This window comes from Myotis daubentonii, chromosome 1 (genome assembly GCF_963259705.1).
Source record: "Myotis daubentonii chromosome 1, mMyoDau2.1, whole genome shotgun sequence".
In the NCBI taxonomy this organism is placed as follows: domain Eukaryota; kingdom Metazoa; phylum Chordata; class Mammalia; order Chiroptera; family Vespertilionidae; genus Myotis; species Myotis daubentonii.
The window spans coordinates 57,425,749-57,714,106 of NC_081840.1; the positions used below are offsets into that span (position 1 = coordinate 57,425,749).

Consider the following 288,358-nt stretch of genomic DNA (forward strand, 5'->3'; position numbering starts at 1 on the left):
CACATTCCCCTCCTTCTGGAGGTTTTTGAGCTTGGAAGTCACTCAAATATTTCCTTTAAGGATCTAAAGAGTACTTTTAATCTAACAGTTACTTTAAAACAAATATTTGTTTCTTGGCTGGGATAACATAGCATTATTATCCCAGTATACTGCATTTAAAAACTTTAAATCACAATTTATAATCCCAGCTGAGTTAAGAGTAGTTTCCTGTATCCTCTTCTTTAAAACAGAGATGGCAGGCTCTGTTTACCCTCACAATGTTATTGTGGAGATCAAATGGGTACGTGCTTAAATCAAGTAATTTTGATGCCAGGAATATTTTGACACAACTTATAAAACAAGTCATGAAATGGTTTCAGCTTGTAAGAATATTACAAAGTATTATGTAAAATAGCCATTCACTGATTCTGAGACTCTATCACCAACCTCAGTCTCACTCCATTCTTTGTTCTGTTCCTAACTCCCCTCTCCCCTCAATATGTGTTTGCAGTTGGTAGAGGCTCAGGATGGAAAGAAGGTAAAAGATGGTTATTGAGGACATTGTATTGCTTGTCAGCAATAAAAAAGGTATTTGACTTTTCTCTGCCATTTGGACTCAAAGTACTGTGTTAAATGGACACTAAATCTAGGAACATATTATATTTCTGATCAAATGAGTCATGGAGCACTGAGTAAATTGTAAGGCATGAGTTAGTTTATATTCCCCAGTCTTATGAATGTTTCTGCTGAACTTAATATGGTCTATGAATGGAGTAATCCTACATTTTATTTATTTACTCATTCATGTAACAGATGTTTATTGAGCAGGTGAAATGTACCAGATATTGAGATATGAAAAAACAACCAAGATATAATGACTGGTCTTATAGTATAATAGATAGAAAGGACTGTGATTATAACAATAACAATAAACACAATTATTTACTGAATAGGTTTCATGTGCTAGACATTGATCTCATTAAATATAAATGAATGAATAAGCACAAGAGTGTGTTATGGGTTCCCTGTTATATGTGTGGAGTTCAGGTGGAGTGCAAATAATAAAATGAGTGGTCAGGAAAGGTTTCACAATAAATTACATAGAAGAAAACATATGTACTAAAATTATGGACCTTGGTCTTAGAGAACATTTTATGAATTTCACCTCAAAGTCAAAGGAAGTAAAGGCAAAAATAAATGAATGGGACTATATCAGACTAAAAAGCTTCTGCACAGTAAAAGAAACCATCAACCAAGCAAAAAGACAACCACCTGAATGTGAGATATTTGCAAATAACAGCCCTGACAGGGGTTAATATTTAAAATTTATGAAGAATTCATACAGCTCAACACCAAACAAACAATCCAATTAAAAAATGGGCAGAGGACCTGAACAGACACCTCTCCTAAGAAGACATACAAATGGCCAACAGATATATAAAAAGATGCTTAACTTCACTAGCTATTAGGGAAATGCAAATAAAAACTGCAATGAGATATCATTTCACACCTGTTAGAATGGCTATTATTAACAAGACAGGTAATAACAAGTATTGGAGAGGTTGTGGAGAAAAAGGAACCCTGGCCCTAGCTCAGTGGTTCTCAACCTTCCTAATGCCGCGACCCTTTAATACAGTTCCTCATGTTGTGGTGGCCCCCAACCATAAAATTATTTTCATTGCTACGTCATAACGGTAATTTCGCTACTGTTATGAATCATAATGTAAATATCTGATATGCAGGATGTATTTTCATTGTTACAAATTGAACATAATTAAAGCATAGTGATTAATCACAAAAACAATATGTAATTATGTATGTGTTTTCCGATGGTCTTAGGCGACCCCTGTGAAAGAGTCATTCGACCCCAAAAGGGATCGCGACCCACAGGTTGAGAACCGCTGTCCTAGCTGGTTTGGCTCAGTGGATAGAGCACCGGCCTGCGAACTGAAGGGCTCAATCCCCAGTAGGGGGAATGCAGGAGGCAGCCAATCAATGATTCTCTCTCATCACTGATGTTTCTATCTCTCTCGCCCTCTCCCTTTCTCTCTGAAATTATATATATATAAATAAAAGAAAATAACCCTGATTCACTGCTGATGGGAATTTAAACCGGTACAGCCACTATGGAAAACAACATGGCAGGTCCTCAAAAAATTAAGAATTAAGAGTTACCATATAACTCAGCAATATCTCTTCTGGATATCTACCCAGAAAACTAAGAAAAACAAACAAACGAAAAAGCCCACATTTATTCACAAAGATATGTATACCTCTATGTTCATTGCAGCATTGTTCACAGTGGCCAAGTCATGGAGACAACTAAAGTGTCCTTTGATAGAGGATTGGATAAAGAAGATGTGGTAAATTTATACTATAGGATACTACCCAGCCATAAGAAAAGATGTAATACTGCCCAGCCGGTGTGTCTCAGTGGTTGAGTGTCAACCTATGAACCAAGAGGGCATGGTTCAATTCCCAGTCAGGGCCCATGCCCGGGTTGCAGGCTTGATCCCCATTGGGGACATGCAGGAGGCAACCGATCAATGATTCTCACTCATCATTGATGTTTCTATCTCTCTCTCCCTCTCCCTTCCTCTCTGAAATCAATATATTTTTTAAAAAGATGAAATACTGCCATTTGTGACATGTATTGATCTTGAGAATATTATGCTAAATGAAATAAGTTAGAAAAAGCTAAGAACAGTATACTTTCACTCATGTGTGGGACATAAAGCTGAAACTCATAGATACCGACAACTGTATGGTGGTTACCAGCGGGAAGGGAGTGAGAGGCGGTAATGGGTAAAGGAGGCCTAATATATGGTGATGGAATATTATTTGACTTTGGGTGGTGGGCACACGGTGCTATATACAGATGATGTATCATAGAAATGTACACTTGAAACCTATATGATCTTATTAGCCAATGTCACGCCAATAAATTTAATTTTTAAAATAAATAATTAAAAATATCTTTAATTAAAAAGACTGGAGAGACATAATAACGAAATACAATGTGGGGATCTTGTATAAAATTGGATTAGAACAAACTAGTTATCAGAAGAAATTTTTAAGAGATTTTTTGGAAATTTGAATATGGACTGAATATAGAGGACACCAAGGAATCATTGTTAATTTTTTTAGGTGTGATAATAGCAATCAGGTCAATGTAAGATAATATTGATATTTTTTAGAGTTTGCGAGTGAAATGAAAAATAGTATAAGATTTTCATTAACACAGTTCTACTCCTTTAAAAAACAAATATGACAAGTATTTCAAAACATTGATAATTACTAAATCTGGGTGATTAGTAATAAAGGAGTTCTTTATAATCTTCTCTCTGTTTTTGTATATACTTAAATTTTTTCATAATAAAAAATTAAGGTAGCCCAGCCGGCATAGTTCAGTGGTTGAATGTAGACCTATGAACCAAGAGGACAAGGTTCTATTCCTAGTCAGGGCACATGCCCGGGTTGCAGGCTCAATTCTTAGTGTGGGGCGTGCAGGAGGCAGCAGATTGATGATTGTCTGTCATCATTGATGTTCCTATCTCTCTCTCCCTCTCCCTTCCTCTCTGAAATCAATAAAAATATATTTTTAAAAATTAAGGTAAAAAAAGAAAGGTTTCAAAGAAAAGATGCCGCTTTTCTTAATAATATGAAGATTAAAATATTTGATTATTGTGTGTAAGCACACTATAATGGTTGAATAATATAAAAGACATATGTTGAAATTGTAAGACAAGTGTCATTGACACAGATCAGCTGATTGATTATAAGACAGATAACATGCAATGCCCAGTGAGCTGAGTGCTGCTTGTGTAGGCATCAGCATGCACATGGATTGATTGTTGCTTGCTCATTCATGAGTGAAGATGCCTTTTGAGTGAGACTTGAAGATATATCTGAAGGATGTTTTTATTTATTATAGATAATATTGTTATATTAATTATTGTTGTATATTTTATTATAAAAATTTCAAAGACAAAAGTAGAGAAAATATTGAAATGTACTCCCATGCATCCATTCCCCAACTTCAATAGTCATTAACTTATGACTTTTATTTTTATTTTCAACCACTTTGCACCCCGAATGGATTATTTACCCATAAAAATCCCAGATTTCATATCACTTCATCCATAAGTATATCAGTATGTTTACCTAAAAGATAAGGATTTCCCCTCCCCAACATTATTGTAATACCGTTATCATACTTCATAATAATAATACTATCTAAGTATCATCAAATATCCAGGCAGAGTACAAATTTCCCACTTGCCTTATAAATATTTTTACAGTTGGTTTGCTTGGACCAGGATCCAAAGAACGCCATGCATTGCATTTGGTTGGAAAGTGAAAGACATATATAAGTGTAAGACTAGAAAGGTCGCCCTAAACGGTTTGGCTCAGTGGATAGACTAGTGTTGGCCTGCGGACTCAAGGGTCCCAGGTTTGGTTCCAGTCAAGGGCATATACCTTGGTTGCGGGCACATACCCAGTAGGGAGTGTGCAGGAGGCGGCTGATCGATGTTTCTCTCTCATAGATGTTTCTAACTCTCTATCCTTCTCCCTTCCTCTCTGTAAAAAATCAATAAAATATATTAAAAAAAAAGAAAAGAAAGGTAGAGGTTGCCAGATTTTCTTTGACTTCCCCAGACAAGTTAGCTGCTTCCTCAGAACACTGTGCACACTTCCAGTACAGCAAGTATCCCATTGTGCTGCTTTTTGTACATGCTTCCTTTCTTCTTATTTCAAAAACAATAAATATATATTCAAGGAAAAATTCTGAAAATACAGATAAGCAAAAAGGGAAAAAATCTTCTGACAGAGATAATCACTGCTAACTTTTGGTATATGTCCTTTTGGCGCATGTTTTTATTTTTTCCTAAGGAAATATTTTATACTTATATCTATAAAATTGTACCTTTCACTGTAATTATCTGCTTACATAGCTGGCTATCCCGCTAAACAGTAAACTCCTCCAGGGATAGGACCTTGTCTTACTCATCTTTCATTTCTTAGCCCTTCTTAAGCACCTGGAAATCCATTTACACACAATGAAGTGGCAGAAGGTTGCCTGTCTACCTTCGGTCTTCAAATGCTGAGATGATGGCTGTGCCACATCGGAGGATCACAAAGTCCTGCAGTAACCAGGAGCTGCCAGCTCCTTAAAGAGCTCTTAGCCACCCTGCCAGTGTGATTCTCCACTGGAATGCCTTATTATCAGGACTCAGTCCTTTACAAACATATCTTTGCTAAGAAGCCATGTTCTTAGGAAGGCCTTCTGTCAGAGGATCTGAAAAGCAGACCTTGAAATGAGATGAGCATACAGGGAGTTTATTAGGATTTGCTCTTGAACCAACACCTATGGAAGGGAAAGACTGGAAAAGAAGCAGAATTTGGCAGAGGGAGAAGTTAAGCTGCAACCTAGTTTCAATGGAAGCTTTAGCCAATTTGTTCTGAGTTGGAGCTCAAGGTGTAGGCACTTATACTCTTGCATAGATCAGTCATTGGGTGTAGGCCTTCCCAGGAAGAAGTCATAATCTTGGATGAAGTGGTTCTTTTCAGCAGCTGGGGGATTAAGTCCTTCGGTCCTGAAGTAAGATCTGAGCAGTGCATTCCAAAGTTCAGCGCACATCCCCTGACCCCCTTTTTCAAGTTGTAACTCCTGCACTCTCCCTCCCCTCCCCTGCCTTGTATTTCTCCATTGTACTTATCACCTAACATACCATATCATTCACTTATTGATTTTATCTTTTTTTCCAACTAGACTGTGAGATTTTTGTGGACAGGGATTTTTGTCTATATACTTTTTCATTGCTTTATTTCAAGCATTTAGAACAGTATCTAACGTATAGTAAGTGCTCAACACATATTGATGCCTGGAATATGTTTAAAATGCCCCCAGAAAAAAAATATATAGTTAAACAAATAGAAAAAATAAAATTGGCCATGCTCGGCCGGTATTGCTCAGTGGTTGAATGTTGACCTATGAACCAGGAGTTCATGTTTGATTCCCAGTTAGGCCACATGCCCAGGTTGCGGGCTCGATCATCCATGGGAGGCGTGCAGATGCAGCCTATCAATGATTCTCTCTCTTCATTGATGTTTCTAACTCTCACTCTCCCTTCCTCTCTAAAATCAATAAAAATATATTTATTTATTTATTTATTTATTTATTTTAAAAACAGAATATGATTATATTTAATGCACAAGTTGGATACAACCAAAAAGGAAAACAGCAGAGTAAAATAGTAACAAAAAACATGGTATATCATTTGCAATGCATGAGAAATGGTTAACATCTTTAGTTATAAACAAGCTCTTAAAATCCAGTGACACTATAATAATGCAAGGAAGCTGGAAAAAATGAAATGAAAAAGTACAAGTGATGATTAAGCAGTGAGCATATAAAAATCAATAAAAATATATTTTAAAATATATATATATATCATTGGCTATTAGTTGATAATTATTGAATTGGGTAATGAGTACTCAGAGAGTCAATACATTATTCTCTCAAACTTTGTATGTGCTTGACATTTTTCATAAAGGAAGGTTTATTTTATGTATTTGTTTGTTTGTTAATCCTCACCAGACGATACTTTTTCCATTGCTTTTCAGAGAGAGAGTGGAAGGGAGGGGAGGTGGGGGAGAGAGAGGTGGAAGTGAGAAATGTCAATGCCAGAGAGGCACATCAATTGGTTGCCTCCCACCTGGGGTGGGGAGGGGCAGGGAGTGAACCCACAACCTACGTATGTGCCCTTAACCTGAAATTAAACCGGAGACCCTTAGGTTCAAGGGTCCACACTCTAACCACTGAGTACACCAGCCAGGATCTAAAATGGTTTATTTTAAATTTACTGTTTTCAAATGAAGAGACTAATAAGAGAGACTGTTTTTTCTTTTCTCTTTTTCTCCCAAAGGTTTTCTGAAAATCCAGTTAAACATCTTCCTTAGTGGAACAGAAAATCAATATCTTTGCTCTGGTGCTCCAGAGCCTGTCCTCCAGCCATCCCGGTAGGCACGCTGCTGCCATGGGGACCCCAGGGGACTTAGCTGCCAAAGCTCCTGCAGGGTTAATGGTGCAGTTTCAGTTTTCTCCTCCTAGGATGCCAATATTTTACAGGCATCGGAGAATTAGGCCAGCAGTTTTTGCTAGACACTGCATAGATACAATTAGACCGGACTAATGCATCCTGAGAAACTAAGAGTGATTATGAATTTCCTCTCCTGTCAGTCATGGACAGTGGACAGAAGGAGGCTGATGAGAGTGCTCACTTCTCCCCATGGCGTGGGGTAGAGCGGAGGGGGGGATTAGTAACCTCTTCTCTGCTGTCTCTTCCCCAAGAAAGGCCCCACAAAATAAGGCTTCTGTGGCCTCTCTGACCTTATTTCCTCTCCCTCCCCCTGAGGCCCCTGAGCTCTAGCTATACTGGCCTCTGTTGCTCCTGACACAGCCAGACATGCCCTTGTGTCAGCGCCTTTCCAGTGACCTCCTCCTCTGTCTGTAATAGTCTCCACATGGCTCATTCCCTCACCTTCTCCAAGCCTTAGCTCAGATGTCACCTTCTCAGTGGTGAATTATTTAAAATTGCACCCACTATACCACCCCTGTACTCCCAGACCCATTACCTTGCTCTACTTTCTTATTATTCCCTGCCACTGATCTCTTTCATATATATATAGTTTATTTATTTATTTCTCCTGAGTGCCTATAATAGTGCCTAGCACATAAATAGTGATTGAAAAAGTAAATGAATAAATGGAGCTCAGAGTCCTGTGTTTCTCAGTGTCCAGACATTCAAGATTTTTAAAGTCAGTCCTGATTTTAACTGTTACTGTCAAATCTCTCTTGCTTCCTTCCTCTTGCCCTAAACCCCCAGTCCTCCAGTTCATGCTTTATTAAAACAACAAGAGTGATCTTTTAAAAATGTAAGTCATGCCCTGGCTGATGTGGCTCAGTTGGTTAGAGTATTGTCCCATACACAGGAGACAACCAATCAATATTTCTCTTTCACATCAATGTTTCTCTCTCTCTCTCTAAAATTAAAAATAAAAATAAAATAAAGATGTAATTGTGGAACTTTGGTGAAGCAACGTGGAAGGTGCAGCACCCTGTGCCTAGTCACAGCTGGGAGCCATTTTACCACCCATGGCCTGAGAGCTGTACACAGGGCCCCTGACAAGAAAATAAATCTCTTGACTCCACTCTCCTCTCTTCCTCTCATCTCCTACCAGTGCCCCCCTGTGGCTGCACTCAACCAGAAACCAGAGGGCAAGGAAGCCACTGATGCAGGCAGTCCTTATAAGTCAGCCTTCTTGGGCACAGTGTGGGGTGGACAATGGATCTGGAGGGAGGGAGACAATTGAAGATAACCACTTCTTATCTCCTTTCAGGTTGTTTATATCATTCCCAGAATATGACAAACTTGCCCTCAACTCAGGCCTTTTTTACTTGCTCTTCCTTCTACCTGGAGTGCTCCTTCACATGGTTAGCTTGTCCTTATCCTGGTAAATATCCCTTCTTCAGACAGGCCTTCCCTAATCAATGTCCTGTGTGGTGGATATCAGCTGTAACTGGGGCTCAAAACACCACTCACCCCACCCCCCAAAAAAACACAGAAAAATTATCCAAAGGTTTTTCCAAGAAATACTTGAAAAATTAAGGAATATAAATAATTTTTAGCAATTCTGACTTCCATATAAAGGACAGATGTTACCAACTTCTACAGTGTATGACAAAATTACAACCCAAATATTATTAAATTTTGTATTGCATTTTATAGAACATTGTTCTTTTTAAAATAACGGGAATTTTAAAAATATATGTAACTAAATATTTAATTTCTATGCCTATGTCTAACTGATCATGCACATAAATTCACAAACCCCAAAATCCTTTATTTTATTATGATTCTTACATTGGGGTCATAAAATATGATAATTTTAATCACATAAAAAGTTAAAAGCATTATGTTCTTGAAATTCCAACAGAGGTCAACAGACAACAGTAGGAAAAAGGAGCTTCCTGACATGCTGATCTGCTGTTCCATAGTCCAGTTGCCTTTCGTGTCCCTCCACTCAAAGACATCCAGCTCATTGCTGGTATATCATCGGTCTCTCTCAGCAGTTAGTGGGAAATCACAAACAAGTGGCTCTTTTACCCTACTTCTGTTCAAGCCATTGTTCCTACGCTCAAAGACAGACTTACCGTGAACCGATTAAACATACTTCAGCTTGTAGAAGCCTCTTCCAGGGCCCAGGGAAAAGACCTAGCTCTTCTTTACATAGCCATAAAATGTTTAAAAAATTGATTTGAATGTGTCCTACTGCTTCTGGCACCAAAGAATGTCAACAGTGGATGAAAACAAAGTCATAGGTATGACAGAGTAACTTGGGGACGATCAATGCTGTTGCAAAGTATAACCTGCAGAGCACGTACATGGACTAAACACTTTGATTGAAAGAAAAGATGACCAGACTGGGTGGAAAAAACAACCCAACTATATGCTGCTCCCAAGGTCTATACTTTAAATATAATGGCATAGAAAGGTTGAAAGTACAAAGATAGAACCACACTGAGCCCAGAGCTGGCATGTAGATGTGTAAAACTATAAATGGAAGATACAGTTCTCCTTGCCAAGTCCAAAGGGAAGCTCTTTGTTTTTAGTAATATATCTGATAATGCTGAGTAAACAGTTTTTGTGGTTTTTTTAAATATATTTTATTGATTTTTTACAGAGAAGAAGGGAGAGGGATAGAGAGTTAGAAACATCAATGAGAGAAATCGATCAGCTGCCTCTGGCTCGCCCCCTACGGGGGATGTGCCCGCAACCAAGGTACATGCCCTTGACCGCAATCGAACCTGGGACCCTTCAGTCCGCAGGCCGACACTCTATCCACTGAGCCAAACCGGTTTGGCAAACAGTTTTAAATATACACCTTTTTTTCTCACACAATAGGTATTATCAGAATCCCTGTGTTAGTGGGGCATAAAATAAATCCGTAGCAGTAATGCAGTGTATGTGTGTTTCAAGTATCCCAACAATCAGAAATTAAAAATAAGTTTTGACCATCATGCCATAGGAAAGATTGAGTGCTTCTTATATTTTTTCTATATAAATTAATACTATAAAAATCAATATTATGTGAAAAACCTGTAGCCCAAAAGTAAGGAGGAAGAAAGGTAGCATAGAGGTATGTCAGGCAGTTAATGAAAATGTTATGTATTTTTTTTTATTTTATAGTGTTTTTGGTATTTGTCAGCTTTTCAAGATTTTCAATTTGTCATGATTTATTTTCTCAATCAAATAAATATTCACCTTTTGGTACATAATAATACCACAATATGGTATTGTTATTACTTTTTTAAAAAAAGAGAGCCTCAAAAATTTTATAAGCTGTAGGTGCCTCCCATCCCCTCCGACCCCAGCCCAAACTGGGCCTTCTCTGCCCATATGCCTATGAATGAATTGTGGATAATCAATTAAACAAGTCAGACCATTTGTTTTATTTGCAGCAGGTAACTGAACAGCCTTCACAGTTGAATAGGCTATAGCTCAGCACAATTCCTCTGAAAGGAATTTTTCTAACTCATCTCTACTGCAAAATATTGAGTCTTTCATGTAGACTTGCAAATATGAAATTCTTTGCACTAATCGCTGAAGCTATGCCCAGAGCCTCTTCCTAGAATTCTCATTGTATTGTAGTCACCAAATTTGATGAGGGTGAACAGTAACCACGTGCGGCCGGTTTCTTCCTCAGTATTCATAGTCAGAAAGCTTCAGAAGTTGAATAGGTTCATGTTACCTCTCTCTTGTCCAAAATTGCTTTCACATTTTCACGTTTTTAAAAGTGTGACAATCTCATCACTTCTTGGCCCTCTGGCTAAGATCAAGTGTAAAAGTGTGACAATCATGGAAACAGAAAACCCACTTTTAGACAAGGAAATTCTTCCTTTCAAAAATGAAATGCTGAACCCCTAATGTTGAATGCTAGATCAATCTGTAGGTTGGCAGGGGATCTGAGTAGGCTCAGCTGGCCTGACTCCGTGCTTTACATTTCAGATTTCTCTGGGGATCCCCCTTTTTTAGAGGTCTTATTCTTTCTGAAAGTTTTATGTGTGAACAGGAACCTTTGTGTGTTCCAGTTAAGAGTTAGTAGCATGGGCATTGCAGTGAGAAATGCGGAGACCCAATGCCACCACTCACTAACTGGGAGACCGTTGGCAGATTCCTCAAACTCTCTATACCTCCATTCATTCAATATTCTAACAGAGGGTTGTTTATATTTGTATTTATATGGTATATTAATGAGGAAATATACTAAACAAGATAGATGAGGCGTCTGCTTGCATATTGCTTCCATGTTAAGGATGATACAAATAAAAATGCAGTAAATATACAGGAGACTGGTGCACTTCCCAGATTACCACTTGCCCTTCACTGGGAACTGCCTCGCGCAGGTTTACACCCCCTCTTTGGGGGTGGCCCATGGCCAGTGACTAGCTTATGTGGACATACAAAGGCCTGGCCCTTTACCTCAATTTTAGACAACTCTTAAGAGCTATCCCAGCCTGGCTGGAGTGGCTCAGTGGTTGAGCATTGACCTATGAACCAATAGGTCACAGTTCAATTCCTGGTCAGGGCACATGCCTGGTGGCAGGCTCCATCCTGGGCGGGGGTGTGTGCAGGAGGCAGCCGATCAATGATTCTCTCTCTTCATCGATATTTCTACCTCTCTGTCCTTCTCCCTTCCTCTTGGAAATTAAATATATATATATATATATATATATATATATATATATATATATATACACACTAGAGGCCCGGTGCACAAAAATTTGTACACTCGGGGGTGGGGGAAGGGAGGGTCCCTCAGCCCGGCCTGTGCCCTCTCACAGTCTGGGACTCCTCAGGAGATAACAACCTGCTGGCTTAGGCCTGCTCCTGGGTGGCAGAGGGCAGGCCCAATCCCTAGGTGCAGCCCCTGGTCGGGCTCAGAGCAGGGCCGATTGGGGAGTTGGGGCGCTGCCCCCTGTCATGCACAGAGCAGGGCAGATTGGGAGGTTGTGATGCTACCCTCAGTCATGCTCAGGGTAGGGCTGATTGGGGGGTTGGGGCACTGCCCCCTGTCAAACTCAAGGCAGGGTCGATGGGGAGGTTGCAGCGCCACCCCCTGTCACGCACAGAGTAGGGCCAATCAGGGGGTTGGGGCTCCGTACCCTATCACACTCAGGGCAGGGACGATGGGGAGGTTATGGCTCTACCCCATCACATACAGAGCAGGGCCCGTGGGGGGCGGTTGGGGCGCCGCCCTCTATCACCCACAGATCAGGGCCAATCAGGGAGTTGGGGCGCCGCCACTGTCACACTCAGGGCAGGGCCGATCAGGGGGTTGGGGCGCCACCACTGTCATACTCAGGGCAGGGCCGATCAGGGGGTTGGGGAGCTCCCCCCTATCAGGCACAGAGCAGGGCTGATCAGGGGGTTGGAGCACCTTCCCCTGTCACAAACAGAGCCGCAGGGCGATCAGGGGGTTTGGGCACTGCCCCCTGTCACGCTGCTCCAGGGGCCAGGAGGCCTCGTGGCTCTACTGATCCTGGTGCTGGGAGGCATATTACCCTTTTACTATATAGGATAGAGGCCTGGTGCACGGGTGGGTACCGGCTGGTTTGCCCTGAAGGGTGTCCTGGATCAGGGTGGGGGTCCCCACTGGGGTGCCTGGCCAGCCTGGATGAGGGGATGATGGCTGTTTGCATCTGGTCACAACCCCCTTCAGGGTGGGGGTCCCCACTGGGGTGCCTGGCCAGTCTGGGTGAGGGGCTGAGGGCCGTTTTCAGGCTGGCGGGTGACTGAAGCTCCCAACGGCTCCTTTTTTCCTTTTTTTTTTTTTATTCTTGGATTTATGGCTGTCACTGGAGCTGAGAGCCCGCTTTAGCTGTGAGACCTTGCTGCTAAAAGAAGGTTTCTGGCTTTGTTTACTTTCTGTATTTGAAACTGTTGCAACTCCAGCTCTGAGATCCCGGCTGACTGAAAACAGGTTTCTGGGGTTTTGTTTAGCTTCTATATTTGTAACAATGTTTCTTAGCTGCTCATAGCCCAGCAGCAGCAGGCGGGGAATGTTGGAGTCCTCCATCACTGAAGAAAGCAAGCCTCCTGTTTGTGTCAGTAGCCTGGCTGCCGGCCGCCATCTTGGCTGGCAGTTAATTTGCATATCGCCCTGATTAGCCAATGGGAAGGGTAGCTGACGTATGGCTAATTACCATGTTTCTCTTTTATTAGATAGGATATATATATATATATATATATATATATATATATATATATATATAGCATAATATGCTAATTAGACTGAACAGCCAAATGACCTTCTGGACATCATTCCGGATGTCCTTCAGGATGAAGCCGAGGTGGTGGGGGCTGAGGCAGAGGTGGTTAGGGGTGATCAGGCAGGCAGGCAGGCGAGTTAGGAGCAATCAGGCAGGCAGATGGGTGGTTAGGGGCAATCAGGCAGTCAGGCAGAGAGCGTGGTTAGGAACCAGTGGTCCTGGATTGTGAGAGGGAAGTCCCTGTGGGATCAGGCCTAAACTGGCAGTCAGACATCCCCTGAGGGGTCCCAGATTGCGAGAGGGTGCAGGCCGGGTTGAGGGACCTTCCCTCCCTGCTGTGCATGAATTTCGTGCACCGGGCCTCTAGTATTTGTTTTTTGTTAAAGAGCCATCCCAGTTCCAGAGCTGTGACAGGCTTGGCGGAGGCCTCCCCAATAACAGCCACATTGCAGCCAGCTTCTCCCTCAGCCCAAAGCTGCCTTCTCTTCTTCTTTACAGCCCCCAATAAACCTGCTGCACAAAACTCTACACTAGAGCCTGTGGAATTGAATTTTTTAGAGAGAGTGGGAGGCAGGGAGGGGGAGAGAAAGAGAGAGAGAGAGAGAAATATCACTGATGTGAGTCAGTGGGGGATCAAACCCTTAACCCAAGTACATGCTCTTAACTGGGAATCAAACCCTTGACCCTTCAGTGTGTGGGCCCATGCTCTAACCACTGAAGGAGGGCACCAGCCAGGGCTAACAAAAACTTTTAAAAAGAAGCTATTTGTTGAAGCTACCCTCAAAGCAAAGTTCTAGAATTACCATACCGCTGTACTGACCTAGCAAGTATCTGCCGAAACAATCCTACCTCTTTCCATTCATGTGACATTGGGCATCACTTTATGGGGTTGGGTTTACACGGAAAGTACTCTTGAAATAACAGAAGGTGCCTATTTCCTCCCAGATATTCTTCAAAAACATTTAGGAAATACTGCCACCAAGTGGATAGTAGAATTTAGTTTGGGTTCCTATTGCTTTACTTCTATGTAGAAAGTCAGAATAGAATAGACCAGATAAAGTGTGTATATGTCTGGAGGAACTCCTGGGGCATAGGCTGAACCAGGAGGGTTAACCCAGAAGGTTGCTCATGTATATGTGAGCCAAGGAGGAAAGATGAAATCCCAACTAGAAGGGAAGCTAAGGTAGAAATCAAGAGACTGATTGAGTATCTAGTACACTGAGTAGTATGTCCTGAATAATCATGGATGTGCAGATTTAATGCTGCTGTTTATCACGTTTTTTATTTTTATTTTTTGTTAATCTTCACTCTAGGATATCTTTTCCATTGATTTTTAGGGAGAGTGGAAGAAAGAGGGAAAGACAAACATCGATGTGAGAGAAACACATCGATTGGTTGCTTCCTGCACAAGCCGCGACCAGGCCTGGCTGGGTCAGAGAGGAGCCTACAACCAAGGTATGTGTCGACCAGAATCGAACCTGGGACCCTTTGGTCCACAGGCTGACGCTCTTTCCACTGAGCCAAACCAACTAGGACTCATGTTTTTTTAATAAAAGAAAAAACAAAAATATAAATGTCCAATTATTGAGGATTAATGGATAAATAGTGATATACATCTACAATTAACTACACTTTGATCTTAAAAGTGATACTAAAAATGTGTAATGATAAAGAATGATATTGCCCTAACCGGTTTGGTTCAGTGGATAGAGCGTCGGCCTGTGGACCAAAGGGTCTCAGGTTTGATTCTGGTCAAGGACACATACCTTGGTTGTGGGCACATCCCCAGTAGGGGTGTGCAGGAGGCAGCTGATCGATGTTTCTAACTCTCTATCCCTTTCCCTTCCTTTCTGTAAAAAATCAATAAAATTTATTTTTTAAAAAAGAATTATATTTATCATATACAATTGAACCTTGAACAACATAGTTAAGGGTGCCATCTCTGCACAGTTGAAAATGTGTGTGTAACATTTAATTCCCCCCAGATTTAACTATGGTATCCGAGAGAGATTGGTTACAGGATCCCCTGCAGAGACTAACATCTCTGGATGCTCAGGTCCTTTCTATATGGCATAGAACAATGCAGACAGTCGGCCCTCTGCATCAGAGGATTCCCAGCAATGGATGGAAAAGAATGCTTTGATGTGTGGTTGATTGACGCCTGTGATGTGAAACCCAGGAAGATAGTGGGCCAACTGCATTTTTACTGAAAAAAAATCTACATATAAGTAGACCCATACAGTTCAAACCCATGTTATTCAAAGGTCAAATATATTCTTTAGTGAAAAATGCAGATCACAAAGTAGCATATTTCACACACAGCTAAAATACCACAAGGATATACATCAAAGTGCTAATAATAAAAATTTATATGTATTTAGTGCTTGCTATGTGTCAGGCAGATTAAAATAGTTATCTTGGACCCATCTACTCCTCTCTTCTCCAATTTAGTCCTCCTGATGCTCCCCTCTGCTTCCACTCCAAGCCTTTCTTGGGCCCTGGGCCTCTTTAGCAGGCTGGTCAGGCATATGGAATCAAGAAAGATGTCTTTAAATACATAAAGTAAAACACATTGCATTAAACAAGAAAGAATTACATTGAGATAGTTATTAAAATAACTAAAAAACAAATGTGTGATATAGTAATATGTACAAATAGTGTAGATACATACCTAATATATATCTATGTACTTTTTTTCCTTTAAAGAATTTTATTGATTTTAGAGCGAGGAAGGGAGAGACAGAGAGAGAAATATCGATCAGTTACAGAACACACCCGGACTGATAAGTTGGGTATGTGCCCTGACCAGGAATTGAACCCACCACCTTTTGGTGTACAGGATGCTGCTGCAATCCACTGAGCCACACCGGCCAGGGCGCTTTATGCTTTTTAAAATAAAAATATACTTTTAAAATGCATTAAATAAGATTCAGCAGAAGGTATAGTAGTAATTTATAAGTAGAGATATTAATAAATAACATTTCAAGATAATTGCAACAACTGCGATATGATATGAAAGTATTTGTGATTTCTGTTACTGACAAGTCACTGTGTTTTGTTGGCTATAATCATAATTGAAGTAAAAGTTAAATTGCAGCTAAAACTTAGTGACAATAATTTTTTTCCTATTCATAAGATATAGGTTAAGAAGCCGTGCCCTTCAAGTCTATTATGCAACCAGCTGTCATTCCCTTTTTAAACCCCTTAACTGGCTTCTCAGCTCACTTAAAATCCTTATCCCAAGAAGATGAGGCCCACAGTGTCCTTTCTGCTCTCATTTCCTGCCATTTCCTACCATCCCCTTCTTGCTCACTGCCATCTAGCCACCCTGCCTTCTGTGCAGTTCTTTAAACACAAGCCAACCACAATCCTGACCTTGGCTCTTGCCATTCTCTTCCCCAGAACATTCTCCCCTTAGATATTGGTTTGACTTGCTGTCTTATATCCAGGGCCCATATTTTCCTTAAAGGGACAAAGAGTAAATATTTTAGGTTTTGTGGGCCATATCATCTTTGTGGCAATTACTCAACTTTACTGTGAGAGTGCCAAAGCAGCCATAGACAAACCATAAATGGATGGATGTGGATGGGATTCAGTAAATCTTTATTTTTGGACACTGAAATTTGAATTGTGTATAATTTCCACATATTTGGAAATAATTTTCTTTCAAAAATATTTTTCATTTTGAGTATGTTAGCTCCTTCATCAGTTATCCTAGCCATCTACAAAATCGACAACTTTTATGTCTTCTTGCAAACCTTTCAGAGTAAGGCAGAAAGGGGGGCTGATCCACATGACTCCTCCAGGTGGCTGGAGCACCATTGATTCACCCTTGTGGCATAAATCCTGTAGGTGATGCTTTAGGTGAGGGTAATGGGGAAGTCCTCCACCCTAGAACAGGGAACGGAAGAAAGGAGGGGCTTCAGGTAATTCAACTAAATAGAACAGCTGAGACAGTCAAAGCACATTCTTAAACAGGGAAATGCCCAAGATTAATATTAATATGTGTCAATCACAAGGGCCTGGAATCCGCTGTGGAGAAACTAAGGAGAGTCCCTGAAGCAAATATGGGCCTTCCTCACCCAGCCTTATGTCAAGCCTCCGAATAGAACATCACTGTTGAGAGTTGGCTATTTGAATCGTCTAACAAACTCCCTTTGTCGTATCTGATTTCAGACTCATACAGACACACTCTAAAGATTCAGCTTCCCGTGTAGTGAATCCACAGGGACAGCATAGGCTGGTCAGATCGACTCCACTGTGTCACATTTCTCACTGAAAGTTAATAAAATAGTGTCTGTTCCAACAAAGTATACGTTCATCAGGGAAGTACAGAAACTACTAAATTCATACATTGGAGTGCTGCTTAGCAGTAAAAATAGAACAAATAAACAAAAGGCACTTACTGAGATCACAGCAGACAAGGACAAAATGAACAGAGGCTTGTTCACCCAACGGCGGTGAACTAGAATCAAGGGCTACCTCTTCCTGTTTGTGAGATAAATTTAGGAGAAATAAAGGACCCACCACAAGAGAAAATGAAAATAAAACAATGTAAACGTGAGCAAAAACAAACGATCCCAATCCAAAGCCAGAAACAAAGTTCCTGCCCTCCAGCAGCACTGGATCCAGCAGTGGGGCCTGAGGCCCATTTAAGAAGTCCGGAGATAAGCTTCCAGATCACATGCTTCATTAAGTGACGTTCTATCATTATAAAAGATATACAGTGTTTGCCTGAGTCAGCTCAGTGATATGGACGCCTTTTCTGCTGCTGTAATTAGGGGACAGCAACCAGAGTATAGCTTTATTGAATTCTGCAAACACAGGAGGCAAAGGGGAGATGCCATTTTTTGAGCACTTAGTTAAGAATATATGTTCAATGAATGGTCTTTTGATTACTTTTACCAGTACTCTCACTAACCTTTCTAGTGTCTCCATAGTGATATAGATGCATTTGTTCAATGCATTTGTAAAATTTAATAAATAATTTTTTTGGTTATTATTATTAAACTAGGGGCCCGGTGCACGAAATTCGTGCACTGGGTGTGTGTGGGGGGGAGTGTCCCTCAGCCCAGCCTGCCCCCTCTCACATACTGGGAGCCCTCAGGCGTTGACCCCCATCACCCTCCAATCGCAGGATCGGCCCCTTGCCCAGGTCTGATGCCTCTGGCTGAGGCGTCCGGCCCGGGCAGCGGGGACCCACAGCTGCAGCGGCCCCACGATCGGGGGCTCCGCTTTAGGCCCAGGCAAGGGACCCCTAGCTCCTGGGACTGCCAGCTTCGACCGTGCCCAGCTCCCATCGCTGGCTCCACCCCTACTTCCTGCTATCACTGGCCAGGGTGGAAAAGGCGCCTGATTCTCCGATCATGGCTGGGGGGCCGCCTTTGCCCTGCCCTCCAGCTCTTAGCTCCCCCCTGGGTTTCCGATCACTGTCAGTGGCAGGGGGCTTCTTCCTGCTTTCCCTTTTGCCTCCCTGCATTGTGCCTACATATGCAAATTAACCGCCATCTTGTTGGCAGTTAACTGCCAATCTTAGTTGGCAGTTAATTTGCATATAGCCCTGATTAGCCAATGAAAAGGGTAGCTCGTACGCCAATTACCATTTTTCTCTTTTATTAGTGTTGATTTGACCTGAAACACTTATGTAGCACATATTCTGTGTTAGGCAGTGTCCTGGGTGTTTTATATGTGTTAATTTATTTAATTCTTACAATAACCCATCAGATAGGTGCTACTATCACTCCCATTTACAGATTAGAAAACTATGGTGTGGCACGGCTACTTTGCTCAAGATCAAGTAATTGGCAAATGGTAGATCTAGGTTTTGAACCCAACATGTTTCGACAGTCCTTGTGTTACTTGTCTCTACTTGGGATTGTATTCATTAGAGCTCTACATCAGCCTACTCAATCAGAATCTCGAGCAATAGGACTCTCAATCTTAGGTTTTTAAAAAAGTATATATATTTTTTATTGATTTCAGAGAGGAAGATAGAGGGAGAGAGAGAGATAGAAACATCAATGATGAGAGGAAATCATTGATCGGCTGCTTCCTGCACACCCCCTACTGGGGATTGAGACCACAACATGAGCATTTGCTCTTGACCAGAATCAAACCTGGGCCTCTTTAGTCCCCAGGCTGACTCTATCCAGTGAGCCAAACCAGCTAGGGCTTAATCTTAGATGTTAACAGGCTTTCCAGGTAAAGCTTCTACAAATTAGCCCAGCATCAGTCAATGGACTGACATGAAGGAACCAGAGCCCTAGGTTCCTCTTGCTTCCTGTTGCCACTGTTGATCAGGCAACCATCATGACGGAGTTATTGCCTGTGCATGTGCATCAATCCTTTAGAACGGGTATCAGAAGCTTGGAGAGAATCCCAGAGATAATAATGAAGCACTATTGTAGAAACTCTGCAACACTAATGCTTTTGATGGCACAGAGAATGATAGAGTGTGACAAAAACAACCAACGTTGACACCTCTGAGGTGATGAGTGGTTCAGGAGAGTTGAAGTCTGAGTAAAAGTGAGTTGTTGTTGTTTTTAAATATACAAAAACTTTATTGAACTGTGCCTTATAATGAACATTCTAATCCAAAATTTCAGAAGCACTTCAGAAAGAATTGATCAATCAATATTCCAAATTCTCCACAACTCCTTTTGTTCCCACACACCTTGCTCTTGAAGAAAAATGGGTGGGGGGAGGGGGGAGGGCGGAGGGGGGAAGAGAAAGACAAAACAAGTATTCAAATCACAGAAGTTTTTTTTTTTTTTCCTGTGAATATTTATTGAACTCAAATTCTTGGGAAGAATTTATCAAAATTGCGCCTGCAGCTGGACCCCTGGCCCTGCTCCGCCGTGGGTGGGGCCAGATGTGAGCCCTGCTGCGTGGAGCCCCGAGGCCGCTGTGCAGGACCCGCCGGGGCTCAGTCCGGGAGCTTGCCGCCATACAGGTCGGCCCTGTCCAGCTGCAGCCCCGGTTCACAGCGGCGTAGGCAGGCTCCGAGGTGCCCAGGGACTTGGGGCCGGCCTCCTGTGTGATCTGGGAGTCGTGTGTGATTTCCCCGTCAGAACTGCCCATGTCCACGAGGCTCAGGACGATGGCACCGGCAAAGCCCAGGAGCAGGAAGAAGGGCAGGGAGCCCAGGAAGGATGTGATGACGATCATGCCGCCGCTCAGCCGGCCGGGCCACGTGTCAATCGCCAAGTACCGGGTGATCCGGTTGGTTCGGATTGGGTCCGACCACAGGGTCTGGTCCTGCACCAAGCCCGAGGACATAACTGATGAGGACCTACTTGAACCTGTATTCCGTGGCCGCCGACAGGGGCGGGTTGCAGAGGCCCTGGAAGTTAGGGTCCCACAGGCAGGTCCCATTGTCGCCCACCCTGATCAGGTATGCATTCAGGATCTCCGAGGCCCGGGCCACATCCCCCACTGCGTCCAAGCTGGGCAGGTCGCTGCAGGGGGTCAGCTCACAGACCCGGCCTCCCTCCTGCCGTCTGCTGGAACGTGGAGCCGAGTAGGGTGTTGGCGCCGTCCTGCACCGAGGTGTTCCTGGAACTGACGGAGTCGAGCAGGACGTAGAGGTAGATTTCCTAGGTGCTGTTGAGGGCTTCTGCGCTGTCAAACATGCAGAGCGGTTTCTCCAGGGCCACGGTGCTCAGGGTGGGGTTGTTGGTGGCAAAGGTCACACTGGCCAGCTGGGGCTGGAGGGTCACACCCAGGCACAAGCAGCCTAGGGCCAGCCAGGCCCGGAGTGAAGGCATCGCTCGGGACGAGACACGAAGGAGCGGGGCGGCCAGTCCAGCGGACAAACTCCGCGCCTCTTCACAGAAGCGTTTCTTATAAAATATTGGTGCTAACCCTGGCCACTGTGGCTCAGTTATTTGGAGAATTCTCCCATGAACCCAAAGGATGGGCAGGTTCGATTCTGAGTCAGGGCATGGGTGCATTCTGGAGGCAGCCAATCAATGGTGCCCTCTCACACTGATGTTTCCCTCTCTAAAAATCAACACAAGCAAAAAAAATTTTTAATCCTAGATCACGGATACCTGTATGTAAAATTCTACCCTCAAAAGCCAGGTAATACTTTCAACAACATATATATAAAGTAAAAATAAGCTCCAGCTGGTTTAGCTCAATGGATAGAGCTTCAGCCTGTGGATTGAAGGATTCTGGGTTCAATTCAGTTAAAAACACATGCCTCGGTTGGGGGCTGGATCCAGAGTAGAGTGTGCAGGAGGCAGCCAATCAATGATTCTCTCGCATCACTGATGTTTCTGTCCCTCTCCCTCTTCCTTCCCTCTGACATTTATAGAAATATATTAAAAAATAAAGTAACAATAAAATTATAATTTAAAAAATTCTACCTACTGCCTATCAGTCACAGGAAGAAAATGAACCAAAATGACAGTTCATCCTTCCTAATCTCTTAAAACACGGATGGCAAGAGGTTTGGGATCACATCCGACATAGAAGTAAGGCTTTAGCACCTCAGAAAAAGTATCCCTGAAGGAATGGATGTGAGACATGTCATTCAAACTGTAAAAGGAAACGTGACCCATCTCATAGTCCAGGTAGATGCCAATCCCTCTGGGCCTTTCCTGAAGCACAAGGGTGACAGGAACAGGCCCTCGAGCCACATAGTCACCATCCTGCAGCTGAATCGTCCAACATCTGTCCTCCTGTCTGAGCAGGGGCTGCTTTCTCTCCTTGGAAAGGGAGTCTTTACAGACCCCCACGGCCCACTCAGGTTTGTCATCCACCTGGACCTCCCAGTAATGTCGGCCACAGTCAAACCCTTCAGAGCAAATCCCTTTGGATTCCGATGAACTCCTTGCTTTTTCCTCACAAATGTCACAGACTTTTTATCCTCAGACACAAGCAGATGAGGATGTGCAGTTTCGGGATCCAGAGTAACTTCTTCTCTAAATGTCTGCATGATTTGCAGCAGGGCCGAACACTGTGGAGGAAGACTGAATTCTTCTCTCTTATACTTCAAGCAATAGACATCTGGAGGGTCTAGGTGATCACAACGGCGGAGGACACCCTTGATGTTCATCAGCAGTTTCACATCTGACACCACACTCGTCTCTGCCATCTCCTTTCGTAGAACTCTAAGTTTGGAAATGTGGTCTGAAAATGCAGCTTTGTTTGCAGTGAGATTCCGTAGAATGTGCTTCTCTTGTTCAGCTAGCCTTGAGAGAACTGCCGCTTGCTCACACTCTATGGATGCCATCACACTCTCATATTCAGAGGCTAACTTCGCTCTCCGCTTTTCCACCTTTTCTCTCAGTTCTGATCGTTGCCCGTCTTGAGTGGCTAATAGTTTCTGAAGGTCTGCCAGCTGCTCCTTCAGGGGCTCAATGTAACTCCTGAGCTTCTGCCTGTGATGAGAGGCAGCCTCGTCCACGGGCCTCACGTGGTGGCCCTGGTGGTCAGGGGGCTGAGTGCACAGGGGACACAACAACTTTAGGTCCTCCTCGCAGAAGAGGGTCAGGGCCTGGTTGTGCTTCTCACACAAGCGCCTCTCTTCCTGCTGCTTCATCTCGGCCCCTGTGATCTGGAGGAGCTTGGCCATGTCAACCATCCTTCCCAGCTGGGTGTTGCTCCACAGGTGCCTCTCTTTGCATGGGTGATGGCACACAGGGCAAGGGAACCTGTCCTGCACATCAGCCCAGGAGTGCTGGATGCAGGAGCGGCAGACGTTGTGCCTGCATTCGATGGTGACAGGGTCTCCCAGGTTATTCAGGCAGATGGGACAGTTGATTTCTGTCTGGAGATTTGCCACAGCTCCTTCGCCTGCCATTTCTATTGTCAATTAAGGTCAGCCCCTGGTGTCCTGTGAGGTCCTTAGCTACAGAGGTAGGTGCCCAGAGGAGCTCCACTGCCCACCTCCAGACAATCAAAGTAGTTGGAGGACTACTGCCCTTGGCAGCTCAGAGGATATGAATCCAAGTTCAGCAATTCTCTTGGTCAGAGAGCAACGATGACCCTTAAGTACCGATTGGTTCCAGGAGCAGACGGCTCTTGTCCAGTTCGTAGCGCCGAAAGCGAAAGGAGAACCTCCCACAAGGCTCTCTCTCTGGCATAGGACTGCAGGAGCCATGACCTGACCCTGGTATATATACACCATTAGAAGGACCGAGTTATTAACCACGCCCACCAAAGTCCAGTGGCTCCTCCCCCAGGGGGGAGGGATGAACCAGAGTAAAAGGATTTTCAGTGCTTTCCTGAAGCCAAGGAGGATTAACTGTTAATAGGCATGATCTAATTTGCCCCTGGTATTCTCTCTTGATCTTCAACACCATTTGTTTACTTACTTATTTTTTTAAAAATACATTTTTATTGATTTCAGAGAGGTAGGCAGAGGGAGAGAGACATAGAAACATCAATGATGAGAGAGAATCATTGATTTGCTGCCTCCTGCACGCCCCCCATTAGGGATGGAGCCCACAACCCTGATGTTGGCCCTGACGGGAATCCAAGCAGTGACCTTAGTTCATACTTAACCCCTGAGCCATGCCGGCAGGGCATTTATTTATTTTTTTTAAAATCTCTAGGGTTGAGCCCTATGCGGTTTGGTTCAGTGAGCGGGGACCTAGGTCATGCGGAGAGGTCACTGTTATCAAAACGCTCCTGGTCGTACACTTTAGCCACCACCTTGCGGCCCATTGAGGACCTGGATGGCCTTGTGAGTCTCGGAGGCCATGGAGAACTCCCCGAAGATCTTGACGATGATCTCGGCGTCCTCCTCCTCGCCCTGCTTATCCTGGTCGATGATGATGCCGTTGACGGCCCGAACTTGCCGCACTCCTTGGTCACCTCCCCCTCCAGGTCGTCGTCGATGTCCTTGGGGTCCACCTTGTTGCGCAGAACCATCACTGTGGACAGCAGCAGACGGCTCTTCTCCATTCTGAAACGTCAAAAGGGAAAGCTGAATCTGCCACAAGGATCTCTCTACACAGCGGGGCACAGGACTCAAAAGTGAGTTTTAGGACAGTTTCATCCATTAATTTTACTTACATTTTCTTTTTCTTTTTTTGATGTATGCCCAAGAGAGATAAATTTGATAAAAATCAAGAGATCTTTCAATACATTTAAATATCCTTAGTAATAAGAAAGCAATGTGTCATAGTTTAATTAGCAGTTTCTGTTCTTTCCTTGTGGTCTACACAATGATAGTCTTAGAAATCAGTGACATCTTAGATGAGATAAAATACAAAAGAGTTTCTCTAATCTTTTAGAATTATCCTTTGGTTCCTGATAAATGAATGAGATATCTAAATTCCTTCTCAGTGGACTTGGATCCTCACCTGGAAAGAAACCAGAACTAGATGGAGTCAGAGAGATCAAGCATTTCACTCTGTTACTACAAAGTGCTCCTCACTTTCCCAAAATATTCCAATTTTGGAACATTGTTTCAAGTCTTCTGGAAACTCTACTCTTGGCCTATAGTTCTCAGCAAGACCTGAATAAAATTCTTTCTAAAAACTTCAAAGATTCAAGTTCTTTTTGTTGACAGAGTAAATTTAAGGAAAATTTCCATAAACTGCTATATAGCTCATCTTCAGCTACCATCTCATTTGTCAGAACTTAATCAATGATCAAATAGCAAAATGGTAGGCTGGGAAATGTAGTCTTTATTTCAGGTATTTATTTGCCAGCTGATAACTGGAGATTTTAATTAGGAGAAAACAGATAATGGAAAGACAATCAGCAACTGTCATCAAGACAATTCTGGCCCAGTCGGAGTGGCTCAGTTGGTTGAGTGTCATCCCATGAACCGAAAGGTCACTGGTTTGACTCCTGGTCAGGGCACATGTCAGGAGTTTCGGGCTCAATCCCCAGTAAGCGGCATGCAGGAGACAGCTGATCAATGATTCTCTCTCATCATTGATGTTTGTATCTCTCCCTCCTTCTCCTTTCCTCTTTCGAAAAATCAATAAAAACAAATAATAATAATAAAAAGACACAGTCCTGGATTTCTAGGCAGAAAAGGGAAGGGAATACCTGTAGGAATGTATAACATAATTCACACTGGGCAAAGCGCTCCAGAGATGGGGGCTCTGGGCTGACACTCTAACCACTGAGCTAAGCCAGTTAGGACTGAACTGAATTTTTTTTTTTTTAAATATATTTTCGTTGACTTCAGAGAGGAAGGGAGAGGGAGAGAGAGACAGAAACATCAATGATGAGAGAGAATCATTGATCGGCTGCCTTCTGCAGGACCTTCACTGGGGACCGAGCCCGCAACCTGGGCACATGCCCCAACCAGGAATCAAACCAGCGACCTCCCGGTTCCCGGGTCGATGCTCAACCCCTGAGCCACACCCGGCTGGACTGAACTGAATTTTTAAGGAAGAGTCAAACTTATTTAAGGCAAAGGGTGTGGTGGTGGTAGCGTGATGGTGGTGAGGGAGTTTCTAGATGGGAAGTAGCATTTCCAGAGGCTTGAAAGAGCAAAGAAATTACTAGCACTTCAGTGTGTCTGCAACATATATTAGAGATCAGGAATATCAAAAGATGAAGTTGGAAAAGTTAGCAGGGGTCAGGTCATGCTAAGTCTTCTCTACTCTACATAATGATTACTTAAATGATAAAATATTTTTAAAAATTTCTTCCCATTTAAGCTCTCACTTAAATGGGTTTGTGAAACTCCTAAACATTGATATTTAAGGAAATCAGTTATATTTGTAGAGCATCTTATTTTTCACAGCACAATCATAAATAGTGCTCAATTCTTCTAAGATGACCAGTCTTCTCAGATTCTAGCAACAATTCAACTAGGTAAAAATGCACCTTATTCACCTGCTTACAAGATTCATAAAGATTCACTCCTGCCCCTCTCCTCTGCAAAAGTGTAAAAATCTCCCTGTGTACAATGCATCCATCCTATCTAATAAAAGAGAAACATGGTAATTGGCGTACGACCGCTACCCTTCCTATTGGCTAATCAGGGAGATATGCAAATTAACTGCCAGCCAAGATGGCGGCCGGCAGCCAGGCAGCTTAAACTGAACATGAGGCTTGCTTGCCTCAGTGATGGAGGAAACCAACGTTCCCCGCCTGCCTTGCTGGCCTCTGAGCTTGCAGTTTAAGAAACATTGTAACAAATATAGAAGCTAAACAAAACCCCAGAAACCTGCTTTCAGTGAGCCTGGATCTCAGAGCTGGAGTTGATACAGAATTTTGATTATAGAACCCAAACAAACCAGATACCTATTTTCAGCAGCTGAGGCCTCAGAGCTGCAGCCAAGCCTCAGAGCTAAAGCTGGCCCAGAATAAAAAAAGAAAAGAAAAAAAGGAGCAGTTGGGAGGGAGCTTCAGTCCCAGCCTGAAAACAGCCCTCAGCCCCTCACACAGTCTGGCCAGGCACCCCAGTGGGGACCCCCACCCTGATCCAGGACACCCTTCAGGGCAAACCAGCCAGCCCCCACCCATGCACCAGGCCTCTATTCTATATAGTAAAAGGGTAATATGCCTCCCAGCACCAGGATCAGCGTGACGGGGGCAGCGCCCAAACCCCCTGATCGCCCTGTGGCTCTGTGTGTGACAGGGGGAGGGGCCACAACCTCCCTATCCGCCCTGCTCTGTTCATGACAGGGGAAGGCGCCCCAACCCCCTGATTGGCCCTGCTCTGTGCCTGATGGGGGGAGCTCCCCAATCCCCTGATCACCCTGCAGCTCTGTGTGTGACAGGGTGCGGCGCCCCAACCCCCCCACCCCACGGACCCTGCTCTGTGTGTGACGGGGTAGAGCCATAACCTCCCCATTGGCCCTGCCCTGAGTGTGAGAGTGGCGGCACCCCAATCCCCTGATCGGCCCTGCTCTTTGGGTGATAGGAGGCGGCACCCGAACCCCCTGATCCACCCTGCTCTGTGTGTGACAGGGGGCGGTGCGCCAACTCCCCTATCGGCCCTACTCTGTGAGTGACAGGGTGGAGCTTTTCAACCCTCTGATGGGCCCTGCTCTGTGCGTGACAGTGGGGAGCTCCCCAACCCCCTGATTGACCCTGCTCTGTGTGTGACAGGGGTTGGCGCCACAACCTCCCCATCGACTCTGCCTTGAGTGTGACAGGGGGCGGTGCCCCAACCCCCCAATCGGCCCTACCCTGAGTGTGACTGAGGGTGACATCGCAACCTCCCGATCCGCCCTGCTCTGTGCATGATAGGGGGTGGCACCCCAACTCCCCAATCGGCTCTGCTCTGAGCCCAACCAGGGGCTGCACCTAGGGTTTGGGCTTGCCCTCTGACACCCGAGAGCAGGCCTAAGCCAGCAGGTCGTTATCCCCCGAGGGGTCCCAGACTGCGAGAGGGAACAGGCCGGGCTGAGGGACCACCCCTGTTCGGGCGCCAGATGCTGGGGTCCAGCCCCAGCGGGTCCAGGGGTCCCCAAAGGTGTGGACGGAGTCGGCAAAGAAGGAATGACACAGAGACAGCGTTCAGTTGATCAGCAGCCTAGCCAGGATCTCCAGCCAAGTTCTGGTCTGGATCTCCAGCAAAGTTCTGTTTCGGATCTCCAGCCAGGTTCTGTGTCCATGTTCTCTTGCTAGGTTCTCCAGGTTCTCCAGCCAGGTTCTGTAGCCATGTTCCCTCGCTAGGTTCTCCAGCCAGGTTCTGTCCAGGTTCTCCAGCCAGGTTCAGTCACCAGGTTCTAGTCAGGTTCTCTTGCCAATTTCTGTAGTCAGGTTCAGTCCAGGATCTTTTGCCATGTTCTCTACCTAGGTTCTGTCTCTAGGTTCTGAGGCCAGTTTCTGTCTAGGATCTTTTGCCATGTTCTCTCCAGCGAAGTTCTTCTGTCTCTAGAGAACGTTCTGTGTAGGTTCTGTGCCTAGGTTCTGTCTCTCTTGGTTCTGTCTTCTAAGTTCTGTGTTGTTACATCTGTATTTATACCAGTTGATTCCAATCCTATCAATCTCTATTCCAAACGTTAGGGCGTTTCTTATCTCCATTCCAGGGAGTAAAGATTATGTAGCTTAAGCATGATTGTTCGTAGTTAAAGTGATTAATTACCCACCTGGCACTTAGTTAAGAGGTTTTATTCCCTCCCTAACTTCAGGGGAAAATCCCTACCTGGAGAAACAACCTTTCTCAGAGACCTTGGCTAAAATACATAGTGCCAAGAAGGTGAGCAAACATATTAAGAACAGTATGCCATATATGCCAGGTCCCTTGAAACAGCAAGCATGGACCGGCTCCTGGCAAATGAGTGCACAAATTTTTGTGCACCGGGCCTCTAGTATTAGAGATAAAAAGCCAAAGGCTTAAGCAGGGGTCCTCAAACTGCGGCCCGCAGAAAACATTTATCAGGCCCGCTGGGTGTTTTTGCCGCTGCTGCCTGTCCTGCTTAGCAGCTGACTCATCCTGGGCCCGCAGTGCACATGTGTGGAATGTCTGAGGGACAGTGAACTGGCCCCCTGTTTAAAAAGTTTGAGGACCTCTGGCTTAAGGGGCGAGTTCAATAGCTCAGATTCGGAGGTGTAGTCACCAAGAATACAGTAATTTGATGTTGCCACTAGCAGAGAAAGACATCAGAGGAAATATATGAACTTTTCATCCTATAAGTAGTATTCTTACTTAAAACAAACAAAAATAATAAATCAGAGGCCTTAGAAATTATCAGGGGTAGAGTCTGACTCTGTGATAAAGGCTGTTTGAAAAAATGGCTATGATAAATCCTCTAATATCTCTTTGCAACGTGACTTTTCTGTTCCTTTCATCAAAAGATGGAATTTATTTCCCTAGGCCTTGAATCTTTGCTGACCTTGTGACTGTGTGTAACATTCAAGACGGGGCCTGAGATTGCTGTGAAAGTCAGTCTAGGCTTATGGAGGTTGAAAGGTTATAGTGGGGAGGGGGGAACCAAGGCATCCCAGCTAGCATCAACTGACAGCCATGAGCCCATCTAGGACCTTCTACCCTAGGTTACCCCCTCCAGATGAATGCAGCTGCATGAATGAGCCCAACTGAAACCAGCAGAGGAACTCTCCACCCAATCCACAGAGCAAAAGAAATAATAGATCGTTGTTCTTTTAAGCCACTTGGTTTCAGAGTGGTTTGTTACGTCGAAATGGATAAATAAAATAGGTTCACTCCCTCAATATTAAAAATACATCACCACTATAGCTTATGACTCAAAACAATGAAGGAATTCCTATTACATCACTTTCAGGCTTAGTGTAATAGACTGAAAAAATGAACTGGTAATAGGGAATCAGGACTTTCATTGCTGTCTGCTGAAAAAATATTGTTAGATATCTGTAAGAAAACTAGAGGAAATATTGAAAAACATGGCATTAGACCCCTCAAACAAACACATTTCTCACTTGGGAAATTCAATACAGTATTTAAAACATATAGAGAGTTTACTGGTAAAGAACTGATAACAACAGATATATCAAAGATTAGCATTGTGGCACTCTAGATTTATGAGTAGAAATTCCAGGTACTTCTGTAGGTAAGAATAAGAATGACTCAAAAGATGCCCCCTGACACTTGAAGATACAATCCTTGGGTTCTGTGGTGTGCTAGTCCAAGGTGGCCCCTAGTGATTCTCACTTCCTGGTATTCACTCTCTTGGGAAATATTCTCCCACACTAAATTATGGCTGGTCTGTGTATCCAATAAAATATGGCAGAAATGATGGTGTGAGACTTCTGAGGCTGGCTTACAAAAGACATTGCAGCCTCCACCTTGGTCTTTCTCTTGGATCACCTGCTCTCAGGGAAGCCAGCTGTTATGTCTTGAGGACACTGATGCAGCACAATGGAGAGGACCATATAGTGAGGAGCTGAGGCCCCCAGCCAAACACCAGGATCAACTTGCCATCTTGGAAATTCTTTCAGTCTCAGTCAAGCCTTCAGATGACTGTAGTCCTGGATGACATTTCTTTTTTAGATAGCTTTAATGAGGTTATAGTTTATTTACCATAAAATTCACTAAGTACAATTCAATGATTTCTAGTAAATTTAGAGAGCTGTGCAGCCATGACCACGATCTAATTTTAGAATATTTCCATTGTGCCCAAAGAAACCTCATGCCCATTAGCAGTTACTTCCCAATCTACCACTAGCTCCAGGCAACCACTAATCTGTTTTCTGTATCAATAGATTTGCTTTTCAGAAAACTTAATCTAAATGAAATAATACAGCCTGGCTCAGTGGTTGAGCATCGACCTATGAACCAGGAAGTCACAGTTTGATTCCCGGTCATGGTCCATGCCAGGGTTGCAGTCTTTATCTCCAGTGGGGGGTGTGCAGGAGGCAGCCAATCAGATTATCTCTTACTGTTGATGTTTCTATCTCTCCCTCTCCCCTCCCCTCTGAAAACAATAAAAATATATTTTAAAAAATAATAAATGAAAAAAGAAAAAATAATAAATGAAATCATACAATATGTGGTATTTTGTTTTTATTTATTATCTAGCTGACATTTTTACCACAACATCAAGAGAGACTCTGAACTAGAACCTCCCAGCTAAGCTACTACTGAACACTTTATGTATAAAAACTGTGAAATAATAAATACTTATTGTTGATTTTAGCCACTAAGTTTTGGGTTACACAGTAATAGATAACTAGTGTATATGGTTATATGATTATTGCTGGGAAACTAAGTCCCTTTGACATGCAATGTTCCATTAAACGCAACCCCAAAGGTACAACATGTGCTACTATTAAAACCTGTGGACATGAGAAATAATGCCTTAGAGTTGTATTCTTGTAATGTATCCCGCGAATCACAGAAGGACGCCTCAAGAAGTCGAATTAAAGAGTCACATTTATTGCAATCTGGGACTATGAGGGGGCATCTTGCTCTCCCAAATCTCATAGTAATAAGATGGTCGCAAAACCAGACTTATATAGGCATAGATCACAAAGGTATTAATTACATCCCAGGGTTTGGAATGAGGAACCTGATTTGTAAAAAAGCAGTTTACAGAAACAAAGCAGCATGTTTTCTAAATTACAGTTTTGGGTCTCTGGATCACTGAATTGACAGAAACACATTATCTAGAGCCCTTGGGTCTGGAATGAGGGCCCTGGTCAGACTGAAGCATGTTATCTCAATTACAGTTTTTGGGTCTCTGGAACACTGAGTCAACAGGGACACGTTAACTGGAGCCCTCTGACCTTGGGATAATTGTGCTGTTCTTCCCAGGTAAAGGAAAATGTGCTTTCTAAGACCAGTATGACCACAACAAATGGGATTTCACATTACAATCAATAGGGTATTTAATCAAATGGGATGATTTATATAATTCTGAAAATCAAAATAACTTTTGTATTGTTAAACAAAGCAAATAAGTACAGAAGCCAAATAGCAGGGTTGGGAAACCAAGATGGCGGCATAGGTTAACACCGGAGATTGCTGCCTCGAACAACCACTTCAGAGATATAACTAAAGGACAGAACAGACATCATCCAGAACCACAGGAAGGCTGGCTGAGTGGAAATTCTACAACTAGGAGGAAAGAGAATATCATACCCAGACTCAGAGGAGGCGCAGTGCTGCAGTGAAATACTCAGGTGCGGAGTGCGCGCACGGAGTGGGCTGGCGGCGGAGGGCGCAGTTGTTGTTTTCAATCGGGAGGGAGTTTCAGACTTTGAGCTCCAGATCCGGGCGAGTCTCTGGGGACCCAGACTCAAACGGGAAAGCGGGACTGTTTGGCTTTGGTTGGAACTCGAAGGCAGCTTTCTCTCCAAGGTTTGCAGCAGTTGCTGGGACTCTGAGAGGCAGAGCCCCTAGGGACGGAACTGAGAGCAGCCATAACTGCTCGCTCCGGCCCGCCCTGTTGATCCCCTGGGACCCACCCCGCCCAAGCCCTGCGCAGAACCATTTGCCGGATAGCCTCAGGCAAAGGCTAGATTAGCACCGCCCTAGAGATCCAGCACAGAAGCTCTCCCACTGCAGACACAGCTGACTCTCATAGCCAGTTAGCCTGGAGCTCAAATCACCCCTGGTATTACCGACAACAATCAAGGCTTAACTACAAGACTGCGCACAAAGACCACTAGGGGGTGCGCCAAGAAAAGATAAAAAAATGCGGAGACAAAGAAACAGGATGCAAATGTCAGAAATGGAAGATATAGAGCTCAAAACCACACTTTTAAGGTCTCTCAAGAACTGTCTAGAAGCTGCCGATAAACTTAGTAAGGCCCTCGAAAAGACTGGTGAGACCGCCGATAAATGTAGTGAGATCCGCAAGAAATCTAATGAGACCCTCGATGTTGTGATAAAGAACCAACTAGAAATTAAGCATACACTGACTGAAATAAAGAATATTATACAGACACCCAACAGCAGACCAGAGGAGCGCAAGAATCAAGTCAAAGATTCAAAACGCGAAGAAGCAAAAAATACCCAACTGGAAAAGCAAAATGAAAAAAGAATCCGAAAATACCAAGATAGTGTAAGGAGCCTCTGGGACAGCTTCAAGCATACCAACATCAGAATTATAGGGGTGCCAGAAGATGAGAGAGACCAAGATATTGAAAACCTATTTGAAGAAATAATGACAGAAAACTTCCCCTACCTGGTGAAAGAAATAGACTTACAGGACCAGGAAGTGCAGAGAACCCCAAACAAAAGGAATCCAAAGAGGACCACACCAAGACACATCATAATTAAAATGCCAAGAGCAAAAGACAAAGAGAGAATCTTAAAAGCAGCAAGAGAAAGAAACCCAGTTACCTACAAGGGAATACCCATACGACTGTCAGCTGATTTCTCAACAGAAACTTTGCAGGCCAGAAGAGAATGGCAAGAAATATTCAAAGTGATGAATACCAAGAACCTACAACCAAAATTACTTTATCCAGCAAAGCTATCATTCAGAATTGAAGGTCAGATAAAGAGCTTCACAGATAAGGAAAAGCTAAAGGAGTTCATCACCACCAAACCAGTATTATATGAAATGCTGAAAGGTATCCTTTAAGAAGAGGAAGAAGAAGAAAAAGGTAAAGATACAAATTATGAACAACAAATATGCATCTATCAACAAGTGAATCTAAGAATCAAGTGAATAAATAATCTGGTGATCATAATAGAATCAGGGACATAGAAAGGGAATGGACTGACTATTCTTGGGGGGGAAAGGGGTGTGGGAGATGCGGAAAGAGACTGGACAAAAATCGTGCACCTATGGAAGAGGACAGTGGGTGGGGAGTGAGGGCAGAGGGTGGGGAGGGAATGGGGAGGAGGGGAGTTATGGGGGGAAAAAAGAGGAACAAATGTAATAATCTGAACAATAAAGATTTAATTTAAAAACAAAAAAACAAATAGCAGGGTTAAAGTTAGACTGTAGTTTCTACCTGAGATGATTGCTACCATACTTCATTATTGTCATGTTTTGTTAATGGCACAAAACATATATTTTTCCTAGTAAAAAATGCCATTTTCGGATAAAAAGAAAGAATCTTCCCTTTATTTTTAGGCCCATGAAAAAGGTTTGATGAACGAGTTAGAAATAAAATTGTGGGCAGTTAAAATGTGGCCCAGCGATCTACTTGGGTGGGCTACTAAGGAAACTTGCCATATTAGTCTGAAATGAGTTTTGGTCAATCAGATTAGACTATTAAAGATCTTGCCTATAATTCCAAGAGACTTAACTAGCCAGTTGGTACCTTGAGATGATGATCGATCAAAAAGTCATTTAAAGGATTCATGACGGAAGAGGGAACAAGTTTATGTAGGTGTCAGATTTTTTGAGTTGATACCAGAAGAAGAAAGAGCCTTACAATTTCGTAGCTGTGTGAATGGGTCAAAACTTCAAGAAATGCTGTAAAACAAGAGCCAGTTGTGAACTGGTTAAAATAATGTGGACTTAATGCTCCTGATGATCTGACTACAATTTCTTGTTTGATGATGGTTTTGACTTAGTTTTTAATGAAGTGAAGGTTGAAGATTAAGAGATTAATCTAGAATTCAGTAGTAGCAATGGTTTTCAAGCTTTGAAATATTTATATTTTGAGGGTGGAGATTAAAATCTTTATGACACTTTGAAACAGTGTTCATTTCTTGTTATGCAGCTATTATTCACCAAAACACTAGTTTGTAGAACAAATACTCATTTCCCCCCTGTTATTCAATGTGTATAAAAAACTTAGTAAAGTATTTGCTTTTAAGTATAAGCATGATGTTGGAATTTCTTCAAATTTATTATTTTGCTGTATGTTTTGTTCCAGTATTTACTGAAATGTTTCTCTACATGTATCAAACCTTCTTGTAAATGAATTTATTGTATTTAACGACTTGCTTTATACCATTTTTTACTGATATATGTTGTATATGCAGACATTCTCTCAAACTTATTTGATACTATGGCTTGCTTTTTAATTGCTAGTACCAAGATGCTAGTACCACTATTTGCCTTCATGGCACATCATGCACAGCATGGGGTTTCATTTACCCATCATTTTGTGTGTGTTGTTGTTGTTGTCTGCTATATTTTCACTATATGTATTTTTTTTTTAGCTATGTGGCTTAGTACCTTTATTCATGGATAATATTATATAATTAAATACATAGAACCTGTGATTTCCTAGAACCCAATATATTATACATAGTATCCTATATAATAAAGAGGTAATATGCAAATTGACCATCACACCCCCACACAAGATGGCCGCCCCCATATGGTCACAAGATGGCTGCTACATGATGGCCAGCAGGGGAGGGCAGTTGGGGCCAATCAGACTGGCAGGGGAGCAGTTAGCTGTCGATCATGCTGGCAGGGGAGTGGTTAGGGGTTGATCAGGCTGGCAGGCAGAAGCAGTTAGGGGCAATCAGGTAGGCGAGCGGTTGGGGGCCAGCAGTCCGGGATTGTGAGAGGGATGTCCCAGATTGTAGAGGGTGCAGGCTGGGCTGAGGGACACCCCCCCACCCCCAGTGTACGAATTTCATGCACCAGGCCTCTAGTACTATCTATAATAATAAAAACATAATATGCTAATTAGACCAGACATCCTACTGGACGTCCTTCCAGAAGACCTTCTAGATGAAGCTATGGCTGCAAGAGAAGCCCGGGTCTTGAGTGCCTGCCAGCAGCTGGAGGGAAGCCCGTTGCTAGTGCCAGAGGGAAGCGGTGCGGCAGTTGGGGGAAGGAAGGCCTACTCTTGCACAAATTTTGTGCATCGGGCCTCTAGTATTAACATGAGCATGTAATACTTCCTTCCACAAAACCACTATAAAATCATTTAAACATCTTCACAGAACATATACAGGTATAATGAAAGATACTTTAAACAATTTACTTATTTATTTGTTTGAGAGAGGTGGGGGGCATTGATTCAATTTGTTGTTCCGAGTATTTATGCATTCATTGGTTGATTCTTGTATGTGCCCTGAACAGGGATCAAACCTGAAACCTTGGCGTATCAGGACAACACTCTACCTGGCCAGGGCCTTGAAAGGTACTTTTTACTCCAGAAGTTTTTCTTGCAAAATTTGGTGCTCTTGCTCACATTCAAATTTTGTATGTCAGCAAACAAAGCACAGTACTGTACTATGATTCAGGCACTGGGGAAACAGGGAAAGTAAGATACTGACCCTGACTTGAAATATCTAAAATATCTAATATCTAGTAGAAGAACCAGAAACAAAATGATACTTACGTTGCTATGTGATATGTGTGTTTCAATAGGAGGAAGCCTCAAGGTGTTTGGAGGTGGATAAAAAGGCTTTACTAAATAAGTGACTTTTAAACTAAATTGTGGTTTGTTAGGTCCAGAAGAAGAGGAAGGGCATTCCAGACGACAGAGCAAAGAGCATGAATCAGGATGAGGAAGCATAAGAGAATGCAACATGCTCTGGGAACAGGAAATAACTCAGTGGGGCTGGAGCATAGTGGTTGCAAAGGAACAGCTTCAGATGACTAGATTAGGGAGAAACCGGAATGAACAGGTTGGTCAGACACGCTAAGGCAGCGGTTCTCAACCTGTGGGTCACGACCCCTTTGGCGGTCGAATGACCCTTTCACAGGGGTCGCCTAAGACCATCCTGCATATCAGATATTTATATTACGATTCATAACAGTAGCAACATTACAGTTATGAAGTAGCAACGAAAATAATTTTATGGTTGGGTCACAACAATGAGGAACTGTATTTAAAGGGCCAGAAGGTTGAGAACCACTGCACTAAGTGTTGTGCCCAGATTTCAAAGTTCCCAAGACCTCCAGGGAGCCAGTCAGTCCCATGCAAAAGCAAAGAGTCATTTATTTTCAAACCTAGGTTTGGCTCCCCTGCCACACTCACCGATGCAATGGTAAGCTCCAGTGGCCAAGAGAGAGAGAGGCCTGATGGGACAGGGGGTTTTAAAGGGGGGTGGAGTGAGGGCAGGAGAGGGGACTGTGGGCCCCGCTGATTGGCCAGGCGGGTGTCGGGTCATCTCTATGGCGCGCACGTCCCTTGATTGTCATTGGTTAGTTTAAAGAAATCCTGGGCGTGGCCAGCAGGGGCCTGGGCTTCCGGGAAGAAGGCACTCTCCTGAGCACATTGCGGCTGCCGCCCCAAAAATGGAGGACCCAGGGCAAGATGGAGGGCGCAGTCCTAGCCCCCCGCCCAGGGCGAGCTGAGCCCGGGCTCCAGGGGCCAGTCCGGTTGCTGGGGGTCCAGTAGATCGACCAGTTCCAGCCCGGGGAGGAAGTCCACGTCCTCCGTCTTGTTCCCGGGGGCGTTGGCGATCGCCTCCTCCTCCATCTCCTCGGGCGAGGGCACGTGCCCCGCCCGGCCGCCGCTGCTGCCGCGTGGGTCCGGTCCAGGGGCGGCGGGCCGGTGGCAGCCTGCGCCGGGCTCCCGCCGTGGGCTGGGGAGTCGGTGCCCGAAGCCGCCAGCAGCGTGGTCAGGCCCCGAGACGACTCGCCCTTTCACTAAGGAGTTCAGATTTTAGCATTCTGGGAATGGGGATTTTAAGCAGAGGAATTTTTCCTTTAAAAGGTTTCTCTGGCTGCAGTGTGGTGGATGGATTGGAGAGCAAGAGATGGAAGGCAAAGTAGTTAGGAGGCTGTTATGGTAATTAAATGAGAAATGATGAGGTCTGAAATGAAGGTAAATGGCAGTGGGGATAACGAGGGGCAAGAACTAGAGACTTCGAAAAGAGATCCTTAAATTTTGGCAAGAGAGAGAAAGGAGCCAAAAGTGGCTCTATGGTTTCTATATCGGAGGAACAGTTATGTCACTAAATGAAACGGAAAATGCCCTAGGTCATCAGAATTATCTTTGACTCCTTCTCCTTTCCACTGAAAAACGACCAATTCCTCCCTGGCCTTTGCCTCTAATCTTCCCCACCCTCCTAATTGTGCTTGCAAAGTCATTTTCCTAAAACAGTATTGACTGCATAAACATTTGAAGGACACCTCCCACCCTCATCCCCATGCAGAATGAAACCCAAGCTTCTTAGTGGAGCATTCAAGACTCTCCACCTTCAGGCAGGCCACAAGCTACCTACTGAATACCTTTATCTCCTTAACTATCACTTCCTTTCCGCACTTCAAACATCAATCTGATCTTTGTTCCTCTAACACGGTGGTTCTCAACCTTGGCTGCACATTAGAATCACCTGGGAATCTTTTTAGAATCCTGATTTCTGGGCCTCATCCTCCGGAAAATCTGTTTCTTTGTTATGGGATGGGCCCACAAGATTAGTAACAAAGAAACAGAATTTCCGGAGGACGAGGCCCAGAAATCAGAATTTTAAAAAGATTCCCAGGTGATTCTGATGTGCAGCCAAGGTTGAGAACCACTGCTCTAACACATCCTGCCGAAAGTATTCTTCCTTTTGTGATACAAAGACTTCGTGTCTCGTTCATAACACCCTGCGTTCTGCCTGTTTTATAGATAGTTGTGCCTTGGTATCTCTTCTACTTCTTTGGTCCCAATGACTCATACACAGTGTAGGATAAAAAAAAAAATTGTGATGAATTGACCTGTAGCGGGGATCTGATCCCCATCTCAACCACTCAAAGTTTAGCAGACAGCCTGGAAAAATCAGGTGATTCTGCGAATCCATGACATCATGCATGAAAAAAAAAATATTAGTGGAATCACCCGTCTCTAGGGGCCCTTTCTCTGTCTACAACAACCGCGACAAAAGGTGGGCGCAAAAAATCATTTGCTGTCAGGAAAGTACGGCATCTCGAGTTTGAAGACGTCTTTATTTGTCTATATAAAATAAAATGTCATATGCACTGTGCTTGGAAAAAGCTCTTAGGGATCTAAGATCTCTCGAGGTGGAATTTCCCGGTGACCGACTGTCCTCCTGAGGTCAACTGCACTGACCATCGCACAGCGTACTTGGCAGCGGATTAAATACAGCAAAACACTCGGCGGCGTTTCCCCGGCCAGACAGCTGCGGGGTCCCGCCCCCGCCCCCGCCCCGCCCCGCCCGGCGGCCGCAGCCCGGAGGCTCCCAGGGAACTCCCGCACGTCTGCGCGCGCAATCCGGCCCGAGATCCGCACGGCGGGCGCAATTGCCCTGGAAACCACTGCGCGCGCACGCGCAAACGCGGGGCTGGGCAGACGGGCTGAGCGCAGAGCCCGGCGGCGGGAGGAGGGGTTTACCCTCCCTCTTGACCGTCGCGCCCAGCTCCCTCGGGCGGAGCGTCCAGCCAGCTCGCTCCCGGCTCGCCCGTCCCCCGAGCGCTCCCCGCCTCGCGCGCACCCTCGCCCTCCCGCATTCGTGCGCCGGTGCAGCGGACGGTGGGAGCATCCGGGCATTTCCGCCGCCGAGCAGCGACCCGGGCGGCGTCGGCGGTTGAGGAGCTCCCATGGCAGGGACGAGGCGCGGGGGAGGCGAACGGGAGTGAGGCGATAAGCCGGAGCCGCTCCGCGGCGGGTCCCGAGGGAGGCGGCGGGGGCGGCGCTCTCGCGGCCGGGGGAGGGCCGGCGCGGGGCTGGTGTAGCCTCTCGTGCATTCCCTGGCCAGCCCGGCTCCGGACATGCATCTGCATCAGGTCCTCACCGGCGCTGTCAACCCTGGAGACAACTGCTACTCCGTGGGCAGCGTCCGGGATGTCCCTTTCACGGTGAGCGGCGCCCGGCAGCCCGGGAGGCGGGGGGTGCGGGTGGGCGGGGGAGAGACCGGGTCCGGACCCGGGGGGTGGGGGGCTGTGAGATGTTGGTGGGCCCCACCCGCTCTCCTCTCTGCAGCCCAGTGCGGGGGGAGGGGGCGTGGGGCTGTCAGTCGTGCGGCTGGGGTAGGAAATCACCCGCCGCGGAGAGGATTAGGAATGCACCCCCGTCTGCCCTCAGCCAACGGTCCGGGGGCTGTCGAGGCGAGAAGGTTCCTCTCCGAGGGCTGCCCCGGCTCTGCGGTGAGGAGGCGGGTTGCCGCGGCTGAAACCCCAGGGCGCCCCTTTCGCACCTGCTCTGGGCGTGGAGGCCGAGGACGCGGTGGTGAGCGGAGCGTGGAGGCGCGGCCGCGGCGCTGGGCTCCCCCGGCCCGCCCTGTGCGGGCGGCTGGGAGACGTTGGAGCCTGCGGCTTCACACCCAGCCCAGCCCTCTGTCTCCTGATATGCAGAATCTTAATTCCAAGAAGAAAATAGAAACATTCATCCTCTGCCCCGGAAATGTTTAGAATAAAAGGGTCTGCGTGACAGTGGCCCGGAGGGCTCTTAACACGAGATCACAGTTTGGAAACCTTCCTAGGTAATATTTTAATCCATTTGCAAAGTAGGCTGGTTTGTTTTTAAAGCCAAGGCAATGTGACATTTTATGACAGCGCTTTTCTTGTTTGTGCGAGTAAAGTGTATAGAAACGATAACGTGTTAGAACCTCTTTAAAATCTAAATGAAATAGGTATGTTTCTCCTGGAGCGTGGATGCATCAGTCCTTTTTGAGAATGGCATGTTGGTAGTGTAGCAAATTCAAACCGAGCTCTAGAGCATTTACCCATAGACTCCCATGGATTAGCATGAGTTCTTTTTTTTGTATTAAATTTATACAAGGCCTTCCATAGAAGGAACTGTAGGCAGTGAGACCTCGATGAAATACACATTGACAACCATCTGCTGATAAAATTGGAAATAGCAAAATGCTTTTTAGACAAGGGAAACACTTTGATCTGATGTCTGCCTCCCCACAGCATGTGTTTAAAGCTGCAGAAATAAGAAAAGCTCCAGCAAAACTGCAGCATCATTATGTAGCACAGTGCATTCTGGAACTGAATTTATCTGTCATTGTGATACATTAGAAATAACTACAAGATTGCTCTTTTGTCCATTTTAATTTTTAAATGTAATTAACTTGGCTTTGTTCCAGTTGAGAATGAACCCTTTAAAAATATAATTTGCCTGACTTATATTGTTACACCTTTATCAATAGTGTCATCTGTGTTTTGTGTACTTGGGACCTAAAAGATCCCTATAGTATTGAGCATGTTTGTCAAGTGTGGAGAGAATATTTGGGGCACAGAGAAGAAATTGTCCTCTCCCCCAGTTGTGTAGGTGGTGGAGAAGTTCCTCAGGGTTGGAAAAGCAGACTCCCTCCATGAAGAAACAAATCTGGAACCTTGGGTTATGGGGTATTTCCACACTATGGTGGTGGTGGTAATTCTCCTGTTTTCTTCTAAAGCAGAACAGTGTCTCACTGTGGGGCTGGTATATAGCGCTAAAATGGATTCAGATGCAGTCTGGAAAAGTCAGTGCAAAAACTATGAGTGCTGTGCAGGTGTGGTTATGCTGGAGGCCACCTATGACCAGATGCTTGGGGTCATTTTCATATCTTTTCCACCCCTCCTCCCCCAATTCAAACCTGTCACCAAGTCTCGGTGACTCTGCAGTATCTGTTAGATTTACCCCTTTTCATGTCCTGAGTTGCCACCTTATTATAGAGCCTTATTTGTATTATTTAATATGACAGCTAGCTTCCAACTGGTCTTCCTGACACTTATTTGATCACTTCAGTTCATCCTTCACATAGCTGCTGGGATAATTTTCTTCCAATACCATTTCACCATATCATTCTGGGCTCATGAATATGTAGTTGTTTCTAATAGCTGTGTTGTGAAATTTAAACTTGTCAGAAATTCTTCTGCCATCTTTGACTTTATATTTCTTTATATTTGATTATATATACTTCTCATCTTGGCCCTACTGCTTTAGGCATACTAATCTTCTTATTTTAGCCTACATTTTTGTGTTGTAACAAGAGAATCCTGACTTTATTTTTTCCCAAATATGACTCAAAAATTTACCTGGTTTAGGATACCTGCCTGTGATTATATATGGCCCTTTGGCATTACAACCCCATCCCCATTTTAATATCTTAGTTTTCTTAAAAATATATTTTTATTGATTTCAGAGAGGAAGGGAGATGGAGAGAGAAATAGAACATCAGTGAGAATCATTATCGGCTGCCTCCTGCATGCCCCCTACTGGCGATTGAGCCCTCAACCTGGGCATGTGCCCTTGACTGGAATTGAACTCGGGACCCTTCTGTCTGCAGGCTGACTCTATCCACTGAACCAAACTGGCTAGGGCTAATATCTTAGTTTTGAGTACACTGATCCAGTTATAACTTTGCCTTGAACTAGAAATGACCTTTGGACTCTGTAAAGAACAGAGTTACTTACCAGAAATGAGAACAAGCTGTTTTTAAGTACTCTAGAATTAACAGTTATTTGAATGCCTATATTAGTGTGGTAAAAATAAATTTTTGAAAGTAAATCTCCTTTACATAGAACATGTCATTTAATTTGTATAGCAATCAGATGGAAAAACTTCAGTTCTGGTCAGATGACTAAAAAGGGGACCAGCCAGGATTGGAATGGAAGTCTTGTGACTTCTTATCTGGTGGGCTTTTTTTTTTTTTTTTTTTTGGTTGTGTTTTTTTCCTGTGGGAGTTCTTGCTCTGAAGGGGTATATATGTGTGTAAGGCCATTGTAGAAGGAAAGACTGTCTTGTCGCTAGCCAGTGGTTCTTAGCCAATGATAACTTGAGGACCTTTTCAAAATAGGGTATATCTTTTTTTTTTAGGTCATTTATTTAGGAGTCTATAAATGGAAAGTTTTTGTAAAGGAATTGTTCTGAACGGATTTTGAAGTATTCATAGCATCGTAATTGAAAAGCTGTTATATATATTGCGTTGTGCTTGGTGGGTAGTGGGTGGTGGGTGGCGTCATTGGATTGTGAATGACTGCTTGGTTATGTCACTGTGCCCAATTTGTGCTATGTTGACATGGTGGTGCAATTTGTAATGGACAGTCTTAGTGTTGTGTATGCTTTTAGTGCTAACATGTGAGCTATGGTGGTTTTCACTTGTGTTTTGGCAGTTAGCAGTTTTTACAACAATTGTGATTTTATAAATATAATCATACTAGTATCCTAGTTTACGGATTCGTGCACATTGAAAGGAAATTAATTAGAAGAAATATTTTAATATCGCTATTCACCCTTTCTCTATAATAGAAGTGTCAACCAAATTCACGATCGACAATGACAGATTGAAACACACGCGTGTGATTGGCGCCAGCGAGAGCTTTATATGTATTACGCATGTATTACGAGTCAACTTAGCCTTTTATGGATGGTCTATATAGAATAAACTTGTTTAATTAGACTTGCTTTCTGGTGTAGCTAAACTTTTTCCAGCCCAGTGAAGCACCCCAACTTCTCTTTCAGGTAATTGTCAGCAACATAGCAGTAAATATCAACACGAAGCAGATTATTATTGTAGATCATGCAGGGAGAACAAAGAGTAAAATATTGAACTGTAACAGTGTTTGACTGTATTCTGCACAGTGAGGAAACCTGAAGTCATTTTCAAGTTCCACCATTTCTTACTTCTTTTCAGTTGGGTCAAGTTTCTAAACTTTCTAAATCTCTGTTTTCTGGCTAATGAAGAGAAAATAGGATTCTGCTGAGTCTCCTGTTCTACCTACTCCAGGACTTCTGTGAGGATCAAAGGAGATGAGGCACGGGAAAACGCTTCGCAAACATTTGGTTAAAGTGTAAAATGTTTGCACTTGGCTATAAAGCACGTTGTGTCCCTGGGCGGAAGAAACTCCAAGGAGGCTAGTGGCTAGGGAGAGGAAGTGGGCTTTGCTATGTGATGTCATTACCCGGCGCCCACAGCAACCATTTCTGGCTGGGCTGGGGTCCACATTTTGTGCTATGGGGACTTGGCAGCGTTGGCTGTGATTTGGTGGGCTGTCACTCCAGAGTGGTGGTGGGGCCTGTGTCCCATTTGGTGTGTTGGCGCCTGGCGCCATCTATTTTTAAATGGCCAGTGTGCGTCATGGCAGCTCCTGCATTGAGTGTCTTCCCCCTGGTGGTCAGTGCGTGTCATAGCTACCGGTTGAACGGACACTTAGCCTTTTTATGTATATAGATGTATTACCTTTTGATCATTCTTTAATTTTAATTACAGATCTAAGTTCTGGAAATACAGTTATCCTGCAAAAGTTAGGCCCCAGATAGTCCAAGGAAATTATCTTCTACCATGTATGAGCTTTCTTATATTTTATTTTGCCATTCAGACATTTCCAGCTACATTCTTATAGATAAGTGAATGCTTCAAGTCTTGATGCAATAGTGTATATTTTCTCATTTATGTTATTACTTTCCTGAAAAATAGTCCTTAGTTACTTTTTTTATAAGCATTAAAATATTAATTAAAATGATGATGGTACATTATTATTAATCATTATTAATCTAATTTTAAAAATTTACCATTTGCCTTTAAGGGGTGCAGACTGTATTTTCAGGTGGATAGGGGCAGTTGATGTTATTTTACTCTGATATGAATTCTACACATTGATCAAAGTTTACAAAAATTAGTGAGCCATTTCCACTCTTAGTGGGCTTGTAATATAATGGCAGAGATAAAAAAGGATGTACATAATTATAATGTAAGGCAGATGAAAGAGATCGCTTATAGTAGGAAAGATAAAAGATTTCACAGAAGATTGACATTTGAAAAGATAGTGGTTTTAGGCCTTTCTGGAAGGCAAGAACAACGAAAGCCAAGGAATGGTGTGATGGGGATAAATTATTGGCTATAACAGTATGATAGGATAAATTCCTTCACAAAAGTGATTTTTAAAAAACACACTGAACTCTTTATTAAAGAGCAAACACTCTTAGAATGTTGAAAAATATGATTCCCAAACATTACCCATATCTTTTTAGGAAAACATATCTTAATATTTCTTGACTTTTGTTGTTGGCACTGTTTTTTTGTTTTTTGTTTTTTTTCCCCCTGAAAGTCACCAGATTAGTAATGAATGAAGAAACATTAATTTAAAAGTTAGAAGATAATGTTATATGATCTATTTTTTCTGGTATTTAGATATATTTTAATTTTATCATAGCATCATAACATTCCAGCCCTAGAATTATAGCAACACCAAACTTTGAAAATGATCAGGCTGTTTATACATTTAGTAAATGTTTGTTGAACACATAGGTCTGCGAGGCTCTGTGAAGATTGCGGGGGAGGAATAAAAAAACTTAGTCCTGATTTCAGGGAATTTATTAAAGAAGTTCAGGAACCTGGTAATCTACTGGGAGAGTTAAGACATGTACTTAGCCACAGCAGGCCAGCTGAGTGGTATTGTGAGGCACTTAAGTTCTGGTGGGATTTCAGGAGGAATAATAGATCACTTTTGGCCAGGGGAATTGGGAAGTTGGACAGAAATATGCGTCTGTACTGGCTGGTTATTAGTAGGTCTGACAACTCTTTTTTTTATATATATATTAGGGGCCCGGTGCACGAAATTTGTGCACTGGGTGTGGGGCGGGGGGGAGTGTCCCTCAGCCCAGCCTGCCCCCTCTCACATACTGGGAGCCCTCAGGCGTTGACCCCCATCACCCTCCAATCACAGGATCGGCCCCTTGCCCAGGCCTGACGCCTCTGGCCTAGGAGTCTGGCCTGGGCAGCGGGGACCCACAGCTGCAGCGGCCCCGCGATCGTGGGCTTCGCTTTAGGCCCAGGCAAGGGACCCCTAGCTCCTGGGACTGCCAGCTTCGACCGTGCCCAGCTCCCATCGCTGGCTCCACCCCTACTTCCTGCTATCACTGGCCAGGGCGGCAAAGGCGCCTGATTCTCCGATCATGGCTGGGGGGCAGGGCAAAGGCGGCCCCAGGGCCGCCTTTGCCCTGCCCCCCAGCTCTTAGCTCCCCCCTGGGTTTCCGATCACTGTCAGTGGCAGGGGGCTTCTTCCTGCTTTCCCTTTTGCCTCCCTGCATTGTGCCTACATATGCAAATTAACTGCCATCTTGTTGGCAGTTAACTGCCAATCTTAGTTGGCAGTTAATTTGCATATAGCCCTGATTAGCCAATGAAAAGGGTATCGTCGTATGCCAATTACCATTTCTCTCTTTTATTAGTGTAGATTTCTTTATTGATTTCAGGGAGGAAGGGAGAGGGGAGAGAGAGAAACATCAATGATGAGAGAGAATCATTGATCGGCTGCCTCCTGCACGCCCCCTACTGGGGGTCGAGCCTGCAACCCAGGCATGTGCCCTTGGCTGGAATCTAACCCGGGACTCCTCAGTCCCCAGGCTGACGCTCTATCCACTGAGCCAAGCTGGCCAGGGCAGGTCTGACAACTCTCAGGCCTATTGACAGCCTGTGCTGAAAGTAAAGGGGAAGACAGAGGTCAAGAAGTTAGAATGGGCTTGTTTTTCAAGAGAAATTGGCCCATTTTTTCTTGGAGAGTAGCTTCTTGTTTATTTAAATAGATTTTTTTTTAGAGTTTGTGGGCATGTGTTTTCTTAGCCTGTAGGTGTACAGGGTGGCAAAAGTAGGTTTACAGTTGTGAGTATGCAAAACAAAATTTATTCTTATATTATTATTTATTAATTTCCATACAAACAACTGTAAACCTACTTTTGCCATGCCCTGTATATGAGGTTATATAAGTTCTTTTTTTATATCCTCATGTAGATTGTTAATTATCCTTCCTACTTTTAGTGACAAGACTTCCAGCAGCTACCCAGAAACTCTGGTATAGTCCTGAATAATACCTTCCAGAAATGGGAGATCAGAGACTGAGTACGTATATGACCTTGGGTAAATCACTTAACCTCTCATGTGTTTTTCATCTGTAAAATGAGGTTCTTAAATTAGGTTCTCCTTAAGTATTCAGACCTCAAAGGAGCATTATATTGGCTTGTTTAAAGATTTCCAAGGGGCACGAGAGAAAATGGACCAGAAACATAAAGTGGTTGTGGTGAAGTCTGGCTTGTTGTATATTTTCCCTTCACTTGTATGTACAAGACTATTGGTCAGACTTTACAGCCAGAGAGTCTGACCTCCTTTTTGGGTCAGGGAAGAAGCCATACAGAGATTTTATGAAGTAGTGGCTCTTTGGGCTCACAGTGGAAAAGGAGGCTCTTGTTTATGATTTATGATTGTATCTTTAGCGTCTGGTTACTGGTAGTTGCCTGAACTGTCACATGCAGTATGGAGTGGCAGATGGGGCCAGTGTAATGGTGTTCAGGTTCTCCAGCCCCTACATATGGTCACTCCTGTACTTTCTGTTCTTTTTATTATTATTATTTTTTATTAATAAATCTTTATTGTTCAGATTATTTCAGTTGTTCCTCTTTTTCCCCCCATAGCTCCCCTCCACCCAGTTCCCAACCCACCCCCTGTCCTTACCCTCCCCCCCACTGTCCTCATCCATAGGTGTACGATTTTTGTCCAGTCTCTTCCCGCACCCCCCACAATCCCTTCCCCCCGAGAATTGTCAGTCCACTCCCTTTCTGTGCCCCTGATTCTATTCTATTCATCAGTTTATTCTGTTCGTCAGATTTTTTATTCACTTGATTTTTAGATTCACTTGTTGATAGATATGTATTTGTTGTCACTTTGTTGTTCATAATTTTTATCTTTACCTTTTTTTTCTTCTTCTTCCTCTTTTTAAAGAATACCCATCAGAATTTCATATAATACTGGTTTGGTGGTGATGAACTCCTTTAGCTTTTTCTTATCTGTTAAGCTCTTTATCTGACCTTCAATTCTAAATGATAGCTTTGCTGGGTAGAGTAATCTTGGTTGTAGGTTCTTGCTATTCATCACTTTGAATATTTCTTGCCACTCCCTTTTGGCCTGCATAGTTTCTGTTGAGAAATCAGCTGACAGTCCTATGGGTACTCCCTTGTAAGTAACTAACTGTTTTCCTCTTGCTGCTTTTAATATTCTCTCTTTGTCTTTTGCTCTTGGCATTTTAATTATGATGTGTCTTGGTGGGGTCCTCTTTGGATTCCTCTTGTTTGGGGTTCTCTGCTCTTCCTGGACTTGTAAGTCTATTTCTTTCACCAGGTAGGGGAAGTTTTCTGTTATTATTTCTCCAAATAGGTTTTCAATATCTTGCTCTTTCTCTTCTTCTGGCACTCCTATAATTCGGATATTGGTACGCTTGAAGTTGTCCCAGAGGCTCCTTACACTATCTTCATATTTTTGTATTCTTTCTTCCTTTTGCTTTTCTGGTTGGGTGTTTTTTGCTTCTTCGTATTTCAAATCTGACTTGATTCTTGCGATCCTCTAGTCTGCTGTTGGATCTCTGTATATTATTCTTTATTTCAGTCAGTGTATGCTTAATTTCTAGTTCGTCCTTTTTCATATCCTTGAGGGTCTCACTATATTTCTCGGAGGTTTCTAGAAGATTCTTGAGTAACCTTATAACTGTGGTGTTGAACTCTATATCCAGTAGTTTGCTTTCCTCCATTTCTGTCATTTGTGACTTGTTTCTTTGTCTCCACATTTTGGCTCCTTCTGTGTGTTGATAGAGTGGCTTTGTGTGCTAGGTGTCCTATAGGGTCTAGTGGCTCAGCCTCCCTAATTACCTGAGGTGGACACTCTTGGTGCACCCCTTTGTGGGCTGTGTGGACAGTCTTGTTGTAGTTAAGTCTTGATTGCTGTTGGTATCACTGGATGGAATTGACCTCCAGGCCAGTTGGCTGTGAGGACCAGTTGTGTCTATGGTGGGAGAACTCCTGTCCTGGAGACACCCTTATGGGGCAGGACTTGCTTCAGTGGGGCTTTGGTGCTCACTGAGTCTGCCCAGGTTTTTAGGTGGAGAAAGGCCAGGCCATTCAAATGCAAAAGCCTCTGTTCACAGCTTGGGTGGGGTTGTAAATTGGGTGGGGTGGGGTCTTAGGGAATCACCAGGGAGGAGCAAACCACAATGGCTGCTAGTTTGCTCTGCCTTGGAAAGGTCCCAGAGTCTGTGTCCTGCGGCCCCATGCAGGAACAATGACCGCTGCAAGCACCTCTGCGAGAAAGCCGCCCTCACTTTCTGGCCCGATGCCAGACAGTCAAGTTTCTCTCCGTATGAGTCTGGGTTCCCAAATTCTCACTCAGAACTGGAGTTCAGAGCAGTTGGGAGCTTGTTTCTCCCTCCCGATTGAAAAAGACAACAGCATACCCAGCTGCCAGCCCCTTTCGTGTGCGCCTTCATACCTCCGCTCTTCCGCACCTCTGTACCTCCTACTGGACTCAGTGTGCTTTTCTCTTTCCTTCTAGTTGTAGAATTTCCACTCAGCCAGCCTTCCCGTGGTTCTGGATGGCATTCGTTCTGTTTCTTAGTTGTAGTTTTAATGTGGTTGTGCGCAGCAGCAAATTCAGGTGTTTACCTATGCTGCCATCTTGGTTGTCTCTCTACTTTCTGTTCTTAGGTTTTGGGATATTTGAAAGATGACTTAAGAAATTATAATCAGTATCTTAACTTGGATCTTGGGAAGTTCTTAGAACAAATCAGAGTCTCAGTATCTATATACAGTATATAAAATCCAAGCGACCAGAACAACTGAAATGACCAGAACAACTAGTACAACCGGTCACTGACGTGCACTGCGGCCGGCCAACTGGCCCGATCAGCAGCAGGGTCAGCTGGCCAACCTCCTGCAGCCCTTCCCCCCAGATGGCCCCGCCCCAGTCACCCCCCTGCCCCAATTGGGGGTGGGGCCAGCCAGCCAACCTCCCGTGTCCCCTCCCCTTGGCCGACTGGACCCCACCTGTGCACAAATTTGTGCACCAGGCCTCTAGCTTAATTATCAAAAAGGACACAGGATGTTGGGTTACAGCTACAGTGGCACAGTGGGAAAAGAAGTCATGCCTGACCAATTAAATTTTTTTCTATGATAGAAAGCAAAGCAGTATTTCAAAAGTGATAATAATAGAGAATATGTAATTCAGATTTAATAAGGCTTTCCTAACCCTGTGAGTTATTTTTTAAAATTAGTTTGGAAGCCAAATATTTTTATAGAAGCTTTAGGGTTTTCAGTCTTTTTTAGTATGTGGAATCCTTTTGCATTATATTTTTGCTCTGTAACCCTAATTCATGATGTAACAGGATAGGACCTATTATTGAGGGAGCAGGTACAACTTACACAAGTGGTATGAACTGTACTTTCTTTCTCTTAGATATAGTTCATGTAACCCTGGGACTTGATATATACATGTGAAACCAATTGCCATATTTTCATTCTGATTTTTAGGAGAAACCCAGGAAACCTGAGACCATGTGGGCATTATGCAAAGGGGCTTCAAGCATGTCAAACTTGTGGCTGGCGGGCTGCATGTTTGACATGCTTGGCATGGATCCGAAAAACATGAAAGTTTTGGCTTAGATTCAGTTCAAAGATACACTTAGCTTATATGGTAAAATGTTAACATTTTCCTAGGAGTAATTGTTCTTGGAGAATTGTGTGGTTGAAATTTCTTCATTGCTAGTGGAGTTCCCTGTTCTCAAGTATGACTGATAAGCAGGCACCTTCTTTTTCTTTCTTTTTTTTAAAATTTATTTTGGGGGCAGGGGTGGGGGCAGCCTTAGTTCTGGGCAGAGGACCCCCAGGAGCCGTGGCCGGGCATCCATCAGAATCACCTGCAGGGACCTGGGGTGGTGATTCTGCCCGGCTCCGTTTACAGCCCTGCGAAGTCCCCTCTTTGTGCCTCAGTTTCCTTGTCTGCAAAGTGCAGGAAGTCACAGCATCCTCTTTCGGGGTGCTGTGCGATGGAATGGGGTGACGTAGGTACACAGACCCCTCAGCACGGGGCATGGCTCGCAGGGGCCCACGGAAAGGTGGTGTCGAGGGAAGGAATGCTGGCGGCCAGCCAGGCCCATCGCCCAGTGGGCCACATGTTGGCCAAGGCTCACGGACGGAGCCCAGTGGGTGTCAGGGCCTCGGCGCCCCCAGGCTGAGGACGGACAGGGTGACAGGGACTTTTTCATCTGAGCAGACAATGGCCTGTAGTTTGGAGAGGTCTGGAGACAGGGGCAGAGTCTGAGCATTGTTACTTCACGTTGTTCCTGGAAAGAGCCTGGCCCGAGCGGGTCTGCCTCGGGCGGCCTGGCCTGCCTGGGCTCTTGACTTTGTGCAGGAAAGAGCTCACAGCAGAGTCCAGGTGACGAGGAGGGGTGCTTATGGAAGCTGGGACAGCGAAACAAGGGGGTGGAGGCGCAGACAGAAGCAGCAACAGGGGAGAATGGGGCGGGCGGCTCTGGCTGCTAGAAACCTTATAGGAAGGAAGTGAGCCCAGGTGGGTGCTGCCAGCTCACAGGGGAGTCAGGGAAAGGGGGTCTTGGGGACAGGTTCAGGGGGTTAGCCCAGGACAATGTACAGCTGCCCAGTGCTCCCCTGGCTTTGAGTCTCGTGGGGTCCCTTAGAATTAGGAGCTGCACACAGAGAGGAGGGGGGAGGAAGGCGTGGCTGGCTCACGGAAGGGCCTTGACTTCACTGGGTATGCCTATCATATTTAGTCTCCTCTCTTTTCCTTTTTAGTTAATTAATAGCCAGGTCATTACAAAAGTATCACAGTGACTTTGGTTTTGTGATATGCTGGCAACTTCCTCATGTATCTGGCCTTGACTGTATTGTACTTAGAAGGATCTACTAAGAAGACATTCAAATTATTATGTACTCTACCCATAGCATCTTCCTTTTATGTGGATGGATTGTGTCTCAAGCAAAGGCCAGTTCCTCCATTTATATAACGGTTATTTTGCCTCCAAGGGGACACTTGACAATTTCTGGAGACATTTTTTATTTTGACGGAGTTGGCAGGGACAACTGGCATCTAGTGGCGAGAGGCCAGAAATCCTGATAAGTGTCATATAATGCATAAGACAGTGCTCCCGCACCAATGAAGAATTATTCATCCCCAAATGTAAATAATGTCTGAGTTGTGAGAAATCCTGGTATACCCTAGTCCAGGGGTGGGCAAACTTTTTGACTCGAGGGCCACAATGGATTCTTAAACTGGACTGGAGGGCCGGAACAAAAGCATGGATGGAGTGTTTGTGTGAACTAATATAAATTCAAAGTAAACATCATTACATAAAAGGGAACGGTCTTTTTTTTTTTAGTTTTATTCATTTCAAATGGGCCGGATCCGGCCCACGGGCTGTAGTTTGCCCACGGCTGCCCTAGTCTCTATTCCCTCATTACTCAAGGGCATTGCACTAGAATTTCTCCTTTTTGGAGTACTTTCTTCATGTAGCTCTCCTGGTTTTCCTCTACTTAATTGCTCCTTCTCAGCCTGATTCCACTTTTCTATATCCAGCAGTTTTTTTTGACATTTCTCTCTTGAATGTCTAATACTACCTCAGAGTCCCCATTCTCATAACATTCTCCACCTCCAGCCTTTCCTAAACCAGTAAATGGCTACTTCAGTTTTTTTCAGTTCCCTTGGAATTTTTCACTATTTTAAAATTTTCACCTTATCCTATATAATAAAACCCTAATATGCAAATCGATTGAATGGCAGAATGACTGGTGGAATGACCGGTCACTATGATGTGCACTGAACACCAGGGGGCAGACGCTCCCACAGGGGGAGTACCGTTCAGCCAGAAGCCGGGCTCACGGCTGGCGAGTGCAGTGGCAGTGGTGGGAGCCTCTCCTGCTTCTGTGGCAGCACTAAGGAGCAGCGAGCAGGCGGGCAGTAAGGAGCGAGGGGTCCCGCACTGCCAGAGGGCACAGGCCGGGCTGAGGGACAACCCCCCCACCCCCCACCCAGTGTACAAATTTTGTGCACTGGGCCTCTAGTATCTAATATTGACAAATTATTTTGGCTCTACCTGCAAAATACATCCAGAATCTGACCAGTTCTTATCATTTGTGCTGCTATCACTCTGTTTTTTATTTTATTTTTTAAAATTGATTTCAGAGAGGTAAGGGAGAGAGAGAGAGAGAAACATCAATGATGAGAGAGAATCATTGATCAGCTGCCTCCTGTGTGCCCCCTCCTGGGGATTGAGCCCACAACCTAGGCATGTGCTCTTTTTTTTTTTTTTTTTTCAAATTTTTTATTGCTTAAAGTATTACAAAGGGTATTACATATGTATCCATTTTATCCCCCCGCCCTAGACAGTCCCCTAGCCTCCCCTATCACCCAGTGTCTTATGTCCATTGGTTATGCTTATATGCATGCATACAAGTCCTTTAGTTGATCTCTTACCCCCCTACCTCCTGCCCCCCAACCCTCCCCGGCCTTCCCGCTGCAGTTTGACAATCTGTTTGAGGCAGCTCTGCCTCTGTATCTATTATTGTTCAAAAGTTTATAATGGTCTCTATTGTCCATGAATGAGTGAGATCATGTGGTGTTTTTCCTTTATTGACTGGCTTATTTCACTTAGCATAATGCTCTCCAGTTCCATCCATGACGTTGCAAATGGTAAGAGTTCCTTCCTTTTTACAGCAGCATAGTATTCCATCGTGTAGATGTACCACAGTTTTCTAATCCATTCATCTACTGATGGGCACTTAGGCTGTTTCCAGATCTTAGCTATGGTGAATTGTGCTGCTATGAACATAGGGGTGCATATATCCTTTCTGATTGGTGTTTCTGGTTTCTTGGGATATATTCCTAGAAGTGGGATCACAGGGTCAAATGGGAGTTCCATTTTCAGTTTTTTAAGGAAACTCCATACTGTCTTCCATAGTGGCTGCACCAGTCTGCATTCCCACCAGCAGTGCACAAGTGTTCCTTTTTCTCCACATCCTCTCCAGCACTTGTCGTTTGTTGATTTGTTGATGATAGCCAGTCTGACAGGTGTGAGATGGTACCTCATTGCTGTTTTGATTTGCATCTCTCGGATGATTAGTGACTTTGAGCATGTTTTCATATGTCTCTTGGCTTTCTGAATGTCCTCTTTTGAAAGGTGTCTATTTAGGTCCTTTGCCCATTTTTTGATTGGATTGTTTATCTTCCTTTTGTTAAGTTGTATGAGTTCCCTATAAATTTTGGAGATTAGGCCCTTATCAGATATGTCATTGGCAAATATGTTTTCCCACACAGTGGGTTTTCTCGTTGTTTTGTTGATGGTTTCTTTTGCTGTGCAGAAGCTTTTTATTTTGATGTAGTCCCATTTGTTCATTTTCTCTTTAGTTTCAAGTGCTCTAGGAGCTGTATCAGTGAAGAAATTGCTTTGGCATATGTCTGAGATTTTGTTGCCTTTGGATTCTTCTAGAATTTTTATGGTATCCTGTCGTACATTTAAGTCTTTTATCCATTTTGAGTTTATTTTTGTGTATGGTGTAAGTTGGTGGTCTAGTTTCATTTTCTTGCATATATCTGTCCAATTTTCCCAACACCATTTATTGAAGAGACTATCTTGGCTCCATTGTATGTTCTTGCCTCCTTTGTCAAATATTAATTGAGCATGGCATGTGCTCTTGACTGGAATCAAACTCGGGACCTGGCTGATGCTCTATCCACTCAGCCAACCAGCTAGGGCTTTTACTGCTACCACTATGGTCCCAAACACCATCATCTCCAGGAATATGGTGGTTTTATCCTTCTTCAGTTTATTCTCAACACAGTAGCTAGAAATGATTCTGTTAAAATATGGTCACATGCCACTTAATGACAGGGTCATTCTAAGAACTGTGTCATTTATGATTTCGTCATTGTGTGAACATCATCTACACTAATAAAAGAGAAACATGGTAATTGGCGTACGACCGCTACCCTTTTCATTGGCTAATCAGCGAGATATGCAAATTAACTGTCAGCCAAGATGGCGGCTGGCAGCCAGGCAGCTTGAAACTAACATGAGGCTTGCTTGCCTCAGTGACGGAGGATCATTGGAGGAAACCAACGTTCCCGGCCTGCGGCTGCAGGCCTCTGAGCAGGCAGTTTAAGAAACATTGTAACAAATACCTCCGGATTTCAGCCAGCAGATTCACAACATTGTAAGCAAAGGCCAGAAACCTACTTTGAGCCGCGGAGGCCTAAGAGCTGGAGCCAAGCCTCAAGGTAAAGCTGGCCCAGAATAAAAAAAGAAAAAGAAAAAAAGGAGCGGTTGGGAACTTCAGTCACTCCCAGCCTGAAAACAGCCCTCAGCCCCTCACCCAGACTGGCCAGACATCCCAGTGGGGACCCCCACCCTGATCCAGGACACCCTTCAGGGCAAACCAGCCGGCCCCACCCATGCACCAGGCCTCTACCCTATATAGTAAAAGGGTAATATGCCTCCCGGCACCAGGATCAGCGTAACAGGGGGCGGGGCCCCAACCCCCTGAGCAGCCCTGCTCTGTGCCTGATAGGGGGGAGCTCCCCAACCACCCCCCCCGACGGGCCCTGCTCTGTGTGTGATGGGGTAGAGCCATAACCTCCCCATCGGACCTGCCCTGAGTGTGAGAGTGGCCGCGCCCCAACCCCCTGATCGGTCCTGCTCTGTGGGTGATAGAGGGTGGCGCCCCAACCCCCTGATGGGCCCTGCTCTGTGTGTGACGGGGGCAGCGCCCCAACCCCCTGATTGGCCCTGCTCTGTGCGTGACAGGGGGTGGCGCCACAACCTCCCCATTGACCCTGCCTTGAGTGTGACGGGACGGTGCCCCAACCCCCAAATTGGCCCTACCCTGAGTGTGACTGAGGGTGGCATCACAACCTCCCAATCTGCCCTGCTCTGTGCATGACGGGGTGGCGCCCCAACTCCCCAATCGGCCCTGCTCTGAGCCCGACCAGGGGCTGCACCTAGGGATTGGGCCTGCCCTCTGCCACCCGGGAGCCAGCCTAAGCCAGCAGGTCATTATCTCCCGAGGGGTCCCAGACTGTGAGAGGGCACAGGCCGGGCTGAGGGACCCCCCCTCTCCCCCGAGTGCACAAATTTTTGTGCACTGGGCCTCTAGTATAGTATACTTACACAAACCTAGATGGTATAGGCTACTACACACCTAGGCTATATGGTATAGCAGTTATCAAATTTTCCTCAATTATGATTTGGAAAGACTTTAATGCATAAAAAATTGGAGATTAACCTAATACCTAGAGTGTAGTGATTCTGTATTTTAAGAGTTATATGTTTTAACAATCAGCTGATTTTGGCCTGGAAATGAAAATTGAGGAGCCTGACAAAGATATGATTGAGATGACTTTCCCACTTGGCAGTAAACTAAAGTCAGCTAAAGGAGTATTCTTGGACAGAAGCAAGATTCTCTTGGGAAAGTAATTTTAATAATATACCTATGGAACATTCAAACATGGCTAGAATAATTTTATGCTGGAAAATTTTTTATATAGATACTAGAGGCCTGGTGCACAAAAATTTGTGCACTTGGGGGGGTTCCTCAGCCTGGCCTATGATCTCTTGCAGTCTGGGACCCCTCGGAGGATGTCCACCTGCTGGCTTAGGCCCACTCCCTAGGGGATCGGGCCCAAGCTGGCAGTCAGATATCCCTCTGGCAGCCCTTGGGGGATGTCCACTTTCCAGTGGGGAGCAGGCCTAAGCTGCAGTCGGACATCCTTAGCGCTGCTGAGGAGGTGGGAGAGGCTTCCACCACCACCGCTGTACTGGCAGCTGTCAGCCTGGCTTGTGGCTGAGCAGAGTTCCTCCTGTGGGAGCGCACTGACCACCAGGGGGCAGCTCCTGCATTGAACGTCTGCCCCCTGGTGGTCAGTGTGTGTCATAGTGACTAGTCATTCCCAGTTGTTCTGCTGTTAGGGTCAAGTTGCATATTACCCTTTTATTATATAGGATAGAGGCCTGGTGCATGGGTGGGGGCCAGCTGGTTTGCCCTGAAGGGTGTCCCAGATCAGGGTGGGGGTCCCCACTGGGGTGCCTGGCCAGCCTGGGTGAGGGGCTGATGGCTGCTTGCAGGCTGGTCATACCCCCTTCAGGGTGGGGGTCCCCACTGGGGTGCCTGGCCAGCCTGGGTGAGGGGCTGATGGCTGCTTGCAGGCTGGTCATACCCCCTTCAGGGTAGGGGTCCCCACTGGGGTGCCTGGCCAGCCTGGGTGAGGGGCTGATGGCTGTTTGCAGACTGGTCAAGCCCCCCGCAGTGAGGACCCTCACCCCATCGAGGTTTGGCCAGCCTAGGTGAGGGGCTGATGGCTGTTTTCAGGCTGGCCACACCCCCTTTAGGGTGGGGGGTCCCCACTGGGGTGCCTGGCCAGTCTGTGTGAGGGGCTGAGGGCCGTTTTCAGGCTGTCAAGCCACAGAAGCTCCCAGCCTCTCCTTTTTTTCTTTTATTCTGGGATTTATTTACCATATATAATTAAACATTGTAGCCTTTAGTGGAGCTCAGAGCCAGTCATTGTGGGTGGGAACTTGGCTTCCTCCATTGCCAGGGGCAACCAAGCCTCCTGCTGGCTCCAGCTCTGTGGCCACGGCCGGCTGAAAGCAGGTATCTGGGGTTTATTTACCCTCTATAATTGAAACTTTGTTGCCTTGAGTGGAGCTTAGAGCCAGCCACAGCTTGGCTTCCTTCATCACAGGGGCAATCAAGCCTCCTTCTTGCTCCAGCTCTGTGGCTGCTGGCCGCCATCTTGGTTGGGTTAATTTGCATATAGTTGCTCTGATTGGCTGGCAGGCGTGGCTTAAGGCATAGCGAAGGCACGGTCAATTTGCATGTTTGTCTTTTATTAGTGTAGATAATCAAAAGCTCAATTTGGCTTTTAAGAACAAAAACCCTGAAGAACTGTTTTTTTATTTTATTTTATATTTTATTTATTTATTTTTTTAAAATATATTTTATTGATTTTTCACAGAGAGGAAGGGAGAGAGACAGAGAGTTAGAAACATCGATGAGAGAGAATCATCGATCAGCTGCCTCCTGCACATCTCCCACTGGGGATATGCCCACAACCCAGGCACATGCCCCTGACCGGAATCGAACCCGGGACCTCTCAGTCCGCAGGCCGACGCTCCATCCACTGAGCCAAACCGGCTTCGGCAAGAACTCTTTTTTTAAAAAGAAAATGATTAATGTAAGCCCTGGCTGGGTAGCTCAGTTGGTTAGAGCATTGTTCTCATTTACCAAGGTTGTGGGTTTGATCCTTGGTCAGGGTGCATATAAGAATTGATCTTTCTCTTCTCTCTCTCTCTCTCTCTCTCTCTCTCTCTCTCAAAAAAAAAAATAAAAAGTCAAAAATTATTAATGTTGCCCTAACCGGTTTGGCTCAGTGGATAGAGCGTTGGCCTGCGGACTGAGGGGTCCCAGGTTCGATTCCGGTCAAGGGCATGTACCTTGGTTGGGGGCATATCCCCAGTGGCGGGTGTGCAAGAGGCAGCTGATCGATGTTTCTCTCTCATTGATGTTTCTAACTCTCTATCCCTCTCCCTTCCGCTCTGTAAAATCAATAAAATATATTTAAAAAATTATTAATGTAATATCTGCATTCTAAACTCACAATTCAAACAATGTTGATATAAGGAAAGTGAAAAGGAAAGTTTCCATTTCCCAGTAGAATTTTGATTAGCATAACTTCCTGGTTATCCTTTATTAGAAAATATTTGAGTGCCTAGGCATTGTGTTAGGCAAACCAGCTATTAAATGTGCACTGTTGTACAAGAGGACATGGTGTGTGTTGTTATAAACTATAAACTAGTGAAATTTGGTATCAAAGTGATGATTTTGGTTATAAGATAATTGAACTGGAGCCCTTTCTGGCAGTATTTAATAGTGCCATTTGTATGTGGTTGGTATATAGAAACAAGACAATTTGTGTGTTTTTTATGAAGTGGTAAGATTAATTCCTGTCTTTATGTTAAATTGGTATATGAAATAAAATGTTTTACAAATTACATCTACTAAAGGAATTTTATATTTAGGCATTAAAGGGTTTAATCAAAGTCACATAGCTAGACCTGTGACAGAATTAAAACTAGAACCCAAGGCTCCCAATCTGTTCTTTTCCCCCTCTTCCAATCCTTTTTGTCCCCTTAAAATTTAAAAAGTAACATATGCTCTTGTAGATCATTTGGAAAATGTAGAAGAAAGATAAAAATCACTGTTATGGTACAATCCAGAGATAACCCCTCTTAGCATTTTGGTGAATTAGACCCAGGGCTTAAGGACGAGGCTTATATTACCAGTTTGAGAATGTTTATCTCTACTTGTTTCTGTAATGAATTTTGGGTCATTACTTTTCTAAGAATTTATTCTTTTGCAGAGATTTCCAAATTTATTAGTTTAAAATTGTTCACAGCAACCTCTTATTACTATTTTTTAAAGATCTGCAGCATCTGTTGGGTTGCTTCTTTTCTCATTACTGCTCTTGTTTATTTGTGCCTCTCATTTTCTTAAATAGAAGTTTAACTTTATAAATCTTTTAAAATAACCTACTTCTGACTGTTCTGTATATTATGCATTTATTTTCTATTAATTTCTGTTCTTAAATTTATTATTTTCTTCTTTCTATATTATTTAGATTAATTTTGCTGTTTCCCTTGTAACTTACTGGATAAATGCTTAGCTCATTCCAGTTATTTTTTCTATATGTGCATTTATGTATGTTAGTTTTATATTCTTAGGATCTACTTTTATATCTTCATACCATACAGATATTTTTTAAATCACTATTTTTCATAATATAATTTAGTGGTGTGTTTCGGCCCTAGAAATTACAACATGCATTCTGCAGATACCATGTGATTTACTAAAGTTTGATGAGATTTTATATTCTTGCAGACAATATAAGAACCCTTTGCAATGTTTTTTACCCTCTTCCTGCTTATAATCTATCCTCCTGTGATAAGTTGTTTATATTCATAAACCCTTAAGACATTATTATTTTACACAGACAATGGTTATTTCGATTCACCTACATATGTACTAATTGTTTTCATCCCTTCCTACATCGCTCACACCCAATTTGGGATCATTTTCTTCCTGGAGAACCTTTAGAATTTCTTTTGGTGTGGATGTGTTGGTGTTGTAATGTCACCTTTTGTTTGTCTGAAAATGTCTTTATTTTGTTTCATTTTTGAAAGACATCTTTGTAAGTCAAGGATAGCAGTATTTTCTTTTCAGCACCTTGATGATATCAGTCCTCTGTCTTCTGGCCTTTACTGTTTCTGTTGAGAAGTCAGTTGCCAGCCTGTTCTTTAAAAGTTGTATTTTTTTTAAATCTAGCTGCTTTTAAGATTTTTTTCTTTGTCTTTCTGGAGTTTTACTATGCTATGCCTAGGTGTGCATATTCTTTTTTCAGTCCTGTTTTGGACTTTTGAGATTTTTAATCTGTGAGTTGATATATTTCATCAAATCTGGAAAATTTTCAGCTTATATCTCTTCAACTATTGCCTCTGCCCCTTTGACCTCATGAGATTAATATTGTCATGCGCTGCATCAACAGATCGCATATACGAAGGTTGTCCCATAAGATTATCATGGAGCTGAAAAATTCCTATTGTCTAGTGATGTTGTAGTGTCCTAACTTTGTAGTGCAGCGCATTATATATTTATGGTGATGCTGGTGCAAACAAATCTGCGCTGCCAGTTGTATAAAGTATAACACATACAATTATGTACAGTACATAATACTTGAAAATGATAATCAACTATGTTACTGGTTTGTATACTTACTATATTGTTATTGCTCTTTAATTTAAATATGTTTTTATTGATTCTGGAGAGAGAGGAAGGGAGAGGGAGAGAGAGAAACTTGATTTTTTAAATAAAGGACTATTTAGGTAATATATTTCATCTTCTGTTTGTTTTTGTAGTTTCTATTTTGGAGGAATTAATCTTTTAAATCCATTTTATGGTCATATTTGTTTATAGTATTTCATTCCTTATTATCCTTTTAATGCCCAAAGATTAGTACTGATGTTCCCTCCTTTATTGTTTATGTTGGTATTTTGTGTCTTTTCTCTTTGTCTTGCAAGAAGTTTATACATTTTATTGATTTTTTTCAAAGAACCAGATTTTTATTTCATTCATATTCTCTCTTGTTTTTGTTTTCAATTTCATTTATTTATTCAATTTCATTGATTTCTTTCTGATTTTTATGATTTCCTGCTTTTTGCATGCTTTGGATTTGCTTTGCTCTTCTTTTCTAATTGATTAAGAAGGAAGCTTAGATTACTAATTTGAGAGTGTTTACCTATGTACTTCTTTGAGCATTTTTTACTAGCCACTTTAATATCTTTGGTAATTTCAACATCTGTGCTGGCTATTCTATAGTTTTTGATATGAAATTCTTGGTCTTTGGAGTCAAGTGTTTTTGGTATGAAATTGTTGGCCTTTGAAATTTTCTGCAGTGGGTGTTAGTCATGTGGTCTGCCTTTCGGAAGGACTGTTCTTTCAAAAGGACTGGGTGGGAGCAGTTTTTCCAGGAAAGGTCTGTGAGTAAGAGGGACAGTATACTTGATATGATAAAGCACAATTTTCCTAGAATGAGATGTTTAGGTGGTTCCCATTTTTAAAATTATTTTTAAAAGGCTGCAATAATCATTTTAGTATTAGTTGTAACATTTGTCTGCATGTCTGAATGTTTTCTTAGCCTAGGGCCCTAGAAATAGACTTAATCAAAGTACTTAAAGCTCTTTATAGTCTCTTAATTCATATTACCAAGTTGTTTTACAGAAAAGCCATATGGTTTTATACTCAAGAGTGTATGAGAGCGACAGGTGCACCATACTCTCTTGCTCATTGCTTTTTGCTATTCTTTATTTAAGGCTGAAAAAACTACATTTGGCTATTCAATGCTTAAAAGCATTACTCTATCTAGGTATGTATTCTGGGTTCCAAGGGATCACATATGACTGCTTTAGTATCTGTATCTGTATTATATATCCTGTTTTGCTAGCTTTCCATCCTTGCATCCTCATTGCATTCCCTACTCTAATATCATGGCCAGTTCTGCATTTACTTTGAGCCCTGCTCTGAATATCCCCAATCTTTGTTCTAGTTATGGTTCTAGTCAGGGCAAGGGACAAATGAACTAAAGTTAAAAACAAGGTTTATTTCAGGATACATGATGCACCATCAAGGAAGGGCAATTGGGCTTCAGAGTGACTGGAACTAAAAAGCTGTTAGAATCAAGACTGCCTTTTCTTGGGGATTTTATATACTTGTTTTCTCATGAGCTCAATCTTGTTTTTTGATATGTGATTCATTCGTTTTTTAAACTGATGGTTTCAATTTCAAATTGCACATGGCTTTTAATGGCTACCTATCCCTGAACATGTATGTCTTTTCAGCTCAACTCTTCCTGCTAACTCTAGGTGTTTTGGTTTAAATTTCCCAGAGTGGACTTTGATTGGCATAGCTCATCTTTTCTGTTGGCCATTTTCCTGGACCATCCTTGCCTCCTGTCAGCTGTGAGTAGAGGAAAGAGTCACAAGATAAAAAATACTAAGTTGAGCTCTATATGAAGTAGTGTACATGGGATTATTTAATCTTTTATCAAGACTTTTTGAAGCAAATTTGTGCAAACTTAATAGTTACAGCTTAAAAGTTGAAAGGTCTTTGGATTGATCTAGTCACAATCTTTTATTTGACTGGTGAAGGAAACATCTATAGAGATTATGGTTTGCCCATTATTATAGTTGGCATCAGCACCTCTAGATTCTTAGGAATTCTCTTTCGATTATATATATAGGCCTTCCTTCCCCTGGCTGCTGGCACTGGCTTCCCTCCGGGACCCGGGCCTTCGCTCTTGTCACTGCCTTCTGCCTTCACTCGGGGCCGGAGCTGCTTCCTGCCGCTCTGCCTGCTCTGTGGCCGCTGCCCAGAGGCTGGCCCTCAGCGGCCGGCTGGGGCTTGCGGGAGGCTTGGCTTCCTTCGTTGCCCCAGTGATGAAGGAAGCCAAGCCTCCCACCCAAAGGAAGTCAAGCGCCCCGCCCGAAGGAAGCCACGTGTCCCGCTCCAGCTGGCTCCGTGGCTCTGGCCGGTGTCACCATCTTTGTGGCTATGGGTGCCGCCATCTTTGTCGTGGAGTGACAGTTAATTTGCATATTACCTTTTATTAGTGTAGGTAGATTCTCTGTGAGGCAAATTGTTATATACTCTAAACTTTAGAGAACAAATTAGAGGCGGAAAGGTGACTCTAGGTTTTTATACATGCTAGTTAGTCCACGGGGCTTATTTTGACCAGTATTACTATGATTGAATTTTAGAGAGAGTGGAAAGGAGAGGGAGCGACAGAGAGAGAAACATCGATGTGAGAGAGATACATTGATTGGCTGCCTTCTCACACCTGCCCTGAACAGGGCTGGAGATTAGCCTGCAACTGAGGTACATGCCCTTGACCAGGAATCGAACCTGGGACCCTTCAGTCCTCAGGTTGACTCTATCCACTGAGCCAAACCAGCTAGGACTCCTGTAGAAATTTTTGATAATTAATACTTTGAATGGTTTATTCTTAGCACTGACATAACATATTCATAAGAGAGGTGATTTTTGGTTTCTACTTCTAGACCTGCCTTTTGGTGAGAATGCAAGCCAGCCAGCTGGACATGGAGCTGGTTTTGTAATGATGAATTAGAACAAATTAATTAATATTACATATTTCTCTTTACAAGGTCTCATTTTTCTTTCAGATGATACTAGCATGAATAAATTATAACATGTTTTGTTCAGGGGTACAGAAATAGGTTTAGTCTGGACTGTAGTTGGCTATGTGCTTTTTAAATCTTAGTATTTAGAATTTTTTATATCTCCATTTTGTTAGTAAGTTATCCATATTGGCTAGTTTTTAACTAATGTTAAAATAGGTTTTTTTAAAATATAGTTTTAATTTTAAAGAAAGTTCTCCTTTTTTTAAGATCATTTACTTTTTTTGGGTTTTTAGGAATAAATTAAAAAAATTATTTTGTCTCTTACTACTTAATCACAAACAGATAATACTTTCTTAAAATTTCTTCTATTTTTCTATGGCCACATATTTTTGTTTTGGCTTATGTTTTACTCAGCATACCACTCACAAAAGTTTTGCTTTTTTCTACATTAGGCTGTTAATTTTGCAAATCCTAATTTGATTTGTATTCTAAAAGGAACAGCCCCCTTGGACCTTGAGAGCTTGTTTGGAGGTTCTAGCAGGGGAGTGCAGCTACTCGTATACCCTTGACCGAAGACCGGTCCTCTCCCCCCGGGGGAAGGTCGTCCTCTTCGACCTAGTGCGCAGCTTCGGGAGGGACGCACATGGATCGGTGAGGGAGGAGGGGGACACCCGCTTAGCCAGCCAGATCAGCCGAATCAACCCTGGCGATCAATGGGGTGACAGATGTCGCAGCCAGATCGCCCTCACATCCAGGAACAGCCCCCTTGGTTACCACACAAGTAGTCATTATAAGATTATTTCTGACATTGCTCCACCTGTTAACTTAGGTTAATTTTTTTGCTCTAAGCTTTTTGAATACTATTTAGTTTCTCATTTATTTATTTTGCTCATTTAGCATTCTTGAATGGACTTTAGGCTGTTAGAATGAATCATTTCAGTAAAGTGTGTCCTTAGTCATGTGGAAAGAAGAGCTACTTACTCTGCTACTACCCTCTCCCCCTTTTCTAACTGTAATATGGACATACCTAAATGAAAGGAGGCTTATTTGTTTTTTTTTTTTGGGGGGGGGGAGGTGGTAGTGATGGACAATATATGAAAAGATGCTCAACATTCCTCTTAATAAAAATACAAATTAAAACAGCTCTGTCAGGGTTTGTTGGTTGGAAAGATTAAAACATTTGATAATGATCAGGTTTAGTGAGAAGTGGAGAAGAGGGTACTTTTATACACCTGAGAAGTATGATATTTTTAGAGGCTAGTTTGCAGTTGTTATTAAATTTTATTTTATTATTTATTTATTTATTTTTAAATATATTTTATTGTTTTTTTACAGAGAGGAAGGGATAGGGATAGAGAGTCAGAAACATTGATGAGAAAGAAACATCGATCAGCTGCCTCCTGCACACTCCCCACTGGATATGTGCCCACAACCAAGGTACATGCCCTTGACCAGAATCGAACCCGGGACTCTTGAGTCCGCAGTCCGACGCTCTATCCACTGAGCCAAACCGGTTAGGGCGTGCAGTTGTTATTAAATTTTAATCACTGACCCAGCAAATTATGTCTTAGAACTTATCCTATGGATATATTTGTACATATATGCATCATATATTTTATACATAATATATTTTATACATTGAAGCATTATTTTTGCTTCAATGGTAAAAGACTGGAAAGAGCCTAAATTAATACAACAAAGCCACACAATGGAATACTATGCAATAATTAAGAAGAATGAGCTTGGACGGTGTGCTTCAGTGGTTGAGCGTTGACCTAGGTTCTGGTTTGAACCCTGGTCAGGGCACATGCCTGGGTGGCGGGCTCGATCCCTGATGAGGGGTGTGGAGGAGGCAGTCAATCAATGATTCTCTCTCATCATTGATGTTCTATCTCTCGCTCCCTCTTCTCTGAAATCAATAAAAAATACATTAAAAAAAAAAGAATGAAGTCATTCCTTCTTTGCTGATACGGAAAATTTTCAAGATATATTGCTAGTTACTAGTAAGTGGGAAAAAGTTACAGACTTATGTATAGTGTAATCCCGTTATTTTACAAAAAAATTAATACATAGATACACTTGTGTGTACACTAAACAGTTTAGGAAGAATTCATAGGTAACTTTTAAGTGATTGCTCTTGGGAATGAGGAGAGGTGGTCAAAGCTAAGAAGGTGGCCTAATTTTTCTATTTAGTTTGTAAACTTAGTACATGTGTTATTTTCTCTAAAAAAAGAAAATATTGTTACTGGAAACATTAAAATTAAACATTTAAAATGGTTAATTTAGCTTGTAGATGGCTTTAATGGATAAGTAATATATGAAAGTTCTAGCTTAATAGGGAAACCTATTCATTTTAGAAGTTAATTTTTAATTCTGAGAGCATCATAAGCAGTTAGAATTTTAATTAGATGACTAAAATGAAGAAAGGGAAAGGATTTTTTTGGGTGGGGGAAAGTTTGTTAATCTGTCCTTTTTTGTTTTCTTGGTTGTAGGATTTTTCATGGGTCAGCATTGGCCTCTTACGAGTATTTTCTCAAGATAACCCAGTCTTCTCTTTAGATTTTTGTTTGTGAATAGAGCCAAGATCACAGCAGAAATGAAAAATTTAAATGAATTTATATAATTAACCAATAAGAAAAAATTTGAACAATAGAAAACAAACTATTTGAGATGGTCACTAAGTATAAAGAAATCTGTATTTGGACCTCAGCATATATTTACCTTATGACTTAGGACTTTGATTAAATCATACAAACTTTCATTTCCGTGCATTAAAATGGGATTAATAACCAACTTCTAAGATTATTGCTGTCTTGAAATGCATAGTACTGTACCTGTTACCCAGTAGGCTTTCAATAAATACCTCTTTCTAGTAATTACTTTTCTAAGTCTTAACACATGTGTCCTCAACATGTAGAAGTATGAATATACTTTCATGAATTAAAAACTCCCAGTGAGTTTTAACAGTAACACTCTTTGGAGTAGAGTATTTTTGGTAAGACTACACCTTGTTAAAGTAGACAGACCTTTCAACATACTTAATATCTTTTGATCCATCAGTGCTTTTTCTTTTAAATTTAGACACATCTGGCAGTGGCTGTCAATGATCTCAAAATCTGATTTTATAGCTACCAGGATGTTAAAGCATCCAGCTACTCCCTTAGAAAATGCCAATATAATTAATCTATTTGTATTCTGTATTCTCATAGGAAAATTCATGCTTCTGTGAGATTTAAAAAAATATTTTATTTCTTTACATTTTAATTTAAGACTTGAAGGAAATTTGATAAATGAGTACAGTATTTGTAGAATATGAGTATTAGTTGTTTGCTTTTCTGAAAGTAATGTAGTCAAGGCAATTATATGTAAAACTGAAGTTAGAGAAGACAATGAGTGTGTTACGCTTATTTGGATGCACTTAATCGTTGTTCAAATGACATTAACACTCTGGAGAAGGCAACAATATCTTTATTAAGATAATGATAGTATGTTAATTCAGAGTATTTTATGACGTTAGAAGGCATTTTTAAAAATATGTTTTATTGATTTTTTTTTATAGAGATAGAGTAAGGGAGAGAGAGTGCAAGATAGAAACATCGCTGAAAGAGAATCATCAATAGGCTGCCTCCTGCACGCCCTCTACTGATGATTGAGCCTGAAACCCTGGCATGTGCCTTGACTGGGAATCAAACCAGTAACCTCCTGTTTTGTGGTCAACAATCAACCACTGAGCCACACCAGCCAAGTGACTTTAGAAGATACAGTTTTTAATTTTTTTAACCAAGTGTAACATTTTTTTAAACAGTAAATGCATGTCTTGATTGTTTTACTGAGTGCAAAAATATTACCATACATATTGTATAAAATTAAAACGTTTCAGAAAAATGCGATCTAAAAAACAGGTATTCCTAGTAACCTGATCTCCAAAGAAAACTGCTGTTGACTGTTTGGTGTCTATTTTTAATAGGATCTTAACCACATATTTTATTTTACATTATTTTAAATAATACATCCTGGAAATATCTCATCAGTACATAGAGACTGTTGTTTAACCAAGTGTAACATTTTAATGAGTTAAAAGAAGGGGGTTACTTTGTTTTTCAGACTCAACTGACTGGCAAGGCTACTCTAACAAAGTTTTGGATGTCATAACTAAAAACAGAAAAGAATCTCAGTAATAAATACTCAAGTTTTTAGCTCCTGTATAATTACTGTGGGAAAATATGACACACTTTATCTAAGGAAGAGATTCTTTTAGACAAACTAGACAAACTAATGAGATTTGTGGACCCAGGGAAAACAGTATATTCATGTGATTTTAATTTCCAGGCCCGGCAAGCATGGCTCAGTGGTTGAGCATCAATCTATGAACCAGGAAATCACAGTTGGATTCCTGGTCCGGGCACATGCCTGGATTTCAGGCCCAATCCCCAGTAAGGGGCGTGTAGGAGGCAGCCGATCAATGGTTCTCTCATCATTGATGTATCTATCTTTCTCCCCCTTTCTCTTCCTCTCTGAAATCAAGAAAAACATATCTATACTAATAATAGACAAATATGTAAATTGATTGTACCTCTGCAACACCCCCACAGCCAATCAGGAGGGAATATGCAAATTAGCGGGACAAAGATGGCAGCAGCCATGGAGACAGCCAGAGCGGGTGGGAGGCTTGGGTCGCCCCCAGCGATGGAGGAAGCCAAGCTTCCCACCCATCTGGGCCGGCCGCTAAAGAAGGGGCCTGTGGGCGGTGGCCACGTAGATAGCCAGCGTGAACGGGAGGCTTGGGTTGCCCCCAGGGACAGAGGAAGCCAAGCTTCCTGCCTGCCTGGGCCGGCTCCTGAAGGAGGGGGCCTGTGGGCAGCGGCCATGGAGCTGGCCTGAGCATGCAGGAGTCTTGGGTCGCTCGGGCCGGCCGCCCAGGGAGGGGCTTGCAAATGTCCCTCAGCTCCTCACCCAGGCTAGACATGCCACCATCAGGGTGAGGGTCCCCGCTGGGGGGCGTGGCCAGCCTGAAAACAGCCCTCAGCCCCTCACCCAGGCTGACCACGCCCCCATGGGGTGAGGGTCCCCACCGGAGGGTGTGGCCAGCCTGCAAACCACCACAGGCCCCTCACCCAGGCCACCCCACCCCCAAGGGAACCCCCACCCTGATCCGGGACACCGTTCAGGGCAAACCAGCTGGCCCCCACCCATGTACCAGGCCTCTATCTATACTAATAAAAGGGTAATATGCTAATTAGACTGTGAGACCTTCCAGGAGATCTTCTGGATGTTCTTCTGGACAAAGCCATGGTGGCGGGGCCGAGGTAGAGGTGGTTAGAGGCCAAGAGGGGAGGGCAGTTGTGGGTGATCAGTCCAGAATAGGACAGCAGTTGTGGGTGATCAGGCCGGTCGGGGGGTGGGGGCTGTTGGGGGTGATCAGGCTGGCAGGGGGGGCAGTTGAGGGTGAGCTGGCCATCAGTGGGGGTCAGTTGGGGGTGATCAGGCCGGCGGGGAGGGCAGTTGGGGGCAAGCAGTTTGACAGGGAGGGCAGGTGGGGGCAAGCAGGCTGGCAGGGGGGACAGTTGGGGGCGAGCAGGCTGGCAGGTGTGCAGTTGGGGGTGATCAGGCTGGTGGGGGGGCAGTTGGGGGCGAGCAGGCCAGGAGGAAGAGTGGTTAGGGCCAATCAGGCAGGCAGGCAGGTGAGCAGTTAGGAGCCAGCAGTCCCGGATTGCGAGAGGGATCCCAGATTGGAGAGGGTGCAGGCCGGGCTGAGGGACACCTCCCGCCCCGTGCACAAATTTCGTGCACCAGGCCACTAGTTTGAAAATAAAGAATGTGGGGCCTCTTTAAAAAAAAACAAAAAACAACACACACACACACACACACACACACAAAACCATACATATAATTTCCAGGTGTTCAGAGACCTCCTGTGACATACCCATTACACTCGAGGTTGAAAACTCTTAGTTTCAATGCTTACAGTAAAGATAACTCGCCCTGCTGATTTGGCTCAGTGGATAGAACATCGGCCTGTGGATGAAAGGGTCTCGGGTTTGATTCTGGTCAAGCACACATACCTTAGTTGTAGGCTCCTGCCCTGCCTGGACCCTGGTGGGGGCTCATGCAGGAGGCAACTAATCCATGTGTTTCTCTCACATCAATGTTTTTCTCTGTCTTTACCTCCTACTCTTTCTAAAAATCAACGGAAAAATAAAAGATAACTTTCTCTTTCCTAATTGGATGGATTTGGTCTCCAAAAATAAGGCTAAAACAAGTGAGGTTTATAGTTTTAAAGCACCCTCTTTGACTTTTGAACTCGGACTACAGGATTATCACATCACTTAGTTATGAGTTATTGTTAGCTACTTATTAATTCTTTATAAGGACAGCTCAGTCCTTCCATAATAGAAGTCCTCCCACATGAATGGAAGGAATGGTGTTTTTCTGACTCTCTTTCCTTGGGCCTTATCTGTGTTGGGGCCAAACCTCCTTAATTTTGAGGTAAAATATTTTATAGGTCAGTACTGTTATCAGTGCAAGACACTGTTATATGGTGCAATGGCACAGGGACAATTCTACCAGGAACACAAAGGAGTACAACCTGGTTAAGGGATTCCATTTGCTCCAGAAAAGGCTTGGTTGGTGCCCTTTTTTCTGCTTCCCTGTAATGATCCTGTGGTCTGTCTCCCACATGTGGAGTAGTTTATACTCAGCTAAGACAGATATATTTCATTTACCTACTACAAAGGAGCCCACATACCATACTCTCTGAGGTCATTTTAGTATTTGCTTATAGTCTCAGTGAGCACCCTTTTCCTCCTGCACTATTAAGTCTTCCTTTGGTTGAACTGAATTCTGAAAAAGAAGGATAGAACAAATTTGCTTTTGACTAAAAATTGAGACAATGGTAACTTCTTGAGTAATTACATATTTTGTATAAACTTTCACAGCTATTGGTATTTACTGACTGCTTACTCGGGGGAAGGGCGCTGTGGTAAATATCTTGGGATCACAAAGATGAACATGGACCTTTTAGCACTAATAAGACAGAGGCAATGGAATACAAGTGGGATGTGGCAATGGAAAGAGTAGGGGCTTTATTATGAAGCAAATGAATCCTCACTCCAGGAACTTGGGCAAATTACTTATCCTTTCTGGGCCTCACTGTTTTCATCTTTGAAAGAAGGGCCTGTGAGAATATAATGTTTATAAAGACCCTAGCAGACTGCCTGATCATGATAGGTATTCAATAAGTGATAAATTATAATTTTAATATATTTTTATTGATTTCAGAGAGGAAGGGAGAGAGAGAGAAACATCAATGATGAGAGTGAGTCATTGATTGGCTGCCTCCTGCTGGCCCCACACTGGGGAATCAAACTGCAACCCGGGCATGTGCCCTGACCGGGAATCGAACCCTTATCGCCTGGTTCATAGGTTGATGCTCAACCACAGAGCCATGTCGGCTGGGCATAAGTGATAAATTATTAAGAAAGGCTTTAGTAGATTCCCTTCTGGTGGGTGATCTAAATTCATGACAATTGTTAGACTGGAAAATCAGCCAAAATCGTTCCTTTTATAGCTACTGTCATAGAGTTGGCCAAATTATTAGGTTACATCAACTATCTGAACTTCATATTCTTTGACCAAGTTTCTAGGTACTTAGGCTTCTGGAGCCAGACCTTAGGAAGATTTTGAATCATTTATTTGTTATACATATATTTATTGAGGGCTGCTTATGTGCTAAGTGCTAGGATTACAGTGCTAAACAAGGACCTGGTCCTTGTTCTGATGGACCTTTCAGTGTTGGGAACCAGATAGACATTACACACATGTTTGTATAAATAATTAAAATCTTGTGAACCTTCAGTTATAGAATGCATGCGATTCAACACTGATTGATTATGGTTCTCTGTTCTTCCATGGCTGCTTGTGCCTTAGATTCTTTTGTGTGTGTGTGGGTGAATCTTTACCTGAGGATATTTTTCCACTGATTTTTAGGGAGGGGGAGAAATGGAGAGAAACATTGATGTGAGAGAGACACATTGCTTGGTTGATTCCCACACACACCCCAACCAGGGCCAGGGATCGAGCCTGCAACCAAGGCATGTGCTCTTGACTGGAATCAAACCCCAGACCCTTCAGTCTGTGGGCCAGTGCTCTATCCACTAAGCAAAACCGGCTTAGATTTTTTAGAGCAGCGGTTCTCAACCTGTGTGTCGCGACCCCTTTGGCGGCCAAACAACCCTTTCACAGGGGTCGCCTCAGACCATCCTGAATATCAGATATTTACATTATGACTCATAACAGTAGCAGCATTACAGTTATGAAGTAGCAACGAAAATAATTTTATGGTTGGGTCACAACATGAGGAACTGTATTTAAAGGGCCAGAAGGTTGAGAACCACTGCTTTAGAGAAAGGTAAAGAATAGTAATATGATTTCTCTGTACTTTTGCAAGCTCCTAGTGTGCAGTAGTTGAGTGCGTTCCATTGTAGCTATGACCATGGATATTATATAAAAAGGCAGGCATTGCCTAACTGTATTTCAACAGGAAACCAGTACCAGATATAATTGTTCCATTATGATGGTAATTACTAGTTTGATAAAGGATTTGAGACCATTTTAGACCATAGGTCTCTAAACTTTTAGTAGCTGCATAATATTTCCGTGCAAGGCTGTATCATAATTTATTTAACTACTTCTCTATTGATGGATGGTATGTTTTTGTTTTGTTTTTGTTTTTGCTGCTATAAATAATGAGGCAGTGAATATCCTTCTGTATATTTCTTGGCAAACTTTTCTAAGTATGCTTATGGAGTAATTTAGGAATTTATTCGATCAAAGAGTACATTGTGTTTAAATTTTGATAGATATTTGCCAAGTTCTTTTATCCATGAAGATTCTGATTTACTAAGTTTGGGGTGAGACCAAGCAGTCTGTGTGTTTAGCAAGTTGCCTGGGTGCTTTTCAAGCAGCAAGGTTTAGGAATTATTGCAGGATCAGAAAAATGGCGAGATTCCCTGCAGGTAAGGAGTATGGCATATCTGTCTCCTCTGGAAAAGATCTGGCAATTATGAATATCTAGGGAAGAATAAGCACCCTTTTTAATAACTGAGCAGCGAGCACCAATCTGTCTACAGTAGCACTTCTAGGGATGACCCATCTTTAGAGAAGAAGTGTACTAATAATTATCTGGGATATTTTTTATTTCTTTCTTTTAGCAAGTAATGTTGGGGGAAAGAGCATAAAAATTATAAGGACCTGAGTTTGAACATCTTCTACCTACTAACTGTGTCATCTTGGGCAAATGAATGAACTTTAATTTTTGTACAATGATAATGACATAGCTTCCAAATTTGTTGCAAAGATTAAAGCAGGGTAATATAACATTTATTGAGGACCTTCTGTTTTCTGCTAGTATTTTGTGGATATCTCTGTCATGGCAGTTTGTTATTTAATTGTGATTGGTGATTCACTTGCTCATCTTCCCATTAGACACACTGGAACCACATCTTGTGGTTTTGTAGTTCTAGTCCCTAATACACTGGTTTGTTTCTTAATTGAATGATGTATGCCAAGCACTATGCAAATAGATTTTCTATTTTAATTTTCACAATTATCCCAAGAGGTAAGTATTATTTCTTCCATTTTATTACAAGGAAGAAAGCTCAGAGAGCTTAAGTAACTTGCTTAAGGTCACACAGTAATGCAGAACCATAATTAAAAAATTTACGTGTGTACTTCCAAGCTAGATAAAGTCTGTGCTCTTTACATCAATTCACTTTGCTGAGATAATGCTATAAAACTTTGGAAATTGTGAAATGTTGTTCAAGGGTAAGGTTATTTTGATAATATAATTTTAAAAATTAAACTTATTTGATAATATAATTTTAAAGATTAGCAGCCGTATATGTGGATCTCTTCCAGGCATAGGTCACTGACTTAGGTGCCTGGACATGTCAGCCCTCATTATTGGATATCTGTATTTTGTAGGACATGACCGTATTGCTTAATGGTGTAGAAATAGAAAAAATACTACTTCTTGCATTTTATATTTATGTTGCTTTTAATGCAGCTTTTTCATTTGAGAATTAGATTGTTAGGTTGTTTTGAGTATTTAGTCATAAGGCAAGTTTGGAAGAAAAAGAAAAATGTCCCACCGCCTGTCCCTATGTCATCATAAAATTCACAAAGTTGCAAAACAGGAATAGCATACACCAAGAAGTTTGGCAATAGGAAGAAATATGTGGTTTTACTCATTATAGTTATGTTGAGCAAGGGAATTTTCCAGGAACCTAATTTGGTCTTATATTGTATTTTCCAGACCATATAATTATATTAGCCAACATTTTATACAAATCAATTTATTTTCTTTAACCTTTTTCTTTTTTCTTTTTTTTTTTTTTGGTGAAACCACTTTGGGTTTGTTTCCTATCTTTCTCATGCCCGGTAAGGCTGAGGAGAGTGGGCAGGCAGGCTGCATCACTTAGGCAGTTGATGAGTTTAAGTTTAGTAGTGTTTGCCTTAGTGCATGTAATTCTGTCGTGGGGGTTCATGTCTATTTAACTAGCTCTTTAAGCCATGTGGAATTGTATTGGAAAATGCATCTGATTTCTATTTTTCTCAAGCCTGGTTTGAACCCTGACAGCACAACTGCAACCTTAAATGCTTTATTACTTTCAGATGGAGGTTTTATTCTTTAGGGTTTACTGAGATAACTTTTGGAGAGAAGCTCTGAGCAGAATGACTTATGACCTGCAGGACAGTGTTTAAGAACTGAAAGAACACTTCGTTTTGTTGTTGTTAGTAGCCGTTATTTAATGATAATGTGTGGGGTGCCATTACCCCATTTGTTTTATGTGAATTTTAATGTTATTTGGAAATTGATATTCTTACATTAATTATTTTTTAACAATGTGTCAGAGTATACATTTCAATAGCAACAAAATCTAAGCTAACTGTTATAATAATTCAAAAGTTACATATGTTACATATTGTAAAACTTTTTTTTTTAGGCATATGGATCAGGCTGTGACATTGTTATTTTGGCAAGTGACTTTGAATGTGTGCAGATCATTCCTGGTGCTAAGCATGGAAACATCCAAGTCAGCTGCGTGGAGTGTTCTAACCAACATGGAAGAGTAAGGGCTTTAATTACTTTATTAAATATCTCTTAATATAGTTAACAATATCAAAATATTCTTATCCTTTTATACAAGGCTTTCCTACAATTTCCTATTAATATACCTTGCTCAGGTGGCTATTGAAAGGAGTGGGTGAAGTGATAGGTTGTATACAAATTGTAAAGAGCCATTAAGCTGATGATGTGATAATTAATTGTTCTGCTGGTGTATTCTATCTTGAAATATCTGTGGGCTTCACAGTCCTGTATGTACTGATATTCTGTCAGTTAATAATTCTAGCAGCTATTAAGCCAATAGCAGGGAAGTAAACTTTTTTCTCCCTAGCAGCCCTTATCTCTCCCAAATGATAATAACATTAAATTTTTATCAAGAAATTTAGCAAATTGTTAGTGTCTAATATAATATTTTTCATATAAAGGTACTTTATAAAGTTTCTATTATTATTATTATTATTATTATTTTTATTTTTATTATTATTATTATTTTTACTTAAATGAAATACCTTCTTTATTGGAGGAAATTACCCCACAATTCAAGTTTCAATTACTTTAATGAAACTTTATTTGGTGAATGAAGAATCTTAAAGTTCATTCCTTTACACTTTAAAAAAGAGAGCTTAAATTTCATCATGTGTATCCCTCCTCTAAAATTTCAAGCATAATGCACTCAAATTTTGGTTATATGTAAAGTAAATATAGCATATTGTATATTCTAGCAATTCAGTAAGGCCAATATTGAGTAGCAGGATTGAATTACTCTACAAGAATATGAAAATGAGATTTTTCTTGTAATAGTAATAATTTAAACAGTCTTAGTATTTTAGAAATTATTCTTTACTGAGTAATAATAAATTTTATCAAAGATATATTAAATCATAGTATTCATGGTGATGGTGATAAATAGTAATCATGTAAGTTTATGTCAAATAAATTTTCTACAACTTCTGTTCTTCCCTGCTGCTTGTATCAAGCTTTAAATTTATGTAAATGTACCATAATATGACAGTCCAGTGACATAATTGACCCAGAATTGAAACACTGAATTTCCTGGTGTGTTCTGATACTTGTTTGTTGTTTTTCTGATTCTTTTCTCATGGTTTTTCTTAAGCAACCATTGTTTACTTCTTAGGGAACACTGAGAGTGTCAGATTCTTCCATTAATCTTTTATTGCTCATTTCCCTAGGCTAGTGGTTAGCAAACTGCGGCTCGCAAGCCACATGCGGCTCTTTGGCCCCTTGAGTGTGGCTCTTCCACAAAATACCGACTTCTGCGCATGGGCCACGAAGTTTCAGTCGCACTGTACATGCGCGCCTGCACGTGATATTTTGTGGAAGAGTCACAATCAAGGGGCCAAAGAGCCGCAGTTTGCCAACCACTGCCCTAGGCCAAGCAAGGTAGCTTTAAACCTACCTAGAGATGTATGATAATTGTCAGAGATAAATTTTAGTAAATTATGTATGTGCTGGTGGATAATCACAATGAACATATTCTCTGGGAGCAAAGTTTTTTTTTTAAAAAATATATGACTTTGGTGTCTATAACAGCCGTGGACAAACTACGGCCCACGGGCCGAATCCGGCCCGTTTGAAATGAATAAAACTAAAAAAAAAAAAAAAAAAAACGACCGTACCCTTTTATGTAATGATGTTTACTTTGAATTTATATTAGTTCACACAAACACTCCATCCATGCTTTTGTTCCGGCCCTTCGGTCCAGTTTAAGAACCCATTGTGGCCCTCGAGTCAAAAAGTTTGCCCACCCCTGGTCTATAACTATGTTTCTTCTTTTACTTACCTGGTTGATAGCCTTTTAAAAAAAATCCTCACCTGAGGATATGTTCATTGATTTTAGAGAGAGGAAGGGAGAGAAGGGGGGGGGGGTGAGAGAGAGAGAGAGAGAGAGAGAGAGACATCAATCGGTTGCTTCCCATATGTGCCCCAACTGCAGATCGAATGGCAACCTAGGTATGAGTCCTGACCAGGAATGGAACCTGCATCCTTTCAGAGTGCAGGATGATGCGTTAAGCCACACTGGCCAGGGCCTTACTGGTTGAAAGTAAAGAAGGCAAAATTGTGACATCTTTGATGTATTATCTTTTATTTCCTTCCTCTTTTATTTCCTTTATTCCCAGTCCCTGTGATAACTTTCACATTTATGACCTTGTGTTAGCCAGCTGAAATCATTCATTGACAAGTTGAATGTGATGATTCATAACACTTTTTGCCTAAGTATTACCTCAGCCAGGCATTTTACATAGCTTCCCCCCACCATTTTGGATGAAAAGCTTTTTCTTGGAAAGAATGTTAGATATTAATAACAACTAAAATTACTTTTTGGCATGAGAGTACTTTGAAATTACAGTGAACCTTTTTTAGCTGACCTTAAAAGAACATATACCTAATTTAGTTTTATACCATAGGTCCAGAGGTGTCAAAAGGGGTGGTTTTTGGTCTGTTCCCTATAGTTGATTCCCTCTTGCCAAGAGCAGGATGAACTAGGAAATGTCTTTCAAGGAATTATTGGAAAGCAGGCTCTGGTAGTTCCTAGGAACAGAGGGATTTATACTCTTATCAGGTATGTGACCTAGAGCAAAGTCCCCCGGGCTCCCAAACCCCTAGCTAAGTCAGCTCTTTCTTCTCCAGTTGCAGCAGATGTCTCTCCTTCTCCTTGGCTCATTTTCTCTATTCCTTCTTCTAAAATCTAGATGGTTTTCCCAATTGATATTTTTGTTTGATGGTGTCATTAATATAATTTTATTTGACATATTTTAATGCCTGTTATTCTTTGATGTCTTTTTCTACTTGTCATGGTTTTTATATTTACTGGACTATGAAGTTTCTGATAGATGTACCATTGAAATATATTTTTTTTAATAAAGTTATTTCAATATTAAAAAATACAAATTCTTATAGAAAACGATGATTTCTTTGAATGGGTCAACCTTGTATTTGATATGTGAAATAAACCCTGCTGAAATTTTGATAACAGAAGAGATTCTTAAGTTCAGTAATTTTCCAATTATATTTATGAAAGGGAATAAACTGTGAATACTGTATTGGGATTGCATTATATATAGTTTATACATTATTGTAACAAGAAGGTTATTTTTAATTTTCCTTCTCCTAAATATTAATGCTTTGTTCATTCTTTTTTAGATTGCAGCTTCATATGGCAATGCTGTTTGTATTTTTGAACCCTTGGGCATAAATTCTCATAAGAGAAATTGTGTAAGTATTAAATGATAGTAGAAAACGTTTAGAATTCAGTTTAGAACCAAATCTATAGCAATAAAGAGCTTCTTAGGAGCTGGTGCTGACGGTGATCTGGAATATCAGTGGGAAGTAGGTCTGATGCTTTGGGGTGAGACCTTTTACATTCACTGGAAATATATCCCTATGCCTTTTAGGAACTCAGTTTTCTAGCAGGTTGCTAATTGAGATTTACCTTGTTAATTGGGATCTTTCCTAGTTGAACTATTATTTCTTGTCTAGATTACTAGACTAGTCTGTGATTTTATCCTTTTCTATTCTCACTGAAGCAGATTATGACACATCTCCGCTTAAAACTCTGTAATGACTCCATATTTCCCTCAGATTCAAAGGCAAAAAGCCTTAGAATAGACTAGTGCTTTTCTCCCAGCATCCACTTATTCTCACAATTCATCTTGTACTATTCTTGCCCTCTCTGATATCACTCAGGCCACACTGGCATTTTTACTGTCCTTTAAACAGTATTCTCCTTTCTTAGGGCTTTGCATTGGTTGTTCTTTTGTCTGAAATGTTCTTTCTCTAGATAGCTCCTGGACCAGCTTCTGTAGATACTTGAAATCTTTGCTCAATAATACCTTGATCACCCTTTTAAAAATTGCACTTGCTTCTACACCTTTAACTCCCATCCTTGTATTTTCAACTTTTTTCCATAGCACTTCCCTTGTTTATTTACTTATTGTTTACTATTTAGAATGTAAGCTCCATGAAAATAGGGAGCTTTGTTTTTTGTGTGTTCACTAATGCATCCCAGTATTTAGAATCTATATCTGGAACATAACAGGCTCCTAAATATTTGTTGAATGAAGGAGTTAAGAGATTAGCTAAATTCACTTACCAGCTAAGTGCTCTAGCATACCACATTGAGAACCATTGAGCTTCATTCTGAGTGCTGTGTTTTATTTTATCTTAATGTTCAGAAAATCCCATATGATTAGAATTATTAACCCCTTTAAAAAACACTGCATGAATTGGAACTCCACCATCACTCACAAATAGTCAAAACTGTCAATGTGAAATTTGAATTTGCCAGTAATTTTTAAAAATATATATGTTTTTATTGATTTCAGAGAGGAAGGGAGAGGGAGAGATAGAAACATCAATGATGAGAGAGAATCATTGATTGGCTGCCTTCTGCACCCCCCCTCTCCCCACTGGGAATCGAGCCCGCAACCTGGGCATGTGCCCTTGACCAGAATTGAACTTGGGACCCTTTAATCCGCAGGCTGATGCTCTATCTACTGAGCCAAACTGGCTAGGGCTGCCAGTAATTTTTTTAAAAAAGTTATATATTCTTAAATACATTACAGCAAGTGGTTTTAATGTTTCATTAAATGTATATATTTGAGTTTCTTTTTAAATTTCCAAGAAATACCTATTAAAATATTAGTCTTTTCCCTGTGATAGTTTTATGAAATAGATATCAAATTTTAAAGTGCTTAAGAGTCACCTTGAGTATTTATTAAAAATTCAGATTCCATGGCTGGGAGTGGGGGGTGAAGGGAGCCTAATATATGGTGACAGAAGATGATTTGACTTTGGGTAGTGGGTACACAGTGCAATATATAGATCTTGTATCATAGAAATATACACTTGAAACCTATATGATCCCATTAACTAATATCACCCTAATACATTTTAAAAAATTCAGAATCCAGGCTTCACTTCTAAATTTCTGCTATGTATTTAGTCCATAGATTATACTCCAAGAAATACTGAAGGAAAGAATATTAGATATGTTTATAGTTTTAGGAATGATTTAATTATTACTTTGAAATAGATCTGTTGAACAGTATTTAAAATACTGTTGTGCCCTAGCCAGTTTGGCTCAGTGGATAGAGTATTGGCCTGCAGACCAAAGGGTCCTGGGTTGGATTCCCATCAAGGGTACGTACCTCTGTTGCAGACTCCTCCCCAGCTCAGGCCCTAGTTGGGGCTTGTGTAGGAGGCAACCAGTTGATGTGTTTCTTTTACATCAATGTTTTTCTCTGTTTTTCCCTCTCCTCCTCTCTTTAAAAATCAATGGAAAAATATCCTCAGGGGAGGATTAACAAAAATAATAATAATCCTATCTAATAATAGACAAACATGGTAATTGACCATACCTTCGCTATGCCTCCCATTGGCTAATCAGCATGATATGCAAATTAACCGCCAACAAAGATGGCAGCTAATTTGCATACTGAAGGCAGGGTGGGACAGCACCATCCTGCCTGCTCCGCCACCACCCAGGTCTGCTATTTACCACCCTGGGCGGTGGGGCGGGACAGTGCCATCCTGCCTGCCCTGCCGCCATCCGGGCCTGCTATCTGCGACCTGGGGCGGCAGGCGTCCTGTGTGCAACCTGACCCGGGGCGGCCAGGCGGGGCAGCAGCAATCTGCTGGCCTGCCCGAGTGTCCCATGTGCGACCCGACCCAGGGCGGTGAGGCGGGACAGTGTGACTCCTCTGTCACCCCAGCTTCCTCATCACAGCTCCCTTGGGGGCCTAAGCCTTTAGTCGGACATCCCCCAAGGGCTCCCTGGCTGCCAGAAGGATGCCTGATTGCAAGCTTAGGCCTGATCCCCTGGGAAGTGGGCCTAAGTCGACAGGTGGACATCCCCCAAGGGGTCCTGAACTGCAAATGGGCACAGGCCAGGCTGAGGGACCCCCCCTGAGTGCACAAATTTTTGTGCACCAGGTCTCTAGTAAAAAATAAAATACTGTTGTGATTGTAGTCTGTTCAGCAGTGGCAGGGAAAATAACATTTCCCTGATTAAAAAACATAAAATTAGTTTTGGATAATAAAATTCAAGTTTTGCAGTTCTATTTTAAAATTATGGCTGTATATAAATAAATTATTAAGTAAATTAAATAAATATTAAATTATTTCACTGTTGAATACTCTCTAATATGTTGAATATTATAAAGAGAGAGGGAATTACGATTTATTAATATTACTGTTCAAGAGGTTAATTTATAACTTGCCCAAGGTCACACAGCTTTGCATTGCAGATTACTTTCACAAAAGGCCACTTTATATACTACAAAGAAACCAGAAACACCAATCAGAAGGGATATATGCACCTTTATGTTCATAGCAGCACAATTTACAATAGCTAAGATTTGGAATCAGCCTAAGTGCCCATCAGCAAATGAGCGGATTAAAAAACTTTGGCACATCTACACAATGGAATACTATGCTGCTATAAAAAGGAAGGAACTCCTACCATTTGCAACAGCATGGATGGAGCTGGAGAGCATTATGCTAAGTGAAATAAGTCAGTCAGAGAAAGATAAATATCACATGATCTCACTCATTTGTGGATTATAATGAACAACATAAACCGATGAACAAAAATAGATCCAGACAGAGAAGCATCAATCAGATGCTCAAACCTCAGAGGGAAGGCAGGGGAGGGTGGGGCTAAGGGATCAACCAAAGGACTTGTATGCATGCATATAAGCATAACCAATGTACACAGACATCGGGGGATGAGGGCATGAATGGGAGGACGGGGGGCAATGCGGGCATAAGAACACATTTGTAATACCTTAACCAGTAAAGGAAAAAATAAAAAAAATTTTTTAAATAAATTTCTTTTTACTTAGATACTATATGTAATGGAAAAGGCCTTGGACTTTTAACTTTAAATCTTCTTTCTACCTTTTAGAATGAAAATAGTTAAGAAAAAAAGGATGGAAATTATTCAAATAAATTTAATATAGGTCAGGTTTGTGGATTTTATACTTTATGTAATTTAAATTTGTTGACTTTATGGGAGGTATATCTAGTTTTATTTTATACACTAGAGGCCCGGTGCACAAAATTCATGCAGGGGGGGGGGTCTCTCAGCCTGGCCTGCACCCTCTCGCAATCCGGGACCCCTTGGAGGATGTCTGGATCGGGCCTAAACTGGCAGTTGAACATCCCTCTCGCAATCTGGGACCGCTGGCTCCTAACCGCTCACCTGCCTGCCTGTCTGATTGCCCTTAACCACTCTGCTGCCTGCCTGATCGCCCCAACCCCTGTGTCTGCCTGCCTCATCACCCCTAACCACTCTGCCTGCCTGCCTTATTGCCCCTAACCACTCACCTGCCTGCCTGATCACCCCTAACCACTCTGCCTGCCTGCCTGATCGCCCCTAACCACTCGCCTGCCTGCTTGATTGCCCCAACCCCTCTGCCTGCCTGCCTGATCACCCCCAACCTCTCTACCTGCCTGCCTGATCACCCCTAACTACTAGCCTGCCTGCCTGATCACCCCTAACCACTCACCTGCCTGCCTGATCATCCCTAACCATTTGCCTGCCTGCCTGATTGCCCCTAAACACTCCCCTGCCTGCCTGATCGCTCCTAACCTCTCTGCCTGCCTGATCACCCCTAACTGCTTGCCTTCCTGCCTGATCACCCCTAACTGCCTCTGCCTCTGCCCCCACCACCACGGCTTTGTCTGGAAGGTCGTTTGGCTGTACAGTCTAATTAGCATATTATGCTTTTATTATTATAGATAGCACTTATTTCTAAGGTGCATTTATTTTGTTTTTATAAACACTCATTGAACATATGCATTCTAGCCATTATAGCGCTAAAGACAATTCCTGCTCTAGAAGAGTTGTAATTTCATGGGAGAATCAGATACATGAACACATAATAATTCAGTGTGACCAATGTTATAATGATAGAATGTAAAAAGTGCTAGGAGTGCTGCTAGGATGTCAGAAAAGTCTTCACAGCAGAGGTGATGATTTAGCCAGATCCTGATGTAAGCATAGGAATTTGCAGGTGGAGAAGAGAGGAAAAGCTGTCTTAAGTATAAGAATGTGTTTATAGACATGGAAAGAAGCCTGAGAGAACATGCTTTGTTTGGGCAGGGCAAACATTTGGATATGGTAGAATAGATAGTAATTGGAACTATTGGAATTTTTCAAAAGAACAATATTTTGAAAATAATAGTGAAATATTTACATCTTTATTTTAGATCATAAGGTCTTAAGTTGAAGAAAATGATGCAGTGTTTGTGGATATTATTTTCCAAACATACCTTTGTCTTTTTTCTCTTTATATGTTTCAGCAACTCAAGTGTCAGTGGCTTAAAACTGGGCAGTTTTTTTTGAGTTCCGTGACATACAATTTAGCATGGGACCCTCAAGGTATTCAGTAGTTCTATTTAGAAATTATGAAAAGTGAATAATTTGTTTAAAATGCATGACTATAATGTGATATAATAAGAAAGTGATCAACTGTAAAATTTATTTTTGCTAGTGAATGAATGTACTTTTTTCCTTCTTGGTGCACACTGCTTTATACAGTGCTGAATTTACTATTAGTTCTGTGCTTTCCCCCTGTCTTTGAATATTGTATTTTAAGAGCAGTGATGATTTGTTTCTTTAGTGAACATGTACTGCATTTTATCCTTAACTGTATTTATTAAGAAAGAAAATCAGAAATTAAATAGGACCAAAAAAACTCCTATCTCATTTTGTTATTTGTATTTCAAGAAGTTATTCTCTTTAATTTTGAAAGATTAGAAACCTCTAATGATAATGGCTTTTGTCTCACTTAACATTCACAATTAAATTAATTTTTATATTCCAAGTAGAAAAACAAATTTCATTAATTTTTAGTTATGTCTTACATCTTGACAACATCCTATGTGGTCTTTTTTTTGGTCTCTTTTTAAAAAATTCTACTTTGCTGTTATTTTTTAAAAAAGATTTACCTGATATAAGCTCTTTCTCAGTAAAGCTTTTTGTTTGATTGTTTTTGTTTTGTTCTCAAGTTTCTGCCAAGAACTACTCTTCCTTGTGTAGTGGAGTCTTAGAGCTTTTAAATGGATATGTCCCAAGTGTTTTGCATAGAAAATACTGCTTATTTTTTACAATATAGTTTAGAAGCCCATGTGTATGTTCTTTCTCTAATTTTTGCTTATTCATCAGAACATTCTTTAATTTTCAGATAACAGATTGTTGACAGCAACTGATTCTATTCAGTTGTGGGCTCCTCCAGGAGGTGACATTCTGGAAGAAGAGGAAGAAATTGATAATAAAATTCCTCCTGTTTTAAATGATTGGAATTGTATCTGGCAGTGCAAGTTAGTATCTAACTCTGTTGTTGTGTTTGTTAACTTTTAAAAAACGTTGCCTAAAATATATTACCTTTCACAATCATCTTTATTTTTTGATGGTACCATTGCATTTAGAAGCCTAGAAAGTAGAATTTTTCTAACCAAAAGTCATTATAATACATCCTTCAGTCTGTACTATAGTTGGTTGTTTAAGAAAAGGACTAAAATGTTTTCATAGTATAACCTCAGGACTTGGGTTGACAGGGTTGGTACATAGGAATTACCCATTATTGGAAGAGATGTCGATGGTGAGGGGGAAGGGAAAGATGTGATGAAAATTGCCAGCCAATCTTTCAAGTGGAAGGATGGCTGAACTATTAACAGTGTGGATTATGTGAAGGGGACCAACTAGCCAGGGAGGAGGATGACCTTAGTTTTTAACATGGTATATTTAGGATGTTGATGGAACTTGTAGGTGGGGATATAATTTATACATTTTAATTACACTTCTTTTTGGATTCCTAAAATAAATTCTGCATTAGTTTTAATTAATTGTATTTTTAAGGAGGTGATATATTTTATTTTTAGAGTGTTGAAAACACTCTTGTTCTGATTATGTTAAAAATCTTATTTTGACCATCGTATATAATAAAAGGGTAATATGCAAATTGACCCTAATGGCAGAACAACTGGGAATGACTGGTCACTATGACGTGCACTGACCACCAGGGGCCAGACGCTCAACACAGGAGCTTCCCCCTGGCAGTCAGTGCACTTCCATAGGGGGAGCGCCGCTAAGGATGTCCGACTAACTCCCGTGGGGAGTGGGCCTAAACTGTTAGTCTCTCGGGCTGCGTGAGAGGGCGCAGGCTGGGCTGACGGACCCCCTGAGTGCATGAATTTTCATGCACCGGGCCTCTAGTTTACATATACAGTGTCTCAGATTTTTAAAATGTTAACTGTTTAACCTTTTTTTTTTTTAGAACTGCAGTATCTGTACATTTGATGGAATGGTCCCCTGATGGTGAATATTTTGCTACTGCTGGAAAGGTAAAGGACCAAACAAAACAGAAACAAAAGAAACAAGACAAAGATGTTTCTATTCATTCTCATTTTCAGTTTTCTCATCTGTAAAATTGGGATAATCTTACTCTTCAAAGCTGACCTGAGGAATAATAATAGATTTGTAAAAGATTAGGTATGTTTTCTGTAGGTAATAGGCACTGGGAAATAATGGCTATTATTCTTATTTCACCTTTTAAAAAGTCTATATTTTTAAAAATTAATGTTTATCTTTCCAAAATAGCATGTGTGCATAATTTAAGAAGTTAACGAGTACCACTAGAATCACAATGAAAAGAAGCTCTCCTTCCTTGAGGCAATTATTTGTCAAATTGCATATTTTGGCACTTCCTCCCATGTTCCTAAATAACTTGCTTTTGCTCCCATTTCTTGATTCTTTTTCCTTTATTTTTATGTATCTCCTCTTGGAAGCTGAGACTTTAGTTCTCTAGCTGATGATTCTAACCCCCTCTCTACTTCTAGCATGTACATACATTCACTTCCCTTCCTCCTGTCTTCCTGTCTTCCTGATGTGGGTATCTCATAATTTTGCATAAATGGGTATTTATTGTTCACATTATTGATTGTGAAAAATATTCTTCATAGAATAATTACTTTGGTGTTTTTTTTGTGGTTTTTGTTTGTTTGTTTGTTTGTTTTTAACTTCTACTTTTCATTTTATTTTATTTTATTTTTCTTAATTAAATCTTTATTGTTCAGATTATTACATTTGTTCCTCTTTTTTCCCCCCATAACTCCCCTCCTCCCAGTTACCGCCCCACCCTCTGCCCTCACTCCCCACCCACTGTCCTCATCCATAGGTGCACGATTTTTGTCCAGTCTCTTCCCGCATCTCCCACACCTCTTTCCCCCCCAAGAATAGTCAGTCCATTTCCTTTCTATGTCCCTGATTCTATTATGATCACCAGATTATTTATTCACTTGATTCTTAGATTCACTTGTTGATAGATGCATGTTTGTTGTTCATAATTTGTATCTTTACCTTCTTCTTCTTCTTCCTCTTCTTAAAGAATACCTTTCAGTATTTCATATAATACTGGTTTGGTGGTGATGAACTCCTTTAGCTTTTCTTTATCTGTGAAGCTCTTTATCTGACCTTCCGTTCTGAATGATAGCTTTGCTGGATAAAGTAATCTTGGTTGTAGGTTCTTGGTATTCATCACTTTGAATATTTCTTGCCATTCCCTTCTGGCCTGCAAAGTTTCTGTTGAGAAATCAGCTGACAGTTGTATGGGTATTCCCTTGTAGGTAACTGAGTTTTTTTCTCTTGCTGCTTTTAAGATTCTCTCTTTGTCTTTTGCTCTTGGCATTTTAATTATGATGTGTCTAGGTGTGGTCCTCTTTGGATTCCTTTTGTTTGGGGTTCTCTGTGCCTCCTGGACCTGTAAGTCCATTTCTTTCACCAGGTGGGGGAAGTTTTCTGTCATTATTTCTTCAAATAGGTTTTCAATATCTTGGTCTCTCTCATCTTCTGGCACCCCTATAATTCTGATGTTGGTACGCTTGAAGCTGTCCCAGAGGCTCCTTACACTATCTTCGTATTTTCGGATTCTTTTTTTATTTTGCTTTTCCAGTTGGGTGTTTTTTGCTTCTTCGCGTTTTGAATCTTTGACTTGATTCTTGCGCTCCTCTGGTCTGCTGTTGGGAGTCTGTATAATATTCGTTATTTCAGTCCGTGTATGCTTAATTTCTAGTTGGTTCTTTATCATAACATCGAGGGTCTCATTAGATTTCTTGAGGATCTCACTACATTTATCGGTGGCTTCTAGACAGTTCTTAAGAGACCTTAAAAGTGTGGTTCTGAACTCAATATCCTCCATTGACAGTTTTGTCCTGTTTCTTTGTCTCCGCATTTTTTATGCTTTCTTGGTGCACCCCCTAGTGGTCTTTGTGCGCAGTCTTGTTGTAGTTAAGCCTTGATTGTTGTCGGCAATACCGGGGGTCATTTGACCTCCAGGCTAACTGGCTATGAGAGTCCGCTGTGTCTAGTTTGGTGTTAATAATTACTTTGTTTTACTATTTGCTTAGTTTTCTGCACACCTAATTCATCTCCTAAACCTCTGACAGTTTCTGAATCTTCTCTCATTACAACCCCACATAGGAGGTAGATATTGTTTTCTTTGCTCCAATCTGGGTTATGCTCTCCAAGTCTAAAGTAGCAGACCTATAATTTTGGGGTTTTCTTTTAGCAATCTCAGGAGATTGTCTTTGCCTATCTCCTTTGTTATATTCCCTGTTTCTTAGCATCATTTATTTTCCTCTCTCCTTGATGAAGATACCTTTTAGTAGGTTCCTTAGAAAAGTTGGAGGGGAAAAACATTTTGAGGCCTTGCAAATCTGAATAAATATTTCTTCGGCTTTTATGTTGATTTGGCTGGGCAGAGAATTGGGTTGAAAATATTTTTCCCTCAGAATTTTTTAAGTCATGGTTCTATTGCCTCTTAGCTTCCACTATTGCCATTTGAGAAGTACAGTGCCATTATGACCATACTGACCCATCTTCAGCTTATAAAGGTTTTGAGAATATTTTTTTTATAGTGTCACATGTCTGAATTCCCAAATAATATAATGTTTAGTTCTACATAGTTTTGGATTTATAAAAATGATACCATATAATTACTGAAATACAACTTAAAGATATTAAAACAAAAATTTGTTATAATAGCCATAATGTACCTTTAAATTAATGCATTCAGTAAAAAATTACATTTAAAAATCACAAGTTAAAATTAAATTGTATTTTTATTATGGAATTAAAACTTCCATATTACACTTTATAAGGCAAGGATAGGTTTTCTAAGAACACCAGAATTTACTCAAGGCTTTTGGGTTAATCTCTATGTGTGGAACACTCAACTGTTTGGTGGCTGAAAAATTACTTGGCACAGAGGTAGTTGCTCAACAGTTGGTGACAGTACAAACAGGAAGAATGTACAACATTGTAGACAGAGAGACTGCAATCATGTGTAGTAGTTTAGCAGTAAACTAAGTAATAACAATTTCAAAGTACTGAGGAGTATACAAATTATTTTGAGATATCTGCAGAACTATAATGTAATTTTAAGACATCTGTGATTTTTATTAGAGACAGTCATATGTACTGCTCATATTAGTTTGGTTTGCTTATATCATAACTGAAGTTTAACATTAGTGATTTTATAATTAACAATTATGAAAATAGAAACATAATTAAAAAATTTTTTTAACCAAGGAGTGAGGATATTTTTGCAATTGATTTTTAAGAGAGAAGTGGAAGGGAGGGAGGAGGAGGAGAGAGAGAGAGGGAGAGAAATATCATGTGAGAAAGACATTTTGATTGGTTGCCTCCTGCACATGCCCTGGCTGGGGAGGGCAGAGAGGGAATCTACGTTCCCATGACCAGAATCCAACTTGTGACCCTCCCTCGGAGCATAGGCTGATACTCTAACTACTGTACCACACAAGCCAGGGTGAAACATAATTGTTTTTCCCCCCACTCAAAGTCATGGTAATTTTGGGTCTTAGTTTTCTTGATTTCTGAAAAGTAGACCCCAAAACAAGGATTAGAGTATAAGTAATTAATATGGGGAATGATCACAAAGAAATATACTGAATTTGAGGTTAGGAAGTGAAGGTGCTGAGGAAGGGTAGGTTGTAATGCAGGTGATTAATAAGGTTAAATCTCTGGGTGACTCTAGGAGCCAGTGTTCCTCACACATCATGTCAGTGTTTCTCATACTTGTTCTTTACACACATTAGTCATTGATTGAGGGCTGGTGAGGGCAGGGTGTTAATTCTCAGCTTTCACACAACTCCTGGAAAACCTCAGGCAAAGAGATGTAGACGCTGGAACTAAAATGCTAAAGCATGTGGGGGATCCAGTTGATATATTTTTATTAACTTAAATGAAAAAGTATATGTTTTTTATTGATATAAGGGAGAGGGAGAGAGAGATAGAAACATCAATGATGAGAGAATCATTGCGTGGCTGCCTCCTGCATGCCCTTTACTGGGGATTGAGCCCCGAAACCCAAGCGTATGCCCTAACCGGGAATTGGACCGTGACTTCCTGGTTCATAGGTCGACTCTCAACCACTGAGCCACTGGCCGGGCCAGTTGATATATTTTATATCTTGAATTCTATCCAATGGCCCCTTGGGTCAGAGGACCTCAGGTAAAGAACCTCTCGTCTAAAATTTGGACATTTTATCTTTTGTCTTCCACATTTAGGTCTAAAAGCCAGAGCTAATCTTAATCCAGGTGTTGGATATCAGAGCACCATATAAGCTAGGTTTGTATTTCAGTGAGAAAGTGCCTAGTACATTTGTGGGAATTCTTGAGGCATATGTTGGGTGTGCATTCTTCCAGAAAAGGTATACGTAGCTTCTACCAGGCACCTGGGGGCACACCCAATTCAAACTAAATTCCCAGCTTGGAACTTGTACCACACAGTATGTGTTTGGGTCTCACAAGGCCTGTTTTTCGGTTATAGTTGCCCAGTGGAGATGGACCCTTCCTTACCACCATATCCCTTTTCTGAGAGTAGTTTTTCTTGATTTCATCCATTCATATCGGGATAGTCCTTAGCAATTTGTTTTTGTTTTTGTTTTGGCATTATGCAGGTGCCTCTGATGTGACTTTTCACATTGCATGGACTCTGTGTGTTGTCTCTGTAGCTATTTAAAACCAAAGCTCTATGCCACTGGGTATTGGTAGATTGCCTTATGACGACAGTCCACTCACCCACTTCAGTATTTGTTTACTGTGGATTCTTGCTTGAAAAGTAGATACAGTCAGAAGAGAACTTTGATAAGTTCCCACCACCTACTTATATTTGTTCATCTCCCTACATTTGTGCCTATTTGTTCTGCCTTCCTTTGTGTTGCTGTGGGTAGACGGTCTCTTCTTTTATACAAGGCCAAATTTCTTCTGTGTACTAGATGCCATTTGTTCTGCTTACTCAGAGAGATCACTTGTAGCAGTCTCATCTTTTCTCAATTAATTTTCTCTTCTCCTCCGGGTCATCACATTAGCATATGTTGAAGCCCTAGCCCCCAGCGGGATGATAATTGGAGATGGGGCCTTTGGGAGGTAATCAAGGTTGGATGAAGTCATGAGGGTGGCCCTCATGATAGGAAGAGTCCCCTTATAAGAAGAGGCACCAGAGAGCTTGTTCTGTCTGTATCACATGAAGACACCACAAGAAGGTGGTTTTCTGCAAGCCAGGAAGAGAGTTCTCACTGTAACATGACCATGCTGGCACCATGATCTCAGACATTCAGCCTCTGAGAAAATACATTTGCTTGTTTAAGTCACCCAGTCTGTGGTATTTTGTTATGGCAGCCTGAACTAACACAATGTAGCATACCAAATGTGCTATAAACTTGCCCATTTTAGAGCAAATTAACAATAACAAAAACTCCTGACCTTCTCCCTCAGCTTCTGCCACATTTCCCCCACCCTCCTTATAGCACCTTGAAAAGGTTGCTTATAGTTGCTGTCTCCAAGATTTTCTTCTCATTTTCTGTGGTGCCTACTTACCACCACTCCTCTGAAACTGTCATTGGTGAGTTCCTGTTACTGAATCCTGTGGTTAGTTCTTACTTAACCTGTTATTTTAGAGTGGAAAGGGTTGAAGGGGTGGGATGAGGGGAGAGAGAGAGAAACATCAATTTGTTGTTTCACCCATTAATGCATTCATTGGTTGATTCCTTTCTTTGACTTGAAATAGTTCTTCATTAAATGCATCATACCAGACTGAGCAAAATTCTCCTTCCTCGGAAAGAACAGGTCCACCTCAGTGTGCACCAAATATTTTTAAGGAAAGTTTTACAGAAATACAAAATGTTATGAGTCACAGATATCAGTGATCTTATTTCCACCACATTTTTGCCACCTGCATGGACTTTCCTTGTATTATTTAATTTTAATTTAAAAATCTGTTATCATCACTCTTAGCTGGGAATCAAGGAATGGTGATAGTAGATTTTTTTTAAAAAAATTTAAGGACTAATATAACATAACATATAGTCATCTTTTGATAAATAGTTGATGAATGAATGATCAGAGGTAAATATGTCAGATAGTCTTTGCTTCTCCTTTTGTACCATAATTCCCTCTTGCAACGTTGGTTGATTCTTATATGTGCCCTGACCTGGGAACGAACCCGCAACCTTGGGATATTGAATCAATACTCCAACTAACTGAGCTACCCGACAAGGGCCTGATTTTCTTTTTCACTCTCTGGCTGCCCATAGTTAATTTGCTAGTATCACCTTGTCTCCACTACTTTTGAATATTAGAATACCCCAGGGCTTGTTTCTTGAACCTCTTCTCTGACCATAAGCATTCCCTTGACAATTTCATCTTATCTCATAGCTTCAAATTTGTATCTATTGCCTGTACATCTCCCTTGATCTCCAAATATATGAGCAAAGGTAGGATTACAGTTGTGAGTATGCAAAACAGAGTTTACTCTTGTGTTGTTGTTGTTATTATTATTATTATTCAAATATATTATTGATTTCAGAGAGGAAGGGAGAGATAGGAACATCAATGACAAGAGAGAATCATTGATTGGCTGCCTCCTGGATTGAGGGATTGAGCCCACAATCCAGGCATATGTCCTTGACCAGAATCAAACCCGAGACCCTTCAGTCTGCAGGCCGATACTCTATCCACTGAGCCAAACTGGCTAGGGCTATTCTTGTGTTATTATTAATTAATTAATTGTATTATTTTCATACAAACAGCTGTAAACCTACTTTTGCTTAGCCCTGTCTATAGCTCACACACCTGGTCAAGTAAACATGTCTAAAATGGAACTCCTGTTCTCCACCCTCCGCCCCCAGTCCACTTCCCTGATAGCTCTACCTTCAGAATATATCCACAGTCTGCTCACTTCTTTCCATCTCCATTGTTATAATCTGATTGAAGCTGCCATCATTTATCACTTGTATTATTGTATTAAATTATTACTTGGTCTTCCAACTTTTGCTGTGCTCCTGTACATTGCATTTTTAAAACAGCAGCTAGAGGGATCTTTTATTTTTTTTTAAATATATTTTATTGATTTTTTACAGAGATGAAGGGAGAGGGATAGAAAGTCAGAAACATCGATGAGAGAGAAACACCGATCAGCTGCCTCCTGCACACTCCCCACTGGGGACGTGCCCGCAACCAGGTACGTGCCCTTGACCGGAATCAAACCTGGGACCCCTGAGTCCTCAGGCCGATGCTCTATCCACTGAGCCAAACCACTTGGGGCAAGAGGGATCTTTTAAAAATACAAGTCAGATCATGTCATTCCTCTGTTCAGAACTGTGCTAAGGTTCCTCATTTCATTTAACAAAGGCCCAAGTCTTAATCATAACATACCAGGCCCCATGCTTACCAGATCCCCCATTACTTCTTTCATCTTACCTCCTGTTACTCTTCTTGCAAACTTGACTCCAGCCACATGCTCATGTTTTTTGTTTTTTTGAAGAGGTCTTATTCACTCTACCTAAAAAATTCCTTCCCCCAGAGACCTGCATGTCACCATCTCAGTGAGGCTCTCCCTAAATAACCTCTTTATTTTACTTTTTGATATGATTTTATTGATTTCAGAGAGGAAGGGAGAGGAAGAGAGAGAGAGAAACATCAATGATGAGAGAGAATCATTGATTAGCTGCCTCCTGCGTGCCCTTGACTGGAATCGAACCTGAGACCCTTCAATCTGCAGGCCAACACTCCACTGAGCCAAACCAGCTAGGGTCCTAAGCACCCCCTTTAAAATTGCATTCTGTCTCTCTCTGTACGTTCTGTTCCCTTTGACTACCTTAATTTTAACTTGTAGCATTTATCACTAGGAGTCTGTATTAGTTTTTTTGTTATGGCACAAATTACCACAAATTTAAAAGATTAAAACCACACATTATCTGAGTTTTTCTGGGTTAGGTGTCTGGGCATGGCTTAGCTGGGTGCTATGATCAGGGTCTCCAAAGGCTGCAACAAAGGTGTCAGCTGGGCTGAATTCTTAACCCTGAGGCTTGCCTAGGGCAGAATACTCTTCCATACTCGCTCAGGTTGTTGGCAGAATTTATTTCTTTGTATGAGTGAGGACTTGGCCTTTTGCTGGCTGTTGGCTGGAGCCTCCTTCAGGCCTGAGGCTGCCTGCAGTTCCTTGTCACGTGGGCTTCCTCTCCTCTCCCTGTTCCTCTTCTTCGCTACCTCTGGCTCCCCCTCTCCCCACTGGCTTTCCTTGCCCTCCTCCTCCCTCTCACGAGTATAAAGCTACCTAAACAATTTGGCAAGGCAGAAAGTAAGGAGCCAAAGGAAAAAAGTAGAAAATACAGATTAAAGTAAATAAATTAGAAGAAAAAATTAAATTAGATTTTAAAAACAAACACTGAAAATTTTGATAAGCCAGTTCAGTCACCTCCAAATTAAAAAATTGGATAGAATGTAGAGCTACAGAAAGAATTTTTCACTAAGTCTGAAAAGCAAGGTTAATAAAGCTAAAACTGTTAGGAGAATTATAGGACAAAACTAGGCAGTCCCCTTTAATCTTTAAAAACTAGTATTCCATTACTATTAAAACTTTACCATGAAAAACGCTTACCTACAAATTTGTTCTTTTTTGCTCATATTCCTTAGGGTTACCATATGCTCATGAATGATTAGTAAAGTTAGTCATTCTTTGATTTAATGAGTCCATAGTAGGTAAACCATGATGATTTAGTATAGGACCAATCAGTGTGCCCAGAAAGTTATTCTAGATTCATACTGGAATGCAGCTTTATAATATTCCTGGTTAGTCATTGCTCTGACATTAGCTTTGACATTGTTGTGCATGCTGTCGTGTATCATTTGAAGCATGTGTTCCTACCCTCTTCCAAATAACATTAATAGGCACTATGATTATAGGCAGGTATTGTATACACTTACATTTTCCTTAAAAGATGTACTTTGACATATATATCGTATGATATCCTCTTTATCATGGAACTAACTTGTCCAAGAAAATGTATTTCAGAATTCTAGCAATCTATATTTGCAAGGATACAAGAATCTATCACAGTTGTATTTACATCATGATAGACACTTAATATGCAATATATATATTTATATGTATATATACTTTGCCGCTCTCTATTTGATAGCGCATTTTTTTAGGGAAAACTAATTTGAAATTTTACCTGAAATTAACCTTCATGTGTTTGGCAAGTATTTTTTTGAACTCCACCACATATCTGGAACTCTTCTATGTGCAACCTCCTGATGAAGAGGACAGACAAGGTTCCTGTCCTCATGCAACGTAACTTGAGGAAAGACAGAGAAAATATTGTATATTAATAAGTGCTATCCAGAAAATTAACACAGGATGATATAGTGTGACTTGATGTCTGTAAATGACGGAGATCTTTTTTTTTTTTTTTAACTTTTATTGATTTCAGAGAGGAAGGGAGAGGGAGGGAGAGATAGAAACATCAATAATGAGAGAGAATCATTGATCAGCTGCCTCCTGCACCCTCCTCCCCCACTGGGGATCGAGCCCACAACCTGGGTATGTGCCCTTGACTGGAATCGAACTTGGGACCCTTCAGTCTGCAGGCTGAGGCTCTATCTACTGAGCAAAACCAGCCAGGGTGGTGTCGGTGACCTTTACAGAGGTTTTTCTGGGGAAATAACTTTAAACTGAGAACTGAATACTAGGAAGAAGGAAACTGTGAAGTTCAGAGGAAAGAGTACTTTTGGCCAAGGGAACACCAAGTGCAAGTGCTCTGACATAGGAATTAGTAGGGCTATTAAAGAACAACAGAAGACTGGAGTATAGTGACTACGTCAAAGTTTCAGATGCTTCCAGGTAGGATGTAAGTGGGACTTTCCTGGAGAGATCAGAGTTAGAGATAGAGAGTTTAATTCATTAGCCAAAAGACAGTGCTTAAAGTTATTGGTCCAGGTGAAATTAACTAGGGAGAAAATGGGTGATGGAAAAGAGAGTGGGGCTCAGGATGAAGTCCCAGAATCCCTGAAAATCAAAAGTGGGGAAAAACTGGCGAGAAGCGTACGAAGGATGCTGAGAGGCAGGCCCACTACGAAGGAAAACCAGCAGAGAATGTGACAGGAGAGAAGTCAGCAGGGAAAAAATTTCAAGAAGGAGAAAATAGTTATAATTCTGTCAAATGATCTTGAACAGCGGTTGCCAGCCGTTGGTCCGTGGACCACTGGTGGTCCGTGAGGTCTGAAAGATTGGCGACCTAGATCTAGAATACACGGGAGAACAGTGTGAACCTGTGTAAATACGATAGGCTACCTGTTTGGCACAAGTTAAAATATAAATATAACCATTTTTAGAATCATAGGATTGTAGTGGTCTTAGAGGCCATAGAAAGAAGCTGAGGTCTTTGGGAGGTACTTTAAAAAACAGTTAATTACTCGTGAAAGATGGTCGGTATTCATTGTCTGAATATCTTCTGAATATTTGAACTTTTATCCTTAATGAATCTGAAAGAGCCTTTGTACTTCCAACAAAAATAAATAATGAGACTAAAAGCACATCCTTTTAAATGGGGCAACTAGATTTTAAGCATCATTTTTTTTATTCCTGTAATTTTATTAATAATGCATAAATCACTTATGGATAGGCATCACCAACTTGACTAACCTATCTTTATTAGCTATTCTGTGGAAGAAGTTTTTTTTTATCTTTATCTGACTCAATTAATGCCTGTTCATAAGCAGGTTAAAAATGTCATCTTGGATCCCACATTTACACAATATATTAATCTAACTTATACAGACAGAATACTTTTATTTTAAAAACCTTAAAAATGTCACTGTTCTTCAAATTTTAAAACACTTGCTCAAGTTGCTTTCTAGGTTTAGAGGCACAGAGGGCTGACAATCAAAGAAACAATAAATAAAGTTATCTGTGAGGCTGTCCATCAGTTCTTTTTTGATGGCAGGGGCCTCACACTAGTGCATAAAAAATAAAATTTAGAGTGAAAAAAATACTTTTATTTCTTAAATTTTTATTCCTTAGTGTCCACATTAATAAATCTTAAAATCTATGTAGATTTTAAGTATCTTAAAGGCATTTCTGTTTGTATACTCCGTCTTCTTTTTTTAAAAAATTTTTATGGCACACAACCTTAGCAATTGATTTTTTTTTTCATTGTATTAGTCATGTTTACCTAGCTTCTTTTAAAAAATTTATTTATTTATTTTTAATTGATTTCAGAGAGAGGAAGAGAGAGGGAGAGAGGGATAGAAACATCAATGATGAGAGAGAATCATCCACTAGCTGCCTCCAGCATGCCTCCCACCGGGGACCGAACCCGCAACCCAGGCATGTGCTCTGACTGGAATTGAACTATGACTTCCTGGTCCATGGGTTGATGCTCAACCACTGAGCCACACCGGCCGGGCTACCTAGCTTCTTATATTCAATTTTCCTAAGACTAAGTGTTTCATAATATTTACGGAAAGATAAGAATGCCTTACTTGTAAAGGGGATTCATAAAATGTGTCATGAATTTAAAAAACTTATTTCCTTACATTTTTTATAAGATACCACATCTAATTAAGATCCTCTTGATTAAGAGAACAGAAACTAACTCTGTAATGTTGGCATTCTCCCCACCCCCCCACAATCTGTTCTGCTTCTGTTAATAAAGCCAAATCTGTTGCTTTGATGAAACAGCTGGTAACTGTGTGATCCACCACTAGAAGGCATTTTCCACCGCCTCCACTACATATGACAGGGTTTCAGTTCATGTTGTGGGACTCAAATCCAATTACCTTCAGGATTTTTAATATTACAGTTCATTGAGCACTTTCAGTGGTAAGATCTATTTTTTATAAGTGTGATAAATTAAATTTTTCTTGGGCTTAAGAGTATTTTAACTTTTTATCTGAGCTTAAAGTTTTACTTATTAAAGAAACTTTTATCTTCACAAGATATATGATTAAATCTTTGGGTGAAGAATTATTTTGCTTGCTTATATTATATATAGGTGATTGCTATGTCAGTATATCTGTATTCTAAAGGTGATGTAATTTTCCATTGTATGAATGAATGTACCATAATTTAGTTTAACCACACAACTACTAATGAACATTCAGGCTCCAATTTTTTCTGTTGCTATTAAAATGAATATCCTTACATTAATCTTGTGCTATTTCCTTTTTATAATGAATTTTATTGAGGTAAAATTAGCATAAAGTGTATAGCCCAGTAAGTTTTGACAAATTTATAGATCCACATTATCACCACCACCATCAAGTTATAGGACATTTCCATCATCTCAGATGGTTTCCTTTTATCCCCAATTAATTCACTTTCATCCCTAGTGTCTGATAATAGCTACTCTGTTTTCTATCATTATTGATTGACTAGAGGCCTGGTGCATGGAATTCGTGAATGGGGGAGGAGGGTCCCCTCAGTCCAGCCTGCATCCTCTCCAATCCAGGACATCCCTCTCACAATCCTGGACTGCTGGCTCCTAATCGCTCACCTGCCTGCCTGCCTGCCTGGTTGCTCCTAACTGCTCCCACTGCTGCCTGATCACCCCTCCCTGCCTCTGCGTGCTGGCCTGATCACCCCTAACTGCCCCCCCTGCCAGCCTGGTCACCCCTCACAGCACCCCCCCCACCCCCCCCGCTGGCCTGGTCGCCCCATGCAGCCTGCTGTTTAGTCGTTTGCTCATCCCTCACCCCCCTGCCGGCCTGGTCACCCCCGCAGCCTGCTTTTTCAGTCGTTTGGTCGTCCCTCACTAACCACCCTGTCGGCCTGGTTGTAGGCAGCCATCTTGTGAGGGTGTGAGGGTTAATTTGCATATTACCTCTTTATTATATAGGATTGGTCTTCTCTATAGTTTTATATAAATGAAATTATATAGTTTGTATTCTTGTGTGTCTCGCTTTTTGCAGTTACTGTAGTTTTAGATTCATCCATGTTTTGTGCATCAGTAGTTTTTTTTATTGCTGAGTTATATTCTATTATATAAATACTAGGGGCCCGATGCATGAAATTTGTGCACAGGGGGTGGGTCCCTCAGCCCGACCTGCACCCTCTCCAATCTGGGAGCCCTTAAGGGAGCCCTCTCCAATCCGGAAGTTTCTGTCTGTCTTTGCAATCATATGAGCGAATTGTCTGAGACCCCAACCCAGTTTGGTTTGGTGCTCACAGAATAATAGAGGTCTTTTTTTTCCTTTGCTCCATTGGTGGAGGAGATTTCCTAGAAGTTGCAGGATATCTTCCTTTTAATTTTTCCTAGACACTCTGACTTTACTTATGTCTCTCACCTTTGCTTTCCCTCCATCCCCTACCCGCAATAGTAACTTGCTCCAGGCCCACTTTGCTCTACTGTCTAGGAGATCGTGCAATGCGTCTGCCACCAGAACTACAATTCCCAGCATTCCTGGTGCTCCCTTGCGCTCTTGGTTTTCACTTCCAGTCCAGGGGCTGCAGAAACGAAAAGGCTAGGAACTTCAGCCACCCCCAGGCCGGGTTTACAGGACCAGACACTCAGATGGCGTCACTGGGACCCCAGCCGCTCAGCGCCTGCGCGTGTAGACCCGGAGCGGCGAGAACGCCCTCCCGGCTGCTCAGTGCCTGTGTGTGTGCGCACTGCCCACAGGCCCTCCATCTTTGTTGTGTTAATTTGCATACTCACTCCTGATTGGCTGTGGGCATTGTAGAGGGACAGTCAATTTACATATTTGTCTATTATTAGTATAGATATCACAATTTGTTTATCCATTTACCTTTTTTCCTCATCCTCACCTGAGGAGTGAGGATATTTTTCCCATTAATTTTTAGAGAAAGAGGAAGGGCCGGGGGCGGGGGGTAAGAGAGAGAGAGAAACATCCATGTGAGAGAGACACATCGATTGGTTGCCTCCTGCTTGAGCCCTGACCAGGAGCCTGGAATTGAACCTGCAACTGAGGTACATGCCCTTGACAGGGAATTGAACTGGAGACTCTTCGGTCCGAGGCAGACACTCTAACCACTAAGCAAACTGGCCAGGGCTATCCATTTACCTTTTGAAGGACATTTGGGTTGTTTGGAGCTTTAGACTAAAATGAATAAAGCTACTATGATCATTTACTTGAAAATTTCTTTTCATTTCTCATGGGTAAAAAAATACCTAGCAGGGGAATTGGTGGTTATATGGTACTTTACAAAAACGTGCCAAACCCTTCTAACGTTATATCATTTGCATTTCTACCAACAGTGGAATAATTTTAGTCGCTCTACTTTCTTCCCAACAATTGGTATCATCAGCCTTTTTTTTTTTTTTTTTAAATCTTTACCTGAAGATATGTTTTCATTGATTTTAGAGAGTGAGAAGAAGGGAGAGAGAGAGAGAGAAAGAGAGGGAGAGAGAGAGAGAGAGAGAGAGAGAGAGAGAGAGAGAGAGAGAGAGAGAGAAACATCAATCTGTTGCCTCCTGTGTGCTACCTGACTGGGGATTGAACCCACAGCCTAGTTATGTGCCCTAACCGGGAATTGAACCCGAACCTTTTTGGTGTATAGGAAGACACTCCAACTAATTGAGCCACCCAGCCAGGGCATCATCAGCCTTTTTAACATTAGCCACTCTAATAGTCGTGTAGTGGTGTCTTCTTATGGTTTTAGTATGCATTTCCCTGACTTCTAGTGATGTTGAGCATGTGTTTACTGGCTATTTGTATAATTTCTGTGGTAAAGTGCTTATTTATCTTTTGCCCATTAAAAAAATTGGGTTAGTTTCCTCATTATTATTGGGTTGTAAGAGTTTTTTTGTATATTCTTGTATAATTGAAAGATCAATGCATTGCAGATGCTTTTTTCAAACTGTGACTTGTCTTTTTATTTTTTTTAAACAGTGTTTGTCATACAGAAGTTTTTAATTTTGAAGAGGTCTAGCTTATTAATTTTTTGTATTGGTTTGTGTTTTTTTGTGTTCTAGATCTAAGAAACCTTTGTATACCTCAAGAGTCACAAAGATACTATATTATGCTTTCTTTTAGAAGCTTTATGATTTTGAGTTTTATATTTTGAGGTAGTTTTTTGTATTTGATGTGAAGTTAATTTTTTTCCAAATGGATATCAAGATACTACAGTGGCATTTTTTGAAAAAGTGCATTCTCCATTGAATTATCTTTAACTTTCTTGAAAACCATTTTTTTTATAAGTGTGTGGTTCTGTTCTGGCCTTTCTGTTTTGTTCCATTGATCTGTATATCTATCCTCATGCTAATAATATGCGGTCTTGATTACTATAGCTTTGTAGTAAGTTTTGAAATTGGGTAGTGTAAGTCCTGTAACTTTTTTTCAAAATGCCTTTGGTAGTATTGGTCCTTCAATTTGCATACAAATTTTAGAGTAAGCGTGTCAGTTTTTGTGAGAAAGCCTATTTTGATTTTTTATTACGTTTACATTGGATCTTTGTAGATCAGTTTGGGGAAGAATTGACATCAGTACATTCGGTCTTCAGATTCATATTTATTTAGATTTTCTTTCTCTTAGTAATGTTCTTTAGTTTTCACTGTACAAATCTTGTACACAACTTATTAAGTTTATTTTTCTAATGTAAGATATATTTAAACAAGTTACATTTCCAGTTATTGCTAATGTAGAGAAACTAGAGGCCCGGTGCATGAATTCATGCACAGGCGGGGTCCCTCAACCTGGCCCTCAATTGGGCCGATCGGGGCCATCTCACCCAGTCCCGATTGGGGCCGATCAGGGCTGGCTGGCCAGGAGGAGGGACTGCGGGAGGTTGGCCAGCCACGGGAGGTTGGCTGTGGGAGCGCACTGACCACCAGGGGCAGCTCCTGCGTTTAGCGTCTGCCCCCTGGTGGTCAGCGCGCATCATAGCAACCAGCCAAATATCCAGTCATTTGGTCACTTAGGCTTTTTTTTTTTTTAATTAAATCTTTTTATTTTTTTTATTTTTTTATTTTTTTAAAAATATTTTTTATTAATTTCAGAGAGGATGGAAGAGGGAGAGAGAGATAGAAACATCCATTATGAGAGAGAATTATTGATTGTCTGCCTCCTGCATGCTCCCCACTGGGGATCAAGCCCGCAACCTGGACATGTACCCTTTTTTTTTTTAATTAAATCTTTATTGTTCAGATTATTACATTTGTTCCTCTTTTTTCCCCCCCATATCTCCCCTCCTCCCAGTTCCCGCCCCACCCTCCGCCCTCACTCCCCACCCACTGTCCTCATCCATAGGTGCACGATTTTTGTCCAGTCTCTTCCCGCATCTCCCACACCCCTTTCCCCCCCAAGAATAGTCAGTCCATTCCCTTTCTATGTCCCTGATTCTATTATGATCACCAGATTATTTATTCACTTGATTCTTATATTCACTTGTTGATAGATGCATGTTTGTTGGTCATAATTTGTATCTTTACCTTTTTCTTCTTCTTCCTCTTCTTAAAGGATACCTTTCAGCATTTCATATAATATTGGTTTGGTGGTGATGAACTCCTTCAGCTTTTCCTTATCTGTGAAGCTCTTTATCTGACCTTCCGTTCTGAATGATAGCTTTGCTGGGTAAAGTAATCTTGGTTGTAGGTTCTTGGTATTCATCACTTTGAATATTTCTTGCCATTCTCTTCTGGCCTGCAAAGTTTCTGTTGAGAAATCAGCTGACAGTTGTATGGGTATTCCCGTGTAGGTAACTGAGTTTTTTTCTCTTGCTGCTTTTAGGATTCTCTCTTTGTCTTTTGCTCTTGGCCTTTTAATTATGATGTGTCTTGGTGTGGTCCTCTTTGGATTCCTTTTGTTTGGGGTTCTCTGCGCCTCCTGGACCTGTAAGTCTATTTCTTTCACCAGGTGGGGGAAGTTTTCTGTCATTATTTCTTCAAATAGGTTTTCAATATCTTGGTCTCTCTCATCTTCTGGCACCCCTATAATTCTGATGTTGGTATGCTTGAAGCTGTCCCAGAGGCTCCTTACACTATCTTCGTATTTTCGGATTCTTTTTTTATTTTGCTTTTCCAGTTGGGTGTTTTTTGCTTCTTCACGTTTTGAATCTTTGACTTGATTCTTGCGCTCCTCTGGTCTGCTGTTGGGAGTCTGTATAGTATTATTTATTTCAGTCCGTGTATGCTTAATTTCTAGTTGGTTCTTTATCATAACATCGAGGGTCTCATTAGATTTCTTGTAGATCTCATTAAGTTTATCGGCAGCTTCTAGACAGTTCTTGAGAGACCTTAAAAGTGTGGTTCTGAACTCTATATCTTCCATTGACAATTTTGTCCTGTTTCTTTGTCTCCGCATTTTTTTTAATGCTTTCTTGGTGCACCCCCTAGTGGTCTTTGTGCGCAGTCTTGTTGTAGTTAAGCCTTGATTGTTGTAGTTAATACTGGGGGGATTTGACCTCCAGGCCAACTGGCTGTGAGAGTCAGCTGTGTCTGCAGTGGGAAAACTTCTGTCCTCTGGGGAGGTGCTAATCTAGCCTTTGCCTGAGGCTATCTCCACTTAGGCTTTTATATATATAAACAGATAGAATTTATATTTGAATTTGGATCTTTAGTCTTATGACCTTGCATATCAGTTTTAGGCTTTTTTTGTAGAATCCTTAGGATATTTTGAATAAAGATAATTTCACTCTTCCTTTCTAATCCATATGCCTTTCATTCTCCAACCCCCCGCCCCCTTACCCAATTTATTTCACATTCTAACCTGTAGTACAGTGTTGAGTAGAATTGATAAGAGCAGACATCCTTGTATTGCCCCTGACTTTATGGGAAAAGCTTTCAGTGTTTCACAATTATATGTAAGTTGTAGGTTTATTGTAGATGTACTTGAACAAATTGAGAATATTTCTTTCTGTTCCTTTTGCTGAGAACTTTTTTCCTTTATAAATTAGTATTTACTTTTGTCACATGCTTTTTCTACATATACTAGAGGCCTGGTGCATGAAATTCGTGCCCGGACTGGGGGGCATCCTTCAGCCTGGCCTGCATCATCTTGCAATCCGGGACCCCTCGGGGGATGTCAGGCCTAAACTGGCAGTTGGACATCCCTCTCACAATACAGGATGCTGCATGCACAGTGACCATGCTTTTCATACAGATGAAAGGCATCTTGCTGTTGTATGGGCAGCTACATTTTTTGCCCTGATTATAAAAAGTAGTACATAACATGATCCTTCTGAGGCAGTAGTACCATTTTCCCCATCGTATGGGTGGAAAAACTGAAGCAGAGATAAGTAAAGTAATTGGCTTTGTCACACAGTTATAAGTGTCAGAATCAGGACTGATCACAAAATGTGCAAGCCAGAGTCCATGCATGTCATTGCTGCATCATCCTGTTTTTTCAGTGTTGGAGTAGCCTTGCCAGGTTTTAATTTTTAAATCTAAGAGACTGTTCCCAATGTCTAGGATAGAGTCCCTAGGCCTGGCTGGTAATCAGGGCCATCTGTGGGGTGACTGGTGGGCGAGGCGATTGGAGGGCCCCCCCACTGACACCTGCCTTGGCTGGCGGCCTGTCACCGCCCACTGGCTGGCCCTGCCCCGTCCCCCAATTGCCACCGGCAGTTGCCTCCCTGTCTGGGAGCAGACACTCCTGCATTGAGCATCTGCCCCCTGGTGGTCAGTGTGTGTTGTAGTGACTGGTCGTTCTGCCGTTCGATTGATTTGCATATTAGGGTTTTATTATATAGGATAGTTGATTCTTGAACAACATGGGTTTGAACTTTGTGGGTCTATTTATATGTGAAGTTTTTTCAATAAGTACACAGTTGGTCCTTTTTATTCCCGGGTTTCACCTCCACAGATTCAATGAACTCCAGGTTGAAAATAGTATATTTTCAATCTGCGTTTGTGAATCCATGGGTGTGCCTGGAACCAATATTTCACAGATACTGAGGAACAACTGAAGTTTTGGGGGAGTCAAAAGTTATATACGTTTTTTTATTTTAATTTTTTTCTTTATTGATTAAGGTATTAAATATGTGTCCTTATCTCCCCCCATTTCCCCCCCCCACCCACACACACACACTCCCACTCATTCCCTCACCTCCCTGGTGTCTGTGTCCATTGATTAGGCTTATATGCATGCATACAAGTCCTTTGGTTGATCTCTCCCCCTTACTCCCCTATCTTCCCTCTGAGGTTTGATGGTCTGATTGATGCTTCTCTGTCTGATCTGTTTTTGTTCATCAGTTTATGTTGTACATTATATTCCACAATGAGTGAGGTCATGTGATATTTATCTTTCTCTGACTGGTTTATTTCACTCAGCATAATGCTCTCTAGTTCCATCTATGCTGTTTCAAATGCTAAGAATTCCTTCTTTTTTACCGCAGCATAGTATTCCATTGTGTAGATGTACCTCAGTTTTTTAATCCACTCATCTGCTGATGGGCACTTAGGCTGTTTCCAAATCTTAGCTATGGTGAATTGTGCTGCTATGAACATAGGGATGCATATATCCTTTCTGATTGGTGTTTCTAGTTTCTTGGGATATATTCCTAGAAGTGGGATCACTGGGTGTTAGGGGTGTTTTGGCACCTCTAACCCCCATGTTGTTGAAGGGTCAACTGTTTTGAGATAAATATATAGGCTTTCTTTTTATTTTGTTAATATGATGAATAACAATGATTATTTTTCAAATGTTAAACCCTCCTTGCTTTGCTAGAATAAACTCCACTTGGTTATGATTTCTTTTTAAATATACTGCTGGATTAGATTTACTAATAATTTATTAAAGATGTTTGAATCTAAAATGGTCTTACACAGTAAGTCCTTTTCCTCAATTTTCTGAAACAATTTGTGTAGATAGGTAAATGTTCGGTAAAATTAATGAAACCATTTGGGCCTAGGGTTTTAGTTGTAGCTTTAGTTTTGTGTTTTTGCTTTTTGAAATGGGAAGATCTCAAATTGTGAATTCAGCATCTTTATAATAGATATAGAGCCATTCAGGTTTCGTATTTCTTTGGTTAATTTTCAAAGTTGTCTTTCAAGGAATTTGTTCATTTCACCTAAATTGTTTAATTTATTGTGATAAAACTGTTCAAAATATCACCTCATCATTCTTTTCATGTTTGTAGGATCTGTAGTCATGTCCCCTCTTTCATTCTTGATAATGGTAATTTGTGTTTTATCTCTAAATATTATTTTTGATTACTCTAGATAGAAGATTATTAATTTTATTGATTTTTTTAAAAAAGCTTTGAATTTGTTGATTTCTTTATATTTTAAAATTTTATTTCATTAGTTTTTGTTTTTCCTTACATGTGCTTACTGTGGGTTCACTTTGCTCTTTTATTTGTTGCTTCCAGTAGAAGCTTAGACCATAGACTTAAGACTGTTCTTTTTGACACATTTCCTTCTAAGCACTAATGTAGCTGCAAGCCCCACATTTTGATATTTTGCTTTAAGTTTCTTTTAGTTCAACATATTTTAAAACTTCTCTTGTAATATAGAAGTGTTTTCTTTAGTTTTAAATATTTGGGAATTTTCTAGCTATCTTTCTGTTAATGATCTCTACTTGACTTTTGTGTGGTTTTTGAGTTTTAGGCAGTAACAGATGAAAGTGGGGAGGCTGGTGGGAATGGGAAAGGGTAAAATAGTACCTAGTTGTGTAGGTCCTCTCTCTATCCTTTATGACTCCTGAGGGGCTCTGAGCTACCTCTACGGCTTTCATGGTACATAGTCTGAAACCATTGCCATAGATCAGTGATGGCGAACCTTTGACACGCGTGTCAGAGGTGACACGCGAACTTACTTTTTTGGTTGATTTTTCTTTGTTAAATGGCATTTAAATATATAAAATAAATATCAAAAATATAAGTCTTTGTTTTACTATGGTTGCAAATATCAAAAACTTTCTATATGTGACACGGCACCAGAGTTTAAATTAGGGTTTTTCAAAATGCTGACACGCCCAGCTCAAAAGGTTCGCCATCACTGCCATAGATTGTGCAGTAAATTTGGTTAGATGAAAATCATGCTAAGGTGAAGAAGGTATTTGGAGGAAAGCATTTAGTACAGTCATTGTTAAGTGGTTGTCTCGGAGTAAGCACTAAAAGAGATTCACTGTATAATTCAAATATCCAAATGAAACATTATTGGAAACAAATTATGCATTATAAATTGAGAATGAGTACCAAGAAGGAAAAAAAACAGGTGTTTATCTAGTCCAGGTAAAAATATTTGGACCTATACACACTTTTCAGGAATACATAATCTCATTGTTTCTTAGAGATTGATATTTTTGCATAAATGATAAAATTTTATTATTTTCCTTAATGCACTTTTTACATTAAGGATAAAGCACTATAAAGTAGATAGTATGTTAAATAAGCTATAATTATATAGGCCTATAACAAAATTGTTAGAATTAAGTAAAATGATAAAGTCAGTGCCTGTTGTTATACCTGCAAATATCTTATGTAGGCATGGAGGTGATTCCTGACAACTGCCTAAATGCTTTCTTGTCATTTGGAGTAAAGATCAGAAAACTGTGGCCCATGCACCAAGCATGGTTTTGTATTTTTAAAGGTTGTAAGAAAAAAATCAAGAAGAATTTGTGTCAGAGTCTGTGTGGTCCACAAAGGCGAACTTACTCTCTGGCCCTTTACAGGAAAAGTTTGCTGGTTCGTGACTTCGAGTAGGAAACAATTCACATTTAAAAAGGGTTTGTTTCACCCTTACAGATCTCTTGAAAAAGGAAAGGATGATGACAGCGGCTGATAACACAGCATCTTTCTTATTCTTTATCTTATTCAAGGGGCTGGCATCTGGTTTCAGAATCTTCCTCTAAAGTTACCCATGTATATTTAAATGGTGGAACTTGGCACCAGCCTCTATTTGAAAAACTACCATTATGCAGAGAAGATTGATAATGATGAGTAAATGGTCCTTTTATTTTTCAAGAATAGTATTCTTTAGAATAATATCGTTTTAGATTTGGTTTTGTACTATACACATATAGTACACATTAATTTTGTAATATGTATCACATATTAGTGTTTTATATATATATAGCTTAATTTTAAAGCTTCTTCAAACCACTTAAGTATTGAATTATGTATGTGTAAATTAATTTTATGCTGACCTATATATTTTTGCAGGATGATTGTCTTTTGAAAGTATGGTATCCTATGACTGGATGGAAGTCTTCAATTATACCTCAGGATCATCACGAAGTGAAAAGGAGACAGGCATCTACCCAATTTTCCTTTGTTTATTTGGCACATCCTCGAACTGTGACAGGTTTTTCATGGCGTAAAACTAGCAAGTATATGCCCAGGTTAGATAAATGTGTCAGATAACTTCCATTTGTATCCTTACATGTTTATAAAAATAAGAAAACAATGTTCTTTTTACAACATTGACATGGTGGCAATTAAGAGCATAGGCTCTGGTGTCAACTGCCTGAATTCAGATCCTGCTGCTATTGTTACTAGCTTCATGAACTTTTGACTAACATTTTTTTCTTTAATTTTTAAAAAATTGATATTTAGAGAGAGGAAGGGAGGGAGGGAGGAAGAGAGAGAGAGAAAGAGAGAGAGAGAGAGAGAGAGAGAGAGAGAGAGAGAAAGGAAAAGAAACATCAATGTGAGAGAGAAACATCGATCGTTTACCTCCTGCACGTGCTCTCTGACTAGGGATTGAAACCACAACCTGGTTATGTGCCCTGATCAGGAATTGAGCCCCGCCATCTTTTTTAAAAATATATTTTTATTGACCTAGCTGGTTTGGCTCAGTGGATAGAGCGTTGGCCTGCGGACTGATGGGTCTCAGGTTTGGTTCCAGTCAAGGGCACATGCCCGGGTTGAGAGCTCGATCCCCTGTGGGGGGCAAGCAGGAGGCAGCCAATCAATGATTCTCTCTCATCATTGCTGTTTCTATCTCTCTCTCCCGCTCCCTTTCTCTCCGAAGTCAATAAAATATATTAAAATATTTATTGACTGCCACCATTTGGTGTACGGGACAATGCTCCAACCATCTGAGCCACACTGGTCAGGGCTACTGGATTTTTGAAGTTCTCTATGCCTCAGTTTTTCTCTCTGTAGAATAAGGGTAGTAATAGTACCTACCTCAGGAGTTATTGTGAGACTACAATGTGTTAGTGTATGTGAATGCTTATTATAGGCCTTTGTGCATAGTATGTACTCAGACAGTGTTAGCTGGTATTGTTAGCAGCAGTAGTTGAGCATTCTAAGAAGGAAATGTTTGCAAGTAACAGGAAAGCACACATTGAGGGGAAATAAAATATAAATAAACTGCCAGTAATACACATGGTGGGGAAGCATGCCATATACAGTGAATCAAGTGTCCAGGTATTTCTTAGGGCTATCAGCAAGACCTTAAAGGATTTATTATTATAAGTTTTTCCTCATTGTTACAGCATGTTTCGAAAGTATTTAGAAGTTAAATAAACTATGAAACAGCTCGTGCAAATGATTCCTGTATAATATACACAGTTCTATAAAAGCTTGCTTAGAAATCTGTATTTATTCTTGAAGGAGGGTTATTTCATCTGCTAAATATATCTGAGGTCTGTTTACAACTGATGGGAAATACAGCACACATTGTATAGATGCTCAGTAAATGATCACATGGGGAATTTATACATTTTTAGAATCTGAATGAAAGGTTTATTCTTCTTAATTATTTGCATCTATTGAAAACATTTGAAAAACAGTCTCCCTTTGAGATTCTATGTAAGCATTTTTTTAAAAGGGAGAATTTTTTTCGTTCTTTCATGACAAGGTATTAAGTCACTTAAGCTGCTTGATGCTGTGACATTTTTGCTTATAATGGAAATTGATTTATAGTTTGAAATGACATGCTCTTTACAGTTTTATTGTGAAGATGCTTATTTGTTTACCTATTTATAATTATGTAGATTATAAGAAGGATGATGCAAAATGATGTAGCTGCTGCCCTGTCACACAGTTTAATTACTTTTAATGATCTTTTATTATGGTCATTCTGTAATTTGTAATGATTAGGTTTTCTTTTGCTATTTGTTTTGTTTTGTTTGGAAGATACTAATGTTTCTCTCTAGAGCCTAGTTTTTAAAGCAGCACATGTGTAATCTGGCATTAACTTCTGTTTCCTTTGTCAAGACCATTTCCTAATTTTTATGATGATCACAGCAATACAGTGTATGATTTCAAGTTAATTGGCCACTTTTTTCCCATACAGTGTGATTTTTAAAGCAATTGGAAGAATACTGTATTGTCACTTAGCTTAGCTGTTTGAGGCGTGATTTTAATGAATTAAGGAGAATGTCAGGGAAAGATAGCTTGTTCCTATTTTATGGTAATTGATTGCAGTCCTATATCCAACTTCCCACCCTGTAGGTATGAGCAGGTGATAAATGGGGTTTGATGAAAGTGTGAAATAGTGGAAATCCATTCTATTATTGGAAAAATAACTACCCATAAGTCATACTGTTAGTTTGACACTAAAGTCATCTTTATATGTGAAGAGCCAAGTATTAATAGCCTTTAATTAATTGATGGTGTTGATATTCCGAGTTACCTTTGTTTATTTCTCATTGTCATTAGAGGTTCTGTCTGTAATGTGTTGTTAACTTCATGCCTTGATGGTGTCTGCCGGCTCTGGGCAGAAACCTTGTTACCAGAAGACTGTCTCTTGGGTGAGCAGATTTGTGAGACCACCACTTCCAGCATTGCTGGCAACCTTACTCATGCTGGGAAACACAAAGACAGAATACAACACGCTCTAGAGGTATTATATTGTTTAAGATGGTAAATGAATTTTAAAGATATGTGTGCCTATAAACTGAGATCAGATAATGCATATGGTATATGTAACGACAAAATTAATAGCAGAGAAATATCACTTATTTTATGCTTGTTAAATTACTCTTTATACCACTTAGAAACCAACTACAGATAGTAATGATCAGACATATAATCTAGGTAAATAATATAATTTTAATTCTTTCATTTTTAGTGTCAAATGTGAAAATCTACTGGAGTAAGCAGCTTTGATTAGTAAAACAACTAAATGTAGCTTTACTTTTTCTTGAAATTAGTCATAATTAAAATATTTTGCTTGTTTCATGAGGGTTAAATTTTACTTTTATTGTTTTAATTTTAAAAATGACTTGATTCTTAAGCATAAAGTGAAGATATTAGATGTAAGTGAAGTTATATCATTGCTTTACAATTTCCATGGTTTAGTATTTTGAAAGTGGAAAGTTTAATATTTTTCCAATACTTAAATGTAATACATATGAAATAGATGTGCTTTCTAAGAAATTAAATTATTTATAATATAGCATAAACTGTTGTATCTATTGTGATTAGAGAATAAAATGAGAAAAAGTCATTATTAGAAATTACCCGAAATTTATTTTCCTAAACTTAATTATTGATTTTCTTAATTTTTTATGTGACTTTTTATTACATAAAGAATATGTGCTTATTCTATAATTAGGTTAGGAAAAGGAAAAATATGCATTTTGTAATGCCACTCTTCCAGTTATGTGTATATGTGTACTTTTCTTTATTTACAGTATTGAGACCTATTTTAAAATAGTTTTATAACTTGCTTTTTAAATTTAATGTGTTACCTCTCTACATTGCTGATTATATATAAACTAGAGGCCTGATGCATGAAATTCATGCAAGAGTAGGCCTCTGCAGCTGCGGTGGCTGCCTGGATCCCTCCCTTGCAGCCACGGCGGCTACCTGGATTCCTCGATCCCGTGGCTGCAGCCCCAGCTTCGTCCAGAAGGTCATTTGGAAGAATGTCCGGTCTAATTAGCATATTATGCTTTTATTATTATAGATTGTACATTTCTATTAACACTCTAGTGGTTGCACAGACAAAATGGCTTGCTATTTCAGCAAGCTAAACTATTACTTGGGTTTGGCTAAGGATGTTGTAGGTAAAAGTTTTATATAAAGTAGGCCTGCTCTGAAATGAGCTGTGATCGGGTGCTATTTATACATTTTTTCCTCAACATTTAAAGCATAAATGAAATTAAAAGCAAAAGTCAGAACAGTTAAAGTTACATTTGCTTTGATATTGATTTTCATTTAGTGGGAAAAGTGCTTAATTTATTTACTATATAGTTACAGTAATTTATACTTATGTAACATATTTTATCTTTTAATTATATATGAGCTTTTAGAGACTAAGAGATTTTAGACTTCTTTGTACTTAATATATTGTTTTATAAGTGTTCATTAAATTGAATTACTAACTGCTATCTATCTATCTATCTATCTATCTATCTATCTATCTATCTAAAAAGCTAGCAACTGGAACGCCATAACGACCAGATTGACTGGTTGCTATGATGCCCACTGCGGCCAGCCTCCCACCGCCCCTCCCCCGAGCTGGCCTTGTCCCTGATCTGCCTCTCCCACCCCAATCGACGGCAGGGTGGCTGGCCCCACCAATTGCCCCCCCCAACCCCAATAGGGGGCAGAGCTGGCCAGCCAACCTCCTTCAGCCCCTCTCCCCAACCTGGCCCTATCCCAGATCAGCCCCCCCACCCCGATCAGGGTCAGGACAAGCAGGCCAAGTGCCTGCAGCCCCTCCTGCTGGCTGGTCCCACCCCCAATGGGCCCTCACCAGCCCATTCAGCCAGCGGCCCCTCCCCCCAGCCAGCTCTGCCCCCAATCGGCCCTCCACACCCCATTCGGGGGCAGGGCTGGCTGGCCCATAGCCCCTCCCCATGGCCGGCCCCACCCCTAATCGGCCCCCCCAATCGGGGGCGGGGCCCACTGGCCAATCGCCCGTGGCCCCTTCCCCCAGTTGGCCTGGCCCTTATTGGCCCTGATCGGGATGGGCCAGCCAGCCAACCGCACACCATCTCCTCCTCTCCCCAAAAGACCTGGCCTTGATCCACCCCCATTGGGGCCAAGCTGGCCGGACCCGACCAGTGCATGAATTCGTGCACTACGCTTCTAGTATAAAATAAAAGCAAAAATATAAGTAAACATGTATAATCTGTGGTTTGGCAAATTTTGCTACACTTTAATAATGTTAAAATTGCTTTTAATAGTAAAAGCCTAATTATCTGACTTACAAGTTATTTTGCTTTCTGAAATCCTTTCCTATGAAACTCCTAACTGCATTCCTAGGATAAAATAAGCAGCCAGTATTATACCAGCTGTGCCAATCTAATTAAAACTAATGATAAATGTCAAAGATGGAGTGAAAATAATTTGATAAGCAGTGTGGAGCAGGAAGTCTCTAATACCCACCTTCACCCTATTGTCAAAGAAATAAGCAACTCCTTAGGAGGGAGACCAGAGGTGGAGGACACACATTAGAACTGATACTGTTTTCCATATGAAAAGAGAGAAGGGCTGTGGAAATTAAAAGAAAGGACAAGATGTGTTACTTTAATGGAGAAAGACTTGAGATGATGCTTCATTTTATTTGATTGAATGTGAGGAACAATGGAAAAGAAGGGGAAATTATTATACAGCATGACAATATGACAAAATAAGGAAGTACTGTGAGGGTGAGTTATGGTATGGAGAAAAAATCATGCAGAGAATGAATGATAGGGACCCATGTCAAAATAGTTCATATGATCCCGTATGTTAGTAGAGAATTTTTTCATATAGACATATCTCAATTTAAACAGATCTCATTGGTCACTATCATGAGGTCTTTCCTGGCTAGCTTCCCCTTGTTATTCTGTATTTTTGTACCCCCTTCTTTATAATCGAGATCATAAAGTAGACTGTTTGACTGACTGTTTAGTTCTAAGTGAGACTTTCGGGGAGAAATATTCTTCCTGGTAGGAAGACTTGGAAAAAAAATTTGTTAAATATATTTTTATTGATTTCAGGGAGGAAGGGAGAGGGAGAGATAGAATCATCAATGATGAGAGAGAATCATTGATCAGCTGCCCCCTACACGCCCCCTACTGGAGATTGAGCCCACAACTCATCATGTGCCCTTGACTGGAATCGGACCTGGGACCCTTCATTCTGCAGGCTGATGCGCTATCCATTGAGCCAAACCAGTTAGGACAAGACTTGGAAAACTTTTTTCCTCTTATGAACAGTAAATTTCATGTCAATACTGGGATATCCTGAAAAAACTAGACTCTGTACTCCAAGTCTTAATAGGGGTTTTTATAGATAATATTAAGTATTTTTGAGCAGCTACTTCTGCCTTGAACTATGCAAGAACTATGGAGACTACATTTTGAATTGTTCTACTGTAGTGAAGAGAGTTTCCTTTAAAATATCATGTTTTACAGAGAAGAAAATCATAAAATCCTTAATAAAAAGTACTTAGATCGGCACTTACTAGACTTCTGAAAGTTGAATTTAACAATTATTTTTCTATTTTAGACAATACACCATTTGAAAAATTTAAGAAAAGGACAAAGGAGGTCTTCTGTTCTTGTAACTCACACTGAATTAATGCCTGATCAGATGACAACGCATGAAGTACAAAGACACATTTCCCATCATGCAAATGCACTGTGCCATTTTCACATTGCAGCGAGCATCAATCCTGCCACAGGTAAAGGATTGTAAAAGTTTTCTTTCTTATAAATATGCTGAAATAAGGTAAATAAATAAAAAAGTGAGACTACTTTTATAACCTGTTCTTTATGTTAATATTCTATTTTGTCTTAAATATAGATTATGTGGTTCTCAGGGAATAACTTCAGGTAAGTATTTTGAGCACCTCTTTCTGTCTAGAATACAGCAAGGGTTCTCAGTAAAGTGAACTTTATTTGAACTTGGGAGCGCAAGTGGTGGCGGCCTGGTTAATTACTGTGATTTATCCCCTTTTTATGTTTTCACTGTTATTCTTTCTATTCAACTCTTCTTTATAACGATCTAAATATATTTTTGCATACTTTTCCTTGTGTCTCAGCATGTCTTGTTTTCTACTTCCATAGACTTTCTTGTCTTACAAGAAAGATATGTCTAGGGAAAGATATTTTTTCTTTAACCTTGATATTTTCTTTTTGCTTTTTTGTCCCATGTGGTTGAGAAGTATTTTGACACAGGTCCAGTGTTGGCAAAAGCGTATTTGAAAGCTTTTCTTTAAGGGCATTGTTTTCTTCTGCCTGAAAAACATGAGAAGGCCTATAAATTTCATTACTTTGCAGGTAGAACTATAGTTATATAAAGTTATAGTCATTAAAAAATATTTTTATTAATTTCACAGAGGAAGGGAGAGGGAGAGATAGAAACATCAATGATGAGAATCATTGATCGGTTGCCTCCTGCATGCCCCACACTGGGGATGGAGCCTGCAACCTACGTGCCCTGACTGGGAATTGAACCATGACCTCCTGGTTAATGGGTTGATGCTTAACCATTGAGCAACACCAGCCAGGCTAAATTTTTAACCTTTTGAAAAGAACCTTGCATTACTGTCATGAAGACGTAACTTTAAGCAAAATGCAATTAGTGATAGTATGCAGTAAACTCAACGCATATTAGAAAGCTTGGCTTTTTAACTGTGCACACTATTCTAATGAAATGGAATAGGATAGAAGGATTGTTCCCTGTGATAGATGATTTTCATATCACTTGAGTCTAAGGACTGCATATGTTCATCATTTTGAAAAAAATATCTAACATTCATCATTTTGAAAAAAATATCTAACATTATGCATTTGTAGTTAGTGTATGTAAATACAACATAACATCTAGGGTGACCAAGTTGATTGCTAAATGCAAATAACTTTGTACTATAGGACTCTTCTCCACCTTTTTTTTTTTCAGGAAAATTTTTGAACCCATAGTAAAGCCGAAAGCATAGTACAACAAATATCCATATACCCTTTACCCAAACTCATCAGTTACCATCTTATATGTATGCCTTTATTCTCCCTCTTCTGCCCATATATGTCTTTGCTCCCTCCTCCCACATTTTTGGCTGAGCCACTTGAAAGTAAAGTTGTCACTGACATTATCCTTCATTCCTAAATATTTTATAACATTACATAAATATTTTAAAATACGTCTTCTGAAAAAAGAGGAGTTTCTTCCCTAACCATAGTACGGTTGTCACATGCAAGGAACATGGATAAAATAATATCATCAAATATATAGCTTATATTAAAGTCGATTCTTTTTTTAAAAATGTTTTTGTTTTTATTTCTTAAAGTCAATTCTTTTTTTTTTTTTTAATGGTGTTATTTCTTTTTTTTCTTTTTTTTTTTAATATTTTATTGATTTTTTACAGAGAGGAAGGGAGAGAGACAGAGAGCCAGAAACATCGACGAGAGAGAAACATCCATCAGCTGCCTCCTGCACATCCCCCACTGGGGAAGTGCCCGCAACCCAGGTACATGCCCTTGACCGGAATCGAACCCGGGACCCTTCAGTCCGCAGGTCGACGCTCTATCTGCTGAGCCAAACCGGCTTTGGCAATTCTTTTTTTTTTTTTTTTTTTTTTTAATGCATTTGATTGTTATTTATTTTTAAGCTCCTCTAAACTAGAATAGTCCCTCTGTCTCAGTTGTCAAAAATAGTCTCTCAGTCTCAAAAAAGTTATCTCTCAGTTACTTTTAGAATGTCTTGCAGTTGTTTGAGTATTTGTTCATGATAAGAGTTAGGTTAAACATTTTTAGCAAGAATACTACATAGGTACATATAGGATGTACTGGCTTATAAGATTAATTTACAAATCTTCTTTTACATGATTTGTTTTATTTTACTCAGAAAACCAGGACTGCCATCCAGGAATTGGCAAGGAAGAACAACATGGAGCTTATTTAACAAAGATATTTATTAATAGAACACTACTAGAATATTCTGAGCTCTTATCTTTAGGTTTTCTCTTTTTTTAAATAGAGGACAATGGTTTTTTTTTTCTTTCTGTTGAATAGATTATTTATAATGTACATTGGAATTAAAGAGATTAATTTTTTGAGTTATACTATTTTATATGAATAATTTATATCATGAATTCCGGTTACCTCAAATGGAGAAAACCTGATATACTTAGGATTTTGCTTGCCTTCCTGTGTTCTTCCTTGTCATTATTTCCCCCAAAATTTTTAGGAAAGTTTCAAATATTCAGAAAAGTTGGAAGAATAGTACAGTGAACACTCAGTTCTTCCATTTTGATTCAATAATTGCTACCATTTTGCAACAGTTGCTTTATTCTGTCTGTATACACACACATATGTTTATGTTTGTGTGAGCACATGGGTGTGGACTCATGTATGTGGGCACGTGTATGTAAAATTTTTTTCTTTAAAAAAAAATCTTTATTGTTGAAAGTATTACATAGTCCCCCTTTTTCCTGCATTGACCTCTCTAGTCTGCTCCTGCCCCCTGTGTAAATTTTTTTCTGAATCTTTTCAACATAAGTGACACATATCATGGTACATCACCAATATATACTTTAGCAAGTGTCTTCTAAGACTAAGGAAATTCTTTCACATAATCACAATATCATTATTATACTTAAGAAAATGAGAAGTAATTCCATAACCTCTAATATTCAGTTCATATTTAAATTTAAATTACTCCAGATATCTCAGAAATGTCTTTTATAATTGCTTTTCTGTTTAACTTTTTGTTCTTCTGTCCCCAAACCAGGATTCAATAAAGGTTTGTACATTTGGTGTATTTGGTATTTAATTAGTAATTCAATTCCATATAAGTCTATGTCATTAGTTCTTAATATTTATATTTATCATTAAATTCAGTTAAATTTTTTACAAATCCTGCTAGAGTTATGTTGACTTGTTTAGCACTTTTTCTGTGTAGGTATGGAATTGATCTTTATCAGCACTTACAATATTTTTAAAACCATTAAAAATTCATATTGAAATCTTTTTTGTTTTCACAGATATTCCAAGTGCCTTGGTTGGCACTGTATTTAACGTCGATGATGGAAATGGTGGCTTTGTGGTTCATTGGTTAAACAACAAGGAATTTCATTTTACATTATCTACTGAAATATTTATGCAGGAGTTACGAAAACTTTCTGAAAAGCAGGTAGATCATGAAAGCGATGCAGATAGAGAAGACGAGGAGCATTCACAGGAGGAAAGAGAGAGGGGTTTACATATGAAACTAGACCATGGTTAGTATCTTATATTCAGGTTTTTCTTTTTTTCAAAGTAACAACTCTTTGTGGTGCTACTTTTAGTTTGTAATTCTTTCTTTCCGCTCTCCTTCCTTTTGACTTTTCCATTCATTCAGCAAATATTTACTGACCATCATATGTTTTGTTATAATATATTGCTTTGAGTATTGTGTTATTTTGGAAGCCATATCACTTTTTGGGGAATAGATTTTGCTAATGGTTATAATGGTAGTCTGAATTAAATTTTGATTTTATCCAAAGTAAGAAGTATAGGAATTTTCCGTTCAGACCAGAAAATAGTTTCCTTCTTTGCTTTTTTTCTTGACCATAATTTGGAAAAGGAACTCAGAGTTTCTAAAGACGGTATGCTATTTATTTGCAGTCTAGTACATAAATGAATTTTTATAGTATTAGTAGTGTGTACTAAAACTTGTATGTATTGACACAGTTATTTTCTGATTCAGAGTTATCCCTGGACAGAGAATCTGAGGCAGGTACAGGATCATCAGAACATGAAGATGGAGAACGAGAGGGAAGTCCTAGAACCTATTCATGGTCTAGTGCACCAATGCCACTACCTACTGTGCTGCTTGATCGGAAGATTGAAATGCTGCTAACTGAATGGAATAAGAATCCTGATATGCTTTTTACTATACACCCTGTAGATGGTACCTTTCTAGTGTGGCACATAAAGTACTTGGATGAATATAATCCTGGAATATTTAGACAAGTCCAGGTATATTTTATTGACAAAACAATTAATACATTTTATATAACTATAAAAGGAAGCAGATTATATGCAGATTTAACAGGTTTTCAGAATTACTCAAAGATTTAAAAAAAAATACATTTTTATTGATTTCAGAGAGGAAGGGAGACGGAGAGAGAGAGAAACATCAGTGATGAGAGTGAATCATTGATTGGTTGCCTCCTGCATGCCGCCTACTGGGGATCAAGCCTGCAACCGGGGCATGTGCCCTTGGTCAGAATTGAACTTGGGATCCTTTAGTCTGATGCTCTATCCATTGAACCAAACCTGATAGGGCAAAGATTTTGTTTTTGATAAGCAACTGAGAAGAGAATACTTACATTGCAAGCTTGAATAGTTCAAAGTAAAATGAATTGGGCTTGAAATGTGATACTGAGTATTTGAATATAGGTATGTTGATATTTTTTGCAGTATTTTGAATAAAGTAAGAAACTACCCTAAAAATGTGATTCAGGATGAGCCCCCTCCTCTCACCTCCTGAGTATATTAACTAAGTCTAGCTAGCTTTATCTGTTATTTTTTTGAAGTTTAGATGTGGTTGTGGTCATTTATTTGTATAGGCAAGGCACTTGAACCTTTTTTTTCCTTCAGTCTTCTCTTACACTATGACAGTGATGGCGAACCTTTTGAGCTGGGCGTGTCAGCATTTTGAAAAACCCTAACTTAACTCTGGTGCCGTGTCACATATAGAAATTTTTTGATATTTGCAACCATGGTAAAACAAAGACTTATATTTTTGGTATTTATTTTATATATTTAAATGCCATTTAACAAAGAAAATCAACCAAAAAAATGAGTTCGCGTGTCAGCTCTGACACGCGTGTCATAGGTTCGCCATCACTGGATTAGACCATAAAAAGTTGAAATTATAGTTTTTGCTAGGAAGCTTAGATTTGGCATTTTGAAAATAGAAAATATTTGGAAGACTTTGAGAGGAGGCGCAGGCTACTTACACTTAATCATATACTTGTGTTTTTCAGGTTTCTTTTTCTTCTCGGATTCCTGTTGCATTTCCTTCTGGTGATGCAAGCTCTCTTAGTAAAAATATCATGATGTATGCCTGCATAAATACTACAAAAGAGTCTCATCCCACTCTGCTATACCAAGACATGATGGCTGTAGGCAGTCCTCACAGATCACAGTCACACTATAGATCACACAGTACAAATATGAACATTCTAGCGCCCACAGTAATGATGGTCTCTAAACATATAGATGGTTCTTTAAATCAGTGGGCAGTCACTTTTGCTGATAAGTCTGCCTTTACCACTGTTCTAACTGTATCTCACAAATTTAGATATTGTGGTCATCGATTTCACCTCAATGACCTGGCATGTCATTCAGTTTTACCACTGTTATTGACATCATCTCATCATAATGCTTTGTTGACTCCTGAGTCAGATTGTCAATGGGACTCAGTCAATAAATTGAGTAGGATAATGGATCCTGTAAAACATATAAAAGGTTCTTCGAAACAACCTCTTAGAAATGCAGCCACTCGTACATTTCATGACCCAAATGCAATCTACAGTGAACTGATTCTATGGCGTGTAGACCCAATAGGACCTTTGTCATACACTGGAGGAGTATCAGAATTGGCTCGAATTAACTCTTTACATACTTCAGCCTTCTCTAATGTAGCTTGGCTTCCAACTCTGATTCCCAGCTATTGTCTTGGTAAGTTCATTTTAATTGTGAACTTAATAAAAACATTGAACTGTTATTTGTTATCCACCAAATGGTTTATACTTGTCATTATTAGGGGGATTTTAAATAAGTATTCAGAATGTAGGGATCAGACTTATGTTTAGAATTTCTAGACATTTGTTTTTAATCTTTTCCCTCTTATAATCTAGTTTCTCTTGAAATTTTTGGCCAGTAATTTTTTATCCATTTATTATATGTGCTTAATTACGATCTTGACCATGATTATGCCTAAAAAGAAAAGTATGAATATTGTTTCTCATACTTTAGCTAATAATAATCTACATTATAATGCCAGTGTTTACTTTTTCAGGCACATACTGTAATTCTGCAAGTGCTTGCTTTGTTGCTTCTGATGGCAAAAATCTCAGACTCTATCAAGCTGTGGTAGATGCAAGGAAATTACTAGATGAACTGTCAGATCCAGAATCTTCAGTAAGTATTTACTAAACTTTATTAATACAGCTAAGCTGATAATCATTTTTTTACTTTGTCTAGGATCTTTATTTGTTGGTGGTTAGGAAATGAGCATATGTTCTGGGCTCTGTATGACAAATTCATTTTTTTAAATTTATGCTCTGAAGTACATGAATCAAAATTATAGTCTACACATCACACATCAATACATTTTACATTTAAAGAAATAAATTTTTCTTTTTCTAAAATATGACAATTTCTTTTTGACATTTTTTACTTTTTAGTTTGGTTCTGTTAGTCTTTCTAAGGCATCTTTACTAATGTCTGTGTTAAGGTTAGACTATTTGACGTTTTTTTAGCTTGATTCATTATTTTAAAAAGTGCTATGGTTGGAATATATTATCAGTGGGAGGCAGTATCTCTAATAGTTCTGCATATGAACTAGAAATTATGTCTATTAGTTAATATTCAGATTTGAGTAGTGGATTGTCTATGTTATGAAAGGCCTGTGGCCCTAACACTGTAACGACCAAAGACCAGCACGGGTGGGCAGGGCCATGTGATTTCGCTGGGCTTCTAGTTTACCTATAAAAACATGCCTCTTTATAAAACAACTCTTCTAATAAAATTTTTTCCAATATTTAAAAACAAAGACTTTTTGAGTGTCTGCTGTGCCTCTAAATGTGTAGGGGACACAGACTGTAAATTTCAGTGTCTGCCTTTAAGAGCTTTTAATTTAGTTGAGGATAGAAATCCTATATAATAAAGATGTAATATGCAAATGCTTGTTACATAAGGACCAACAGCGTAACGACCGGATCACGGATCAGCAGGAGGGTGGGTCAGCAAGTTACAAGCAGGTGGCGGAAAGCTACAGGAGGGAGCAGGGCAGCAAGCTATGGGGGCGGGGGGTGTGGGGGGAGCTACAGGAGGGCGGCAGTGAGCTACTGGCTACAAGTGGGTGGCAGAGAACTATAGGAGGGGGCAGGGCAGCAAGCTATGAGCCAGGTCGGGGGAGAGGGGGTTGGAGGGAGCTACAGGAGGGCGGAAGCGAGCTACTGGCACACGGATTCGTGCGCAGAACTACTAGTTATTAATAAAAAGTTAAATAGCAGTTTAAGGCAGAAAAAGTGTCTGAGGATTGTTTGTAATTAATTGTTTAACAGATGGCACCAGAGTATTTTATAATTCAGAGGATAGAGATAACAGTTTAGGGTAGGCATAGAAGTCTTCATTAAAGACAGTATTTGGATTTATTTGTGATGGCTGGATAATATTTAGAAAGACAAATTCTTTTTTTTTTTTGCCTGAGTGAGAGAATGGCCTGATAGTAAGTGTGAATATAGGAAAGTATATGTATAAGTAAGGCTTGTTCCAGCAACAGTGAGAAAACAACTTGAACTGGATGGAGCCAAAGGTTTAGCATCTTAAAATTATAGAGTCAAAAGATACTTTAATAGTCACTTAGTTTAACCAGCCACATTTTGACAATTTGTCATCTGGCTTCCAAAAAAGGAAAACTTAACTCTAAAGGCAGCTCATTCTGTCTGAATTACCCTCACTGTTCTATCAGCATTACATTTGTATTTCTTAAATTCTATTCATTAGTCCTAGTTCCATTTAGAATAAATCTAAAATTCTTTTCCTATATTTCACCTCAGATATTTGATGACAACTATCTTGTACACTTGAATTTTTGCATCTGACTCTGGTTAGGTTTCTTATATAGCAGTCTTATGGCCTCTGTCATTAAATACTATTGTGTTTTGACAATCACACCACCTCCTTTGTATGTAATTGATTCATATTGAGCTGACTCCCAAATATCTCAAAGTTTTTGGTTTTTTGGCCAGTAAGCCATTCTATATTTGTGCATTTGAATTGGGCCCAAATGTTGGCCTATTTTTCCTGTTACATTTCATTTTGTTAGGCTCAACTTAGCAATACAACTTTTTAGTATATTTTTGAATCCATATTCTGATATGTTATTATTGTCTGACTTACAGGATCAGCTTATTTGATGAATGTTGTATCTACATCTTCATCTAAGTCATTTGTTACAGTTTTAACAGGACAGGCGTGAAGAGTCTAGTAGTGTACATTTGAAATCTTTTTTCGTTTTTATTGTCTGGAATATTTCTCCAGCTGTCCCAAAGATTTCCATGAGGCAGCTTGTTATGTACTTTGCTGAAATGAAATACACCCTGTCTGCCAAATCTTCTTAAGTAAAAAAAAAGGAAGTGAAATATGTATGCTATGAATGTTTTAATGGATAGTAGATTGAATGTATACAACCTGTTCTCTCCTGATGACAACATTGTACTAAGTAGACATCAAGCACTTTCTGTTTTCCTTTTTTGAAAATTGGAACATTTGCCTTTTTTAGTCTTTTGGATGTGACATTCCCTATGATTTCTCAGGAAACTGCCTATGTTGTTCATTGATCTCATTTGCAAAATTCCCCTAACCTGGGCATTATTTTTCCAGAAAATATAAATTCATTTAGAGCAGTTAGACACATTCTTGCAACTTCTTTATTTATCCTGGCATTCTACTTCCACATTACCAATGCACTTCTTTTTTTAATTTTACTTTATTTTTATTGAATTTTTACAGAGAGGAAAGGAGAGGGATAGAGAGCTAGAAACATCGATGAGAGAGAAACATCGATCAGCTGCCTCCTGCACGCTCCCCACTGGGAATGTTCCCTCAACCAAGGCACATGCCCTTGACCGGAGTCGAACCTGGGACCCTTGAGTCCGCAGGCCGACACTCTATCCACTGAGCCAAACCGGCCAGGGCCCAATGCACTTCTTTTCTTAAACCTTCCATTAAAAAAAATTTAGAAGTAATACTTATCCATTGTAGAAAATTTCTACTTTTGCAAGCTAAATTATTGAAATAACAAATCAGAGACAAAATAGGAATCATGGAGTTCTTTATTCTCTGGACTTTATTAACATTAAACCACCAGCCTCTGTTAATGATCTTATTTTTTCCTTTATCTCTATACTCTGAAAACATTAATTTATTCATTGCCTTAGTTATTTTTTAAATAAACTTTTAATTCTAGAATAGTTTTAGATTTACAGAAAAGTAGCAAGTAGAGTTACCAGACTATCCCACAGCCAGCTTTATCTTACATTACCAGGAAACATTGGTCACAACTAATAAACCATTGTTGGTATGATAAAATTAATTAAACTCCAGACTTTATTAAGACTTAACTGATATTTCCACTAATGTGTTCCAAGATCTCATCCAGAAAAACACATTGTGTTATCATTAGTCTTCTCTGATCTGTAAAAGTTTCTTCAGTTTTCTTTTTCTTTTCTAATATATTTTTATTGCTTTCAGAGAGGAGGGGAGAGGAAGAGACAGATAGAAACATCAATGATGAGAGAGGATCACTGATCGGCTGCCTCCTGCACACCCCCTACTGGGGATTGAGCAGAAACCCAAGTATGTGCCCTGACCAGGAATCAGCTTTGACCTCCTGGTTCATAGGCAACACTCAACCACTGAGCCACCCCGGCCAGGCTCTTCATCAGTTTTCTTGCTCATGACTTTGACAGTTTTGAGTAGTACTGGTCGGATATTTTATAGAATTTTCTCTCAACGGATATTTTATAGAATTTTCTCTCAAATTGGGTTTTGTGCTATTTTTTCTCATGCTTACACTGAATTTATGAGTTTTGGGGAATACCACAGATGTGCAGTACCCTTCTCATCACATTATATGATGGGTACATGCTTTCAGTGTTTGCCAGATTTTCCCAGTATAAAGTTATCGTCCTTTTCCCCTACCCTTTCATGCTCTATTTGGAAGTCATTGTGCCACTATGCACAGCCCACACTCAAGGGAGAGGGGGAATTAGGCTTCACCTCTGCTTGGGGAGTAGGGACCATTAACTTCGAATCTCATTGCTATAATTGGGTTTAAGTTCTGTCTGGCTATTTTTGCCACTATTCGTTTCATCTTTTCTTCTTTCCTCTTTTCTTCTTTTTCTGTTTCTTTTGAATATAGTATTTTCTTGTGCTTCTATTTTATCTATTTTATATGGGTTTATTAGCTACATCCTATGTGTGTGTTTTTAGTGGTTTGTATAGGGTTTCCAGTATGCATCCTTCATCTCCAAGACAAGGGAAACACAGATTCCAGTTTGGTATTGTATCATTGTGTAATGATGCCAATTCAGTCATAATACTCCTTGGAACCTAAATTGTAATTGTACCGTCAGTACTCATCATAGCAGGGAAATTGGGAGGCGGGGGCGGGGAGGAGGGGAGAAACAATTAACATAACAGAAAGCTGTTCCTGTGCTTATAGTCACAAAGCCAAGGTTCATCATTGTAGCCTCCTCCTCCCACCACCAAATTCTGCATTCCCTTGAGTGTTTTGTTTTGTTGTGTATTTTTTCCCCCTTTTTTTAACCTGGTGGAGTGGCCCAAACTTTCCCACGGGAACCAGGTCCTTTGAAGTCCTGTCTTTTTTTAGTTGCTGCTGTTTCCCATCAACATTTCAAATAGGTATGGGAATATCAAGAAATCCTTGAATTCCAGACACAGTTTTTTTTTTATGTCCACATTTTGTAGTAACAAACCAGGATCATTCACCCTGACCAGTCACTCTTCTTTGTACTAGTAGGTTGGTTAAGTAACGTGAGTTCAAAATAGTCAAGTGCCTGCCTCAGCTTTCAGGTTTAAGTATAATGGACCTCTGACCATGTTCCCTGACAGAAATGTTTGGCTTTTGAGCACCAGCACTCTTCAAGGCACATCAAGAGCAAGATTGTGGGGACAGGGAAAACATTATATAGGTGCGTTGTTGGGTGTAATAGAGAGGGAGTTCTTCCTCGCCGCTTTGGTCTGCAGACCTCGCTGCGGAGGAAATGGCATCTTATTAATCACCAGCTTAGGCATATACTGTAGTATGGAGGCAGCCCCCCACCACATAGGGTATTACCCCCAGCTGGTGCTGTATTTCAGTAAGCATTCTCCCGTGCTGTGAAGCCAGCTGCTCTCAGGTGGAGAGCCACTTGGTTAAGCCCCAGCAAGTTTTGTGGAATTAGATTTGGTACCATATTCCTTCCAGATGGGCTGGAATTTGGGTGAGTGAGTGCTGAAAAACAGTAATCAAGCTAATTACTATTTAGTGCAACGTTTTAAACAAAATTAAAGCAAAAGTTCCATGATGAATTAAATGTTAACATTTTAAATAAAGACAGGATCTAACAGTACCATGGTGAACCATATCAGATCCTGAGGCCAAAAGAAGATTATTTACTCTATAATCATAAGTATATTAAAACTGACACTTATTTTAAGTTTAAATATTTATACTAAGACCAGAATTCATTATAATTTTTATTTTTCTGGCATTTATATAAGCCATCTTTTCAGGAATATTATCAAAATGTCTGTATGGAGCTTTAAGGTTGCAACATGAAGAAGACATGTTAAAAGATGCCTTGAAGTTATTTATTTACTATTTATATAAACACTTGATTTTTCTAACTGCTTATTTAGTTTAAAAAATGAGAATAAGACTGAGTTAAGTTAGAGGGGCCTTTAATGTCTGAGATGTTATGTCATATTGAGATAGATGAATAAATTATTGATTTTGTGCTTTTATTTACAGAAACTTATTGGAGAAGTGTTTAATATTGTGAGCCAACAATCTACTGCTCGACCTGGCTGCATTATTGAACTCGATGCAATAACCAATCAAGTAAAAACATGCTTGTGAATTGGTGATATTAGTATACTTTATCCCAATGTTTCATATGCCATATAATATATTTCATTCTCAAAATAATTCTCTTGTTTAACACTAAATACAGCCAGCTTCTCTTGATTCTTGTAGTGGAAAACCTAATGATTTAGGAATTATTCTCCTTCAGTTGAATTGTATCTATAGCCATATTTTCTTGTTTAAAAAGATCATTTGATGTAATTGGGGAAGCCATGAGGGAAAATACAGTACAGCTGCATAGATGCTTGATTTGCGGTTTCTCTTACATTATTACTCATTTCAACTCAGTAGAGGGTGACTTCATCTTTAGAGTGTTTGCCTTCTTATGCTAAACATTAGGTACTTCTATGAGGTCCACTAAAATGCAGATGAAATAGAATAAAAATGTACATCTTTCTAATCTCAGGTCTTTTGTGCAGCCAGTGTTCTTCCCCAGCTACTAGTAAGGAAATGAGAACCTTCTCCCTTCGGAGTTTGGAAATTCATTCTACCTCTCAGGATATTTGTATCTTCAGGCTCATATTTACGGACTAAGAGATAGAACTAATATATTCATTCTAAGTATAAAAAAAGATTAGTTTGGTGAGGAAGTTACCGATATTTTCAAACAAGGAAATGAAGAAAGAACCCACCATACTTAGAAACAGCTACAGAGTTATGTCATTATTTTTCCATGGTGCCTTTCATGTTTTGGTTTTTTTTGGAAAACATAATTTTCACCAATATAGAGAAATTACCACATCAGTTCTTGGCAATAGAACTCTGGATGCCAGACTCGAATTACTAATGCCTCCTAGGAAACCCTTAACTTTTCCATCCATGCTTTTCTTATACATTCACCCTGTGATTTCCTCCTTCTATTCCATAGGGATATGGTGGAAGAGTGGATTGGCTTCATTCCCATAGATATCTTAACTTTTAATGGAGTGGGTATGAAGTTCACCCCCTGCTTTAGCCCATTCTTTACTCTTTTCCATAGGATATTAATATAGTATATTAAATATTGTGAATTGCTAATATTCACTAGCATTCTGCTTTTCACTTCATACTTGCTCACAGTTTTTTCCCTTCTAGTTGTGCCTATCTTTTTTTCTTAAAGATACTTTATTGATTTTTTTTTTAAGAGGGAGAGGGAGGGAGAGGGAGGGAGAGAAACATCAATATGAGAATGAGACATTGATTGGCTGCTTCCTGCATGTGCCCCCCCCCCCCCCAGTGGAGATTGAGCCTAAAACCTGGGCATGTGCCCTAACTAGCTGGCAACCTTTTGGTGCATGGGACAATGCCCAGCCACCTGAGCCACACTGGCCACTGCGTGGCTATGTTTAATACAAAGCTGGTAAACAGTAAGCTCTGATAAATGGCAGGCTTTTTATAAATGATAAAGTTTAAAACTCGTTCTAGGTTTGTACCCAGTGTATTGTACGATTTCTGTATCTGTGAAGACAGCACCCTCCCCTTTTACTTCACTTATTCTTTCTCTCTGGCGAGGGACCTTAGTCTACCATGACTGTAAAAATATTTTTTTTTCTTATTTCTACCTTGAAATCTGTCGGGCAACTATCTAATTGTCCTGACATACTTCCATACTAGGCTTCTGTTTGGTTCTAGCCTTTCCTTGAATTTCTCATTTTTATGATTCTAAGTTGCCATTTGTGATTGTCTTTACTCTTCTCTGGTCCAAAAACATGATTATGTAGCATAGCAGCTGACAGTGATGCTTCAGCCGTCCTCCTAGAAATCCTAGTTGTGTATAAGTGCATTGCTCCAGAGGTGTGTCATCCCCACTGGCTGTTTCAGGATTCCTCATAATTCCCACCACACAGATTTATTGGGAGTACCCTGTACTTCGAGAACTTTCCTGGTTTTTGGTTTTTTTTGAAGTGGAATTAAGAAAAGCGAAGGAGTCCTGTGCTAATGTGCCTTACATAATGAGCTTTGCCTTTTCCAGCCAAGCATGAGGCCTGATACTTTTGAGCTCAGAGTGATATAGATCACTTAACTACATTTTGTTTTTGAATTCTTTTTTGAGAAGCAAATCTGTTGATTTGTTTTTATTAGAGCTCCTCATTTCTGCTATTGACTATAGCATCTTTGAAAGTATTTTTCTCAGTCCAGATGACTTTTTTTTTCTGTAGCTTTTTCTCTCTCCAGTTAGTCAATAGATAAAGAAATCATGGGAGAGATTAATTTCTTCTACATTAGTATTTTTGGGGCAGTGGTGTGTGGGAGATAAAGAATTTCAAAAATTAAACTTTTTTTCATATTTGTAGTGTGGTGCAAATACACAATTGCTTCATGTGTTTCAAGAAGATTTCATTATAGGATATAAACCACATAAGGAAGATTTGGAGAAAAAGGAAACAGAAGTATTTTTTCAGCCATCACAAGGTACTTTTTAAAAAGTCATGAATTTACTTACCTTAACCTTAAAAAAAGAGGTCTCCAAAAAGTTTTTCAAGTATAGATCTTTATAACACAAGTAATCACTCTCATAATTTTACGCAAATATACCAGTTCTATCATAATTGCTTGTTTGTAGATTTAGAAGATATGTGGCTGAAATTACATATTGAAAGACAGTTTCATTGGCAACATAGACTTCTGTCAAGAAATGTTATTTATAGAATACTACTCAGCCATAAGAAAGAAGGATATTTTACCCTTTGCAACAGCATGGATGGACCTGGAGATTGTTATGCTAAATGAAATAAGCCAGTCAGAGAAAGACAAGTAACATATGATTTCACTCATATGTGGAATATAATGAACAAAATAAACTAACAAACAATATAGAAACAGACTCATAGATAGAGAACAGACTGACAGCTGTCAGAGGGGTGGGGGGCGTTGCAGGGCTGGGTGTAAAAGATGAAGGGATTAACAACACACACACAAACAAACTCATGGACACAGACAGCAGTGGTGATTGCCAATGGAAGGTGGAATGGGGGAAGGAAAAAGAGGGAATGGGGGGATAAATGATGATGGAAGGAGACTTGTGGTAGTGAATACATAATACAACATACAGATGATGTATTGTAGAATTGAACACCTGAAACCTGTATAATTTTATTAACCTATGTCACCCCAATAAATTTAATAAGTAAAAAAAAGTTATTTATGAAATCTAGTTTAATTATTTTAAATATTAATTTTAATTGTTTAACTCTACAATTAATTTGTTCTGAATGGTAGTAAGTTCCCTGTGGCATCTTAAGGAAACCAATTAATTAGTATAAGTTCAAAATCCTATAAAATAAAAGCCTAATATGCTAAGTGTCCGGTCATCTGTTCAACTAATCAAAGCATAATATGCTAATGATATGCTAAGGCCACTCAACCGCTCACTATGACATGCACTAACCACCAGGGGGCAGACAGTCGACCAGTTGCTATGACGTGCACTGACCACCATGGGGTAGATGCTCCAACCAGTAGGTTAGCTTGCTGCTTGGATTTGGCTGATCGAGACTGGGCGAGATGGGCTGGACACACCCTGGAGTCCTCCTGTGGTCCCTCCGCGGCTGGCCAACCTCCTGTGTCTCTCCCCAGCCCAGATGGTTCAAAGGTGGGGTCTCTTGAAATCCGGGACCCATCGGGGGATGTTGGAGAGTCGGTTTCTGCCCAATCCTGCAGGCCAGGCCGAGAGACCTCACTGGTGCACGAATTTGTGCACTGGGCCTCTAGTATAATAATAAATTGCTACAAACTTATTGAATATAGAGTGTAAGATACTATGTTGTATGGTATGCTAGAAACTTCAGGTATGCTATGAATTAAAGGTACTGTCTTACAGTTTTCTCTTGAAGTATAACATTTCCTTTTTCTTTTTGTGAAAGTAGTTTTCCATAAGAACTATCAAGAACAAACCATATGATGTTTAGTTAGTTTATTTATTTAAATATATTTTTATTGATTTCAGAGAGGAAGGGAGAGGGAGAGAGAGATAGAAACATCAGTGATGGAGAGAACCATCGATCAGCCGCCCTCTGCATGTCCCCTATCGGGGACCCAGCCCGTAACCTGGTCATGTGCCCTTGACCGGAATTGAACCTGGGACCCTTTAATCTGCAGGCTGATGCTCTATCCACTGAGCCAAACTGGCTAGGGCAAATTATTTATTTTTTAAATATATTTTTTATTGGTTTCAGAGAGGGAAAGAGAAAGATAGAAACATCAGTGATGAGAGAAAAATCATGATTGGCTGCCTCCTGTATGCCCCACACTGGGGATTGAGCCTGCAACCCAGGAATTGAACCATGACCTCCTGGTTCATAAGTCGATGCTTAACCACTGAGCCATGCCGGCCAGGCTATATAATGTTCAGTTTAAACTTGAGCTTAAAATATTCCTTTTAGAAGATATAACTTTGTAATTATAAAACTGCTATGTTCCATTTGAACATAGAACATATTAAATAGAACATTCTACTTGAAAGTAGGAAAGACATATTCTAGTTTAATAATTTATTTTATTTGATAAATACTTTTTAGTTTACAGAATATCCAGATACTTTTTCTGGTTTGGTTATGGATTGTAAGTATCTAGATGGACATATTTAATTTTCTTGTAAAGCTTTTGTCACAGAATTATGTATAGACATTTAAGGAAAGTATAATAAATTCATGCAGATAATTTTCTTTCATTTTGTGGAAAATCAGAATGAGTTCCTCTATGAGGTGTATCTCAATTATCTTTTCATCCCTCAGACTAGTAATTTTTTGCCTTCATGTATCTTTCTTCATATTCCAAAACTTTTCTTCTTTATAACTTATGCCATTGTCATGTTCAGTTTTTGTTTTTTACTATCATTATAGAATAACAGTACTACTTTATAGATTTAAAATTTGCTTTTTCTTAGCATTTGTCTTGCTATTTCTAACAGTAAACACATACCAACCTACTAGAAAACAATGCTTATATAAAGTTGGTATTTTTATTTATAGTATTTTTAATTGAAAGACTTACATTTAAAAATATATTTTATTTTCACTTTTGTTATTTCTTTGTCAATACAAAATCCGGCCAAAAGATTTTCCTAATTTTTTTCTTGATTTTCTTTTAATTTTTATGCAGAGTTTCTCCAATATTTTTTTCTGATTTTATAGCTATTTTCTTAAAAGACTTGATATGACTAAAATGATGTGTAATTATGTATAAAATTACAGTAATTATTTTTAAAAATGCCACTTATAAGCAAAAATGGAGTGCATAGTTGAGTTAATCTCCCTATACCCATAACTTAGATTAAAGATTTTAAGATTTTGTCACACTTACTTTACCCTATTTTCCTTTTGTTCTGAAATATTTTAAAGGAAATCCAGCCATCATGTTGGTTTACTCCTCTGTACATGTTTGCTATTAGCATACTAACAACAAAATTCCTCAGAATTATCTAATAATTAGTCCATATTGACTCCATTTAATAGTTTCAAATATGTTGGGGATTTTTATTTTTTGGATCTATATCCAAACAAAGTTCACACTTCGTGTTTCATTGTTAATTAAGAGTGATCCCCCATTATGCTCTCATTATGCCACTGAGTTGTTTTAGAGAGAGTTATTTTATAGAAATTTCTCTGACTAGTTACTTATGATGTCATTTAAACTTTTTCTTAAAAAGTGCAAATTAGCTCTATAGACTTTATTAGATACAGATTGTCAACTTCTTAGGCAATTCTGTGTATTTCTGTATCACACCAGAAATAACATGTTAGAATGTCTCATTTTTAGTGATGCTAAGAGTCAGATGCTTCAGGTAGTGGCTCCAATGTAAAGATTGTCAGCAATGTTTTTATATCATGGTTTCTTCCATTGTAATGTTGCTTTTGAATCAATTATTTCATGAAGAATTACAAATTTATGATTTTCTAATTCTATTGGTTCTCATTTATTAGCTGGAAAGCATTTTTAAAGAAAAACTTGCCCGTAAGAACTGGAGCTATTAGGCTACTTTGGCATAGAGTTATTTTTATGAAAGGTAGGGTAAGTGCTTAGTTCTTTCCCATTGACCGTCTCAGAGGAAGTAGTGTGTGCCCACGTTACCACCAGGAGTTACTGAGGAATTTGTTGTTGGTGTTTGGCTTTCTTTTTCTTTTTGGTATCATATGAACCTATTAAGAAAAAACACACATCCCTCTATTGAAGGATAATATCCTATATAATACAATGCCGATTGTCCCCTTGGGAGTTTGACTGCTCGCTATGACTGGTCCGTGCACTGACCACCAGGGGGTGGCGCAGAATGAAGGAAGGCCCTGATTGGCCCTGATCACCGGCCAGGCCTAGGGACCCTACCTGTGCACGGAGTTTCGTGCACTGGGCCTCGAGTATATACAGAAAAGTACTCACATTACTCATGGATATTTATGTTCTTAGCATATTTCAATCAGTTTGCAGACATTATCCTTTTTAGTGCTCACATCACCTGATATTAAGCTAGTGAGGAGCCCTTCAAGTTGGTCCTGTGAGTCCTTTTGACACAACCTCATGAGTCTTGGTAGTTGACTTTCTTTCTGGAACAACTAGATGTTCCAGGTTCATCTTGTTACTGTCCTTTACAAGAATGGAGTCATTTCTCCAAACTATTTCTTTTAATGGGGAATGGGCTTTAGAGACCACAGTCTGGGCCCAGGAACTGCCTATTCCCCCTGAGTTGTCATAGATTTTTATTTTTTAAGGAAAGGGTTTGTTGTCCTGTGTATAGACCTCATTTCTATATATGAAGAGTACAATTTACATTTATGAATAACAGGGAAAATTATACCCCTAAATAATGTCTTTTCATAAAAAATACATAAAATTTCTAAAAAGTCTCTTCTGTATCACTACCACAAACCCTCCCCTCATGCCTTTTAAAAAATGCTCTTTTCATATAGGAAATATAAGATAAATGCTTCTTTTTAAGTTAAAAGTAAATTCTTAATATATATTTTTTAAGTTAAATTCTTTATTGTTTGAAGTATTACATATGTCTCCCTTCCCCACCCATTGACCTCTCCCCAGCTGTCTCCCTCCCTCCCCAGAATATGCCCTCTCCTCTACTATCTGTGTCTATTGATTATGCGCATATGCATGCATACAAGTCGTTTGATTGACCTCTTACTCCACCCTCCACCCCTGTCTTCCCTCTGAGGTTGGACGGTATGTTCGATGCTTCTTTGTCTCTGGATCTATTTTTGTTCATCAGTTTATGTTGGTCATTATATTCCACAAATAAGTGAGATCGTGTGATATTTATCTTTCTCCAACTGGTTTATTACACTTAGCATAATACTCTCCAGTTCCATCCATGCTGTTGCAAAATAGGTTCCTTCTCTTTTTACAGCAGCATAATTTTCCATTGTGTAGATGTCCCACAGTTTTCTAATCCACTCATCTGCTGATGGGCACTTAGGCTGTTCCCAAATCTTAGCTATGGTAAATTGTGCTGCTATGAACATAGGGGTGCATATATCCTTTCTGATTGGTGTTTCTGAGTTTTTGGGATATAATCCTAGAAGTGGGATTACTGGGTCAAATGGGAGTTCCATTTTTAACTTTTTGAGGAAACTCCATACTATTTTCCACAGTGGCTGCACCAGTCTGCATTCCCACCAGCAGTGCACGAGTGTTCCTTTTTCTCTGCATCCTCACCAGCACTTGTCATTTGTTGATTTGTTGATGATAGCCATTCTGACAGGTGTGAGATGGTACCTCATTGTCATTTTGATTTGCAGCTCTTGGACGATTAGTGACTTTGAGCATGTTTTCATATGTCTCTTGGCCTTCTGTATGCCCTCTTTCAAAAAGTGTCTATTTAGGTCTTTTGCCCATTTTTTGATTCAATTGTTTATTTTCCTTTTGTTAAGTTGTATGAGTTCCTATAAAATTTGGATATTAAACCCTTATCGGATAAAACATGCAGTGGGCTCTCTTGTTGTTTTGTTGATGTTTTCTTTTGCTGGGCAGAAGCTTTTTATTTTGATGTAGTCCCATTTGTTTTTTTTCTCCTTAGTTCCCATTGTCCTAGGAGCTGTAGTGGTAAAGCTATTGCTACGACATATGTCTTATATTTGCTGCCTATGAATTCTTCTAAGATTTTTATGGTTTCCTGTCATAACGTTTAAGTCGTTTATCTATTTTGAGTTTATTTTTGTGTATGGTGTAAGTTGGTGGTCTAGTTTCATTTTTTTTGCATGTATCTGCCCAATTTTCCCAACACCAGATAAATGCTTATTTCATTTTTTCCTTTTAATTGCCAATTTTTCAAATAAGGAGTTAGTGCTGTAGATACTTTGAGGGGTGTCCAGTGAGACTGGGTTTGGCTTTTGTACTCTCCCTCCCTCTCTTCCTGCCTTTCTCTTCCTTTCTCTCCTCCTTCCATTTCTTCTTATTTGTCTTTTCCTGTGTGCCCTCTCTTTCTCTTTTAGTATTTTTATAAATTAATGTGTTTTTAAAAGTATATAGTCAATGTGTTTTAATAAATGGTATTTATTTATTGTCTAATGCTTATATTGTCCCATCTTTGACTAGTAGGTGTCCCTTCGTGTTGGCTTTTGTGTACTGTTGATGCCTCATTAGTCTTTGTTAGCTACCTAACTTTTGGTACAAAAATTATATAAAACTACTTCCAAATGTCTATTCTTCTTTCTCCCTCCCAACTTCTATGTATATAAGAGATGTTTTTAAAAAGTGTCTTTTCTTTTTACCCTATATAAACATATTAACTTAAGTATCCTTTTTCTTTGAACAATAGGGTATCGCCCACCACCCTTTTCAGAAAAGTTCTTTCTAGTGGTCATTGAAAAGGACAGCAATAATTACTCTATTCTCCATATGTGGCACCTTCATCTTAAATCTGTACAGCCATGTTTAGGTAAGTAGTTATATTATAATTTTTATGTAGAGATATGAAATTTTATTTTATTGAATATGCTTTAGATTACTTAGTTCTTTAAAGTGAAAATCGAACTGTAAATTGAGTTGGTGAATCGAAGTATACAGTATATGTGCCAGACTTTTCATTACATCATAAATCATTAATGAAACCAGTGATCTAAAAACATTATGGATACATTAGACATTAATAAACCCCCCAAAGCTTGACTGACTTATTTTTCCCATCAATACTTAATGTTTATTAAGACTATGTCTCTTTAAGCCAATTTTCTATAGAATTAATGTTGTACTTTTCTGTTAATTAATACATAATGCCTTCTGATACAGTGTACATTAGCTTAGTATCACTAAGAGAAGTAGATTTGCTATTTAGAAAAATATGGTGGAGCATCTGAACCGTAGCTCATAAGTAGCACTGTTTTGGTAGCACATTAGGAAATGCACTATTGGTAAAAAATTATTTCAGCCATGCTTTTGCTATGTAAATTTATAGTAATTTTTTAAAGCAAAATAGAAAATCTATAGTATGAAGCAAAGGAATTGAGCAAAGATCTTCCTTTCTAAAACAAGCTTACTTTCTGAGAGAGAATTCTTAAAGTGAAAAACTATAAGATAGCCATATCAAACTGAATCTCCTTTAAACTACTTAACTCAAAATATTTATTAAAATATTTTATTCTTTCTTATAATTATATAATTAACTGATATTAAACACATTAAATATTTATTACAGTGAACTAGTTGTAAATATACATATAAGTGTGTGTGTATATATATATGTGTCTATATATATGTATATATATATACACACACATACATATATATTTTTTTCTTTCTCTTTGTAATCTAGATTATCACATAATTGTGTTAGTAGCACTTCTAACTGGGCCATGAACTGGCATTAGAAAAGCCAAATGATTTGATAGAACCTTTTACCTGTGGCTAGTAAAGTCTAATCTTCTTGAGCCAGCAGGAATCCAAAACTTATTTCAAAGCCTTTGGAGTTTTAATACTTGGCATTACATGTTGTTAAGAGTAGAGGAATCTAAGACCATCTCATCAGGAAGAGAATTTTTAACTCACTAGAGAATATAGTATTTTATGGAGTTGGGCACAGAGCCAGGAGTGGTTCTAAAGAGATTAATAGAGGTGGTAACAGATCCCTGTGGTAGGACAGGAATCACGTGACACCTTCCATTCTCATTGCTTATGAGCGAAGTGTCCCACTGCTGTTCTCCAAAGGCCAGGTCTCGTGTAGAGTTGCTTGTTTACCCTGTTTGTGACAATAGCATGTGAATACAAACAGTAAGATTGCAGTGGAGTCTAATAAATAATATGTTCTTTTCCACTCGGACAGAAAGCACTTGTTTTTCAGTTCTAATATTCACAGCTGCTTTAACGTAGTGTATATTGCCATTCACAGCTACTGCTTGAGTTTATCTGTGTGTTGAAAATCCTGGCAGAGTTTGAAATGATAGGCTTAAATTTAGATGTGGAAGGAACATGCTGAATAACTTCTAGGTGTCAGGTACTGAGATAGGTGCATTATATATGAGATAGGTACTCTCCCACTTTACCAATGGATTAATATTAAATAACTTGACCAAGTCCCACATGTCACAAAAATTGTTTTCAAAATCAGGTTTCTGGCTCTAAAGCCTTTGAATCTTATTTTCTTTCTTAGCATGATATACATGAAAACTGCCCATTTTGTAGGAAGGGAAGAGGGCAGTTTCCCTGTTTTGCAGATGAGAAAATAGCCAGAGGCAGTGGAGTGTGTTACCTGAGGAAACACATCTAGTTAGTGATGGAGCTGCTGGATAACTCGATAAGTTTGTAGTCTTACTCCATTTTACAAAAATTGTTTTTATATTTCTTCTTGAGTGGTCTGCCATTATAAAATAGAGTGACATATTTGACTTCCACCAACAGGGATTGATTATCTCTTGGTGTTCTGGTGCTTCTTTAGATGTACAAAGCAATAAGACATCATCCTTGCCCTTAATGAATTCATAGTTGAATGGGGGGAGATAGACACATAACCAAATAAACATAATGCTAAATATCCCTCACATGTAGCAGAGCACAGGTAACTGAATCTGCTTAGAGATTTACACTTCACTCCAATGTGAAAGATTGAAACTCTTTGGAAGAAGATCAAGGTCAGTGTGCCTTACAAAGCCAGTCAACTTGTACTATCTTACATTTAATCGGAACTTTTATTTTTTGTATTTGTTCTTGAAATCATTCTTTTGTTTCAGCATGTAATATTTAAGAGGCTCATATTTTAGTATCTTCTTTGCCACAGCTAATTATATGACCTTAGGAAAATCATTAAGTTCTCCAGGTTTAAATTTCTTTATCTATTAAGTGAGGTGGTACCTTATTATTTCTCAAATTTTGATTCATGGCTCATCTGTTTCAGCAACACCTGGGCTTATTAATGCAGATTTCTGGGATCTACCCCAAAATAACCGTGTCAGTGTCTCTATGGTTAGGCCCAGGGAACTTGATGTTAACAAGTTCTCCAAGGTTTTTGTATGTCTTAAAGGTTGAGAACATTGGACTAGGTAGCTTTTACATGTTGTGATTCTTCCCTGACAGTCTCCCTGTGATGGATATGCTAAGAAAGAGTAAAAGGGCAAAAAAAGGTGTGTGTGTTTTTTTTTAATTATCAAGGTAACTGAGCAAAGTCTGAAAAATAATCTTGTTTTCAAAGTACTTTTTAAAATATATATATATATATATATATATATATATATATATATATATATATTATTGATTTTTTACAGAGAGGAAGGGAGAGGAATAGAGAGTTAGAAACATCGATGAGAGAGAAACACTGATCAGCTGCCTCCTGCACACACCCTACTGGGGTTGTGCCTGCAACCAAGTACATACCCTTGACCGGAATCAAACCTGGGACCTTTAAGTCTGCAGGCCGACACTCTTTCCACTGAGCCAAACCGGTTAGGGCTCAAAGTACTTTTAAGGAACCATGTTTCTTAAATAAAATTTATTCTACTTACATGTGTATAGTGATGATAGTAATATAGTTAATAATTTTTTAATTTATTTAAAGCTAAAGCTTCAGAAGGTGTTTCATCAGAGAGTCTACTTTCAGTCCCTGGACAGAAGAATGTAGACTCTTCTCCAGAAGCCTCACCCAGTATAAGCCCCATGCCACATTCTTCATCAATTGCCAATCTTCAAACTGCCAGTAAACTTATTCTGAGTTCTAGACTGGTATACAGCCAACCTCTTGATCTCCCAGAAGGAGTTGAAGTGATAAGAGCAACCCCTTCAGCAGGTAAGGTAACTTTAAGACCAAATAGTTATAGCTCAGAGTGATCTTCCATTGCTAAAATGCCTGAACTCCTCTGAAATTGACATTGAAATAAAGATTTATTTTCTAGTAATGGTACATCTGTTTGGAAACATTCTTTATAAGTAATAATCTGTGATAAATGTAATCAGCTTGACAGAAAATGGTATAAATATTTTAAAGTGAGGCTTCTTGCCTGCCCTATGATTTCCTGTAAATAGGAATATTATTACAGCAAAATTGTAAAGAACAAATATATTCGTTTGCGCATCCTTAAAGCTTACTTTTTAAAATTAAGATTTTTCATCCACATCATGCTAATCATGTCTCACGTTTATTAAGTATATTGAGCTAGAGTTGGCAGATACTGGTGGTGAAAAAAATGTAGGCTATACAATTATAGTTTGGCTAGTCTAGAATGATACTGACTTTAACATGGTGGATAAGATAGCTTGGAGGGCGGGATTGGAAGACAAATTTAAAATGATCTGCCACATGTGGAATTGTAATGGAAGAGTTCCTCGAATAGTATTTTTGGGGAACTGAAATTAGAGGCTCAGATGTTTAAGTAGTTTTTCCACTTTTACAAAGGTATCAGTGGACTGGAACTTGAATATAGGTCTTTTGACCCAATCTTAATTGCTATTACACTTATCTATACTATTATGTCTACACTATTGTACTGCTACTAGAGGCCTGGTGCATGGATTCATGTATGGGTGGGGTCCCTCAGCCTGGCCTGCACCCTCTCACAATCTGAGACTCCTTGGGGGGATGTTAGACTGCTGGTTGCGGCCTGATCCCTGCAGGCTGGCCAAAACCGGCAGTCCGACATCCCCCATGAGGGATGTAGCAGTGCCGAAGTGGCAGGCGGCCCGGGAGGAGCCCCAGCCTGTGCTGTGCACAGCTCCGCTGCTGCTCATCCTGGCCATGCTGTGCCTGCTGCTCCCACCACTTGGTAGCCCTGCTGCAGCGGCGGGAGAGGCTGGCTTCTGGCTGAGCGGCGCTCCAGTAGTGGGAGTGCACTGACCACCAGGGGGCAGCTCCTGCGTTGAGAACCTGCTCCCTGCTGGTCAGTGTGCGTCATAGCAACCTGCCGACAAGTCATTCCAGTCATTCCAGATCTCTTAGGCCAGGAGTGAGCAAACTTTTTGACTCGAGGGCCACAATGGGTTCTTAAACTGGACCGGAGGGCCGGAACAAAAGCATGGATGGAGTGTTTGTGTGAACTAATATAAATTCAAAGTAAACATCATTACATAAAAGGGTACGGTCTTTTTTTTAGTTTTATTCATTTCAAACGGGCTGGATCCGGCCCGTGGGCCGTAGTTTGCCCACGGCTGGCTTAGGCATATATATATATATATATATATATATATATATATATATATATATATATATATATATAAATACAGTATAAAATATAAGAAATGGTACACCTGTATAGGGCACTTATCCTGAATGAAGCTTGCAGTCCTGGAAGTGAGTGGGTGGTGAATGAATGTGAAGGTCTAAGACATCACTGTACCCGACATATATACATGTATATATGTATATGTATATATATGTGTGTGTATATGTATATATGTATATATGTATGTATATATACTAGAGGCCTGGTGTACGAAATTTGTGCACAGGGGAGGGCGGTCCCTCAGCCCGACCTGCACCCTCTCCAACCTGGGAGCCCTTGGGGGATGTCCAACTGTTGGACATCCCTCTCGCAATCTGGGACCTCTGGCTCCTAACCACTCACCTGCCTGCCTGCCCTAACCACTCTGCCTGCTTGCCTGATCCCCCTAACTGCCTTCCCCTGCTGGCCTGATTTCCCTAACTGCCCTCCCCTGCTGGCCTGATCCCCTAACTGCCCTCCCCTACCGGCCTGGTCACCCCTAACTGCCCTTCCTTGCCAGCCTGGTTGCCCCTATTAACTCTTTTTAAAAATCTTATTTTCTCACACTCAATTGTATTTGACTTCCTTATCGGCTTCTCCCTCTCACACTATTTTTCTTTATCTTTTATGTAACACTTTTTTCTATGGACTCATCATTTATAAACTTTTCCTTCCTCCTATTTCCTACTTCAGTTCCATCGTCTTTCTTCCCATCTTTCTCCTACATTCCCCCCCACCCCCCACATTCCTTCTTTCCTTTATCTTTACCCCTATCCTCCCTCCCCTTTTCCTTCCCACCTTAATTTTTTTCTTCACTTCCTCCCTTGGATCTGCTTTGCTCCCTCTCCCATTTCTTCCTTCTTCCCATTCTCCTTTTAAGCTCTACTGGCTCCCCTTTAAAATTTTCTTTCCTCCCTCTTTCTCTCTCATCCTACCTTTCCCATACATTCTTCTCTACTTACTTCCACTGTTTTCATATCTACCTACCTGCCTAATTCACTATCATTTATCTTTTTTCTTTTCTGACTCCTACTTTTAAAATCTGTCCCCAGTACACAGCTAAACTTTTCATTATTGCCTTTACGGTTCACTCATACATCCTCTTTCCTTCTTTAACCCTTTGAGTGCCAACCAATATCCTAGGAACTATGCTAAAATTGCCAAGGCATTTTTGCTGATTTTACAGCAGTTTAGGTAAAAAATTATGAATCGCAAGTAAATGAAGTTACATATTCAAAAACTTAAGGAAACCTTTACTACATTTGTTTTCATCTTTGACATATATTGTTTGCTGATTGTATTATAAAATACTAGTAGAAAAAAAAATTTGAACAAAACATATAACATTAAAATAAAATTAATGTTGACTTTGAATACATGAATGAAGATATTGCGAAAGACAGGAGGAGTGAAATAGCGCTCCCGGCACTTTTGGTGAAAGACGGGAGGAGCGCGATTGCGCTCCCCGGCACTCTAGGGGTTAACTCTGTTCTCTACTGACTCCTTTATAAAGTTCTTCCCTCCTTCCTTCCCTTCTTAAAGCTTCTGTTGGTGGTGGGGGGGGGGGGCGTTAACCCCCAGTTCAGGGCTCAGCCCCGGCCAGGTGTTCGCTGTCCAGCCTTCCCTGGCCTCCCCGCTGCTGTCCTGCTCCCATTCTCTGCCTGGGACACCTGGCCCAGCGAGGGTGGCCGAGGCCCGCACAGCCTAGGTGCTGCTGCCTCAAAGCAGGAGCGCCTCTGACCAGCGGCCTCAGACCATCCACCACTCTCTCCCAGACCCGTGGGCACCTCCCTGCCAATGGCCTGTGTTGGGGGCCACTGCCCAACTCCCATGTCTGGGCAGGGCGCCCCTCTCTGGGCACACCTTCTCCGCCTGCCTGCCCCCCCCCCCAATGGTCACCACCCCCTCCCACATGCAGCTCCACGTTTCCTTCCCTTTTCCACCTCAGTCGCCACCCCTTCCCGCGTGCAGCCCCATGTTTCCTTCCCTTTTCCATTCCTGCATCATATTCTTGTTCCCTTTCTGTATTTCTGTTTCTCCTCTCAGCCTGTCTGCATGCAGGCCTGCCTTCCTCTCCCTCTCCTTTCTTATCCCTTCATATCGTATCCTATCTTACCCCAAGCCTTGCAGCTGCCTGAGCAGAGGGCGGGACGCAGTCTGCTGATCCAGTCATGACGTGATGCTGTAACAGACAATTTGCATATTCCTCTATTATATATATAGATTACATTTCAACTATAGGATGATAGCTGGGCAGTGTTAGACTTTCGCAGCCAGAAATAAATATGAGGGTCTGGTTTAGTGTTAAGAGAGCATGAATTAAATCTGGTAAAAAGAGTGAGATTTAGCGGTCTGTTTAGCTATCTGAAAACATTTTGATGGTAGGAACAGGTCTAGGGTCTAGATTATTTCTGTGCCGATTAGGGACATTAAAAGGGCAAATTGTAAAAATTACTTAAGCACCTATGAAGAAAGTGATAAAAGATAAGAGAACAAAAGTCCAGTGAGGCAGGTTGTGGCAAAAGAATATAAAATTCAGCAGATAATAGATTTATTTATTAAAGATTGAACTGAATTTTTAATAAAATATTTGCCTTATTTAAGCTTAATGACCTAAAAATAAATTAAGTGATTATTATTGCATATTTTGATTTTACCAATGAGCTGTTCAATACTTTGATACCTTTGGCCAATGGACAGTTAATGTCACACACTAGTTTGGGGGTGGGGAACTCAAGAGTTATTTTGAAGAACTCATAGAGACTTTGGATTGATCACATTCCAGAATTTGATTATGAGCATATTATTTTGTGGTTCTATTATTATGACTGTATACTTTTTCTTTTTTAAGGCCATCTGAGTTCTTCATCAATTTATCCAGTGTGCCTTGCACCTTATTTAGTGGTTACTGCTTGTTCTGACAACCAAGTACGCTTCTGGAAATGTAGTATGGAAACCAACGTACAATGTGAAAGTGACGAGAAGGAAACCTACCACTGGAGGAGATGGCCCTTGATGAATGATGAAGGAGAAGATAATAGCAGTACAGTGAGCATTGTGGGAAGACCAGTTGCTGTTAGTTGTTCATACACAGGTCGCCTTGCAGTGGCTTACAAACAACCTATCCAACACAATGGTTTTGTTTCCAAAGAATTTTCCATGCATGTTTGCATATTTGAATGTGAATCTACGGGAGGATCAGAATGGGCTTTAGAACAAACAATTCATCTTGATGACTTGGTCAGGGTTGGGAGTGTAATTGATTCAAGAATCAGTGTTGATAGTAATCTGTTTGTATACAGCAAATCAGATGCCCTTTTGAACAAGGATAGATATCTTATTCCGAATATCAAGCATTTAGTACATTTGGATTGGGTATCAAAAGAAGATGGCTCCCACATTCTCACTGTTGGGGTTGGTGCTAATATCTTCATGTATGGGCGGCTTTCAGGAATTGTGACTGAACAGACCAACTGTAAGGATGGAGTAGCTGTCATTACTTTACCACTAGGGGGTAGCATCAAGCAAGGAGTTAGGTCAAGATGGGTTCTTCTTAGATCTATAGACTTAGTGTCTTCCGTTGATGGTACACCTTCACTGCCTGTCTCTCTCTCTTGGGTAAGAGATGGAATATTGGTGGTAGGGATGGATTGTGAAATGCAGGTATATGCACAGTGGAAGCATGCTGTCAAGTTTGGAGACACTGAAGCTGATAGTCCTGATGCAGAAGAGACCGCAATACAAGATCATTCTGCCTTTAAATCTAACATGTTGTCAAGAAAAAGTATTGCTGAAGGAGCTGCTGTTACTGATGATGTTTTTTGTTCACCAGCTGCAGTGCAAGATGGTGGCCTATTTGAAGCTGCACATGTACTCTCCCCTACTCTCCCACAATATCATCCAACTCAACTGTTAGAATTGATGGATTTAGGGAAAGTTCGGAGGGCTAAAGCTATTCTCTCTCATTTAGTAAAATGTATTGCAGGTGAAGTTGCAATAGTTAGAGATGCTGATGCTGGAGAAGGAAATAAGCGACATTTTTCTCGAACCATTAGTGTAAGTGGCAGTACAGCAAAGGATGCAGTCACCATAGGAAAAGATGGTACTCGAGATTATACTGAGATAGATTCTATTCCTCCACTACCATTATATGCATTACTTGCTGCAGATCAAGATACAACCTACAGAATTTCAGAAGAAAGTACAAAAATACCACAGAGCTATGAAGATCATACCAAAAGTCAACCAGAGGATCAGTATTCACAGCTGTTCCAAATACAGGATCTAATAATAGATGATATTGATTTAGAGCCAGAAAAGAGAGAAAAAAAATCAAAAGTAATAAATCTTTCTCAATATGGACCAGCTTATTTTGGCCAAGAACATGCTAGGGTACTTTCAAGTCATCTTATGCACTCAAGTCTGCCAGGCCTTACCCGTTTGGAGCAGATGTTCCTTGTAGCTTTGGCTGATACAGTGGCTACCACTAGTACTGAGCTTGATGAAAACAGAGATAAGAGTTACTCAGGTAAATATTCTTACTAAAAATTTATAAAGCTATCATTAATAGAACTATTTGTGTTATCTAAGTAGTGACTCACATATTAAATTGCAGTCTTTCTTTTAACCTTGCAGGGAGAAGACCTCTTTAATAGACAATTACTGTTACATAACATGATTAGTTGTGAAAGAAAAGACAATTGAGATAGGCCATGACTTACGGTTATGACTTCATGGATTCATGATATCTATGTGCATTCCTATATGAGTTTGACACTGAAACCTTTGTGTGATTTTGGATATAGTCTTTTTCTTTTTCAGATTGATTTCTATGAATTGTTTATTTATTTACTTACTTTTAGTCATAATAATTTGTTAATTTTACTATTGAGCCATGAGGCTTATAGGCACTGGCTCAACTTGTTCATTTTACTATTTCTAGGTATAAATAATTTTTACAGTTACCTACTTTTCTCCACAAAGTCTTTTCATAAGGAGGTTTTTACACATTTTAATATAATGTGTGTCTTGCTTAATTAATTCTGTAACCAGAAGAGTTTTGGCTGCCTCCTGAAACTAGATTCCGTTCTCTTTTATGCAGATAGTTGAAGGTAATGGTTTTGATTGTAAATGATAGCATTAGCAAAGGACACCAAAAATGGTCAATCAGTTATTCAATAAAATTGTGGAGGAGTGAACAGTTACTATGTGCCAGGCATTTTATGTACTTGATCATATTTATTTAGCATAATAATCTCCTAATAGGTAGCTATTACTATATTTAATTTTATAGATGAAGACACCGATCCTTAGGGAAATTAAGTGACTTATCGAAGATTCCAAAGGTAGTAAGTGACAGAACTGGGGTTGGTATGTGGTTCGTTGCCTTCAAGTCTGTGCTCTTAACTATTTCACAAGATTTCTAAATTTGAGGAAAAAGGACTGTTCCTCAAAGCCACCAAATTATATATATTTGTAGAGGTTTATACCCTTATAATATATCCCAAAGTTTTCACCTATGTAGATTAAAATAACTAGAGACCTTTGACGGTTTTGCCTTGTGACCTATTTTCCGACCATGCTAATTTAGAAAATTCTAATAATTATGAGTTTGTGTACAATAGAGCAACATTTTTTCTAGAATAGCCTTAAGCCTTTATGTATAATTTAATATATATTAGAGTTTTTACTCTGAGACATTAAGAAAATAGGCCTATGCCACAATCCATGAAAAGTAGTTTAAACTTCATGATTCAAAACTATATCATTGGCTAGGCAATATAAAATGGCTCATCCTGGTCACAGTGAACTTTCTTAAGGTAGAGAAGGCAGGAATTAATGTCTCCATTTCACAGGTGGGAAACTGAAGCTCACAGATTAAATAAGTTGCACATCTCAGTAAATGGATTATCAGTAAATGAATTCTTCCATTTGTTCAGATGAGACAACTTAGAGGCATTCTTGACTCTGCTTTCTCTCACTGGCAAATGCTATCAGTTCCTCTGCTCAGCACACACCAGTGGCTGCCTACCTCACTTTAGAATAAAAGCCAGATCCTTACAGTGGTCTACAAGGCCCTCTGTGATCTGTGCTCACTTCCGTGCTCCTACATTGGCCTCCTTGCTGTCCCACAGACACACTAAGCACATTGCTGTCTCACTGTCTTTGCACACATTGTTTCCATTGAGTAAAATCCTCTTCTTTCAGATTTATGTGTGTTTTCATTCCCTTACCTCCTCAGATTTCTGCTGAAATGTCATCTTACTGGTATTCTTTCCTGGTCAGACTATATAAAATAGAACTCACTCTAGTGTTCCCATTTTCTCAGTCCTGCTTTATTTCTCTCCCTGGCAGTAATTTCTGCTAGACACATTATTTGTTTGTTATCTCTGTCTCCTAAAATATAAGCACCATGAGAATCAGCACTTTGCCTTATTCAGTGCCAAATCTCCAGTACCTAAACCATTCTTTGCATGTAGTAGATGCTTAGTTTGTTGAATAAATGAATGGATGAGTGAATATAGCTAATGGGAAGTAGAGCGGGAACTTGAACTTTGACAATTTGATTCAAACTCTGAGGACTTCCTAAGTGGCAGTCACTGTGCTGTTAATACTTTTGCATTGCATTTTTCTAATAGTCGTTATTGTTTTGATTAAACTTACTACACTTGCATACCTTTGTAAAACTTTTAACTAAAGAGTAAATTTCTGGAATTAAGGTTATGATTCAACCTTCACTTTGTAACACTATCCGGGGGAATCAACAAAAATTTTTTAAGATTTTAAAATTGATTTTTAGAGACAGAAAAAGAGAGAAACATTGATGTGAAAGTGAAGCAAGGATCGGCTGTCTCCTGCAAGCCCCACTATTAGGGATGGATCTTGCAACTGAGGCATGTGGACTGACTGGGAATTGAACCAGCAACCTTTCAGTGCACAGGACAATGCCCAACCAACTGAGCCACATTGGCCAGAGCTGTAAAGATATTTTTTTATAAAGATATCAAAGTATTCATGAAGGAATACAATCAAAATTATCTTATATATTTTGTGTAAATTATCACTAACTAAATTTATTATTTACTTTGTAACTTTTGATTGGTTTGTGACCTGTTGTATTCCTTTTTTTCTTAAACATATTTTCTGTTTACTTTATAGGAGGAGATACATTAGATGAGTGTGGTTTGAGATACCTATTAGCAATGCGCTTGCACACATGCCTTTTGACATCACTGCCTCCTTTATACCGAGTACAGCTTCTTCATCAAGGTATTTAACTGCTTGTTTGAACCTTTGCACAACTTTTATTCAGTATAGAAGTGGTTGGTGTGGTGTATTCATACTTGTGTATAAACATTAGGTAAATCATATGCAAACCTAGACTTAATACCTTCCTGTCACATAGCACCCACTTACCATTTTTCTGTGTATCTTTCAGTTCTGTTCCAAGACTTTTGTTGATATATTTCAGTTTCTTAGACTTTACTCAATAAAGGTGTAGTAGCTTAGCAGTAAACCTGACATTGTATACCAATGTGGTCCTGAATTTCTTTGACATCTGTTGTCTTTTCTTTAAAAATTCTATAAATTTTGCCCTACATGTTATTATGTATGTTTATTTTAATACTAGAGGCCCAGTGCACAAAAATTTGTGCACTCGGGGGGGAGGGGGGTCCCTCAGCCTGGCCTGTGCCCTCTCGCAGTCTGGAACCCCTCGGGAGATAACGACCTGCTGGCTTAGGCCTGCTCCCGGGTGGCAGAGAGCAGACCCAATCCCTAGGTGCAGCCCCTGGTCGGGCTCAGAGCAGGGCCGATTGGGGAGTTGGGGCGCCACCCCCTGTCATGCACAGAGCAGGGCGGATCTGGAAGTTGCGATGCCACCCTCAGTCACGCTCAGGGTAGGGCCGATTGTGGGGTTGGGGCACCGCCCCCTGTCACACTCAAGGCAGGGTTGATGGGGAGGTTGCGGTGCCACCCCCTGTCACGCACAGAGCAGGGCCCATCAGGGGAGTTGGGGCTCCGTACCCTGTCACGCACAGAGCAGGGCCCATCAAGGGGTTGGGGAGCTGCCCCCTGTCACACACAGAGCAGGGCGGATCAGGGGGTTGGGGCGCCACCCTCTATCACCCACAGAGCAGGGCCGATCAGGGGGTTGGGGTACCGCCACTGTCACACTCAGGGCAGGGCCGATGGGGAGGTTATGGCTCTACCCCATCACACACAGAGCAGGGCCCGTGGAGTGGTGGGGGTTGGGGCGCCGCCCTCTATCACCCACTGAGCAGGGCCGATCAGGGGGTTGGGCCCCGCCACTCTCACACTCAGGGCAGGGCCGATGGGGAGGTTATGGCTCTACCCCGTCACACACAGAGCAGGGCCCATGGGGGGTGGAGGGGTTGGGGCGCCACACCCTGTCACACACAGAGCAGGGCCGATCAGGGGGTTGGGGCGCCGCACCCTGTCACAGAGCCTCAGGGCGATCAGGGGATTGGGGAGCTCCCCCTATCAGGCACAGAGCAGGGCTGATCAGGGGGTTGGGGCGCCTTCCCCTGTCACGAACAGAGCAGGGTGGATAGGGAGGTTGTGGCCCCACTCCCTGTCACACACAGAGCCGCAGGGCGATCAGGGGGTTTGGGCGCTGCCCCCTGTCACACTGATCCCGGTGCTGGGAGGCCTCGCGGCTCCGCTGATCCCGGTGCTGGGAAGCATATTACCCTTTTACTGTATAGGGTAGAGGCCTGGTGCACAGGTGGGGGCCGGCTGGTTTGCCCTGAAGGGTGTCCTGGATCAGGGTGGGGGTCCCCACTGGGGTGCCTGGCCAGCCTGGGTGAGGGAATGATGGCTGTTTGCAGCTGGTCACACACCCTTCAGGGTGGGGGTCCCCACTGGAGTGCCTGGCCAGTCTGGGTGAGGGGCTGAGGGCTGTTTTCAGGCTGGCGGGTGACTGAAGCTCCCAACCGCTCCTTTTTTTCTTTTTCTTTTTTTTTATTCTGGACCAGCTTTAGCTCTGGCTCCAGCTCTGAGGCCTCTGCTGCTGAAAGCAGGTATCTGGTTTGTTTGGGTTCTATAATTGAAACACTGTGTCAGCTCCAGCTCTGAGATCCTGGCAGGCTGAAAGCAGGTTTCTGGGGTTTTGTTTAGCTTCTATATTTGTAACAATGTTTCAAACTGCAAGCTCAGAGGCCGGCAAGGCAGGCGGGGAACGTTGGTTTCCTCCGTCACTGAAGCAAACAAGCCTCATGTTCGCTTCAAGCTGCCTGGCTGCCAGCCGCCATCTTGGCTGGCAGTTAATTTGCATATCTCGCTGATTAGCCAATGGGAAGGGTAGCGGACTTATGCTAATTACCATGTTTCTCTTTTATTAGATAGGATAAGTTATTTATTCACAAGTAAAGATGATATTTCAGGAATATTTCCATATAGTAATCCAGCATACATCCAGCATACTGCCCCACATGCTACTTGGAAACACAGGATTTATATCAATTCTCTTACTTATAGATTAAAAAATTGAAACTAGAGTTCAAAGTGACCTGCCCAAAATATAGAGCTATTCATTAAAGGAGTTGGAATTAATGATTATTTACTCATGTTAGTTTTCTAGTGGTGGTATTACTGAACCCAGGGCTTGAAAATTCTTAACTCTTAGTCTGAAAGACTGTGCTAATTTACATTATTGAAAGCAATGTTTGATGATGCCAAAACATAACCCATTGCCAATACTTTATTATCATTTTAAACAATCTATGCCTTTCAGATAGGTTTTAAAAAATGTCTTGATGTTCTTTTAATTTTAGTTTAAAATGGTAATCAGATGGTACTGAATTACTTAATGGCAATTGTGTGCATTGGTTAGGGAAATTTAAAATACCTTAAATTTCTAAAACTTTGTCAAATTTCATTTTTCCTTTAATACAGTTAAAACTGGAGATGAGAAGGGACTGGTGTTGTAGGTGATGGTCCTGGGAACAGTTTTCAGGGAAAAAGATAAGTGGCCAGTATTTCAATAGAAAAGTTAAGAGGAACAGAGATAAACTGCAAGGAATAGCCTGCCATTGCTAGGCAAATAAAAATGAGTGCCAGTGTCCTGGCTGGGTCGCTCAATTGGTTAGTCTCGTCCTGATATGCCAAAGTTGCAGGTTTGACCTCCTGGTCAGGGCACATATAAGAGATAACCAATTAAAAAAAAACAAAACTGCCTGTTGGTGCCTCTGTTCTTTCTTTTTAATACCTTTTTTCACCTCTAATAGTTAGGATTCCAAATACATTCACTGCTTTTAATCTTGCTCTCTGAGTTTAATTCCCTCAACATGCCTCTGCATTTTCAAAAATTTCATTAATCAAATTTCATTTAAGGGTATAGAATATAATATATTGTGTATTATTCTTTTATATTAGACATTTTATATCAGCAAAGTATGCTTTTGCATTGCTATCTAATAGCATTTTCTAAAGCAAAGTGTTAGTTATTTGATGTAGTAATTATCTCTTAAATCAGACGAAGATTTAAATAGTGAGGAAATTAATCTGCCTTTTAGGTTCTGAAAAATTACAAATTGATGTGATTTAATTTTGTCCACCTTCCCCCCCTCTAAATTTGTAGTGGCAGTCAAGGCTTACTGCATTGACTTTGTGATATAATTTTAAAACAGTTGTATATATATACTAGCAATGGAAAATTTAAAAGACATGATTATTATTCAAAATGGTCATATTAAGCCCTGGCCAGTTTGGTACTGCGGATAGAGCATCAGCCTGCAGACTGAAGGGTCCTGGGTTCGATTCTGGCCAAGGGCACAGCCTGGGTTGTGGGCTCAATCCCCGGTAGGGAACATGCGAAAGGCAGCCAATCAATGATTCTTATCATTGATGTTTCAATCTCTCCCTCTCCCTTCCTCTCTGAAATCAATAAAAAATACATATATATTAAAAAAAAGACAGACAAAATGGTCATATTAGTTTTTTCCTTTTATACTTTCTAAAGGAATTATTTTAAAGCAGTAATTATTAGATAAGCTTTAAGCTACATGTAAGATTTCTATAGTACATAGTTGTTAGTGAAAAAACTTATATGTAGTAATTTTGATAGCCTTATAGCACTGAGAGGCCTGTGTTGTAATGTGACTATCACTGATTGACCCCGGATATTTCTGTTTACAAAATGGGTTCACATAGATGGCTACTTTGGCCAATCTGGCTTCTTTTCTAGACTTTTCAGGGTTCTCCCCAGCATTCTCACTACCTGTTAACCATGTAGGGTCCACTCTCCTCATGTTTCCTCTTCACCTGCTCTAAGTGGAGTAGTAAAGTGTTATCAGTAAACTATTGATAAACTCATTTGTACTTCCAAGTCTGATGGTGTCACTAAGCCCATTTTGTTATCTAGATCCCTGTCAGCCTTCTACCAGAGCAAAAAAGAATTTGCCATATCCCATCAATATTAGGCAGCTTTAAACTACTTTCAACTAAAGTGTTAAATACAGAGGAATGTACCTCCTGACTTTTAGTCCCTGGAACTTGCATGAAATTTAGAGCTTCCTTTAAGGTGATATTTAGCTCTTTGGCCAGATAGATGAATGGGGCAGTTTACAGTATTCAGTACTAAAGGATATGGTCTGCAAGCAAGAGGAACCGTGAAACACCAACCCAAGCACATGGGCCATGATGCTTTGACTCCACCAAAGCTTTCACTGTTGATAAGTTTGGTGTGTGTACATATGAATGGCTTGATATTCAGATATCTTTCTTTCCAATGAGTAAGTTTTAGTGTCTCTATTTTTTTTCTTTTGGAATTTTTTTTCTTAATTGATAAAGGTATTACATATGTGTCCTTGTCCCCCCAACTTTCCCCCATTCCCCCACTCATGCCCTCACCCCCTGGTGTCTGTGTCCATTGGTTAGACTTATATGCATGCATACAAGTCCTTTGGTTGATCTCTCCCCCTTATCCCCACCCTCCCCTACCTTCCCTCTGCTGATGAACAAAAACAGATCCAGAGATAGTGTCTCTATTTTTGTAGGGGAACAAAAGCAAGTATGTTAGGGAAAAAGGGAGAGATTTTTATTTTTTTTATCCTATTACTGATCTTATATATAGAAGCTTATAGTATAAAAATCCTGAATTATGAAAGACTTCCTTTCTTCCTTTCATTCTTTTCATAATGAATGAACACATGGCTATATGAAAAGTTGTTTTGAAAAGTTCTTCTTTTTTTGATATACTTCTGAAGGTTATTATTTATATTTCTAATTTAGGTGTGTCTACTTGCCATTTTGCCTGGGCTTTTCATTCGGAGGCTGAGGAAGAACTGATTAATATGATTCCTGCAATTCAGAGAGGAGACCCTCAGTGGTCTGAGTTAAGAGCAATGGGAATTGGTTGGTGGGTCAGGAATATTAACACTCTCCGAAGATGCATTGAAAAGGTAACTTTACTTTAGTGGATTTTGAACTTTAAAAATGTATTTTCTTGAAGGATAAAATATATTATCTTCAAGAAACATCTGCAGTAGGGAATTAGTTTGTATATCTTTTTTTTAAAAAAATGTATTTTATTGATTTTTCACAGAGAGGAAGGGAGAGAGATAGAGAGAGTTAGAAACATCGATGAGAGAGAAACATCGATCAGCTGCCTCTTGCACATCCCCGACCGGGAATGTGCCCGCAACCCAGGTACATGCCCTTGACCAGAATTGAACCCGGGACCTCTCAGTCCGCAGGCTGACGCTCTATCCACTGAGCCAAACCAGTTTCGGCTGTATATCTTGAGATCTTGAAATTTCTTAAAACTTTTTGGAGATTCCAAAACTTGATTTTTATAAAGTGCTATGCAATATGTCAATTTTCTTTTTCCATATATACTGAGTTTATAATACTATGGAATAGCAATATTTTCTGCTATCTGTTAAGGTATGTTCTAATTTAAGAAACTAAAAAATCTAAAGTTAGAAAGTAAAGTTCTTGTCAGTTATATACATAGAAAAATCATTCTTTTATGTAAAGGATTCTGCATGGCTTGTATAATAAACAGCAAGCTTCCTGTTCACACTTAAAATAACATTCAATAAAAAGTTTTTATTTGTGTGCACTTGAAGGACATATCTATGGCAGCAAATGAAACACGCTGTACATTTTTTAAGACAGGTTTTTGGAACCAGTTTTCTGGTAGATTCCCTTTAGGGAAAAAAATTGTTAAAAATTTTGTTAGTGGAAGCTGCAAGTTCTTTTAGTGTTGCAGAAATTAACTGTTATTGAGCACCTACTGTTTGCCAGGTTTGGTGTTAGTTGCTTTTCATAAATTATTTCATCATCTCATCAGCCCCAGCCCCGTTTTTCACCTGATGGAACTAAGATTCAGAGAAGGTAGGTAACCAGCCAAACTCCCCATCAATTGTAAGTGTCAGAAGTGCCCTTTCTACTCTGTCAGGGTTAGGAAAGTGTAATTCTTATTCATTGTTTACTTTCAGGAGTCCATCAAAATTCCTTAAGTACAATTAGTGATACTGCATTTGTGAAGTATGAATGTATTTCTCCCAAGAGGAGTTTATTTTCTACAATAGTAGTTCTCAAATTTTAGTGTCAAAGAATCATCTGACAAGCTTATTTAAAATGCATACCCCCCAAACCTCAGTCCCACTCCAATTTCATTATGGTAGGTCTGTGGCCTCTTCCTCTGAATTAGTGTCCTGTGATTCTTGTGTTCATGGTTTTCAGATCACAGTTTGAAGTGTGAGTATAAAAGTGTCATTTTCCTGCTACCTGTAAGGCAGCCAATAAGATACCCACATTTCTCTCAAAATAGGAACAAATGTCAGAAAGAATTTTTCTCACACCAACCAAGAAATCTAGTTTCTGGTATATAGGAAAAGTTAATTGTTATATAAATAACACAGTAAGTATCTGCATGGAATTTTTTATGTCCCTAAGAAAAAGAAGACATATTTTTTCTGAAATGTTTCAGATATTGCTTACAAAAGATCTCTTTAATTTCCTGTCAGTGATGTGTTGTGTTATAATTAAAATAGAGGCCCAGTGCACGAATTTCATGCACTGGTAGGGTCCCTGGCAATGGCTAGCTGAGGCCTCCCTCCCTTCCCCCAGCCAGCCCCACCCCCTGGTTGAATTCCTGATCAAGGGGACAATTTGCATACTATGCTTTTATTATATAGGATATTTCTGATATATATGTGTGTGTGTGTGTGTGTGTGTGTGTGTGTGTGTGTGTATATATATATATATATATATATATATATATATCCACAAGTAATGTATTGCTTAAAATTAAATCAGAAAGGATATGTAAATTGTTTTGCCTTGAGATGTGTATTATCAATTCTTAACTGAAGATGAATAAAAATTCTTCTAAAAATTATTAAACATTGGAATACTAAGTTAAGTGATTGAAGGCTGAGAAAATACTAAAAAAGGGGAAGAGAAATAAAAGGGTATTGAGAGTAAAGCATTTTTATGGTGCAGTTTTAGGTGTCCTTTCCCTTTCCCATGCTTCAGTAGCTTCCTGCTTCCCTATCAGTCAATGTAAGCTAATAAAACATCCATTGTTTTTTATTATTATGCCTTTTAACTTAGTGATTTGCACAGGTTATCTCAGTATCTTGGAGAAATAAGAGATGGTCTATTTGATATTTTATTCAAAACAATGTAAAATACATAATAATGTTACTTTAATTTTTAAACTTACACTGAGTTGCCCTGGCCCATGTGGCTCGGTTGGAGTGTTATTCGTGTACCAAAAGTGGCAGGTTCAATTCCCAGTCAGGGCACATGCCCAGGTTGTGGGTTCTATGCTGGTCTGAGCCAGTGCTCAAGGCAGCCGGTCAATATTTCTTTATCACATCGATGTTTTCTCTCTTTCTCTCTCTCCTCCTTCCTCTCTCTCTAAAATCAATAAACTTAATACTGAGTTGATTGGTTCTATATATATTCAGACACTTTGGTTGTATGGCTCAAAGACATTATCACTTATAATACAAGAAGAATTACATGCTCATTAAGACTTTTTCTCATGAAATTTATGAGAACTAATCTTTGTAAGCCCTTCAAAATAATAGACCTTCAACCTTCTTTATTTTAATCACATGCTAGAGAGAATGTATCAATCCTTCAGAATTGTCAAAATTGATTGGAAAATACTAAATACTAGCTTTTTAAAAAGTCCATTAAAAAAAACCTGGAAATTTAATTTTTGTCTGTAATTTTATAAATGTGTTTGTATAATTAGTATTTATTCACAGATGTCTGTATCAGTATTAGTTGAAAGCTTTAAATTGTGAAATCATATGTACCATAGAAGTTACCATTTTAACTTCTATAAAACATTAAGAGATGTAATATGTTTGATTTTTAAGAAAAAGTCACATCTATTGAATATTCATTCTGCATTTTTTATTGTTTCCTATGTTAGACAATTTTATTACTACCAGGGTTCTGATCCCTTTTCTACCCCTTACTGTGTGACTTTAGGCAATTCACTTAACCTCTCTGTGTCTCATATCTAAAATGGAAATAATAGTACCTCAGAGATTGTGGTAATTCAATAAGAGAAATAAAAGGTGTTTATTTTTATTACTTTTATTGTTACTGATATCAGATGGTTGTCCCATCCTATATAATAAAAGGCTAATATGCAAATTGTCCTTACAGGTGGGAGTTTGACTGACCAGGAGTTAGACATGTGCTGACCTCCAAGGGGCGGCACGGAATGAAGGCAGGCTTCAGCCAGCAGCCGGCAGCCGGGGAAGGGAGGCCCCGGCTGGTAGCCGACAGCTGCTAGGGACCCCACCCATGCACAAATTTTGTGCACTGGGCCTCTAGTGTATTATAGGATACTGGAGATTGTAGGATAGAGCCACGTTTTCCTGTCTCCATAGTTTCTATCAGCCATGAAAATAGCAGGGAAGCATTAATTGTTGTTTAATTGGTTGTAATTTTTAATTAAATGGTTAATTTAATATAGTATTTTATTTACCATTTAGGTTGCCAAAGCTTCTTTTCAAAGGAACAATGATGCCTTGGATGCTGCATTATTCTACCTTGCAATGAAGAAGAAAGCAGTAGTGTGGGGTCTGTTTAGGTAAGTTGTCTCAGCACTTAACATAATTTAGTTGAATGAAGATTGTGCTTTGAATCAGAAACTTAATATTTTTGAAAGTATTTAGATATATGAGCTTGTTCAAATCAGCTTCTTTGGGCTTTGGTTCTTTATCTGCGAAAGATGGGTACAATATTGTTTCAGCTTACCTAAAGAATGGGATGTTGTTTTAAAAAAAGTTGATAAATATACTTTGTAAAGTAAAAAAGTGCTCTTGCTTCCTACTTAGGTATACATAGGGTAATTTGAGCTTTCCTTATTAGAAGGAAAGAGAAGCTGATAATAAATACTTATCATTGAAGTTATTGTTCTCTTTTTAGATTGATTTTTGTGGTTTTTATTTTTACACATTCCGTAAAGGATTCAAAATATTTAAAATTGGTTTAACCACTGGTGTTTGTGTTCTGGTTCCCAGGTCACAGCATGAGGAAAAAATGACAGCGTTTTTCAGTCACAACTTTAATGAAGATAGATGGCGTAAAGCTGCTTTGAAAAATGCTTTCTCTTTACTTGGAAAACAACGCTTTGAACAGTCTGCTGCTTTTTTCTTGTTAGCTGGTTCATTGAAAGATGCCGTAGAGGTATAAATAAGAAAATATGCTGTGCAATACTTGCAAGAGATGGAAAACCTGAAAAGGTTGTAGTGGAGATTGTAAATTTTGTCATATGTTTTAAGGGCAGAGAATAACTACAGAAGTTACTGAACTTAAATAGTGGCACTGTGAAAAATGAAATTATAAATAAGTTCAAGTGAGAAACACAAAAATTTTATATAGGGAATATTTCATTTTAAGAATACATGCATTTCAAGTATAAATGTATGAAACATGGCAAAAAATGGTTTATGAATATCTTCTTCCTTGCCATATTGTGATTCTGAACTATTTAAAGTATATAAATGGTCCCAACCTCCTTATTTAGTGTAGAAAGGCAGATACGTTTAAGTTCTTTTTCTTCTAAATGTAAGTCATAGGTATGGAACCAAAATTGAAATTTGTACTGTTTTGTAATGTAATTGTTCTAGATATTAGAAAAGGAATGAGAATAGGTAAAACTTTGCTTTAAATATATATATATATATTAATTTCAGAGAGGGAGAGAGAGAGAAACATCAATGATGAGAGAAAAGCATTGATCTGCTGCCTCCTGCATGCCCTACACTGAGGATCAAGCCTGCAACCTGGGCATGTGCCCTGACCGGAAATCGAACCATAACCTCCTGGCTCATAGGTCAATGCTCAACCACTGAGCCACGCCAGCTGGGCAAACTTTGCATTTTTTTATATATAGAACCCTGGCAACTGGTTAAGAGAGTAATTACAGATGTTCCTGTTTATTTATGATATCTTTCTCTTAGGGTACTTACTGTTGTTATGAACAATCCAAATGAGTGAAGGAAAAATAGAACTGGAAATAATACATGATAGAAGGAATAGGAAATATCCAACAAAGTGAAAGTACTTCACAATTAGAATTAGTCATATTTTCAAACTTATCTCAGGGTATGATTTTTTAAAAATAAACATTTAGCCCTGGCCAGTGTTATTAAGTGGTTAGAGTGTCAGCCCAAACACCAAAGGGTCTCAGGTTTGATTCCCGGGGAAGGGCACATACCTGGGTTTGATCCCAGTCTTTGTTGGGACACATGCAGAAGGCAACCAGTTATCTCTCTCACATTGATCCATTGATCGATCTATCTTTCTTTCTTTCTTTCTTTCTTTCTTTCTTTCTTTCTTTCTTTCTTTCTTTCTTTCTTTCTTTCTTTCTTTCTTCCTTCCTTCCTTCCTTCCTTCCTTCCTTCCTTCCTTCCTTCCTTCCTTCCTTCCTTCCTTCCTTCCTTCCTTCCTCCTTCCTTCCTTCTTCCTTCCTTCCTTCCTCCCTCCCTCCCTCCCTCCCTCCCTCCCTCCCTCCCTTCCTTCCTTCCTTCCTTCCTTCCTTCCTTCCTTCCTTCCCCCCTCTCCTCTCTCTTTATCCCTCTTCCTCACCTTTCTCTCCCCCCCCCACCTTCCTCCTGTCCACTCTAAAAAAATCAATGGAAAAAATATGCTTACAATAAAGAATTATTTAAAAGAAAAAAAGAAAAAATATGCTTAAATGTTTATAATTTTTAATGGAAAGTTTAGCCTAGAAAGAAGATACTCTGGTAAAGAAGAGACATGTTGATTGACTCATATTGTCTGAATGACCTCAAAATCTCAAGATGTGTTGTTACATTAGTATATAAATAAAATCATAGAGAGTAAGATAGGATATGTGGCTTCATTTCATGCATTATTTGCTATATAAATAGAAGGTTCTTTTAAAAGAGTAAAAATTATGTTTATATTAGAGGCCCGATGCACTCGGGGGTGGGGGTGTTCCTCAGCCCAGCCTGCTCCCTCTCGCAGTACAGGAGCCCTGCACCCACCACCGCCACTGTGCTTGCCAGCCGTGATCCCGGCTTCTGGCTGAGTGGTGCTCCCCCTGCGGGAGTGCACTGACCACGAGGGGACAGCTTCTGAGTTGAGCATCTACCCCCTGGTGATCAGTGCATGTCATAGAAGTCGGTTCTGCTGTTGGGCTAAAACCTGCTCTCTGACATCCCCCGAGGAGTCCTAGATTGCAAGAGGGCTCAGGCCAGGCCGAGGGACCCCACCAGTACATGATCAGGGTTAGGGAAGGACAAGGGAGGTTGGCCAGCCAGGGAGGGATCATAGGAGGGCGCCAGGGTGTGTCTGGCCTGTCTTGCTCAGTCCTGATCGGCCCAGACCCCAGCAGCAAGTTAACTTACTGGTCGGAGCGTCTGCCTCCTGGTGGTCAGTGCATGTCATAGTGAGCGGTTGAGCGGCCTTAGCATGTTATTAGCATACTAGGGGCCCGGTGCACGAAATTCGTGCACTGGGGTGTGTGTGTGGGGGGAGTGTCCCTCAGCCCAGCCTGCCCCCTCTCACATACTGGGAGCCCTCAGGCGTTGACCGCCATCACCCTCCAATCGCAGGATCGGCCCCTTGCCCAGGCCTGACACCTCTGACAGAGGTGTCAGGCCTGGGCAGGGGACCCTCATTACCCCCTATCACTGGTTCTGCCCCCAGCCCAGGCCTGATGCCTCTGGCCCAGGCATCAGGCCTGGGCAGGGAACCCCCAGACCCCTCCGATTGCTGGCTCTTCCCCTTGCCCAGGCCTGATGCCTCAGCCAGAGGCGTAGACCCCCATCACCCTCTGGTCACCTGATCGGCCCCTTGCCCAGGCCTGACGCCTCCGCCAGAGGTGTCAGGCTTGAACAGGGGACCCCCATCTCCCCCCGATCACTGGCTCTGGCCCCCGCCCAGGCCTGAGGCCTCTGGCCCAGGAATCATGCCTGGGCAGGGGACCCCCATCTCCCTCTGATCGCTTGCTCCACCCCCCGCCCAAGCCTGATGCCTCTGACCCAGGCTTCAGGCCTGGGCAAGGGGACCATCATATCCCCCCAATCCCCGGCTCTGCCCCCCGCCCAGGCCTGATGCCTCAGCCAGAGGAGTTGACCCTCATCACCCTCCGATCACCAAACACTGAATCGGCCCCTTGACCAGGCCTGAGGCCTCCGGCAGAGGTGTCAGGCCTGGGCAGGGGACCCCCAGCTCCCCGCGGTTGCAGGCTCCGCCCCTGCACAGGCCTAACGCCTCTGGCTGAGGCGTCCGGCCTGGGCAGCGGGGACCTGCAGCTGCAGCGGCCCCGCGATCGTGGGCTTCGCTTTAGGCCCAGGCAAGGGACCCCTAGCTCCCAGGACTGCCAGCTTCGACCGTGTCCAGCTCCCATCGCTGGCTCCACCCCTACTTCCTGCTATCACTGGCCAGGGCGGCAAAGGCGCCTGATTCTCCAATCATGGCTGGGGGGCAGGGCAAAGGCGGCCCCAGGGTCGCCTTTGCCCTGCCCCCCAGCTCTTAGCTCCCCCCTGGGTTTCCGATCACTGTCAGTGGCAGGGGGCTTCTTCCTGCTTTCCCTTTTGCCTCCCTGCATTGTGCCTACATATGCAAATTAACCGCCATCTTGTTGGCAGTTAATTTGCATATAGCCCTGATTGGCCAATGAAAAGGGTATCGTCGTACGCCAATTACCATTTTTCTCTTTTATTAGTGTAGATTACGCTTTGATTGGTTGAACAGCTGACCAGATGACTGGACACTTAGCATATTAGGCTAGGCTTTATAATATAGGATGGAAATACATTTGGAAATTAAGAGGAACTGCTGTGTATAAATTCAAATGTCATAATAGGCATTTAATTTAAAAATGAACATTACTAATTTAAATTGATCCAAGTCTGAGGTGATATTGATATACTTTGTTTTATGCTTTTTTTGTGTGTTATTTGTTTGTTAACCCTCACCTGAGGATATTTTTTTCCATTGATTTTTATAGAGAGTGGAAGGGAACAGGGAGAGACAGGGAGAGGGCAACATAGATGTGAGAGAGACATATTGATTAGTTGTCTCCCATATGCGCCCCAACCGGTGCTGGGGATTGAGCCTACAACCAAGGTATATGCCCTTGACTGGATTCAAACCTGTAACCCATCAGTCCGCAGGTCAATGCTCTAACCACTGAGCAACTGGCTAGGGCTGTTTTATGCTTATTTTATAAGTTTTTTTTAGGCTGGAAGCTACTAAGTTCAGATTACTTACTCTTCTTGCTATTCTTTAATCTTCTATCAGGCAATCATTTAGCTGCCCTTCAACCTCAGGTCTCCCTCCTTCCACTGTGAAATATAAGTGGTAGATAACTTAAGGATATTGTTGGGATATTTTATAATTAAATAATTATCATTAATTAAATATTTCTTAATATTAAAATTTACAGGTGTGTCTTGAAAAAATGGAAGATATTCAGCTGGCCATGGTTATTGCCCGTTTATATGAATCTGAATTCGAAACTTCATCCACTTACATATCTATCCTAAATCAGAAGGTTTTGGGTTGCCAAAAGGATGGCTCAGGATTCGATTGCAAAAGATTACATCCTGATCCTTTCCTGCGTAGTCTTGCCTATTGGGTAATGAAAGATTATACCCGAGCCTTGGACACGTTATTGGAACAAACACCAAAAGAGGATGATCATCATCAAGGTAGGATATTTTCTAAGTTTCTTTTTCTTTTTAAAAGAAGACAGTTTTTGAGCTCATGTTCACTTAGATCAAAACAAAACCAATAACATAAAACTCATTATTACCAGATTTACTTTTCAACATTGAGAAATTATCAAAATTTCTTGTGTGCTAAAGGATTAGTCACTTACTGTTTGTAATTGAGCCTATCATTTTGTTATGAGTAGTACTAAGAAGACTTCACACACATTTTCAGTCTTGCAGGTTGAAGTTTATAAAATAGGATTACCATGCTACTCTAATTTCATATCCATTGAACTGAATCATTATACACCTCTTTCCATTTAATTACACAGCTAGTTTTCTTTTTGTGTGTGTTTTTTTATTATAGAAGAGATTTTGGCTGTTATACATATTGGTTTAGTGCTTAGGCCTTAAAAAACTATTCTTATGTGCTAAACTTTCTTTAGTCTTATTTATCCTGAATAATTTAGATTTTTTAAGAATCTGGAGGGTATTTATCAGATTGTCTGCAATAATTTTAAAAATGGAACCTTCTAAGTATTCATCAACAGGATAGTTAAATAAATTATAATCTAATCTAATAAAAGAGAAACATGCAAATTGACTGCATCTCCGCTATGTCCCAAGCCACGCCCACCAGCCAATCAGAGCAACTATATGCAAATTAACCCAACCAAGATGGCGGACAGCAGCCACGGAGCTGGAGCAAGCAGGAGCCTTGGTTGCCCCAGCGATGGAGGAAGCCACGCTTCCCGCCTGCCTTGGCTGGCTTTTACCTCTGCTCAAGGCAACAAAGTTTCAATTATAGAAGATAAATAAATCCCAGATACCTGGTTCCAGCCAGCCTCCACTGGCAGCTTCGGTGGCTAGAGGCTGTAGCCAGCCTGCAAACAGCCATCAGCCACTCACCCAGGATGGCCAGGCACCCCAGCGGGACCCCCACCCTGATCCGGGACACCCTTCAGGGCAAACTAGTTGGCCCCCACCCATGCACCAGGCCTCTATCCTATATAATAAAAGGGTAATATGCAAATTGACCCTAACAGCAGAACAACTAGGAATGACTGGTCACTATGACACACACTGACCACCAGGGGGCAGACGCTCAATGCAGGAGCTGCCCCCTGGTGGTCAGTGCGCTCCCACAGGGGGAGCTCTGCTCAGCCACAAGCCAGGCTGACGGCTGCCAGTACAGCAGTGGTGGTGGGAGCCGCTCCCGCCTCCTCAGTAGCGCTAAGGATGTCCGACTGCAGCTTAGGCCTGCTCCCCGTTGGTAAGTGGACATCCCCTGAGGGCTCCCTGGCTGCCAGAGGGATGTCTGACTGCCAGCTTAGCCCCGATCCCTTGGGGAGTGGGCCTAAGCCAACAGGTGGTGGGGGTCTGAGACTGTGAGAGGGCACAGGCCGGGTTGAGGGACCCCCCCGCCCCCGAGTGCACAAATTTTTGTGCACTGGGCCTCTAGTATATTCATAAGTATAGAAACAGTGCCATTAAAAATGAGGTAAATTGACCCTGGCTGGGTAACTCAGTTGGTTCGAACATTGTTTAGATATGCCAAGGTTTCTGGTTCCATCCCTGGTAAGGGCACATACAAGAATCAACCAATGAATGTATCAAGTGGAACAACAAATCGATATTTCTGTCTGTCTGTCTGTCTGTCTGTCTCTCCCTTCCGCTCTTTCTCCAAAATTAATCAATGAACATATATTTTTAAATGAGATAATTGAGCCTGGCTGGCTTGGCTCAGTGGTTGAGCGTTGACCTATGAACCAAGACTCCACAATTAAATTCCTGGTCAGGGCACATGTCCAGATTGCAGGCTTGATCCCCATTTGGGGTGTGCAGGAGGCAGCTGATTAATGATTCTCTCTCATCATTGATGTTTCTCTCTCTTTCTCTCCCTCTTTCTTCCTCTCTGAAATCAATAAAGATATATTAAAAAAATAATTATGGCTTTTAAAAAATGATATAGATAAATTGATATGTTAATATGTGCTGTATTATTAAGTGAAAAAAGTAAGTAGCAGAACAGTGTGGTTCTTGATGCATTTTACAGATATGCATCACACAAGTGTGTGCTGACACAGTGTCTGGTCTCCTTCTTTTGTTGTTGTTTCCTGGAACAAATCACAAGAAATGCTGATCACATTTCTTTTGGGATTAGGAGTAGAGAGTTTTTACGTGCCCCAGTAATCTATAATAATAAAAGCATAATATCCTAATTAGACTGGACAGCTGAACGACCTCTGGATGTCATTTTGGATGTCCTTCTGGATGAAGCCACTGAGGTGGGGACTGAGGCAGAAGTGATTAGGGATGATCAAGCAGACAGGAGAGTGGTTAGGGGCGATGAGACAGGCAGGCAAAGTGGTTAGGGGCGATCAGGCAGGCAGGCAGGCAGGCAAGTGATTAGGAGTCAGTGGTCCCAGATTGCAAGAGGGATGTCCGACTGCCAGTTTAGGCCAATCCTGCAGTCGGACATCCCCCAAGGGGTCCCGGATTGTGAGAGGGTGCAGGCCAGGCTGAGGCACCCCCCCTTCCCATACTTGAATTTTGTGCATTGGGCCTCTAGTCTATCCTATATAATATCCTATATAATAAAAGGTTAATATGAAAATAGACCAAACAGCAGAACAGCCGAACAAACAGTCGCTATGACGTGCACTGACCACCAGGGGGCGTGCGGGGAACATGGTGGGTGTTGACTGCAGCAGGATGTGAGCAGGTGAGCGGGGGCACCAGACCAAGGTGAGCACTGGTCACTGTCATCAGGGCAAGCCTCTGGTGGTTACTGAAAATTCTTTGCTCCTGCCCAGTGCTTGCACCTGCTGCTGGCGCCGGCCCTGCTCATATCCACTGCCAGTGCCTGGTGCCAGTCCCGATTGCTCGGAACCGTCAGTGGGTGCGAGCAGCAGTTGCCTGTCCCAATCGCCCCTCAGGGCTTTTCCACCACCCCTGTTCCTGAGAGGAGATCGAGGCCAGCAGCCACCTCTCGCACCCACTGCCAGTGCCAGCCCCGCTCACACCCACAGCCAGCACCGGATTCACCACTTGCACCCGCTGCTGGTGCCCAGCACTGGTCCCGATTGTTCTGCACCATCAGCGGGTGTGAGCAGCGGCTGCTGGCCCTGATCACCCCTGCCTGCTCCTAAGGGGGGATTAGGGCAGCAGCTGCCACTCACACTTGCTGACAGCACTGGCCCCACTCGCACTCCCTGCTAGCACTGGCCCCAGTCGCTTTGTGCCTTCAGTGGGTGTGAGTGGGGCGGTGCCATCAGCGCATGGGAACGGTGGTGGCAGGAACAGGGCTGCTGGCAGACAGGTGACCCGTGGGCTGCTATGGAAGGGCCAGGTGGGGGCGTGGAAGATGGGCTAAGACCCACCCCTGTGCCTACTGCAGCCTTAGGGCCCATAGTTCTTTTCAAGGTGCACGAATTTGTGCACTGGGCCCCTAGTATCTACACTAATAAAAGAGAAAGATGCAAATTAACCATCACTCTGCTACACCCACAAGCCACACCCACCAGCCGATCAGGAGTCAGTATGCAAATTAACCCAAATAAGATGGTGGTGGCCACGGAGCTTGCAGGAGGCTTGGGTTGCTCCCAGCAATGGAGGAAGCCAAGCTTCCCACCTTCCCTGGCCTGCCCTGGGCTCTACCCAAGGCTACAAAGTTTCAATTATAGAAGATAAATAAATCCCAGATATGTGCTTCCAGGCCGCCCTGGGAAAAAAGAGAAAAAGGAGAGGCTGGGAGCTTGGGTCACCGGGGGACGTGGCCTGCCTGAAAACGGCCCTCAGCCCCTCGCCCAGGCTGGCCAGGCACCCCAGCGGGACCCCCACCCTGATCTGGGACACCCTTCAGGGCATACCAGCTGGCCTCTATCCGTGCACCAGGCCTCTATCCTATATAATAAAAGGGTAATATGCAAATTGTCCCTAACAGCAGAATGACTGGTCACTATGACACACACTGACCACCAGGGAGCATCTCCTGCATTGAGCGTCTGCCCCCTGGTGGTCAGTGCACTCCCACAGGGGGACCTCTGCTGAGCCACAAGCCAAGCTGACGGACGGCTGCCAGTACAGCGGTGGTGACCGGAGCCTCTCCCGCCCCCTCAGCAGCACTAAGGATGTCTGACTGCAGCTTAGGACTGTTCCCCACTGGCAAGGGGACATCCCCTGAGGGCTCCTGGGCTGCCAGAGGGATGTCTGACTGCCAGCTTAGGCCCGATCCCCAAGGGGCCCCAGACTGCGAGAAGGCAAAGGCCGGGCTGAGGGACACCCCTCCCCCGAGTGCACAAATTTTTGTGCACCAGGCCTCTAGTATATATATAAAAGCCTAAGTGACCAGTGAACTGGTCACTATGATGACGCACTGACCACCAGGGGGCAGACACTCAGCGCAGGAGTTGGACCCTGATGGTCAGTGCGCTCCTACAGCCAATCTCCTGCAGCTGGCCAACCTCCGTGGTCCCTTCCCCTGATCAGGCTGGCTAGCCAACCTCCCACAGTCCCTTTCCCTGGCTGGCCGGGTAGTCAGTGCACTCTCACAGCCAACCTCCTGAGGCCAGCCAACCTCCCGCAGTTTCTCCCCCCAGCCGTCAGCCCCAATCGGCCCCAATCACAGGTCAGGCTGAGGGACCCCACCCATGCACAAATTCATGCACCAGGCCTCTAGTTTTTTAATATTACTGGGTAATTTTTTATAGAAGAAAGGCTCAACTTATTTCTTAATGTTTTCCAGGTAAGTTTTTAAAAACTTATTGTGGAAAATTTCAGATATATATAAAAGAGTATATAACATAATGAAAATCTGTGAATTCATCACCCAGCTTCAATAGTTATCAACTTAATTCATCTGTAAATATTTCAGCATGTAACTATAAAAAACAAGAATTTCTTAAGAAGACATAACATATACTATTGTAAAGAAATTCTATTTATATCATCAAATACAATGTTCACATTTCCCCAGTGATCTCATAAAACGTTATACAGTTGATTATTAAAATATATATATTTTTATTGATTTCAGAGAGGCAGTGAGAGGGAGAGAGATGGAAACATCAATGATGAGAGAGAATCATGATCGGCTGCTCCTACATGCCCCCTTACTGGGAATCGAGCCTGCAACCAAGGCATGTGCCTTGACCAGAATCAAACCCAATGCGCTATCTATTGAGCCAAATCAGCTAGGGTGTTGTACAGTTTGTTTGAATCAAGAGGCCTGTATATTTGATTGGTTATGTTTACTTTAGTCAATAGTTTTTCCTTCTTTCTTTTTTTCCCTTGCAATTTATTTGTTTAAGAAGTCAGATACTTTCTTTTATTTTGGATTTTGCTGATTGTGTCCTTGTTGTGTTATTTAACACTAGAGGCCCAGTGCACAAAAATTTGTGCACTCGGGGGGGAGGGGGGGGCCCCTCAGCCTGGCCTGTGCCCTCTCGCAGTCTGGGACCCCTTGGGAGATAACCACCTGCTGGCTTAGGCCTGCTCCCGGGTGGCAGAGGGCAGGCCCAATCCCTAGGTGCAGCCCCTGGTCGGGCTCAGAGCAGGGCCGATTGGGGAGTTGGGGCACCGCCCCCGTCATGCACAGAGCAGGGCGGATCAGAAGGTTGCAATGCCACCCTCAGTCACGCTCAGGGTAGGGCCGATTGTGGGGTTGGGGCACCGCCCCCTGTCACACTCAAGGCAGAGTCGATGGGGAGGTTGTGGCGCCACCCCCTGTCACGCACAGAGCAGGGCCAATCAGGGGGTTGGGGCGCTGCCCTCTGTCACGCACAGAGCAGAGCCAATCGGGGTTGGGGCGCTGCCCCCTGTCACGTACAAAGCAGGGCCGGTCAGGGGGTTGGGGAGCTCCCCCCTGTCATGCACAGAGCAGGGTCGATCAGGGGGTTGGGGAGCTCCCCCCTGTCAGTCACAGAGTAGGGCCGATAGGGGAGTTGGCACACCGCCCCCATCACACACAGAGCAGGGCGGATCAGGGGGTTGGGGCGCCGCCACTGTCACACTCAGGGCAGGGCCAATGGGGAGGTTATGGCTCTACCCCATCACACACAGACCAGGGCCCGTGGGGGGGGGGGGGGGGTTGGGGCGCCGCCCTCTATCACCCACAGAGCAGGGCCGATCAGGGGGTTGGGGCGCCTTCACCTGTCACGAACAGAGCAGGGTGGATAGGGAGGTTGTGGCCCCTCCCCCTGTCACACACAGAGCCGCAGGGCAATCAGAGGGTTTGGGCGCTGCCCCCTGTCACACTGATCCTGGTGCCGGGAGGCCTCTCAGCTCCACTGATCCCAGTGCTGGGAGGCATATTACCCTTTTACTATATAGAATAGAGGCCTGGTGCATGGGTGGGGGCCGGCTGGTTTGCCCTGAAGGGTGTTCTGGATCAGGGTAGGGGTCCCCACTGGGGTGCCTGGCCAGCCTGGATGAGAGGATGATGGCTGTTTGCAGCTGGTCACACACCCTTCAGGGTGGGGGTCCCCACTGGGGCGCCTGGCCAGTCTGGGTGAGGGGCTGAGGGCTGTTTTCAGGCTGGGACTGAAGCTCCCAACTGCTCCTTTTTTTCTTTTTCTTTTTTTTAATTCTGGGCCAGCTTTAGCTCTGAGGCTCCAGCTCTTAGGGCTCCACTCCTGAAAGCAGGTATCTGGTTTGTTTCGGTTCTCGAAACTCTGTATCAACTCCAGCTCTGAGATCCCAGCCGGCTGAAGGCTGGTTTCTGGGCATCTGTATTTGTTACAATGTTTGAAACTGCAGGCTCAGAGGCCTTCAGCGGCCTGCGGGGAATGTTGGAGTCCTCTGTCACTGAAGCAAGCAAGCCTCATGTTAGTTTCAAGCTGCCTGGCTGCCGGCCCCCATCTTGGCTCACAGTTAATTTGCATATTGCCCTGATTAGCCAATGGGAAGGGTAGCGGTTGTACGCCAATTACCATGTTTCTCTTTTATTAGTGTAGATAGTTCTTTTTCTTGTGTTCTATTTCCTAGAAATTGGCAGTTAAGATTTCAGAGGCTTTTATCAGATGTTTTGGCGGAAATATTTCATAGGTGGTATCCATCAGGGGACTTGTGAAGTTAGCTTGTTTTGCTTTTTGTGGTATTAACAGCCATCAATGATCACTGCCTAGATGAAAAAATATATATTTATTGGTTTGTTTTGTTGGTTTTTTGTTTGTTTTTTTGTTTTTGTTTTAGAGGGGGCGGGGAAGGGAAGAGGGGAAAGAGGGAGAAGGAGAGAGAAAGAGAGAAACGTCGATTTGTTGTTCCTCTTATTTGTGCACTCTGGTTGCTTCTTGTATGTGCCCTGACCAGAGATTGAACCCACAAGCAGGGTGTATAGGGACAACGCTCTAAACAACTGAGCCACCCCACCAGGGCTGGCTTTTTTCCTTTTTATTTCATTAGTGGTTGTAAAATGATGATGTTCTAATAATGTGGTTTTATCCTTCTTTTATAAGCTAGAACTAGAGGCCAGTGCACAAAAATTTGTGCACTCGGGGGGGAGGGGGTGGTCCCTCAGCCCAGCCTGTGCCCTCTCACAGTCTGGGACCCCTCGGGAGATAATGACCTGCTGGCTTAGGCCTGCTCCTGGGTGGCAGAGGGCAGGCCCAATCCCTAGGTGCAGCCCCTGGTCGGGCTCAGGGCAGGGCCGATTGGGGAGTTGGGGCACGGCCCCCTGTCATGCACAGAGCAGGGATGATCGGGAGGTAGCGATGCCACCCTCAGTCACGCTCAGGGTATGGCCGATTGGGGGGTTGGGGAACCGCCCCCTGTCACACTCAAGGCAGGGTTGATGGGGAGGTTGTGGCGCCACCCCCTGTCACACACAGAGCAGGGTCAATCAGGGGGTTGAGGAGCTCCCCCCTGTCACTCACAGAGTAGGGCTGATAGGGGAGTTGGGGCACCGCCCCCTGTCACACACTGAGCAGGGTCCATCAGGGGGTTGGGGCGCCGCACCCTGTCACACTCAGGGCAGGGCCGATGGGGAGGTTATGGCTCTACCCCATCACACACAGAGCAGGGCCCGTGGGGGGCGGTTGGGGCGTCGCCCTCTATCACCCACAGAGCAGGGCCAACCAGGGGGTTGGGGCGCCGCCACTGTCACACTCAGGGCAGGGCTGATGGGGAGGTTATGGCTCTACACCGTCACACACAGAGCAGGGCCCGTGGGGGGGGGGGGTTTGGGGTGCCGCACCCTGTCACACACAGAGCAGGGCCGATCAGGGGGTTTGGGCGCTGCCCCCTGTCACGCTGATCCCAGTGCCAGGAGGCCTCGCAGCTCCGCTGATCCCGGTGCTGGGAAGCATATTACCCTTTTACTGTATAGGGTAGAGGCCTGGTGCACAGGTGGGGGCCGGCTGGTTTGCCCTGAAGGGTGTCCTGGATCAGGGTGGGGGTCCCCACTGGGGTGCCTGGCCAGCCTGTGGGCCATGAGGGAGGGCCCAAGATGTGTTCCATGCACTTCATGGTGACCAGTCGTTTGGTCATTTTGGTCATTGCCTTTGGTCATCCCTCATGGCCCCCCTGCCAGCCTGGTCACCCCATGCAGCCTGCCTGTTTGGTCATCCATCTGTTCTTTTCCGTTGTGATGGCCCCTGGCTTTTTATATATATACTAGAGGCCAGGTGCACAAAAATTTGTGAACTCGGGGGGGAGGGGGTCCCTCAGCCCGGGCTGTGCCCTCTCGCAGTCTGGGACCCCTCGGGAGATAACGACCTGCTGGCTTAGGCCTGCTCCCGGGTGGCAGAGGGCAGGCCCAATCCCTTGGTGCAGCCCCTGGTAAGGCTCAGAGCAGGGCCGATTGGGGAGTTGGGGCATCACCCCCTGTCATGCACAGAGCAGCGCGGATTGGGAGGTTGTGATGCCACCCTCAGTCACGATCAGGGTAGGGCCGATTGTGGGGTTGGGCCACCGTCCCCTGTCACACTCAAGGCAGGGTCAATGCGGAGGTTGCGGCGCCACCCCCTGTCATGCACAGAGCAGGGCCCATCAGGGGGGTTGGGGCACCGCCCCCTGTCACCCACAGAGCAGGGCTGATCAGGGGGTTGGGACGCCTTCCCCTGTCATGAACAGAGCAGGGTGGATAGGGAGGTTGTGGCCCCACCCCCTGTCACACACAGAGCCACACGGCGATCAGGGGTTTGGGCGCTGCCCCCTGTCACGCTTTTCCCGGTGCCGGGAGGCCTCGCGGCTCCGCTGATCCCGGTGCTGGGAGGCATATTACCCTTTTACTATATAGGACAGAGGCCTGGTGCATGGGTGGGGCCGGCTGGTTTGCCCTGAAGGGTGTCCTGGATCAGGGTGGGGGTCCCCACTGGGGTGCCTGGCCAGCCTGGGTGAGGGGATGATGGCTGTTTGCAGCTGGTCACACACCCTTCAGGGTGGGGTCCCCAATGGGGTGCCTGGCCAGCCTGGGTGAGGGGCTGAGGGCTGTTTTTAGCTGGTCACACATTCTTCAGGGTGGGGGTCCCCACTGGGGTGCCTGGCCAGTCTGGGTGAGGGGCTGAGGGCTGTTTTCAGGCTGGGGTGACTCAAGCTCCCAACCGCTCCTTTTTTTCTTTTTTTTTCTTTTTTATTCTGGGCCAGCTTTAGCTTGAGGCTTGGCTCCAGCTCTTAGGCCTGTGCTGCTGAAACTAGGTTTCTGGCCTTTGCTTACAATGTTGCTAATCTGCTGGCTGAAGTCCGGCGGTATTTCTTACAGAGTTTCTTAAACTGACCGCTCAGAGGCCTTCAGCTGCAGGTGGGGAACGTTGGTTTCCTCCATCACTGAGGCAACCAAGCCCCATGTTAGTTGCAATCTGCCTGGCTGCCTGCCGCCATCTTGGCTGATAGTTAATTTGCATATCTCGCTGATTAGCCAATGAAAAGAGGTCGTATGCCAATTACCATGTTTCTCTTTTATTAGTGTAGACTAGGGGCCCAGTGCATGAAATTCGTGCATTGGGTGTGTGTGTGGGGGGGGGGAGTTTCCCTCAGCCCAGCCTGCCCCCTCTCACATACTGGGAGCCCTCAGGCGTTGACCCCCATCACCCTCCAATCGCAGGATCGGCCCCTTGCCCAGGCCTGACGCCTCTGACAGAGGTGTCAGGCCTGGGCAGGGGACCCTCATTTCCCCCCATCACTGGTTCTGCCCCCAGCCCAGGCCTGATGCTTCGGCCAGAGGCGTAGACCCCCATCACCCTCCGATCGCCTGATCGGCCCCTTGCCCAGGCCTGACGCCTCCGCCAGAGGTGTCAGGCTTGAACAGGGGACCCCCATCTCCCCCTGATCACTGGCTCTGGCCCCCGCCCAGGCCTGAGGCCTCTGGCCCAGGAATCATGCCTGGGCAGGTGACCCCCATCTCCCTCTGATCGCTTGCTCCACCCCCCGCCCAAGCCTGACGCCTCTGACCCAGGCTTCAGGCCTGGGCAAGGGGACCATCATATCCCCCCAATCCCCAGCTCTGCCCCCCACCCAGGCCTGATGCCTCAGCCAGAGGAGTTGACCCTCATCACCCTCCGATCACCAATCACCGGATCGGCCCCTTGACCAGGCCTGAGGACTCTGGCAGAGGTGTCAGGCCTGGGCAGGGGACCCCCAGCTCCCCATGGTTGCAGGCTCCGCCCCTGCCCAGGCCTAACACCTCTGGCCTAGGTGTCTGGCCCGGGCAGCAGGGACCCGCAGCTGCAGCGGCCCCGTGATCGTGGGCCCCGCTTTAGGCCCAGGCAAGGGACCCCTAGCTCCCAGGACTGCCAGCTTCGACCGTGTCCAGCTCCCATCGCTGGCTCCACCCCTACTTCCTGCTATCACTGGCCAGGGCGTCAAAGGCACCTGATTCTCCGATCATGGCTGGGGGGCAGGGCAAATGCGGCTCCCCCCTGGGTTTCCGATCACTGTCAGTGGCAGGGGGCTTCTTCCTGCTTTCCCTTTCGCCTCCCTGCATTGTGCCTACATATGCAAATTTAACCGCCATCTTGTTGGCAGTTAACTACCAATCTTAGTTTGCAGTTAACTGCCAATCTTAGTTGGCAGTTAATTTGCATATAGCCCTGATTAGCCAATGAAAAGGGTATCGTCGTACGCCAATTACCATTTTTCTCTTTTATTAGATAGGATACTTGTCTAGAGTACAGTCTCCCTTAGCAACTGTTTGATTACTCTGAATTCCCGTAGTATGTATAGTGATGGGAACATAAATGTTTGATTCTTATGCTCTGGTTTCTCTTCAGATCGCATAAATGTTTGATTCTTTTTCTCAGTTTTCAAAATAATAGCTTGGTTCCCTAGCATTTTACAAAGTTGACCAATTAGATTTTATATTTTTAAAGGTTATTTTTGAACTCACAGATTTAGATAGACTTGTGTTTTAATCCATTGCAGTTTATTATTATCAATGTTTAGTTTATTCATCTATAATCAATGCAAGTCTTTTCAAATTTTGATTCTTTTTGATATTATTCCTTGATAGTTTGTTTGCTTTCTAGTTTGGCAAGATATTTCAGGCTCACTTTGTGTATTTCCTGCCCTAAACATGTAAATGGCCATTGCTTCAAAGAATTCTGGTTCCTTTCAGTATGAAATTATATGGAGAGACCACAGCCTGGGCACAGGTGTTCTCATTGCCATTGGTTTGGTCATAATTTCTAGGCCATTTCAATGAATGTAGTTAGGAATTTATTTTCCCTAAGAATTCATGAGTTCATACTGAAATTTCAAATTGAAATATGGATTATAGTGTTTTTTCTCTTTGGATTTAAAATTTGTGTCCTATAATGAAAAGCTTGGATTCTCATGACATTAATATAATTATCTGCTACTTAATATGCATGTTATAGTTTCAGAATGATGATGTAAATATTTTTCATAATAACATTACTGAGGACAGTTAAAACTTTTTCTTTTTTTTCCATTTTTTTTTTTATGATATGTACTACGAAGGATGTGTAGATAAATTACTTGTTTTAAAGTCACCTTATAGTTCCTCTCAGTGTGGTTGATGCTACCAACTTGATACCCAAAATCATTTCTCTAGTTTTGTTTTTGTGTGAATTTTTTTAAAAATTGATTTTCATTTAATGTTATATAAAACTAGGGCCCAGTGCATGAATTCATGCACCTTGAAACGAACTGTCGGTTGCAAGGCTGCGGTGGGCTCAGGGGCAGGTCTCGGCCCATCATCTGTGCCCCCACCTGGCCCCTCCCACCACAGCCCCTGGTCTCCTGTCTGCCAGCAGCCCCACTCCCACCACCACTGCTCCCATGTGCTGAGAAGGCCGGCCCTACTTGCACCCGCTGATGGCGTGGAGCAATTGGGGCCAGCGCCAGCAGCAGTTGTGAGCGGAGCTGGCACCATCAGTGGGTGCAAGAGGCTGCTGCCGGCCCTGATCGCCCCTCAGGAGCAGGGGGAGATGGAGAAACCCCGAGGGGTGATCGGGGCCAGTGCTGGGTGCTGGCAGCAGGTGCGAGTGGGGCCGGCACCAGCAATGGGTGCGAATGCTGGGTGGGACTGCAGCGTGTGGGAGCAAAGAATTTTCAGTAACCACCAGAGGCTCTCCCTGATGACAGTGACCGGCACCCCACCTTGGTCTGGCACCCCTGCTCACCATCCCACCACAACCGACGCCCACCATGTTCTGCACTCTGACTCCTTCTACTGAGGCCCGCCATGTTTTGCGCACACCCCTTGGTGGTTAGCGCACGTCATAGTGACCGGTTGTTCGGTTGTTCTGCCATTCGGTCTATTTGCATATTAGCCTTTTATTATATAGGATATTGACATCATTTTAAAATAAAATATATAAAACCAAGGTATTTTTAGAGAAATCTAGCTTCTTCTTTCCTGAGCTCTCTACCCTGTTCTTCCCTCCCTTATAGGGAACCAATTAAGCAATTTTGTGTCTGTGTTTTCCTTCCATTTAAAAAATATAAGTGCTGCAAGCATGTGTGTGTGTTCATATGGCCTCTCTACTTTCTCAGATAAAAGGTAGTTTATAATATGTTGCTTTTTGTACCTTCATTTATATAGTATATCCTGGACATAACTCCATAGCAACACATAGGGAAATTCTTTTAGTTTCAGCTGTGAAGTTTTATTGATTATGTGGATGTACCATAGTTTAACTTATCCTGGGTTAATATTTATTTTGAGGAAATGCTGATATATTTTATTATTTTTAACATAAATACAAATTAATGTAGTACCTTGTGATTGTATCTGCTTGATTTCTATAGTTATCATCAAATCTTGTAATCCAGTGGTGTTTAGTTTCTACAACTACCTTCGAACTCATCCTTTGCTAATTCGAAGAAACCTTGCCTCCCCTGAAGGAACTTTGGCAACTGTAGGTCTCAAAACTGAGAAAAACTTTGTTGATAAAATTAACCTCATAGAAAGAAAATTATTTTTTACCACTGCAAATGCTCATTTTAAAGTTGGATGTCCTGTTTTAGCCTTGGAGGTACTCTCCAAAATTCCCAAAGTTACCAAAATACCTGCTTTACCTACAAAAAAAGATCCACCTGATTTTATTTCTAAGAAAATGGTTGATATACCTTCAGAATCAAAAACTCTGAGTGATGGCAAAAGCAGTTCTGGCATTGATTGGTCAAATGTGACTTCATCACAATTTGATTGGAGTCAGCCAGTAGTAAAAATTGGTGAGGAACCTCTTACTCTAGATTGGGGTGAAGATCATGACAGCGCCTTAGAAGAAGAAGAAGATGCAGTTGGCTTAGTGATGAAAAGTACAGATGTCAGGGGAAAAGATAGACAGGAAGATCAGAAAGCGCCAGACCCTAATATGTTACTGACTCCTCAGGAAGAGGACACTGAAGGTGATACTGAAGTTGATGTGATTGCTGAACAACTAAAATTCAGAGCTTGTTTAAAGATTCTTATGACTGAACTGAGAACACTGGCTACAGGTTATGAAGTAGATGGAGGAAAACTCAGATTTCAACTCTATAACTGGCTTGAAAAGGAAATTGCTGCCTTGCATGAGATATGTAATCATGAAACAGTTATTAAAGAATATGCCAGTAGAATATATTCTAAAGTAGAAAGTGACCTCCTGGATCAGGAAGAAATGGTAGACAAACCAGATATTGATCCCTATGAGCGTCACCAAATAGAAAGACGAAGATTGCAGGCCAAACGAGAGCATGCTGAGAGACGAAAATTGTGGTTGCAGAAAAACCAAGATCTCCTGAGAGTGTTTCTTAGTTACTGTAGCCTCCATGGGGCCCAAGGTGGTGGTCTGGCCTCAGTAAGGATGGAACTCAAATTTTTGCTACAAGAATCACAGCAGGTATGAACTTCATTTTGTTTTCAATCTTGGTCATTTTAACAATTTCAGTAGTTCTTCCAGTTATAGCTATAAAGCTCCTTTTTTCTAGTTAATCTACTAGCTAATCTAGAGGAATATGTTCACTTCCTCTATAGGAGGCAGATATTTATTATCTACATGGTTGTTTTTAGACTAAAGTTTTGGGAATTAGGAGTAGGCTTAAAAGGAGACAACATCTATGTCATACTCACCTTTATCTTCTATATCTAACATAGTATCTGGTATATAATGTGTGCTCAATAAATTTTTGTAGATGGGGCAATAGGTACATGCTTATACTTCTTATATTCTAATATCAATCACCAGTATTTTTATCAGGTAGCTATAAATTGCTTTTTTCTCCTCTAACTACTTTGAAAAAATAATCTATTACCCACAGGAAACTACAGTGAAGCAGCTCCAGTCTCCACTACCATTACCTACCACCCTACCTCTGCTTTCAGCAAGTATTGCATCAACAAAAACAGTCATAGCTAATCCTGTATTGTACTTAAATAATCACATCCATGATATACTTTATACTATTGCTCAGATGAAAACTCCACCTCATCCCAGTATTGGAGATATGAAGGTAATGTAAATTTATGATGATTTGATATTGTACACACTGAGAAGGTAAATATGTTATACTTGTCTTACAATTTGAACTTAGAGGAAATATTTTAAACTGCTCTTATGTGCTACCTATTTACTCCTGATCAGTTCAAGAGACAATAGGGTGGCGAAGGCCTGTGGTAGGGGGCAGAGCCAGAGGGGTCAATGGGGGAAAAGGGAGACATACGTAATATTTTCAACAATAAAGACTAAAAAAAAAAAAAAAGACTATTTCTCCAGTGAATGTAATTTAAAATTAAGTCCTCTTACTTCTGGAGAAGGCGACTTCCTTTAAGACAGGCAAGTACTCTTTTGGTAATAAAATTAATTCCCTAGATAGTATTCTTGCCACTTAACATTCCTTTAGATCCTCCATTCCTCTTAAATGAACCAGTAAGTTAGAAATGTAGGACTTATTTGCCTTCATACCAACATATTGTGAAAATGCAAGTTCAAAGAGGTATTTTGAGAGAGCCAAGATTGATCAGAAATAGTCCAAGAGAAAGTATTCTTGTAACTATTTCCCTGATGATTTTGTTTGCTCTGCAGTATTTAGGGATAATCAGAGTTTTGGCAGAGTTATTACCCAAAATTAGACCCATCCCTTGTTTTTAAAAACTTAAAAAATGTATATAGATTTTAAGAAACCCTAGGGAACTTGGGAGGCTCTGGAGAGTTGTCAGACTTCCACTGTGCGAGTCTACATGTATCTGTGCTGTGATTTCTCCAGTTCCAGTGGCCAGTGCCACTTCAGGTCCCCAACATTTTTATTTTTAATTTCTTTTGTTTGAAAGGTGTGTTTGATCTCTGGTTGTACATTCTTCTGAAGGACCCAAGATTTTACTGGTCACATCAACCTATTAGAGACTTCTAATCCATAGCATAAATGAATCCATGTCACTATTCTAGCAGAGATTACTTAAATTATTTCTTAGGTTAATATGGACATATAGAAATGCATGAATGCATATAAATTCTAATTAAACATTTCCAATTTCTAGAAATTTAGATGAGGCTTTCTAAGATTATGAAACTATTTCTGAAGACCCTTCAAAATTTTAAGATTTTATGAGTCTGAAGATGTTATTTCAACATGGCATTTTAGAATGTGGTTTTTATATTATGTTGATAATTTTTAAACTTTCTAAATTAAAAATTCTAAGACTATTCACTACTCATAAGTACTTAGTACATTAGTTGCTTCTGGAAAATCAGCCCTTTCACAGAGTGATTGATATATTTTCTAAACATTTAATTCATTCTTATTGATAAGAACAAGTCTTTATTTTCATCAAGGGGAATTTCATAAGGCAAGCTTAAATAAAAGCTCTGAAAAGCCTGTACTTACTTTGATTCTGCTTTTTTTGTATATTTCATTTTAAACTAATTGTTAGCAAGCTGAATTAGCTTTGTAGTGGGCATGCGTATAAAGTTGGGTGAGTCTTATTATAGAAGTTTTAAAGTACAGTTAGTAGTCTCATATAGGAGGATCTAGTCTTATGATATTGCTAGTTTCCTGGGTATTTTCTGATTTTTTAAGATACTACTATTGTGTAGAAATGTTAGTACAAAATGTAATTGTGGCTGTTTTGGTTTTAGGTGCATACACTTCATTCATTAGCAGCATCACTTTCTGCATCAATTTACCAAGCATTATGTGACAGTCATAGCTACAGGTAAAAAAAAAAGAAATAAGTAAAAAAGTCGCTGAAAATAGTATTAATACAGCAAAAATATTAAACTGTTCCAGAATTATATTAAGGTTCTATTTTCTAGGGACTGAAAAATCCTCAAATATGACTGCCATGTTTACTCCCATAAATGAGAGAGAATGAAAAAAAAACACAAATATTTGTTTAGCTATCATTTAGTAACAACAGAGACATATAGAAAATGACAAATAGTAAATCGAAATTATCATCATCACTATCTTTTTGTTTCAAGAAGAGAAGTGTTTATTATCCAAAATAATTTATAAAATTAATTTTCTAATTTTTTTCTTTAGGAAATATTTCTTTTAACATTGGATTAACTTCTATTAATGTAGTTGGTTTTAACCAGAAAGAGGAAGTACTTTTGAAATATGAAAAGGTACATTCCTAACATTGAATTGTTAAAATCAATTTTATTTGCTAATTTACATATAATATGAAAGTCTTTGGAAGTGACATCCATTAGAAATTCTATAATGGTTTGAATTTTTTAAAATGTTAAGTTGCCTTCATCAGTGTGTACTTTGCATTTTAATGACTAGGGCTGTATAGGTAGTAAGAAATTGAATCACTTGGAAAGGTGACCCAAATATAAATGAATTCTATTAATAAATGAAAGCTTATACTTTACATAGGATTACATTAAATTCATGTTAAACATATGTCTAAATTTTTTTTTTCTTGTAAATTAAGCAGCCTTTTGTGGAAAGATTTGATTCGCATTAGGAATTACTCTCTCAAAATGGCCTGTTTGATTTTAGCCTTAGGCCTAAGTATTCCACTGACTTAAAAATGTAAATAAGAAAAAAAAACATTTATTTAGTTGAATGTGGTCATTTTAATGCTCAAAGACAATTTGCTTGTTATGAATCTCTGGTTAAAATGCCATCAAATGAAAATTCATATAAATTTTTTTAAATGTGCATTTTCTAGTCCTTAAGCTATGATTAACTCTCAAGGGTGTCAGCTTTACTTTTGCTTTTCTATTTTCTTCAACTCTACAAAGATGAGGGAAGTTAATATTTAGGCACATTTTGGCTTTAGAATTAGCTATTTCTAAAATAAGATTCTCCAGATTTTAGTACATATTTTAATTCAGGGTTAAGCTATCACAACTTTGCAGAGCTAAGAAATGCACCACAATAGTACCCTGAAACTTTCTAATATATCCTACTACCAACAGCAATCTCCTTACCTCAAACTTTTATAAAAAATAAAAATGAATAGTAGAGAAAATAAAGTATTAAGGGACATCTGGAAAAGATTAAATGTCATCTGCCCAATGTAGTAAAATTTAGTATTTTGTTAAAAAAAAAAATCAATAAACATTGGTAACTAATTTCAAGAGCTTTCTAAAATAAATTCTTACTAGAACAGTGAATGGAGTTTAAGAATTTTTTAATTATAATTATCTAAAATATATATGTATAAAGTGAAATTGCTTGTTACCTCTATTATGATGATAAATAACTGGACCCTTATGTTTACTTTGGCAGTCAAACGGAAGGAAATCAGTTTACAGGAATGGCATATCAAGGACTTCTGTTAAGTGATCGTCGAAGACTAAGGACAGAAAGCATTGAAGAGCATGCAACACCAAACTCTTCCCCTGCTCAGTGGCCTGGTGAGAACTTCAGTGTTTTCTTTCTTTTAAAAAAAAATCTATTTGGCAGTTGTTTTTAAAAAGCTACCAACTGGTTTCCTGAATGTTGTGCTTTTTTGTGGATTTGGTGGTTTTTTGTTTTTGATGATGTTTTTTGCCATGGAGTAAGTACTTAGTACTGTAATGTTGTCTGAAGACTCCAGAAGTTGAGGCTTCAAAAGCAGCACTGTTGACCAGCATAAAAAAGCAAGTTTAACATCTTTCGTAAGCGTGAGCACGTTATCTTCCATATCCTTGGAAATTCTGAATTAGAGGTATAGAGGGCAACAATCACAGAGGTGTTCTCACAGATATATTAGAGAGAATATAATTGTTCTCAAGTATACATTTATATTTTAGGACAGGAGTGATCATTTTATAGCACATATGCCATGCTATCTGCCAGTCCTTCTTTTTCTCCAGTTAGCTCTCATTCTCTACATTTCAAACCTTCCCCACTTTCTTTTTTTCCCCCCCCACTTTCTTAATAGCCTTTTCTGGTTTACCATTGTCATTTAATTTTTACTCTATTTGCTTTATAACTCTGAGTTTACATGTTAATGATCATTGTGAACAGTGGCAGGAGAAAGAGGTGACAAACTCAAAGTGTGTATTTCAAATTCATTTTTACATAAGTTTATAGAAACACTGTTGTCATTGTAGCTTTATATTGAAATAATTTCAGATTTTATAAAAAATTGCAGAAATAGTATAAAGGATTTCTCTCTAACCTTCATATAGAATTCCCTAAATGTTAACATTGTATTATACTGCTTTATCATTCATTCCTTCTCTTTTTCTCACTCACTCACTTTGTGTGTGTGTATACATTATATACTAGAGCACGAAATTCATGCACAGTGTGTGTGGTTGGGGGGGGGGGTCCCTAAGCCTGGCCGGCACCCTCTCCAATCTGGGACCCCTTGGGGGTTGTCGGACATCCCTCTCACAATCCGGGACTGCTGGCTCCTAACCACTCACCTGCCTGCCTGCCTGCCTGATTGTCCCTTACTGTTTCTGCCCACCAGCCTAACCGCTCCCCTGCCGGCCTGATTGATGCCTAACTGCTCCCAAGCCAGCCTTATCGCCCCCCAACCGCCCTCCCCTGCAGGCCTGGTCACACCCAACTGCCCTCCCCTGCTGGCCATCTTGTGATAACGTCGCATGAGGGCATGATGCCACCTAGGCTTTTATTATATAGGATATGTGTTTTTTTCTGAAATATTTGTAAGTTGCAAATATAATGCCCTTTTAAATCTAAATTTATCAGTCTTTCCTAAAAACAGACATTGTCTTGCATAACCCTAGTGTTACCGGTGAAACGACAAGACCTCAGTTCTTGTTTTCTTGAAGGAAAGATTTTAATCAAGAGACAAAGTGCAGCAAAGCAAGTAAGAATTTATTGGCTGAAGCAAAAACACATTTAGGACAGTGAAACAAGGAAGGGCATAGAAGAAGCAACAGGAGAGCCTAGGCTGGGCTTCTTTGGCTCACTGGGAAGTCAGAGAAAAGGGGGATTAGGAGACAGGTTCAGGGGGTTAGCCTGGGACGAGCTGCCACTGCCCATTGCTCCCCTAGTTGCAAGTCTCATGGGGACTTAGAAGGAAGAAGGGGAAAGGGAGAGTGCTCCCTGTGGGGAGAGTGTGCACTGGGTCCTTTATCCCAAGGGCATTTATCTCTCTTGCTGGTGGAAATCTTAGGGGAGGTCTCATGGGAGGGTCGTAATAGAATAATCATCAGCTTTTCCAGGTGTGCTCTTGCAGGGTCATGGTCTCCACTGGTGCCAGGGCAGGGGTCATTAGTTAATGTAGCTGGTTCTGAGGCAGCCATGGCTTTACTTGTGTGATTTTGTGCTTTTCTAGGCCTGGAGTTGAAATATGACTAGATGTTATCTTTAGGGAGGGAAAGGTCAAGGGCTTTAAGCCACATGACCAGTAATATGAAAGATGAGGGGTCCACACCTCATGGCCAGTGATATACTAGGGGAGCAGAGGTCACCCTGGGGGTGAGGTTCTTGTTTTCCCAGTTGTGCCCCTTGCTAGACACCCAGGGCTTTCTGCCCTGGTGAGTTTCTGTACCTGGCTCATCATCCTTGCTCTGCTCATGTCTGTCTAACTGCCTATAACATTTGCACAGTTATAATTCAGCATCTTAACATTGATGCAATACTGTAACCTATAGATTTTTTTCACATTTCACTTTTTGTCCCACTAAATGTCCATGTAACATTTTAGTTGTAATTTCTAATGAGCTTCCTTTAATATGGAGTAGTTCCTCGTTTTTTCTTTATATGGTGTAGGTCCTCATTTTTTCTTTGGTACTTTTGAAGAGAACTAGTCAATTACCTTTTTAGAATGCTCCTCAATTTTTTTTTTTGATATTTTCTTAATATTAGATTCACATTATGTAATTTTGGCAGGGATACCAAAAAAGAGATATTGTGCCTTTCTCAGTGTAAAATATCAAGGAGTACCCAATGCCAGTAGGTCCCATTACTGGGATTACTGCCCTTGATCTCTTGGTGAGGTGGCTTCTTTTAGATTTCTCCTTTGTTAAGTTACTTTTTTTCCCCTTTGCAGTGAATAATTATCTTTTGAAGAGACAGTTTGAGACTGTAAAATATACTTTTATCCACGAATTCTAGCCTTTTGTGATGATTTTTGGCTGAATCAGATATTGCTGTGGGGTTACAAGATGGTGATTTTATAATTCTGTCATTCCTTCTACTTGAAATTGTACTGAAATTGTTTGGTAAGGAAGAGCTTTCCCTTCTACCCTTTTAAGTTATTTATTTACTCATTTCTTATACCAGTATATAATATTGGAATCTTATTTTGTTTTATAGGTTATAAGCCATTCCTATCATTATTTTGTCACTCAAATTATGGAAATATGTACTTCATATAGTATAGTTACATAATTATAGTTAAATTGCAAATTTAGAATTTTTTCCTTCTTGAGCTTTATGCTGATATACTTTTTATGGTATTATATATCCTTACAGGTGTGAGCTCACTTATTAATCTCTTGAGTTCAGCACAAGATGAAGACCAGCCAAAACTGAACATTCTGTTATGTGAAGCTGTTGTTGCTGTTTACTTAAGTTTATTGATACACGCTCTTGCCACAAATTCCTCCAATGAATTGTTTCGACTTGCAGCCCACCCGTTAAATAATCGAATGTGGGCTGCTGTTTTTGGAGGGGGTGTAAGACTTATTGTGAAGCCTCGAAGACAATCAGAAAGTATTTCAGGTAAGATTAATGTATGTAAATGTAAATAATTACCATTGTTAAAGATTTTTAACACTTTAAGAATTTCTATTTTGAAAATTAGTGATTGTTGGAGTGTAATCACTGTTATTATGGTAGTAAATAACTAAACTCATGTTAGAATAAGAAATATACAATGAACAATTTTATATACCAGGACAAAAAAAGAAGTAGAGGAAAGGTAAAAGTAAGTTAGGAGACAATGTTAAGGAATGAAGCTATGGAAACAAGATAGTTTTTAATTAGAGAAAGGATATTTAGAATTTTAAATTTTTTTTCACCCTGGCCAGTGTTGTTAAGTGGTTAGAGCATCAACCCTCCCACTGAAGGGTCTTGGGTTTGATTCCTGGTTAAGGTCACATACTTGGGTTATGAGTTTCACTCATTTACCTGGTTTTTTATATTCTCTCTGTGTGTGTATGTGTGTGTTTTCCCTCATGGACTTGAATATGTTTTTATCTCACTTTTTAAAATGATAGGATATGGTGAGATGTAGACTAATGGCATAGGAAAGGTTTCCATCTTGGCGCTGAAACATAGAAATCATCTTGATTCATTTGTAGAAATGGTCATATTACAGATGAGCAATCAGTGGCAGTTTAAATGGCACAGGTTCTAGCTAGCCTGTGTCCTTAGTGCCCAAGGTAGATTTAAGAAAATAGGTTGCTGTGTAAGTCAAGATAAGAGAGGAGATCTCACCCACTCCTATTGCTTCTACTCCCATTGTATGTAGGTGACTCTTAATCTTTATCTTTTTTTTTTTTTTAATATATTTTATTGATTTTTTTTTACAAAGCGGAAGGGAGAGAGATAGAGAGTTAGAAACATCGATGAGAGAGAAACATCGATCAGCTGCCTCCTGCACATCTCCTACTGGGGATGTGCCCGCAACCCAGGTACATGCCCTCGACCGGAATCGAACCTGGGACCTTTCAGTCCACAGGCCGACGCTCTATCCACTGAGCCAAACCGGTTCCGGCTTAATCTTTATCTTTCTACCTAGTTGTAGTCCACCTTAAACTTAAAGTTTTCCCCCAAAATAATTTCTCTTCCTGAATTTTCTGTTATTTTTTATGGTAATTCATTCACACCAAGTTATCTACACTTTAAACCTCTGGCTATGCATTCATATTTACATTCACTTAACACTTACTATCTGCCAGGCAGTGTTCAAGATTCTGGAGGTATGGAGTGAACAAAACAGACATATTCTTTACCTTCATGAAGCTTACATCTAGTGGAGGTAAAATTAACAAATAAATAATATCTCAGGTCTGATAAGAACTCTGATAAAAATAAAGCAGAGTAAGTGGAGAGTGATGAGGGGGTGGTGATGAGGACAGTTTAGTTAGGGTAGTCAGAAGGCACATTTCTGATTAGGTAGCATTTGAGCTGTCTTTTGGAGAAGTTCCTCTAAGTATGTATTCATATTTAGGGACATCAGTGATCACACCATGCTGAGCATTCTAGGCAGATGGAGCAGTGAGGGCAAAGTTCATAAGATAGGACTAAATTTGGCCTTTTCTAGGAACTACAAAGAAAGCCAGAATGGTTGTCATGGGGTGAGGGTGGAGGAGTGTTTAGAGATGAAGTAAGGTCAGTAGCTGGGGGCAAGGTCATTTAGGGTTTCATGGATCATTGTATGGACTTTAGTTGTTTTTCTAAAGAAAGATAGGAAACTACTAGAGGTTTTTAGCATAGGAGTGACATAATCTATTTCGGTTTTCAAAAGATCCATTCTAGGTGCTGTGTGAATAGACTATGCGACAAGAATAAAAGTAGGGAGACTGGGTGGGAGGCTATTTTTAGGCCACTTAAAAGATAATAGTGGCCCTGACTGGTGTTGCTAAGTGGTGAGAGCATTTGGCCCTTGCACTCTATTCCCAGTCAAGGGCACATACCTGGGTTGCAGGTTTGATCTCTGGCCCCAGTCAAGGCATGTGCAGGAGGCAAACAATTGACAGTCCCCCACTTCCACCCTTCCTCCTTCCTTATCTCACTTCCTTCCTCTCTTTAAAAATCAATGGAAAAAATATCCTTGGGTGAGGATTAAAAAAGCACACCAAAAAACAGGTAATAATGAGTTACCATCAAGAATGAATGGGCCCTAACCAGTTTGGCTCAGTGGATAGAGCGTTGGCCTGCGGACTGAAAGGTCCCAGGTTCGATTCCGGTCAAGGGCATGTACCTTGGTTGCGGGCACATCCCCAGTGGGGGGTGTGCAGGAGGTAGCTGGTCAATGTTTCTCTCTCATCCATGTTTCTAACTCTCTATCCCTCTCCCTTCCTCTCTGTAAAAAATCAATAAAATATATCTTTTAAAAAAAGAATGAATGGATGGATTTTATTATTTCACAATATATGTAAATCAGACAGACTATCATGCTGTACACCTTAAACTTACACAGAGATGCATGTCAATTATTTCTCAGTAAAACTGAAAAAGACTGGCAATACAAGTGTTGGCAAGGATGTTTAGCAACTGGAACTTCAATATGTTATTTGTGGGAATGTAAATATGCAACCACTTTAGAAAACAGTCTGAGAGTTTTTATAAATTTATCATGTGACTCACCCTATGTCCCAACAATTCCCCTGTTAATTCTTTACATAGAAGAAATGAAACCATAATTCACACAAAGTCTTATAAATAAATCTTTATGCAGCTTTATTCATAATAGCTCCAAACTGGAATTAAGCCAAATGTCAGTCATCTAGTGAGTGGGTTCAAAAAAAAAAAAAAAGATGGGTAAACTATGGTATACACATATCATGGATTGTTACTCAGCATAGAAAGGAATGAAGTGCGAATATGAATATATGCTATAACCAGCATGAACCTCAAAAACATGCTAAGTGGAAGAGCCGGACACAGACATCACACATTATATGATTCCTTTTATATGAAATATCCAGAATAGGTAATCCATAGAGACAGAAGCAGGTTAGTGGTTGCCATGGGCTAGAGAGAGAGGGAGGAATGGAGAGTGATTGCTTAGTGGGTTTGGGGTTTTCATTTGGGGTGATGAGAATACTTTGGAATGAGATAGAGGTGGTGGATGCATAACAATGTGAAAGTACTAAATGCCACTGAATTGTACATATTTAAATGGTTACTTTTATGTAAATTCAACCTCATGTAGAAAAAAGTTAAAGGGGGGTTAGCATAGGTCATATTCTGGATATAATGTGGAGTTACTGCTGATAGTTGATGAATTGTGTGCGGTGTGGGAGAAGGAGGAGTTGACATAGAATTGTCATTTTCTTTGATGGGGAGATTTCGGAGTGGAGTGGGTTGATTTCTACTTTCTGGTTCTCCTATATCCAATGACTTCCTGAATCCTTTTGATATTTCATTTATGTATTCCTTGTATCTAATACTTGTTCTCAGTGTTTACCACCTGCAGTATTAATTCAGGCCCTTCTTATGTCATCTTGGTACATATTCCTTTCTAATTGATCAAAGAAACCACATCTCATCGTATGACTAGCTCGAGACGTTTTTTGTGAGAATGCCCATAGGATAAGCTTCCAGGCTCTTATCCACAAGCTAGTCCTGGCCTGACTCTAGACCAGTGGTTCTCAACCTTCTGGCCCTTTAAATACAGTTCCTCATGTTGTGACCCAACCATAAAATTATTTTCGTTGCTACTTCAAAACTGTAATGTTGCTACTGTTATGAATCGTAATGTCAATATCTGATATGCAGGATGGTCTTAAGCGACACCTGTGAAAGGGTTGTTCAACCGCTAAAGGGGTCGCGACCCACAGGTTGAGAACCACTGCTCTAGACTGTTGCCCTCCCTGATGCTTGTCTGGCAAAAGTAGTTTACTCAAACCTGTCATTTGTTTCTTTTGTCTCTTCCTCTTTTCCCACTGAACCTCCGCCCTTTTAAGGCATGCTTTACATCCTACACATTCAGTGACTCTTTCTTGGTCAGCATAGCCAGAAATGACCACTCAAGCACTTTCCTTATGACTATTGAATATACCATTTATTTAGTACATTGTACCTAGAATTATTTTAGCCCTTATTCTATACTGCAAAAAGACTGTTCCATGGCAAGATATTCTTTATGCTCTGTCCTCATCTCTGCCATGATGGCTGTAACACTGATGGAGTAACTAGAAGACTTTAGAAGCACTAAACTCTTTAGATGCAAGTAGGTAATTTGAACTAAAACATGACAAAAGTGGTATGAAAAGTAAGGTTCATTTACTGGGTTAATAATGGAAAATAAATGCTTTTTCCCCCCTCTTTTTTATTCAGCACCTTCTCTTCCTTCTGAAGACATAGATAAACACCGGAGGAGATTTAACATGCGAATGCTGGTCCCTGGAAGGCCTGTAAAAGATGCTACTCCACCACCAGTGCCTGCAGAAAGACCATCATACAAAGAAAAATTTGTTCCTCCTGAACTTAGTATGTGGGATTATTTTGTTGCGAAGGTAAGGGACGTGAGGAATGCAGGTTTGGAGAGTGTCTGTTTTATGAACTCTTGCCAATGCATCACCTAGGACTGAGGGGCAGCTTCTGGACTGAACCACCAAGCTTAAACCAGTGATGGCGAACCTTTTGAGCGCGGCGTGTCAGCATTTTGAAAAACCCTAACTTAACTCTGGTGCTGTGTCACATATAGAAATATTTTGATATTTGTAACCATAGTAAAAGAATGATTTATATTTTTGATATTTATTTTATATATTTAAATGCCATTTAACAAAGAAAAATCAACCACAAAAATGAGTTCACGTGTCACCTCTGACACGCGTGTCAGGTTCGCCATCACTGTCTTAGACATTTAATCTCTCACATCCAGAAATTGGGTATTCATTCAGTGAGCATCAGATACATGAGAATGATTAGATACCTGATATGGATGAGACAGACTGTATGGGACTTAGGTATAAACCAGAAGTCAGTTTATTAACATGTAGTCAGCATCATCATGTGCCTGGAATACTTGTAGGTTCCCTTCATCTGATTATCATCGTTTCCCTGGTCAGCATAGAACTAGAGCAGGAGATATTTAGGGGTTTTATTGTTACCAGTCCAAAGAGGATACTCAAAATGTCAGAGTTTAGAGTAAGGAAAGGTTTATTGATCAAGAAGGTGCCAATCCAAATGAGAAAATATTTTATACAAAATAAAAATGAAAAGCAATGTAACCAAGTTTATAGAATGCAAATAAAGCAATGGTTACAGGGAAATTTATAGTTTTGAATTCTTATATTAGGAAAAAAAGATTAAAATCAGGTATCAAAAGACCATAAGAAGCTAGAAATATTAAAGAAAAACTAAAATAAAAGGTAGAAAATATTAAAGATAAAAACAAATAAAATAATAGAAAACAATAATTTATCATGACAGAAAGGAGATTGGTGGTTTCCTGAAGCTGAGGTTGAGTTGGAAAATTGAGAAAGAGCAATAGGAATCTTTGAGGATGAAGAAAATATTTTATATTTTGACTTGGGAAGTGGTTACATAAGTGTATGTATTTGTTAAAAAATCAATTAATTGTATGTGTAAAATAGATAATTTTTATTCTATATAAGCTGTAATAAAGTTGATTTTAAAAAGTATTTTAGGAAATTGAACAGTGATAATATTTGAATAAGAGTTATGATTTATGTAAGATAAGATTATGATTATTTTAAAGATAAAAAATCCTTATTCAGTAGAAAAAAAAAAAAAAGAAGGTGCCAATCCTCAAATCCTTCTTAAGAAAGTACAGAGTTCAAGTTTCTTTTATGTCAAGGGAAGGGAAAATTAGAGGGGCCATTTTTGTAAAATCTCAAGCCTCAAGCAGAATTTCTCTGATGATTAGCTTGTCTAACGTAGGAGCTATTAGCCCAAAGGCTCTGGGGACAGCAGGCTCAAACAGGATGGAGACAGAGAGACTGCGCATTTCACCTGTTACATTAGCAGGCCATGGTGTGGCCCCTGACACATCTCTGGTTCTCCAAGCAGAGGAAATGTCTTGGGGGATCAGAATCCTTATGGGGACTAGATCCATTATAGTCCCATTAGTATCATGTTGGGTAACATCACTTGCTCTTTGGCACTTTGCTTTTACAAGCTCATCACCCTCTATTAATATTTTCCTCTTTATATGTGTTAACACTATGGTCACCTTATAGTAAGTGCGCAAGAGGGAATACATCCCCCATCATGCCTCCTCCCAATGTTAAGTTAGGACAAAGATAACCCAATTATATGTTTTAAAATAACTTTACCTTTTATTTCAGCCATTTCTCCCTTTGTCTGATAGTGGTGTTATATATGATTCTGATGAAAGTATTCATAGTGAAGAAGAAGAAGAAGATGATGATGAATTTTTTTCAGGTTCACGAATACAGGAGCACCAAGACCCAAATTCCTATAGGTAAATTACCTTTTCTTTTATAGAAAATCCTTATAATACTAATTTTAAGTAACATTATCATGAACTTATACAAGAACTGATTTTTGTTTTTAGATAAAGAATTCTGTACTTTTGAAGTAAATTTCCAGACAGTACAATATTTCTTTCACATCCACTTTTAAATAGTAGCTTATATACAGAGCACAAACACAAACATTTTTAGTGAGGGAAAAGTATGTAATTTATTGATGTGCTACTAGATTGATGTGACTGTGGTAATTTCCAGATATTGCAAGTGTAACATAAGGATAATATAGTTGAGGATAATTTTCTTTTGTCCCCCTTGAACAGCTGGGTTCTTCTGCATTTGGCAATGGTTAAGCTAATACTTCACAATGTCAAGAATTTTTTTCCCTTTGCTGGACTGGAATTCTCTGGTAAGTCTGGAATTTGAAAATTAATGTTATTAATGGTGACAAATATAATAAACTACCATCTTTAGAAATCCATATGGAAGGGCATTTGGTGCTAAAAAGAAAATACTACATTGGAGCTTTAAGAGGTCTTGTTTATTTTACGTTCTAGTCTATAGTTTTAAATACACAGCAAGAATTGCTGTCTTCCTAGAAGGTTGCAATATAAACCAAAAAACTAGACTGGAGAAACTAGACATTTCCTTGGTTCATTTTAGAGAGCTGGCTTTTGCTTTGTTGAAAGCATTAAGAATCCAAATCATACCCTGGCCAGTGTGGCTCAGTTGGTTGAGCATCAGTCATCCTGTGCACTGGTTCGATTTTAGGCAGGGCACATACCCAGGTTGTGGACTTGATCCCTGGTAAGAGGTGTGCAGGAGGCAACCAATTGATGTTTCGCTCTCACATTGAAGTTTCTCTCTCTCTCCCTCTCCCTTCCTCTCTCTCAAAAAAAGAAAAAAATCTTTAAAAAAAACCTAAATGGTATTAGATTAACATTTTTAAAGTTATTTGTCCTAGTATATTCAGAAATTTTGCCTGTAAATTCAGGTTTGATAAATATGTGGATGATGATCAACATTTTTTATCAAATGAAATGACATATTTTATCACTTTGTAGAGTTGCCTGTAACATCACCATTAGGTATTGCTGTGATTAAAAACTTGGAGAATTGGGAACACATCTTGCAAGAGAAAATGGATCAATTTGAAGGTCCACCCCCTAACTACATCAGCACATATCCAACTGACCTATCAGCAGGAGCTGGACCAGCTATTCTTCGCAATAAAGCAATGCTAGATCCTGAAAATACTCCGTTCAAGTAAGAGTGCTTTTTAAATGTCTTCCTGGAAGACAGCTTGGCAATATATGCCAATAACCTCAAAACATTCATAACTTTGAACCTGCAATTCTATTTCTAGCAATATACACTAAGGAAACATAAGAAATCTTGTTAGAAGATTATTTTTCCCAGGATTACCTATAATTCAGTAGGCATTACTTTTATATTCAGGGGAAAACCTTTATTATTATTTTTGTTATTTTAAGAACTCTTACAGAAATTCTTTGAGGTAATCTACATATGCAAACACGATGCTACTGTACTGACCTTTTATCAGTAATTTAATAGTAAACACATTGTTCTTCATAGATGCTGTGATCAGTGAAATGTTCTTCTGGGTCCCTATCCTAAATGGCATGCTCTTTCTCTTGAAGCAGCTGGCCCTGTTTAAGAAAGAGCATTGCTCATAAGCTTAAAGAGCAGGGCTTTTTAGCTTGTTAGGAGGTTAGAAATGAAATTTATGACTATCTTCATTAGTGATATGCTTTTAACCAACAGAACCAACCTAATGTATAATTTTAAAAGACTGGGAGATTCATTTGACTCTCAGCTCAATCTGTTCATTCAGAAAACCTGTAATTAGATAATTAATTGCTAGATTTTTAGAAAAACTAAAAATTAAAAGTGAAATTACAAAATTTTGTTAAGTTTAATGCTGTAACTTCTTTGCTATGGATAATGGAAGTTTTATAAAAAGTACCTGTAAATGTGAAACACATTTTCTGTAGACTGAAAGAGTGATATGTTGATTGTTTTACTAGATCCCGGGATTCCTCTGCACTTCCAGTCAGACGACTTTGGCATTTCCTTGTTAAACAAGAAGTCCTTCAGGAGACATTTATTAGATATATTTTCACTAAGAAAAGAAAGCAGAGTGAGGTATTTTGAAAAATTTTTTTTTCTGTTGTAATTTTTGTTTAGTTTTCTTTAATATATCTAACAGAGTCAGTGCTTGATTTATTTTGAGATTTATTTTTTGGTTGGAACTTACTATCTTTCATACATCATGGGTAATAGTTTACCAAACTACAATAAATTATTTTAAGGTTAAAAACTTACAATTTTCATTTCATAGCAATGAAACAAGATAAGTCCCTTGATAAATCATATACTCAAGTGAAATTTGGTACTACTTTTATAGTATTTGCCATAGGGCTTTTCCATTTGATAAACATTTTGATGGATGGTTTAGGGAATTTAATATATAAATGAGTGTGCTCTGTATTATTATTCTCTGAATATCATTTAATTGAAAATACAACATAGCCCTTTAAAAGCATTTTATTAGCATTTAAAAATAAACAAGATAAATTTTAGAAGCAACAAATTCAGAGAATAAACTACAGAAATAAATTCAAAATGAAGGAAGATGGCTTTTAAACGTTGGACAATGCATGGTTAAGCTAAATGTAAATTAGCAATGTGATACCACTCAGGATTTAAGGAGACTCGGGAATTTGGGAGACTGGCACTGTGAAACTTAAAATGATCTCTTCAGGGTCCATAATATCTTTTATACGAGCATTTCACTTTATTTGGCCATTTAATGAGGTAATGGGCAGTTTGGATTGTGTTCTCAGGATAGAGTGTCAGATGTGATTAAAGATTTGGCAAACAGAAGTTATAAGAAAAGAAGATGAATTATATTTCACTTAGGAAAGTGAAAACCGAGAGGGACAGTCCACACAATTTAGTTTTCCAACGTATATTAGAAAATTGCTTCTCAGTTTTCCCCTTACCTAGGGCAGCAGAACCTACCGAGCTTGTCTCCCACTTACCTAGATGGTAATGGTGGTCAGCCCTTGTGACGTCTTTTATTTTCTCTCTGGATTTAAAATTTATGTACTTAAGTAGGAATTGGGGGATTGAACTATAGAGATTCTTTTAAGTCTTTTTTGATAATAAACAATAAACCCTGATGGTATTAAAATTATTGATGTAGGATTTGTTAGGGGAATCAGAGCCAAATTCATTTCCTCTTTCATTTAACCCACTGTTTACACCATGTTCTATAGTGATGCTGAGTCCAAATGCCATAAAATAAGATACAGAAATCTAAGAAATAGATTTAAAAAAATAGATACTTGTTTAATTAAAGGTCTCTTTAGTCATAGAAAACAAGTTCATTGAAGGATCCATTTTCTTTGTATTTAGTTCTTCAAATTACTAAACATAATGACTTATTGAAAATATGCTTTAATTATGCCGGGGTCCAACCCCAGCAGGTCCAGGGGTCCCCAAAGGTGTGGACGGAGTCGGCGAAGAAGGAAGGACACGGAGACAGTGTTCAGTTGATCAGCAGCCTAGCCAGGATCTCCAGCCAGGATCTCCAGCCAAGTTCTGGTCTGGATCTCCAGAGAGGTTCTGTGTCCATGTTCTCTTGCTAGGTTCTCCAGGTTCTTCAGCCAGGTTCTGTAGCCATGTTCCCTCGCTAGGTTCTCCAGCCAGGTTCAGTCACCAGGTTCTAGTCAGGCTCTCTTGCCAACCTCTGCAGTCAGGTTCAGTCCAGGATCCCTTGCCATGTTCTCTCCAGCGAAGCTCCTCCATCTCCAGGTTCCGCGTAGGTTCTGTCTTCTGAATTCTGACTTCTAAGTTGTGTGTTCTGAATTCTGTCTCTTGCTGTCTTGTTACATCTGTATTTATACCAGTTGATTCAATCCTATCAATCTCTATTACAAAGGTTAGGGCATTTCTTATCTCCATTCCAGGGAGTAAAGATTATGTAGCTTAAGCATGCTTGTTCCTAGTTAAAGTGATTAATTACCCGCCTGGCACTTAGTTGAGGGGTTTTATTCCCTCCCTAACTTCAGGGGAAAATCCCTACCTGGGGATTCAACCTTTCTCGGAGAGGTGACCTTGGTTAAAACACAGCGCCAAGAAGGTGAGCAAACATATTAAGAACCGTATGCCATATATGCCAGGTCCCTTGAAACAGCAAGGATGGACCGGCTCCCGGCATAATTAGTCATAAGGTTTGTAGCAGTTTGATTGGGTTGGATTGTCAGAGCCTCAGATTACTGTGGGAATCCGGGGGTTGAGGTTGTTTGGACCCTCAGGCTCTTGTCTTGCCCTTGCCGTTCAGGTTCTGTTCTTTCCCTCTTCCTTAAGCCTCCCCATCCTTTCTACCCCCTCAGTCTCTGTGCTCTTGGGATCAGCAGCCAAATGTTTGTTACCTGCTATTTTTGTACCAGCCTAGGGTCTTCATGGGCAGGGAGGTAGGACAGAGATAAATAGAACATTTCTTAAAATGCTATGTAAGCATTGGTTGGCTCTACAGCAGTGGTTCTCAACCTGTGGGTCGCGACTCCTTTGGGGGTCAAACGACCCTTTCACAGGGGTTGCCTAAGACCATTGGAAAACACATATATAATTACATATTGTTTTTGTGATTAATCACTATGCTTTAATTATGTTCAATTTGTAACAACGAAAATATATCCTGCGTATCAGATATTTACATTGCGATTCATAACAGTAGCAAAATTACAGTTATGAAGTAGCAACGAAAATAATTTTATGGTTGGGGGTCACCACAACATGAGGAACTGTATTAAAGGGTCACGGCATCAGGAAGGTTGAGAACCACTGCTCTACGGAATGGAAGTACATAGCTGGGAGTTTGGATGGGAGGAAGAATTTTTATCATGTACCCTTTTGTACCTTTTTGTTTGTTTTGTTGTTGTTAATCCTCATCAGAAGTTATTTTTTCCACCAATTTTCAGAGAGAGTAGAAGGGAGGGAGAGAAACGCATTGATTGGTTGCCTCTCACATGCTCCCTGACGGGCTGGGGATTAAACCTGCAACAGAGTACTGTGGGACCCTCAACCCAGGTACCCACCTTTGACCGGGAATCAGGCCTGCAACCCTTGGGCGTGCAAGCTGGTGTTCTAACCATTGAACATACTGGCAGGGCCTCTTTTGTAACTTGAATTTTAAATTGTTGAATGAAATTCTATGCAGTGCTGTCAAATAGAATTTTCTGTGACAATGGAAATTTGTCTCTTCTGTACTAGTAGTCACCAGCCACAGATGGTTATTGAGCAGCTGAAATGTGGTTGGTGTGACTGAGGGACTGAAGTTTTAATTGTATTTAATTCAAATTTAAATAGCCACATATGTTTAGTGGCCACTGTATGGTATCTCATAGATCTGCTGAAAAGTTGTTTTCATTAGGGAAAAATGTTAAAGCTATTAAGACAAAATAGAAACTGGTCACTAAGTTCAGAAATGTGCAACATTATTAAAACTACCTACCTACTCGCCCTGGCCCGTGTGGCACCATTGGTTGGAGTGTCCCATGCACTGAAAGGTTGTGGGTTCTATCCTGAGTCAGGTCGAGGCCAGTAGTGGTGGCAGTGGAGAGAGAGAGGGAGTGATGGATGTTCTCGCTCATGTCCATGTTTCTCTCTCTAAAAAATCAATGAAAATATGTGCTCAGGTGATGATTAAAAAACAAACTACCCATCTACTAAGAGAGTTTTATCTTTTTAAACCATTAAATAGGATTTTGGTAATCAATAAATTTGGTAAATTTAGTGGATTAGTAAAATTGGCAAACTAATCCTAAAAGTGCTAACATGCTGGCTAATTAAAAAAAAGACTTAATAATAAAATTCTTCTGAGAAATGCCTAAATTTTAGATGAATTCACATGGAAGTTTTACTCATTGGCTATATTAAGAATATTCCACAAAACAGGTGTTGGTGAAACTGATCAATGTGACAGACTCGGCTGTGTGATGCAGGCAAATAGGTTGCTCTGCAGTTTGGCCCTGGCACACGTTTCCTTCCGCAGTCAGATGCAGCATTCCCAGAGCTCCTGAGCAGCTGCTGACAGCAGGGCCAGAGAATTTGGTCCTTTTGGCTTTAAGTAAAACAGCCACTTCAGGAGTGTATTGCTCTGGTCAAACCTTCAGAGGTTTCCACAACAGAGCAGAAGTATTACTTCTAACTGTAGATTACAGTTTAAGTTAGAACTTTTAGTTATATAACTGATATACAAATAACTAGTTTTTATTTTGAAAGTTTTTATATATGTAACATTTACATTAACTTTAATTTTGCCTGGTTTGCTTTGTGTTGTGTTTATGTGATAACATCACATTTTACTCAGTTTAATTTCTTTCATGACTTTTTTCTTTTAAAAGGAAACTTTGCAAATTCATTTTACCATCTTTAAGTGATGGAGTGACCATTGCAGTTTGAAATTTTTCATTCTCTTTATAATTTTGTTTCATGCATGGCTTTGTGTTTGTGACGGTGTGGTGTTACTTAGTTTGTAGAAGAACATGTGGAGCATGTCAAACAAAACTCCATAGCAGAAGATTGCCACAGCAAGGTAGTATTCCAAGCTCTTGTATTTAGCTCATTCTTTCAAGTGCAAGGAACTAATGCCTGATCTCTAATACTAACCATTACCTGCCCAGTTAGAGTACTCATTGCACCCATATACCTCAGTGACACACGGCAGGAAAAGCTGCACCAGGTCTGGCTCTCCCTGCCACTGGTTCTTCTCTCTCCTGCTTTCTGTTCCATCTCTACTTAGGTCACTTTTTCAGTCTGTTCTTAAACCTGATTATCTATCTTCTTTTTATAAGTTATTGACTTCAGAGAGAGGAAGGGAGAGGGAGAGAGAAATAGAAATATCAATGATGAGAGAGAACCATTGATTGACTGCCTCCTGCACGTCTCTGCTGGGGTTCGAGCCCACAACCCAGGCATGTGTCCTGAGTGGGAAACGAACCGTGACCTCCTGGTTCTTGGGTCAACCCTCAACTACTGGGCCACACCAGCTGGGTTCTTTCTTCTTGATTCTGCCTCTTCTTTCCTTCCTGTCAACTTTGACCCTAAGCCACTGCACCTTCCTATCATCAATTTCCTTCATTCCTTTCTATTTTCTTTCCAACTTCTCCTTAGTCCTGTCTCATCACCTTAACATTTTATTTCTTATGCGACTCCTTTGTCTTTCTATATCTTTTTTCCTTTACTCATGCCTCTTATGTATACACATTCTTATTACAGTATCTTTGACTGTTTTGGAAGAGGTAAGAGAGACATATTACTGCTGTAAATACTAGTGAAGACTATGCTAGCTATCTTTTATGGCAGTTAATCAGTATCCTATAATCAGAATGGAAATATTTATAATTGAATGATTACAGGGCACCAGCAAATTTAAGTTAATTCCAAAGCTAATTTTCAATACAGTAAAATTACTACTCCCTTTTTACTTGCTGCTGCTGCTGCTGCATTTTCTCCCTACCCTTTTTTTAATGTTGTGGGGAGTGCAGATCTCTACACAGAGCTGTGCTGCAACAACTATAATTGCCGACAAATGTTTTGCAGGTTGAAGCTGATCTGGGTTATCCAGGTGGAAAGGCAAAAATAATTCATAAGGAATCAGACATGATTATGGCATTTTCTATTAACAAGGTAAAAGCTTTAGTCATTATAAAGAATATTGTTCTTTTTAGTGAAAGTGACTGAATTATTGACTCTGCCTTTGCTTTACAGGCAAACTATAATGAAATTGTTTTGGCTTCAACACATGATGTACAAGAACTCGATGTTACTTCTCTACTCGCCTGTCAGTCATACATGTGGATTGGAGAAGAATATGACAGAGAATCCAAAAGGTTGGATTGTGTTACGTAGTCAATTTTAAATGCAGTTTTCTTCAAAATGTTAAATGTTTTTGCACATGATTTGAATTATCTTGGAAAGTATATTTTTATCTACCTTCATTTGGGTAGGAGACAGACATAAGCAAATTACTCACACTTGTTCCATTAGACCCTGAACTACTTACTCATTGAGTCAGAATAATCTCCCAACACCAAAGTCTAATGTTGACAGTTGCCACTTTGACATTTAACCCCAAAGAAGTGCCAGGAATTACACAATATTCAGTAAATTCAGCTGATCTAGATAATTAAAGCAAAAGGCCATATACACAAATGTATTCATTAGACTGACGAAGCATGTTTACTGAGTAATTTCCAGTGTTTCTTCTTATCTCCTTATAGGCCTACCTTTTTTACAGATAAAAATGTGGACACTGTACCAAACATTTTGTAACACTTTCCTTTTTTGGGGTTTCCCCTCCACATTCGCCCTCCCTCTTGCTTTTTTCTGGACTCTCGAAAATTTTATGTGCTTGGGAATGGTGCCATGATAACCTTTCTCCTGTTCTGTTTTCTACTTTGTCAGTATATAATATAACTAGATTTCAGTATCACACTTCAGGGTAGATATAACCATCATAAAAATTACTTTAACATTTTTATGTGATAATTAATATTGTACTCTAAAAAAAATCTTTAAATTCAAATTTCTTTAAAATGTATGAATTTGATACATGGGATTACTCTACTTGAAGAGAACATATACTCTTTTTCTAAAAAGAAAATCTGTATTAAATATTCCAAAACAAACATTTGTTCCAACTTGTGTAATAATAAATTTGTCACTGAACAACATTTGACTAAATTTATATTTGGATAATGGAAAAAGTTAACCAGAAAGAAATTTGGTTATGATTAGGACATATACTTACCTTTTCCTCATGGATATTTCTTTCTTTATTTTTACATAAACACTGTCCTGTGTGTACACAAGTTCTATAATTGGAATGTGTTAAGAGAGAAAGGAATTTTCACAATAACACATAAATGTTTTTCACAGTTCAGATGATATTGATTATCGTGGTTCCACTACCACTCTTCATCAACCCAGTACATCAGCCTACTCAGCAAATCCGGCGCATCCACTTTCATCTCTGCCCTGGCTGGGCAGTGGACAGACTAGCACTGGAGCTAGCGTGGTATGTCACTTAATATTAGGTGTCCTTTCTGGATATGGACTCTCTCAAAATAAGTTGAAATCACTTTGACCTAGGAATGATCCAGGAGGTTAGGGCAGTGGCCAGTTAGTAGATCATATAATAGTAAAGTCCAACATACTGTGAGTTTCCATGTCAGATGCATGCTTTTTCTCACAACAACCCTAGGTGCGAGGTGCTGTTATTACCCCCCATTGTCATTTTATAGATGAGCAAACTGAGAGGCACAGAGTGAAAAAGTAGAGTCAACAAGGAATTCATGTCTAAGTGTGTGAAAGCACATCAGTAGCATTGCTAGTCACTGTAGTTGAAGGGGTCCCCTTCTCATGTTCTGTGAAGACCCTGGAGATACTCCTCATTGTCTTCAGGGAGGGGCACTTGGAGGATAATTCCCTTTATCACTAGATGAAGTGCCTGGTGTCCTCACCGTGCACACGGGCTGGGGCTCTGCCAGCAAGTGACTTGCTTCCACAGGCTGTTCAGACAAGTGTCGTACATTAAGTGGTTCAAAAAATCCACAACAGGATTTATTTCAGTAATTAGCCAGTTGTGAAAGAATAAATGTTATCAGAATTAGAGGTGGCATGAATCATATCCCTCCTCACCTCTTCTGTTATGCACAAAATAAATTCATTTTTATTACCTTCTTTTAAAGCTTATGAAAAGGAATCTACATAATGTTAAGAGAATGACCTCACACCCTGTCCATCAATACTGTAAGTATTTTATTTATGGTCCAAAGATTGTATCATTATGAAATTGTTTTATAGAATGGAAAATATTGGAACTTTCTTCGGCTTCTTTGTTTCTTCTCTTTTGCCTTTCCTCTCATGTTTCAGATCTTACGGGTGCTCAGGACGGCAGTGTGCGCATGTTTGAATGGACACGACCTCAGCAACTTGTCTGTTTCCGCCAAGCCGGCAATGCAAGAGTAACCAGACTGTATTTTAATTCTCAAGGCAACAAGGTTAGTTCTTGGGGATTACTGCTAAACTCATCTGAAAATAATTGTGGCTGTTCATGAGGAAATGGTTAGTAAAACTACATCTAGCCCTAACCGGTTTGGCTCAGAGGATAGAGCTTCAGCCTGCGGACTCAAGGGTCCCAGGTTCGATTCCGGTCAAGGGCATGTACCTTGGTTGCGGGCACATCCCTAGTAAGGGATGCGCAAGAGGCAGCTGATCGATGTTTCTCTTTCATCGATGTTTCTAACTCTCTATCCTTCTCCCTTCCTCTCTGTAAAAAAAAAATCAATAAAATATATATTTTTTTAAAAAACTACATCTAAAAGCAAATTCAGTGACCCTGTGTTTAAGCCGAGCAAGTAGTTTGTTGGTGTCTCTTTACCCCCTCATCTCCCCAAAACAGCATAAATTCACAAAATTTTGTGTGGAGTAATTAATTATCCTCTTAAAGGTACCAAGAATTCTGAGAGGGTAAAGAACTCTGTTGAGTGTATTGGTGGTGCCTATAAGCACATTCAAGCACCTGAGAGAAACCTTCCAGTTTCTTACTGAATTGTACTACAGAATACTGGAGAATAGTAACATCGGTGTGGGAAAGTATTTAAAAGGCAGCAGGCCATGGCTGGGTGGCTCAGTTGTTTGGAGCGTGTCCCCACACCAGAAGGTGGCAGGTTCGATTCCTGCTCAGGGCACATGCCTAAAATTGTGGGTTTGATCCTCAGTTGGGATGCATATAGGAAGCAACCAATAGATTTCTCTCTCTCTCTCAAATCAATAAACATATCCTCAAGTGAGGATTTTTTTTAAAAGGTGGCAGGGTATTTATAGTATTTGGACCTTCTTGGGACCTACAGCAACAGAAACATATGTGTAGACAGAATATTAGTTTAGAGCAGGCTAAGAGCCTCTGGTTTCCATAAATGCTCTTACCTGTGAGATGGATGCTAAGAAGCTGTGTTTAATACTTATGCCTTTTTCACAGTGTGGTGTTGCAGATGGAGAAGGTTTTCTGAGTATCTGGCAAGTAAACCAAACTGCAGCGAATCCTAAACCTTATATGGTGAGTATCACTCAGCATTCCTAGAGCGTGTAGAGGCCAATTGCTTATGAAGTGTCTGTTTCAGACAGTGAATCTCATTGGTGGATCTGGTTAGAAAGAGACAGTCTGTCCAGCAACCACAGCCCAGAACCCATCATTGCCCTGGTTTAAGATTGAAATGACCTGAAAAAAAAACAACAACCCTGCTTTTCACAGCTGAAGGGCAACCATTAGATTTGGAAATTTTCACAAGATTTTCATTAGCATAGTCCTACATAGGATACATTTTCATTACACTTTTATCCATTTTGAAAATTCTATTTTTATTGATAGAATTTTGTAGTGATACCTGTGTTAAGAATCAAACAGGTTGCAGGTACAGTCATCCGTTGGTATCTGTGGGTGCTGGAATTCCTTATGTAAAATGGCTTTTGGTCTTTGCATATAACCTACAGACATCCTCCTGTATATTTTAAATTACTTATAATACCTAATATAAGTTTTATGTAAATAGTTCTATTATACTATATTGTTTAGGGAATAATCACAAGAAAAAAGTCTGTACATGTTCAGTACTGATGTAGCCATCTCTGGCCTACCTAACTACAGAAATACACCAGCAACAGTGTAACTTTTAAAAAATATATATTTTTGACCTGAAGATATGGAGGGCCAACTGTATTCCAGTTTTCGCCAGAATTTTGTTTAGTAGATTATAAAATAACCAATCCCAATAGGCTGCTTTATTCATGAATCCAAATCATGCTACAAACACGTGGTGATACAGACAAGCATATTTTCACTGGGTGGGTGAGGCAGGAAGAGAGGTGGAAAATCGTACTATTCTATGCAGAACTTCCACTTCATATGTTTTGATTTTATAGTGTCTTGAACCATAGTGTCTTAAACCTCCAGGGTTTGGATAGATTCCAAAATACTTTAAAATTTTTTTTTAGACTATCCACATATTTCATATACATAACATTTCTCTTAAATTGGTACACTACAGACTGTATCATAAAGTCTTTACAGAAATGGAAGTGATCTTGACTATCATTTACCTTCAGTCAGATCTTTCCCATAATAATTTAAAATAGAAAAATATGTTTTATTTTAAAATACCCTGACATCCTTCTTCTGGGTCCTCACTTCCAAACTTCTACTCATCCCGCTAATCCGACAAGAAAAGTTCTGCCTGACTCGGTAAATGGTTTCCACGGTGCTGAATACCCGTAGGGGCGGTCTGGGACAGCCTTACACCTCTGGGTTATTTGTTGAATCACTCACTTTTGATCTTGTTTTTATAAGAACTAAACTTCACCAGGAGGTGTGGGTAGGGAGCCAGGGAGGTGGTAAGGAAGGTGGATGGTTACAAAGTTAAGGTGACTTAAGTCCTTCCTGTTGTGGTCTAATACAAGAGGGTATGTAAGAGTTTTTCTCCCTGGGTGGTTGTTTATTATGATTTATATTTTTAAAGTTTATTAAGTATATTTGAGATTAGTATTAAAATTGTTTGATTGGGCCCTTAACCAAGCCATTTAATTATATGAAGTTCATGTGCTTGGTACCTTTGCTATGTATTCTAAAAAAATATAACCTTTATAAGTACCGCACGCTAACCGATTGCGCCACTGGAGCTCCTAAAAAATATAACCTTTAATTCCCTGTTTTTTTCATCCCTTTCCAGTTTTAAAAAAAAATTGGGTATTAGCCAAATAATATGTAAATGACTGCTAATTCTCTTACTATCACTTATTCCTTATTCTAGACTTTTAAAAAACTGTTCTTAGCTCATGCGTATAGTATATTATTCGCAGAACTGTGTTTTTACTGTACCAAATTTTATTGGATGTTTAGATAACATCCACTGCACTTTGTTTTCCATAGACTTGGCAGTGCCACAGTAAAGCCACAAGTGACTTTGCATTTATTACCTCTTCAAGTCTAGTTGCCACATCTGGACAATCCAATGACAACAGGTAGGTTGACAGAAAAGCAAAATAAGAAATTAGTGGGGTTTTTTGGCAGACAGGTGTTCTTGGAGGCTTTTTCCACCCCAGGAATACAAAAACTTTCTTTGGTTAGTTTTCCTTACCAAAGAGAAAAACAAAAATTATTCCTAATTTAGTCTGTATAATTATTATGTTAAAGCTACCCAGTATTTCTTTGCATTGCTGTTAGTACTGTCATGTTCTTGAGGATTAAAGAGCACTTGACACTCTGTAGCCATCATTCTTATCATCTTTGACCTCACACAGTTTTCATTGATAATGCATGCCTATGAATAACTTCATATCCCAGCAGCTGTTCCCCCTGCGGGTATAGGAACATCCCTTCTACTCAGGACATCATGTCTCAGTTTCCTGGTAGCGGTCCTGGAAAAGGGTGGGGCTGGGGGATGAGACAGGGCAGAGGTAGGAGGACCATGGACAGAACTGTGCATGTGAAAAAGTGCCGGGGTCCAACCCCAGCAGGTCCAGGGGTTCCCCAAGGCGTAGACGGAGTCGGCGAAGAAGGAATGACACGGAGACAGCATTCAGTTGATCAGCAGCCTAGCCAGGATCTCTAGCCAGGATCTCCAGCCAAGTTCTGGTCTGGATCTCCAGAGAGGTTCTGCTTAGGATCTCCAGCCAGGTTCTGTGTCCATGTGTTCTTGCTAGGTTCTCCAGGTTCTCCAGCCAGGTTCTGTTGCCAGGTTCTAGTCAGGTTCTCTTGCCAATTTCTGTAGTCAGGTTCAGTCCAGGATCTTTTGCCATGTTCCCTCTAGCGAAGTTCTTCTGTCTGTAGGTTCTGCGTAGGTTCTGTCTGTAGGTTCTCTCTTCTAAGTCCTGTGTTCTAAGTTCTGTGTTCTAATTTCTGTCTGTTGTTGTCTTGTTGCATCTGTATTTATACCAGTTGATTCCAATCCTATCAATCTCTATTCCAAAGGTTAGGGCGTTTCTTATCTAGGGGAATCCTGTTCCAGGCATTCCCAAAGGTGTGGACGGAGTCGGCGAAGACTATCCACCCTCTTCCTACGGTGGAGTCCTATCCGTCCCGAGTGCAGGGCGCTTACCTAGGGGGTCCCTGTTCGGGCGCCAGATGCCGGGGTCCAACCCCAGCAGGTCCAGGGGTTCCCAAAGGCGTAGACGGAGTCGGCGAAGAAGGAATGGCACAGAGGCAGCGTTCAGTTGATCAGCAGCCTAGCCAGGATCTCTAGCCAGGATCTCCAGCCAAGTTCTGGTCTGGATCTCCAGAGAGGTTCTGCTTCGGATCTCCAGCGAGGTTCTGTAGCCATGTTCCCTCGCTAGGTTCTCCAGCCAGGTTCTGTCCAGGCTCTCCAGTCAGGTTCAGTGTCCAGGTTCCAGTCAGGTTCTCCTGCCAATCTCTGTAGTCAGGTTCAGTCCAGGATCCCTTGCCATGTTCTCCCGCTAGGCTCTGTCTCTAGGCTCTGAGGCCAGTCCCTCTCCAGGATCCTCCGGCATGCTCTCTCCAGCAAAGTTCTTCTGTCTCCTTGATTCTGTTCTAAGTTCTGAGTGTTTCTGTCTTGTTACAACTGTATTTATACCAGTTGATTCAATCCTATCAATCTCTATTACAAAGGTTAGGGCGTTTCTTATCTCCATTCCAGGGAGAAAAGATTATGTAGTTTAAGCATGATTGTTCGTAGTTAAAGGGATTAATTACCCACCTGGCACTTAGTTAAGAGGTTTTATTCCCTCCCTAACTTCAGGGGAAAATCCCTACCTGGGGAAACAACCTTTCTCAGAGACCTTGGCTAAAATACATAGTGCCAAGAAGGTGAGCAAACATATTAAGAACAGTATGCCATATATGCCAGGTCCCTTGAAACAGCAAGCATGGACCGGCTCCCGGCAAATTCCCCCTTTTTTATTTTTTAAAAGCAGGCATTAAAAAGAAAAACCTCAAACGCTCTCTTGTATCCATTTTAAGAGTAGGATTGGCGCTTTCTCCTATTACCTGAGTCCTGATCTAGCACCCCAGGGAGAGCTTGCCAATCCTGCACTTTCCCGGGGTGGAAAGGCTGCAGTGGGGTTAAGGATAAGGCTCCTTGGGCCTACCTTCTCCCATGCCTCTACATTTACCTTTCCGGCACCTTTCCTTCCTCAGAAAAGCATGGACGTATTTCTTGTATAAAATGTTCTGTCTGACTGGGAGTAACCTTAATTCCTCTGCTAACAAGCATATATGTTAAAAGATCAATACGGAGTCTTTTTTCTTTAGACTCAGTATGGCACATCTTCTTAATCTAAAGATCAATACAGAGTCTTCTTTCTTTGGACTCAGTATGGCACATCTTCTCAATCTAAGAATCAATACAGAGTCTTCTTTCTTTGGACTCAGTATGGCACATCTTCTCAATCTAAGTTCTGTACTATCCACCTTCTTACCCTACTTATCCTCTATAGGGGGGTCTGTAGTACCCTGGTGGAGTCCTATCCGTCCCGAGTGTGGAGGTTTTCAATGGGGGGGCTTACCTAAGGGAATCCTGTTCCAGGGGTTCCCAAAGGTGTGGACGGAGTCGAAGACTATCCACCCTCTTCCTACGGTGGAGTCTGATCCGTCCCGAGTGTGGAGGTTCTCAATGGGGCGGCTTACCTAAGGGAATCCTGTTCCAGGGGTTCCCAAAGGTGTGGACGGAGTCGGCGAAGACTATCCACCCTCTTCCTACGGTGGAGTCCGATCTGTCCCGAGTGTGGGGCGCTTACCTAGGGGTCCCTGTTCGGGCGCCAGATGCCGGGGTCCAACCCCAGCAGGTCCAGGGGTCCCCAAAGGCGTGGACGGAGTCGGCGAAGAAGGAATGGCACAGAGGCAGCGTTCAGTTGATCAGCAGCCTAGCCAGGATCTCTAGCCAGGATCTCCAGCCAAGTTCTGGTCTGGATCTCCAGAGAGGTTCTGCTTCGGATCTCCAGCGAGGTTCTGTAGCCATGTTCCCTCGCTAGGTTCTCCAGCCAGGTTCTGTCCAGGCTCTCCAGTCAGGTTCAGTGTCCAGGTTCCAGTCAGGTTCTCCTGCCAATCTCTGTAGTCAGGTTCAGTCCAGGATCCCTTGCCATGTTCTCCCGCTAGGCTCTGTCTCTAGGCTCTGAGGCCAGTCCCTCTCCAGGATCCTCCGGCATGCTCTCTCCAGCAAAGTTCTTCTGTCTCTAGGCTCCGTGTAGGTTCTGTCTTCTTGATTCTGTTCTAAGTTCTGAGTGTTTCTGTCTTGTTACAACTGTATTTATACCAGTTGATTCAATCCTATCAATCTCTATTACAAAGGTTAGGGCGTTTCTTATCTCCATTCCAGGGAGAAAAGATTATGTAGTTTAAGCATGATTGTTCGTAGTTAAAGGGATTAATTACCCACCTGGCACTTAGTTGAGGGGTTTTATTCCCTCCCTAACTTCAGGGGAAAATCCCTACCTGGGGAAAACAACCTTTCTCAGAGACCTTGGTTAAAACACATAGTGCCAAGAAGGTGAGCAAACATATTAAGAACAGTATGCCATATATGCCAGGTCCCTTGAAACAGCAAGCATGGACCAGCTCCCGGCAAAAAAGATAAAATCTTAGAAGAGATATAGCCCAGTCCCAGCTGCTATCCTCATTCTAGTTAAGAATCACTACATTTAACAAAAAAAGATAAGATTCAATAAGATATTTGACTTGAAGACAGTTTGCCCGTAGTGATGACTTAGAACAATTATTCATGATGTAATTTTGTTATTCTTTGTTTCTTTATAAGAAATGTATGCCTCTGGGACACTTTGATACCACCTGGAAACAGCCTCATTCATGGTGAGTTAAGGCCTATGGCTTTTAATACACTCTGAAGGAATGCTTTCCTGGTTTTATTTTACCAGGGGATCTAGTCAGTGTTTTATTACATGGGTTGATGATGGAGAAATATTTAGAAGTTAACTAGAATATCTGGCTACGTTGCTGAGGTAAAGATGTGGGGACGTAGAAATCCAGCTAGTCTAGAGTAGCCTTGAGTTGTAGTCTCGTCAGAAAATGTGGCATGGAGGGCAGTGTTACTAACAAGGCTGTGTAAGGAATTAGTTGCAAAGCGTTCATTGAGCTCAACAGAAATGAGATCTTATTTTAAAGAATTAAACATAACATAAAAGTCAACCTTACAGTAGGAGCTGGAAATAGGAGCAATACCATTTAAATATTACTTTAAGACAATATTTTCCAAATTGGTATTCTAATGCTCTCTCTTCCTCATGACGCTGTTGAAAGAATGCTCCATCTAATAAGTCTGGTTAAAGCTGGGTGGATTTTTATATATATATTTTTTAATATTTTTATTGATTTCAGAGAGGAAGGGAGAGGGAGAGAGATAGACACATCAATGATGAGAGAGAATCATTGATTGGCTGCCTCCTGCACGCTCCCTACTGGGGATTGAGCCCGCAACCCAGGCATGTGCCCTTGACCGGAATCGAACCTAGGACCTTTTGATCCACAGGCTGACTCTAATCAGCTAGGGCTGTATTTTTATTTATTTTTTATTTTTAACTGAAATGAATTTATTAGCTCTTTTACCTTGTTCTTCACTTAACTCTGTGTTTCTTTTTCTTTATTTTTAACAGAAAGATTTCTCAGTCTTTTACTATGCTTTTGTGGATTTTGAAAAGTGTAGTTGTTTCCCAATTTTTATTTAACATCTTTTTAAGATTTGCCACTTAGTGGTTTGTGTCTTTAACCTTTAAAATGCAGAGAATCCTGGGAGACTAACTCCCTAGCGTGTAGCTGGTCATTTTCACATTGTGGTAGTTGAGTTTCAGCTACTTACCTGAGAAGAATTTTTACCAGGTGTCTGTCTGGGCAGGAGCTGGGAGAGGATAAATACTTGTCAGCGGTGGCTCTCAGTGAGATGGCAAGTGCATCCTGAGAAGCTTGGTCTCCTCTGCACTTTTGCTTCTACATCCTTCCCATGAGGCAGTATAACTTAGTTCATTTGGGCTTAAGGTTTAAACTTCTGATGTGTGTGCTTTCACATTGAGATTACTGATAAGAATTTTTTTCTGCCGTTGCTTGGCATTGTTTTTAACACTTTGATCATATGATCATATTAGAGGCCTGGTGCACGAAGTTCGTGCACTTGGGGGGTCCCTCAGCCCAGCTTGCACCCTCTCGCAGTCTGGGAGCCCTCGGAGGATGTCTGACTGATGGCTTAGGCCAGTGATGGCAAACCTGTGACACGCGGGCCAGAGGTGACACGCAAACTTGGTTTTTTGGTTGATTTTTCTTTGTTAAATGGCATTTAAATATATAAAATAAATATCAGAAATATGTCTTTGTTTTACTATGGTTGCAAATATCAAAAAATTTCTATATGTGACATGGCACCAGAGTTAAGTTAGGGTTTTTCAAAATGCTGGCACGCCGAGCTCAAAAGGTTCGCCATCACTGGCTTAGGCCCGCTTCCTATGGGGAGCAGGCCTAAGCCAGCAGTTGGACATTGTTAGCGCTGCTGCGGAGGAGAGGCTCCTGCCACCGTGCTTGCCAGGTGTGAGCCCAGCTTCTGGCTGAACAGTGCTCCCCCTGTGGGAGCACACTGACCACCAGGGAGCAGCTCCTGCATTGAGCATCTGCCCCCTGGTGGTCAGTGCACATCATAGTGACTAGTCATTCCACTGTTCAGTCAATTTGCATATTAGCCTTTTATTATATAGGATAGAGGCCCAGTGTACGGGTGGGGACTGGCTGGCCTGCCCTGACGGGGGCCCCCGATTGGGGTGGGGGTTCTCCCTGGGGGGTGGGGCTGGCAGGGGCAAGGGGCTGCAGTCATTCTGGTCTTAAAGGTCGTTCTGCCATTTCAGTCACTGGGCTTTTATTATATAGGATGATTACAGAAATTAGAATGAAAAATGTGTCTAATCTCTATATTAATTTCTATATTATTTAAATGCACATTTACATATCAGAATTGCCAAGATAGAATTTAAGAAAAGGCTCTTGTTTTTCTTCAGGTTTCACATGCCATGAGCACGGTGCCACGGTACTTCAGTATGCGCCAAAACATCAGCTCCTGATATCTGGAGGTAGGAAGGGCTGCATCTGCCTTTTTGACATCAGGCAGAGACAGCTCATCCACACATTCCAGGCACACGACTCGGCCATTAAGGCACTGGCTCTGGATCCTTGTGAGGAATATTTTACTACAGGTTCAGCAGAAGGTAACATAAAGGTGAGTTGGTAGCAGGGGTTGGAATGTTCTGTTGCGTGTTGCCTTTATCTGCTGTCAGGGCTGCTTGGGAAGACACCCTCAAACCCCCACGTGTTCTTGCAAACGAGGGCATAAAGGGAGGCTTTGTGGAGACACTGTCTCCTGACACCCTTCCTTCCTTCTAGGTGGTTCTTCCTACACTGTTGTGGTTGGGAAAACCAGATAGCTAAAACAGAGTTCTCTAAGGCATTTTGGGTCAAGTGTAGGAGTTTAATGTGGGCCTGGATTTTTTGGTAACATTAGTTCAGCTCCTCCCCTCTCCCACCTCTGCTCTCAGTTCCTTACTCTGTTTGTAGTTGAGGTGAGGTTTCTGGATAAGTGAGATGGTGCTGTTCTTTTATATTGCGAGGGCCTAGCTTAGCATTGGGAACATATTTAATCGAGTTAACTTAAATATGTAATTGAATTAGAAATGGGGTATATGTGGTTAATATGAAATTATAGGAGGATGTGAAGAGAAATTTGAAAGAAGGGACAGCAAAGTGTAAGGACAGTAGTTAGCTACCTGAAAATAATACCACTCAGATGACTAAGCTGTTAGGAAGAGTCAGTGGGTGGGAAAGCTGGGCCAACAGAACAGAAGTGAAGATCATGTTTTGGTTCTTTCTCTCCTTTTTTGTGACTTACACTTTTTGTTTTCACTCTCCCTCTTTTAAACCAGGTTTGGAGATTGACAGGCCATGGTCTGATTCATTCCTTTAAAAATGAACATGCTAAACAGTCCATATTCAGAAACCTTGGGGCAGGAGTCATGCATATCGACATCATCCAAGGCAATCGGTTCTTCTCCTGTGGGGCAGACGGCACTCTGAAAACGAGGGTCTTGCCCAATGCTTTTAACATCCCTACCAGGATTCTCGACAGTCTATAGATTAAAGATTGGAGCTTTATTTTTATAAACATTTCAATTAAAAAACACACTGTAGTAATTAGGCATTTCTGCTTTCCAAGCAGTTAACATACTGAAAACAATACAGAGAATCTCTGTAGAAATTGAATCTGATTCAAGCTGAGTGTTGTGCTGAATATCGCCTATACAGGTTGTTAGAATGTGCATGTACCTTTTATCATGCTGACGTTCTTAAAAAAATCAAACCTAGTATCATATGAAGGGTACTGTTCTTTACAGCAGTTATTAAACCTGACTCAGAAAACATTAGTAAGTTATCATAATGAGAAGGACCTTTGTACCAAATTAAGGGAGAAAATGTTGCTGGTTCAGATTTTTCTTCCTATTCTTACCACTGACCGAAGCATGCCTGCAGTCTCCTCTGTTGAATGAAGGACAGTCATGAGGTATTAGAAGCTCTTGATCACCAGAGACACTTTCTGAGCTCAGAGTGTGCAGTGACCAGCCAGGTCGTTCCCATGCTTTCCTGCTGAATATGTTTCCTGTTAGTGTGTAAACTGAGCTACTACTGTAACTTGCAAATGAGTGCAAATTTAAATGCAATGTTTTCCTTACGATTTGCACATTCACAATTGTTTGGACTGCTAGTTTTTCTATTTAAACATTTGCCTTCATGTTAGAATGTAATAACGTGAACATGACACATTTGTAATTAACCAAAACATATCAGTGTAGTACTTTTTCTTTTCATGTATTCACGATTTAACACCCACAACATTTTAAGGCTATGTTGAAACTACACCAATAGAACATTCCATATCATACTTAAAATGAATGTTAGGCTTTTTGTGGCCCGTTAATAGTTGATGACATTGGTGATATTATTTATTACCACAGCCTATTGTATAAACTATGCAGAATTAAATATTATTTGCTTGTAAAATATTAGCCAGTGTTGTCATATTTTGCTGTACCTCCTTGGTTATGACCAAAAATATGTTAAGCTATTGAAACCAATGTCTGTGTGTTTAAATGTTTACCAGCAAATTGTCTCATCATTTTAATGAGAATGCTTAATGCCTGTGCGGTAAATAGTAAAATATAATGGCATAAAAGCACTTTTCTCTGAAGGCAATGTGATGTTCAGGCTGTGCAATATGTATGTAAAAGAAAAATAAATGTAATTTGAGTTTTACCGTAGTTTGGTCTGGCATTTTTGGATAATGTTTTAAACTGTTGGGATCATTTTACATGTGATAAACTGTTTAACTTTTAGAGAACTTTTAAGCTGTTAAGTTCACTCATTCACGAATATTTACTGTGTACCTTCTTCATCAGAAGCCATTCTAGGAAATGGGGTACAGTGGCAACCCAAATAGAGAGGGTAGGGCGCTCAAGGTGGGGATGTATCTGGGTAAGAACTAACCTTCTCATTTACTGAACTGCAGACTTTGGTGCTGACGCTGAGCTGGGAATGGTGCTTAAGTGGAGTGTGGAGTAGTGAGGGAAAGAAGGAGACACGCTTGAATACATGGGAACACAAATTTGAAAAAAATTGAAAACATGTACGTACACATACCTCAGTTTAGTATACAAAAACCTGTATATGTTGCATCCTCTCCAGCGTTGTATATATTACACTGAACTAGTCCCAGCTAATTCAGTTGGAATCTGTAAGGTAATCGAATTTTCAAACTGAAATTTTAAAACTATTGGTTGCTGCCACTTTCTTTAAGCTATTGCTTTACAGTAATCTACCATGTTACTAATTTGTGTTTGTTTTTTTAATGAAAAATTTAGAAGTTTTAGGTTTATAAAAAAATTGAGCTGCCCTAGCCAGTTTGGCTCAGTGGATAAAGTGTCAGCCTGTAGACCAAAGGGTCCCGGTTCAGTTCCGGTCAAGGGCACATACCTTAGTTGCAGGCTCCTCCCCGGTCCCGGTCCTGGTTGGGACTCATGCAGGAGGCAACCAATCGATGTGCTTCTCTCACATCGATGTTTCTCTCTGTCTTTCCCTCTCTTCCACTCTCCCTAAAAATCAATGGGAAAATATCCTCAGGTGAAGATTAACAACAACAAGAACAATAATAATAATAATAATAATAAATTGAGCCAATACCACAATAGTTTCCATCTACTCCCCTCATCAGTTTCCCTTATTAACATTTTGCATTAGTGTGATACATTTGTTATAACTAATGAACCAGTATTGTTGCATTGTAAAGTCAATGGATTACATTAAGCTTCATTCACCCTTCGCGTTGTACACTTCTGTTTCGACAAATGCATAATATCACGTATCCAGTATTACAGAATCATACAGAATAATCTCATTGCCCTTAAACGCCCGAGTTCACCTATTCATTTCTCCCCATTTACCCTAAAGTTTAGCAACCAATGATCTTTTTACTGTCTCCATAATTTGCCTTTACCAGAATGTCATATAGTTGGAATCATATACTATGCAGCTGCTTTAGATTAGCTTCCTTCACTTAGCAATATGTATTAAGGTTTCTTCATATCAGTAATAATGTTCTACGTACCACAGTTTGTCTATTCACCTTTAGAAGAAACTTGGTTGCTTTTAGTTATTCACAATTATGAGTAAAACTGCTATAAACATTTGTGAACAGGTTTTTGTGTGGACATAAGTTTTCAACTCATTTGGTGAAATACCTAAGAGTGAGATTGCTGGATTAAGACTGTTCAGCTCTGAGATTGAAATGGAATTATAATGGCATTTTTTCCTAGGGAAATTATGATAATGGTGATCATTTATTGAGTTCTTATTGCATACAGCCCTGAGTTAAGCAACTCATATAGATTATCTTACTTAACCTACAAAACAACCTATCAGATACTATCTTTTTGTTAGAGACAATATATTTTTAAACCCTATTACAGGTAAAAAAGTTAAGACTGAGAAATTGAGTAATATAACTCAGAGGCATAAAGACTCTAATTTAGTTTGACCAGAGTTCATAGGCACTTAGGCACTTAGCCTACATTATAGTGTAAACTTTGTTCTGCAGATGTGTAAATCCTGTTCACAGATCCCTGTGGACTCTCTGAGAGAAGCTAGGCATGTATTACCAGGTGGATTTTTGTATGTAGGCACAAGGACATAGCACCTGATGCAGACCATCAAACCCTTTTTGATCTGCTTTCTACCCAAAACTCAAATCTGAGTCTGGGTTCTAATGTTGCTCCAAAGTAAGGGAAGGTCAGCGTATGCACACTAACAAGAGGACCCAGAGGGAAAAACAACCTGTGAGAAACTTTATGACCCCAATCCCCACGGCAGAACTGGCCCAAGCACTCCAGCTAGTTTGGCTCAGTGTATAGGGCGTTGGCCATGGACTGAAGAGTCCCGGGTTCGATTCCATATACCATTAGTCAAGGGCACACGCCCAGTGTGGGGCATGCAGGAGGCAGCCGATCAGTGGTTCATTCTCATCACTGATGTTTCTATCCCTCTCCCTTCCTCTCTGAAATCAATATACCAATATATAAAAGAAAACAAACTGGCCCAAGCTATCCAGCCAGGCAGGATACTTTAAGCCTAAAATGCTTTGAGAGCTTTCAAAAGGGTGGAGAGCAGTTCTGCCGGAGTCCAACCCCAGCAGGTCCAGGGGTCCCCAAAGGTGTGGACGGAGTCGGCGAAGAAGGAATGACACGGAGATAGCATTCAGTTGATCAGCAGCCTAGCCAGGATCTCTAGCCCGGATCTCCAGAGAGGTTCTGCTTCGGATCTCCAGCGAGGTTCTGTAGCCATGTTCCCTCGCTAGGTTCTCCAGCCAGGTTCTGTCCAGGCTCTCCAGTCAGGTTCAGTGTCCAGGTTCCAGTCAGGTTCTCCTGCCAATCTCTGTAGTCAGGTTCAGTCCAGGATCCCTTGCCATGTTCTCCCGCTAGGCTCTGTCTCTAGGCTCTGAGGCCAGTCCCTCTCCAGGATCCTCCGGCATGCTCTCTCCAGCGAAGTTCTTCTGTCTCTAGTTCTGTGTTCTGAGTTCTGTCTCTCTGTCTGGTTACATCTGTATTTATACCAGTTGATTCAATCCTATCAATCTCTATTACAAAGGTTAGGGCGTTTCTTATCTCCATTCCAAGGAGAAAAGATTATGTAGTTTAAGCATGATTGTTTGTAGTTAAAGGGATTAATTACCCGCCTGGCACTTACTTGAGGGGTTTTATTCCCTCCCTAACTTCAGGGGAAAATCCCTACCTGGGGATTCAACCTTTCTCGGAGAGGTGACCTTGGTTAAAACACAGCGCCAAGAAGGTGAGCAAACATATTAAGAACCGTATGCCATATATGCCAGGTCCCTTGAAACAGCAAGGATGGACCGGCTCCCGGCACAGTTCCTCTGTCAGGTAAGAGTAATAAGAGACTCTAGATTTGCCCTCTTGCTTGAAACAAAACAAAAATAAATTATATAAAAAAATGGTCTCAAGACATTGGACATGAGGCAGTGAAGGACAGTGATCCCTGAGACACTATTAACATTGCTATTGTCCCAACTTACCACTTAGGGAGGGGAGACCAGGCAGGGCCCCTTTGCCTGGCAGCCTCTCTGAGTTGCCAAAGAGAACTGGGAGTCGGGAGTGCACGTTAGCTCGAGTTCACAGGCCAGACAAGTGAGCTGCATAGAGAGAACCGCAGAAGACCTACTTCCAGTATTCAGCTGAATATGAATCAGTGCACATGTGTAAAAAAACTAGTGGCCAGTCAAAGAACCATCTAAAGGACTAGGGTCTGATCATAGAAAGCTTGAAGTAGTTTATATTTTCACCAACAAAACTGGAAAACTTCAACCCATAGGGCATTAGGCAGAGTATTCAGAAGAGTTTTGCTGCAATAATCAGACAAAATGAATCCTTAACAAAACACTGCTCTGGTTCCACCCAAGAATGCTAAAAAAGGAAAGGACCAAACTATTTTCAAATTGCTAAATTGCATCTCTCAGCGAAGCTCCAGAATAATTATAGGAATACAAAAATATCCAGCACTCAACAAGGTAAAATTCACAATATCTGACATTCAATTAAAATTACCAGGCATGAAAACTAGAAGTATATGAGCTATAAACAGAAAAATCAACCCCTCAAAAAATCCATAAATAACAGGTGATGAAATTATTAGAAAGGATATCAAAATAGTTACAACTATATTTTTATGTATAAGAAGCTGGAGAAGAGATTAAACATGTTAACTGGAGATATAAAAGACATTTTAAAAAATCACGTGTCTAGCAATAAGAACTACAGCATCCAATATGAAAAATACAATGGTGGAGAATCACAGATTAGACGTTGCAGAAGGAAAGATTAGTGAATATGGAGACATGGCAATAGACACTATACAAAATGAGACAAACACTGGAACAAAATGAGCACAGCATCAGTAAGCTAGGGGATAACTTTAAGCAGCCTAAGATAGGTGTCATTGGGGTCACTGGAGGAGAAGAAGACTAAAAAATATAATTGAAATAAGGTCCAAAAAAACTGTGGAACATTTACACCATGGAATACTATGCAGCAGTAAAAAAGAAATACAGTGGGGCCTTGACTTACGAGTGTCCCGACTAACGAGTTTTTTGAGATACCAGCTGTCTCTCCCCCGATTTTTTGCATTGAGTTGATAGAGTAATTTGAGTTAACGAGCTCCTTAACAAGCTCCTTAATGAGCTCAGTCTCAGAAAGAATTAAACTCATAAGTTAAGGCCCCACTGTATGTGTTACCCTTTAAAACAGCATGGAGGGACCTGGAGAGTATTATGATAAGCAAAATAATCCAATCAGAGAAAGACAAGTACCACATGATCTCACTCATATGTGGAATCTAATAAACAAAATAAACTGATGAACAAAATAGATTCAGAGACATAGAAGCATGGAACAGACTGTTGAATCTCAGAGGGAAGTCAGAGGATGGGTTGATGAGTAGAAAGAGATCAATCAAAGAACTTGTATGCATATATACATAACCCATAGTCACAGACGATAGAGCAGTAAAGGCCTGGAAAGGAGGGGAGCGCTAGCAGGGAGTTAATGGGGGGGGGGGGGGAAGGGACATATTTAATATTTTCAACAATAAAGATTTAAAAAAAACACACAAAAGAAAAGAAGTAATGTCCAGATATTTTCCAGTTTTGATAAAAATGGGCTGGGGAAGAGAGTAACTTGGGAACCTATATGCATACTAGAGTCCCGGTGCATGAAATTTGTGCACGGGGGCGGGGGGGGGGGGGCTTGTCCCTCAGCCCAGCCTGTACCCTCTCCAATCTGGGACCCACAGGGATCAGGCCTAAACCAGCAGTTGGACATCCCTCTCACAATCCAGGACTGCTGGCTCCCAACCACTCACCTGCCTGCCTGCCTGATTGCCTCTAACCCAGGGGTGGGCAAACTTTTTGACTCGAGGGCCACAATGGGTTCTTAAACTGGACCGGAGGGCCGGAACAAAAGCATGGATGGAGTGTTTGTGTGAACTAATATAAATTCAAAGTAAACATCATTACATAAAAGGGTACGGTCTTTTTTTTCAATAGTTTTATTCATTTCAAACGGGCCGGATCCGGCCCGTGGGCTATAGTTTGTTCACGGCTGCTCTAACCACTTCTGCCTGACAGCCTGATAACCCCCTAACTATTCCCCTGCCAGCCTGATCAGCCCCTAACCACTTCCCTGCTGGCTTGATTGACGTCTAACTGCTCCCCTGCTGGCTTGATCACCTCCAACTGCCCTCCCCTGCTGGCCTGGTCACCCCTAACTGCCCTCCTGTGCTGGCCTGGTCACCCCCAACTGCCCTCCCCTGCCGGCCCGGTCACCTCCAACTGCCCTCCCCTGCCGGCCTGGTCACCCCCAACTGCCCTCCCCTGCTGGCCTGGTCACCCCTAACTGCCCTCCTGTGCTGGCCTGGTCACCCCCAACTGCCCTCCCCTGCTGGCCTGGTCACCCCTAACTTCCCTCCCGTGCTGGCCTGATGACACAAATAAGTGGAAAGATATTCGTGTTTATGGCTTAAAAGAATTGACACTGTTAAAATATCCATACTATCCAATACAAACCCTATCAAATTCCAGTGATGAGTTCTGGTTCAAAATGGTGACATAAGAGGATCCTAAACTCAGAGCTTCTCCCTAAGGGGCAAAGGGCTTGGATCACATATCAGGCACCCCAACTTTTAAGATATGCATGTGAGAGATAAGACCCCAAAACATCTAGCGTTGAAATCCAATGGAGCTCATGTCCACAGACCCACAAAGCTAAACAATGACACATGGTTCTTAAATGGTTTCCACACTGACCCAGCACAGCCAGCCAATTAACACCCAGACTATAAGCAAAAGAGGCTTTTTAGCTTAAAACACCAGCCTAGGGGCAGGCCCTTAACACCCATCTAAAGGTCTGATGGGGTCCTCCTCTTCGGGGACAGAGGCTGGTGAGTGCCATCCTTGCACTCTCCCTCCGCCTCTTTCCAGCTCACTGGTATCTACCAACAAGGAGTTGTACCCTCCTATGGCACGCCAACTGTTACAGCTGTGACCAGGGGACGTTCTTTGGGAGCCTTGCTTTAATGGCCAGCAGGGCTTGCATTTCTGGGTCCTATGGGACTAGTAACAAACAAGAAGTTCTTGACTGGCTACCACCCTCGAGGCACGGCACAGACGCCCTGAAGCACACCCTCAGTGTTTCTGTGAAAGGCCTGTTTGCTTGTCATGGAGCTTTGGCCTGAGGACAGGCATCTGGTTTTGCACACATTTAGGGGCCTACTTAGGTACACTCCAGTGATGAAGGCCAGTGGACGCCATCATACTGATATCCCTCTGCCTCATTCCCGGTTTCTTGTATCTCCTATAGAGGAGCTTATACACCTGTCTGGTACCCTGATTTTTGCAACTGCTGCCCAGGGGACACTTCTAAATCACCTCGTTCTGATGGCCTGTGGGACATACACTTATGTTCCCACAACACTGTATATAAAGTACATTTAAGTTGTTCATATGGAAAATAACAATTAATAAATAATAATCTATATATAAAAAAGGCTAAAATGCAAAGTGTCCCCTCGGGAGTTTGACCCGGAGAATGGGAGTTCAATCGCTTGCTATGATGTGTGCTGACCACCAGGGGGCAGCACGGAACATGGCAGGCGACCAGCTGTGGCGGCAGGGCACTGAGGGTGCAAGGGAAGGAGGAGGTGGGGAGGCAGGGAGGTGGTTGGGGAGGGGGAACTGCGATGGCAGCACGGGTGGTGAGAGAAGGGGAAGGTGAGGAGAGAAGGGGAGGTGGTGAGAGAGGGGGGAACCTCGCGGTGGTGGCGCACTGGCGTTGAGGGAAGGAGGAGGCAGGGAGGCGGGAAACCTGATTGGCCCTGATTGCCGGCCAGGCCTAGGGACCCTACCTATGCACGAATTTTGTGCACCGGGCCTCTAGTATAAGAATAAACTCTGGGTTTTGCATACTCAAAACTGTAAACCCACTTTAGCCCCATCCTGTATTTATAAGCTTTAAAAGGTGCTGCCTGAGGGTCTGGCTTCCAAGCAGCCTGAATCTAGGAGCTCCTCTGCTTTGAGACACTGGCAGGTCTTGGCTCTTGGCACAGCCTCAATTACTTGGAATCACTAGAAATAAAACAGGCTGCATGGAAAATCACAAAGGTTTGCAAGACAACCAAGAACTAGGGCAGGGTTGAATAACACATTTCATCTCCTACATGACATTCCTTACAGACTTAGGAAAGATGGCTCTTTTTGTCTAATGAATACAATACAACAGAGAGTTAAGGGAAATGAAAGAAAACAAAGGAGTAAGTTTCAGATGAAAGCAGAAGGTAAAACCTCAGGAAATGTCCTTAATGAAACAGAGATAAGTGATTTCCTGGATGAAGAGTTGAAAAGCGCAGATGCTTACTGAGGTCTGGGCAAAATCCAGAATACTGAGTTGTGTGGCTTTAAAGCAGGGCCACCCCCCCAACTCCCCTCAAACCTGACCAGCACTGCCCCTCCTGAGAGAGCCACTAGCCCCATCCTCCCAACCCACGGTGACCTGCCCTGAGATCAGGCCCGGGACAGAATCTGGGACAGACCGTGCAGCTATAGAACAGGGACTATTTTTTCTTCACATGCCCAATGGGTGCAGAGCCCTCCTTTCATACAGCCACATCTTGGTCTGTTTGGGCCTGATGAACTCTGCTGGCCTCACCCTGATGACCCCGAGACCCAGCCCCACCACAAATGTGTGCGAGCACCCAACTGGTGGCAGCTAGACTTGGTGTACCCTGGGATACTGGCTGAGTGGCCTCAGACCCAGCACTGGCACCAAGTTGGAATCTTATCAATCTGGTGTATACCACCCGCCCATACCTGGTGACTCACTGAGAATCGACCTCATGTAACTTGAGTATTGTTTCAGTGACTGAGTCTAACAAGCAGCTGGCAGGTAGAGGCAGAACTTGGGTTGCCTTGGGACTTTAACTGACCTGCCCCTGGGCCTGGTGCTGATAAAAGCCAGGTTGGCTCTTCCTGTGCACACCCAGGCCCATCAAAGGCAGCCACAAACTGTGGGCCACTTTGTAGCTCTAAGCAGGTTACCCAGGGCCAGTCACAGGCAGCATCTGACATTGGCCCACACCAGAGTCCCACACAAGAGGCCCCCAAACCAACACACCCAGTGGCCCGCTTTAGACATCAGAACAGGTTCCAATAGCTTCACAAGTAGAAAATGCAAAGGAGATTGCAGCAGGCACCAGACCTTCCTGATGTAAATTCCACTACTTGTGGAAGCAGCTTGTACACCGTGGTCAGGGTTCATCCTCACAGTCAGCTAACCTGAGGCTTGACACCATGCACAAATGGACTAATAACAATCAAGACTCAATTACAACAGGAGGGTCCTCATAACCCACACAAATGAGGTTCCTAGAGCACCAAGTTCAGGTGATCAAGGTGACTGCACCACTGGGTCCCTCAGGACACCTTCTATATAAGGTCATCCTATGAAGACTGGGAGTCATAGCAGATCCACCTAATACATAGAAACAAACACAAAGAGGCAACCAAAATGGGGAGACAAAGAAATATGCCCCAAGTGAAGGAACAGGAGAAAAAAAAAAAGAGCTTAATGAAATGGAAGCAAGCAATTAATTAGATATGGAGTTCAAAAAAATGGTTATAAGGATGCTTAAGGAACTTAGAACTAAATAGCATGAAAAAGGACATAGTAATTATAAAAAAAGAACCAGTCAAAAATGAATACAATATCTTGAAATGAAGACTACCCTAGAAAGAATAAATAGTAGGTTGGATGAAGCAGTGTATGGAATCAGTGATTTGAAAGACAAGGTAGCAAAAACATCCCAATCAGAGCAGCAAAAAGAAAAAAAGAACTTAAAAAAAAAATGACAACAGTTTAAGTGACCTTTAGGGGGTAACATGAATTTTAACAATATGTGCATCATAGGGGTACCAGAAAGAGAAGAGAGCGAGCAAGGGATTGGAACCTATTTGAATAAATAATGGCCCTAGCTGGTTTGGCTCAGTGGATAGAGCATCGGCTTATGGACCAAAGGGTCCTGGGTTCAATTCCAGTCAAGGGCTCCTCCCTAGCCTGGGCCCTGATCGGGGCTTGTGCAGGAGGCAACCAATCAATGTATTTCTTTCACATCGATATTTCCCTCTCTCTTCCACTCTCTTAAAAATCAATGGGAAAATATCCTCAGGTGAGGATTTAAAAAAAGAAATAATGACTGAAAACTTTCCTAACCTGGTAAAGGAAAAAGACACACAAGTCCAGAAAACACAGAGTCCTAAACAAAGAGGCCCACACCAAGACATATTGTAATTAAAATGGCAATGGTTAAAGACAAAGAGGGAATCTTAAAAATAGCAAGAGAAAGATAGCTAGTTACCTGCAAGGGAGCTTCCAAAAAACTGTCACCTGATTTCTCAACAGAAACTCTTCAGGCCAGAGAAATTGGCATGAAATATTCAGTGATGAAAAGCAAGGACCTACAACCGGACTACTTTACCCAGGGAGGCTAACATTTAAAACTGAAGAGAAAATAAGAGCTTCCCAGATAAGAAAAAGTTCAAGAAGTTCATTACCACCAAACTAGTAGCAGAAGAAGTGTTAAAGGGTGAATAAGAAGGACAAAGAGGGGGAGAAGGAGAACAGAGGAACATAGTAATAAAGACTATTAATAATAATTTTAAATGTAAATGGCTTAAATGCTCCAATCAAAAGACATGGGGTTGCAGAATGGATAAGAAAACAAGACCCATGTATATGCTGTATACAAGAGACCCATCTCAGAACAAAAGATACACATAGACTAAAAGTAAAGGGATGGAAAGAGATATTTCATGCAAATGGAGATGAAAAGAAAGCTGGGATAGCAATTCTTATACCTGACACAACAGACTTTAAAATAAAGGCTATAGTAAGAGACAAAGAAGCACACTACATAATAATGAAGGGAGCAACCCAAACAAGAGGCTATAACCCCTGTAAACATTTATGCACCCAACATTGGAGCACCTAAATATATAAAGCAAATATTGATGGACATAAAGGGAGAAATTGACAGTAATACAGTCATAGGAGGGGATTTTAACACCACATTAACATCAATGGATAGATCTTCCAGACAGAAAATCAACAAGAAAACAGTGGCCTTAATGACACACTAGAGCAGATGAATTTAATTTATATCTTCAGAGCATTTCACCCAAAGCAGCAGAATATACACTCTGCATGTGCACATGGAACATTTTCTAGGATAGATTACATATTAACTCACAAAACAAGTTTCCATAAATTTAAGAAGATTGAAATCAGATCAAGCATCTTCTTTGACCATCAGGGTATGAAACTAGAAATCAATCACAAGAAGAAAACCTGAAAAACCCACAAAGATATGGAGGCTAAATGACATGCTACTAAACAATGAGTGGGATACAATGAGATCAAGGGAGAAATAAAAAAATACCTTGAAACAAATGAAAATGAGAACACAACAACCCCAAATCTGCGGGACACAGTGAAAGCAGCCGTGAGAGAAAATCCATAACATTACAGACCTATATCAAGAAACAAAAATAAAGTTAGAAATAAACAATCTAACTTTACACTTAAAGGAACTTGAAAAAGAACAAGAAACAAACCCAATGTGAGTAGAAGGAAAGAAATAGTAAAGATCAGAGCAGAAATAAACAAATGTCTAAAAAAAAAAGCACTTCAAAAGATCAATGAAACCAAGAGCTGGTTCTTTGAAAAGATAAAATTGATAAACCTTTAGACCAGCGGTTCTCAACCTGTGGGTCATGACCCCTTTGGCAGTTGAACAACCCTTTCATGGGTCGCCTAAGACCATCCTGCATATCAGATATTTACATGACGATTCATAACAGTAGCAACATTACCGTTATGAAGTAGCAACGAAAATAATTTTATGGTTGGGTCACAACATGAGGAACTGTATTTAAAGGGCCAGAAGGGTTGAGAACCACTGCTTTACACAGACTCATCAAGAAAAAAAGAGAGAAGACCCACATACATAAAACCAGAAGTGAAAGAGGAGAAGTAACAACTGACACCAAATAAATACAAAGGATTGTAAGAAAATGTATGGACAACTATATGCCAAAAAATTGGGCAATCTGTACAAAATGGATAAATTCCTAGAAACATACAATTTTCCAAAACTGAATCAGGAAGACTCAGAGAATCAGAACAGACAGATTACAACTAATGAAATTGAAGCCGCAATAAAAAAAACTCTCAACAAACAAAAGTCCTGGACCATATGGCTTCATAGGTGAATTTTACCAAACATTAAAGAAGAACTAACACCTATCCTCAAACTATCCTAAAACATTCAAAGGGACAGAAGACTCTCAAACTCATTTTATGAGGCCAGAATTATCCTAATTCCAAATCCAGATTAAGACACTACAAAGAAAAAAATTATAGGCCAATATACTTGATGAATATAGATGTTAAAATTATAAACAAAATATTAGCAAACAAGATCTAGCAATATATTAAAAAGATAACACACCATGATCAAGTAGGATTTATTCTGGGGATACAAGGTTGGTATAACATCCACAAATCAATAAATCTGATACACCACAAAACCAAAATGAAGCATAAAATCACATGATCATGTCAATAAATGCAGAAAAAGTATTTGATAAAATCCAGCACCCATTTAAGATAAAAACTCTCAGCAAAGAAGCAATAGAGCAGTGGTTCTCAACCTTGGCTGCACATTAGACTTACCTGGGAATCTTTTTAAAATCCTGATTTCTGGGCCTCATCCTCTGGAAATTCGGTTTCTTTGTTACTAATGTTGTGGCCCCACCCCATAACAAAGAAACAGAATTTCCAGAGGATGAGGCCCAGAAATCAGGATTTTAAAAAGATTCCCAGGTGATTCTAATGTGCAGCCACGGTTGAGAACCACTGTGTTAGAGGAACATACGTCAATGTAATAAAGGCCATATATGACAAACCCACAGCCAACCTCATACTCAATGGGCAAAAATGAAAAGCATTTCTCTTAAAATTAGCCGCAAAGCAGAGATGTCCACTTTCAATATAGTGCTGGAAGTTCTAGCCACAGGAATCAGATAAGAAGAAATAAGAGGACCCACATTGGAAAGGAAGAAGTAAAACGGTCTTTATTTGGTGTGACAATACTATAAATAGAGATCTCTAAAGATTCTATAAAAAAAACTATTAGAACTGATAAATGAATTCAGTAAAATAGCAAGATACAAAATAAATATTCAGAAATCAGTTGCATTTTTATACACCAACTAGAGGTCCGGTGCACAAAATTTGTGCACTCAGGAAGGGGGGAATCCCTCAGCCCGGCCTCTGCCCTCTCACAGTCTGGGAGCCCCGCGATCAATCACCCCAAAGAGGTAGGCTCTGCCTACCCAGCTGGGGCTCTGTGATGGATTACCCCTGCAGAGGGAGGCCCAGGCTATGCACTGCCCTCAGGTAGCCTGGGCCTCCCTCTTTGGGTGATCGATCGTAGGGCTCCACCATCGATCACCCCAAAGAGGGAGGTCCCGCCCCCCCGCCGCAGCCCACTGGTTGGTGGCCTGGTCCTCCCTCTGCAGGGCGATCATGTAATCGATTGTGCCTGCAAAGGGAGGCCCCACCCATCTGCTGCAGCCCACTGGTCAGTGGCCTGGGGCTCCCTCTTGGGGTGATCATGGAGCCCCCCGATTGATCACCCTGCTGGCTGGTGACCTGTGCCTCCCTCTGGAGGGCAATGATGGGGCGATGGCTGGGTCCCCAATCCAATCGCATCACACCTGCCGTGGCTGGCCCGGTGCCAGTGGGTGTCATAGCATGGTCTGCTGTTTGGTTGATTTGCATATTACACTTTTAATATATATATACAAATTATGCCAGGATGCCATAACAGCCACAACCGGCTCAGGAGGAGGTTGCGTGCACAGATGGGCAGGAGGAGACTGCGTGCACAGTGAGACAAGCCACGGATGGCACAGACATGGAGACAGGGGGCCTGCCCCAGCCACTGCGTCAGCTGGAGCGGGCCCAGAGCAGAAACACACACAGGGGGGCCTGCACCAGCCGCCCACAGTGTGGCTGGTGTGGGCCCGCAGTGGAGACACACAAAGGGGGGCCCCCGCCAGCCACAGTGCACCAGCAGTTTCGTCTCTGCGCATGAACTGCAGATGAAACACCTTTTCTGACCACTCATTGGCTAAGCTCCCTGTACACCACTCACAGTGTTCTTGGTAACTTGGGTAATAAGAATCCAAGAAGATGATCTAGGGCAGCGGTTCTCAACCTGTGGGTTGCGACCCCTTTGGCGGTTGAACGACCCTTTCACAGGGGTCGCCTAAGACCATCCTGCATTTCAGATATTTACATTACGATTCATAACAGTAGCAACATTACAGTTATGAAGTAGCAACGAAAATAATTTTATGGTTGGGTCACAACATGAGGAACTGTATTTAAAGGGCCAGAAGGTTGAGAACCACTGCTCTAGGGTTTTTCCACCTCACTCCTGGAGGAAAAAACAAAGGTCCACTGCTGGAGGAGCTAAGAAATGTCATATCCTGCTCTAGCCGGTTTGGCTCAGTGGATAGAGTCTTGGCCTGCTGACCGCAGGATCTGGGTTCTATTCTGACCAAGGCCATGTACCTAGGTCACAGGCTCCTCCCTGGCTGGGGCCCAGGTCAGAGCTCATGCAGGAGGCAACCAATTGAAGTGTGCCTCTCACATTGATGTTTCTCTCTGTCTTTCCCTCTCTCTTCCATGGTCTCTAAAAATCAATGAAAAAATATCCTCAGGTGAGGATAAAAGAAAGAAAGAAAGAAAGAAAGAAAGAAAGAAAGAAAGAAAGAAAGAAAGAAAGAAAGAAGGAAAGAAAGAAAGAAAGAAAGAAAGATCGATCATATCCTATCAAAGACACATCTTGAAAATGCCTAAAGAAAGTTGTCATTTTTTCGTGGTGAAAGGATTGGAGTCCGTGTTGATGAAAGCTCCTTGGCATCTGTGGCAGCCGCAGTGGCGGCAGCAGCGGGGTGATGGGGTGGCGCCCTCCCCTGATCAGCCCAGGTCCTGAATAGACACCTCTCCAGAGAGGACATACAGATGGCCAACAGACATATGGTAAGTTGCTCTAAGTCACTAATCATCAGAGAAATGCAAATTAAAGCCACAATGAGTGTCAGGCAGGGTAGGTGGAGTATTTGGCCTTCATCTTCGGCACCAAGAAAAAACTAACTGTTCATTTTATTTCAAAACTGGAGGCCCGATCCACAAAAGTTGTGCAAGAATAGGCCTTCCTTCCCCTGGCTACCGGCACCAGCTTCCCTCTGGCACCCAGGACCTGGGCTTCCCTCGCAGCCCTGGCTTCATCACTGGTGCCAATCACACACGTGTGATTTGATCTGTCATTGTCAGTTGTGAATTCGGTTGACACTTCTTTATAGAGAAAGGGCGAATAGTGATATTAAAATATTTCTTCTAATTAATTTCCTTTCAACATGCATGAATTTGTGCACCGGGCCACTAGTAAATAGATAATACAGAATTGAACCGACATAATGCATTCCAATAAAATATTATTTACAAAAGCAGGCAGCGCACCAGGCCAGACTTTACTAGTGCCTTAAATACTTTAATTAAAGGCATAGGCAGAAATCGGGGGGGGGGGGGGCGCCAAGATCCAAATACATGCTGCAAAAGAACTTTAATGACATGGATAGATTCAAAGTAAAAGAACGGGAAGAGATATGCCTTACTCATATGAACTAGAAGAAAGCTGGAGTGTGTATGTTCATATTAGCCATTTTAGAGCAGAAAGAGGGGTAGGTTGGAGAGAGAAAGAGAGAGCAAGGCCCAGCCAGTGCTGCTCAGTGGTTGAGCACTGACCCAGGAACCAAGAGGCCGCCAATTCGATTCCTGGTCAGGGCACATGCCCGGGTTGTGGGCTCAGTACCCTGTGGGGGTGGGGGTTGGGGGTACAGGAGGCAGCTGATCGATGATGTTTTTATCTCTCTATCCCTCTCCCTTCCTCTCTAAAAAATCAATAAAAACATATTTTAAAAAAGAGAGAGCAAATAGAAAAATGCCCAAGTAAATCAGGTTGCCAGTATTTCATTGCCAGATAGCTAAAAACAAGCAAGACCCAGTCTGACAAAGACAGACAAGGGGTAGCTCAACCTCCGGCATGTGGGTGTGACTTTAGCCCTTACTGCACTGGAAAAGGTCAAAGGAGCCAAAAATAATGGAGAAATCCTTGGTATTCTGTCTGAGCAGCAGGAAGGAATAGTTGCCAACAGTGTGGGCTCTGGCGTCAGACTTCCTAAATTCGAATCCTAATTTCGCCATTTACAAGCTCAGGGACAGTGGGTGAGTTTCTTAATGTCTTTTAGTTTGGAATATGGGGATGATAAAATTTACACTTTAAGGGCTTCCCGGGAGGGTCATATGAGTTCATACATTTGAAGCATTTAATACAGCGCCCAGCACACAGTAATCACTCGATAAATGTCAACTATAGTGATGGCATTGATGTTGCCACCACTGTGGTATTCCTTTTCTAGGCTTTGGAGACAATAAAAAAAGTCTCTCACCCTATGTGCGCAGCAGTCTTTAAGTTGACACAGTGACCCCCATCCTCAAGGAGGGGCCAATAAAATGTTCTTAAATATAAGCACCGTGGGAGGTGGCATGAGCTTAATCCAGGTAAGAACAAATTCAGCTTCTCCTTTACCCTCACAACATAGCCACACTCACAGTAACTCCGACACCAGCTGTGTGCAGGTGTTTCCCACACCATGCAATTCTTGGACACCTGCTGGGTGACCTATAATTCATCTCAATCCTGACTGCCGCTCTACCTAGAGACAGCATAAGATCAGATCTCCCAGGTTCAAGGCTCAGTCCCACGAGACTACCCCAACTTCAGATGACAACCACCAGTCCTGGTTATCACCTGTGCTGCTGACCAACCTGCTGTAGATCAGAGGTTCCCACAACATCCTTCTCAGGTTCAATTAATTTGCTAGAGCAGCTCACAGAATGCAGAGAAACAGGATATAACCCAGGAACATCCAGGTGGCAGAGATGCACAGGGTGAGGTACCGGGAGAGCGGAGAGCTTTCTGCCCTCTTCCAGGGCACCCCTCTCCCTGCATCTCCACACATTCACCAACCCAGAAGCCCTCTGAACCCTCTCCTTCTGGTTTTTATGGACGGGCATTGCACGTGCATAACTGACTAAATCATTGGCCATTGCCAAACTATTCAACCTCCAGCCTCTCTCCCTTCCAGAGATCCAACTCTCCAATCACGTGGTTGGTTCCTAGGGATTTTCCAAAAGCCACCTCATTAACATAAGGAAAAACACCTTTATAACGCTCCTCACAGGAACCCCTTAGGGCTTTCGGAGTTCTGTGCCAGAACTGGGAGGAAGACCAAAGGTACAGCTCTTATAAAGCACTGTCACACCACGGCTTGGCCAACGGGGCTGTAGGTCAAACTGGGCCCACCACCTGTTTTTGTGCAAGCTAAAGAATAGTTTTTACATTTTTATGCAGTTACAAAAATCAAAATAAAAACATTGGGCGACCCATGAGAATTATAAAATTCAAATTTCAGTGTCCGAAAAGTTTTATTGGAATATGGCCATGCTCACTTGTTTATAATATTGTTTCCAGCCACAACAACAGAGTTCAGTAGTTGCAACAGGGACCGTGTGGCTAAAATATTTATTATCAGGCTTTTTAGAGAAAAATAATTGCCAACAAGCTTGATTTAACCCATCCTTAAATTTCCCCTTTACTTCCAAATGACCGCAAACAATATACAAACTACACCTTGGAAGCAGCCAGTCCGGATATCCCCACCCCAGGCCTCCCCATCTTGTCCAGGCCCTCACCTTGGCTTAGCGACCTTCTTTTGCTGGGCGTTTAACTTTCCCGGGAGCAACTTTAAGTCCGGCGTCTGGTCCTCCCGTTACTGCTGGAGCAGAGAACCTCTTTGTGCGCTGCTACGGAGGCTAGTAATTAATTACTCTCGGCTTTCTCCTGTGTTTTTCCAGAGGGCCAATCAAGCTTAGGAATAACCACCTGATTCCATTATGCTTTTAGTCCAGTGGTTCTCAACCTTGGCTGCACATTAGAATCACCTGGGAATCTTTTAAAAATCCTGATTTCTGGGCCCCATCCTCTGGAAATTCTGTTTCTTTGTTACTAATGTTGTGGCCCCACCCCATAACAAAGAAACAGAATTTCCAGAGGATGAGGCCCAGAAATCAGGATTTTAAAAAGATTCCCAGGTGATTCTGATGTGCAGCCAAGGTTGAGAACCACTGTTTTAGTCCATGAATCTCCATCGCTTGATACATCACATTCGCTAATGTATACCATCCCAGATGATCACCAGTGGGAGCTTTAATGTGGGACCACCTCCCTGTCCCAGTGGCTATTTGTGGCCCATCTACTCCCAGCGATGGGTCCTCACTGCAAACAGGGTGGTGAATGGTCCGACCACAAACCCCCATCTTCGGGGCTTCTTTCTGGGACTATGCCTGGTTAGGATTACCAAGTTCAACAAATATAAATACAGGACTCGTGGTTAAAAATGGGTTTCAAATATGTAATTTTTAGTAGAAATATTATGGTTGGGACATAATGTTGTTGTTCTTTACCTGAAATTAAAATTTAGTAGGCAACCCTACAACAGGTTGGGTTCCCCAGGAAGCGAGTCTGAGATGGACTTTAGCCAGCGGGGTGTCACTAAAGAGGGCTTTAGTTCAATACCTGTGGACGGAGGCAACAGAAGCAAGATGATGGAGGGAAGACTCAGGGACACACGAGGCTGACCCCATGGGGGCTCTGGCACTACAGTGGCCCTAGACCAGGGGTGGGCAAACTTTTTGACTCGAGGGCCACAATGGGTTCTTAAACTGGACCGGAGGGCCGGAACAAAAGCATGGATGGAGTGTTTGTGTGAACTAATATAAATTCAAAGTAAACATCATTACATAAAAGGGTACGGTCTTTTTTTTTTTTTTTTTTTTTTTTTTAGTTTTATTCATTTAAAACGGGCCGGATCCGGCCCGCGGGCCGTAGTTTGCCCACGGCTGCCCTACAGAGTCATTCTGAGTTGGGCTGAGCTTTATCCTCATGCACAGAGCAGCCACTGGATGAGGGGACGTGCCCTGGGGGAGTGGTCTCTGCAGCCCAGGCAGTTACGAAGGGGCAGACAGCTGAGATATATACGCTGACAGCACTCCCAGCACCAGGGGCAAAGGTCTTTCCTGGTGTGGAATCCAAGCAGCAGCGGGTGCAACACGGTGCCCACCACATTTGCAGACAGGATGAGAGAATAGATGATACTTCAGGACGGTTCCACTTGCGCATCTATGGTTACATGAAGTAATATGGACAAAGTGAAGTTGCCTAGGAGAGACATGGCATATAGATGTGAGCACCAAGCAGTGGCTACTTTGGCGTCTCTAGTGCTTTGGGAGGGTCATCCAGCAGGGGTGGTAGTTAGGAATAACCCGGGTGCTGGACTTGGGCACGTGCGTCTACCTCCCAGGGTGATGGCTGGCATCACCGTGCTGACAACGTTGCAGGGAGTGTCTCTGCCTGACTGGGCTGGGTTTGGCTTATTCCTCTAGGTCCGGTTTTTAAAAAGGGATGCTTTAAAAAAATATTCGAAGTTCACTATTTTCATTTTCTAGTTACAAGGACCAGATCCTTACTCTGGAAACAGCAGGAGGTGGTGGAAAACATGATGACAAAGTCAGGACACAGCGTCTCCTGTGGACGCATGCTGGCACTTAAGCGGCGGTGTTACCTTCTCTGGCTTCACATTCTCAGAGTTCAGGTGAGAGGGTTGGTTGGGTGTTCTGTGAAGACCCCTCCAGTGTTGGCCTCTTGTAATCCTGTGACTGTGCATGCGGCCTCTTGGCAATGAGTTTGGGACACTGACCATGCCAGGTGGCTGGACACCAGAACCTTGCAATTTTAGAATTACGTTTTTTATGGATGTTAGAGTCTTAACCACAGAGTCTTAAATAGCTCAGCTTTGGGGCCTGATCATAGCAGATTGCTTGGAGGGAAAAGAGTGAGGCAGATTAATTGCATTCTTATTTTATGTCTTGCAGTGAATGTAAGAATGTATATCTTAACATCACATGCAAAGTCTGAAAGAGCAAGACTACTATTTTCTTCGTGGGTTTTCTCTTTTTGCTTTATATTTTAATGACAAAAGTCATCAGCAGTGCAAGCCTGGGCCGCCCACTAACAGAGACACTTCTAGAGGAGGTTCTAAAGAAGCTCTACAGGGCAAAGCAGGGTGTTCTTAAACTTTATTATTTTTTTTTAATTTGGGGGCAGTTTTATTGTAAATTTGTTGTATAACTAAAGGACATTTTTTTGGTGATGTGAAGTGTTAACTAGCTAATCAAACAGACCAGCAGATAGAAACAGTCAATGCTGTGTACCTAACCAGCCCTTGAATAAAGCCATAAGAACAAGGTCACTCCAGTTTCTCGTAGGAATGAATATAAAAGTAACAGCTATAATTTATCAAGGCTTATATTATTTCAGAGCATTTCTTATTTCATATAGAAAAATCAAAGGAGGTTAAGTAATGCTGTTATCAACATTTTACAAAAGAAACGAGGTTCTGAAGATTAAGAGACTTGTCCAAACTCACACAAATCCAGTTTTTAAAATTTGTTTCTTTTTATATTTAGCCCCAATGTTCTGTTCTTTTCAGGTGCCTTGCCTATGCCAATAAATGGGCACATCTCCATTGCATTTCGGCTGTGTATGTCTAGTTCTAGTTACAATGTCTTTCTATAGAGAAAACAGCCCATTTCAGTGAGTTTTCAGTATTCAGAGGAGCTAGTAAATTGCAGAAGTTTCGACAGAGGACCAACCCAATAAAATTCCACCACAATAGTGTTTTGGGTTGTTTTTTCTTTTAAATGTTGCATCTAAATTATCAAGAGGTAAAAATAAAATACACTTGTTTCAATGTGTGATTGTGTTCAGCAGTGATTATTTTATTGACTAGGTAGATTAAAGTTAAATAAATTACAACAACAAAAGAGAGACATTCCCAGTTATTAATTTGTTGTTCAGAATTGTTCAGCATCTGTGGTTACAGATGGGAAATCGTGGCTTTTAATGACGTGATACCCAAGGTCACAGCAGCTGGGCGAGAGGGGAAACGCCTATCACACACTCCCTCAGACGCTTCCGCAGCAAACAGCGCCAGCACGTGCCGCTGGAAAAGGACACCTGGCTCCTGAAGAACTGTGGTCTCTCACTTGGCTTTTCACCTTGCGACCCTGAGGGGAGTAAGATGGTCAGAATGCCTACGCTCAGAACCCCTCATCTTAAAACGTTCACGCCAGACTCTTCCTCTGGCCTAACACCTGTGCTGCGCGATACGCTGAGGCCGTAACCACCTGCGTGGCTTCACCAGGGCGCGGTTATCAGCTGAAGAAAAATGCTTTGAAATAGGGTCCAACCTACGTTTGAGGCTGGGTGGGGGTTTTATTTACTTTCCCGGGGGAAGCTATCTACTATAGATTAAAGAGGAACTAGAGAATTATCTGGTTTGATTCTGACATCAGAAGTGCAGCTATTTGGAAAGTGCTTTAAAGCAACTTTGGTAATGAGAGTGGAAACTGCCAAAATGATATCTTGTCTTAAAAGCGTTCGGTTGTACATTCTGTTTTAGCAGTGAGCCCACACCTTTTTGTCTTTAATCCAGTGCTGCTTGCAGAAAAGAATGAGTCAAATCTTTATTCTCTTCCCTCTGTAAAAACAAATTTTCAACCATATAAAATTACCCATTAGACCTTGATCAAACTCAGCTGTCCTCATATTACTCTGCCGCAGCAAAATCAAAACACACATCCCAGTACAACCTTCTCTGGTAGTGAATATATAATTCCTTACCCACAATTAAGGGAACCAAGATGGCTCAGATATCAAGTAAGACTGGGGTTTCTAAAACTTTTTCCTAAAAGGAATATATGCTAGTTTAATAACTAACCATTTGGTTGCTACCACACATACGATTAATTACTATTATTACTAACATGGCTGTTACTATGAAATTATATTCATATCCAGGCCCCTGTGTCCAGAAACAGCAACACGCGTATTTAAATACGTTAAAAGCAGACTGGCATTCATTAGACACATTGATCTTGAACATGAAACTCTACTTTTCTACAAACATGAATCTGAAAAGAGTATTTTTAGAAACCGTGATGACACAACACAACCGATGTAATGAGTGTGTGTGTGTGTGTGTGTGTGTGTGTGTGTATCGGGAGGGGGCTGTAGAAACCCTTATTATGAGAACACAACAAAAAATTCCCTCATAACTGCCTGAGTATTTTCAGGGGTGGAGAGATTTAAAATCCAAATCTGTAACCCCCTGAGTTTGAAAATGCTTCTATTAGTAACATACAAAATCAGGACTCAGGGTCACTGAGGATGGATTTGGCGCCAGCCAAAAGCTGCAGCAGCGTTCCCCCAAACACACATCTGTATTCGATGAGGGCAAATTGCTGGAAAATCTCTACGTCACGTTTTCCTTATGTGCCCTCCTGGCTGCAGGACCCCAGTGACTGTCTAGATTCCTCTCTGCTGTCAGTGGCCCCGCCTGGCTGAAGCCTGTTTGAAAAACTAAGCTGGCAGAAATAGACGTACTTAAGGGCGTTTAGGAGGGAGTTAAACTGGATTTTCTCCTCTTTCAAGAGGACCAGAGCACATCCTTTAAAACTATACAGGAGAAGGGACAGTTCACTACTGCTTTTTGGAAGGCCACTTAGTTTTATACTGTCCTCACCCTTTCCCTCTATCAAAAACTCAAACCATATAAATGACCACTTCTTGCTCTGGAATAAACCAAAACATAACAAACATAAAAACTCTGGTGAATTTGCCCTTCCAAGACTCAGGCTCTCTTTATATTCTAAAGCAAGGGAGGGCCAAGGGCCAGACGGCCCATGTTTTAGGCTTTGCGGCCACTACTCAACTTTCTTGTAGCGACTCAACTCTGTCATTATAGAGCAAAAGTAGCCACAGACTAATTATAGTAATGCACGTAACTAGCTGTTACAATAAAAGTTTATTTACAAACACAGTTGAGGGGCTGGCTCTGGCCCAAGGGCCAGTTTGCCTGCCCGTTTCAGTTAACCACGAACGGTGCCTCTCTTCTGAAAACTGCGGAGTGCTTCCCATAGTTGTAGCAGCTAACGCCTGCACAATATTTAGTGCTCACTCCGACAGCGGAGACACAGCTGCGGTAGGAGCCCGTGAGACCTGAGGATTCAGTCTATGACCCACTGCTGCCAACCAGCAGGATTGGAAACTGATAGGAACCTGGCGGGGCCTGTGTCTGTCTTATTGGGAAACCTGCGCATGTAGCTGCACTGCTTTTGCTAATCCAGGGTCAGCGATCAGGAGCGGAGGGTACTGGCCGTTCTGGTGCTGTGGTGGCAGGTGCAGACACCGAGAAAGGTAATAAACTTTGGGTAATGTGCTACCTCAGCAGCCTTAAAGGGCCAGGGCAGCTTCCCAAGGTGCCAAATATAAGTAGGCACTAAGGAATTCACTGCTCAAGCAATTAGGCTGATATATAAAATATATAAAAGTTGTAGAGCAGCAATAGCCAAGAAACACTGAATTCCCTACAGTTAGAGAAAATCTCACCCATCGTGTTGCCAGCTCTCTCATATTACCTATGGAAGGGAGAGGTAACTTGCCCAGCAGGTTTGTGGAGGAATCACCAAATCTTTTGGTTTCCAATCTGTTATTTTCCTCCAAAGAATCTGAATTTAAAGGGCATTTACCAACCATATAAGCACTCATGTCATGAGATTATGGCAGCGAAGTCCCTGGCTCCCCTTGAAGACAGTTTTCTGTTGGGATAGAAATGGTGCCTGAGAACATCGGAAGTTTACGGAGGGGAACAGACTGCATTGCGTCACTGGTTCAATGCCCTGACAAAAACTGCACAGGATAAAGCATTAAATGGCCATCTTCCCACGAATATAAATGCTGGTCTCTCATATTGTATGATAACATGGCAAGAACAGACTGAGTAGTTCTTAAATCAAAGTTTGCATTGATCTGTTTCCCTGCTAACAAATCAAAGGCAAATGTTATCCTCATGTCTTTGGTGTCTGTGACATAGAGGATCCCTCGGGCAATGAAGGCGTTGCCGGCCTTGGATTTGGGGTACGTGGTGTTGATGTGCTGCACCACGGAGAATGTCCTCTCATCCAGCCGGGCTACCAGAATGCTCGAGCCATCCACACTGGAAGCGTAGATAATCCAAAGGCCCTTTTCATCCACAGCTAAATTGAAGTAAGTCTTGGAATTGGCAAAGAGGTATTTTCGATCAAAATACAAGGCATTTTCAAGCTTCAGAGTTTTGGATGTTTCTTTGCCAAATTCAAATCTGAAATGTGTAAAAAAAGTAGATAGGAGTCACCACTTTTTCTGACAAGGGTGGTTTTCTAGGCTCCTGTGTTAAACTGGGGCGGGGCCTGAGACTCTGCATTTCTAGTACGTTCCCAGGTTGTTCTGCTGGTCCGTCCCAGTGCTATGAGCAGCGGGGTGTAAAGGATGGTGACGACATCTAAGTGTTCACCTCCCAGCCATGTGAGCCCAGGAAAAGTCCTTCACCTCAAGAACTCTGTGTTGGCTGACCTCCTGAAATGGCTTCGCAAAGGTTCCTGGAGCCGCAGGGGGCCTCCAAAGACGATCTAGTTCAGTCCTTTCGTTTTGCAAGTGAAAAAGGAGAAGTGACAGCCCAGGATACAAGTAACTCCAAGTTTGGGGGTTCTTCCTCCACCCCATGCTGGAATTTTAAGTAAAAAAATTTCACAGCAGCCCTGCTGGTGTGGCTCAGTGGTTGAGTATTGACCTATGAACCAGGATGTCAGGGCACATGCCTGGGTTATAGGATTGCTCCCCACTGCGGGGGGGTGGGGGGGGTGGTTGGGGGGAGGAAGAAGGGGGAGGCGGGGAGTGTATGTGGGAAGCAGCTGACCAATGATTCTCTCTCATTATAGATGTTTCCATTTCTCTCCCTCTCTGAAATCAATAAAAATATATTTAAAAAACTTTTCATAGCAGGCTAAGAAGGTCACCAGCTGGAAGAGATGCAGCGAAGTCATGGCTGGTGGGTGACTGGACAGGGAGCTGTGTGTGGGATCCCACGCCCTCAGCTCCTGGAGGCTGTCTGGTCTGACCAACTCCAAATCTAGACTGAATCGTAAAGGGGATTTATGATTCCAGAGGCACCTGCCTGCAGGAATGAAAGTTCGGATATTAAGTTACATGAAAAGAAAAACACCAGAGGGTGCCATTGAGCAGCAGGAGAAATGTGCAGCCTGTGATCTGGGGATGTGCGCTGAGCCTAACAAACCTGAATCCAATGAAGAAATACTGGAGTTTGGAAAGAACCAGAGAGGAGGGGACTTGAGAGGCCTGGCTGCCCACCTCGGCTTCTTCCGAACGTCTGGAACTCAGGGCTGCCTTGTGGTCCCTGTCCGGCCTTGGGGGGACCGGCTTCGGGGTGTGACACCTTCCTGCCAGAGGGAGCCCTGGGTTCTGGCTGCTTCCTGTCTCAGAGGATGACAAGCTGCCCCTCTGACCACTCCAGTCTCCTTCTCTCTGGCTCCAACCTTACTCTCGGTGTCCAGACCAGCAATGAATGCAGACCCAAGCAGGGGCTGGGCCAGGGGCTCATCATCCGTGTCCTGACTGACCTCTGAGCGTGTGCCAGGCCCTGAGGGCACGAAGTGATGGGATTGGGGAACTAGGGCACCATAGTAGGAGCTGTCTGGGATGCGTGAGAAGGTGCTGCGGGGCCCACATGACTCACCTCACTATGGTGTTGGAGCCTCCTTTGTGGTAGTAGAGAGAGTTGTTGTAAACGGCATGCCCGCAGCCGTGGAAATAATACGGGAGGTGGATGAGCGAGTAGCTGCCATTCAGCAGGGAGGGCTGGTCCTTGAACTCCTTCACCCTGATGCCTGCAGGAGAGAAGCCCAGGAAAGGCTGTTACCTGCCCTTTGGCCTGGCAATCACAGCTGGGGAGGAGTCTGGCGGGGGGAGGGAGAGGTAAATGGAGGGAAGTGGAGGGAGGTGTCCTGTAAGGAGGGTCCTTGTCCAGCTTGAAGAGTCTCAGACCCTTAAACTCACAATGCTATGGTTTCCCTCTGGGTACTTTGCCTAAAATTGGATAAGCTACAGGCGGGGTACCCTGGTCATGTCCCTGTGACCTGACCAAACTCAAAGCCCAGTTCTCTTCTACGGATTCTGATTTGTCTTTTGAACGCAGTCTCCACAGCGTCAGCTTTGCTCCAGGAGAACTGTCAGCCTTCCCCACCCCGCTCGATTGTTCAGACTGACATAGGCCTAACCGGGAACAGCTGTTCAGTCCCTCCTGCCTCCTCCTGCCTCCACAGCAGCGACTGCTCATTCACATTATTGCTCTTTCCTCTTGAGCCCAGAATGCTTCTCGGCTGGTCATCTGGGCAGTCGCCGCCAGCTGGACCGTTAGCCTGGATGAAACGAAGCCGCATATCTCAGCTATTGCTCCGACCAGTGAGCGTGGCTACACCCCTTCTGGAGTGAGGCCACTGCTCCCACGACCAGCAGTTCCTGACCACATCCCGTGAGGCAGCGTGACGAGGGTCACACGCAGGAGCAGTGTCCCTGGGAGGCCCTTCGCCTCCTCCTGGGGGCTCTGTCCAACAGATACCTGAGACCGAGGACCAAAGTACTCTCCCAGGGCGGAGCCACCTGCAGACAGAGGGACAGGGCAGAAGCCTTCCCCTCTGACATCCTTCCCCACTGTGTGTGGGCTTTCCGAGGCCATCAGTCATAACGCTACATGGTTTCCTTTGGATAGTTTGCCTAAAGCTACGCGGGGGGTGCCCTGCTCGTGTATGTCCCTGTGACCTGAACAGCAAGGTTCGCCATCAGTGTCCTCAAAGGAGGAAAGTATTCTGCCCACTCATTTGTGTTTCCTAAAATAAAGAGTCATTGTTACACCAGATAGCAGGGATTTCAGACAGACATAAAGAGGATCAGCCTGCAGGCGGGCAGCAGATGGAAGACACAACAACACAGGTACAGATCACCTGCCAAGTGAAGGTACCTGAAAAATGTTCAGTCACCCAGACCCGCTCATCACTCTTGTTTGCAGACTCTCGTATCCAAGTCCCAAATGTCTCCGTGACCTTCAGCACTTGTGTTGCGTTTCCAATAGAAGTGATCATGGATTCTACCAAAGGAGGAGAGAGAAAAGTTGCTCACCTCCCAATTATGACTTTAAGGCATCCAATTTCTGAATTTCGAAATAGGATGCTTGGTTTCTGTACCCGCTTGTGGGGAATGGTGTTCATTGACTTTCTCATCGGCTTTTCCCACCAAGGTATCGTCATTGGGGACAGCACATGTCTCACCTAAAACAATAACAACAGTAATCAGGGCAAGCGCAGTCGGCACAGTGAGCACGCACGACTCCCCACCCCAGTCCAGATCTAGGCCCATAGGCATCCCTTACAACAGGCCCACCAAGGGTTCTGGTTGCTTGCTTCTAAGAACCATCAAGTCATACGCTTCCAAATTTCCCCCCTTCATTAGTGAGTTCCCAGCAAGCTTTCCATGACCACAGCTGCCAAGATGGAACCATCCCCAGAGATGTCAATAAGAGGGGAAACGGAGGCCTGAGCCAGTGTGGTCCGGCCCTTAGCAATCTGAGGGGAAGAGGCTTAGTGGCACTCTCCTGGCCTCCAGGGGCAGGAGGATGACTTATCTAGATTGCAACTTTCTGGGAGGGTTTTCACTCTCGGGGCCAATGGAGAGGTGGGAGGCAGCGGCCTCAGGAGGGACTGAACCGCCCAGGGCAGGGATCTCAGAGGAGGGAGGAGGCAGCCTGGCCCAGACCGTCGGAGCCCCTCACCACCATCTCCCCACTGCCTCTGCTCGAAGACCTCCCCACTCAGGATGGGCACCTGATTCACACTTGGTTTGAGGCTACGCCTGAGCTAGAATCCATTCTCCTCAGTCTGTCACTGTTCCTGTATCAAATGGGCTTAACTCAGACCTTCGGTGGAGAGGTGGCTCAGGGCGGCAGAAGCAGGACAGAGAAGGGGAGGGACATGGCCACTGTGAAGACGGGAGGAAGTGAATTGGCGGTAAGGGCTCCGGTCTAGGGCAGGTTGGGGCAAATGGGACTTTCTGGGAAAGGCCAGGCCATTCTGATGGGTTCACACCACCCTGTGGTTGCTAGACTCAAAGCAGCAGCTCAGCGCTCAGTGAGGAAGCGCAGAGCAATCTGGAGCGGTTTCCTTAGCAGCCACCAGGGGGCGGGGCTCTCCGTGATCTCCAAGCTCCTTGCCAGCTGGATGAAGTCCCCTTGTCCCGGGTCCCTGCGGACTCCCCCACATGCAGTTTCCCTCAGGGGCCTGGGCTTTGTACAAGAAAGGGACAGGGAGGCCCTCCTGTTCTTCGTCTGGAGAAAAGGCCCTCATTAGTCCCTCAGTACCAATCTGCTTCTGAACGGGAGGGAGAGAAATGGAACTGGTGCCGGGAGAGGGCCACGTTCGGGCGCAGGCAGCCTGGCAGCTGAGGACTCAGCTCTAGGGGGTGGAGTGGGAGACGATGGCCTCTCACTGAAACCTTCACAGCTCAGTCTTCACAACTCCGGGGCCTAGCCCTGCCTCTCAGCAGCGAGGCCGCACGAGTGCTTCTCTGGGCACCACTGTAACTGGCTGGCGGAGCCTTGGCAAGTCAGAGCTCCACATGCTCAGGTCAGACCTCCCCTCCTCTCAGATGAAGGTCAAAGGTCCCATTCAGGTCACTCTCCAAGGGAAGCTGAACAAAGGGCTGCTGCTAATGGAGAGGGTGGTACTGAATGTCTGCGATGGAGCCAAACTTCCAGGGAGAATTCTAATCAGGCTCCATTTATGGGGAGTGGGAGGGTGTCACGTGTGACATCTTTGAAAGCACAGATTTGCCCACTCTGATAACAGAGTGCGTGGCCCCAAAACACCCTCCAGAAAAAGCAGTTCACCAGAGAGAGCTAAGGGCTGCTCAGGAAGGCGGCTGTGCAGTCCAGCGAGAGTGGCAGACACTGCTGGCAGGGCGTCCTGTCTGCCACCGAAGCAACAGCAGCAAGTCGAGCCTCCCTGTGGCTAAGTAGGTGGGCAGATCCCCGGTCTCACCTTGGGGAAGAAGTCCTAGCATCGCCCTACAAGTAAGTGTTCTCCATTAGTGTGGATCCTGTTTTTCAGCAGCTGTCCATCCTGTGGCCACACCTATCCCAAATGGCCCCAGAACCAGGCCTCTTGGCCTCCTCGCCCTTGATCGGCTTAGTCTCAAAGTGTGAATTTCCACCTCCGAAGGAAGATGCTCTGAGGGCCGGGGCCTTACAGTCAAGTACAGGATTCAAACCCTACAGGGCTGGGTGTTCTGCCACTCACGACGGAGTGTTGCAGTTTCGTGTCTGTAAGTTGGTGACAATAACAATTCCTATGTCCTAGGACTGCTGTGAGAATGAAATGAACTTAGCAGCTGGCACCGTGCCTGGCACACTCTTAGCACTGAAAGCTTGATGGTGGCAGCGGTAGTGTTGTAGTATCAGCGGGGATTAACCAGTCGGACCTTCCCCATCATCTCCTCTAGCATCAGCCAAGCCCTTCAAGCTCCAAGAGTGAGCAGCTTAGCTTTCCAGACTATTCTCGGGAGAGGCATGGTGCATTTGGCAGAAAGAGAAAGTCCAGTGACGAGGGAAGGGAGGGAGATGAGGAAAGGGGGGAGGGAGGCCCAATTCTAAACCTGCCACCAGTCCTCACCCAGGATAGACTGCTCAGGCCTCCCACAATCATGGTACAAGGGGGGAACTCCTTGGAATAAAATCTCCTCCCTCTGTTTAAAAAACCCGTCACAAAGCCTGGATGAAGCCCGCGTTGGGCCTGTTAATGGAAGAGGCGCGTTCCCTGGGGCAAGGTTGGTGACCTGGGCACTGGCCGTTGAACATGTTTGGCTGCCGCGGGCCTTTGGATCTTCTGCTTCCAGGGGATCCTGGGGGACCTGGAGGGCCTGGGGGCCCAGGTGGGCCAGGAGGGCCTGGTGGGCCTGGGTCACCTTTGGTACCTGGAGAGAGAGAGAAAGAAGGTGGGGGGAGATTGATTAAGGAGCCATAATCAGAGTTGGGTTTCACACAGAACATAAAGAGAATGAGTACCTCCCGGGGGCTTGCCACAGGCGACTGCTCGTGCACTTGTCCACGTGGAGCTGGAAGCTCCCATAGCCAGGCTGAGCTGCCACTGTGCACCAGGAACTGCGCTAGAATTTATAAATCTCCGCATGGCTCCACCCAACCACTCTATGAAGCAGACTCTAAACCAGTGATGGTGAACCTATGACACGCGTGTCACCTGAACTTGTTTTTTTGGTTGATTTTTCTTTGTTAAATGGCATTTAAACATATAAAATAAATATCAAACATATAAGTCTTTGTTTTACTATGGTTGCAAATATCAAAAAATTTCTATATGTGACACGGCACCAGAGTTAAGTTAGGGTTTTTCAAAATGCTGACAGGCCGAGCTCCAAAGGTTCGCCATCACTGCCCTAAACGGCTTCAGTCTCAGGGAAGTCTAGTGCTTTGCCCGAGGTCACATGAATAGGCTGGAACTCAGGCCCAGGGTGTCTCACTTCAAAGCTCATCCTTTTGTCACTGGCCATGTCGGTGGGTCCCAAACCTGACTGCTCATCAGAATCGTGCAAGGAGCTTCAATACAATTCTATGCTTGGGCTCCCTCCCAGACCAATTAGATCAGAATTGTGGGAAGGTGGGTCATCTGTACTTTTTAAAAAATATATTTTAAAAAAGTTTCAATTACAGTTGACATATTAGTTTCAGATGTAAAACTGAGTATTAGATAATTATGTAACTTACTAAGCGACCACCCTGGTAAATTGAGGACCCATCAGACACCACACACAGTCATTACAATATCATTGACTGTGTTCCCTATGCTGTACTTTACATCCCTGTGGCTATTTCTTATTCATCTGTATTTTTTAAAGTTTCCTCCTCTGCAGCCAGCCATGAGAAGCACTGCTCTGTGTGGTAGAAGTAAGGCGCTCCTGTCCAGCTCTGTGACCTTGAGCAGGCAGCTCAACCCTGCTGAGCCGGTTTCATCTCTAACTCAATCTCCTACTCCCAACCCTGCCTCTGGAGAATGACTGAGGTCACTGGGGCCCCTACACACCTGAAGGCAGCCATTCCTCTAGCCTCGGGTGCCAATGTGGGTGTCGCCCTCCGCAGGGGCTGGTTCTGGCGCTCTCATAAAGGTGCCATTAGGCTGGGCCGCTCAGCCCTTCGGTTCCACTCACCTGGCCAGTCCCATTCTAAGGTCTCTTTAGCTGCCTCTTCCCAGTCAGTCTCTTTAGAGTGGGCAAGCAGGGGTCACAAAGGTGAGAGGCGGGTCTGTGCCCAGGGCAGGGCAGGCATGATCCAACCCTACTACACCTCCTCTCCTCTCTGACCAGAGGACACACTCAGCTCGGGCCTGGGCTCCTGAATTGGAGTGCACTAAGCATGGTTGCTTTTCTGAATGGTGTATCATCACCCTTCACTTGTTCAGCAGTATAGGGACCATGCAGTATTCTGGATGTATAGACTTCCATGTAACTGAAGTGTAACATGGTCTTATGTTTTAACATTATATTCATGTATATTACCCTGTGAAAACACTTCTTAAATGTTATGCATTTTGCATAGCACCCTCCCCTGTTTATGAAACAAAGCATGCTAAATATAACTTGATCTTTCCTTGATGCTTTGGTCTTAGCACAGTGTCTGGCAAATAGCAGGTGCTCAGTTAATTTCCGAGGGATAGATGGGCAAATGAATGATTAGGGTCATTATTCTGAACATCTATCATCTTAGCTTCTTGAGGACAGATGCCATGTCTTGCTCATTTTCACATTCATAGTCTCAGCTCTTAGCAAAGTGCCCAATTCATAAATACTGCTCTCTGATGTTCAATAGATGTTTACTGAATACATTAATAGGATAGTTATGTTTTTATGATATAAATGGTCTCCAAAGTCTTGTGCTTTTAAAATTCTCCTGCCTCATCTCCTCCATGACCTCAACTGTCACCTACTTTTTCCACTGGGTGATTGTCTTTCTGTGGCTTCCTGCACCTCCTCCACCTCCCCCCCCCCCCCCCATAGACACCAATTGTCTGCCTTTAATCTGGGCTGAAAACCGGAAAAAGAAGACCAGCAGCCATGGTTGCCCCCATTTTCTGTGTCAAAAGCTTAGGATAAAGGCCCGAGGATGGCCTGTCTCTATTGCAAAGGAAATGCCTGTGCTTCCTGTCGGCTGTTCTCTGAGGAATCGGAAGCATGCTTGCTGACAGGTATTATTCTGGCTCGTGCTGGATTTAACAGATACTCGGAAAAAGGAAGTTTCCTTCATCCTAATTTAATCCAGCCACGATGTTTAGACCCGAAGTATATACTTCTGCTTAGATTCCAGATTTGGTCTTGCCTACAGTGGGGTAACATGAACAATCTTCTCCTTTTTGAAAGCATAGAACAGATGGCCTCATAAGGTGGATGAGGAGAGAAGACCCAGAGCAGCCCTTGCATTGAAATCAGACAGGTCTCAGGCCTATTCCCCCGGGAGAGGGCCCCAGCGCAGCCTCTCACCTGCAGGGAGCACATCATTGGACACGTCCCCCTTGTCCCCCTTTTCACCCTTCTGCCCTGCTGGGCCCTCATTTCCAGTCAAGCCCAGTTCACCAGGGTCTCCCTTTTCCCCTGGAATTCCTGTGGCTCCAGGTAGCCCTGAGGGGAAAAAAAGATATATTAGCCTGTTGTACAAGAAATTCTGACACACTGCTTGTGATATTATACTGTGCACTTTAAAGGTGAAGCAGCTTCAACACCAAATACCTAACACACAACCACTTTAGGACAGCAGCGTGGCCATCCCTGGAGAACAGTATTTGCAGGTGGCTCTGACGGGATATTTTTAGAGACGTTTGATTGGAACAACAGGCTGAACAGAGGACTGAACCTCAAGAGGGAGAGTCACAGGAAGAGTAGAAAGAAGGTGAGGCCTGATCAGAAGTCTGGTCTATCCACACAGGTTGGATGGAGCACTGTGAGGGGCTGACTTGGTGCTATAACAATGAGATGTCATCTGCATTATTTGCTTGATTCCTCACAACATATTGGAGTGGAGGCTAGGCACTCACCCATACTTTCACTTTTAGAAATTGGAACTAAGGGTACAGTGGCTATAACTGATGCTGCTAAGTGAGTAGCAGAGAGAGATCCAATTCTATCACCATGGCCTCCTTCTGTGGCATTCCAATGCAAAATGCTTTTACTCAAAATAGCAAAACAAGTAAAGCTGCTTTAGGACAGGCATTAAGACGGATGGGTACAGTGTGAACAAACTGCAGTGGGTGAAACGTCCGCCTCTGCTCTCCAGGAGCCATCACTCCAGGAACTGCAGCCCCGCCACACACAGCAACTGTCGAGATGTGTGCCATGACCTCTCAGCACTACTCTACGGGCAGCACAGGATTCTGACCCCTGAGAAAAAGGAAGCAAATAGGCTCATACGGTTGTTACAGTTCACTGCTGGTGGGTAGTTTCCACACAGCAGCAAGGGAGGGGAACCCAAGTAGAGCCTGGCAATGTTGCTATAGAGAAGAAACAAAAACAAGAATTTCTGGACCTAGAGGTGGCTAGAACTTGTGAGGTAGAATATGAGAGAGGAGGTTGTTGTGTAGAAAGAGCTGGAGAACTTCAGAACGTGGAGTCTTTGGCTGAGGAACGATCTGTGCAGGATGCTAGGCAGGGGAAAGAACGGACAGAGAGCACGTCACTACACTACTCTCAGAGTCTGCACAGGGAAAGTTCTCATTCCCACCAATCAAGGCGGAGAGATCTCAGAAAATGGCAGGATATTGGGTAGAGTCCTTGGAAAAGTCTTGTCTTAGTAGTGGGGCTAAAGAAGCCCGAGAGACAAGGCTGCCATGGGTCCATCATAACAATGCTTAAAAATAAGCTTTGAGAGGATTACACTAATCTGCAAATAGATGAACTGCATGCCCGAATAGACCCAAAATTTGAATTATTCAGTCAAGGTGATGCAGCAACTTAACAATTTATGAGAAAAGTCATATGATCATCTCAGAGGATGCAGAAAAAGAATTTCATAAAATTCAACACCTATTCTTAATAAAAATTCTCATCAAAATAGGAATAGAGGAAACTTTCTCAATATGGAAAAGGGCATCTATGAAACACCTACAGCTGCCATCATCCTTAATGGTGGAAGACTAAATGCTTTCCCCTCAGATCAGGAATAAGACAAGGTATCTATGCTCATCACTGCTGGAGGTAGTGCAAAAAAAAAAAAAGCAAGCAAAAAGGAATAAAAGGCAAGCAGATTGGAAAGGAAGAATTAAAAAAAATTAAATTCAGAGGACATGATTGTTTACTAGTACGTAGAAATTTTCATGAAATCTATAAAAGAGCTACTCGACCTCATGAGCACCCATGGGACACTGGGTTCCTGAGAGGGGAAGGGATTGCCTAATATTGTGCAAAGGTATTGCCAGGTATGGATCAATTCACATGATCTACTATTGCAGGGAGCCCCCTGTTCATTTTGATGACAGCCTCCTAGATGTATTGCTCAGTAGAGGTATTATTCAGAGTGGTAGAGATTTCAGGCAACAGGAAAGACCTGGAGGCATGTCTTACAACAGGAAAAACTTTGATTCCTCTCCAAGTCAATACCAAGAGGGCTTAGGATCTTTTCTAACTACCCTGTCAGTCTCTATTCCCCTTTTTATAGGCTCTGGCCAAGTGACTGCCCATTCACCCCTCTCCTATGCCCCATAAACTGGGACAATCCCCACTCTCTAATGGTTATCCTCTGGCGTTACAATTATCCTCTCTCCAGATGAAAAATCAAATCTGGATTGACCCCACCCTCACTGCCTGCTAGCACCATAGGATTCAACATAACTGTCCCAAGGGAATCATAGAATTCCAGATTGGAAGGTACCTAAAAGGTCAATTAGATTAACCTCCAAAATCCCCAAAGCCTCTCTTCACATCTTTTCAGCAATGGGGAGATAACTGCATTCACATCGCATCACATCACATATCATACCCCAATACTCTGCACAGCCATGGAAGGCAGTTATTCTCTAAAGCATAAATCTGAATCTCTTAACACCTTTCCTTTATGCTGGAGGAGTAATACATATTCAAAATGGTTTCTGCTCTTCGATACTCAAGGAACCCTACAAGCCATGCCAAAGAAGACAGTGTGTGAAAGAACCTTAAGATGTTGATCACTATTAGTAAATGTAGGGAACAAAGAAACATTCGCTACATTTCAGCTAACCGTAAAAACAAACAAACAAACAAACACCTCAGTAAAAAACTAGGAAATTCAGCTGTAGCTGTGAGTCAGAGGCCTCAGGCTCCCTCCAGCAGTGATCCCAGGCAGATGCCATGCACTGAGGGGGGAGCTGTTACACAATAGAGGGGAGTGAAGAAGAGCAGAAGCCCCCCACCTTACCCCACCCCATTGTCGGAATTTGCTCTGCTATGGATTCAGTATGAAGCAAATCATGCCTCTTGGGTGGTTCATGGCTCATGATGCATCTCTCACAACAGCATTGGAAATCCATCGGTCTGGGTCATCCCTGCCCAGGTCATCAGGACATCTTGCTGGAAAGTGGTTTGCTCACTTAAAGGAGCCTTTAATCGGGAACCTCTGCATGAGGAGGCTTTCTTTTGTCAGTGTTTTAAATAGGCAATTTGGCACATTATCTGCAGGACACAAAAGATGAGTCCGTTGCCATAGAGTCCAGTCAGCACAATGCACCAAGTATAACTGATACCGTCTAAAGGTTTCACATGCCCAGATTTAGCAAAGCTCAGGGAAATGGTATCTTCTCGTTACCTCAGTGTTTTCTTTTTCAGGCATTTATTCTAGTCACAAAAAGCCTTTCTGCATCATCATCCTATTTTCCCTTCTTTTCTTTTATTCTTTCCTCATATGCCTTTTATTTTCTTTCTCAAAAAGGTCATGTGTGAAACAGGAAAATATTCATGCTGTAATGCAGCTGTTGTAAGGCAGCCCCTACAGGGGCAGGTGTTTAAAACTAAAGATATTAAAGACCTTTGCTTAAAGGTGTATTTTGACACTTATCTGGATGTGCATAATCTTTTGTTGTTGTTGTTGTTGTTGTTAATCCTCACCTGAGGATATTTTTTCCATTGTTTTTTTTATTTTATTTATTTATTTTTAAAGTAGTCATGTTTCTTTTTTGTTTGTTTGTTTTTTAAATATATTTTATTGATTTTTTACAGAGAGGAAGGGAGAGAGATAGTTAGAAACATCAATGAGAGAGAAACATCGATCAGCTTTGTGCCCGCAACCCAGGTACATGCCCTTGACCGGAATCGAACCTGGGACCTTTCAGCCCGCAGGCCGATGCTCTATCCACTGAGCCAAACCGGTTTCGGCCCATTGTTTTTTTAGAGAGAGTGGGAGGGAGAAGAGAGAGAGGGAGAGAGAAAGAAAAAGAGAAAGAGGTACATTGCTTGGTTGCCTCCCACATTCACCCCAATCGGGGCCAGGGATTGAACCTGCAATCCAGGTATGTGCCCTTGGCCAGGAATTCAACCTGTGATGATGTGCACAGGCCAACGCTCTAAACACTGAACAACACTGGCCAGGGCGTGCATGATCATTTTTAAGCATTTGTTAAGAAAGGGTGGGGTCACAGAGGACATTCCTGGAGCACCCAGCTCAGGTGATTAAGGAGACTGCACCACTGGGTCTCCACAAGACACCAACTACATAAGGTTGCCCTACCAAGACCAGGAGTCATAGCAGATCCACCTAATACATAGAAACAAAGATAAAGAAGTAGCAAAAATAGGGAGACAAAGAAATATACCCCAAATAGAAGAACAGGGAAATCTCCAGAAAAAAAAAGCTAACTGAAATGGAGGCAAACAATATACTAGATATAGAGTTCAAAAAGTGGTTATAAGGATGCTCAAGGAACTTAGTAAAAACTTCAATAAAGAGTTATAAAGCATTCAAAGGACATAGAAACAATAAAAATCAACAAATCAGAAATGAAGAATACAATACCTGAAATGAAGACTACACTAGAAAGAATAAATAGTAGATTAGATAAAGCAGACATATACCCCTGCTTTTATAGTCAACTAGAGGCCCAGTGCAAAAAATCCATGCACCTGAGTGTGGGGGGGGGGGTGGTGTCCCTCAGCCCGACCTGCACCCTTGGGGGATGTCCAATTGCCAGTTTAGGCCCGATCCCTATTTTACTGTAGTGTTGTTTACAGTAGACAAGATTTGGGAGCAGCCCAAGTGCCCATCAATAGGTGAGTGGATAAAACATTTACACAATGGAATATTACTCGACCATAAAGAAGTAAACCTTACCTTTGTGACAGCATGGATGGACCTGCAGAGTATCATGCTAAGTGAAGTAAGCCAGTTAGAGAAAGACAAGTACCATATAATTTCACTTTTATGTGGAATCTAATGGAAAAAAAATAAACTAACAAAATAGAAACAGACTCATAGATACAGAAAACAGACTGACAATTGTTAGAGGGGAGGCGGGTAAGGGCCTTGTGAAAAAGGTGAAGGAATCAAGCAAAAAAAACAAAAAACAAACAAATACCCCCAAACCCTCATAGCCACAGACAGCAGTATAGTGATTTCCAAGGGAAAGGGGGTTGGGAGAGGATGAAGAGGGTAAAGGCTGGATAAGTGGTGATGGAAGGAGAGGACTTGGGGTGGTGAACACACAGTACAATCTACAGATGATGTATTATAGGTTGTACACCTGAAACCTATATATTTTATTTAACCAATGTCACCCCAATACATTCAATAAAAATGAAAAAGAAAGTGTCATGGACATTTTGTCAACATACAAAATGTTTTCTCTTTGCCCTCTTATGACTATTGCCTGTGACAAAGTTTCCCTTTGTCTGTAGATAAAATCTCCTTGTCCTCACACTGGCCATGCGCTGGTGTCAGAAGTACCCTGCTATCTAATCGCAGGCACCATCAGAAGACCCGTGGGGGGGGTACTCTGCCCCGCCCCACTCAGCTGAACTCAGTGATACTATCACTGTGCCGCCCGGGCTCTGGCAAGCTTTGAGTCAGCACATTTTGCCGGGGAAGAAAGGTCAGATCTGCTTGCCGAGGTTCTGTGCTACAAGGGGCTCTCTGCTATTTTTCCTCCTCCGTGGCGCCCACTCAAAACAAACCATCTCACTAGCGTTAGAGTTGGGGGTTGTGCGATGCTGCAGGGGTCAACTCCAGCATCTCCTCAGCAAGGGGTGAGGGAGGATGGCTTATTTTTGGCAGGACTATCTGTCACAGCCTGAGGGTGGGGGGAAGGGGACTGGAGGGTGTCTACAATACCCAGTCCCAAGACGGGGATGAGTAAGGAGGAGGGCGTTTATTTCTGTTTTCATGAGGATTTGATTTTTAGAGAAGACACTGCAGCATTAACTCTTAAGTGAGACAGTAAGACAGATGGAGAGAGAAAGTAAATGTTTGGTTTTGAGGCAACAGAATGTCAAACTTCATAGAAGATGCTAGCTGCAAAATGACAACATTTAAGTCTCTTTTAGTTCTTCTCTCCAAATCTAAGTCAGTATTTTCAAATGAATACAGGTATTTCCACTTAGACTTCCTTTAGGTATAAAACCAAGTTTCTCTTCCCATTTTTGGTAACAACAGCTAACACTAATATAAATAGCATATATATATAATCACTCGCTCTTCCCAACAGTGCTATGGGGTTGATACTATTATTGTCCCTTTATACAGATGAGGAATCCATGGCACAGGGTGATTAAATAACTTGCCCCAGGGCACACAGCTACCAAGTGGAGGAGCCAGAATTCCACCTGAGCTCTGGCTCTGGCTCCATGCTAGTCCTCCATCATGCTTAGCATTCCTGAGGTCAGAAACTGAGGGTTATCTTTGATGCTTTAATCTCTTGGAAACAACGGTTAGGCTAGAGCTCTGAAATTCTGATTTAATCAGACCAGTGTATCTCAAAGCGCCCTGTTCTTTCCTTCAAATATGTATGTAATGTGGTTACCAATGTACTAGACTTCTGACTATGAACAATCAGATGGGAAGGGGTCCAGAGTGGGAGCTGTGTCTACTTTGTTTCCCCAGCAGTATTCTCAATCTGTCCAATAAATATTTGCTGACAAACTCCCACCCGCTTCTGCTGTGCTCAGCCTCTGGGTCGGCTCACCTGGAGGCTCACTTCTCCGTGGTCACTAGATGCTACTCTCCTCAGGGCTCCACCCAGGCTCTCCCACAGCTATGCCCACATGCCTGTGGTCTCTGATACTCTGCCATGTAGACCTCTAGTCGGCTGGTCTCCTCTGACCGCAGACCTGCATCCCCAAGGCACACCCCCACCCCCCACATCTCCTCCCCTGGTGTCTCAATCTTAGCACATCCCATGCTGAGCCCCTGACAGTCTCCCTGAACCCGAGTCAGTGCAAGGCTCCCACCTGGGGGCAGAGCAGTCAGGCAGTGCAGAGGCCTGGAGTCTGCCTGAGGGCCTCCCTCCTCCACCTCTGTTTATCCACCTGTCATCACAGACTGCAGATTTCACCCCCAAATACCCACTCCATTTGTCTCTCCATGCCCATCCCCGCCCTCCCCCCGCCTGCTCTTTGAGAAGCTTCTGAACGTCTCCCTGCCTCCGTGCTCACTTGTCTCCTGTGCTTATTTCAATGTGTTCCAAGCACATTGGTTCTTATAAAGGCAGATCTGATCCCGTCACTCTCTCCTGCTGGAGCCCCTCCAGGCGTCTCCTGCTCTCAGGATAAAGGCATCTTCCCTCCGTGGCTCTGCCATCCCTGGTGCCCCTGGAGAGAGTTGGTTGCTGGGTGGTATGGACACGCCTTCGAGGCTCAGGTCGGGAGCAGGAGGGAAAGCACGGCCCGGGCCCTTAGCAGGGTGACTGCGGACAGCACAGCCCTCGCTCTGGAGTCTGAGCGGGCCCAGGGCTGAGCAAAGCTTTCAACAACCCCTTTCCATAGAAACAGGCTCTTCCAATGGCCGTTGTCTCTAAACATTAGAAGGGAGGCTGGTCTCCACTTCCCCTGGCCCAGGGCGAGGACCCCCTGTTGGGCCCTTGATGACTCCAGTTCTAACCTCGACCTTAGTGGAAACTTCTTGTTCTAAGGTCTAACGTTGCTGACCCCGGAGGCCTCCCTCACTGGGAAGGCCCGTGTCTTTGCTACCCTTCCCATGGGATCTCCAGGGAATGAGGACTTGGTCAACCTCCAGAGACACAGAATCCAGCACCTTCTCAACCAGCCACTGCCACCCCTCTCCAAGCCTCCTCCCTTCTGCCCTGCGGCCTCCCCGGCACACCCACCGGGGTGGGGGGTTCCCCAGCGGGGCAGGGCAGCTCTCTGCTCTGCTGTAAATCCTGCCCATCTCGCTAAGCATAAACCACAGTTCTTCAAATGCCCAGGGCCAACCTGACTTGTCCTCTTTCCTTTCTGGTCTTAACTTGACCCCAGTTACCTCTCATTCTCTGTCCGGCCACCCTGGCTTCCTTGTGGCTTCTCAGACTCATGGGGGGCAAGCTGCACTCCCGGTTCTGCTGGAACCCTCTCCCCAGGCCCCGCTCTCACCTCCTCTAGGTGTTTGCTCAAAGCTCCCTTCCCACTCCACAGTCACCCCGCACTCCCCATTCCCTCTCCTGGCTCTACATTTCTCCTTTACCACCATGTAACAATCTATTCTACTTGTCGATCTTGTCGACTGTTCATTCTCCCAGCTTGGAATTTAAGCTTTATGAAGGCAGGGATGTTGTGAGCGTTTTCACTTCTGGATCTCCAGCACCTACGACAGTACCTGCCACATAAATATGCGTTACCTGAGTGGACGGCCCTTTTCTTTGCCCTCACTGGGTTGTGGGCTGCATGCTGAGCACACTCTGCAAAGCCAGAGCCCTTCTGGAAGCCACTCCTTTCCCCCCTGCCCACGCCCATGCTAGCACAGCGCTGCCTCCCCTCAGCTGCCCCTCATGCACTCGTTGCTGAATCCTTAGGATTGGGTCACATTTCTGGGGGCTTCTCAGGATAAACCAAATGTCTGTACACTGCTGGTCATCATTATTCAATGCTGATGTTCATTTATAATTATTATCCAACACGGAACAATCCATTACTGCTCCGTAGCACGGGCTGTAATTACTGGCCTTCTGGGGACGGAGCTGACTGGCTATGTTGCCCATTGTCACAGGGGCTGTCCCCTGGGAACGTGAGCGTGCAGGTTTGGCCAAGTGGCAAAGCCCCTCCACGACTCTCCCTCTGCACGGGCGATAAGAGCAGAGTGCTGGGAGGGGGACTGTGCTGTCTGGAAGAATCTTCCAGTAGCTCTTCTAGCCCAGAGCCTGTTCAAGTGAGCGGGAGTAGCAGAGCCACGAAGTTGGAAATAAGCTAGAGGGTGTGATGGAGCCTCCACCTGCCCAGAGGCTGGGAGCCAGGCCCCCTAGAGGCCTCCTGAGCAGCCCTACCCCTGCACTTGAGCTTCCACATGCCACATGCCAGCTTTCTTCAGAGAACCTGCCCAGCAGGCCTTTCCCCAGCCCCCCAGGATTGGTACTCAGAGCCCCTTAGAACTCACCTGCCCGCCTCCTGCCTCCTGCCTCCTGCCTCCTGCCTCCCTGCCTCCTGCCAGGCCCCGCAGGAGCCCCTGCCTCTCACTGACCCCTGGACATACCTGATACCTCGGGGCTTTGGGGCCTTGGCTCGGGTGATGGCAGCACTGCTGCTCACAGAGGCACAGCAAGTCTCTCGGAGACGCCCCACATCTCTGTAACCACCCTGTGGCCCCCGGACAGGAGGCCCTGACAGCTGGGACCCCACAACCCGAGTGCAGGCCTCAGGGAGGCCTGGATGCCACCAGTCCATTCAAATTGTTCCAGCTATTCCTCTACTAGGAAAACTCAGGGGCCGACATCACACAACTGATTTTCAATTAAACATAATGTTTCTGGGCAGATGAAGGCAGTGAGAGGGCAAGGCAGGAACTGACCCTGGAAAGACGGGGCGTGACACATGCAGCCAGCACACAGCCCACACGTGCCCGCCCTGGGCTCTGGCTCCCGCCCCTTCCATCTGTCAGTCTGCATCAGAGCCAGCAGTTCCCAGGGAGACAAACCATTGTCAGTACCAAAAAGAATGCCTTTGGCCCCCAAAACATGGCAATTTCAAGGCAAGAGTCGAACCAGCCTGCCTGCAAAGACACAGCACTTTCTAGCCACTGCACACACATTAGCCCATTCAAAATGCAGAAACAGAAACGAGCAGCAAGGAAAATAACCAAAGAGTTGCCAAAATACCAATTTTTCCTCTCTTTCCATTCGCTCCTTTTTCGCCCTTCGGGCCCTGGGGACCAGGCTGTCCATCCGACCCGTTGTGTCCTGGTAGCCCACCAACTCCTGGTGGTCCTGCATCAAACACGGAAAACGAACATTAAAAACATCTCTTCACTGAAGTTCAGGTCATTCCCTGCAGCCAGTGAAGGTGGGTAGCACTGACACCTTTCCCAGATCCTTCCCGCTTCCTCCCTTCCTTCGCCTCCTTTGCTACCCTGGCCTGGAGCAGTGCCAAGTGGAGGATGGCGAAGGCAGGTTCTCAAGTGGGAGGGGCAGGAGAGTTCAAGATTGGGGGAGAGAGAAGGGGGAACACAGCGACAGTCAGGGTTGGCGCTAAACTCTTCCTCCTTCCCCACCTTAGCCCCTTCTGAGTGATCCTGGGGAGTTAGCCACCCATATTCCCCCCCTATGAACTAGGAAAAGCCATGGGCTCTTACCTGGTGGGCCAGGTGGTCCTAGAATAGGAAAAGAAATTTAAATGGTGAACTATAGGTGGAAGAAAGCAAAGCAGCTCCACACCCCAAAATTATTTCCCCCCTCTTAGAATGTACTGGCGAGGAGCCACCCCATGCCTTTTACTTAGAATTCAGTATATTTACCCGAAAGATTCCTAAAATCAAGTCAGCACAGACACATTTGCCAACCAAAACCACTCCTGTTTAAGTTTCAGTGGACCAAGAATAATTGTATCGATTCAGAAATCAGTCATCTCTCAAGCAATCAACTTAATTAAATGAGGCTGGGTGACAATACAGGTAGGCACTACAGCCCTGACACAGGTAAGTGCCGGCACTGCAGGGCTGAGGTCTGGCTGTCAGGAGAGCAGTCCCAAGGGCTCCCAGCCAGCCAGTGTGTCTCCGCTAGGCCACTGAGGGGGTCTGAGAGCAGAAGCTGGTTCTGAAGTATGGTAGCAATCATTTCAGATTGAAACTGTAGTTTAACTCTAACCTGTTGTTTGGCTTAACAATAGAAAAGTTACTTTGATTTTCTGAATTGTATAAATCATCCCATTCGATCGAATGCCTTATTGATTGTACCGTGACTATCCCGTTGGTTGTGATCTTACTGGTTTTAGAAGCACATTCTTCACCTGGGAAGGACAGCACAGTTATCCCAAGGTCAGAGGGCTCTAGGCCCAAAACTGTAATTTAGATAACATGCCCAAGTTTAACCCAGGTTAGATAATGTGTTTATAACATGCTGTTTAAACTGCTTTTTGCAAACTAGGTTCCTCATTCCAGACCCGAGGGCTCAAGATAATGTATTTCTGTCAATTCAGTGACCCTGAGACCCAAAACTATAATTAACATGCTTAATTCTGCTTCTGTAAACTGCTTTTTGCGAGCCAGGTTCCTCATTCCAAACCTTGAGATGTAATCAATACCTTTGTGATCTTTGCCTATGTAAGTCTGGTTTTGCCACCATCTTATGGCTATAAGATTTGGGCAATGGCCCCTCATAGTCCCGGATTGCAATAAATGTGACTCTTTAATTTGACTTCTTGAAGCGTCCTTCTGTGATTCGCGGGTTACATTACAACAGTTCACCTCCCAGATCTCTATTTTGTTGCATGAAATAGCCCAAGACGAATTGAGGGCCCAGATCAGGTAGCAAATACTTTCCTTAGTGTGTAATTACCCAGAAAAGCTAAGGGTGTTCATATGGATCATTTACACATAATCTAACAAAAGGATTTTGCTTTCCCAAATAGAAGAGTATTCTTATCAGTTATTCTATGTGAGCACTCAGACAAGCTAGTGAGGCTATAGCCCGAGCAGCTGAGGTCCTTCCGTTCTCCAGACTGCATGTGATCACCAGCACTACAGGGAAAGGTCTTCCATAAATCCAAGCTGTGACCTTTCAGAAAAATCACCATTTACTAAGCACCTACTATGTGCACCAAAATTCACTAAGCAGCAGCAAGCTTGGCCCCTGTGTCTGTTGTGTTGACAACCTACCAGGGGAAGGTAGATACTTGGCAATCACAATGAAATGTGAGGGAGCAGCAGAGAAGCAAAACCCCAAAGGGGTGCTGGGGCAGCCTGGGCACACGGCTGTCTGAGAGGCCTCCAGAGAAGGGTGAGCCTGGATCTGGGGTGCCGAAGAAACAATGGGCCTGGGATGGCTGCAGGGGTGAGGGCTGGACATCCCATGTAGGAGCAAAAGTACAGAGGTGGGAATCTGTATGATTCAGGGTGAGGAAGGAAGAAGATAGATCAAGCTGGTGTGTGGAGATGAGTCCAATGTGGGGCAGCAGCACTTGATTGCCAAGCAGAGAGGTGTGGACAGTATCTGTGAGGCAGTAGGGAGCTATAGTAGGTTATTAAACAGGGGAGAGGGCTGATACCATGAAGTCAGTGATACCAGGAGATCTCCCCTGTAGATGGAAGTTGAAGAGAACTTGGGAATAAGACGAGAGAGAGAAAGAGGGAAAAGAAAGGATGGAGAGAAAATACCCAGGAGGTCTTTGTGGTTAAAATTGGGGGTGAGGCTATGGATAAATGTGGTTGGTGACTGTAGAGTTGCAGGAAAAGCTAGACATTCCAGAGGTATTTCAGCAGAATGAGCAGGGCTCTGTGTGAGGCAAAAAAAGGCCTAGGATATTAATGGCGAGAGGCTGTTTTGCATACATGGGGACTCATGGAAGAACACGTGTTTGAAGGTATGCTTTCAATACATATAGGCCTACCTCGGGCCAAAACAATTTGCTGAAAATGGCACCACATTTTTAGGATTAGTGTAGCCTGTGCTACATGACTTTGCCACAAGATGGCGCGTACACACACACACACACACACACACACACACACACACACACACACACTGGACAGCTGACAGAGGTCCAAAGAAATCAATCAATCTCATTCCCGACTGCAGATGGAGCCAAATTCAGATGTGCAGATGGGGGGCAGGGAACAAGTCAGACCAGCTGTATATAGTAGGCTTCAAAGTTCCCAGGACGGTCTTATACCATTTTCAGGCAGCGGGACTACTGGAGAGAGGTCCTGGCCGGAACCATATGTTTAGGACACATTAGCCGTGGCCAAGGGTGCCACTAGAGTGAAGTGCTTAGATTAGGGTTTCCTGACAAAAGATCCATGGACACCCCATGGCTACAGTTCTTAATCATCTGAGTCCACAGAGTTGCCTGGAGTGCCTGTGACAATGCAGCTAGCTACCTGGGTCTCATCTGGAGATTCTAATTGAGTTTGGGTGCAGAGGCCCAGGAACCTGCATTTTTACCAAGCATGACAGGTGACTGGGATGCAGAGGGTCTTGGGTCTCCTCCCTCCACCCCACACCAGATGTGAACATTTTCTTGGAAAAGAATCAGTCACGATCAGCAGATCCTTGAAGGGGTCCCTGACCCTAGAAAGGTTGAGAGCTATTTGTTTACAGGAAGAGTAAAAATTTGGGGCCAGCCTAATTTGGGGGTGCAGAGGGATGGGGACACACCCTATCTGTGGGGAGGCAGGTGACAGAAGCAGCACCAGGAAAGAAGACGTAGGGGGCCATCCAACAGGGCCCCTGCCCTGAAACTATGGGAGAGGAGAGCGCGCAGCAGAGAGCTCCAGTGATGGCGAGGCCCTGCCACTGTCTTCTCGGGGCGCCAATTCAGCTGCCCAGGGCTCCTTACACCTGCAAGCGGCCCCAAATATGCGGCATTATCACCACGTCAAACGTCACATTATTTATATGTGCCAATTGGCATTTAGAATACTGTTTCTCAGGATGCTTTCTCAGCTCCTGACCTTCCTCCTTCTCTGGCCCTCTAGGAATACCTGTGGACAGCGGCCGTCCTGTGAATGCTGCACGCGGCTGGTTCCCTGGGCCTGCCACCTCTCAACGGGCCTGTGCTTGGGAATAATGCGCTGTGGAAGCATCTAGAAATTCTAACTTTACCTTTGAATCTGTGGTTTGTAAATGAAGTCCGAGGGGATGATGATGCACGTTCCAGGGACTTGGGGCCTCGGTTCGGTTCGAATGCGGTGCCGCTTCCCTGGCCTCTCTGCTTCCCCAGGACCAGTTTCCTGCCTGCTCCCTGCCTGGTGAGGTGTGTTTGCCCCACTCTCCACCCCAGCCCCCAGCAGCGACTGCTGCCACCTTCCATCCCCATGGGGCTGCAGCTTTGGTCCAATCCCATCTATTTGGTGCATTTCAACTTTGAGCTATGGCCACCTTAATAAATTAGCATAGGGATGGCAAATGGGTTCTGTTTCAGGTGCCGATTCTAACCAATTAGCAGCTTTCTGGCGCACCAGAAAAGAAGGACAGGCGGCCATGCTCAGAGCAGCTGTGATCCGTGATGGACATTTCCCTGGACATAGGATACGGAGTGGTGATAACTGTCATCACTGGGCTGGAGTCACTGGCTGTGAAGAGAATGAAGGCTGGATTCGAAGTGTGTCTGTGCGTCTGTCCTAACAAGCAGATCAGCAATGTGATGGCTTAGAGATTTTTCTAACGAGTCTCTAGCCGCTGGAAGTGAAGAATAATGCAAGAGCCCGCCTTCCTTAAGCCCCTGCTCTCCCAGCAGAGAGGCTTCTGGGGATCCAAGGAAATCTGGGTTCAGGGGTAAGATGCAGCCAGAAAAGCCCATGCTGTTTGATACACGGGGCACCAGCAAAACCCCCTACCACTTTAGCTACTGAATTGCCCTCATCTTCACCTGAGATGTCCAGGCTGCACAAAACCCGGCACCTGTCCTTGTCCCCACACCAACCTCAGCTGAGCCCAGAACACGAACAGGAAAGCGGTCCATGGTCACAGCCGGATGAGCCTGCCCTCCCCCGCCCCCCCCCCCCCCCCCGACAAGCGCCTGCCTTTTCAAAGATGAGCCCAGTGTAAAGCTAGATCTAGTTCTCAGGCTCCAAGCCCGGGGTCTGCCCTGGCATCGCTTCCTGCCCACATCTCCCCCGGGGTTCCTGACCAAGGCTCTCTCCCCTCCCCCTGAGGTTGCCAAGTCAGTCCTGCGTCCTGTGGCCTTCCCACCCCAACCCGGCAGCCTGGCCTCTGCAGAGGCACCACCTCACGTTGTAACTTGTGCATTTTACACCAAAGTTTTAATAGAAGAGCTTTCTGTGTAAAGGAGGCCCAATTTCAAGCTGGTGTGAAAGGAGAAGGTGCGGCCTTTGAAAAGCGTTGGAGATGCCAAAGAACCTCCTGCACCACTCCTGTAGGGACGCACAGATGAGCTCCCCGCTGCGTCAATCTCCCCTAAGTGGTCTCAATAGCCCTCACACACTCACTGGACAGGATGGCCCTCCTGTCCCTGTAAAAATAAGAAAGAAAGAGGCTTTTCCTGTGCCTCTCGACAGGGCTTTAGTGCCTGTAATTCCTCCATCCGAGCATTTCCCCAGCACTCATTACCGTCACAGGAGGGAACTCTGAAAAGGGACTTCCGGAGAGGGAAGAAGGGTGCTTAAGCCACAAGAGCTTCAGAATAAAGGACCAAGCTGTTCTGAAGATATTTAATTTCCTGTGAGGGCTGAAATGTGACTTGAATAATTCAATTAGCATTTCCCAAGAAGCCACAGGATTACAGCTTTTCTCTCTGAGGCCAACCCAAGCAAATGAGAGTCAGACTGGACTGGGGTTCCTCGGGGAAGTGTCTTTCTTACCAGCCCAACACCCCCATTCAATATTCACAGAAACCCCAGGTTTAGTCATTCGACAAACTCCCAGTAAGCGCCTCCTGCACACAGGTCATAGGAGGTACGGGGGAGAATACTGCCGAAAAGGGTGAGGCTTCTTACTCCTCAGTAGACACAGTGCAGGGTTTTACAGGCTCCTTCAGTGCAGCCCTGGGCACAAGTGAAGCGTGAATGGGATCTCCCCAGAGCGTGGGCCATGGTCTGAGGGGCCCAGCAAAGCTTCAGAGCACCACAGAGTCTCGGTTATACTGCAAGGTCCACGAGAGCATGCATTTATTCCATAACAGACTTTTAATGCGAAAAGGATTCTTCCTGTTGCCTCAGAGTGTAATGTATTCCCTTTGGAAATGCACTGTCTGAAATCAGGCTCTATGGCCCATCCTGGGGTGGGGTGTGCATGAGTTCCTTGCTCTCAGCTTCTGAAGGCAGGAGGCAGGCGCCCCTCCCCTCAGGTGAGATGCAGGACTGTCTGACTCAGGTGTGGACAAGCATATCAAAACCACTCCCCCCTCCCTTGTCCCACCCATCAGGCACTCCTTGTCGAAAGGCTTGCTCTGCCCAGAGGTTCATTCCCTCTCCTGTCTATTCATCTTCGAATCACTGAGTGGAGGGGGTCAGCGTGTGACCCTGCAGTCCCACCCAGCACACAGTAGGCACCACACAGACCAGGCTTCAGAAAAAGTGCTTTCCAACTAATTAGCAGTTTGCTTCTAGAGCTTCCCATGCATGTTATATGTATCATATGTGTATGATATAGGGAAATAATGATTTCTGCTAAGAGAACATTATTCTCTGGTAAGAGAACTCTACCACTTAGCGAGGTCTTTTTATTTCTCTTCCTTTTTAAAAACTAACGGGAATAGGAAACCATCCATGGCTCTGGTCCAAGGTACCACACGTTTCTAATTACCCGAGACCTCATTATTTTTCATGGCTATATTTCTATGGCAATACCGAAAATATTATTTTTCATAATTATGTGACAATTGATTTTCATGCCATTAAAAACATCTGCTAAAAGTAAACCAACATGTATTTCTATAACCTACAGTGTTACTAGGTGCTCCTTCTGCCCCGGTCCTTGGCTAGCATGCCTGTGCGCCCGTGGCCGCTGGGGGTGGGCGCGGCCAGCCTACCTGTCAGGCAGATGCCCTTGGTGCTGTTGCACAGGTCCACCATCACGCGGATCTGCGGGGGAGAGAGGCTGTGATTAATAGCAGCACAGCAGGCAGGGGGCCCGTGAGCTTGCCCTTTATTCACACAAGAAGAGCAATTATAAAAATTCACAAAGTAACTTTGGGAGAATATATAGATGTCCTAGGAAAAGTTAACCTAAGACACAAAAGAAATCTTTAAAACATCTGAGTATATTTGATATTGGAAGCTCATCTACCAACGATGTCAATAGAATTTCCTTGATTTCTATTGGAGAGACAGAGGGTGGTGAAGGAATTGCCAAACTCAATTTTCAAGGCTATACTAAGCCGGCCCCCCAGCACCTGAAGGTCTCAGTCTGCGGGCCTGAATACAGAGGGTCGACGGGCTCCGTGGTTAGGAGCAAGCACTCATAAGCTGGGCGAGCAGGGACACTTTTGTTTTCACTAAAAATGTAAACAATATAAGCGCCAGAGGGTAGTTATCTCAGGCCATGTGGATGCCGCCTACTCACCACTGGACGGCACCTGGGGTTGGAGGTGTCATTGCAGCGAGGTGTTAGCCTGATATCTGGGTCTCCCACACCCACTGTGCAGCCCCTTCCCTCATCCATTCTCCACACTGCTCCTAATGAACTTCACAAAAACCCAATCTGATGGGGTCTGTCCTGATTGAGACATGTCTGTGATTCCTTGCTGCTCTAAAGACAGAGCAAAATTCCTCCTTCTGTGGACTCACCACATGCTGCTCCCCCTCCCTTTTGGTCTGTCCTCCAGTTACTCTCTGCCTCAGTTTGCTTGTCAGTAAAATGGGGAGAGCATTAGTGCTTACTTCTTAGGATTGTTGTGAAGATTAAATAAAAGTGTTATGTGTGAAGTTCTTAAAACAGAGCCTAGCATGTAGGAAGCATGCACAAAAGTGTTCTCCATTTCATGAAGGCAGCAGAATATGTGGAGAGAAGCATGGATTCTAAAGTCAAACTGCCTGTGTTCAAAGCACGTTCATAGCAGTGTGACTTTAGACAAGTTACTTAACCTCTCTGTGCTTCAGTGTCCTTGCCTGTCATAAAGCTCACAGCACCTGCCTTATTAAATGAACACATACATGCAACTCATTTAGAACAGGCCCAGCACATGATAAGCCCACTCTGTTTATACTGTTGTTTTGACGATTCCTTGAATATACTAAGAACTTGGTTAATTTATCAATTCATCATCCAAGAATTTTCAATATCTAGATAAGGCAATTTTTAGATCCAAGTCATGTGGCTTTTCAAGCTGTAGGGAGAAAACTTATTAGTTAAGAAATAAAGTTGACACAGCTGGATAGACATTCCAGGAGAAAACAGAAGCTGAATCCCTACTTCACTCCTTACATTAAATAAGTTATTTAAATGATACTGATCAAAAATTTAAAAATAAAAAAGAAACTAGTAAAGGTGCTTGAGGAAACCTGGGGAAAATATAATAGCATTAGAAGAGGAAATGCTTTTCTAAGAACAAAACAACCCCATACTACATATAGAGAGAGACTGAATCGATACATTTGACTACCTAATACTTAAAAAGTTTCTACCAGAGGTAAAACACCAGTACTACAAGCAATAACAAAGGAGAAACACAAACCTAGGAAAATACTTGCAAAGGGCTTGCATATAAAGAGCTGTTTCGAAGCAACACGTAAAGGAACAAGAAACCAAAAGAAAAATGGGCAATGGACCCAAACTTGAAGTTCAGAAAAAGTAAAGAGCTTCATCTTCACTTAGAGCTAAAGAAATAAGCCCAAGCGATGGAATACTATTTTCGCCTTTTAGGTTTGTAAGTAAAGACGAAGAGATCACATGTCACAGGCCCATCAGGAAAGCAGTGCTCCCGTGTCCTGTGGATGGAAGTGTAAAGGGATACTCTGTCTCTTTGGAGGGATTTGGGCAATAGCTACCGAAATTTACATGAATCTAGCTTTTGATCCATCCATATACTCTGGGATTTACTCTGCAGATGCACACATGTGTGTGTGAGAAGACGTAAGCATAAAGATGGTTGTTGCAGAAAGGTGAGCGAGAGTAGAAACGGAAAACCACCTAAGTATTTATCAGCGAGCTCTGGTTAAAGTGTAGCATAGCTGCACAAAGAAATACTGCGGGGTGAGGGGTGGAGAATTTCAATCCATAAGGCTGATATTGGAGCTCTCCAAGATAAATTTAAAAATGCCAAGTACAGAGCAGCATATGTAATGTGCTTCCATTTACATAAAAGAGCGATGCAGCCCTGGCTAGGTGGTTCAGTTGGTTGGAGAGTTGTCCTGTACGTACATCAAAAGGTTGTAGGCTTGATTCCCAGTCAGGGCACACACCTAAGTTGTGGGTTCGATTCCCAGTCACACTCACATGGGAGACAACTGATCAATGTTTCTCTCTCTCAAAATCAATAAGCACATATCCTCAGGTGACATGTGCTCTGTTAGTCTTTTTATTTCTGTGTGTTTCTTTCTCCTTGCTGCTTTCAAGATTCTCTGTTTATCTTTGGTTTTCCAGGCTATTTCTGGAGAGAAATATAGAAACCTCAAATGAGGAGGAAGGGAGGGCCATGAGGGAGGGAGCTGTCCTGAGCATGACACATCCTGTTGTTTTATTCAAAATCTTCACTTTTTCAATTAAACTCTTTAGGAAGAACATGTTTTAGTATATGTGCTGCCGAAGCGAGCACATAGGAAGAACGTGTTTTGATTTGAGGGGAAAATTGTTTTGTCTTCTGTCTAGTTTTACGCTGTTTGCTAGGAGGTCCATAGGAAAACTCGGTCTGCATTGACTTTTTGTCGAGTCTGTCAACAGTATTGACTTTCTTAGAAATCTACTGTGAAATATATCACACACATCACAGATGTATAGAATGTGCAAGAACAATTTAAAGATGAGTAATGAAACAAATGGGTACATACCACGCCCCACCTTAAGGACTCAGGACATCCAGGTGCCCCTTCACAGAACACCCCCCCCCCCCGCCCCCAACAACTCCAGCTGAAGTAGAGTGGGCCCTGCTGTTTTCCTTTTCATACAGATAAGAGCACAGAGGCTCAGATAGGTCGCCTCATTTACGCAAGGTCACTCGCTGGCTCACAGAAGAGCTGGGCTCAGCTCCAGGCCTACTACACTTTTTTATTATGGCTCTGATGATTATCTCAAAGGAACCAGACAGAAAAAATTTTGATTCATTGTTTTTAGTCGTTTTCATAAATGAATGTAATCAGCTGTACGACTGACAAAATTTATCATAAAAAATGTATAATTGCCCATTGAGAAGACCATTAAAGACTTTACAATGCTTCATTTGTTGCCTGGGGGATCACAGCAGAAGGAGGGGTGTCAGACAATGGAAAATCAATAGGGAAAATTAGTCTTTCTCTTTTATACTCATACAGGTCTGGTGTAGGCCCAGGTTCTGTTAAAAAAAGAAGAAAAAGATGAAGATTTCATTTCCTGGCCTTTTGACTTCATTTATATGATGAATGTCAATTTAGATATTTAACCAGGAAATTGTGTTACTCTTCACTGGGGAATATTACTTGGGAATATTCTTTTAACAAATGTGGGCTGTATAAGATTGTACCAAGGGAAAACATAGGGTATGAAGAGGTGAATGCAAGAAAGTCAGAAACATTTAATTTCCTGATAATAGTGATTAAGAATTTGGATGAAAATAAAAAAATCCAAATTGAAAGTTACAAAATCTACACTGTCAAATTAAGGAGTCACAGTTGGCATAGAGGGCTTCCTGAATCTTGATTTAGGATTGGAGAATGGGGCATGCTGGGAGAGGCTTTAGAGCTCTTTGTCTGGGGGTGTTGGCATGACCTGTTTGTAAGGTGGCCCTGCTGGGAGGCCATCCCCCTCCCCCACACGAGTCACACTGGCCATTCCCATGGGACCATCTTTGCTGTGCCCAGTATGCTGTGCCCACATCTTCACTGAGGCCTCAGTTCAAATAAATGCCAGCTCGCCAGGAGGCTTTCCCTGACACCCCAACTGAAAGGAGCCCCATCACCTCACCTGATTTTTCTCTTTGTGGCACTTGCCATTACCCCATGTTGTCTTGCCTATGTATACATTCATTTATTACCTGCCCTGCTCTCCAAAGAACGGAAGCCTTTAGAGAGCAGGAGGACTTCTGTCTGAATCCCCTGTGCAGAGAACAGTGCCTGATTCCAGGCCCAGAACTTCATGGGGTAGACAGGGTTCAAGTCAGAAAGCACATCAGTGGTCTCCCAGGGAGAGCTGACCTTGAGAGGAGGCGATGACCAGTTGTTAACCGGGGTTTCTGATATGAGAATCCGACAGTGTTGGGAAGAGGGTGGGTGAGGCATAGGAAAGGTCCATAGCTCTGGTGGGAAGCCCTCCCAACCCAGCTACACGAGCTTGGAGGACACATTCTATGGGAACAACAGCTGCCCCCTGAGTGCAACAGAAAGAACAGCATCCCCGAGAGCTCAGGCTTAGCACAACCTTGGTCAGCATGTCACGGAAGAGCTGGAATTGTCGCCCTGGAAGGAAGGCTGTGGCAGGTAAGGGTCATCTTCCCAATGAAAAGGTCAATACAGTAGTGGACAAGGACACACCACACTGTAGGGGACTTGTCAGCATCGACAACGCATGCTAGTGATGGGAGAAAAGAGCCAGAATGGGTCCTGCCAGTGGCCTGACCAGAACTTCCTGGTTCCTCGCTGAACATAGAACTGGTCTCACTGGATTAGTAGCGCTCCTGGGATTCATGGACAATTCATAGGCAAGGAAGGGGCCCCCGAAGAAAAATAATGGACTTCCTGCTAATCTGGCATCAGATGGCATGAGCTGACTTTAAATCCAACTAAAAAGACATTGGACATAACTTGGCAGTTTCTATTAGAAAGAAAATGCTATGAATTAGGAATTTCCTTTGTAGGAAGAGTATATAAAGATATCTGGACAAGAATGCTCATGGCAACATTATGATGATAAAAGCATACAAACAACTTAAATGTTCATCAATAGGCACTTGTTAAATGGAGAAAAATAAATGATGTAGCTCTAAATGTACTAATCTGGAAAAATAGTCTTCACATACTGCCAAGTAATAAAAGCAAGGTACAGCCCCGGCCACATAACACAAAACAACTTTTTGATTGAAAAGAATATCTAGATATGTCTGGATAATCACAGGAAAAAGTTGGGAGGGTCATGAACCAAACCATTCACTGAGATTTTTTTTCTCCTGGAGACTAAGGATACAAAGAAGATTTTTGCTTCTTAGTTTATACACTTTTAACAGATGGGTTAGGATTTTACTTTGGTGATTTTTCCTTTGCGGTGTTTTGAGTAATTCAGAGCGACAGCGTTATGTGAACCTAATGATCCAGCTTTCCATGGGAACCCAAATATCTCGCCTTCACAATTGCCCCCATCACTCAGAACAACTTAGATCTCTGTTGCTTCTAGGCAAATAAATATGGAAAGAACCAGAACAGTTGTCTAGTCCAGTGATTTTCAAATTGTTCATTATTAGTCATGAGAGTTTTCTTTTTCCCACATCAATGGCCAAACCCAAAAATATAAAACACAAAAATGGAGCTACTCTGGGTGAGCTGGGGTGGGGCTTGGCCTTACTTACCAGTACTTATCTGTAAAATGAGAAGGTTCGACTAGACAGAGGAATTCAAACACTGCTCCCACGGGGGTAGAGGGAGGAGGTGGGGAGGAACACCCAGAGACCTAGAGTCGGGGGAACAGGGATGAGAAAGCTGAGGTCCAGAGAAAGCGAGTGGAGTAGCTGGCCTGGGCTCATCCCCAGCTTCCCAGCTGAGTATTACTTTCCCCCCACATCTACTTTCCCATACTGTCAGCCTTTGCAAAACAACTGGCCTGAATTCAATGTGAGATACTAATGTTTGCTTTAGTTTAATTTGAATATGAATGGAATATTAGATTTTTACTAATTGAAAATGCGTCAGTTTTGAGAAATCTTTCCCATGCAAAAGTGAAAGGTTTAATCAAACATATTTCTTATCAGAATGAATAGAGCTAAGTGCGGTGAGCTGCCGCTGTTCACCTGAACATAAAACCCCTCGGTAACAGGCTGGCTGCCCTCTAAAACTCCCTTCCTGAAGCATTTTACTCTCAGGACTGATTCATGAGAAAGTAAGGGAGAGAACCTGCCTGCCGTGGCCAGCTTGGCCTGGTTTGCAGTGGCTAAAACAGCGCTTGCTCGCCGGCTCCTCTGAAGCTCCCAAGCATCGGCTCCCTGCTGTCTGCTAGCCGGGACACTTTCAATTCTAAGTTACCTTTCAGATCTGACCTATTTTGTAACTTCAATTCCATTTTTCTGAGACAGTTGAATAGTCTTTATGACTCTCCTGAATTATGCAAGTTGATTTATTATGTGCATGCAAATGATCTTTTAGAAACAGCCCTAGGGAGCTGATAATCAGCCTGAGATTCCTTGTACTGCAGAGATGGTGGCCCCGCTGCCTGTACCTGACGGTTGGACTACAGGTGTTGGAGGAGTCCCTCACGACGGTCTGAAGCTGGCTGGGGTCAGCTCATCCCTTGGAAAGGCAGGAATTCACACTGGGGCCAAGACATGGTGACAACAATCTGCAAACCCCACGGTAACTGGGATTGTCTGGACGGAGGTGAAGTTCTGGGGCCCAACGGGAAGGCCAGCCAAGGTCCAGGCATTTGTCAGCTCAAGTGAGCCAGCCCTGGTCACCCCACATCAACAGCCTGGGGCCGAATGCGCGTGTGGGTTCATCCTGCTTGGGATCCTCAGAGCCCAGCTGAGTCCTGCCCAGACTTCCCCGGAGATCCTGATTCCCACTGACCGACCCTCCTGGGCCCAGCAGCATCCCTGTGTGGCTGGGAGTTGGCACACATTTAGTGCATTACTTTGGCTTTTAACCAGATAGGCTATACTCGGTAGGGCTGTTCCATCCTTTTTCTGTTTGCCCCTTTCACGGATCCATTCCCTTTCCCCCCATTAGAATGCCATCAAGCACACAGTAGGTACTCAATAAACACTTCACTATTGATTACTCACTCCACTGGGTGGGAAATGTGCTCCTCAATCAATGATGTTCCCAGTAACGTGTATGGGAGCTGAGTATCTAGCAGGCGGTTGGTTACCTGTTTCTCTCTGTGCCTGTTTGCTTAGGAAAGTGTCACTTTGGCAGACACTCCACTAATCCCTAGAAAACAGGAGCTCAGAGATGCTAGGCTTCTCCAATTAGGGCCCCTGACACAGGGCTGTCCTCCTCCGGCCCCACATCAACATTAATAAAAAACCAGAACCGTGGATTGCCCCTGGCCTGTGGGGGAATAACACACCTTCCAGGCTCTCTTGAGAGGCACCCAGGACTGGCCAGGTTGGGTCAGCCAGGCGGAGACTGGCAAAAGGAGACTCACACATCCCTGAAAATGCCATGCCATGGGGAAACATGGTATTCGCCAGCTCCTCTTGCTCTGCGAAGTGGATTAGGATGGGGGTGGAGACCAACCTGCCCTGCGAGGAGCAGGGGTCAGACTATTCGTCCCTGAGGCACTGGGTTGGCTGAGTAGGTTCCATGGGCTGACCTGAGTTGCTGGAGCTGAGTACAGCCTGCAGAGCTCTCCTGCTCACCCTGCCCCGGCCATTCCTGGGTTCACTAATAAAGTGCTGAGCGAGTAATTAACGAGGGTTGGTTTGGAGTCCATCCATGAGCCTTGCACGCAAAGGCTGGGAAGTCACCGACACTGAGGCAGCCGGTCTGGGCTCAGGACTCAACAATCCCAGTTGCAGGGGGGCAGTTCCAGCAAATGCCCTCACCCAAGGTCTCCAGCAAAATTACTTACAGCTGGGATTAGGTCCTTGGGGAACTGCCCAGCCTGGCATTTATTAACACTGGAGACATCCAACAATGCAGGACAGAAGTCCCCGAAGGAGTATGTTCTCCCCCAGGTGTATCTTCAGGCCTGACCCCGGGGCAAACAGGGGTGGCAGGTGCCTGGTGTTGCTACTGCACTACCCAGGACCCTGCATGAGTGCCCCAGCCCTTGACAAAATAGGACCCATGGCCATACCCCAGCAATGACTGTGAGGAGTAGAGGAGGGAGTCTTTATAAAAACCATTCCGTATGTTGTTTCATGATTTGAATATAAATCAGCTGATTTTGCACTTCGAAAACCAATTCATACTATTTTCTAAAAGTATTTAGCCAAAGTCCAATTACCAGATCAGGTTATCAACTGAATTAAAAATGTAACACAGAGTAGGATTTGTAGAAATAACCAGATACAAATCAGTAAGTGTCCTAACCCACTAAACATAAGCTGCCGTTGGTCACTGTAACCTCCTTCCTAACCTTTCCCTTCTCCCACCGGGAGCTCCTCGAGGGCCAACAAGCCCCAGAGTTAGCCTTGTCCCACTGCAGTTCAGGCGGCTTCCTCTGGGCTGCTCCCTGGGAACGGTCAGGCCTTTTGCTGCTCCTCCTGATGAGTCACTGGCAGCATGGACTCCTGCTGGCACCACCTCTGGTGCTGGGCCATTCTCCCTCCAGGAGACAACACGGAGATGGGTGGCATTGTCTGGTCATGCTGCGTCCATCTTGAGGCAGTTCTCCCCCCACATAAAAAGAAAAATAGCAGCCAAATATCAAGTTACTAATCTCAAATCCTTGTCTGCACTTTATTTTTAAGAAGTTGTTATGCTGCAAATTGCCTATTTTTGAGTCCAGCAATTTTACAACTTATCTGGCCAATTGTTTCTTAAAGGGGAAAGTACTAGTACGTGTATATATTTTAAACACATACTAATGCAATGGAATAGCTTTCAAATGAAATGATGTGTAACCATGAGACAATAGAGGTGACTATTGGATCTTGAGGTAGGAAAGAACATTCTGAGCAAGGGAGCAGAAGAAGAATCCATAGAGGAAAGGCCTTATAGATTTGATGACATGAAAATGAATAAACATGGAAAGGCCTAGAAACAAAAGTAAAAGGGAGATAACACCCACGGCCGAAGAACATGGGCTTTGGAGTCAGACCCGCTCCGTCTGCTCTGATTTCTAATTCCTTCACTCACTGGCTCTGGGACCTTGAACAGGATGCTTAACCTCTCTAAGCCTCAGTGACCTGTCTGTAAAATGGGAATGACAATATATATAAAAAGCCAGCAACCGGAATGCTGCAATGACCGGAATGACTGGTCACTGTGACTCCCACTGCAGCCAGCAAACCAGCCTGATGGGTGCTGGGGCTAGTGGCCAACCTCCCGTGACCCCTCCACCCAACCACCTCACCCTTGATCGGCCTCTCCCACCCCGATTGATGGTGGGATGGATGGCCAACCCCCTGTGGCCCTTCCCCCTGGCCACCCCGCCCCTGGTTGCCCCCCCCAACTCTAATAGGGGGCAGTGCTGACCGGCCAACCTCCTGCAGCCCCTCCCCCAGGCCGCTGGCCCCCAAACACCCCCCACACCAATAATGGGTGGGGCCGCAGGCCAATCACCTGCGGCCCCTCCCCCCAGCTGGTCTGGCCCTGATTGGGCCCCAATTGGGGCAGGTGGGCCCGCCGACCTCCTGCCATCTCCTCCTCCTCACAGCCACAGCCCTGATCTGCCCGGATTAGGACCAGGTCGGCTGGACCCCACCCCCGCACGAATTCCTGCACTGGGCATCTAGTAATGAAAATAATGGTGCCCACCTCAGAGGTAAAGATAGTTTTGACATACATATCTAAAGATCTTAGCATAGCATCTGGTGAGTTATAAGTTCTCAATAAATGTTAATAAACTTCATTAAGGGGAAAATATGGCTACATGTATAATACACAAAAAACTAATAACTTTCCTATAAAAGGTCATTTATAAATTAGTAAGAAAAATATTTTTAAAAATTAAAAAATAAGTGAAGACATGAATGAACCAAACACACAATGAAAAATTTCAAATAACCAATAAATATGAAAAATAATTTACCTCACCATAATCAAACACCTGCAGCCCCTCCCTGCTGTTAGGGGTCCAACTGTCAGGGTTTCCAGCCCTCCTCTTTTAAAACTTGAACTACCAACCCTCTAATCCAAGCATGTCAAACTCAAAGGCTAACACGGGCCAAATAAATGAGGCATGCGGCCTGCAGGCCGAAAGTTTGACATGCTTGCTCTAATCCCTTCTCCCACCCAATCTGGCCAAATTCCAGGCTTATGATTCTCCAATTTAGGGCTTATTAGAATCACCTAGGGAGCAATTTACATACAGATTCCCAGGCTCAGCCTCCATCAGTTCTGATATAGGAGACCCAGTGTGGAGCTCAGACATCAGCTTTTTAAACAGATTTTCACAGGTCTTCTTGATGTAGATGGCCCTACCCACACTTTGACAAGTTCTATCTGTGCCATCAAAACAAGGGCCTGTCCTGCATTTTCTCTCTTACCCATCCCCCTCCTTCCCCGGAAAGCTCCCTGTAAGCTCAGACCTTGAGAACTGAGCTCTGAATAAAGAGCTGGGGATCGTTATGTGCTTTTCCTAATGATTTTTTTTACAAGTGTATACGTTTACAAAGTAAAAAGGATCATAGGGTAGCTTCTCCATAAGTTACCATGCTACATCAACTTATTAATTTGCAAAATGATTTAAAAATCATAATATTTATACTTTTCTGTATTTTCTAACTTACAATAAAGGACACACTCACAATCAGAAGAAAGTTATAAAACCCCTAGCCATTCTCTCACATCATGTACCACCCTAGTTGTAGCTTAGGTGTCACTTTCCCAGAAGTGTTTCCTCCTGTCCTGGGTTAGAGGTGTCCTAGGTGGTCCCACAGCATCCGGGCCTCCCCCATTGGGGCACTCCTGCCATTGCCTGATTACTTGTTTATTCCTCACTAACTTAAGATCTAAGGCAAGGGAAGAATACAATGTAGTTATTTTTATAACTGCACCAAATAGCCCAGAGCCTTCCACATAGCCAGCTGTGAATGAGTAAATTCTTCATCTGTCCACAGGCAGGAGCAATGGCCACCCTCCCTTCCTGATCTTCCTGGATTTATCTTCTGCTCTTTTTGTATTTCCTTTGATTTATTACTCCAGTGTTAGACAGTTGGACCTTTTTGGTGCGAGGTTGGAATGTGTCATTTGTAGGTTGGTCGGCCATGTGTTTCTTCCCCTTGGCAATTAGAAGGCGTCCAATTGAGCAATAGCACCCGACAAAGTAAAATTCACAATGTCTAGCACCCAGTAGAAAATTACCAGGCCTGCAAAGAAGCAGGAAAACACAACCCATAATGAGGGGGAAAAGATCAGTCACTTGAAATCCATCTAGAAATGACCTATATAAAGGAATTTGTAGACAGAGACAATAAAATAGCTATTTAAACTGCATTCCAAATGTTCAAGAAGCTAGAGGCAAGATTGAACATGTTAAATAAAAACATAAAAAATATATAAACACTGAATTTAAATTTCTAGAGATGAAGATTACAGTGTCTGAGGTGAAGAGGACACTGAATGGGACTAAGAACAGTTTGGGCACTGCAGAAGATTAGTGAGCTGCATGCAGCCATTAAACGAGTCAAAATGAAGCACATGGAGGAAAAACAGATTAAAAAGTGAACAGATGCCGAAACCGGTTTGGCTCAGTGGATAGAGCGTTGGCCTGCAGACTGAAGGGTCCCAGGTTCGATTCTGGTCGGGGGCATGTAGCTGGGTTGCAGGCACATCCCCAGTAGGAGATGTGCAGGAGGCGGCTGATCGATGTTTCTCTCCCATCGATGTTTCTAACTCTCTATCTCTCTCCCTTCCTCTCTGTAAAAAATCAATAAAATATATTTAAAAAAAAAGTGAACAGATTATCAGTGAGCTGTGGGACAGCTTCAAGAAGCCTAATAAAAACTTTCAAAAAAAATTTTTTTTTAGAGAGAGAGGAAGGGAGAGGGATTGAAAGATAGAAACATTGATGAGAGAGAAATATCATTGATCAGCTGCCTCCTGTATGCCCCCCCACTGGCAATCGGGCCCACAACCCAAGCATGTGTCTTGATGGGGAATTGATCTGGGGACCTCTTGGTTCCTGGGTCAACACGCAACCACTAAGCAACACCAGGTAGGCATCTTTTCATAATTTAATGAGAACCATAAACCTCTATCTCCAACAAGACCAATAAAACCCAAGCACAAGAAATGTGAAGAAAATGATGCTAAGGCATATCATAATAAAACTGCTTAAAACATGCAATAAAGGGGAAATATTAGGGACATTTCTGATAACATTTCCAATTCTAAACTCAAAATAAGTTTCAAGAATGAAGGCAAAGACTTTTCAGACATTTTTTTTTTTTAATCCTCGCCTGAGGACATGCTGTTATTGATTTTGAAGAGAGTGGAAGGAAGAGGGAGAGAAACATCAATCGGTTGCCGCCTGCATCCCATATGCATCTGACCAGGATCAAGCCTGCAACCTGGCTATGTGCCCTAACCGGGAATCAAACCCGTGACCTTTCATTGTATGGGACCAACTAGCCACGATGCCAGCGCTGACTTTTCAGGTATTTTTCTGTCTACCTCTATCATGCTCCAGTTAAAATGAACCATCTGCCATTCAACTGCCTTCTTCCCTGCTCCAGCCCTTGCTTCTAAAATCCTGCCCATCCTTCCAGGCATGGCTCAAATGCCGCCTCCTTCTTGAAACCTTTCCTGATCGCCCACTGGATGTTTTATTCTTACTTCTCTTAAGATCCTATTATCCTTTTCTTTGTGTCTGAAGTGTTTGAGGATTTGTCTTTTCCCTCCCACTAGCCGATACATTCCTTGGGGGCTGTTTGTTGCTCCTCCTCCTCACCCACAGATGCACCCACACTGCCCAGAACAGGCACTGGGCATGTTATATTGACTTATATGTTGCTTATTTGGTAAAAAGGTTTCCTTTGAACTCCTTTCCAAAATATTTCTGACTGATTTAGAAATATTTATTTATTCATCAGCAAACACTTCATAAGTCGGACCCTGTGCTTATAAAGGTAAGACAGCCCGGCCAGTGTGACTCAGTGATTGAGCATTGATCTATGAACCAGAAGGTCGAGATTCAATTCCCGGTCAGGGAACAGGCCCGGGTTGTGGGCTTGATCCCCAGTGGGGGAAAGGGTGCAGGAGGCAGCCAATCAATGATTCTCTCTCATCATTGATGTTTCTATCTCTCTCTCCCTCTCCCTCACTGAAATCAATAAAAATATATTTAAAAAAAAATAAAAGTAAGACAAAATCTCTGGCACCAAAGGCTCACAATTCAGTTAATTGATTTAATTTGTTTATAAAAGAGCTTTTTTTAAAAAGAAAGTTTGGGTTTAATAAGGAGTAGACTGACTCTTAGTTAGAGCCTCCCTGTGTCCAGGGAATGAGTATTCTCAGGTTCAGCATCTCTCCTATTTCCTGGTACACTTCCAACCTTGACCCAATCTTTCCCTGGTATGCAGCTGCCTCTTCAACAGCTTCACTTGGACGTCTAATGGAAATAATGTTAACATGCCCCACCCTGAACTCCTGGCACTCCCCTCAGCCCTGTTCCACCTGCAGTTCTGTCATCTCACTGAATGACAATTCTATCTTCCCATTGCTTGGCCACTAACCTTGAAATCATTTAATTCTTACCCCTTCATCTCACACCTCATGTTAAAGCTGTCAGCAAATCCCATCTACTCCACCATCAGACATATCTAGACACTGTCCACTTCTTGCCATCTCTGCTGCTACCACCCTGGTCTGAACTACTATTGTCTTTCACCTGGATTAATGCAATAGCTATACTAATGGCCTTTCTGCTTCCACTGCCCCACACAGAGTCTAGTCTCAGCATAATGATTCTTTGAAAAGGCAGGTCAGATCATGTTACGTCTCTGCCTAAAATCCTTTAAAGACTCCCCATAAAGGCCAATATCTTTATAACAGCTTACGAGGTCCTACATGAACTGCTTCCCTTGTTCCTCCTCCCCGCAATTATCTTTCTGATCTCCTTTACTACTACTCCCTCCCACCCACTCCGCTCCAGTCTCCTGGCTGTTCCTTGAGCTCCCCCGACACAGTCCCACCACAGGACCTTTGCATTTGCTAGTCCCTTTACCTGAACGGCCCTTCCCCAGATATCTGCTTGGCTCATTTTCTCCAAGTTTTTCCTCAAATGTCACCTTTTCAGTGAGGCCTTCCCCACCAAAATGACATAATTGCATCTTCCCTTCCCCCTCTTTAAACCTCATCCCTACTTCATGGTTCTGCATAACTCTTATCTTCTTCTAATATTGTAGGTAATTTACTTTGGTTTATGCCTGGCCATCTGCCCCACCCCACCCCACCCCCCCACTTTGAAAAAAACATGAAGTCTAAGAGGATGGTGCCCAGTGTGGCTCAGTTGGCTGAGCATCATCCTATGCACCAAGAGGTTGTCGTTTCAATTACCAGTCGGGGGCATGCAGGAGGCAGCAGATCAATGTTTCTCATAGATGTTTCTGCTTCTCTCTCCATCTCCCTTCCTCTCTCTCTAAAAATCAACAAAAACATATTTTTTTAAAGAGTCTAAGAGGATGGGGATTTGTATGCATTATTCATACTGTTTCTCTTGTACCCACTAGAGTGCCTAGGGCAGGGGTGGGCAAACTTTTTGACTTGAGGGCCACAATGGGTTCTTAAACTGGACCGGAGGGCCGGAACAAAAGCATGGATGGAGTGTTTGTGTGAACTAATATAAATTCAAAGTAATCATCATTACATAAAAGGGTACGATCTTTTTTTTTTTTTTAGTTTTATTCATTTCAAACGGGCCGGATCCGGTCCGCGGGCCGTAGTTTGCCCACGGCTGGCCTAGGGGCATAGTAGGTGCTCAGAAACTGTGTTGAATGAATGAATAAATTTCTGACAGAGAAGACACCTAAGTCAGTCTTTCCAATACCTGACACCATCTCCTATTTGGTGGGTGGCATGAATTCTGAGGAAGGAAGTTAAAAAAATGCTTCAGGACCCACCTTTAAAACTCTTAGCATGTCAAGAAACCGGATTCAGAAAGTGGGCTTACTTTATATTTGCACTTGTTGCGTTGTGGATGAATTCATTTGTGAAGAGGTTGTCATCAAATATCTCACTAGGGGCACAGTAAAGAACAATGAGCTATATTTAAAGAGACAAGGTGACTAAAGGTGACAAATTAGAGACCCAAACTGTACAGAGACAGGGTTTTAGTTGTGCGATACAGACAAGTAAGTGCAGAAGGAGTTAGGGGAGAAAGAGATGAGTGTTTTGAAGAGAGCTGAGAATCACTTGTCTCCCCCAGGCTTCTAATGCAGTTTTCTGAAGCAGGAGTGTTCCTGGAATAATCTTTCACTAACTGTTAATAACAACATGTTGTGCTCACACTGTTCCCTTCAACAAGCATCTTTAGAGAATTTCTGATCTTATCTAAGCTTTCTTATCCTCACCTTATAGTCAGGAAAGTGTACATGAATCATAGTTAAGTAAGTTGTCTGATGTTGGGGGAATGGACACAGAATTAAACCATTATCCCCAGACTCTGCCCCGTGGCATTCTTTGTGCACAGCAAAAACAGCTGTGAAGACGCTCTGTCGACCTACTCCCTGCTCAGCCCTTCCTCCCTCAGCACAGGGAAGAGCTATGAGTGGTTACTCCAGAAAACATTTGGAGAAGGTCCTTAGGGTGAGCTGCTCACCCACAAAATAACTGTTGATGCTGTTAGCATCTAACACTGGCTGGATGGGATCACTGGTCTGGCAAACATGCCATTCATAAGGGCTCCCAAAAGATTTAGTCAATGAAAGAATAAATGTATGAGTTCATATTGGGCATACATAAAACTATTTGCAAATTATGGTTACTATAAATAACTTCCCTAAATCTGATGTCTAAAAAATATTTTTTTTCCTTTTGAACCCATCAACCAGAAAAACAACTATCTTGGAAACAACATTCTTTTTAGAGGTCTGTGCGTTTCCCCAGTCACCAAACTTTAGAGTCATCCTAGCATCTGCCTTTCTCTGGCAAGTTCTGTGGATCCCATCTCCATTGTTTTCATTATAAGACTCCAAAAATCCCTGAATCACAGAAAGGTTGCATTTGAGAAATACTAAAATATCAGTAACAATAAGCTAACACATACTGAGTTCTAGGAAACATGCTAAGGACTTTTCGTGGATTATTGAATTGAATCCTTATGATAGCCCTAAGGTAGATACTGCTATCAATGCTCTCTTAAGAATGAGGGAACTGAGGGACACAGAGAGGTTGAGTGACCTGTTAAAGGTCACACAGCTAATAGAGGGATCCCACGTTAACCTACACCGTATGATTCCAGCACTCATTGTAAAGGCTTTGGGGTCTGCCTTTTACTTTTTAGACTTGCAAAGACCTCATTAAGGAAGCAGACAGAGTTCTTCTTAGAAGCAGGAAGTTCTCCTCTCCCTGAGTACTCTCATTCCTCCATTTTCCTTCCCCCCCTTTTTTTTCTTTCTTTTCATCTCATATTCAGTCTCAAATTCAGCATCCTCACTTCCAAACTAACCCCTTTCTGTGCTTCCTCAATTTTGGCCCTGGTGCCACCACCCTTCTCAGTGTGGGATGGGTCTGGACCAGATGGACCATTTCTCCTTCCTACATTTGTCGTTACCAAGATCAATTCGTTCTTCTCTCTTGATATTTTGAGGATATATACCTTCCTCTCCATTTCTGATGCCACCACCTTAGCCAGACCAAAGTTATTTCTTGCCTGGACTAAGGCAATAGCTTTCTAATTGTCTTCTTGCCTCTGGCCTCTCCCCTATCCATTCTTTCCTCTATTACATCACCAAATCATTCCTATAAAACCACTTTTCTCAAGACTCCCCGCTGGCGAAGGGTCTACAATAGTCCCAACTGTCCATCACATTCATTTCTCAAAAGTGGAAATTCAAGGCTCTCTCTCACCCAGCCACCCTCAGTTCCACCCCACCCCCACCCCCCCCCCCACCCCCACCCCCCGCCACCCACACTTCCCGGTGCAGGAAGGCCTGCCTGGCCTCTTGCTCTTCTAGCCCTGCACAATTTTCATTCCGGTCCCGAGGTCTTGGCTCAAGTTATTGCTTGTGCTTGGGATGACTGGCCCTCCTTGCCTGCCCAAATCTCACTAACCTGACACTGCCCATTTCAAGTTCTATCTCCTCTGTGAAATCTTCCTTCATCACTTCAGTGAGAACTGGTTTTCTCTCTCCTGGACTGCCCTCATGCTCATCACACATCTCACTTTCTTCTAGAGGTCTTCCTGTTCCGAGGGATTGGTTCCAAGGTCCTCAGGTGCTGCATGTATGTAAAGGACTTTTTTCTTTTTCTTTTTTGCCTTTGAGTGAAAAGGGTTCCAGACTCCAACACTCACCCACTAGTGTTACCGAAAAACAGGAATGATTTCGTAGTTGCCAGCTCATCATTTGAGGCTGGGTACAGTTACCCACATGTTCCCAAGTGCTTCACCGTTTTTACAAACAGCCCGGGCAACGTCTCCAAAGTTCCCTGCACTTGGGTGAGCACAAGAAACTTTTTCTCAGCGGCAGACAAAGGGTTTACTTATCTACTGCAATCAGAACAAACTCCACAAATTGCATTTTAAATGATCTTTGTTGGCCCTGTTGTTTCAATTCCACCTTTCAGTAAGGAAAATTATGTCTTAAACTTTAGTTAAACTAGAAGCAAATTATATCTTCTTAAAATACAGAGCTGTTAAAACCCAAAGAGCTACATAAAAGCAACTGATGGGCTGGAAAATGCTCCCTTTGTAGCAGAATCACAACCTAAAAGCTTCAGCTTGTTTCACACAACATGACCTTTGGTCTGTAGATAAAATGCATGTAAATTAAGCTTGAATGTCAACTCGATTTGGACAAGGATTTCTTTTTGGGGGAAGGGGAGGGGAGTTTGAGGAATGTCAGCAAAAAAGGAATGTCTTCCCCCCCCCCACCCCCACCCCCCAACCGATAACTGTGTTTTATCAGATCTAAAGACTGTTGATGGTTTCTACACAGGTAACCATATCCTGGAGAACAGGAGATCCTTTGCTCCTCACCCCTGTAAAGCAAATTGTTCTCCTTTCTTAGAAATTGTTTTTGCTCTACCTCCCACTTATATTTTGTCAATTTTCCAAATAAAAGCATCCAAAACTTTTTTTTAGGACTGCCACCAAATAGAAATGAACAGAATTTAACAACAGTGGAGCCAGTCAGAATTGGGGTCAAGATGACTCTGTCAGTGGGTGTCAACCTTCGTCACCAGTGGCCATGCACAGGGTTGGTTGCCCAGGAAATCCAGGACAGACGAAGAAGCCCTCTGGCCATATCAAGGCTAACTCTTTTGTTTTCAATTACAAGATAATTTCGGTTGGTGTAATGCTGATCTAGGCTTGAAGAAGCCAAATATTATCCCGAAGCAGCGGCTGATAGAAGCACATATGAACAGACAACTTGGCATTCTGAGGGATTCGAGATAAAGAATAAACCCAGAAATAAAATGCCGAGCGCATGGGGCAAGAAGGGCTCATGATAAGTAGTGATTAATCTTACTAGCAACAATGAACACTTAATGGGAACCTGACTAGACCAGGCTCTTGTACTTTACCAACAGCATTTCCCTTAAAACTCCTAACAACTCTATGAGGCGTACTATTATCTCAATCTTACAGATGAGGAAACAGAGGCTTGGAAAAGTTAAAAGACTTGCCAGTCACCCAGCTACTGAGCTGTGAGCCCCGGATGTGAATTCACCTGACCCTCCCGCCCCCCGCCGCCACCCCTCCCCCCACAACCCCCCCTGCTCCCCTGAGCCAGACTGCTCACTACCACAACATACCTCAGGGAAGCATCAGGTAGAGAGAATTTGGTTGGGACCAAACAGTGAAAGAAAGACTCCCAGGTTGTTCATGTTAAGGGCAGGGACACCATGGCTGAAGGCAGCAGCAGCACCACATGGGGATAAGCCTGGACCCACTGGAGAGAGATCCTGGGACAAGGGCCATCAGGAGATGAACAAGCCCTTGGCACTGGAAGACCCATGATCTGAGTTGTGGAACTCACCCAGAAAGGGCCCTCTGTCCAAGGACCTCTCAGCCTGTGGTCTACTGGTCAGTGCCCCTAAGTGATGGGCTGGTCTAAGGGGTTCTGCTGTCTCCCCAGAGTGGAGTGGCACTTCTCAGGTGGGGCATTTGTTTTGGGTTCCAAAGGGGAAAACCCATTTTACCCCTGGCACAGCGGCAATGAGGTTTGGAGAAGAGGTAGGGCTCCAGTAGATAAAGAGGAGGTGATTCATCAGGCCCTTTAAGATCCATCCTGCTCAGGTTTAAAGGCCCAGTAGGCTTGTTCCTTCTGCTCTCACCCCTGCTGTTTTGGCTAGAAAGAGTCTAGGGGTGTATTAACAGCTCCAGCATCTGGGAACAGGTCCAAATGGTTTAATGCCATCCATGTGCTCAGTACAATTGCCCTGCTCTCATAGGTCCAGATGCTTAGTCTTGACCCACTTGTTCTTTACATATGTTCTTAGAGAGTCATGATAACCATATATCTACACTGAATATTTTATTGGCATGTGTGCAGAATTTGTGTTGACGAAGCAAGTATCTGAAGCAAGTGCTAAAGTGCCAGCTCTCTCCTGTCTTTCTCAACATACCACCATGACCTGATAGACGAGTTAGGTTTATGGTATGTCCAACAGTACCAACACGAGACACCATCTTTGCAGAGATGCACCTTCAAGTTCACCCCCACCCTTATTTGACACACAAAAACATAGCTTCTGACCTGGAAACCACCCACACCGTGACAGGTGTGACATCCAAGTGCCCATCTGCACATGCTGCTATGAGCTTCCCCTCCCAGGCTCTGCATTTGGGTTTATGGCTTGGGCAGTCCTGTCTTTTTTTGTCCTGCTGTACCTGATTTCTCATCAGTGCCACTCCATCCTGTAGGACCTACGGGTTATAAATTTCTCTCCTTCAACTGAAGAGAACAGATGAGGTCTGAGACAATTCCTGTGGGATTAATGGGTGTTTCACGCTGTCCTAACATTGACTGTACCTGACTGTGGAAGCCAGCCTCCCTCCAGAGTGCAGCCCCACTCTCAGGTCAGCTCTGCCCTGGGTTAGGTCTCTTCTGGGAGGTCTTAAAACCCAGGGTTAACCGATGCTAGAACAGTCCTGATTTAGTAGCTGGGCTCTCCAAAGGAATGACCCCTAGTGTCCCTCTGTTCTAATGGACAACAGTTTACTGCAACGGACCAGACAGAAAATAGTTTAGGCTTTGTGGGCCATATGGTCTCTGTTGCAATTACTCAATTCTGCTGTTTCGTGTGAAAGTAGCCACAGACAATACGTAAACACATGGGCATGGTTGTGTGCCAATAAAACTTCATTTATGGTTATGTTATGAAATATTATTCTTTTGATTTTTTCCCCCCCTAACCATTAAATGTGAAAACCATAACTCTGTGGGCTGTACAAAAACCAGCAGCAGGCTGGGTTTGGCCCCTAGGCCATAGTGTGCTGACCCAAGGTCTAAATCCTCAGCTTTTACACCATCTGGAAGTGACCCAGTCCAAGGGATGGAAGGGGAGGTAAGCCCTGGCACAGCCTTCAAGGAACGATAGCATCCATGCAAATAGGAGCTGTGACTATGGGGAATATGATCCCCCCCCCTTTAAACAAGATAACGTATAGATCCATACACGTGTACCTCATAGCAGTCATCGTGAAAAGCTGTCTGTTACAATCATGAGTTACTGAACACAACTGGAATCTCCTCCTTGAGAACCACCCTCAGAATTGGAGCACATGCTTCTGAAAAGCCACAGTGAAGGGAAATCTCCATCCACTGAAGGTGGAGTTGACTTTTAGAAAAAGCCAAAAGAACCAAAAGCCAAACCAAACCAAAGGCAAAAAGCCATCTCCACTCATCAACCAACAACAACAACAATGGCACCGCTACTGCCGTCCTACCAGAATCAGGTTGGGAATAACTGGGTGGCATGGAGTCGTGCTTGAGCTAAACGAAGCCATTTTTGTTCAAAATCACTCATGAGACTGTAAGATGAGACTGCTGCAGGCTAAGCTTGGAAGCTGTAACATGGCCCCTGACTCTGTGAGTGTTGTTTAGCCAACACTGTCAGCCAATTAAAAACATTTTGGGGGGAATTTTTGTCAATATTTAAAAGCCAAGCAAGTTCACATAAAAAGTCAGATTTTATTTTTATTTTTTTACTTTTCTTGAAAAAAAAAATCAAAGGACCAGGCACACAGAGCTCTAGTTCTTATATGGCAACAATCAGCAAGAGCTTCTCTTTTTTAAAACACACACACACAAAACTTTCTTTTTAAATCCTCACACGAGGGTATGCTTTTTGTTTATTAATTCGAGAGAGAGGAAGGGAGAGAAGAGGGAAGAGAGAGAGAGAGAGAGAGAGAGAGAGAGAGAGAGAGAGAGAGAGAGAGAGAGAGAGAGAGAGAGAATGAATATGAATGATTGGTTGCCTCCCTCAAGGACTGAACCTACAACCTAGGTATGTGCCTGACTGGGAATCAAACCTGCAACCCTCTGGTGTATGGGACAACACTCCAACCGACTGAGCCACTCGGCAAGGGCACATGACTTCAGGCGGCAGTCCCTACACACTGTCATCCCGCAGCCTGGTGGCAGCTGCCATGTAACCTTGTGCTTATGGCCTTTCACTCCAAAAAAGTAACACAATCACCTGGTTCAAAAGTCAAAATAATACACAAAACTATACAGTGAAAGGCTCGTTCCCACACATTCCTACCTTCCCTAAGTAAGCACTTTTGTTTATTTCTTCATTTATCTTTCCTCTTCTTCCTTACACAAAGTAACACAACATATACTTTTCTCTGCCTTGCTCTCTTCACTTAAATTATGTAGGCTCTGGGGGTTGTTCCAACAGCCATACAGAGAGGATTTCCTCATCCTTGTTTCACAGCCACCTAGTATCCCAGTGAGGGTATTGGTCAATTTATTCAACCAGTCCTGCACTGGTGGGCACAGGTTGTTAAAAGTCTTTTGCAATTACAAATATTGTGCAGCGAACGACTATATGCTTATGTCATTTCACAGGGGATAGTCTGCTGTGCAGGATAAATTCTCATAAGTGAAATTGCTGGGTCAGAGGATAAATGTATTTGTCATTTTTTTCAGGTATTGACAAATTGCCTTCCACAAGGGTTGCACTATTTTGCATCCCAAACCCAATGCAAAAGCATGTCTATTTCCTCAACAGAATGTGTTGTCAAAAGTTTGTAGTTTTGTCATTCTGACAGGTAAACATTATTCAGGGCAGTTATAATTTGCATTTTTAAATCAAGAGTTCTTTTTCATGTGTTTAAGAGACATTTGCATTTTTTTTTTTCATGAGAACTGTGTTCCATTTTCCTATTGGATTCCTATTTCTGTTGCTGATTTACTTATTCTTCTTGTTTTATTTTTCCTTACCATCTTCTAGGAGTGATTATATATATACATCAGAAGTTTAGCTCTGCATCTATCATATGAGCTGCAAATATTTTTTCCATGTTGTCATTTATCTTTGCCTTTGTTTAAGGCGTGTGCTTGTTTCTTTTTATTTGCTACACAGACGTTTTGTTATTGTGTGTGCTTTTTAAATGTTAAGTTTTATTTATTTATTGTTTGCTTCTGGCTTTCAAGTTATAGTTTGAAAGAAAGCTCTTCCCCATTTCAAGATTTTAAAATGAAGTTACTCACATTTTCTTCTAGTAATTTTAGAATTTCATTATTTTTATTTTATTTTTTAATTTTTTAAAAAATAATTATTTATTGTTGAAAGTATTACATAGGTCTCCTTTTCCCCCCATTGACCCCACCACCACCATTGCCCCCGCCCCAGGACCTCACCACCCATTGTCTGTGTCCATGGGCCATGCATATATGCATACAAGGTCCTTGGTTGATTATCTCCCATCCGCTAACCCTTCCCTGCCTTCTCTCTGAGATTCTGCACTCTGTTCCATGCTTCAAATCTCTGGATTCACTCCCTTCATCAGTTTGTTACTTAGATTCCACATATGAGAGAGATCATGTGATACTTGTCTTTTTCTGACTGACTTATTTCACTTAGCATGATACCCTCCAGGTCCCTCCATGCTGTCTCAAAGGGTAAGAGATTCTTTTTTATTGTATTCCATGGTGTAAATGTACCACAGCTTTTTATCCACTCATCTACTGATGGGCACTTGGGCTGTTTCCAGATCTTAGCAATTATAAATTGTGCTGCTATGGACATAGGGGTGCATATGTTCTTTCTGATTGGTTTCTGAGGATATATTCCTAGAAGTGGGATCACTGGGTCAAATGACAGTTCCATATTTAATTTTTAAAGGAAACTCCATACTGTTTTCTACAGTGGCTGCACCAGTCTGCATTCCCACCAGCAGTGCGCTAGGGTTCCTTTTTCTCCATATCCTCGCTGCACTTGCCATGTGTTGATTGGTTGATAGTAGCCATTCTGACAGGTATGAGGTGATACTTCATTGTCATTTTAATTTTCATTTCTCTAATGATCAGTGACTTTGAGCATAGAGTTTCATTATTTTTAAATGTAAATTTTTGATCCATTTAGAACTTAAGGTGCACACTGTGAGAAGCAAAACTTTCTTCCTACTGGATGCTCAACCCTAGATTTTGGGCAGGATGATAAAGCTACCAGGACATCAGCAAGGAGACCTGGAATGAGAGAGAGCAGCTGACGGGAGGAGAAGTGAGAGAGAAGTGGGCAGATGGGGCCCAGGCAGAAGAGCGTCTCCTACAGGAGTTCCCATTACTGATCTAGGTTCCAGGGCCCCTTGTATTACTTTCCTTCAAAGCACCCACTTACTTTAAAGATGTAATGTGCTTGGCGATACCAAACTAACTGTACTTAATAATTAGTTATGTTGCCCTTGTAACAAAGTCACTTACAGCTGCCAACCGATCTCTGATCAGAATGTGCTAGCCAGAATCACCATGCTGAGTACATGTACTTTCAGCCCAAAGCACAGAACTCTGAATTATCTGTTAGCTTAAGGAGGCTCATCATGGATAAATGAGCCATTCTGGAGGGCTTTGAAGTGATATTAATCTGCATACAACTTACTTCTTTGTTCTGAGATCTCTAAGGACATGTGGTGACCTCATTGAGGGGACCTCTGATCTTCCCCTCATTGAAGACCTACTGGTGCTGTATAAAAGGGCGGGGAAGGTGTAGACTTCAGCCTTAGGACATGTGTACACCTCTGTCATGCTGTGCACTGAATAGTTCTCTTAGCAACCTTTTCTACTAGAGGAACTGCCCCAGGACAGTTCTTTTTTAAAAAACTGTTTCCTCATCTGAATAATTCTCTGTTCTAAGAAAAATAAAGATGAGAAAAATTTGTAAAGGTGAAGAGGGAGGATGTTGCGGGGGGGGGAGTAAAGGGCTTCTCAGTAATAAAATTGGTTCCTCTGCCTGAAGCAGAGGCCTCAAGGGAGACCCAGTGAGAGAGAGATGCTAAGGCAGCTCTGCCATCAGGAAGGCATGTCCAGGTCCTTCCTGCTGGGGAGTGGGCACCCACCCCCAGGCGTGCGGCACCCTTAACAATTAGTTCAGGATCTCTGGGGGTGACATCTATGCATCAGTCATGTTTAAAGCTCCCCATATGACTTCAGTGTGCAACCACTGCTCTAGAATCCAGCTACTCAAAGTGTGGTCCTCAGACTGGCAGCCTTGCTGTCAGTGGAGGTTTGTTAGAAATGCAGAATCTAAGGTCCCAACTTAGACCTTCTGAATCAGAATCAGCATTTTAGCAAGACCCCTAAGACATTCATATGCACATTGAAGTTAGAGAAGCAGTGGTCTAGAGTAGTGTTTCTCAAAGTGTGGCACCTGAGCCACCTGCATCAAACTCACCGAGGGGGTGGAAAGGTGGGAAATTACAATTCTATATGTCTGAGGGTGGAGCCCTGGGATCATTTTTAATATGCCTACTGTTTGAGAACTACTCCTAAGAGGAAAGCCAGCAATATGATGGTTGCCTTCCCTGGACCAGCGGTAGCCAATCTTTCAGACCACTGGTTGGCAACCACTGCCTGGACTGCATGGAAATTCTCTCATTGACTCTAAGTAGTCAAAGCACGCCCATTTCTCAGCCTGACAAATGTGATGTTCATGCTCGCTGACCTGTAATAGAGCAGGTGATGGTAGTTAAATTTAGCTTTAAGTTTGACACAGAAACGAGTCAATGTCCTTGAGTTAGTGACTGAATAGGCTACAATTTGGATACATAAGTCTCTACCTTAAAAGCAGGATTAAAAAAATATAAAACGATGATGCTTAGATGCAGCCTCTTGGAGGGTTTAAAAAAGAAAACACAACCCTCAAAGCCCACAGTATAGAGACAAGAGAAAGAGCAAATTCCCCTAATGATATTTCTTCATTTTTGAAGTTTTTGAAGTTTCTGCTTGGGCCCAGATTTTTAAATATTTATGGGTTTTAAAAAAATGAAGCCAGGGATGGAAAAATCTGACCTCTCAAAAGATGTGTGTGTAATACTTCCATGTGGTTTAAAAGCATTTCAGTTCATATAAGATATTTAAAAGCTTAAACGCTTAAAAGCTTCTATGATAACAGAAACATTAAGTGGATTGATCTTCAAATACCTAGGATTCCAAACTATTCCTCACACTTGACTTGAGGTGACAGAACTGAAATCTTTGTAATTATAAAGTGAAATAAGATCACGGTGTTGTAATGGATAATAAAATGGAATGGGGAACAGCAATGTGATCTACTTGTAATTGTTAGATAATTACTGAGTTAAAATCAGCAAAATCAAAGAAACTTAGAACTGGAAAAAATGGGGGCTTTGCTTTAAAGACTCTCCTTAGAGCAGTGCTTCTTAAACCTTTTGGGGGGGAGTGCAACGGAGCCCCTTTGGAAAGAGAATGAGAAGCGACAGCCTCTCCCCACATGCACCACCTGCAAGCAATTTCTGGAGTTCTAGAGACTCCCTGGAGCACATATTAGAGCCTCAGCTTTGAAACTGAATGTAGGAAAACCGTATTATGCTTAGGAGCAACTTTTTCAGCATCAAGGTCCTAGGTGGTTCGTAAAATTAGGGCTGTTTTCACTTAAACACAGACAATTAGGTCAGCAATCTCATGACATGGGGCGGGCCGAGGCAGGTGAAAAACCAGACCCCTAGATTATGCCAGGAAAAGAATCCCTTGGTTGAAGAAGTTCGCACTCTCAGAAATGCGGCCTCCCTGCTCTCATGGGGCCAGGGCGTTGCGCAGGCAGAGCCCTGAACTGCCTTGGCTCCCTTCACGCCGGAAGGTGAAAACTTTTGTCCAAAGTTACAAAGGAAAGTAGGCTCTTACAAACACGTTCTACAGCCCTCATTTATCTGCAGACTCAGCGACGACCCTTCCCCATTGAACACTGACCCCAGAGACACCCTCCGGGCCTCGGCCGCACAGCGCCCCGCCCTCTGGCCAGCGGGGAGAGGGCGTCCGGGCTCTTTCCCGCACTGCCCGCCGCCCACCCTGGCAGGGGCGCCACGGGGCCCGAGCCCCGCCTACCGGCACCATGGAGTAGGTCATCATCATCAGCATGTCCTGGCTCTCGGCGCGGAGGTGCGGCACGGGCTCCCCGCTGTGGCTGCGCCTGTTGCGCGCGGCGCCCGCGGGGTCCCGGGGTGGCGGGGGCGCCCGGCGCGGCGCGCGACTCAACTCCTCCAGGAAGGCGCGCAGGGCGCCATCCTCGCGCTGCTCCCGGCCCCGCTGCGCCTCCAGCGCCCGCAGCGCCGCGCTCAGCCCGCGCCACTGGCACAGGGCGAACACCGTGCCCGCGGCATTGAGCGCCGAGAGCAGCGCCACGGCCGCTAGGGCGCCGCGCAGCCCCCAGCCCGCGCCCCCGCAGCCTCGCTCCGCGCTCCGGGCCATGCTCTGCGCACCTCGGGCGGCCGGACCGGGCTGGGCGGCCTCGCGCCGGGGCAGCCTTTATACGCCACGGGCCAGCCGTGGGCTGGTGGCAGCGCCGTGAGTCACGCCGCCCTTTGGCCCGGCTGGCGGGGCGGGTGGGGGGACAGTAGCAGTGGCGCCCGAGCAGCCCGGAGGGACCGGCGGGCGGAGGTGTGCAGAGGGGGAGAGGAGCCAGTGGGGACGGCCCGCGAAGGAGGGGTAGAAAGGGCTCATGCACCGGGCGCTGGCCAAGCAAACCAGGAAACCCGCCTCTCCCTTTTCCTGCTGCCCAGCCTGTCGGTATTGCTGTGGCCCAGACGGGCAGGCTAGGGTCAGTCTGAGGGGGAGAGCAGGAATGTCCATGACCAAGAAGTCACTGGATTCTTCCCTCTGTTCCCCCCACACTGCCCTCTCTGGGAAAGATCATGCCCCACGCCAAGCACAGGTCCACTGACCCTGAAAGATCTGTTGCTGGGCAGAGTCCAGGCTGCCCGTCACTCCTCCCACCATCACAGGACCGGGAAGAGCCCCTGATGACCCCACTAGATCTTTTCAACGAAGGGGATAGAGACGGAGACAGTTGACATTAGAGGGTTAAGAAGGCCACTGTTCAGAAACAAGAAAACCCAGCCTTGCCTGGCCAGTCATCTGTGCAGGGAGAGTTCCAGGATTTGACAGGTCAAGAACTCTCCCATGAAACCCATGCCTGGGAGGTGGCAGGGTAATGGGAGAACAATCAAGGGTGGAATCAGACCTGGTTCTAATCCCATTCTGTCGCTAGGGGAGCGGGGGCATTTCGTGTCCCAGGACAACTCCGGGCTGATCGGGGTGCTTTCTGGCTGAAGGGCTGGGACTGTAGCCAGGCCCTTTCTGAGCCTTGCTTAGCCTGCCTTGATTGAGGGGGCACAACCTCCCTTTCCTGTCAGCTCAGATGCCTGCTGTGCCTCAAGGGCCACTGTCTCCCCAAAGCAGAGTCACTTCTCAGCCTCTTTGCTCTCTTTCTCAGCTTTTCCCAGAATGGTTCTGGTGCTCCAGGGCCCCAGGGCCGGCAGGAGGCCCCCCACACCAGGGCATTGTCTCAGAGGAGGAGGTGGTCCATGGAGCCCGCTGGAGCTGGCAAGGAGAAAGGACTTTCTCTAGCAAAGCAGGTCACAGCTGTTTCAGCACAGAGGGAGCCAGTAGGATGATGGGGAAGCAAACACCTTATGACTTAATGGCAAGGGCTCTGTAACCATCTCCTCCCCAAAGATGTAGATTCCAATTCTTGTAGGTGGGATTGTTTGTTTGTTTGTTTTTTTGCACAGAAGAGCAGTCTCACACTTCTTGCCCACTGCTCACCAGTGTGAGCTAGGAGAGAGCCTCTGAGGAAGTACAAGAACACCAAAGTTACTCAGACGTTCTGTGTCAAGGTCTGGATTCCTGAGTTTTAATAGGGACACTGACTATCTTGCGTATTCTTAGAAAACCATCGGGGTGAGGAACAATTAGGAAAGCATGCAAGTCCCAGTGGATCATGAAGGACCCCAACTATAGGGACATGATGACTGGAAGGGGAGGGAGATGATATAGACAACTTTGTCCAGTTCCTCCCAACTCTAACACACTGTCACCAATGGAAGAACTGCCATATGCCCTTACCTTGTGTCATCCAGGCTTAGGATGCCAAGAGAGGGGAGGGAGCACATCCCTGTCTACCACACCAGCCACCTGATCAACGCAAATCCCAACACAAGTGGACTTTAAACTGTGCCCTTGTCAGACTGCAGGGAGAAAGCTTCGTTTCACCTGGAATTACGGCCTTTCCGTAAATAAAAAAGTGATTTTCAGACACTGAATGAAACAGATGCTTATTCAGGAACAGAACTTTCGACTGCATGGTGAACTTGGCCTGTTGTCTGAATACAGTGGCTTTGAAGTTTGTTATGTGGCCTCTTCAATCTCTAACTTCTTAAGTCCCCCACCACTTCTTGAGAGGCAATACATCTACCTAGCCTGCACTGCCTAGTATTTCTCAGGATGGGCTGATACTTTCTACTTATTATCTTTTTAAGGTTAGCTATTAATCTGGCCTGTTTTGTTGACATAGGGGGGTTCAAGATACAGTGAGGACACAGGGAGATATATGACTTCCCTTTTCTAGAGACCAAAGAGGCCAAGAACATTGTGTGCAATCTTTACAATGAGAAGTAGTTTTTCCATTAAAAGGCAGATGCTCCATTTCCAAAGGTTAAATAGGATGCACCTTAAAAAATGATTCCAGCTGGTTTACTTTAGGGCCCTGGAGAATGAAGTCCAATTCAATAATATATTCCAACTTTAATTCTACAACATTTCTTCCTAATTGTGAAGTGAATAATTTTCACTTACTCTCAGTCCTGGGTATTTTTATTTGGTCCTCTGTGATGAGGTTCGCAGCTATGCTGTGACTTCTGATGGTGCTTTGCTACCTCCCCACCCACCCTTCCCTCTTGCCAGTGGTTAGGGAGAAAGTCTCTCTAATGGTTGCCACCATGTACATCTTCTACCCAACCACTTCCGATTTTAACTCCCATTTCTACATTTTAACCTCAAGAAATTTCAAGCCAACCAACCAAAGCTGGCAATTCTTTTTCTTTGTTTACAAACTCATTCATCCATCCATTCATTTATTCAACAAACTGGGTGCTTACTGTCTGCCAGGAACTGTGCTAGGAGCTAGGAATAGAATGGAGAGCAAAACCGGACACATTCCTGCCTTCCCGAAGCCTATAATCTAAGTGGGAGATGAAAGTGAACAAGTAATCACAGACATGAGGTATAATTCTAAATGAGATAAATGCCCTGAAGGAAAGGAGTGTGGTTCTGTGAGATCTCATCACTGAAGAACCTGTCCTAAATGTGAGGTGTGGGGTCAAGGAAGGCTTTCCTGAGGAACTAATGATGCTTGAGTTGGGAAAAGATGAATAGCTGTCAAAGACACAGAGGTGTGGGTGGAAGAGTGGCGGGCAGAGGGGACAGCATGTGCAAGGCCCTATGGCAGGATGCACTATGGCTTATTTTAGGGGCCATAAGAAAGCCAATGTGGCTGCAGCATAGAGAGAATGGGGATCAGAGAGGAGAAGGGAATGAAATGAGGTTGGAGACAGAGTTAGAGGTCAGACTCTGTAGGTGGGACCTCATAGGATTGGGGTCTTTATTGTGAGGTCAATGGGAAGGCAGTGAGGGGTTTTATGTGTGTATGTGTATGTTTGGGGGGGAGGGAACAGGAGTGTAAGAAGGAGACTGGATTAGTGGATGACAGATTTTCATTTTCAAATATTACCTTTTATTGCCAGGATTTGCAGAGGCTTCTGTCACTACAGAAACTTTGTATGATCTCTGACTGTCA

General features: G+C 42.4%; 3 protein-coding genes and 1 pseudogene across 8 annotated transcripts; 1 reads left to right on the plus strand and 3 right to left on the minus strand.

Annotated features, from left to right (window-relative positions):
* Positions 1-20,092: 20,092 nt before the first annotated feature.
* On the minus strand, positions 20,093-21,081 carry LOC132218923 (uroplakin-3a-like; annotated as a pseudogene).
* A 657-nt stretch (positions 21,082-21,738) lies between these two features.
* LOC132218979 (tripartite motif-containing protein 75-like) lies at positions 21,739-23,123 on the minus strand. The gene is given in 2 exon segments (XM_059670993.1): positions 21,739-22,121; positions 22,124-23,123. Coding segments are annotated over 2 exon segments (1,383 nt in total).
* Positions 23,124-38,853: 15,730 nt separating this feature from the next.
* DMXL2 (Dmx like 2) lies at positions 38,854-209,276 on the plus strand. 4 transcript variants are annotated; one of them, XM_059701311.1, is made up of 44 exons: positions 38,854-39,339; positions 73,992-74,117; positions 77,276-77,347; positions 82,439-82,517; positions 83,323-83,458; positions 84,415-84,481; positions 106,560-106,738; positions 109,008-109,191; positions 112,794-112,968; positions 116,269-116,505; positions 116,973-117,244; positions 118,258-118,954; positions 119,295-119,416; positions 125,040-125,129; positions 127,427-127,544; positions 133,894-134,013; positions 137,119-137,346; positions 141,606-143,282; positions 145,913-146,023; positions 151,007-151,176; positions 154,744-154,841; positions 155,275-155,440; positions 159,675-159,939; positions 173,152-174,227; positions 174,646-174,837; positions 176,460-176,536; positions 178,069-178,196; positions 181,219-181,467; positions 185,755-185,933; positions 187,734-187,870; positions 188,201-188,286; positions 188,942-189,143; positions 189,926-190,043; positions 194,440-194,502; positions 195,510-195,596; positions 195,678-195,799; positions 196,848-196,986; positions 197,660-197,720; positions 197,844-197,971; positions 198,952-199,029; positions 200,896-200,987; positions 204,734-204,786; positions 206,970-207,187; positions 207,888-209,276. In XM_059701311.1, exons 1-44 carry the CDS (start codon positions 39,253-39,255, stop codon positions 208,095-208,097), a joined length of 9,171 nt encoding a protein of 3,056 aa, XP_059557294.1. In that variant the 5' UTR covers positions 38,854-39,252; the 3' UTR covers positions 208,098-209,276. The 4 variants fall into 4 exon arrangements, with proteins under 4 accessions (XP_059557294.1, XP_059557305.1, XP_059557316.1 ...); XM_059701322.1 differs by lacking the exon at positions 194,440-194,502; XM_059701333.1 differs by lacking the exons at positions 38,854-39,339; positions 73,992-74,117; positions 82,439-82,517 and having other exon boundaries at positions 77,299-77,347.
* A 20,361-nt stretch (positions 209,277-229,637) lies between these two features.
* GLDN (gliomedin) lies at positions 229,638-285,021 on the minus strand. Of its 3 annotated transcripts, XM_059701354.1 has the most exons (10): positions 284,611-285,019; positions 257,965-258,016; positions 251,612-251,629; positions 251,139-251,246; positions 241,369-241,506; positions 238,657-238,794; positions 236,016-236,099; positions 235,793-235,918; positions 234,512-234,662; positions 229,638-233,080 (listed from the first exon to the last, which is right to left on the minus strand). In XM_059701354.1, the coding sequence occupies exons 1-10, from the start codon at positions 284,971-284,973 to the stop codon at positions 232,612-232,614; spliced, it is 1,647 nt and encodes a 548-aa protein (XP_059557337.1). In that variant the 5' UTR covers positions 284,974-285,019; the 3' UTR covers positions 229,638-232,611. The 3 variants fall into 3 exon arrangements, with proteins under 3 accessions (XP_059557337.1, XP_059557346.1, XP_059557357.1); XM_059701363.1 differs by lacking the exon at positions 236,016-236,099 and having other exon boundaries at positions 284,611-285,021; XM_059701374.1 differs by lacking the exon at positions 241,369-241,506 and having other exon boundaries at positions 284,611-285,020.
* Between the last annotated feature and the right edge of the window lie 3,337 nt (positions 285,022-288,358).

Bases quoted from the DNA above. Each gene is read 5' to 3' on its own strand.
- DMXL2 (XM_059701311.1), top strand. From the start codon at position 39,253: ATGCATCTGCATCAGGTCCTCACCGGCGCTGTCAACCCTGGAGACAAC. The intron at 146,024-151,006 runs GTATTTAACTGC...TTTCTAATTTAG, and splicing joins AGTACAGCTTCTTCATCAAG to GTGTGTCTACTTGCCATTTT. The intron at 155,441-159,674 runs GTATAAATAAGA...TAAAATTTACAG, and splicing joins CATTGAAAGATGCCGTAGAG to GTGTGTCTTGAAAAAATGGA.
- GLDN (XM_059701354.1), bottom strand. From the start codon at position 284,973: ATGGCCCGGAGCGCGGAGCGAGGCTGCGGGGGCGCGGGCTGGGGGCTG. The intron at 241,507-251,138 runs GTATTTTGGCAA...TTTTCCCCTCAG, and splicing joins TGGAAAGAGAGGAAAAATTG to GGCTACCTGGAGCCACAGGA. The intron at 235,919-236,015 runs GTACAGAAACCA...CTCCTTTGGTAG, and splicing joins ACACCATTCCCCACAAGCGG to AATCCATGATCACTTCTATT.